At 38.6% G+C, this 220350-nt stretch overlaps 7 protein-coding genes across 14 annotated transcripts; 4 read left to right on the top strand and 3 right to left on the bottom strand.

Moving 5' to 3' along the window:
• The first annotated feature begins 51285 nt into the window (after positions 1-51285).
• On the top strand, positions 51286-54612 carry klf2a (Kruppel-like factor 2a). The gene is made up of 3 exons (XM_007240116.3): positions 51286-51556; positions 52220-53198; positions 53392-54612. Exons 1-3 carry the CDS (start codon positions 51485-51487, stop codon positions 53565-53567), a joined length of 1227 nt encoding a protein of 408 aa, XP_007240178.3. The 5' UTR covers positions 51286-51484; the 3' UTR covers positions 53568-54612.
• Positions 54613-69568: 14956 nt separating this feature from the next.
• On the bottom strand, positions 69569-124711 carry eps15l1a (epidermal growth factor receptor pathway substrate 15-like 1a). 5 transcript variants are annotated; one of them, XM_022669645.2, is made up of 27 exons: positions 124630-124711; positions 119953-119994; positions 118642-118731; positions 118502-118549; positions 117388-117483; positions 117009-117074; positions 116730-116855; positions 115956-116015; positions 115572-115814; positions 115004-115161; positions 113541-113691; positions 113247-113309; positions 111549-111634; positions 109800-109832; positions 109534-109606; positions 108012-108173; positions 107723-107920; positions 106241-106405; positions 104341-104446; positions 104021-104071; positions 100538-100674; positions 99417-99477; positions 97449-97531; positions 96287-96383; positions 84167-84325; positions 78015-78031; positions 69569-71466 (listed from the first exon to the last, which is right to left on the bottom strand). In XM_022669645.2, exons 1-27 carry the CDS (start codon positions 124654-124656, stop codon positions 71320-71322), a joined length of 2745 nt encoding a protein of 914 aa, XP_022525366.1. In that variant the 5' UTR covers positions 124657-124711; the 3' UTR covers positions 69569-71319. The 5 variants fall into 5 exon arrangements, with proteins under 5 accessions (XP_022525366.1, XP_022525365.1, XP_022525368.1 ...); XM_022669644.2 differs by lacking the exon at positions 78015-78031 and having other exon boundaries at positions 84120-84325; XM_022669649.2 differs by lacking the exon at positions 78015-78031 and having other exon boundaries at positions 71367-71466.
• Positions 124712-126012: 1301 nt separating this feature from the next.
• stil (STIL centriolar assembly protein) lies at positions 126013-144288 on the top strand. Its single transcript, XM_007240112.3, has 17 exons — positions 126013-126455; positions 127840-127936; positions 128461-128568; positions 128660-128775; positions 129537-129718; positions 131448-131701; positions 131804-131887; positions 133587-133673; positions 134644-134791; positions 135044-135153; positions 136141-136267; positions 136360-137442; positions 138232-138379; positions 139494-139698; positions 139790-139937; positions 140881-141164; positions 142906-144288. Exons 2-17 carry the CDS (start codon positions 127851-127853, stop codon positions 143645-143647), a joined length of 3912 nt encoding a protein of 1303 aa, XP_007240174.3. The 5' UTR covers positions 126013-126455; positions 127840-127850; the 3' UTR covers positions 143648-144288.
• A 1475-nt stretch (positions 144289-145763) lies between these two features.
• On the top strand, positions 145764-178708 carry rc3h1a (ring finger and CCCH-type domains 1a). Of its 3 annotated transcripts, none has more exons than XM_007240115.4 (20): positions 145764-145870; positions 152201-152646; positions 155381-155501; positions 157731-157970; positions 158236-158411; positions 158987-159187; positions 159898-160030; positions 161394-161512; positions 162123-162235; positions 162317-162607; positions 163754-163959; positions 164076-164449; positions 164622-164795; positions 165811-165960; positions 166335-166533; positions 167447-167537; positions 168483-168573; positions 168850-169011; positions 169444-169526; positions 170452-178708. In XM_007240115.4, the coding sequence occupies exons 2-20, from the start codon at positions 152416-152418 to the stop codon at positions 170612-170614; spliced, it is 3318 nt and encodes a 1105-aa protein (XP_007240177.3). In that variant the 5' UTR covers positions 145764-145870; positions 152201-152415; the 3' UTR covers positions 170615-178708. The 3 variants fall into 3 exon arrangements, with proteins under 3 accessions (XP_007240177.3, XP_007240175.3, XP_007240176.3); XM_007240113.4 differs by having other exon boundaries at positions 166332-166533; XM_007240114.3 differs by lacking the exon at positions 145764-145870 and adding an exon at positions 151217-151318 and having other exon boundaries at positions 166332-166533.
• Positions 178709-181301: 2593 nt separating this feature from the next.
• serpinc1 (serpin peptidase inhibitor, clade C (antithrombin), member 1) lies at positions 181302-189899 on the top strand. 2 transcript variants are annotated; one of them, XM_049465904.1, is made up of 8 exons: positions 181302-181423; positions 182566-182995; positions 184019-184234; positions 184849-184986; positions 186279-186497; positions 187158-187332; positions 188565-188629; positions 189586-189899. In XM_049465904.1, the coding sequence occupies exons 2-8, from the start codon at positions 182576-182578 to the stop codon at positions 189763-189765; spliced, it is 1413 nt and encodes a 470-aa protein (XP_049321861.1). In that variant the 5' UTR covers positions 181302-181423; positions 182566-182575; the 3' UTR covers positions 189766-189899. The 2 variants fall into 2 exon arrangements, with proteins under 2 accessions (XP_049321861.1, XP_049321862.1); XM_049465905.1 differs by having other exon boundaries at positions 181334-181423; positions 182571-182995.
• Positions 189900-197887: 7988 nt separating this feature from the next.
• On the bottom strand, positions 197888-205345 carry zbtb37 (zinc finger and BTB domain containing 37). The gene is made up of 4 exons (XM_007240110.4): positions 205259-205345; positions 201231-202227; positions 200755-200854; positions 197888-200061 (listed from the first exon to the last, which is right to left on the bottom strand). Exons 2-4 carry the CDS (start codon positions 202196-202198, stop codon positions 199531-199533), a joined length of 1599 nt encoding a protein of 532 aa, XP_007240172.2. The 5' UTR covers positions 202199-202227; positions 205259-205345; the 3' UTR covers positions 197888-199530.
• Positions 205346-213425: 8080 nt separating this feature from the next.
• Positions 213426-217283, bottom strand: s1pr1 (sphingosine-1-phosphate receptor 1). Its single transcript, XM_007240109.4, has 2 exons — positions 217158-217283; positions 213426-216487 (listed from the first exon to the last, which is right to left on the bottom strand). Exon 2 carries the CDS (start codon positions 216276-216278, stop codon positions 215172-215174), a length of 1107 nt encoding a protein of 368 aa, XP_007240171.3. The 5' UTR covers positions 216279-216487; positions 217158-217283; the 3' UTR covers positions 213426-215171.
• Positions 217284-220350: the final 3067 nt, after the last annotated feature.

The following is a 220350-nucleotide window of genomic DNA, read 5'->3' as shown; positions in this document are numbered from 1 at the left end:
ACAATATACACAGAAAAAAAAATAAATTATATATATATATTTTCTGTGTATTTTGCCAAAATGTGGAGGAATACAGTGTCTAGTGACATCCTGGAGACATTGTGAATATATATACAAATCATACTTGATATTAAATATATATATACCAAGTATAATATAGATATATAAATCAAGTATGATTTGTTTTAGAATTTCTATTATATATATATATATATATATATATATATATATATATATATATATATATATAAACGTTTTCTCTTAGTAAATTTATTTATTTATTAACTCTTTATCCATTAGTTTGATTAGTTCTTGAAATGGCCATATATATAATATTTATATCAGCTTATACTACTGTATATTAAATGAATGATCATTCATTTGATAAAATCAACATCCTAAACAATTAATCAAACCTCAATGATCTACTACAATAAGCTCTGCCCCTTGCACTGACATCTTCTGGCAAAATCACAACCTGAAAATAACATAATTACCCTATACCATCGTGTCCGGTATTAGTTGCCAAATAAAGAACGATTCCGTATTTTACAGTACGGGTGGAAACCCTACTGTAGTCTCCTGCTAACCCTGACTAGCACTGCTGGAGTAGCATTAGCATTATCCGCTAACCGCACTATGTGCTAGCTTTTTTGCCATTCAGAGACGAGTATTATTGGCCTGTAGCCTGCTGTTAACCCTGGCTAGCACTGCTGGAGCAGCGTTAGCATTAGCCGCTAACTGTGCTAAACGCTAGCTCTTTCCCTGTTCAGAGGTGAGTGGTATATCAGACTGTACTCTGTATGTTTTCTGTGTTAAAACAAGCTACGTGGGATGAACCGCTGGCTAATATCACCCTGACCTACCAGAACACTCAGGATTCCTCAGTGTATCGCTGACAGGCCACGTTTACATTTAAACTGATAATTTCAGTTTATATGTCATCTTTCCTGCGGTTAAACTCGTCACTTTTCAAGTTATGTAATTTTCCAGTAAATCCATTCCAGATCATTGTTCCAGGATCAGCTGCTCAAGGTTAAATCATGCTGACCAAAAAGCATCTTATCAAGCAAAAGCTGCACCGCAGCAGATTCCTCATCATTTCATCAGGAGAGTCATGGAAAAGCAGCAGATGAGTCAGGGATGATATATCATTATATCATTATACTGTATGTCCCAATGTTTGTGGACAGCCCTGCTAATGAGTGCATTCAGATCCTTCTTTCTCTTTAATACTCTACCTAAGGAATGTGGGACTGCAGTGCTATTTGAAAGAAAGAACAAATATGACCAGGAACAATAAATGATTAAGATTAATGATTAGACTGATATGGGTAACTCTTGGTCGTAATTATTAAACTACAAATACAGAAGTAGTGTGTTACACAGCATGTGGGTGAGCATTGTCTTGTTGGGATAGCACAGCAGAGTGTGTGTTCAGAAAAGACAGTTATATGGAAGTTACTCCCCCTACAAGAATTAGTTTAATTCTGGAATTTTGGCCTAAACAATACAATAAATCAATGTTTAAGCAGATGTTATCTCTGACTAACACATACACATTTCTTCCTGATCCTCTGCACAGATAACATGTTTTAACCAAAGTACACGCCAACATCCATGCATTTTTAAAAAACTTATTTAGCCATCTCTGAACTGTGTATTCATGCAGAGTTTATTAGTTGTTTCTGGAAATATTGTAATAACATTACATATGGTGACTTGAATAAGACTCAAAGTTTAAGACTTGAGACTTGACTTGGAAGACTTGGAACTTGAGTGTCGAGATTTAGGACTTGACTTGGAACTTGAATGTCAAGACTTGGAACTTCACTCTGGACTTGAGTGTCAGGATTTAGGACTTGATTTGAGACTTAAATGTCAAGATATGAGACTTAGGACTTGAGTGTTAAGACTTGGGACCTGACTCTGGACTTGAGTGTTAAGACTTGGGACCTGACTCTGGACTTGAGTGTTAAGACTTGGAACTTGAGTGTCAAGACTTGGGACCTGACACTGGACTTGAGTATCAAGACTTGGAACTTGAGTGTCAAGATTTAGGACTTGACTTGGAACTTGAGGTTCAAGACTTGGAACTTGACTCTGGACTTGAGTATCAAGACTTGGAATTTGAGTGTCAAAATGTAGGACTTGGAACTTGACTTGATACTTTACTGTATGTAAATAATTCACACATATTAATAAATATATCACTCATACTTAAAATTGCATACTTATAACTCCTAAATGCATCCTACATAACATGTACACAGACACAATGTGCTGATAAATAGAAATCAGCCACATAACTGTAGTAGTAGTAGTAGTAGTAGTAGTGGTAGTAGTAATGGGTCACAGGGTCTGGTAACCCAAATTGACCGCACCATAAGCCTTTTTACCCAAACATAAGGACGTAGCAGTGCTCATAGTGGAATGACCCTTTACCACCTTTACCATCAGTAAGGCTTGAGCTACTGGTGTTCAGCTACATTAAAGCATCTAGGAACATCATTGCTGACATTAATGCACTAATGTTATTGCCACCATGTGAATGCCATCAAGTCCACACACACACCAATGCTCCACAATCTAATAAAATGCATTTCCTTAATATTACAGACATTTTACTCCAACAAAATATTACCCATCATTTAATTAAAAGCAATGAATGAGCAGCTGTCCCAATACTATAGTTCTAACAATGTATAGAGTGTATATAGGATATTCGTTGCAGCAGTGCTGATATCGTATCGATTGTATTAATCTGCGGTCTGCGCGGCGCTGACATGTGCGCAGCTGAGACCCATCCATCGTGGCCGCTGTTTATTTTCAGACCTAAACACTGGCTCTAATGCAGCGGACACGGCCATGTGCAGCCGCGCACCGCTCGCCGCTATCACCCTCAGCGCTTCCGCGGGCCTCGCAGAGGTGACCAAAACACTGCCAGCTCCGAAACGTGCTGTCCCTCGCCAGCGCGCTATCAACAGGAAACATCTTTCGCAGAACGGGAAGTGCTACTCTCTAATTGGCCTGACATGATTCAGTGACAAGCTTTTCGAAGGGCCAATCGGCAGAGGCTTATTTTAGGAACGCGTATAAAGGCAGGGGGCCTTCGCTCGCTCGGGCACAGAGCTGCGGAGGCACTGCAGAGAGAACAGGGCTCTTGAGGTCGACCACAAACACTTACAGAGTGTGAAGTGAAGCATATAGAGGCTCTAAAATGCAACAGCTAAGTGGTTAAGCTAAGCTAACTGCGTACTTCTCTGTAGTACATTATGTGTCGAAACATTTGTGGACATCCTGTCTAAAGAAGGCTATTTATTCAGCTACAGAACTGTCAGTTGCGCTCATTGCTGATGATCAAATGTGCAAGTTTATAAATACGTGGCTTATCTAGTAACTGTAGGAAAGTACTAGCCAATAGAAGATTGACTATCAACCTATAGAAGAAGATGATTAACCTATTAATGAACCTGTTATAAAGGAGATAAAGGATTGGATTTTGGAACTGTGTTCAACTGTGTTCAACCAATACTTTTTTTAAGATGAGTTTGGGTGTCTTAGGTGAGAACTCCTCTATATGGGCAAAAGCATTGGGAAAACCCTTCTGAAATCTCCGGAATTAGGGTATTAAAAATTGGGGTACCACTTTAAAATAAGACTACCTTTATAAAGGGTTTATAAATGGTTTACAATTAGTTTATTAATGGTTAATAATTAGGTTGTAAATGCCTTAAAAATCATTAATAATCAGTTATAACACATACGTAAAAGGGCAACAATATAGATGGCTGGGGGTTCACTAATTGGCAAACAACAGGTTATTGTTGCCCTTTCTATGTATGTTGTTATAACTGATCATTAATGATTTTAAGGCATTTACAACCTAATTAGTAACAATTAATAAACTAATTGTAAACCATTCATAAACCCTTTATAAAGGTAGTCTTATTTTAAAGTGGTACCAAAATTGGTTTATCCAGCTTTTGTTAGAGTAACTGTCTCTACTGTCCAGGAAAGGCTTCATACTCGATGGTAAAGCATTGCTGTGAGGATTTTTCTGGAGGATCCACAGTTCAATACCTCAAGGATTATTTTCTTTCTAGGATACTTTGGAGGCTATAAAGGGGAATAAAGCCCCCTTGAATTATGTTATGAAGCAGTGGAACTACATGTTCTCTGGAATAGTGGTGATGGGATGAGTTAGTGAGTTATGATGATTATCCAACACCCTAAGCAAACAAAAGCTTGTGTCACTCAATGCATCAATCAAATTCTTACAGTAATCCTGTAGAAACATCGAGTAGAAAGCTGTGGCTAAATAATAAAGACAGTTATACAAAAATAGTCAGACAAAAATAAGATATTGTAATCCATTCTTTATTAATACCCTTGATTTTGAAAGAAACAGTGACGAAGCACGTTGTAAAACTGAAAAAAAAAAAGATTTTTTCAAGGCAACTTACTGCAATAAATTTTGGCCTGATTAAAGTTCTATCAAATGCGCATTGTATGGTAATTTAGAAACTAAGAATTTATCACAACAAAATATTTCTCAGTCATATATGCTTACAGTAAAGCAAATATGACCAGCTGGACCCAGCCAGTATGTATTCTTTGTACACTTAGCAACAAAAAACATGGCAACTTTCTCTTAAGACCTTCAACACTAAAACCAGGCAGTTAAATATCTACTATATAACACATTATATAACACAGAAAAGGCAGCATTCTCTGGAGAATGACTACACACTGATGGTGTGTGAGAGTTGATGTTGTCAGGAACCAATGGGAAAGGTGTACATTGTCTTTAGAATGGCTGTAGTGCACGCAAAACCAACTGCATGGCCAACATCAGGTGGAAACCCCTGCAGAATTGCTCAGTAGACCCCGTTCAACTGAAGAATCAATCTAGTCATGTGATAAGTAGTTCACTTACAAATTTTGTACATTTTGCCAACACAGATTATTTAATTAGACCAACTTTTATCAGCAAACTTTAAAATATTAGTTGAGTCAATTTGTCAACTCTACTGTCCAGGAAAGGCTTTATACCACAAACCTCATGCATTCTGCAACAAGTTTGCTACTAATTCCAAAAGTATTGGTGCAAAAGTATTCCAGAGAACACGGTTCTCCTGCGCTGAAGCTCAGTGCTTTCAGGATTTATCCTTTGGATGGTATAAAGGGGTATAAAGCCCCCTTGAATTAAGCTATGGAGCAGTGGAGCTACATGTTCTCTGGAATGGTGGTGGTGCTTCATTTAATACTTTTGCATAGGATGAGTTAGGGAGTTGGGGATGAGGAGGTTGGTCCAACCAACCAGTAAACCAGTAAAAAAAATTAGTAGAAATCTGTGGTTAGATTGTAAATACAGTTAGACAAAGTTATACCCATTACTCTTTTTTCCATAGGCCTATAGAGTAATTATAAAAATGAGCCTGAGCACAAAGTCCTTTTTTTCTCAATTTTAATCAAATAAAAATTTGAAAAGTGTAAAATTCCACCATCCTGGAAAAAAAAAAAAAAATTGGACGCTGCAAAAGACTCAAGACTAAGAAAGGAGACTGACCTTCCATCAAGACAATGACCCCTTAACATACAACTAGAGCTGCAGTCGAATGGTTTAGATTAAAGAATATTCACGTGTTAGAATGGCCCAGTCAAAGTCCTGGCCTAAATCCCATTGAGCTTCTGTGCTCTTCATCCAACCTGGCTGAGCTTGAGCTACTTTGTAAAGAATTCAGATTCAGATTCATGACCAAAAGACTTGCAGCTGTAATTGCAGCGAAAGGTGGCTCTACTAAGTGTTGTTATAAGGGGCTGAAAACATTTGATTAATATTAACATAACATAAATGTTTTTAGCATTTTCATTCTACTTCACAATCATGAGCTACTTTGTGTTGGTCTATCATTTAAAAGATCTCGGTGAAATACAATGAAGTTTGTAATCACATATATCTTGAATACATCTTGAGAACTTATTGAATTTATTGGTGTGATATGATAGCCCTTTGATTTTCATGTTTTACAGGCCTCTGAACTCTTGTCTTATTTTTTTTTACCTATTTTATTATTGGAAACATACATAATGAATACAATTAACAATGACTCAAAGGAATCCAAACTTTTATAAAATTTTACACTGTTCTACAGATTGGTAGGTATATTGCACTTGTGGAAAATTTGCATACTGTAAAAGCCTGCAGACCAATCATTTCACCACTGACCAATCGTCTAAACTTGTAATAATAACCTAATGAAGACTAATCTTCAGGTTGTATATACAACACAATGTGAAAACCACGCGCCTTCATTAGAGGCTTTTGATCCCGACCACAATTACCGAGATCCTGTAGTTTGGAGATAGCTGTGGACAGATTGTTTCGCTACCAGTGCAATATGAAGCCTGTTTCCGCCGGCTTTGTTGATCAAACCAAACGGTTCATCTTTTCATCTGGAGCCACGGCCGTTGGTACCATAAATATTTTCGCCCGGAAATCGAGCGAGTGGCGAAGACGGATTGGCAGAGCGAAAAAGGACTTTTTTTGGGAGCCATCAAAGGAGCTGTAAAAGCTCCGGGCATCACAGTGAGATATGTATACACAGGGGCTTTCAGCAAGTGGGCCATTCTGATTACAGCTCGGACTAAAGAGCTCCGAAATCACTTCATTAGAGTGCTACCGAAGCTGCCAGCCGCAGCAATAACACTCTATCAGCGTGGGGAAATCCACAGGCTGTTTCATCATTACTTTAGGGCAGCTACACTAACACAACCTCATCTGGAAAAGCACCCGAAACCGAGCCAAGATCCACCAAACTGAAGCAGACTGCAGAGGAGCCGAGGAGCCTAGAAGCTGAGAAGCTGAGAAGCTGAAAAGCCGATTGCTTGGTTAGCGTGTTAGTTTACTGTAGCACGCAAATGTGAGAGGTTTAGTGCCCAGGAAAGTTAAAACACTCTATAATGTTCAATTACCTCCTTAACCGGCCAGGATTTTTGGCATTTGTCTGCCTGACATAAAACCACTAAATCTTAAAGGATTTCAATTCAACCATTACATAAAAACCTTTCATGTTTGATGAGGAACACTACTGAATAATAAGCATTATTGTAATTGTAATAGAAAAAAAGAAAAAAAAAAGTAAATCTGCTAATGTTAAAATATAACAATAAAACCATAAAAATATCTCTTTCCTGAACTTCATTTTAAAATCAATAGTTCACGTCCTCCAAACCTTTAGTTTCCTTATGTGTGTCTAGTTTTTACGTCTATTTTTAAACATGCAGAATCTGGGGCTGATTCCTGTTACTGATCTGAAATTATTAAAGGCTTTTTTATCACCTACACCAGTAGCCTGTATACGGGACAAGGCATTTTAAGGGGTTAAACAAAGTATAGAAGCCATATAACTGAGCTTTCTGTGTATAAAGCATATAAATGCATCCCATAAAGAACAAAGTTCAAAAAGTACAAAACCGTGGTGATGATCAAAGCAATGTACTAAAAAAAAGAAGAAACTGCACCATATGGACACTTGCTCATTCAGTTTATTCTGATTTTGTTGGAGTAACTGTCTCTACTGTTCAGGGTAAAAGGTTTTCTACTACATTTGAAGCACTGCTGTGAGAATATTGCATTTGCATTCAGACAATGCTTAATCTGCATTTTTGTCTGTACTTGTTTTCTTGTGGACTCAGAAAACGTCATCAGTCGCAGCCCAAGTACTGTTCCATTTAGAAGTTCACAGTAAGCCACTACAAATCCCACATTTCAAGGGTGCATGGAACGTGACTTGTGTGGCCGTCTTACAGTCTGACATCCCAGAATGCACCTCGCAATGTGTGATAACATACAATTTTAAGTTATTTTTAGGCTAGAGTTTCGTACTTTGGGTTATAGATATGTCATTTATGAATAGTTTAAATTTCTTTTAAAAAATAGTAATGTAGTTACTTATAACAGTTATGAGAGCTATATGAGTTATGAGAAGTTATGAGGGCCCGAGTGCACAGTATACTGTTCTGATGACCTTGCTCCAGAGAGTCCTATTCTATTGGCAATACTTGATTCTCTACGGTTACCTCAGCTGTTTTTGAGCTCTGCTGTCTTGCGTAAGTTTGCGCGTTTATTTTCAGGTGCTCGTGTTGAAAAAAGCAGAGCAGGCCTGCTGTACTGGAGCACACCTGCTGCAGGCATTTTTACTGGACTGACTAAGCTTTGCCAAGGTGAGCTGCTGCAGCAGTGCTGCTGTGTGTGTGTTTGTGTGTGTGTGAATGTGTGTGTGAATGTGGAAAGCATGCAGTGTCCTGACCCCAGCTCAGCACAGCACAGCTCCACTGCACGGGGGGGGGGCCACGTGACCGTCCCGGCCTACGGGACCTGCTATCGTCTTCTCCAGCGTTTTTAATGCCTGCTAAAGTAAACAGAGGCATTCCACCCCTCGTTTGTTCTTGGAAAAGCGGCTGCAGATTGCAGATGTCTCGCAGTAAAACCGTCGGAAGAGATGAGCCGGCGTGTTTGCCGATCGTGTGTGTGATTTGATCGCCATCTGTGAGTTTAGGAGTTCAGTATGTGACTATGAAACGCCAATAAACACCGGCGCTCCTTTAACACGCCCACAAACAGCCTGCTTCTTATTGCCGCTTCTCTGCCCGGAGCTGGGAGGTATGCCTGACATTTACTTTTCATGAGGGAAAACAGGTGGATCACCCTGAGCCCGAGCTTCTATAAACAACATCTCACATCTGCGCTCGCGTGCGCTTTCCTACAGATGCTACTGCTGTCATCAAGATCTTTAGAGAGAGAAAGAAGAAATAGAACAGTATTTACACTGCATTTTTTTTTGCGTCATGTGGCCATGCATCAATGTCAGTTCATCAGAACAGACTGGGGAATGTGGGCAAAAAATGTACAGGATTCTGTTATTAAACTTGATTAAGCGTGTTTTCACTCCAGCGCTGTTTGTTTGGTTTGGGTAAAACAGACTTGTTTGGGTAAAACAAACTGGTTTGTTTGCATCCTTAATGTGGTTCATTTGGGAAGGTTTGAAAACAGTAATCACACTCAGAACAACCAGATCGAGGTCGTGGGTTCGAAACGCATTCATCTAGCTTGCAATCAGCTGCCGGAGCCCTGAGACAGCACAATTGGTCTTGCTCTCTCTGGGAAGTTGGTAGTTGGCTCTTTCCCATCATTACTCCTAGGGTGAGCTGATGTATCGGAACCGAGTCGCTGCACTTTTCTCCAAGCCTGTGTGATGCTACTAGCCACTAACCAAGCTTAGCACTAGCTGTTTTGCTGGCTAGCACTGCTAGAGCAGAGTTAGCATTGGCTGCTAACCGCACTAAGCACTAGCTCTTTCACTGTTCAGCCTGCGTGTTAACAGCGTTAAAACAAGCTACATGGGACAAACTCCAAGGTTCCTGAGTTTAGCGTTATTAGGTGGCATTAGCTGCTAACCATGGCTAGCGCTAGTGGTTAACTGCTAATGCTAATACTGCTGTGCCCAACATTTGAAAATCTGGAAATCTAAGCTTACTATAAGTAAATGAAATGCTTTACTCACCCAAATAAACAGTTTTCAAGAGAGAAATCTGTGTAGATTAACATCCAGCACTCGTTTGATTGTAGCTTAGCTTTACAGGTCTCACCACTGTTCCTTACTAGTGTTGCATAATGAATGAATAAAAGGACAAAAGATCAGAAAATAGACATTTATTGATAGTGCGCCTTATAATCCGGTGTGCAGACTAGAGTGAAAAATACGCATATCTTAAAATACGATACCTTATTATTGTTTACATGCTCAACCATGCTGAAAATTCAGGTTTCCACTTCAGAGTGTGTTTATGTGCTGCTTACAGTTGAGTGCAGCATTCATTTGCAGCCTTTTCCGTACGTTTCTAAACTTTATTATGATTAAATGATGCTACTATATGTTATTACACTCTTAATACAATGCTTCGCTAACTAACATTCAATCAGTTTGTTTAATATTTTCTAGTGTTTGTGGACCACTCACTGTCTTGTCCATGGCATGGCCATTTTTTGGCGATTACACGATACCATACTGTACCTTATTTACCTATTTATTAAATATTTCTTTTAAATATAATCTTACAAAGCATGACTACATAAGATACAATGAGCTGTACAAGTGGGTCATAAATTGAAATATGTATATGTGCAAGATATTCTTTCATCCTAGTTACTAGAACTCTAAACTTACTAGAGCAGTGGTTTTCATTTGATTGATTTGATAGATTAGTTGTGATAAAGCAGTAGTTCTTATTTCATTCCAGTGAACTGAATCAAGAGATCCGATATGATTTAATATGATACAATAGTACAGTACAGTCATGTCTGCAGTATAGTATCAGTGCCAGAAAGTCTTGGCCTCTTTAAGGACCCCTCATTACCCTCCGCTCTGCCTGTTATTCCAGTGAAACTGTGTGATGACACTCATGTAAAGAGGAAATTTCAACACTACTTTCCATAGCTAAAACTCGAGGTCAGAGAATACAGGATCCCATTTTGTATGTATTTGAATGTGTGTGTGTGTGTGTGTGTGTACGTTACTAGGATCTGTACGCTGCAGGGAGGCTATTGCTAAAGCTATTGGTATTTTTCATTCCTTTACACAGGCCTGAGCAATGTAGAGAGTTCACGAGAAAGGGAAGTGGGATTACTCATCTAGAGGGTGAACTGTAGGGCAAAGGGTTTTCCCTCACCGTCACACACTGTACATCTGATCTTTATATCTATTTATTTATCTTTTACTAAGTATTTTATTGTGTATGTTCCTTTCAGTGGTGTTTTAGGTGTCATTTTGGAAATATATTATGCAAAACTCACTTTTTGTGGTCTTTTTTATTTCCACTGTACAGTGTGTGTTTATCGAAAATGTGTTTTGATATATGTTTTTCACAAAAAAATGAGCCAATGCCAATGAGTTTGAGTTACAAAAAATATTTTTTTTTGTATCATTTGATGAAAAATAAAAACGGGTCCCACAGACCCGAACACCACACAAGGGTTAAGTGTTTTAATGAATTTTGTAAAGGCTTCTAAGTAATATTAATTCATAAAATTGCCTCTGAATTATTATTTAATATTGAAGTGAAAAGCCTTTCAGGCAGAAACTGGTAAAATTAGGCCTGGAGCTTATATACACCTAGTGAACAGCATGTTCTCTAAAGGCCCTGGCCATGAAGGGCCCTGGCTGTATTAAAAAGGTCTAAATGTGCTAAAGTCACACAACACAGCACATCTCTCCACATCATAAATCACAGGTTACCCTCAATGTTTCGCCTCGGTTACAGCCACGCCCTCGCGCAGCTCTCAGAAGAGGAGGATGAAGAGGAAAAAACGAGCTCCTTGGTTAAATTCAGACCACACTGATGCTCACACCTTCTCTCTTGTTTTTTGTTTTGAATCTCATGGCTCAGAGCGGCTCAGGTAGGAGGCAGTGAAACACAGCAGAGCCGAGTGTGCAACTGAGAGTGACCTGATTCTTCGTTGCGCTGTGGCAGGTGCGGCCTACCAGTGCGGTATGTGCAGCTGGTGGAAGATTTTACAAGCGGTATACATACACTTACACACACACACACACACACACTTTTACACACACAAACACCTACCCACACTCCCCACTCTGAGGTTCATCAGCATCTCTAAGAAACAAACCGTCAGCACTGCGGCTGGGACTTCGATACTAATGTTTATCTACGAGTTCAGTGATAGAACGCAGGACAAGCACTTCATAGTAAAAGAACATCAAGACTGAGAATCTGTTTGTTATTGTCATTTAATTGTCTTATATCTCCTTAAGAATGATGCTTGGAGCCGGATTTATCATTTACTGTCCAAATCCAACATAATCTTACTGAGAAACGTCCATATTGGTCAAATGTTAAAGTCCTACAAAAACTTTTATATGTTTACCACACATAAAAAAACACATACACAACCAATCTGCCATGTACTAGAAGAAGAATTGATAAAACAGTGCTAAAAGAAGATAATAGAACTGATGTATCCTTTGTGTTTCCCTCGGTTACCAGCTAGGGTTGTGCCAATGGACGATCCATCGTCATTTATGACCCAACATCACGATGGATGGTAATCCACCCCCCCCCCCTAACGATATCATCGTCCATCGCGATGTTTCACTGTAAACATCGTCATCTGCCAATGAAGGAGACATTGACCAACCCTATTACCAGCGCTTCATCGTGAAAGAACATCAAAACTGAGAATCTGTTTGTTATTGTCGTTTCATTGTCTTCTAACTCCTTAAGCATGATGCTTGTTGCCAGTCAGCCAAATGAAAAAAAAACAACAAAAAAAAAAAACAGCCGGACTCATCACTTAATGTCCAAATACAACATAATGATCTTACAGAGAAATGTCCATATAGGTCTATTATTACAGTCCTACAGAAATCTGACTTTCACTGGTTCCATTGTTGAATGACTTGCACATATAAAAAAACACATACACAACCAATCTGCCATGTACTAGTAGAAGAATTGATGAAACAGTGCTAAAAGAAGATAAAAGGCTGCATGCCAAGTGGACTGCAAACTAAAGTATCCATCATATACAGCCAAGAAATTAGACTGACATTCTGAACAATCTAAAGGACAGAACTGATGTATCCTTTGTGTTTCCCTCAGTTACCATCGATTCACTTCAGTGATAAAGTGCAGGACAAGCGCTTCATCGTAAAAGAACATCAAGACTCAGAATCCGTTTGTTATTGTCGTTTCTTTGTCTTCTAACTCCTCAAGCCAAATGACCAAAAAAAACAACCGGACTCATCACTTACTGTCCAAATCCAACATAATGATCTTACAGAGAAACGTCCATATAGGTCTATTATTACAGTCCTACAGAAATCTGACTTTCACTGGTTGCATTGTTGAATGACTTGCACATATAAAAAAAACACATACACAACCAATCTGCCATGTACTAGAAGAAGAATTGATAAAACAGTGCTAAAAGAAGATAATAGCTGAGTGGACTGCAGACTAATGCATTCATCATACATAGCTAACAAATGCAGCTGACATTCTGAACAATTTGAAGGGCAGAACTGATGTATCCTTTGTGTTTCCCTTGGTTACCATTGATTCACTACGCACATTTAACACAAAGAAGCAAATAAAACAACTCCGATACTCTGAAAACATTGATATTTCGGTGTGATATGAACTCTGTAGCCTCATTAGACCGTTCGAAATGTTGCCTACACTTGGGCAACTTTGGAGAGCTTTTGTTGGAGAACATCTTGAACTTATCTGAACTTATCCAGTCCAATTTATTAGGAAACAATGTAAGGCGTCTTCTTGTCACTAAAGTTTGAGAATAAAACGTTTTTAGATCCTCCTTAGATGTCTCTATTGTCGAGAGAAGACTTTCTACAATATTTTTGAGCATTGCTGTGTGTGCAATTTGATTGCATTCACCAGAGAGCAACAAGAAAGTAGAGTTGGTGAGGTCATGATTTGATGGGAAGATCAATAGCATTGATACAGAGATTCTTAATATATACCCCTATCTAAGCGAATAACATTAATTAACAGTAAATAGCCAATAAATAGCAACTGGTCTCTGCACACAGGCTAATGCATTGACCTCATTATCATGTTAATGTGATGATCTGAGCATCCCTCCAGATGCTGGGTTCTTCAGGACTTACGAGGCCTGGCTTATATACAGCTCTTGATATTTACCACAGTGAAAAATGAAAAACAAACAGTGCTGCGCCGCGCGTAGCCTTCTGGGCCCAGCGTTGCGGACAATAGGACATGGACTCCAACCAGAAGAAGATTTAAGTTGCCCAATAGGAATGCAGGGCTGAGCTCAGAGCGCTATGATGTAACACTGGTGAAAAAAAGCGCGAGTGGAAAAAGCTGGGAGTCGGAGGGGCCAGATGCTTTAGCGAGGTGCACGCTTTACTTGTTTGGAGGGAAACCATGGCAACAGAGGGGGAAACCCACACAGCTGTCGGAGAGCCGAGCACGCTGGCCCCGGAGCCGCCAGAGCGCCTGAGCTCCAATCAGAGGCCTTCACCCCGCCAGCCGCGATTGGATTTCATCATCCCCAGCACTCCAGGCTTTAATGCACAGCAGATGTGTGGCCAACAGGAGTTGGCAGTGCTCTGACAGCAGAGGATGGAGCAATCCCCCTACACCAACATCACCCTGCCCCCAAAAAACTGTGCAAAAAAGTGTGCTGAGCCAGAGCGTATGGGACCCATCTCACACTCGACATAGACTAAAATATACTGTATAATACAATACATAAACTGTACAATAAAAGGGCTTTATTAAAAAAGAGGTGATCCAAACTCATTGTCAACAACAGACAAGATCAGTAACAATACAAAGGCCAATACAAAAGGTGGTAAACATACCAAGAATGGTAAGACAGTCCAGGTCAATAACACTGCAGGGCACTATAGGATGGCAGAAGGCAGAATCATACTCAAAGAATACAAAAACATTAGGCAAGATAAACACTTTGTAATGACAGACGGAACCAACCTAATACTCGGATGTGAGTAATCAAAGTGAAGGGGTATATATAGTGGGAGCAACAAGTGAAACAAATACTCTGGTAATTACGGACTAGGAGTTGTCATGTGATCAGTCATGTGAGGGCAATTCTGGGCAATTCCAAGAGAGTCCAGAGCTGGGAGATCACTGTTAGACACAGATGCAGAAAGAATAGTGTCAGATGTGACAACTGTGCAGACAGTTTAGGCAGCAAAGCACATTATTTAATAACATTTATCTTGCAATTTGGAAGGAGGGTGAAAGTTTCCATGAACAAAATATTGTTAAAAAATTATTTAATGTGGCCAACCCTTCAAAACAGTTGTTATAGATATATTTATTTATTTATTTATTGAGCTACATGTATGGAAGTAGAGTTGTAGAGGCTCCTAATGCTGTATGGTGATAATCCAAGACTATTAAACCAGGCCTTCTGGGCGTGTGATGTGTTGCATTAAACAGTTGAACTTAGATCTGAACATGGTGCCTCCACACATTGATTTGTTGGTCGTCTCCACCAAGATAAAAGCGTGACTTTACTATAGATAGGACCACTGCCCACCAAGTTTAATTTCTGTCAGTTTTGATTCCTTACAAACAAGATAAACTGCCCATATATTGTTTTAAAAAGAGCACATGACTGTGCTTTTAGCCAATTAGAGGCGACATTGTTGCATGTATGAATATTCATGAGCAAGAGCTGAAATCCTTTCTTTCTTTAGAGACCAGTATTTCAGTGATCTAAAGCAGGGCTAAATAGAAACACCTGAACACTTTTTTTCAACAAAAAAAACCTCAAATGGCATTCATTCATAATAGAGACAACACAACTAGACTGTTTAAAATGAATTTAAACACAATGGAATCAAGAGTCCTTTAAGAGACCTTTAAAAGTTTCCAACTTCATTTTCCAGTGTTTAGTTCATCCAAAAGATTAGTGTTATTAATGGAAAACAATATTCCATTTACCAGTATTCCACAGAGAGGGTGAAAGTAGCTTGTGCACAATGGCAGCACTGAGTTTCAGATGCATGATGGTTGGTGGTGCCAAGCAAAACATCTCAATAAACCCCATAGTCTTGGATGTACATTGATGAGGACTTCCTCGCATTTAGAAAAGCGAAAGCGGTTCATTTAAAGCCCTGGAGTCAGGAACTTCATGTCCTGCCAACAGCGACTTATTGGTAAAAGGTCATAATTAGCCACTACAGCTGGGTTCCTCCAGCCTAGAAACCATAGTGACTGAAATATCCTGTATATTGCCTATGTTGAACTACAATTCTACTATCATGACTCTGGAAGCAAACGTTAGTAAAAATATTTAATACAATTTCAAAAAAGCAAAAATACATGTTTCTTTTCTAGATAAAGTCTTTGGCGTAGGCCCCGTCATTGGCCCAGGTCTTGAGAAGTCTGGATAGAGAGGAGCCAACCCATCTGAACATCTGAACTGGACCAACCTGGAGACGGTGGGGAAGAAATTGGAGGAGAAAGAGCCGTCAGAATCTAAAAGTATCTAGATGTACAAACCTAATAGAAACATACCCAAAGCAACATAGCCTCTACTCTTTTTTGGTTCTCGTTTTTGATTGTAGTGACTAAAGTGACAACATGTGAAACAATTATAGGGGTGGAAATACTTTTGCAAGCCACTGCAAGGTTTAAAATGCTTCAAAACTAATTATGAAATGTGGGCTCTGAGTGGTCCAGTGTCTTTAAAAAAGCGTTGCCACTATGATCAGGAGATTGCCGAATCGAATCCTGTTGATGTAGCTTGCCATCAGCTACCGGAGCCCTGAGAGAGCACAATTGGCCTTGCTCTCTCTGGGTGCGTTGATTGACCTTCCAGCAAGACAGTGACCCTAAATATACAGCCAGAGCCACAGTAGACTTAATTAGAATAAAGAATATTTACATTGAGCTTCTGTGGTCTCCATCCAACCTGGCTAAACTTGAGTCACTGAGATAAAAATCTGAAATAAATCTACTCTCTAGATGCACAAACCTCATGGAAACATACCCAAAAATCCCTTCAATTCTTTTTTGGTTCTTGTTTATGGTTTGTAAGAGGAACAAATGTGAAACATTTCAAGGGGTGGGAATACTTTTACAAGCCACTGCAAGGTTTAAAATGCTTCAAAGAAATAATGATGAAATGTGGGCTCTGAGTGGTCCAGTGGCCTTAAAAAAGCGCTACCACTATGATCAGGAGATTGCCGAATCGAATCCTGTCGATGTAGCTTGCCATCAGCTACCGGAGCCCTGAGAGAGCACAATAGTCTTTGTTTTCTCTGCGTGGGTAGATGTTGCTTTTTCCCCTCATTACTCCTAGGGTGATGTCGCTCATTATGAGGCGTCTGTGAGCTGAAGTATAGGAACTGAATCGCTGCACTTTCCTCCATGCTGTGATGCTACTTAGTAATGCTGCATCAGCAGCAGTTGGAAAAGACGGGGTGGCTGATTTTACGTGTATCGGAGGAGGCATGTGCTAGTCTTCACCCTCCTGGTGTTGGGGCATCACTAGTCCTAATGAGTGGGTTGGGTAATTGGCTGTGTAAATTGGGGAGACACCTCTTATAATGAATGGATTCAACTACGTTATGTTGTACCGATTCATTGCTGTGATCCCTGTAGTCCCTCATTTACGCTCTTGTAACTGAATGCAATCAAATCCTCACTGCAATGCTCTACACTCTATTTTTAATTCCCCTAATTTCTAAAGAAACAATGGATGTGCAAAGGTCCTATCACTTTTGTCCAAATACTTTAGTGTAGCTCTGCAAAACAAGTCCTTACGTCAAGCTCCAGACAAGCACCATAAATCGTCTTGATTTTGGCCTCGGCTGCTTTTGTGCAAGTGCACACACTCTTTCATACACACACACACACACATACACACACACACACTGAGGCTGAGTCACACTGTAATCACATTGTGTGAATTTTATCTGGAGCGCTGTGACCAAAGAAATGCAGCATGCATATTTGTATTCTTTCATCCTTGCCTTGCTGGCTAACGACACAATTCTCTCCGGAAAGCCAAAAAAAAAAAAAGAAAGAAAAAAAAGAAGCAGCAAAAGGCGGCGCAAACCCAATCAGAACTTATCTCCGTCATCACGCCGGGCCAGCCAGTGGAAAACAGACTTATCATGCCCATGTGGACTTTTTCAAGGAAAGTGCTGGAAGCTGGAAGGTGTGCACCCACTGAGGGAGAGGCAGTACCACTGTGTGTTAGCCTCGCATTGCACAACATCTACAGCTGCTACCCATAACAGACCTCAGCGCTCCTACAGCAACGCATCATCACTGCTGCTCTAAAATGCAGTGGGTTGCTTACATTTATCTGTATCACTGCAGCTGCAAGAGAGAGCCATTCCACCGAACGGGTGCCATTTGCTTGTTGTAACCCTTCCAAATTAAACCTTTTTTGTTTTTTAAATGCTTTTTCAACTCTGAAGTCTAATAATACATGTATTTAACTATTGAATATATGTACTGCTCAAACTCAGGCAGCTTTACGTAATTTTTTACATGGTTTCTAATCCGAAGATCAAATTCATGCAAATTTATAAAATGTCAAAATAGATTAGCTGACTGTGTATGAATGTACTTTTGTGTGAAACTTCACTTTGATGGCTTATGCAAACAATTTATTATATATGGGTACAGTACTCATGCATTTCTTCAAAGCATCTACCGTATTACCGTATAAGGCGCACCGTATTATAAGGCATGCTATCAATGAATGTCTATTTCGGGGCTATTTTCGGGGCGCACCGGAATATAAGGCACATTTTAAGAGACACTGTAAGGAACTTTTAAAAGCAGCAGGTTTCGCTGCTAGGTGGTGGTTTGGGGTAACTAACTAAGTTAAGTTAAGAAAAGCTAAGCTAAGTAAACAAAACTGTAACTTAACAAAACACAGATTTTGGTTAGATTTCAAATTTCTCTGGCTATCCGCTACCAGTTAATGCTGCTTGACAGCGCTACACTTAGGAACCATGAGTGCCCCAGGAAGCCAGGGCGATATAAGCAAGTGATTCGGCCCACGTAGCTTGTTTTAACACAGTAAACATGCAGGCTACAGTTCAATATACTCACCTCTGAATGGCGAAAGAGCTAGCGCGGTTAGCGGGTAATGCTAATGCTGCTCCAGCAGTGCTACTCGAGGTTAGAAGCAGGCTAAAGGCCGATAATACTCACCTCTGAACGCTGCCACATAACTACTTACTACAGCCGGGAACAATAGGAGCTTGAGGAGTTAATTTTTTGTTGCCTCTTCAAAATCTGTTTTTTTTTTTTCAGCTGAAAGATACGAACTGCACAGGGCTAGTATAGTAACATTAGCTGAGCTAACTTAGTATTCTCTAGTAGAAAGTCTTTCCTGGACAGTAGAGACAGGTAATCCAACAAAAGCAGGCTCTCTGTGATCTTTCTGTGAGTTTCTTGATATGGCTTTTTTATTTATAGTAGTATAGTAGTTCTCTCAAAATGCTGTGTGGTATCTTGTGGCGCGCTAAGGAATCCTAAGCAGTGCTACTGTTTCTTCGTAAAGTCGTTAGCTAATTTAATCCACCTTTCTCTCGTCTCTTTATCTTTCTGTTTTTATTCTGTACCCATCATTTCAAATTAAAAGCCCTCTGTTTTGTAACACTTGTACTGTATAATTTCATGAAGTTTTAAAACATTCAGAAGCAGCAGCGACATTTCTTTCTGTGTGTAAAACAGCATTACTGCCTGTTCGCTCGTTTTACCACCAACGGTCTCAAACAATACGAGTTCGGGGTCGATTTTCTGCGGCCACAGAGTACGACATAATTGTGGGGGAGGACAGCGTGAACTTCCACTTGACAGGAACAGCAACAAAAGCAGCAGGTGCTGCTGACTGACAGAAAACCACTAATCAGCACTTTGCAATAACTCCTTGTTCCACTTCTGCTAAAACAGCTTCTGACTGTGGGCCACTGCAGCGGAGGTGCTGAACCAACACATCAGATTAGAAGTCTTGCACAACAGACCCTATCATCACCAGATCTCCTTTAGATATGATCACGTTTGGAGGTCCCTGGGGTCTGAACTGAAACTAAAACTGAATTTACCCCTTCAGTCAGTTGTAGCTGATGCAGGTTTGAAGTCAGAATTGATGGTTTAGATAGAAGAAACTGCATGGCCCGTTGAAGACGGTTAGACAGTTTAGGTTTGGCTTTTGGCTTAGAAAAGCTACAGGGTTTGGACAAGGAAACTGAAACACCTGTCATTGTAGTGTGGGCAGTTTCATGGCTAAATTGGAGCAGCCTGGTGGCCAATCGTCATTAATTGCACATCAAGAGTCACGGTATCCAGGGTAGCCATGTCAGCATACCACCAAGAAGGACCAACCACATCCAACAGGATTAACTGTGGACGCTGTAAGAGGAAGCTGTCTGAAAGGGATGTTCGGGTGCTAACCCGGATTGCATCCAAAAAACATAAAACTATGGCTGCCCAAATCACGGCAGAATTCACAGAATGTGCACCTCCTGTTTCCACCAGAACTGTCCGTCAGGACAATAAATTATTGTGGTTTAAAACCAGGTGTGGATGAGTGTTAATGTGTAATGTGCTTGTGTGTAAAATGTGTAAATTGTAAAGCCTCCTTGGGTTTCTAGAAGTTGAACTTCATTAATTCACTTTAGCCACCAGCACCAATCAAAGAAGAAGCTGATTGATCAGATGATTAGATTTTTTTTACCAAACTTGTCCTTGTCCACATTTGCTGTATGATGTTGAAACACTGGTATGGTGTGTGTGTGTATCTGTGTGTGTGTTTAGGGAACTTAAGCAGGAAGATGAGCATGATATGAATTAGCAGCAGGGGCGTTCAGGGCCTCGGCTTGTTTTTCTGCATGGCTGTGGTGCGAGCTGCGACCGCAGAGAGCGTTTGGAGGTTGGCCCGGCTTCCAGAGTTCCAGAGAGACACCAACATCTCCCGGCTTCCACTTCCTTCCACAAAGATGCCGTTCCGCAGAGACCCGGAGCCAGCAAAACAAAACTGCACCGACGAACCCGAGGCCAGTCCTGCACACAGCGCTGCGAGGAGACCCGCAATCAAAACAGCCCAAGATTATGATTTCTCCCTTTTTTTTTTTACAGAGCAAACGATGAAGGGTAAACCTGCCCCTCATCCCCATCCCCCCGCAAACACGCAACCCGAAACCAGTGCTCATTCAGAGTCGCCGTTTCAGAAACGACGCTTTTACAACACGTCGAGCGCAATCAGTGGCGAACAGGACGGGGAGGTGTGAGTGCAGCATGTGTGTAGAAAGAGAGAGAGAGAGAGAGTGAGCACGACAAGACAACGGACTTGTCGCACGCGCGAGAGCGCACAGAGGAAAGGAAGTGGTTTTGATTCAAAAGGAAAATACACACACCTGTTTTTGCTCACATTTTAAAGGAAAACAAAGAGGTGCTACGGTTTATCACCGGTGGAAATCTGAAGTGAAAAAGCTCAGTCATGTGAGGAGAGAGCTGCACATCCATTTGCCTTTATTTAAAAAAAAAAACGCATTGTTGACAGATTGTTGACTGAGGATTGAAGGGGAATTCCACTAATTATTCAGACTTTCTAAGTAGAGACAACGTTGGCTAACGCTTTATTTGGATGGTCTGTCATACAGTAGATGCCTCATAGATGACTAACTCAACTAACTTTCAACTGAATGCCTATTAAGTGCAACTGAACTTTTCAATGTAAAGTTGAATGTAAATGATTCTCTACAGAAACCAACCCAATATCTGACCCTAAGCCTAAGCCTAACCTCAACCATGAAGCAACCCTACAATCTAACCCTACACCTACCCCTAAGCCTAAACTCAACCATAAAGCAACACTATAACCTGACCCTAACCCTATCCTAAACCTTAATCCAAACCTCAAATCTAACCCTAAGCCTAGGCCCAACCTCAACCATGAAGCAACCCTACAACCTGTCTCTAACCCAACCCTTAACCTTAATCCAAACCTTAAATCCAATCCTAAAACTAACCTTAAGCTTAAGTCTAACCTTAACCACAAAGCAACCCTACAACCTGACCCTAACCCAATCCTTAAATCTAACCCTACATCAAACCAACCCTAAGCCTAACTTCAACCATAAAGCAATCCTACAACCAGACCCTAAACCTATCCTAAACCTAATCCAAACCATAAATCTAACCCTAAGCCTAAGACCATACATAAAGCAATCCTATAACCTGACCCTAACCCAAACCCTATTCTAAACCATAAATCTAAGAAAAACACCTAACCCTAGGCCTAACATCAAACCATGAAGCAACCTTACAACCTGACCCTAACCCAAGCCTTAACCCAAATCTTAAATCTAAGCCTAAAACTAACCTCAACCATGAAGCAACCCTACAACCTGACCCAAACCGTAACCCTAAGCCTGACCTCATCCATTAAGCAACCCTATAACCTGACCCTACCCCAAACCTTAATTCTGACCCTTAATCCAGGTAAATGTAAATGTCTACACAACCTGAAATTTTTAAATTGTTAGATGTTGTATTTGTTGGTTAGAGTCAAGAAGTTTTAGGAAACCACAACTCAACATTGGTTAAATGTGAGAGCTTGACATCAACCCAGTGTCGGTTTTTGATTAATATATGACTTTATTTCCAAACTAAATTTAATGTCTGTACAACATTGGGTTTTGATATCAGCATGATCTGAATAAACCTTTTTTCTTTTACATATAACACTAATGTAACATCTTAGCATATGTTGCGCCCCCTGAAATGCCATTGGATGTTGAAGCCTGTTTTTTTTTCTTTTGGAGTTCCCCTTTAACTCACCACAGGCTGTACTTTATGAACATTGTGGCGTGTCGTCATATTTCCAGCTTGTTGAACACCAGGCCCATGTGAGTGTAAGCTACTGTCAGTTTGTCCACAGTCCGTTGGATTAGCTATCGTCTATCAGCAGCTTCGTCTGTTTCATTACCGTTTTTTCCGTTATTTATTATTATTTGACCGTGTCCGTGCTTATTACACACATTCGTCATGCTAAGGGAAATTGCCGTCGCTTGATGGAGTGCTGTTCTAGACCGTGTGCTCTAAATGAGCTTCAGGAGGAGCTTAGCGAGGATCGCTATCATGCAACACATCACTGGGAGAAAATAATGGCGTCTTATAGACCTAATAAATCTTATGGTTACACTGATGGACCTTCTAAAGGAGCTCCACCCAAAGGTCTAAAATGAGACGTATTGTGTGGAACGACATCAGAGGTTCCCAGGTGAAATTTGTCTTGTCTTACGTGCTTTATGTCCCACGGTCTGGCCAGAAGGTTTGTAATGATGGTTGCGCTACACGCATGCTGTAGAAAAGAAGACCCTCACGGTGGGGGGGCAAACTGCAAAGCATGTAGCCACTTTACTTAGGATTTACGTCTTCTTGGTGGATGCCATGGAAGCTGTTTATGCTCTATGCTTGGATTTAAGGCCTTCATTAGATATGTTCCTCAGTCAGATGAGTTATGATGATGAGTGTGTGATGAAATTAAAGGAATGTTCTAGCTCTGTTTTTGTTCTGCTTATTGTCTGTGTTTATTGTAGCTGCTGTAAGTGTGTTATATGATTCATTACCATGGATAATAAAACACATAAACACTGACAGTCACTGGTTTCCAATGACTTTTGCAATGTCCAATGGAAGTCAGTGGGTTTGAGACCTTCTGCTTTAAATGTGGGTTTGATTTCTTTGATTTCCTTAAGAGTTGCTTGTTTAGAAAAGTACAATGCAATCGTTACAACCAGTGGAGCTGAGCTGTCCATTGCGGGTGGTAATGCCTTCTATAACATCTGGAAAATATCTTCAGAACTTTAGAAATGGAATGTCCCATCCATCTGGTACATAATCACCTACTATCAGGCTTCGCTTGAACTTCAATAAATCATATCATCTTGCCATGAAGACACTGGCCAACCTCACTCACAAGATAACACCTCTAAACTCATACAAGCCATTCCATGAGGTAACACTTCATGACTTGTGCTAGTTAAACGGCTTGATCTTGCTTATGCTTGTCAACTAGCTTGGTCAACCTTGGTTGTACTGGTTTGCAAGCTTGGTCATAGTGGTTCAACTGGCTTTCTTGCTTGGTTAGGCTAGATCATCTTCCTCTTGCTGGTCATGCTGGTCTGCCATCCTGATCAAGCTTAGTCAAACTGCTTGATAAGCTTGGATAGAGTGGTCATGTTGGTAGATCATCTTCCTCTTGCTGGTCATGCTGGTCTACAACCTGGCTGACTTCAAGCTTGGTCATGCTGGTCAACCAAATTGGTCTTGCTGTTCAACCATATTTGTCAAGCTTGTTCAAACTGGTTTTCTTGCTTGGTTAGGATGGTCATGTTGGTCATGCTGGCTAAACAAATTGGTCATGCTGGTCATACTACTTGTTAGTCGACCACATTGGCCATGCTCTCATGTTGAGCAACCAGCTTGGTCATAATGGCCATGCTGCAAAACCATCATGGTCAAGCTTGGCCATGCAGGTTTACCAGTTTGCTTTTGGTGGTCATTCTGGATAATCAAATTGGCCTTGCTGGTTATGTTGGTAATCGGCTTGGTCAGATTGTCTAGGTTGTTTAGGTTGGTCATGCTTGTAGAGCAGTTGGTCATGCTGGTCAACCAGCTTCATCATAATGGTTATGTTGATCAGTCTTTCTAGTTGTCTGACTCAGTCAACCCAATTGGTCATCCTGATCTTGGTTATGCTGGTCAACCAGCTTGACCAGCTTGACCAGCTTGGTCATACTGGTCATCTACAGTAGCTTAAATAGAATGGTGGTCTGCTCCAACAAATAGGGTCATTGTGGTTGACGAATCAGCTTGGTCAGGCTTGGTTATACTGATTATGTAGGCCAGCTAAACCATCAAACTAATATCAAACAACAAAAAAAACATACCCTATGCAAGACAAGAGTTTGTTGGTCAACCTATTCAGCCAGCTTGATCAGCCTGATCTGACCATGCTGTTTTTTTTAGCTGAAAAATCTTTCTTAAAATATTAAAGAAATGTTTAATATTTAACGTTACACTTTTCGGAAACCAGGTCATCTGAAACCCGCTTAGCTTCACAATAACAGATATTTTGACTAAACGGTGCCAAACCTGAATAATGAATTAAAGTGTCCACATGAACATTGAGCATCTGCCCACTGGCATGTATTACGAGTGTGTGTTTCCAAGTAGAAAATAAAATAAAAGCATTTAAAAACCATCTTCCAGAGCGTGCAACTAAATCACAGATCAGAGCCTCCAGAAAGCCCCCTGACTAAAGCGCAGAGACTCCAAAACAGCCCGAGCCGTCATACGCCGAACCGCAAAATGAGTCTTTTACGCATGCTGTTGCTAGGGAGCCACTTTTTAAAGCTAAAAAACATTCGGTCACAGGGGCCACACATCGCTGCGTGGGCCAGGCATTTGGCCGCTGACATCATCACGGAGCGAATAAAAGCCATCGGCTCCGTTGGTGATGTCAGAGCTCCTCTGTGGATCCCTCATAAACACGGAGCTCCCCAGCCAAACATTTTAAACCCATTAGCTCAGGAACCAGCTGTAGAGAGCAGATCCAAGGACGCTCAGAGCAGCCAGAGCTGCGAGGCCAACAACCACCATCATGCAGCTTTGGCTCAGAGTGTGGGGGATTTTGCCTCGTCAGGCTCGCTGAGATCTTTAATGTTGATCTTCTCAGCCGTTCCCCGCGTGCTTCAGTGAGAGGAAATTAGAGTTTAGAAAGCACAGCATGCTTCATGTTGTAGAAGTTCTGGGGCAGTAAATATGTACAGTAAATACAGTAGAATGTAGCGTAATGTGCTGTGGTGTGATCCTAACTCTAGAGGTTGTTTGCATTGATTCGTACCAGAAGGCATCAATCAGAGATTGATTATCATTCAGCCAGTCTTGAATAATCCTGAAATACAGCTCTGGAGTTTCTTTGATTTTACCAAATTAAATTACCAAATATAATTAAGAGGAAGATGGACGATGAAAAGTCTTCAAACCAAACTGAACCACATGAATTCTTGCACCAGGAGTGAGATACAGTTATCCAAAAGCAGTGTGTAAGACTGGTGGAGGAGAACATGCCAAGATGCATGAAAACTGTGATTAAAAACCAGAGTTATTCCACCAAATATTGCTTTCTAATATTTCAAAACTTTATAATATGAACTTTCCTTTGCATTATTTAAGATCTGAAAGCTCTGCATCTTTTTTGTTATTTCAGCCATTTTTTATTTTCTGCAAATAAATGCTCTAAATGATTTTTTTTTTTTCAGAATTTTGGAGAAATGTTGTCCGTAGTTTATAGAATAAAACAACAGTGTTCATTTTACTCAAACATATACCTATAAATAGCAAAATCAGAGACACTGATTCAGAAATTGCAGTGGTCTGCATGCCTAAGATAACTAAGAAATTAAATTTCAAAACTGCACAAAATTAGATATTTCACTTCTCGGCATTTAGAATACATTAGTTAGGAACTCTCACTGTCTCCTTTTTCCCAATGTAAAAGACAAAAAAAAAACAGAATCAAAATTCAGAATTATTGTTACATTTTAAGTCCCGACCCACCAGTTGACAATCACTGACCTAATCCATATTATGGCAAGAACTACTCAACTCAAGTAACTCAAGTAAACAGAAAAAATTACCTAACAACTTTGAAAGTATCCTCAAGTGCAGTTGCAGCCCAGGAAAGAAAGAGCAAGAGTTACCACCATCCACAAGTTAGAAACCGCAAGTTAACAGAAGCCCAGATAAGAGTATTTCTGTTAGTTTACCACTTTTTAGTCTAAAACATGATTCCGTATGTGTTCCTTCATAGTCTGGATGACTTTAGTATTCATTTATGTAGGAATGTAGGAAACAAGAAAAAAAGAAAATCACTGAATGAAAAGGCCTGTCAAAACTAACTTGGTAAAATGGTGTTTTTTTTGCCACTGTAGTAATATATATATATATATATATATATATATATATATATATATATATATATATATATATATATACAAAATAAGAGTATTGTTTAGTTACTGTTGCAACTTAATAGTTTACTGATATCTTGTTGAATATTTATATTATCTATATTATTTTACGGTCATATTGCTCACACCTACTATGATCGCTAATTAGTATTTTTCAGGTTAGTGCTACATGTAAGGAAATGGAACTTGTAAATCTGTGACAGGATCATATATAACCATGTCTCATTGTCACTAATGGAGGCCCCACCTCTCAACTTTCTTAAAGGCATTCAAAGGATCTGCAGTTAATGTTAGAATTGGTACCAGATACAACAGAGCATCGTTTAGAAGTCTTTAGAAGATAGAAGGTGGTATGAAAGGGACCTATACAATAGTGCCTGGAGTGGTGGACTTATCTACTCTCTGAAAAGTATTTCAACTATATATTTCCCTCCACATATTATCATTTCAGTATAAGGAATTGTGATCCTCATTTTGGAAGTGAACTCCACCACCAATAACTCATGTAGACACTGACAGACTGTCGCTTTGCTCTTCTCCCCACATCCACAGCAGCCAGTCATTTAAAAAAGCTGTGAAAGAAACGACCGCCTTTGTCTTTTGACTCAGCGCCACTCAAAGAACAAGGCAGTTCTATCTGGAGTTCCGTCATCCAGATGCCAAATTACCCCCTAATCACAGAAATCACAGCTTCTGGGGGCAGATTCTGGGGGCTGAGCGCAGGACGCCGCTGCCAAAACCTCCAGCTAAAGAGAGCGCTCCTGAATCAAAGCAGCAGCACACAGCAGAGCCGGCGCTGGCGGTTTGAGGCTGTTAAAGCAGGCCGATGATCTGAGAGGTAATGGGCGACCGAAGAAGACTTGAGGTCCTTCAGTTGTCGACGTGTCTACCGACCCCCCATCTCGACGGTGTGTGTAATTACTCAGCTAATAAAATGGTCAGGGCCCTCAGCTGTGGGCTTAACGACACCCACAGACTGCAGATGGAACACCCAGAGAGATTCAGCGTGTGTTCGGCTGGGGGATTCTCTTCTTTACATTTATGCAGTCGTCTGTAATCTTCGCTTTTTCATATCTGTCAACCAAATTTGTTATTTCTATAAATGCACTAAATAAACTTTACAGACGAAGGAAAGAAAACTGTTTAACTTTCTTTAGCGTAAGTCAATGTAAAAAAAAAAAAGGGAATCAGGCTAAAGCCCCCACAGCCTCCACACATGGTGGTGATAGTTTCACACTATATTACAGCTAATGTATGAGGATGGAAGATGGAAAATGTCAGCACACTTTGCAAATGGAATGTGCCATCCATATTGACACCCAACATCAGGCCCATATTTGAACTTCAATAACCCACAGAAGTTTCACTTTTAACATTAGCATACTGGCCACTGTTCAACCTTACTAAGAAGGTAGCACCTAACCTAACTGCATACCCTACACTTTACTTTATGTGGACTTTGTCTGGTTTTGCTTTAGATACCATCATTTTAATCATCTCCTCTAAATGTCTTCTTACAGATTGCAAAAATAATTTGTGTTATTTCCTTGCTAAGTACCATATAAGTGGCAAAAAAAAATGGAAAAAAGGCCTGTGTCACTTTAGCCAACACCACGGTTGCCGAGTATAATGTGGAAAAAGGCCTGTGTCGCTTTTGCCAACAGAACGGTTATTGAGTTAAATATGGGAACCGGCCTGTGTCGCTTTTGCCAACACTGTGGTTGCCGAGTATAATATGGGCACCAGCCTGTGTTGCTTTTGTCACCATCCCAGTTAACGAGTATAATATGGAAATTTGCCTGTGCTGCTTTTGCCATAACCTTGGTTCTTGAGTTTATTATGGGAATCGGCCCTTATTGCTTTTGCCAACACCACAGTACCCAAGTTTAGTATGGAAATTGTTTTTTGCCACTTTTGCCAACAGCTTGGTTGTCGAGTTTACTAGGGAGAAATCGGACTGTGTCGCTTTTGCCAACACCACAGTTCCAGAGTTTAATATGGAAAAAGAGCTGTGTCACTTTTGCCAACAGCTTGGTTGGCAAGTATAATATGGGAATTGTCTCTTGTTGCTTTTACCAACACCACGGTTCTCAAGTTTATTATGGAAATCAGCCTTTGTCACTTTAGCCAACAGCTTGGTTGTCAAGTATAATATTGGAATCGACCTGTGTCACTTTTGCCAACACCATGGTTGCTGAGTATAATATGGAAAAAAGCCTGTGTCACTTTTGCCAACACCACTGTTGCTGAGTATAATATGGAAATCGGCCCATGTTTCTTTTGCCAACACCACGGTTGCCAGATATAATATGGAAAACGGCCTGTTTCGCTTTTGCCAACACCATGTTTGTCGAGTTTAATATGGAAAAAGGCCTGTAGCGCTTTTTTCAACACCACGGTTGCTGAGTTTATTAAGGGAATCGGGCTGTGTTGCTTTTGCCAACACCATGTTTGTTGAGTTTAATATGGAAAAAGGCCTGTGTTGCTTTTGCCAACACCACAGTTCCTTAGTTTAATATGGAAATTAGCCTATGTCACTTTTGCCAACACAATGTTTGTCGAATTTAGTATGGAAAAAGGCCTGTGCTGCTTTTGTCAACACCACGGTTGCCAAGTATAATATGGGTACCAGTCTGTGTTGCTTTTGTCTACATCCCAGTATAATATTAAAATTTACCTGTGCCGCTTTTGCCATAACCACAGTTGCTGAGTATATAAACCACAATGGATTAGAAGTCTTGCAGAGATGCAGAAGCTGTTGCATGCTGTAACCTGCTATTGTGTTCCATACCGGAGGCTGGGACACTATATTATACACTGATTCCATTCCATAAAGGATATTAAAAAAAGAAGATACTGCCTGAAATCTGCTGTCAAGAGATGCCAGGACTTAAACATAGCATAGTTTCCTGACACATCTGATGACACATGCTTATCATTTTATTAGTTAAAACAAAACATTAAAAAATATACAATAGAGATGCACAGGGGCCTCCGAGTGGTCCAGCATACTAAGGCGCTGTCACTAAGATCAAGAGATTGCCAGTTCGAATCCTGTTCATGTAGCTTGCCATCGGCTACCGGAGCCTTGAGAGAGCATGATTGGCCTTGCTCTCTCTGAGTGGCTAGATGGAGCTCTCTCCCCACATCCTTCCAAAGGGTGATGTCAATCAGCACAAGGCATCTGTGACCTGATGTATCTGAACCGATTTGCTGCGCTTTTCTCCGAGTGTAATGTGTTGCTATTCAGCAATGCAACTGTACATCAGCAGCAGTTTGAAAAGAGGTGGTGGCTGACTTGACATGTATCGGAGGAGGCATGCGCCAGTCTTTACCCACCTGGTGTTGGGGCATCACTAGTGAAAGAGGGTTGGGTAATTGGCCGTGTAAATTGAAAAACAGTAAGAAAATGGGATAAAGATCTTGAAATAAAATTATATAAAAAAGAAAATACAGACTGATCCTTTAAAGAAAAGCAACAAAGCACAATGTCTTATCAACAGACGCAAATTCATGACACAGAGAAGCACACAGCAGATGTACATGTACACAGTTGACATGCTGGTATCTTGGGAATTGGGAGAGCTTGGGAACATTTGACTGGCTCTAAACAACCTTGTTCTTAAGCAATAGTGTTGGCCAGTAAAAATACAAAAGCATCCTCTCCAAGTCCCAAACCACAGCACTATTGTTTGTGGTGCTTCTCTTTTTTTTTTTAGTTCACACCATCATCATCATCATCAGTCTTGTTCTGGGTTTATATGATCTACTACAGTACAGTGTTTATGTTCACTGTTTTAAATGTGTTTACTCCATTCCCAGACTATACAGAGTGTTGAAATCGCTCACTGACTCACCCCCAGAGCTCCTGCGCTACTGTGCTACCTGCCTCAATTCAAGCCAGACCGAGCACCACTATTCCCAAACTGCGGTTTCTGTTTCTCGGCACGTTGCGAAAGAATTTCACAGCACATAAAATCACACTCTAGTATGCTGTACGTAGTCAATCCTGATGTCTCAATTCAGATTCACTCTGCTGAAACATAACGACTCCTCACAGATGATGAGAAGAACTCATGAAGGTATGTTAAAGGCGTGGAATCTCTGCTAGCTGGAAAACATAGGGAACCATAGGGTTTCAAAATCACAGAATGATAGAGAGTGAATGAAGAGATCAGTTCCTTCTGCTGAGGAAGCGTTGGACACGTCCAGGTAGCTGTGCCCCTGAAATAGCAATGTGCAAATTGCATGCTTCAAGCTGTGCAAGGTGTACTTTTCCCGTCGTTATGATAGCAAAGACACACCCTAGAATTGGGCTTGCATTACATTTCATTGAATACATTTATTTGATTTAGGAGATTTTCTGCAACATAAGGCGCACTTAAGATCCTTTCATTTTCCCCCAAAAATCGTCAGTGCGCCTTATAACCCAATGCGCCTTATGTATGAATTTTACCAGTCAGGTTGTAAGATGCAGTAAAGCCACCCTGCTGAAGTACAGGCTTATGCAGGAGTTTCAGTTTAGTTTTCCAGCACAGAGGCTGGAGCAGTATTAGCATTAGCCGCTAACCATGCTAAATGCTAGCTCTTTCAGCGTCATTCAGAGGCGAGTAAATCGGACTTCATCCTGCATGTTTACTGTGTTAAAACAAGCTACGTGGGACAAACCGCTACCAGCTAATATCACCTTGGCTTACTGGAACACTCAGACCTCCTCAGCGTAGCACCAACGGCGGCTCGTGCTAGCGGCAAGCCAGTAATGCTAATGCTAATGCTGCTGCACCCAGCCTTAGTGGAAATCTGGAAATCTAAGCTTACTGTAAATAAACAAAAGTGCTTTAATCACCTGAATAAACAGTTTTTAGAAGAGAAATAAGTGAAGATTAATATCCAGCGCTCGTTTCACTTTAAAGGAAAATGTTTTTTTTTAAGAATTCCATAGCTTTATTTAACTTAGTTAACCTAAACCCCCACCAACACCCAGTTCTGAGACCCGCTGAATTAGAAGAAAAACATGGCGACACCTCTGTTCCTTACTAGTGTTGCTTAAAATGTACCTCATGTTTGAAAATAGACTGGAAAATAGACGTTTTTATGGTATTGAGCTTTGAAAGTGTGAAAAATATGGTAAGTAGAAGCATTTTAAGCTAAGATCTTTACACAGTACGTTTTATAAATGATGGTTTCACACAAAACCACAGCAAAATTTTTATCGACAAATCATTGCTGCCTCATTTGAGAGTTCCTGGGTTGAATCATAGCTGCTTTCCTCTCTATAACAGCATTTTCTAATTGTCACATTTTCATTGTAGTGTTGTGCTGATTGCTGATGAGTGTTGTGATGTGTGGAGTGTGTGTGCAGTGGTTTGGGTGTGGGGCTCGGCGAGCGAAGCTGCCCTGCACTGAAACCTGCGGTCTAACAGACCACACATCCTGCAGCTGGTAACAACCTGTATGCACACACACACACGCACACACACACACACACACACATGCATGAGGCATGCGCTCTGCATCCAGCACTGCAGGCTGAAGTGCAAGCTGATGGCTACGACAGTCGTCTCCACCTGATACAGCACCCAGCAGCACCAAAGCCACAAAACACACCTCACAGTCAGCACAGTCAAAATGAAAAACAGAGCTTTAGAAAGTGAGGGCCTCCTCTCTGCCCTGCATCTACAACCCCCCCAATTCTTCTCCTCACCTCCACACCCCACCCTCTACCTGTCACTCACTCAGGCTCTTCAACTGTCATACAAGTGAGGCCTGCTTCAGCCCGATCCACCCAAATCCAAACCCGCTGTTTCTGTTACAGTCAGAAAGAGATCTCAGACGAAAGCAAGCTGTGAAAACCATCAACTGTTGGAGGTGCAATAACTCATCATGTTTCCTTTAGTTCAGATTGATAGATATACTGATACTATACTGACCCAATTTTGTGGACTCTATTCCTCCAGTGAATGCATTCAGCTACTTAACTAACTTAACTAATAAGCAAGTGTCCCGGGACTTTTGTCCATACTGTGTACTTTATTTGGTGCAAACTTTCTGAATTTTCAGGTTTGGTTTAAACCAAAAGGATAGGTACGCTATAAGGGCGCCTGATAGCAAGGAACATTGAATAAACATTTTTTTAAGCTACATAACATATCTAATCAAGTCAGGAGGATTTTATTGTCATTAATCTGAGTACAGGTACACAGTGTAGTGAAATTACGTTCCTCCAGAACCATGGTGCAACATGGGACAACAATATAATAGACAACATAAAGTGCAAGAGTGTAAAGAACAAATCTATAACACTACAGTAAATACAGCAAACAAGACAGTTTAACAGTATGGTGAGTGGGGTGGGGTTGAGGAGTCTGACTGCCTGGTGGATGAAGCTGTTCCATAGTCTGGTAGTGGAGGCTCGGATGCGCCTGTATCTTTTACTGTTGATGATGGAAAACCAACCTTTAAACCTTTTTTTAACATTTTCTAATCAGTATCAGTTAGTGTTGAAATTCTGACACGGACTCAATGGTCATTTTATGGTTTCGAAGGGTAAGGGCTCTTAATCTACTCTCTGCTTTTAGGCAAACATGCACCTAATAAAACATACAGTGAGTTACCAGTAAAAGATTTGTACAGACCTTATTTATTTTAAATTAACACTGAAGTTATAAGTTGAAGGAGTCATGTAGTAACTTAAAAGTGTTAAACAATCCACATTTAGGGGTTTTCACACCTGTAGTTGTTTTTTCTGGTCCGGATCGGGGTTTTTAATGAGTTTGTTTACTTGGAGCGTTTTCTCCCTCTGTTTGGTTTGGTTTCACACAGACATAAACCTAATGGACCAATTAGCTGGCTCATATATTCTAGATTAAACTGCATCTAATCAGCAGTTTAGCTCAAATAAAAGGAGTATATTTAAAATCTGGGTCGGATCTAGACTGGATCACGTTCTCACCACAAGAGAACCACTCCAGAGTTCGTTTTGGTCTGCAACCGAGTGTGATTACTGTTTTCACACCTGCTTAATCGATCTGCATGAAGGGTAAAAATTAACCAGAGTCTGTTTTAACCGGACCAAATAGTGCTGGTGTGAAAAAACACCCTTAGATGGGCTCTTATCTTGGGTGCTTTGAACTTGTCCTGTGCAAGAGAGGTAACTCTTGAAGTTCCTTTACTGGGATGATCCTAATGAGAGCCAGTTTCATCATAATGTTTTTGATCCTCTTTGCAACTGCACTTGAGGATTTTCACTTTCAAACTTGAAATGTTTCACACTGATTGACCCCCTTACCATGAGCACACCGGCCAGTGTACGATCTCACTTACAGGATAACACCTCACAACTTATACAGTGCATGCAGGTATGGGTGCTCCCACTAAGTCATCCCCTAAGAAAAAAACTTGAGGAATTTTCACATAGCTGTCTTTTGGCAAATTATCATAACGGCACACTGATTTTAATGAGCCATCATTGGTTAAAAAAAGTTATACGTTTGCATTCGTAAATTAGACCCCCACCACCTCCCGCCCAGGTTCAGTACTGAGCCAATACACACTGAAACTATTCGCAGCACGTGGTCTCGGGGGACGCGTTGTTGTTCACTGTTGTTTTATGAGTTTATGAGTTTTTGCGTCGCCCTGAACTATAACTCACATAACTAATTATTGCCAAATCACTCCGAGACGAGCCAAAGACCACATCGCATTCCTCAATCACAAGGCATGTTATTTGAATGGAGGAGGTATGCTGGGGGGAGGGGGAGGGGCGAGGCAGTAAATCTCAATGCTGAAATTTCTACCAAACAAACAGATCACAATAATTCAATCATTCAGAGTAAATTTGTCTCGGTTTAAACAACACAACAGCCTGAAGATTTGATTTTCTGACCAATCCTGTTGTAATTGTTTGGTGTCCAGTATTGCTGGAGGACTCACGGGGGTCCATGTGGTGAATCTTCACACATCATCACCGAGGGCCCTATTTTGGTGATCTGTAGCAAACCTGTAAGGTTGTTTGTCCTACAATGAATGAATAAAATCATCCTCAGGCAAGCTTTTGTTTATATTCCCCCACTTTTCTGTCTGTTGTGCTTGGCATGACTTTAGTTTCCATCCGTTCCCGTTTTTCCACCACGTTCTTGGGCTACCTAGCTCCGTATAAGGGTGTTTTATCCAGGCTGTAACCCAATTCACTAGCTGGGGCAGCGGTAGTGTATTGGACCGCGACCCTGTCGACACAGGTTCGATTCGGCGTGAGGAGCAGTGTGTTTATTCATTTATTTATATGTTTTTTCCTTTTTTCTTTGGTTTACCTCCTTTGAGATCAACTGTTCTGCAACTGGGTTCAACAACCCTCTGAGCTGGAGAGCTACTAGTCTGCCGAACCCTGATTTAGGGTGTGTTGGTGTGTCTTTGGTATGGTGAGGGTGTAAAAAGTACACCTTGCGAAGCTCGAAACCCTCAAAAGTCATGTACTAATTTTCTTAATTAATCATGGGTGTGTTTTGGGCATTACATAAAATAAAACAGTCGCCATTCCCTTTAAGAGCCAGGTGAGCTCTGACTTTGGCGCATTCGTATTTTAACAGCGTGTTGCTTTTGCGCGTCCCAGCAGAGGAAAATTACCTGCGTCTTCACGCTGTGAGGGTGCGCCAGCAGGTAATTTACATAAAAACAGTAATGTTGTTTTATATTGTATTCTGTTTATTGTTGATGTAGATAAACTGGATTTTTGCATGCTGCAGTGCATCCGTGTGTGTAAGCGTGTGTGTGTAAGGAACGCACGGCACACCGGCGTAGGTATGCACAGGTGAAGATTAACTGTTGACTGTTGTCAGGGTTTAAAATCGGTCAGTGGCGCATAACCTGTTTTTTTCTGGCACCAAAGTAAAAACAGATTAGAAATGTACCTGAACACACCTCATTTACAGATCAACACGCCCATCAACTCTGACGCTATTTTAACAGTGTGGGTGCAAAGCGTGAAAATAGACGGGGTGTAAGATAGCAAGTACTAATGAATATTAAGGAAACGTTAAAACTAACATTCCCAAAAATAAAATGAAAGCAGGCAGAAAAAGGACCTGTGTGTGCGTGTGTGTGGTGTGTGTGTGTGTGTGTGTGTGTTTGTGCAGCTGGCACAGTTTAAGGCTGGACTCGTTTGTGGGCAGATTTTTATAAAAACTCCTGCAGCCTGATCAGACTTTAGAGACTCAACTCCTCACTGTAGGACACATCCTTCTCTCCCTCTCTCTCTCTCTCTCTCTCTCTCTTTCCTTCTCATTCCCACTTTCTTCCTGCCATTCTCCCCCCTCTCTTTCTTAAGTCTTTTTTTATTTCTCCCTCTTTCTCTCTCACACACAATCACCTCTTTCACCTCTCTTTTTTTTCTCTCCCTTCTTCTTTTCTAAGTTCTTGTCATCTTTCTCTCTCTCTCTTTCTGTTCTTTACTATTTCCAGCCTTTCTCTTTCCTACGCTCTATTTTCTTTATCCAAATCACCTCTTTCTCTCTCTCTCTTTTACTTTCGTCCTCTTTCACGCTCTCCCTCAATCTTTCTCTCTTGCGATCATCGCTTATACACCCATCTTTTATTTCTCCCTTCTTATTTTCTTATTTCTTTCCATCATTCACACATTTCTCTCTCTTTCTCTCTCACTCTTACTCTCTCATCCGCTTCTTTTCACTCATTTTCTTTCTCTCACTCGCTCACTTGCTGTATATCTCTCTTTCTCTCTCCCTCTACCTCTCTAATTCACTTCGTTTCACTCATTTTTATTCTCTCACCCACTCTCTCTTCCTTTCTCACCTCACAGTTTCCCCCCTGTCTCTCGTACACTCTACACTCTTCCTTTCTCTGTTTCACTTTTTCATCTTTCTCTCTCACTCTTCCTCTCCTGCCTCTCTCTCTCTCTTTCACACACAATCTATATCTATCTTTGCTCAAAAAAACCTCTGTCCTTTCTTCTCTTACTGCATTCTCTTTCATTTTTTTCAAACTCTCTTCTGTTTCTCTATCTTCTGCATGTTTATCTGCTTTCCACCTCTCTGCTTCTCTTTATTTTTTTTCTCTTCTTTCATGCTCTTTCCCTTTCTCTTCTCCCTTCACCTCTAACACTGCATTCTCTCATCATCTCTTCTTTCTTCCACTCTCTATCCATTTACGCTCTCTTACTGCACACCCTACCTTTTCTCTCAATCTCTAGCTTTCTGTCATTTACTCTATTCTCTCTGTTCTGTTTCATTTATTCTCCTTTCTTCATCCCTCCATTTATCTTCTTCTTTAATCCTTCTCTCGCTCGCAGTCACCTTTTACACTTCTACCTTCACTCTGTTTTCTTCTTTCATTTTTTTCTGTCGTTCTGTCTCTCTCTTTGTGTCTCCACACACTACCCTTTTACGTTACACTCTCTTGCTCTCTTTTCTTTATCACTATTCTCTCTCTCTCTTTTCACTCTTTTACTGTGTCTTTGTCCACTTCTTTCACACTTTCTCTTCTCTTTTAATATTTCTCTGTCTCAATCCTCTGTTCTCTCGCTATCTACTCTTTCTGTTTACTGCCTGCTCTGTCTTGTCTCTTACTATCTTTCTCTCTCTCTCTCTCTCTCTCTCTCTCTTCTTTAATCTTGTTTAGCCTCTCTTTCCCCTACTCTGTATTAATCTTTCTCTTTCTCCCAAATACCTCTTTCATCTCTCTCTCTTTCTTCTCATACCTGTATTCATTACTTCTTTCTTCCAGTCATCCACTCCTCTCTCTCTTTTTCACTCTTTATTTCTTTCTTCTTTACTCTTTTTCAGCCCCTCTCTCTCTCTCTCTCTCTCTCTCTGTCCTAAACACTCTGTATCTTTCTAAAAATCACCTCTTTCACCTCTCTCTTCTTTTTCTTCTTTTCTCCCTCTTTCTTCCTGTCACTCACTCCCCCTCTCTCTCTCTCTCTTTCTGCTGTATAAATACGGAGCTGGTTTTTGGCAGAGCTCCTCAGGTCATTCCTGTGGTTTGAAGACTTATAACAGAGAAAATGGAGAAATGTTGAAATTACTCGAGCGCTGCCAGTTTAAACTCCAAAACATTTCAAGCCAGGCTTATAATTTCCCAACCCGCCGCTCCGGAGTCATCGCTCCCTCTCCAGTAATGTTCTGGAGGCAGTGATTCCCGGCTAGTTTGGGGATTACTGTATAAATTACTCTCCGCCTCAATCCACTTTCTCATGTGGGCTCACGGCCGCGGCGTGGAGATCTCTCGGAATTGTGAAATCAGATATTATTCCTGTTATATTTCTGCTGGAGAGCCTGGAAGCCCGTCTCAGTGTTGTTCAGAGTCTTCAGCTCTGAGCTGAGGCAGAGTCGGGCCTTGTTTCGGGTCTTGGCTGACATTTACACTCTACAGTCGCTTTCAAACATTCTCGCTTTGAAGCTTCTCTCTTTTATTAACAATGCAGAGCAAACACACCTCTCAACAGCAGTGCAGTGTGTATGTGTGAACTGTGAATGTGTGTGTGTGAGTTGTGAGTGTGTGTGTGTGTGTTAGTTGTGAGTGTGTATGTGTGAGTGCATGTGTAGGTGTGCACGTGTGTGTGTGATCAAAGTATATGACCTGAATCTGCATCGCTGGCAAGACTTTAAGGTGGGTGCAGGGGGGGGGCATCCGCCCCTCCTGGTGCCTCCAGGGTTGAGAAAGCATTATTAAACTACCCTTCCTAAGGGCAAAAAGTGATCAAGTAGTAAAAACGGGATACAGTGTTGATACAGAGTTCTTCTACAGGTGAGAAAAAAAACATGAGGAAGTGCTCAGGTAGGTACTTCTCTTTCGGAGAACATGAGTGGACTTACCTGTGGATGTGGATGCCCACAAGATTCCCCCTAAAAGAAAATGCCCACAACGTGCTGCCCAAAATACACTGCCTACAGGACTTTGAGATGTGTAAAAACTCAAAGCAAAGCTGTGTCTGATCCAGTCAAAACACACACTAATACACCACAGAATATAAAAGGTTACGTTATGAAGTGTCTTCTATGCCGACCCTACTAATCAGTGTACTAGACAAGTAGAGCAAATACGTAAGAGTAGGGTTCTTCTACAGATAAGAAAATATGAAAAGTGCCCAGTGTCTAAACATACACTACCACTTAAAAGTTTGGGATCTCAGTGAAATGTTCTTGTTTTCAATGGAAACACACTTAAGGTTATGAATTAAAGCAAATAAACTGTACATGCAGACAAAATGCTTTTGTAGGATGAAATTGGCCCCAATCAGGCACTGTCCACAAGGTATGGCATGGCTTTGCAAAATCTTATGGTAGCCTCCTTTCTTTAAGAGCCTTTCAACTCTCTTTTCAAATCTCTTATTTTGCCACCTCCAAAGCATTCCCAGACCGTAATGCTGCCTCCACCATGTTTGACAGATGGCATTAAGCATTGGTCATACATATTTTCTTCTGTTTGATCCAAAGACCTCAAACTTGGACTCATCTGTCCACAACACCTTCTTCCAATCTTCCAGTGTCCAATGTCTTTTCTCTTTGGCCCATCGCAGTCTTTTCTTTTTAATGACTAGTGTAAGGTATGGTTTTTTTCTTGGCAATTCTGCCATGAAGTCCAGAATCTTAAAGTCGCCTCTGGACCGTTGATGCTGACACCGGTGTTTGACGGGCTCCATTTAGTGCAGCTATCAGTGGACAGCCTGTGAGGCATCTTTCTCTCAAACTGCACGCTCTAAGATATTTATCTTCTTGCACAGTTGTGCATCAGGGCCTCCCACTCCTTTCTCTGTCCTTGTTAGAGCCAGTCTGTGTCACATTTCGAAGGGAGTAGTAGTAACAGCATGGTAATAGTGAATATTTTCAGTTTCTTGGCAATATCTCGCATTGAGTTTCTTTCTGGCCATTTTGAGCCTGTAAGAAAGCCATCAACTGCTGATGCTTCAGACACTAAACTAACCTAGAATGTTGTGCTCCCTTTCATGCTCACTTGAGCACGGGTGTCCTAACAACCAATTAGCCCAACAACATCCTTAACTTGAATTGGCGGCCATACCAGGACTAAGAACGGCTGATAATAGGACTATATGCAAAATAAGCACCTATACAAAAATAGGCTCTAATACAAACATCTTATTCTTTAAAAATCACCTGATACATATATCAGACAATATTGTTTGTGAATTGCATTAAAATATGTTTTTCTGTCAAAAAAGGAAGTGATCCTAAACATTTTAGCAGTAGTGTAGGTGCCCTCACAGTGTGATAAACTGTTTTTGATGCTACAACACATTTTTAAACTTCATTTTCACATCAATTCCATCCATTAAAGAATGTACAGGCCTCTCCATGTTGTGCAGTAGGTGACCTGTTTCCTTCCTTCACTGATGTGCATCATCTCAAGTGTTAACAGCTAGTAAAATTGTCAGCGTCCCGTGAGTCTTATCACACTAATTAACTCCATATGTTCACTAAAAACTGTGAGGAAAAAGTGAGAAAATGTCTTTTCTTGGTGTCATCAATCCTACGCTGTCAAATCAGACTTCTCTCAGAGGGACGAGGGCTGTTTATGAAGTTGTTTTCATCATCAATCTTCTTCTTCTACTGGTGATCCTCAGAATACCTCTGAAGATCTGCTCTCTGCATGCTGTTAAAGTAGAACTTTTTGTCCTTGAGGAACTTTTGGATGAACCCCTCAACCCTTCTCTTAAAGGTTCCTCAAAGCACCTTCAGGGGTTCCTCCACAGTTTCAAATTAAAGAACCATAAAAATGTTCCTTAAAGATTATAATAATGTGGTTTGTAGCGTCTCTGAGGATTTGAGAAGTGTGTAGTGTATTCACACTGAGATGTTCACGCAGCAGGATGTATAGTGTGGAATGGTGGAGCCTCACACACTGTTTACACTACGTTTCCAGTACGTAGGAAGGAAACAGCCGCCAGAAGAAGATCAGATATCTTTGTTCTTCAACTGCAAGCTATTTGTGTTTGGCTGCTTGTGATACACAGTGCGAGATTTTAGAATGTCACAATAATTGTGACTGACCATGTTATATTACAGCTATATTTAGCTTGATGATAAGTGTATAGTGTAAAGAGTGCAGTGCAGTGGAGTAATACATTGTAGTGTACAAGTATAGTGCACAGCGCAGAAATACAGAAGTGCATAGTGTGTAAGAGTATAATGAATAGTGTAATGGAATAGTGTACTCTATTATATGCACTTTAATGCGTACAGTGTAAGAATATAATACAGAGTGTAAGACTCTATATAATATACAGTGTAAAAGTGTAGTGCACTCTGACAATATGTGTACTTTAAGAGTATAGTGTACAGTGTAAAATTATAGTGCACTCTGCCAATTTACAGTAATATGTAGTGTAACAGTAAAGTTCTCAATGTAAAAAAAACTGCACTCTGGAAATATAATGTGTTTATTTCACAATTCTAGTGTATATTGTAAGAGCATAGTGAACTCTGCCAATATGTGTAAGAGTATATTGGACACTGGTAATAAAATGTGTATTTTAAGAGTATAGTGCACAGTGAAAACATAAAGTGAACTCTGCCAATATAATATGTAGTGTAAGAGAATAGTGCACTTTGATATTATAATGTGTACTTTAAGAGTATAGTGAACACTGAATATAATATAATGTCTTAGAGTATAGTGCACCCTGCCAATATAATATTAAGGGTAAGAGTATAGTGCACTCTGCCAATATAATATGTAGTGTAAGTGTATAGTGTACAGTGTAAAGTATAGTGCACACTGCCAATATATTATGAAGTGTAACATTATATTTGACACTGATAATACAATGCGTACTTTGATTGTATAGTGTACAGTGTTAGAGTGTAGTGCACTCTGCCAATATAATATTAAGGGTAAGAGTATAGTGCACTCTGCCAATAAATTATGAAGTGTAAGAGTATATTCGACACTCATAATATAATGTGTACCTTGAGAGTATAGTGTACAGTGTTAGAGTTTAGTGCATTCTGCCAATGTAATATGTACTGTAAGAATATAGTGTACTGTGTAAAAGTATAGTGTACCCTGCCAATATATTATGAAGTGTAAGAGTATATTCGACACTGGTAATATAATGTGTACTTTGAGAGTATAGTGTACAGTATTAGAGTATAATGCACTCTGCCAATGTAATATGTGGTGTAAGAGTATAGTGTACTGTGTAAAAGTATAGTGTATAGTGAATATAGTGCACAGTTTGAGTAGTGTTAAAGTATAGTCTTATGTGAGAATGTATTATGTTATAAGCGCATATATTTTACATTAAAGGAAAACTGCACTGTACTGTATAGTGTATAGTGTCTGCAGAGTATAGCGCACTATGAAAATGTAATTTATTGTGTAGGAGTATAGTGTATAGTATGAGAGTATAGAGCACAGTGTAAACGAATGTAAGAACATGGTGTAGTGCAGAGTGTATAAGCACAGCGTTGTACGCAGATTAGAGTACAGTGTAGGAATGGATATATAGGCTAGTATAGTGTAGAGTACAGTAGTGTACAGTATGGACTGAAACACATGTAATGTGGAAAAAAACTGGAGCTACTTTATAGCTGTCATGCTTTCAGGCCCTCAGGACGTAAACTCACAGTCCCGCAGTCTCCTCTGTCCTGTACGTCACATTCCGCTTCATTAACCTTCATATAAAACTTAATAAGGGAAAAAAATGGCTGATGTCAGTCGAGAACATGTTCAGTTTTCCAGCAAGGAAATCCTTTCCTCTGCTGAAATTACAGCTCCACAAAAATGTGTGACAATTTTTTTAATTCTTTTTTTTTTTCCTCTCTCTCTTTTCTCTCGTTTGAGTCAGCGGCTGGTCATCGCTGGGCTCTCCTGTCCTGATTGGCTTTGAATGGGCCGGCGTGTGAGCAGGAAACGGAGCCAGGCCGGCTTCCTGAACGCTGCGGAGAGGAAAGCCTGTGATAGGCGAGGGGCAGTGCGTTAAAAATAGCCCACTATATAAACCCTAACGCAGGATCCCATTCCGGCTCTGACTCTCACTCGCTCTGCCGCTGGCTGGACGCTCAGTTTCCTTCTCCTTCGAAAGCAGAGAGCCGCTGCCCCGCCGCGAAGAAAGAGCAGGTGTTTCCCAGGGGCTTGACTTAAGCCACAAAGTATGCATGACTCTGGATAACCAGCAGGCAAGAAAGGCTTTTCCAAATAAACCTACAATGCTGAGCACAGTGCTGTAATATCCCCTCACTTTCAACATCATGTTCATTAAGAAGGCTTGAACTAGAACTTGCTGATTGCAATCAATCATTCCTTACAGCAATGCTTTAAAATCTAGTAGAAACCCGTCCCTGTACAGTAGAGACATTTACTCCAACAAAAGCAGAATAAAAAATTTAAAGTCTTTTTAATTCCCTTTAAAAGAGTTGCAGAAAATTCTGAATAAGCAGGCATCCCATCACTTTTGTCTACAATGTGTAATCCGATATAGCATAACATTGAGACCACCTCCTCGTTTCTCCAAGTGATCATACCTCTTAAACTTTTTGACGTATTTGGAGTGCACAATGATTTCTGCAGCTCCTCCAGAGTGACCATGGACATTCTCTTGGCTGCTCTCTTTCTCTGACCAGTCGGCTCTCCTTGTCAGTTTGGGTGGAACATGTAAAAGTGTTCATACACTTTTTGTCACCTTACGACACCAAACACAAAGTAGCACATGATTGTGAAGTGGAACGAAAATGATACATGGTTTTCAAAATTTGAATAAATAAAAGTTTCAAAAAGCGTGACGTGCAAAATAATATCCAATATCCAATATTTTATCAATTCCAATCCAATTCAGCTGCTAAACTGATGTGTGTGTGTGTTTTTAGCAATAGCACTGTTGCTAAAATTAGCGCTACAACAATGGTGAAATATCATACACTGTAAAACATAAAGCCTGGGTCACTGTTCACCTGACCTGCCTGGGACGATGGTTAGGTCATTATAAAGAAAGGAAAATGGGGCATGTAGTGTGAGAATCTGGCTTAGATTTCCAGGTACAGATAAAGGCTAATCCTGTGCATAAAAAAGGTACTTCAATAGCAAATCCCCATTGACTGGATCATTCCGTTCCAAGATGCCTATCTGGAAAGGGGTGCTGTAGGGGGGTTGAGAAATATTAGAAGGTGTACCTCTCCTTCATAAAATTTTTCCGTTATGTCCATTTTTCATTTTCATATTTGTCCATATCTTAAAAAGTAGTTCCTGATTAAATAAAATCACAGAAAAATGTTGCAAAATAATGGAAAGAGCAAATAATTTGCAAGCAAATAATATTTACAGTTCTTTTCTTTTTTCTTTCTATGTATATTGCTTATGTATATGAATATGTTGCACAGTGTAAGTATGGTGTACAGTATAAGAATATGGTTTTAAGTGTAAATGTATAGTGCGCTGGGTCTGTGCAAATAATGTAAAAGTAAATAATGTGTAGTGCAAGAATATAATTTATAGTGTAAAAGTACAATCCAAAATAAAAGTGTATAATAACAGTGTATAAATATATTGTAAGAATATAGTGCACAGTGTAAGAGTAAAGAAGAATTTGTAAAATACAGAATATAGTGTATAGTAAGTATATGGTATAAAAGTGTAGTGCACAGAATACAAATATATATATATGTATATATAGTGCATTGTGTAGGAATATAGTGCATATTGTAGTGTTAGGGCCTAGTATACAAGAGAAATGTATAGTAAACAGATAAAGTGCATAGTGTACGTATACAGTGCACAGTGTAAGAATATATTATTAAGTGTGAGAGTATAGTGCACAGATGATAGATGATACTAAATAACATGCATATACTGGATAGTGTGCTGTGTAAGAGTATAGTGTACAGTGTAAGAAAACAACGTGTAGTGAAAGAGCATAGTATAATATAATAGTGCACAGTGTATGAATATAGTGTAAGAACATAGTGCACAGTGTAAAGGTGTAGTGCACAGTATAAGAATTTAGTACAGAATGTAAGACTATAGTTTATAGTATATGCGAGTTTATAAAAGTGTGTATATAAAGTATAGGGCAAAGTGTAAGAATATAGTGTATTGTGTAAAACCAGAGTATACAAGGTGTGAAACTGAAAACCATTTTTACAGCACTTAATTTTCTTCTACGTTAATTGTGTTTGTTTGTACAGAACGATACTCAATTTTTCACACACATTAATAAAATCTACTTTGTACAAAACGTTAAATGTGGCTTCTGGAGAATACCGGTTCCCACCTAAACCTGCACAGTCCTACCACACTTATTAACAGCCTGATGTCTAATTGCCGTCTAATTTCCTGTGTCATCCGGGAGGTACATCATGTACAAAAGTCCACTCCCTACACTCTCACAATCGTTTGTTCGAAAAATGAAAGATTTTATGTTTCTATCAAGTGAAGTGATATTAATTATTATTATTATGAGATCAAAACATATTTTGGTCTTTACAACATGTACCGATCCAAGAACAATACTGAGCGAGCCCATTACTGTTTCCGTTACTGAGTCATTACCACAACATTAGCGGTCGTCTGGTCTGATCATGCCCTGATAATCGGGGATAAGTCTGAAGATCTCACTCTCAGAGAACTGCGGAACACAATTAGATGGTACACTATGTCCAAATGTTTGTGAACACTATTCTAATGAATGTAGCCTATTCAGCTACGTTAGGCTATGTTAAGCACCCATTGCTGACACAGACGAGAAAATACATGAATATTCACACAGCTCGTCTAGTTCATGTAGACAAGTACTGCCAGTAAATAAGGACCCTATAGGAACCTATTGGCACCAGATGGCATTGCATCCAATACTAATGCTCCAAAATCTAGTAGAATGCCATGCTTAGACAGTAGAAACAGTTACTACAACAGGATAAATACTTATGTAATTCCCTTGATTTCAGAAGAAGCTCTGAATGAGCAGGTGTCCAACTATTTTTGTCCACTACCTCATTACTCATAAAAAGTATTAAAAGTCCTAGTATGCCATTTGGGCTTAGTCTAAACGAAAATGCTAAAACATCAAAAGTCAGAGATGTAACTAATGCTGTCATTAGCACAACCTAAAAAAAGGAATTACTAAAGGGGAACTCCACTGTTATTGCAACACTTCAGTATTATTCAGTTGTTAAGTGCAAACAGGTCACTCAAAATGACCAAAGGTCATGCAATAGAAAAATAAGCGGACTATATAACTATAAAACATATATAGTTATTATATACAGCTCTGAAACAAAATAAGAGACCACTTAAAATGTAAGAGTTTCTTTGATTTTACAATTAAATCAAAAACCTCTGGAATATAATCAAGAGGAAGATGGATGATCACAAACCATCAAAACAAGCTGAACTGCTTAAATTTTGGCACCAGGAGTGGCATAAAGTTATCCAAAAGCAGTGTGTAAGACTGGTGGAGGAGAACATGCCAAGATGAATTGAAACCTGTGATTAAAAACTAGGGTTATTTCACCAAATATTGATTTTTGAACTCTTAAAACTTTTTGAATAAAGTTCATCTTTTTTTTATTATTTGAGGTCTAAAAGCTCTGCATCTTTTTTTGGTATTTCAGCCATTTCTCATTTTCTACTTGACTATTTTTTACGTGGAATTTGGGAGAAATGTTGTCTGTAATTTATAGAATAAAACAACAATGTTAATTTTACTCAAACATAAACCTATAAATAGCAAAATCAGAGAAACTTATTCAGAAACTGAAGTGGTCTCTTACTTTTATTCCAGAGCTGTATACATTTCTATTGTTCTATTCATCTGGAGATTTTAATAGAACTGTCAGATCATGTCAAAACGTATGAAACAGATTTTTTAGAAGCTGAAAAAAGTCTTCATTGATGACCTTTTTAATTTTCTGTTTTGGCATGGTGCCAGTTCTATGCACCTCATGTGGTTTAGCTCATCGTAAAACTCCTCTTAGGCATCCGGCAGCATGTTTATAATCATTTCCTTTGATTACCTTTTGTTAATCCCTTAAATCCAAGCATTACTTGTACGTTTTAACAGTTTAAGCTTAACTACATAATGATTAGACAGTATCTATTAATTTGTCACTTATTAATTACCTATTTTTTTAGCACAAGTATTTAAAAAGTACTAAACTCAGTACCTATTCAGTATAGTCAGTATCTACTAATCATTCAGCAGCTACTGACTATTCAATAAATACTATTTATTCAGCACCTAATAGCAATCAGTGTGTACTAATTACCCAGAAACTCAGAAGTATTCAGTAAATGCTAATTATTTAGCACCTACTAACAATTCTTATCTAAGTATTATCCAGAAACCGCTGAGTATTCAAGTCAAGTGAAGTTGTATTCAATAAATACAAAACTTTTCAGGACCTAATAAAATTCTGAATATTGTCATTATTCAATAAGTACTAATTATTCAGATTCTAGCATGAAACTAAAGAGTAACTTGACTTTTGAATTACAGTATGTGCTTCTCACTGGCCTTAAGGTGGGTGTGAAAGAGTTAAAGAACCCCCTGGATCCTAGAATAAGGTTTCTATAGTGTTTATATAAATGCAAATCCAAGCCATAAATCACTGAAGAACTTTTCTTTTTTTATCTAGCCCACTTTTTAAGCAGGTTAAACAGTGGAGGTTATTAATTTTCTTTAAAAACAAATAAATATACATGCCATAGAGGGTGTATGTAAAATGTAAAAAATAATAGGTAATAATATATTCTATTCTAATCACTCTTCACTGCTCACCTGGGATAATGAGCATAATAATAATAATAATAATAATAATAATAATAATAATAATAATAATCAGCTCAGGGGTTCAGAGGGTTAATTCACCTGGCTATAATGCTAATGACATTCCTCCAGTAGCCATCAGTTCAGTATTCCCCCAGAGAGCGGAGACAGGCTTCCCCAGCCTGATTGCCCTGATACCCGGTCCAAACAAAGCCCCCTGTGCGCCGCGTCGCCCCCCCCTCACCGGCCCGTGCCTTTTGCAACTGAATGGGTCTTTAAAGGGCTGATGGCACACTCGCTTTGTGCGCGGCTCGGCGTGTGAATAGCCGCTGATAAACGTGGCGCCTGCTGGCTGCGGGGCTGCCATGCTAATGAAACCAAACGGAGCCAAACCTCCGAGCTCTGCTGCTGCTCTCACCGCTCCTGCAGGTGTGTGGAGGAGTTCAGGACACCTTTACCCCGTTTACAGTGATACAGCCTCCATTACAGCCGCTTAACAGGGGGGAAAAAAACCTGGAGAAAAACAGAGGGAGAACAAACACAGCAGAACAGACTGCGGATTAGCATTAGTTAATATTATTATTTAGGCTACAGGAGCTATAGACTAAATTAGCTAAGCTAGATAGCTGGTAAACGATTGCCTGCTGCTACAGTCAGATAATAGGGGAGAATTTAATTTATTTACATTTTTAAATCGAATATAATCCATATTTGCTTATATTTGGATACAATTTACCTCATACCTTTAAAAAAGTCCAGAAGCAAACTAATGGACAGTAGAGAGCATTGATGCTCTACTGTAAACTGTAAACTACTGTAATCTGTGTGGATTAATGCATAATAACCTTAAATACCTTAAATGAGGAAAATAACTAAAAACCTTACAAGTCTTTATGTTTAGATTTATTTATGGTTTTAAATGAAAAATAATGAACATGTGTTACATTTTTAGGTTAGTTTTTAATACATTTTTGAGAGGTGTGGAAAATAGCTAGTGTAAATTAGCCAATGTTGATGCACTGCTGTAGCTAAACGCACTGTGTGGATTATTTTAGTCTACCTTAAATATTAGTTTAGTTTTTTTTATGTTTAAAACTGAATGGAATTAATGGAATGGTCATATGTTAAATTTAAATATATATATATATATATTAGTATAACTTTAAAAAGTATAAAGAATAGCTAGAGTAGCTAATATTGATGCGCTACTGTAGCTAAAGGCACTGTGTGGATTATTCCAGTCCACCTTAAATACCTTAAAATACATTATTATACCTTGAACAAGCTGTGAATTCTTACTCACGCATTTAGTAAACCATTCCCATTTACCTTTCCATAAAAAAAACTCTTTTGCTAGTTTAGCTTTTTTTCATTTACTTCTCTGTAAGAGAAGCATTTTTCTGTGTTCCACAAGATTTATGTTTTGATCTTTTTTTTATGTATTTAAAATGTTCAGGTGTTAAATTTGGATTCATTTTCACAAAGCAAATTAATAAAGAATAGCTAGTGAGAATAGCCAGCATCTGTGCTCTGTTGTAGCTAAATGCACTGTGTAAATTATTTTAATCCACCTTAAAAAATCTTAAATGGGAAAAAGAACAAGAAACTGAAGAACACAAAGTCTTCACCTTCTTCTTTTGCTTGTTTTGAATTCATGTTTTGATGTAATATGTGAATTAGATTTCTAGCTTTTGTGTGCATTAACAAACAAACAAAAAAGTGAGAAGCAGTACACCAATTGTGGTACAGCCTACACCATGTTTTGAACTTGTTTTGACCTGTTCAACATTGGTAAGTTGGTAACAAAAGTGATAACAGGACATCCGAGCCACAACAAATTGTGATACTTTTAACTTCTGACACTTTGAACTACATTTAAAGGCAAATAAGTTTATACTGTTATTCAACTTAGACAACACACACAGCTGTCCATACAGTCATCCCATTACTCATTCCATCCACTCAGTCTGTCACACACACTCACATCACCCATTATGCTTTGTTACTGACTCATTTACCCTTACTGATATGAATATTAATTACGTAGTATGTATACTGTCCAGGAAAGGCCTTCTATAGATTGTAGAGCATTGCTGTGAGAACTTTCTTTTGCATTCAGCAGATGTTGGACCATCACAACCCAAACTTATCTCCAGCTCCCTAACTCATCCCAGAAGTATTTGATAAACAGAGAACCATCACTCCAGAGAACATAGTTTGACTGCATCACAGCTCGATGCTGGGGGGCTTTACACCCCTCTTGCCCACACCTGACATTTACAGTTCACACATGCCTGGCTTTAATAAACTATTTTATAGTTTAAAACAGATGTGTACATGTTTTATTAATAACTGAACACTGGTAAAACGGCTATGTTTTATATGTATTCCATACATTTAAACAATGTGTAAATGTTCTATCAATTATTTTGAAACTTAGTCATTAACTTCACCCTTACTAGTGGTTAAGTGGTTCCTTGTCTGGTCTGAGTGTTAAAAGGGGTGTCCATTAAGTAGAAGCAGCGTTCTATATAAAACCATAAGCTATGGGTTGTAAGTGTTAAGTAGTTCTTATTTGCTCTCTCTCTCTCTCTCTCTCTCTCTCTCTCTCTCTCTCTCTATATATATATATATATATATATATATATATATATATATATATCAAATGGTTACTTTCCTGGTTATGCTTTTCAAAGTTCTTTCAAATTGTTCTGTAATGGTTCTTTTCCGATCAGACTCTTAAAAGGGGTGCTCTTTCAATGAAAGTTATATTAAACCTTGATTAAACTATGGTTTAATATATCATATTGAAAGAGCACTCCTTTTAAGAGTCAGATCGGGAAACCCCCCTCCGCTTTTAAGAATGGAAATATGCATATACTGTAACCACCAACACTTAACTGTAATCAAGTGTTGGTGATTACAGTATAAGTGTACTTTTATTTTTTTGTTCTCAAAGTAAAAGGCTGGATGGATGATCACAAGCCATCGAACCAAGCTGAACTACTTGAAGTTTTGCACCAGGAGTGACATAAAAGTTATCCAAAAGCAGTGTGTAAGACTGGTGGAGGAGATCATGCCAAGATGCATGAAAACTGTGATTAAAACCAGGATTATTCCACCAAATATTGATTTCTGAACACTTAAAACTTTATGAATATATTATTGAACTTGTTTTTTTTTTTCTTCTTTGCATTATTTATTATTAATTAGAAAGCTCTGCATCTTTTTTGTTATTTCAGCCATTTCTCATTTTCTGCAAATAAATGCTCTAAATGACTTTTTTTTTTTTTGGAATTTGGGAGAAACGTTGTCCGAAGTATATGGAATAAAACAACAATGTTCATTTTACTCAAACATGTACCGGTAAATAGCAAAATCAGAGAAACTAATTCAGAGAACTGAAGTGGTCTCTTAATTTTTTTCAGAGCTATATATGTTACAATAGGTTATTCTGGGTTAAACATTTGTATGAAGTGTTCAGTGGTTGTTATAGTATTAAGGCAGTGGCTGTAGGCAGTGTACAGAACTCTGGCAGTTTAATGAAGTCTTGGACCACTGAAGTTTGTTTGCCATGTGTTTATATTGTTCTCCTCTAGACTGGAGAGAAGCTACTCAAGCTTTGTGGAGCCTAGAAGCTTTTATAGGCTTTATTTTAAGTGGTTCTTCTCTTTATTACGGAGTAAAAGAAGTAATACTGTATCGCTATTGTTGTAAAACTTTTTCAGTACAGTATAGTGTATTACAGTACCCGTTTCTGCTAATAGAGACAGTTGAGAGAGCTGAGAAAGAGAGATGTGAGTGTTATGAGTGTGTTCTCCGTTCACTCACTCCCCCTTCAGTCTCTCAGTGTTTTATACCGTAGCTAAAATTAGGGACGCCCCGCACGTTTTTCCTCCTCGGCCGCTGATTGGCTGAGCGTCGCTGACGTACTGCTTATAAGCCACCAATCAAGTCAGCTCGTGGGTTTGAAACGTCAGGTTGGGAGCACGGAGCGGAGAGTCTGAGCTGCTGCGCTGAGAGCAGCGGAGCTTCTCTGTGAATACCTGTTCCTCGCGGACAGGACTGGAAACCCGCGTTAAGAGCTTTAAATCGATTTTATTCACTTTTATTCTTTTATCTTTGTTAATTGGAATCACTGGAACGACTGGAAATGGCCTTAAGCGGGACCATTTTGCCATCCATTTCCACTTTCGCCGCACAGAAGGAGAGATGCTGGGAAAACGTGAGTTTGTGTTTTTTTGTGTGTTTTTAGGTTTTCGCAGGTGTTGTTATTGTGCACTGTACAGTAGAATACAGTGAACTTGTAGAGACTGTTTGATTGCAAGAGCTTTAGATGTGGAGGAACCTTTAGAAAACCTTTTTCTTCTCAAAAAGGTGCTTAGAATTCCAAGTGTTTTTTTTTGCCGTCAAACCACCTTATCTTAACATCTTAACGTGTTATTAAACAGTTCCTCCAAGGAGCTCAACAAACTTTTGAAACTTTTTTTAATAGTTTTTTTCTTCTCCACGCTCATGCCTGCATGCTGTTTGTTTCCAGTGCATTAAGAACTCTTGCTTCTTGTTGTGTTTTTAGTGTTTTCAGGTGTTTTTGCAGGTGTTTTTGAACCTTTAGGGGCTGTTTAATTTGAGCTTCTTTAATTGTGGAGAAGACTTTTTCTTTTCTTCTCAAAACTTTCAAAACTGTTGAAATGATTAAAGTATAAGTTCCTTGATTTTTAACTTTTCAATTCGTTTTCTTCTTTAAACTCCTCAAAACATCTTAAAGTGTTCCTCCAATGAACTTTATTGATTATTATGTCATGTTTTCTTGCTCAAGTTATTTGTTTCCTGTGCATTATAATTATTTTTAACTTATTTTGTACGCTCTCGCTTGTTCTTCACGCAGAGGTGGAAGGAGGACCTGCACCTGAGCTGTTTAGCGGACCTGTCCTCCAGCCTGGACGGAGCCCTCGCTGGCAGACACCACGACGACGAGGATCTGGACAAGTACCTGGATCTGGAGTTTATCCTGGCGAACACAGCCGCGGGCTCAGACAACCACCTGCCCCCGGTGTCCAGCGCGGTCATGAACATGGGGCTGGACTACAGGATGCCCGAGGCTAGAAGCCCCTACGCCAGTAATAACAACAGCAGCAGCAGCAGCAGCCAAACAACGACCGGCGCGTACCACCACCACCACCACCCTTCAGCAGCCGAGCTGGGGGCGTCTCCTCCCGGCTACAGCGCCAGCCTCATGGCCGAGCTGCTGCGCTCCGATCTGGACACTTACTGCTCTCCTCCTCCACCTCAAACATCCAGCCACTCCAACCACATCCAGGGGCGCTTCTTGGTCAGGTCGCCCCCCCACTACCCCTCCACTCAGGACATTAATAACACAGACGGCGTGAAGTCCGAGCCGTGCATGGACAGCTACGGCGGACCCGTGATGGGAATGGTGCCCAAAATCAAGCAGGAGCCGTCTGGGACCGGAGCCTGCATGCGGGCGTACGAGCAGCCGCTGCTCGCCCACTCTCCGCAGGGCTCCGGCAGCATGACCCCTCCGCTCAGCCCCGGGGAGATGATGCACTCCGACTGCCAGGCGCCCATGTGCCGCTCGGTGCCCTTCCCCTCCGGCTTCCACACGAGCTTCCCCACGCCGGCGCAGCTGCAGCTGTCTTACCCCGGCATGGCGATGCCTGGAGCCGGCCAGAGAGCGCTGCTCACCCCGCCCTCCTCACCGCTGGAGCTGGATGCCAGCAAACCCAAACGTGGGCGTAGGACCTGGCCTAGGAAGCGTACAGCCACGCACACGTGCACGTACGCGGGCTGCGGGAAGACGTACACGAAGAGTTCACACCTGAAAGCCCACCAGAGGACGCATACAGGTAAACTGCCATTCCATTTCTTTCCATTCTACTCCATTCATTACTTCAGTATAGGCTATAACTGGTGTGTTACTATGGTGATACATTGATGTTACAACTTAAGCATAAGCTGAGATCTAGTTAAATTGAAGTTAACCTAAGGAAATCAAGTCTAATTAAGTCTAATTAAGTCTTCTGTATCTCCCTCCACCAGGCGAGAAGCCGTATCACTGCAGCTGGGAAGGCTGCGGCTGGAAGTTTGCCCGCTCCGACGAGCTGACCCGCCACTTCCGCAAGCACACCGGCCACCGGCCCTTCCAGTGCCACCTGTGCGAACGCGCCTTCTCCAGGTCCGACCACCTGGCCCTCCACATGAAGAGGCACATGTAGGAGCTGTAGGACTTTCCCTGGACCAAAGCACAACAAACTCAAAACTATTAATTATATAAACTATGAACTAAGAACCAATGAACAAAAACAGCATCTCAAGACACATGCTGGGGGACCAAATCATCAGCAGCAGCATCTTCTTCTTCTACTTTTTGTACCCCTTATCTATTCAGTATTCAGTATTTTGATAAAGAGACTGACTCTAATAAGGGACAAAGCACGAACAGACTGGACACGTGGTGCCCACGCCAAAAAGCACCAATGACCAATGTTTTCTCATATCGTGTAGCTGGTACTACTTTTATTTTCTTCACAGAGACAAAAAAAAACAAAAAGTGCCTGTTTGGTGTTTGCGTGTGTTTGTTTCTTCTTGTTTGTCAAGGAGCTTTAAAGCAAAAAGCAAAAAAAAGAAAAAACCTTAGGCTGGACAACGTTAGGCTGGACCTACTACTACCTACACCCCTCTGACGCAACTGGAATCAATCAGTAGAACAAAAGCTAAAGAGAAAAAAAATGGAAGAAAGAGAGACTTGCTTCAGAAAAAAACTCCAGAATGTCAAGTCGATGAACAAAGTGCCTTGTTTTATATATAAATATAAAAAATATATTATATACATTCCATGCAGGCTTTACATCTCAAGTTTCAAAAGTCTCAAGTGCCATAAATGTGTTGAAGTTGTTTAATGTATTCAACTGTTTTTTGATATTTTTTTCCATTTCCAAAAAGAGAGAAGAAATAAGCTTGTGTTTTGTTTTTCTTTTCTTTTCTAAGACGGCCATAAAAAAAGTCACGAGACTGAATGTTTTGGCTCAACTTACTTACTTGCATATATTAACTTGTAAAATCAGGGTCTCTATTTTTTCAGTGGTTTCTACGAGTTTTTTTTTTTTTTTAAGTGTATTCCAGACTGTCCCGCGTTCACACAGACTGGACGTGACAAGGGCTACAAACGTGTCTTCAGAACAAAGTCTTTTGACTTGTACATAATTTATGCAATGTAAATAGTGTATGTACTGTACATATTAAACTTAATTGAGATATCTACTTGGTGTTTTTCGTTCTGTCGTTTGTTCTTCAGAGTGGAAAGAGTGTTTATGTTGTTTTTGTTGAAACGGTGCACCCTCCCAGTTTAAGTGCTGATGTTTTAAGGCTGTAGATGCCGAGGGTTTGGGGTTTGAGGGAGAACACAGTGTCTCTCCAGGCCACGACTCTGAGGCATGACTATAAATACAAACATTACATTTTACGTAATTGCCTAAATGTAGTCATGTCTGGGCAGAGGGGCCTCAGCAAAGGGAAAAAAACTAAAATAAAGTAAAAATACCCAACAGTTTGGAATGAAGCTCCATGCCACGCTGAGGAATGCAAGAATTCATATCTAAACAAACGTTGACGCATTTTTATTTCACTCTGTGAAAAGGGCAAAGCATTAAAACGCAGCAGTAAAAAAGAACAAACAAAGAGTCCAGTCTTCCAGAAGCTGTAAACAGAACAACACAAAATCCATCTTACACCTATCTGCTCATAATAAGGGACATCCAGCCTGTGTATTTGGGTCACAGGACAGAGGATCCTGTCCAACAAAGACAAACGGCTCTCACAGTCCTGAACACTCGCTCATTTAGTTTAATACGTGTCTGATGTGGGCATGGGCAATATTATATTTAAAACAAATCGTTAACTCTTAATTTTATTAAATATTTAAGAGCAAGTTCCTACAACAAAACAACTGAAAATGCTGTAGAAACAAAAATATAGATAAAATAGTAATAAACAGCTTAATTTAGCGCTATCAAATTGCAAACAAATGTTTCTTTTACACTTACACATATTTCAGGCCGTCAAAACCATGCAATAAAATCAAAAAGCAAAAGTTTAATGAAGCTAATTTAGTTCAACCATTCGGCCATATACAAGCAGCTTTTTTATAGTGAACAAGGTGCAAAAATAACCTCCTTATATTTCATTAAAGTCACATCTCCCAGGTTTCTATTATCCTGTTTTACCCCATAAAACCACATTAAAACACCAATTAAACAAAGGAAACAAATCAAATTACTCCAATTCACCTCCCACACATGTCTGAAGGTTCTTCTTCAGGGTTTTCTGAGACCCTAGGTCATGCTATTGTGTTCATCAATTCTGCAGACAGTTTAGGACAGGTTGTACCCAGTAAAGCAGAAACACACAAACACCACCTTTCGCTATGCTATAATATACCAGCAGATATGGTATCAAGATCAGGGGTGCTATTTTGAGGGAAAAGAGGAAATGCAACCGTGTGAGTAGCTGGCATATTCACTGAGGCAAAAAAGAAACATTTTCATATCACTTTAAGCTCGTTTTCAGATCACTTTTCAGCTCCACGGCCAAATTCTTCCCCACAAAAGTCGCCGAAAAGATGATTTGAGTGCCAATCTTCTTCTGCCTTCCAAGCCATTCCACCAAATTAGCCTCGAGCGACTGATACCTACAGCACTGATTATTTATGGCCTATCTCGCTTCCTCCGCTGCCAAACTGGCCGATTTCTGGCCCACCTGATGCTCGAAGTGTGTGGGCTAAAGGAACACACTCACACGTTCGCACTGCATTTCCAGACTTCTCTCTAAACCAAAGCCTCGTTAATGAGCCAAAGTGATGTTTTAAAACTTTAGAAAACCTATTAGTGGTCTGATTACTGCAATAACATGAAAAAGGACATGAAATCAAAAGAAAAAGCTACTTTATAAGCAGAAACCAACTGCAATAATATGGAATGTTGGGTAAATTCTGTCAGCTATACAGTAGTTGCATAACATTTAATTTCAGTTGAGATCAATAGGATTTGTATCTATAATCTATATATAACATAGTTTCTTAACAGGTCAAAGAATCAGTCAGTTTTAAAGTATGCTATGGGACAGTTGGTTAATTAATAGGTCAATTATATGCGTTTTGATACTTTAGGCAGTGAAGTTTCACTCATTTAAAATTTCAATATAAACAAAAAGGGTTTGTGGAATTTTTTTGGTGCTAAATAGAACCCTATTTAAAGGCTCTACATCAGCCCTCTTCAGTCTTTAATAGAAGATTGAATCCACCCCACCGATTGGCTGATTAGAGTGTGTTAAATCTGGGTTGAATCTACCAACAAGAAGGCAGTTCTTCAGTTGAAGAAGTTGCAAATCTGACGTGCCAAAAGCACTGATATACCAGAAGTCATGGGATATAAGTATGTTACATGACCATTAGGTGTTACCTTAGGGGACAGCTTGGAAACGTCCACATCTGTATACGCTGTGAGGTGATATCTTCTGAGTGAGGTTGATCGCTGAACAGCATGCACATGGTAAGGCAACATCAATTTACAGTTAAGAGTTTGAGTGAGTTCTTTAGCTTCAATGGGACATAGCAAAAGTCATGGAACATGATACACAATAGTTCCTGTACCATTATTGTGTGTCACTCTCTTTCCTTCATTGCCCAGAATGCACCACACACATACATCACTCATTAATTTCTTCACATGACTAAGTATCGATTTCACCTGTTCACTTCACTATATATACCCCTAAACTTCACTTACCCCAGCCGAGCATTAGATTTGGTTCTGTCCGTCTACACAAAGCATTTATCTCACCTGTATATTGTTTACTCTGTGTATGAACTATTTTTGTATTTCGACTACGATTTAATCTTGCCTTTTATACTGTCTCGCCTTGTTATCGACTAGTGACCTGGACTGTCTCACTATTCTTGTTGTTTGTCTTCTGAGTTTGACCATTTCTATGATTTTGGAATACCCCTTATTTAATAAAGCCCTTTTTATTGTATCCATGCTTGTCTCATTCCTGCGTGACATGTCAGTGTATAAGTTCCAAAACCATTGGCTTTAAAAAGAACCCTTAAACAACCCCTTTTAAAGGAGAACTATGGAGTGAAATGGACTTGATGTGTAGTGAAACATGATAATGTGTTTAAAAAAATGTATACATTTTTGTCAAATTAGCCCAACTCCATTTCCCCCCAGCATTCTGAAATACATCGCTTTTAGCTGGTGCTCCCAATACTACTGATAGGGGCACAGAGTTGCCCGTGCTAAGAAATCACTATTTTTACAGCATTATCAAGCTCAAAGTAGCTCCAAACTGGTTCATTGGTAAAATCCAAGGGCTGTGATATTTAAAATGAGGCACTGAGATTTTGTGAAAGTGCACAGATAGTTTATTCAAAAAAACTTGTACCTTGAGATAGTTCTTAAATGACTTATTGTGACTTAATTCCAAGATGGCGGCAATGCCATGCTCATATCACTAGCATTGTAAGCCTGTTCAGAGCATTGGCTAAAAGTCCTATATATTGGAATGCTGAGGGGTGATCAAAAGTGGGCTATTTGACAAAAGTTCATACTCATTATCATATGTCACTCCATCCCATGTCCATCTTACACCAGATTACTTATTTGAGGATGTGTAGTCACAAGTCAAAAGCAGGAAATGCTTGAACTGTAGTTCAGTGAAAGTTAAAAGTCACTGATGACAGAAATAAAGTATGAAGATGCTTGAAAACTGCACTTTCATCTTGTTGTGAAATGATGAAATCTTTCATACGCAGCCGATGACGGTGTGTGCAACTTGGCACTGAGCCAGTGCAGATCTGTTATGCGGAAAGATAAAATCTAGAACAATCAGAGGGTCAAAACAGGATTTCTGAACACGCTGGATAAAAAAAAATAATAAAACTGAAAGTGAAAAAAAAAAGTTTTCCAGTTTTTCCTGTTGCACGATTCTAGTCTTGGGATCCAACTAAACCATACAGACCAGTTCTGTTCCTTTGCGGCCGCAGCGAAGATCCGACGGTAAATTAGCTTTTTGAGTGAAAGACTCACTTTCTTTGGACGTCCCTCACACAGACCGAAAGAGGCCAAACGAGTCCAAAAGAGCACCAGGCCAGGCTCCAGCAGCAGCGCTGTCTGCACAGGCACATTTTTCACTCACTCTGCATTGTTTAAAACACATCATATTTCTTGGGCTAAAAGGTGGGTTTTGCAACTGGATTGAGAAAGGTCAACCACTAAAGAGAAACACATTGTGTGGAAGAAGATGGAATGAAAGGCCTTAAGTAGGCCTTAGGGAGTACAAGACCCTGATCTGAACGCATTAAAAGCCTTTCAAATTTACGTCTTCTGGAGATAATGTGAAAGTACCACTGATGCTATCTGCAATAGGGTTCTCTGGGATGGTTGTTTAAGCAGGTGTATAGAAACTGTCGTTGGTGAATCACTAGGTTTGCCCGTAGATACTGATTACAGACAAGTAAAACAGAGTAAAATTTCAACATAGGAATTTTTTGTGGACTCATCTCTTCTCACATTCACACTGTAACAACATTAATCTTGAATCTTTACAGGAATCAGACAGATCATTCTCTTAAGCCTTAAAAAGAAGAAACATGGCTACCTAGCTTCCAAACGTGGTGGAGGTTGTTTCACTCACTGTTACTTCTTTTCTAAGACTTCAGACTTCAGGTTGGATGGAGAGCGACTGTGAACAGCATTTTTTTTATGTCTTGCTGTAACAAAAGCTCAAAGGGTTTTAAGCTCTTTTAGGACTTTGACTGGTTGATTCTAACACAAGAATATTCTTTGATCTAAATCATTCATTCCTCTGTAGCTCTGGCTGTATGTTTAGGGTCATTGTCTTGCTGGAAGGTGAATCTCCTTCCAAAATCTCAACTCTTCTGCAGCCTTCAACAGGTTTTCTTCCAGGATTGTCCTGAATTTACTGTAGCTGCATCCATCTTCCCATTAACTCTGACCAGCTTCATGTCCACAGCATGATGCCGCCACCACGTTTCACAGCAGGGATGGTGTGTTCAGGTTGATGAGCAGTATTACTTTTACGCCACACATAGTGCTTTGAATTTAGCTCAGAAAGTTCAAATTTGCTCTCATCTGACCACAGCACCTTCTTTTATAGCTTGCGGCAAACAGCAAACAGAACTTCCCATGTCTTTCTTTTAACAATCGTTTTCTTCTTGCCAGTCTTCTATAAAGGCCAGATTTGTGGAGTGCACAACCTATATTCTCCCACCTGAAATGTGGTTTTTCCAGGACTGTCCTTTTTAATATCTGGTCCCGAAAAAACAATCTCATTTAACGTCCCGGTTTTCACTAGGTTAGTTTAACTGACTATTCAGACCTGCATTAAATCTGTCTTTTTTCTTGCTGACGTGCACCATTGTGCCTCATTGGTGCTGTGGGATCATGTGACTTCACTATCCAGTCGGTACAGGCGGCTCCTACGGATAGTGAATCAAATATTAAGAAGGGAGAGCACATCAGATTCGACATCACCACATTTAAAACAACTTTATAGACATTTACTGCGTATAACCTTAAGAGATTGAAGTGAAGATAAGAAAACACACATAAGCCTAAAAAAAAAATTATAGGCATCTCCTTACCTAGTTTTTTATCTGGTGTGCTCACCATCCTTAACCTTTTTGCCAAGAGGGTGCAAAAGCAAGCACCAGCACGGCTTACACCAGTACTTAGATTAGCAGGTAAGCAGCAGTTTCTTCTCATAGTTAATGTAGATGAAATATTCATAGCTTTGAACAACCCTACTTCTCAAAGCCGTCTCTGATTCTGTTACATCCACCGTATATTTTTGGGCAGCTGTCAGTATGAAAGTGTCCTGTTTTTTTGTCGGACACAGCAGGTGGCAAACCTTGTTAGTGATGGCGTTACTAATTTTAACGTTAGTGTTCTAGGGTTAAAAACCCAGAACAAACACACTGCAAAAAACTTAATCTTAGCAAGTGAAATTTTCTAAATTTAAGACAAAAAAAATCTTATTTTCTTCTCTGATAAGACTTTTTGTCTTACTAAGCATTGTAAGTGTTAGATTATTTTGCTTATTTTAGGGATAATTATCTTAATCATTCTTACTTAGAATTTGTACCTTATTTTAAATAATTTGAACTCAAAATAAGCACAATCAAGCAGCAATCTTATTATCTAATCTAAAGTTATTCTGATTCTTGTGTCCAAAAACAGTGACTTTTTTGCTTGTTTTATGTGTTACTTCACTCATTTTGAAACTTTGCCATTGCTTTTTGTAAGAAATCTTACTAGGAAAATTTTGCTCACCCCATTGGCAGATTTTTTTGCTTAATATACATATATTTGTCTTAATTTGCATATATTTTGTCTAGTTTTTGCCAATGGATTTTTTGCAGTGCAAGTGATGGAAAAACTGGTTGCATAGTTGCGTCACTCAAAGAACCAGTTCGAAAAGCTTTATTTTTAAGTGTGTATCAAGCCTGGCAATGTTTGAAGTGTCTTAGTCTACACAGGCTCTGAGCTTACAATCCAAAGCCTCGTCTTCTGCTTCTTCCTCTGGGCAGAGCTGGAATGCCATGGGACAAGTATGGAACAAGTTTGCCACCTGCTGGAATTCTACTGGAATCTTCCCAACCTGTGTAATTAGTTTCAGGCCCGGCCCGACGCTGAGACAGAGGTGTCAGCACGCTCCTTCTGTACCGCTGGACTTAACGCTCCGTGTCAAATTCTTGAATCCATCATGCAGCGTGGGTCGGAGCCAGCGGCAATTAAACTCTCGGCGAATGAAAACATCTCTGGAGGAGGTGATGACACCGCGTGTCGTCCTTTTTCTGCACGTCACCGGCGTAACGTAGCAAAACAGAGCCAGCAAGGCGATAGTCCTGCCGCGGCCGATGGAAAACCACACGGGTGTGACAGCATAATGGAGGGCGTCCATCTGGCTCCCATTAGCCGGCATACCTCTCCTGACAGTCCGGTTGGAAAGCACCAGCATTTCTGTCTGTACCACAACATCCCCCGGGCGGCGTTACTCTGCGCTCCCAGGCCCAGCTGATTAAATACGCCAAACTCGGCCTGGTCTGGAACACCTCAAGAGCGGCCCGATCTCAGATTAGGCCCACGACATGGCACGCCGCGTTAAATCAATACTCCATCACAACCGTTAGCTGTGTTAAGGGCAGGTTTTAAAAACACAATTTCCTCCCCGAAGCCAGATGCCTTCATGCTTACGTCCATTAAGACCTCGCTCAAATCCGGAGCGGTCCGAGAGCGATCGGGTTACCTGTGCTACATACACCGACCGCGCTGATATCCACACCCCTCCACGGACATGTTTAAAACACACTGCATCCACATCACATTCCCCCCAAACACAGAACAGAACACCACTCACTGCACACCTGCGTCCCTTTATTATTGTACGTGGAGTTTCCAAGAATTTCCAAGAAGCTCGTACAGTCTGTGTGTGAGAACGGGCGAGTTCGTATCAGTTCCACACAATAAAAAAACACAGCGACACTGGACTGATTTAAGGGGGAACACAGTGGTAAGAATCGTCTTGCTGCACAACTCAAGCATCTAAGATGCAAAAAGGAAAAATGCTGAGTTGTCTAGAAAAAGTCTAGATAGATTGATTAGGACATTTTAGTACAGTAACAGTTTCCAGGACTGCCCTGTATTAACTGTATTTACCAGCTTCTCACTTCCCTGTCCCTGGTGAAGAAGAAAAAAACATCCCCACAGCATGATGCTGCCACCACCACGTTTCACAGCAGGGATGGTGTGTTTAGGGTGATAAGCAGTGTTACGTTTCCGCCACACATAGTGCTTTGCACAAAAAGCTTAACTTTGGTCTCATCTGTTCACAGATCTCCTTTTGATTGAGATTTTAACACAAAGCAGCACATAATTGTGAAGCGGAGTTGGATAAAAATGCTACATGATTTTCAACATTTTATTCTAACAAAAATAAAAAAGAGGTATTTTTTACAAATGGAAAAAAACATGGAACACTCACAGACCTTTTCTGGGCAAAATTACTCCAAAAGGGCATAAACAACTCATCCAGAAAAAGAACCCAGATCTACTGCAGGTTTCACTTGCCTCAGTTACGTTTAGTGTTAATGATTCAATAATAAGTAAGAGACTGTTTGAAAATGGTCTCCATGGGAGAGTTCCAAGGCAAAAAAAAATTAACTGCTGACCAAAAAGAACACAAACAGCCCATTTTACAATTACCAAAAAACATATCGATGAGCCCCAGGACTTTGGGTGAATATTCTTTGGACTGGTGAGAAAAAAATGAGACCATCAGTTTGTGACCTCAAGCTCTGGTGCACTTGGGTTCTGTAGCAGGACAATGATCCAGATCACACAAAAAAGTACTCTTCTGAATGGCTTAGAAAACAAAAAAAAAATGAAGGTTTAGGAGTGGCCTAGTCAAAGTCTGATTGAGAGGCTGTGGCATGATCTTAAACAGGCGGTTCATGCTGAAAACCCCTCAAATATGTCTGAATTAAAACAATTCTGTAGAGAAGAGTGAAACAAAATTCCTCCACAGAGATGTGAAAGACTTGTTGCCAGTTATCTGTAAAGCTTAATTGCAGTTGTTGATACCAACAATTATTCACAGAGGGCTGGATTGGTTTGGACAGTTTTTTCCGTTTAATAAATAAAACTTTTTCTTTGTCTGATATTAAAGTTTGTTTAACAGTGTGACAAAAAACAAACAAAAAATAAATCTGTAGTGTGGAAAATTGGCGGCTTTGCGAGAAAACATGTTCGAAGCTCTTAAAAAATAATTTCAGGAGCCCAAACGCTCAGGACATGCCATTTCCCTGATTACTATTACTATTATTATGATGATTTTTTTTTCACAAGCCTGATTTTTTGGTGCCCTATGTGCAGTGCGTCATCCACATGGGTGAAGCACACTCACTATTATAAAGTACTACTGAGACCAGACAGGCTGTGTGTTTATTAATGCATTTACACATTTGTGTCAGCAATGGATGTAACTTGAACCTGAAGTAGCTGAAAGCTGAATTACATTATATTACAAGGGGTGTCCACAAACCAATCCAAACCAAACATTTGCTATAGCTGATACAGTGTATCTAATGGAAATGGGAAAAATCACATTATATAATTTAACCTGGACTAGAATTCAGTCGTATTTTGAAAAGTCTTCTACACCAGAAGCCTTTCGTTTTCTCAAGCGTTCTAGACGGTACTCGACTGCGGCCTGTTTAAAAAAGGAGTTATTTATTCTTGGTTACGAGGTCGGCACTCGGGGTCTCGGCGCAGCAGGAAAAAGGTAAATAATTGGGGAAGAATGCAGAGCAAGTAAACACGGGCCTCAGAATTTGGATGGTAAGCACTTCTCTACCTCCCTGCCCGCTTTGCTCTCCTCCATTTTCATTTCCCCAACTGCACCCACCACGCATGTCAAGTCAATAAAAACTTAACGTGGAATTTCCTGTTAGTTCATACCGCTAAAGTCAGCTAACATCAGCGCAGGTTCTGCTCGGCTTTCGCTCCGCAGCTGCTCATACTTTTCATGATCTGTTGAAAGTCATAACTCTCTGAAGTTCTCCCGCAAGAAGCTTAAGTGCTATTCCCACCGGGGCTCCGCGATTGCAGGAAAAACGTGAAAAATAAATGACAGAACTTCGCTTATCCAAGGCAAACCTCCCTGCTGCGACTTAAGACGTTTAAATCAGAACAAAGCCTAAAAAATCTGGAACAGTCTGAAGCTTATACATCGATCAGCCATAACATTAAAACATTACTCTGAGCTCGGAGTGGTCCAACAGCTTATAGCTGGGCATACAATGTACAATTTTTTTTTTCAATAGTTTTTCTCAGTTTCAGCTCAAACTGTACAACTAAATCACAGGGTTTAAACGTTCGCAGCTTAAGATTCAACTATTCATGTTCTCACGCTAAACAGCATGATGCTCTGATGAGATCTGACTGCTCACACTCTACATCTGTACTGTACTGTACCTGTTAAACTACTGCATCTGGAAACAAACACAAAAAAGAAGAAGAATTCGGGTTGATTCTACGGACATTTCCAGGAGGAATGAGTGTGTAATATCAATAGAATGGTCCAGTGGAGTGGTCCAGATGGCTAAGCGCTGCCACTGATCGCCATCAGCTGCCAGAGCCCTGAGAGAGCACAATTGCCCTTGCTTTCTTTTGGGGGGTAGATGGCGCTCTCTCCCTCCATCACTCCAAATGGTGATGTCAATCAGCACAAGGCGTCTGTGAGCTGATGTATCAGAACTGAGTTGCTGCGCTTTCCTCTGAGCACACTGTGATGCTACTTAGCAATGGTGCATCAGCAGCAGTTCAAAAAGAGGTGGTGACTGACTTCACATGTATCGGAAGAGGCATGTGCTAGTCTTTACCCTCCTGGTGTTGGGGCATCACTAGTGATAGGGGGAGTCCTAATGAGAGGGTTGAGTAATTGGCCTTGTAAATTGAGGAGAAAATAGGGAAAAAATAGCTATAAAATTAAGAAAAAAAATACAATGCATAACATTTTATGTAATAAAAAAAAAACAGAATTTACAGTGAGTCAAACATTTGACTAATAATGTACATATATTCCTCTATAATCAGCCTCTTGAGTTCATACTGTCTTTACTCAAATAAAAGTCAAAGCAAAAGCAAATAAAAAGCATTTTTCTATTTTCCATACTTACCCAAACTTATCTTGATTTGGGGTTGTTTTTTGTATAGGACAAGCATATTACACTCATTTTACACATAACTTTTAAATGATAGAGGCTGTAAAAAAGGCTAAACAAAGCTTAATTTGCCTATTAGTATCAAGCGTCACACTCAGATCAGTTCAGTCACCAATAAACCACAACAAAACACTCAAAATAATGAGTAAGGGACACATTTTCATATCTGAAATGGTGTATTTTATTCTATGAAACAAGGAACCACATACTCAGCATTGGCATTTTTTTTCTAGTGACTACCAATGTTCAATGCAATCTTTAAAATGTTTTCAGTTACACATCTGGAGTTATTCATGTTTTATAGGACAAATAGAGCAGATGTAATATACATTTTACATGTACTTTGCTTTTTAAAAATGCATTTCAGTATGACGATTAATCATTAATGTTTTTCTTTTTTTTCTGTTGTAGTTCTTCTGTTCTTATCTACAGAGGCGAGGGACTAAGGCAGGCCGAAAGGAACGCGCTCCACTTCAGAACTCTGGGTTATTTATCTCGATGCATATGTCATGTTTAATACGAAGACAGGCAATTTAAAAATGCTTACATACAAAAACAAAGAATAAAACAATAACAGAACATCAAAAGTGGATGTAACGAGTCTAAATGGATTTACAGACAATTTTTTTTAACACACAAATAAAAATATACATAAACTATTATTATTATTGCACAATGGAGGTATCAGAGACGAGTACAGCATGTGTTGACACCTGTGAGACGTTTGAAAATGTTTTAAGCGTGAGCCGAAACTCGGAAACTGTTCTTCCGACATGAGAAAACAATTTAATATTTTATATTGACTTATTGATTAGAAGGATTTCTGCACACGATTTAAGCTTAGTCACGACCTTTGCAGTGCTTTTAGTAGAGGGAGACCTGTAACAGGGTGGTAGACCAGAAAACGAGCCCAGCGTGTTCCTGGGGGTTCAAAGTCAATAAAGTGAAGTAGTAAAGTAACACTGTTAAAATTATATTAAGCAAAAAAATTCCACATTGTCACCTTACAACCACAAACATAAAGTGTCAGTCTGTATTATTTTGTTTCTAAACTGAAAGCAGAAGCATTTCTGAGTGGAGAAGAGATAAAATATTGTGTTTAATGGTACCAGTGTACTGAAACGACCATCCCTGATAAGCCTAAAAATATAATAATTCCAAAAACTTGGGTGTGGGGTTGCTTTTCACGGGAGTTTTTCTGGCCACATCACAAGTCTTTGCGTACTTACATCACACGTACAGCCTCTAAAAGAGGATCCAGCTTAGTTTTACTGAATGCGAGTGGCTGGTGGAGCAATGGAGACTTCAGAAGGGGAAACTCAGAGTTCAGTAGCTCATTCAGTTTCTGACTGAGCGCTCTCTTTTTTCTCTCTCTCTGACTGAACATAACCTGGAATCTGAAAGGAGACCACATCACACCTGCCCAATTAAAAATAATTCTTCCGCATTCTCCGTGCAATTATCCATTCTCACCAGAGAGGGCCCTAAGTCCCCCAAATCCCAAATTTACGCACATCAGCTTTAAATCTATTTTATTAAGATTTTTAAAGAAGTGACAGACCAACACAAAGTGGCACATAATTGTGAAGTGGAACAAAAATGATACATGGTTTTCAAAATCTGAAAAGTGTGACATTTAAAAGTTTTCAGCCCCCTTAACTATGAAAGCCCTAAATACATTCCAGTGCCATCAATTGCCTTCAGAAGTGACTTAATTAGTTATCATATGCAAGCTGTGTGTAATTTAGTCTCCAAATCTCATAAATACAATACTGTTCTGTGAAGGCCTCAGTGGTTCATACACATGCAAAGTGTGGTGAAATAGTAACACAATACACACCCCTGTGAAACATGGTGGTGGTAGCATCATGCTGTAGAGATGCCTTTCTTCCGCAGGGACAGGGACGCTGGTCAGAGTTAATGGGAAGATGAATGGAGCTACAGTAAATACAGGGCAATCCTGGAAGGCTGCAAAAGACTTGAGACTGGGAAGATTTCCCTTCCAGCAAGACAATGACCCTAAACATACAGCCAGAGCTACAGTGGAATTAAAGGTTTAGATCAAAGAACATTATACATGTGTTTAGAATAGCCCAGTCAAAGTCCTGACCTACATTTCACTTAACATCTGTGGTGAGACATGATCATTTATTTTCAACCTGGCTGAGTTTGAGCTTTTTTGTAAAAAGAGAATGGGCAAAAAAATCTCTCTAGAGTCTTTAAAGGTGCAAAACTGGTAGAGACATAGCCCAAAACAATCAGCAGCTGCAATTGCAAAGACAGGCGGCTCTACTAAGCATTGAAAACCATGTATCTTTTTATCTTTTTGTTCCACTTCACAATTATGTGCTTCTTTTTGTGTTGGTCTATCACTTAAAATCTCAATAAAATGCATTGAAGTTTGTGGTTGTAAGGTGACAAAACATAAAAAACAAAAGAAGTTCAAAGGGTATGAATACTTTTGCAAGCTCAAAAACAAAAACCTAAGGAAATAGCATCTATCTGTCACAGCTTTTAGAATCAATTACTCTGAACAGCATAACCTTCAGCTTCAGGTTATGAATCCATAAGCGTGCTGATTCACAGTCACACAAAGCCCTTCATTAATTAAAGTAAAAACAAACCAAAAAAAGTAAATGATGAAGGTTGTAAGCTTGGGTGAGAGAGATGAGGTATAAGAACCTATGTACGACTAAGTGAGAACTAACTCAAATTTCAGGACATGAGTAAGTTACTACCTGAAATGACGCATGACAAGCGAGACCACAGGTTTGAATCAGGCAGGCAGTACCACCAGCAGAAGCTTCAAGTAAAATACAGTACAGATCGGTTTCAGCAACGTAACCCAGCACAGGGGTGTCCTGATTTTAATACTGATCAATCTCGGCTTAGGGTGGGGTGTTGGGAGGGGGGGCATAAAGCAGGGATGTCCAATATCATCTGTAAAGGGTGGGTGTGGCTGCAGTTCTGCATACTAATTCCATGTGTCAAACACAAAGCAAAAAACAGCCTGGACTTGTAAGCCTGGAAAGTACTGTATTTTAACCTACAGCTACTTTCCACAGAGGAGAATCACCCAAAATGCTCAGCAGCCCAGAAACTGATCACAATCACCCCCCCCCCCCCCCCCCCCCATAACATTTCTACTTTTTAAAAACTACCATAGGCCCAATTTAAGTGATATCTATAGGCAAGCTGTCAATTGTGCACCGTGCAGTTAGATTTAGGGCATCAGTGTGCCTTTGCTATTGTATATCTTAATGCATTGAAACATGTTGCAAAATAAGCGCTAGATTTTGACGCTAGATTTAGAGAGAGTTTTCAAACCAATCTATTGAGTTTTTACCAAGAAAAGCGATTTTTTTTTTACAATTCTACAGCTACTTTTCACAGAGGAGAATCACCCAAAATGCTCAGCAGCTCAGAAATGAATCCAAATTCCCCCTAATATTTTTAATTTCCAGAAAATACCATGGGTCCTATTTAAGTGATACATATATATATAGACGAGCCGTCAAACGTGGACCGTGTCTTTGCTATCATATTGACAGGAAAAGTACACCTAGCGGAACTAAAAATAAATAAAATCATCGCTTAATTCATTTTAATTGCCTAAATCTTAATCAATTTGTGCGTAACAAAAAATGAACCAATCAGTGTGCCACTTGCCATTTTCCTTTAAGGGCCATGTGCGCTGTGATTTGGCAGATTGCTAGTTTAACGACGCAGCATTTCTGCGCTTCTTAGCAGAGGAAACTAATCTACTATATCTATCTATTTCAAGTAGATAGATACATTTAAAAGCCCTCCCTCTTGAGAACATCGAACATTAATCTAATGTATCTAAAGTATTAATTGAAAAATTCAAATGTCTACTTTAAGTGCTATACTTTGTTGTTGCAGTTTTTGGCATATTTTGATTGGAATATGTTACTTAAAATGAAATAAAAACATAGCCTTTCTCTTTTTAATAATGGAGTTTGATGCCCCTGATACTCTTCAAACCACACCAACCCTTTGTGGATTAGAATGGACACCCTTGGCTGCTTATAAATATATACAGCACTGCGCAAAGGTATTGATACCTCATAAGTTGCTAAAAACCATCTGAGAGTTAACATTATCAGTAGTAGGTGTGGTGTAGTGAATAACAACACTTCTGAATTGCTTATTGTAGACTAGGGTTCTATTCCCTGGCTAGATAATCACTAAGAATCCTTGGAAAAGGCTCCTAACTCTACATCCTATTTTAGTTGCTCTGCATAACAGTTTCAGCCAAATAAAATGCTATTAATATAACAGTAGATGCTAATTGGTAGAGAGAGAGTTTAGTGTGATGCTTGCTCAACCAGGAATTAGCATCACGTCACTTTTATGACTATTAATATATTTTCTATTCCCCTTTCATTAACTACGTTTCAAATTAGTGGTTGTAAACGGTGCGTTTTGGTTCTGAAGACTTCTGCACAGTACTGTATAGCCGCGGTTTGGAGGATAGTGAACACAAGCTTTAATTTGACCTTTTTTCCCCTCTTTTCAGAGGGAGAGAGTTTGGGAAGTGGTTGTGCTTATAGGCTCATGGAGTGATTAGCACCGTGGTCTGTCCAACCTACACAGTTTTACAGACACCTAACAGTACTGACAAAAATAAAGAAATAAAACAGACATGTACAGATCGTTTGTTTTAGTCGTAATCAAACATTATCTCTACAATTTCTGTAACAGACTAAGCGTAAAGCTTATTACAGTTAGGGATGAGCTGATATAAGAATGGTGTACTGATGAAGATATTTTTTATGTCGATATCTGCTAAAGCAGATGCTGATAGATAGTTTAATTTTCATTTATAGAGAGGCTGTTTACACCTTACAACAGACAGCTACCCATTTCCACACCTGGGTGTGCAAACAGTGTGCTGCTACAGCCGTGGAAACAAAAAGTTTTCTTTTTTTCTGTTGAACAGGTAATCACTGAGCTTCAGTAAGGTTGCGAAGCATAGCTAGGCAATTTACCACCACCACTAGTGTAGTAGAGACGAGCGTTGTGATGACCAAGTGCGATTAATCACAATTAAATCACGATTATATTATATAATCATGATTAATGTATAATCACAAAATATTGTTTTGATTAATCTGTTTTTTTTTTTTATCGATTGACAAAACTGGCAGAAATAATGCCAGCTACGCTTTAGAAATAAAACACATGCTGACGCAAGGTGTAAACAGCCTCTAAATTTTCAAATATTAAAATAATTGATTAGCATTTTCCCTACTGACTTAAACGTTTTTTTAAACGTTTAAAAGCTTGTATCTCCAAAATAGCATTGTTACAGAAAAGGGGGGAAAATAAGCTTCCTACTGAATTTCAATGGAAATAGATTTAAATTCAATTTAGACAAATTACATATTCCAATTAATCAATTTGAGAGCATTTTTTTGGTCCAATCGTTAAGAAATGTGGAAACACTATAAAGAACAAACTGTAGATTCAGATTATCTTAATTATTTTAAATTGATCCCAATCCCAAGTCTAAAATATCATCTCGCATCCCTGATTCTTACGCAAATATCGCATTCCCTTTAACATTCTCCATGTAATACGAAGACCTGTGTGAGATATCATGTGATACAACACTTGGGACATGGAGGGAGCAACTGAAACAAACATAAAACAACATAAAAATACTTATGATATGAATTCCGTCATCCGTTTCTTCAGCGTTTGTTTCTTTTTCCAGTTAAAAAAAAGAAAAAAGATTAAAGAAGGGTTTTATTGACCGTTCTTAGTATCTATCTATGGCTCACTTAACAGTTTCACTGGATTGAGACACATACATGCACAAACACACACTCATACACACACACGCTCACACACGCGCTCACACACACTCGCAAACACACATTGACACCTTAAATAAACTATTTCTGTCTGTCAGAGTAGTGCAGGTTAATGCAGTGCATGTAGAATGAAGATGGGTCGCCCCGTATCGACACGTCACATTAAAACAAAGGGAAATGTTTAGACAATGAGAATTCCCTCATTTAGTTTTTTTCATTTTCTCTTTTATACACTCTCTCTCTCTCGCTCTCTCTCTCTCACACACACACGTACACACACTTTCCTCGGTCAGTGGCGTGAGGAAGGTGCGTGCGAGGGCAGGGCGGTCAGGTGTTGGACATTTCGGCCTTGCTGAGGGCGATGGCGAGCTCCAGGTCTTCCTGCTCTTGCTGCCGGAGCCTCTTCAGCCGCTCTCGCTCTGCTCTCTCGCTCTCGCGCTTCGCCCACTCCATCTGCTGGGCCTCATTACCAAACTGACGGAGAGACAACAAACCACAGGGGCGCGTGCTGTCAGTGGCGGGCTTACACAATCGCTTTAGCCAGAATGAAGTAGAAGTAGCCACTGATATCTAGCGCACATCATCCTTTTCTGACCTAGCTTGCACAAGCTAACAGCATCACACGTAGAGAAACACACACACACACACACACACACGGCTGTCAGTGTACATTAAAGAGACAAGAGAACTGATAAAATGATGCACAGAGGGTGTAGAAAATAACGGAAACTCTATAGGACACACGCTTTGGCTGCTTTAGCTGGTGTGACCGAAAATACTCTTTTTGTCTTTAAAAGTGAGCAGGCAAAGCCTTTTGTGCCCACTGTTCACAATTTGTCCACCTTACAACCACAAACTCAAATGTATTTTATTGAAATTGACATTTGTGTGCACTACTCAGAGAAGAGGCCCATGGTCACTCTGGAGGAGCTGCAGAAATCCACAGCTCAGGTGGGAGAGAATATGTCCACAGAACAACTACAGCTCTAGAAAAAAATAAGCGACCACTTAAAAATGATGACTTTCTTTGATTTTACCCAAATTGAAAACATCTGGAATATAATCAACAGGAAGATGGATGATCACAAGCCATCAAACCAAGCTGAACTGCTTGAATTTTTTGCACCAGGAGTGGCATATAAAGTTATCCAAAAACAGTGTGTAAGACTGGTGGAGAAGAACATGCAGAGATGCATGAAAACTGAAAAATTAAAAACCAGGGTTATTTCACCAAATATTGAATATGAATTTGTTTTATTTGAATTATTTGAGGTGGTTTGAAAGATCTGCATCTTCTTTGTTATTTCAGCCATTTCTCATTTTCGGCAAATATATGGTCTAAATGACAATATTTTTATTTGGAATTTGGGAGAAATGTTGTCTGCAGTTTATAGAATAAAACAACAATGTTTATTTTACTTAAACATATACCTGTAAATAACAAAATCCGAGAATCTGATTCAGAAACTGAACTCCACAAATCTGGCCTTTATGGATGAGTTAAAGAAAGAAAAATATTGTTTAAAGAAAGACATAAGAAGTGCCTTTACTATTTTGTCACAAGCCATGTTGGGAACACAGCAAAAATGTGGTAGAAGGTTCTGTGGTCAGATGAAACCAATGCTGAACTTTTTGGCCTAAATGCAAAGCGCTATGTGTGGCAGAAAAGTAACACTGCTCATCACCCTGAATACACCATCCCCACTGTGAAACATGGTGGTGACAGCATCAGGCTGTGGGGATGCTTTGTTTTCAGAAGGGATGGGGAAGCTGGTCAGAGTTGATAGGAAGATGGATAGAGCTTTAAAAAAAAAACAAAAAAAAAAAAACAGGGCAATCCTGGACGAAAACCTGTTGGATGCTGCAAAACACTTGAGAATGGGAAGGAGATTCACCTTCCAGCAAGACAATGACCCTAAACATACAGCCAGAGCTACAGTGCAATGAATGGTTTAGATCAAAGAATATTAAACGTGTGTTGGAATGAACCAGTCAAAGTCCTGTCCTAAATTCTATTAAACTTCTTGAACGATTTGTGGTTGTAAGGTGACAAAATTTGGTTTGAAAAGGTTTGAGGGGTTTGAATACTTTTCAAGCCAATGTATTTGTGCAGATTCTCTGAAAACCTGTGAATACAGACAGAACAGAGCAGTTCCACTGAAGAGCATTTTGAAATTCAATTAAGTCAGTCTTCAAACTATAACAGGTGGTGTTGTGCTGAAATCTGACCCCCTGTGGCATGAAGATTCGTCACACAGCAGTATGGACATATAACATTTTTCACACCAGAAGGCGCACTTAAGATCCTTATATATAAATTCTATCAGTCAGGTTATAAGGAGCAGTAAAGCCACGCCGCTAAAGTACAGCATTATACAGGAGTTTCAGTTTAGCTCTCCAGTAGTATTAGCATTAGCTGCTAATCGCTCTAAGCGCTAGCATATTTACAATTCATATGTGAGTATTATCAGCCTGCAGCCTGCTGCTAACCCTGGCTAGCACTGCTGGAGCCGTATTAGCATTAGCCGTTAACAACGCTAAGCGCTAGCTCTTTCACCATTTATAGGCGAGTATATCAGCTTGTAGTCTGCTGCTAACCCTGGCTAGCACTGCTGGAGCAGTATTAGTATTAGCATTAGCCGCTAACCGAGCTAGCTTCTTCGTCATTCAGAGGTGAGTATTATCGGACTGTAGCCTGCGTGTTTACAGTGTTAAAACAAGCTATTTGGGACAAACTGCTAGCTAATATCACCCTAATAGTATGCCTTATAATCTAGTGCGCCTTATAGTGCGAAAAATACAGTAAATGCTTAGGCTTGGAATTTATTTATTTATTTATAGATTATAGATTAACCCTTATTTAAAAACAAAAATAAAAGACATTTAAGGAGAATCTTTTACACTCATTCTGCTGCAGGGGAAAAGGCCGTGTATGTGACGAGAAGTTGGTTTCTGACAGAAGGTTAGAATTCATTACAGGACCTGGCAAAGTAACTGGCGAATTTATAACTAACATGAAGTATAGAGAGGCTCCACAAAAAAGCTTTTAAATCTGCTCACTAAACTGCAGTGTGAAACCGAAACTAACCAGATCAAATATACAGAATAGAATGTAACAAAAGACAAAAACCTCAGTGCAGACTCTGGTCTGGACTTTCAGGGGTAAAACACTTTTTTTATATATGTAATTTTACAATTACAGACTGTAGCCTAATTGTTGTTGCACCTGCTAATTACTAGCCTTGGGCCAAAAATACAGGCCTACCGATACTTACCTTAACAATACAACCATTGTCAGTTAAATTTTCCCAAAGCATCTTATTGTTGCATTGTTAAAGTTCTTACATTTTAAATCTTAGTAAATAACACATATTTCTTTATCTACAAACATTTTTGGCAGTGACACATTGGACTAGTAATGTGTCTCATGGAAGCTCTCAATCAATTAAAGAAATGTCTTTTTAAAATGTAATTAATAGTAGAAATCAAATTGTGGTATTTCTGTGGTCCAGTGGTCTAAAGTGCTGCCACTATGATCAGGAGATCAATTATTCGAATCCTGTTCATGTAGCTTGCCGTCAGCTGCCGGAGGCTCTCTCGGGGTGGGCAGATGATGCTCCCTCCCCCACATTACTCCAAAGGGTGATGTCGATCAGCACAAGGCGTCTGTGAGCTGATGTATCAGAACCGAGTTGCAACGCTTTCCTCCGAGCTCACTGTGATGCTACTCAGCAATGCTGCATAGCAGCAGTTCAAAAACAAGCGGATGGCTGACTTCACATGTGTCTGAGGAGGCATGTGCTAGTCTTCACCTTTGTATTGTGGTAAAAAAAAAAAAGTAAATATGCTATTAATGTACTTAAAGAAAAGAGACCTATCTGAAGGCATTAACAGCTATTTGTATCTAATGTAACCTACTAATAATTTAAATACTTACATACAGACAAAGTTCTACTTCAAATGCCTTTTTTGTTTTGCTGTTGCAGTTATTGACATATGTGGAATAAACAATGGGCAGTTTAGTTTGTATATATTTTTATTTCTTTATTTCTATTATTTTATATAAAATTTTTAGCCCATTTTTTCCCCAAGACCAATTACCCAACCCACTCATTCGGACTCCCCCCCTATCATTAGTGATGCCTCAACACTAGGTGGATGAAGACTAGCACATGCCTCCTTCGATACATGTGAAGTCAGCCACCACTTCTTTTCAAACTGCTGCTGATGAAGCATAGCTGAATAGCTTCACAGTGCGCTCGGAGGAAGGCGCAGCGACTCTGTTCTGATACATCAGCTCACAGACGCCTTGTGCTGATCGACATCACCCTTTGGAGTGATGTGATGTGGGGAGAGAGCAAGCGCAATTGTGCTCTCTCAGGGCTTCGGCAGCTGATGGCAAGCTACATGAACAGGATTCGAACCTGCGAACCCAGAAAACGTACTACTTGGTTCTTTTCTTTTCCGCTGCCTCACACTGGTTATCTGCACCACTTCAATGTGTATTATACAGAATGCTGAGAGTGAAGGAGCAGAAAACAAGGGTTTTACTCTTTAAAGTGTGAGTAAACACTGAGCAAACATTTTCACAAACATGCTCCTTGTTGGCTACGGCGTCCCCAAGAGGTTGGAGATTAAGCTGTACTGCGTCCACAGCTCTGACTTGAATTAATGAGGATTTTTCCCCTCCGTTATGTAGCGGTGGGCTGTGACCTTCTGACTTTTGGCACGTCTTTTCTTGGCAGGAGTAACAAACCAAAAAAAAAAAAAAAAAACCTCTTCAGTTGTTTTCTTGCTACAGGCTACATTTAGTAACTTTAAACAAAAAAAAAATCATATATATAATAGGTAAACCTTTCTAAAATAGCCAAGTCTGTTGTTTCCGTTATTTTGTACACCCTCTGTAAGTATGAGCACATAAACTAAGCACATCATTCATGGCTGTTGAAAACACTTAAAGCCGCACTTCGTGCCAAACGCATGATTTGTGATCTATAATTGTAATTCGTCATTTGGAAGAATTCTTAGGCATTCTGTGGTTGGACAAAACGAGCTAGCATTCAATTTGCAGTCACATGATATGGCGACTATGGGAGAGATGAGAGAATGCTGCTCTGCAGCCAAAACAACGGCAGACTGCAGGAAAACCCCATACTTTAATCAAACAAAACGACATTAAAATAAATAAAACGACGGATTTATCGGGCTTCGAAAACAAGCCACTATCAGTTTCTACACATTTAATGGTTGTTATTTGTGGTTACTCTCTGATTTCACTGTGCCTCAATGTTTTCACTTCTCTAAACTAATATTACCAAGTCATGGGACCACTTCTACCACCCTGCTGTGCCTGTGGAACATTTCATACAATTGTCTTTCTGCTGTCCACACTGGAATTCACTTAATAATGAAATAATAATAAACACAGAATAATTTAATTAACAGTGTGGTGACCTGTATAGCTTTACTGTATTTAGTCATGTGAAAAAAATTAAGACATACCATGAAAACCTTTGTGTAATTAGACATAATCCAAATTCTGGAGCCTCATTTATCAAGAATCTCGCAGTAAACGTGCTGATCTGAGATCACCTCTCATCATCTGTCTAAAGGAACCATGGAAAACTTATACTTTGAGAAGTTTGATAAATATGGGCCCTGGTCATTTGATGTTCATTTGAACAACACTTAAAAGATGAATAAATATATATAACCAAAAAATATATATTTAAAAAAAAAACAAATCCTTACATTAATCACGTGCAGCACATTAGCTGTAGATGACTACACACCATTGTTATGGTGCGTAATCATCTAGCCTATTGTTACAATGTATGTATTTTTCATATGGAAAAACAAAAATGGCTGCGTTTTTCAACCCTTTCTTTTATTTCTTTCTTTTTCTCTGCTTCCTGTCCGCTTTCTGCTCTTTTCTTTCCTCCATACACATTGCTCATTAGTGACGGATGCTAGAACGCAGTGTTATTCCCCAAACGTTTAGCTCTGCTCTGTCATATACTAGTGCATCTCATAAAAATTGAAAATCATTGAAAAGTTACGGTATTTCAGTAATTTATTTTATAATGTGAAACCTCTATATTATATAAATATATTACACACAGAGTGATCTATTTTAAGCATTTATTTATTTTATTGTTGATTATTATTGTTGCTTACAGCCAATAAAAACACAAAATCAGAGCCTCAGAAAATTTTAATATTATATACGACCAATTGGTACTTTTGGCAGTGTGGGCAGTGTGCCAAGTCCTGCTGGAAAATGAAATCCGCATCTTAATTAAAGTTGTCAGCAGAGGGAAGCATGAAGCGCTGTAAGATTTGTTTCGGAAAAACACTGCACTGACTTTAGACCTGATAATAAAACACAGTGGATCAACACCAGCAGATGACATGACTCTCCAAACCATCACTGATCATCAGTAAATTTTACATTTCATTTGGAGAGAAAAACAGTTCAAGCTGCTTGAGGTCTAGTGTAAAATTTCTACAAACAGTGATGGTTTGGTGAGACATTTATTGACTTTTTTTTAATTAAAAGAGTTGTATATGTAACATGTACTGAACTACAGTACAGCACAGTAAAGTGTTTTTACTATCCTTAATTTTACTATTTGACTATTTAATTAGACTATTTTAAGTAGTAGCAGCAGCAAATTTGACGTTGTCATGACGATTTTTAAAAGACATTTTCTGAGTTTTATATTTATTTACTTAAAAAATTCCTCTAAGCCTTTTCCTCCTTTCTTTCTCTCAATCCTGTTCAAATAAAGATCACATGTCCGCATGTTTAAATAAGTACATGCATAAATAAGTCAATTTTAAACATCAAAATAGGCTGTCCTAATTTTTTTTCACATGTCTATACCTTTCATAAAAAAGCCCCCTCATGCATGCAGGGACTTATCTAGTCATGTCTCATCGTTCTCTGCTATCTACGTACATCATACATAATTGTACATCAACAAACAATGTCTACTTCACCACATTTTCAGACAACTTACCTTAGCTCTCTCAGTCCCTGCAAGAGAAAATTGAGTTACAAAAACACACACACACACAAACGCAAAAAAGAGATATATGTATATATAGATAGAGAGAGAGATACAGCAAACTGCCACACACCATTCACTTCACTGCACACAGAAGACAAATGGCACAAATGGCTCAGTGGATACTGAACAGACCACCAACACCAATGACACGTCATGGATCTTTAATCAGGCTTTTTTTTTTTTACTTTTTCCTTTTTTTTGAGGAAAGGAATGAAATCATGGGCAGACACAAAAAGACATGCACTGATCTGAAGCTGGGACAGAGTGACAGTAGAGGACACACACACACACACAATGTTCTGTACACTTTTAGGACAGAAACGGCAGTGAACTGCAGTGAACACACGCGCACACACACATACACACACACACACACAACACATTTGAGATGAACATGCACATCAGACTGGGTGGAACTGACTGAACCGATATGAGAACTGTGGATTTGTTATATCTGATATTTTATATTTAATGCACACAAATGAGCCAAAACATTACAACCACCTCTGCAATAGGCTGTTGCAACGTCTGAGTAATGTCTAAAGATGGTTATCTGTCTGTGTTATCTGCACCAAGAGATTATCAGATCCTCAAAGTCCAGTGAATAGGAGGTAGGGCCATTTTTAACTGGATTTTTTTTTTAAACAGAACATATACCGTATTTTTTGCACTACAAGACACACTTAAAATCTTTCCAAAAATCGTCCTTGCACCTTTAATTCAATGCGCCTTTTGTATAAAATAGTATACAAATAAATAAATAGGTATTTATTGATGGTGCGCCTTTTAATCGGTGCGCCTTATAGTGTGAAAAATACGGTACCAGCAGTTCTTAAAATGTTGTTCTGGGTTCTTTTGTGACCTCATGGATGAGTTGTCCATGCCCTTTTAAAAAATTTTGGTCGGCCGGCCACTCCTGGGAGGGTTCACCAGTGTTCCATGTTTTCTCAATTTGTTAATAATAGCTCTCACTGTGGTTCGCTGGAGTCCCAAAACTTTTAGAAATTATTTTGTAACCTTTTCCAGACTGATAACATGCCAAATGACTTTGTTTTCTGATGTGTTTTTGAATTTCTTTAGATTGTGGCATAATGTGGGGCTTCTTGAGCTCTTTTAGCTGCTTCATGTTGTCAGACAGCTTCCATTTAAGTGATTTCTTGATTCTCGGCTTTCTAAAAAATGTGATTAATCACAAATCACAAGTTTTTTTCTTTTTCTTTAATAAATGAAATCATCATTTAGAATAAAAGAATAGTAGAATAATCTATGTTGTTCACATTATCTTTTATGTTTTGGCTCATCGATGTGCATCTTTTTTAATCTTTTTATACTAATGCCCATATATCAATAAATTACAGGAAAAATGCGGCATTTATTTATACAGCATTTGTATAAATGCTGTGAAATGAATACAATACAGATATTTTTTAGTGAAATAGCCATAAACATTGTGCTCTTATGGAGTTTAATAAATACAACATCAAATATGATTTAGAACGACAATGATCAATCAATGTAAACGTCTGTCTGATGCTGATGATATTTTAAGCAATTACCTTAGCTTATGATACTGATATGGCTAAGACTAATATCATCATGCATCTATCTATCTAATGCTCCTAAAGCTTTAGTATTCAAGGTTTTACCATAAGAAGATACAGTTTACATTGTTAAATTGCAATAACTGCAACTAACTAACTGCAATATACATACATGTAATATCTAGTGTTCCATTTCAGAAAGTTAATATATGCCTTTTTTTAAATGGTTACCATAATGGTTATCATAGCAACCATTTAAGCACAGTGGTAACGGTTATAAAACAATTTTTACTATAATTACTTCTGACAGTACAGTTATCAAACCACAAGAAGATCACAAATGATGGCATGCTTTTCTCAAATACTGTACATTTCGTACATTTAGCAGAACTTCTGATGAGACTGAGCTCATGAGAGAGGAGGAAACAACAGAGATGGTTTGAAGCAAGCCCTGCGTCCCCATCGCATGCACACCCGACACCAACGACAGGAGAATGATGGCTGAGGATGAAGACGACGATGGCACAAACAAAAATCAATGGGTCTTGGATTGAGTGGGTTTTTGCATTAGATTATACAGAAGCTGGGGTGCACACCAAATCCCATGCTGAGAAATCTCCAGCCTGAGAGCTGAGTAGTGATACTGCTCCTTCCTGTCAACCAGTCACCATGAAACCAACTCCAGTAAGCCAAGGCCAGCGGCGTTCCAATAACCTCCACCACCGTGCACTGGGAGCTGTGGCCCCGCAAACCCTACTGCCAGTAAGTCGAGAAGGCTAGAGAAAAACAAGCGTTTGGGGTGCTTTTAGAGGGGAACTCTGTCTACGTCTGTCTAGCCTCTCCATATCCTACATTTTCCATCACATCCCTGAGGTCCATATTTGATACTTATGACTGTTATACGTCAAAATTGGTGCTACTGCTCCCTTAAGAGTGAAAGAGAAGAGAATTGCATAGGATATATATTATATTTTTTAATATTAATATTAATATTAAGTTATGTCTGATCTGATTGTCTCACACAGTAAACCTAGGCTAAAACAACACTCCTTATAACATCACATGTTAACATGTTACTCAAGAGCCCTACTTATTCCCAATTTAGCTTAGCCAATGAACCTACCCATTTCCTTAGAACTCTCCCTATTACTTTTTTTAAATGATGCAGACCAGGACAAGTGAATGCCTCCTCCGATACATGTGGGCCCAATCCCATTGGAAGCTACATGGCACTTCATACTCAGAATTTTTTTAGAGGCACAATCAAAATAGAGAGCTATGAGAATCACTGGTTTACCAGTCAAGAGAGCGGCACAAATGGCCAAAAGAAACCCACAAATTTATAATTTAAATAGTAATTTCCTTATTAAAACTCATTATAACCACTATATTACCATATATTAATGTTTCATGGACATTTTCTTCATAACAATCATAAAATAAAAAAATAAAAAACGCTAACTTACTTTCCTGTTCCGCCTTAAAAGGTACAAAAGACGGCAAAGGCAGAAAAATAAAATAAAAGCTAATAAAAGCTCATTTTAGCTCCCCATCACAAAGTAATTAAGGGATACCATATTTTTTACACTATAAGGCACACTTAAAATACTTTAATGTCCCATAAACCATCAGCAAGCATTTTAATCCAGTGCTTCTTGTGTATACATTTTATCAGTCAGGTTGTAAGGAGCAGTTGAAGTGCAGCTGGAATAGCATTAGCATTAGCCGCTAACCGCTATTTCTCCTTTCAGAGGGGAGTATTATCAGCCTGTAGCCTGCTGCTAACCCTGGCTAGCACTGCTGGAATAGCATTAGTATTACCAGCTAACCGCACTCCCTATTTCTCTGTTCAAAGGAGAGTATTATCGGCCTGCAGTCTGCTCCTAACCACGGCTAGCACTGCTAAAGCGGTTAGCTGCAAATGCTAATTGTACAGCCTAGCGCTGGAGAAATTTGGGAATCTAAGCTTACTGTAAATAAACAAAAGCACAGTTTTCAGGAGAGAAATATGTGCAGATTAACATCCAGTACTCGTTTGACTTTAAAATAAAGTATTTTTTTATTTCAGTTTAGTTTACTTATCTTAGCTTCAGTTTACTTAACTTAGTTAGCTACCCCCAACCACCGCCACCCAGCAACGAGACGTGCTGAATTAATGGTTCCTTATAGTGTCTCTTAAAATGCTTTTAATTTAGTGTGCTTATGTATGAAAATAGACCAGAAAACAGACATTCCTAGATAGTGCGCCTTATAATACTGTGCGCCTTATAGTGCAAAAAATACTTGTTTAAAGTATTTTAAAATACATTCTATATCAATGTAGTACAACAGTGTGAATGAATGAATCTAAATCCTGCTCTGGAAAATGCACTCTTAAAAAAAAAATAGAGAGATATCTAAAGGGTTCTTTGATAAAGGTAATGATTTGATAAAGAACAATCACAACTTAAAATCTAATGAAAGACAGAATTCACTATAAACCCACTCATTACTAACAAATTATTAGGAATCCACAACAACACTGTCAAACTAATACTGTACTTACGTTTCTTACAGAAAACACAGACTGAATAGTGTTTTCAGTCTCTGAGTTCTCTGAGAGAATTTAGAGCACTTAGTACACTGAGCCTCAGTGCATAAACACTTACTACTAGCTGCAGGAACTCAATTAAGACTACACTAAAACAAGCACATCTAAAGATAAACACACATTTCCCCAAAGACTCCACAGTCAAATCATGAGACCTCTTAGAAGACCTCCATCAGATACAGAACGAGAGCCAGTTTGTGTCTAGAAAAACCTTAAAATACATGATCAAGTGAAGGGTGTGATAACGAGGCACACTCGATTGCACAAATAGCTATCAGCTGCTACAATTAGCAATCAGAGGAAATGCTGGCGTGGCTTCTCAGCTAAAGCTTGATTTCTGCTTTTCTACAGAAGGATGCCCAAAAAGTACAAAGAAGTGAAAGAGATTTTTTCAGCATGTTGGCTAAAGTTCGTGAGCAGGGAAAAATCTCAACTGAAGCAAACACTGACAGTTTCCAGCTATTGACCAAATGGAAAAAGGTGGAGTCTGAATATTTGCCAAGTGCTAAGAGACTTATCTACTGCTGTTTACCATTTAGATAAGCTTATCAAGCCTGAGTGATTTAGTATGCTTACACTATATGGACAACAGTATTACACCTACAGTAGCATTTATGACATCCCATTCTAAATCCACAGATATTACTATAGCATTACTATAGTTATTGAGTACTGAAGCCTTTTTATACTGAGCCCAACCTGTACCTTTTTGTAGTCAGTCAGATATTATTCTAATATTGTTTTATGGTGAGATTTTTTGCTAGAATTTTACCATATTTTTCTCCAGCACCCAGGTTGGAGCAGTAATAGAATTAGCCGCTTACCACGCTAGTGCTAGTAGCTCTTTTGTCATAACCGCGGCTAGCACTACAAGTTAGCTGCCGATGCAAATGCTGCTGATGCTGCTGCACCCAGCCTTAGTGGAAATCTGGAAATCTAAGCTTACTGTAAATAAATGTAAGCTTTTACTTTACTCACCCAAATAACTAGTTTTCAGGAAAGAAATCTGTGTAGATTAACATCCAGCTCTCGTTTCACTTTAAAAGCCCCCCACCACCAAGACCTGCTGAATTAGAAGGGAAACATGGCGGAAAGGGAAACACCCCTGTTCCTTACTAGTGTCGCTTAATTCACCTTATAACCTGGTGCACCTTATGTATAAAAATAAACCACAAAATAGACTTTTATTGATAGTTTAACGCAGGAGCTAATGTGCTCTGAATTTTGTTAACTCAACTGATGGAAAGAGAAAGTAAATTAATTGCGCAATATGCAGAACTTAGTGATAATAGGAGTTTGCATTTATAAGAAATACTTAAGTTCTTTATATGAATTTGTTCTATACTCCTAACAGTTTAACAATCTATACATCTAAGACACAAACTGGCTCACATTAAGTACCAGTATTTCAAACAGTGTGGAAAAAAGTGCATCTCAGAGAAACCTTTCCTGACTAAACCGAGGAGAATATTCCTGATAGTGGGACTTCAGCATAGCAGTGTGCAAAGCTAGCTGGACCTCAGAGAAACTGAGCTTTCACCCCTCAAGACTTGTGGCCCATATGATTCAGCAAAGCCTACATAAGGCAAGACAACAAAGGGGAGATAACAGCAAACACAACAAACGACAGAATCTGCCGCGTCCGGCTTCATGATCTTTCCTTTTCCTTTCCTGATCATTCCATGGAGTTGGTTAATTACAAATAGTAATGGCAGTAGAGATGGAGAGTAGCCAGCATGAGGCAACAGCATAGACGGAGAGGTACAGAAGCCAATGGTGCGGTCTGCTCCACAAAATCTCACTCATGATTACTAAAAAGCAGAGAGTACTTTTGGGGAGGAATAAAAAAGAAAAAAAAAGAAAAAGAAGATTAAAAAAAAGGTGGACTGGACAAGAGAAGTAGTATCACTAAGCTCAACTTACAGAGCTGAAGTCTGCAAAACCCAAGGAAGAGTCTTTAGAGGCTTTACTTGAAGCAGACGGTGCAAACGGATCTTTGCCACTAAATGGGTCCCCGACCCCTTTTTTACTCTGAAACGGGTCGTTGACGTCGGAGCCGAAGGGCTGGAAGGGATCGCTTGACTTGGACGAGTCCGCCGAGCCGGGCATGTGAGTCGGGGTGCTTTTACCTGAAACAGAACAGAAACATTTGCTTGTGATACATTTGTGTAAGTCACAGTGCTGCAAAAACTCAACAATATAAATCAGTTTTGGGCTTTGTTTTAAAACTGAAGCAGAGGGGGGCAGACCCAGGGCCCAGGCCTGGAAACTGCTATTTTCAAATTCCATGACTTTTCAGGTTTTTCATGACCATTTTCAACCCTGATTTAGGTAAACTTCTGGCATATTGCTATCTTGGCAACAGAAAACACAGGTGTGTCACTGAAGTATGGCGTCACACAAGTCTCACAAGCGCAAATGTAAAACTCGAAAGCAAAAAAAAAGGGAATCGTGCGTGCACTGAACAAAATATCGCTCTTGAGCTTCATTTTTCTCTTTCTTGAGTGTCTTATAGCTCGAATGAGGCTTTTGTGCTCGAGTGTAGAAAGGAGTTGTTTTGACAGTTTAGGGGTGGGGTCACGATCACCTCCCTCAGTGAATGCTACTGGCTGATATTTCCAGGGTTTGTGACGGACCACCTACTACCAACAGCTGGAGGAGGACGTATATTTACACACATATAATGTTAAAACATGCAGGTTAATTTTTTTTACCTGGTATTTTTGTGCCCCCGATTTTTGACGTTGATGTGAAACCTTACACAAGGACATGCAGCAGTGCACAAACCCAACTTTTACATCAACAACAAACAGAATACTAAATAAAACAACATCATTATATCTGCAAATGACCTGCTCACACACCTTCACAGTGTGCCATAAATCATATAATCGCAATAATTAGGGTTCACACACTTTTAATCCAATACATTTCCATGCCTTTAAGGCAAATTTTCATGATCATATGATAAAGCAGTGCAAACATGGACAATAAAAGCAAACATCAACTAAAACGATCATCAAAATTGATTATATTAGGCCTAAAATAAATCCAAAAAATTTTAATAATAAAATGTGTCGGATCCAGAGAGCTCCATTGTGTAGGCTTAAATTACTGAATTACCTCTGAGCTCACATATTTGTTATATATTAGATCAAAATAGATTTGAAGAAGATTTGTGGACCAACTTTCCAGGACTTTTTTATTTTTTATTTCTGGTTATTTTTATTTTTCCAAAACTTATCCAGGCCTGGAAATTGCCATTTTCAAATTTGATGACTTTTCCTGTTTTTTCATGACCATTTTAACCCTGAATAACACAATTTTAGTTTCAATTTAAAATTCTTTTTTTTTTTTTTAATTCACTGGTTTGTGGTATTGCCCAGAGTATTTTTATCACAGAAATAGAATGAAATATTGTGATAGTATTTTAGGGCCATATCACCCACCCTTAATAACTATCTTCAAATCCTGAGGTGTGAGAAATGATTCAAGTTTTGGCAACAGACAAAGCTTTTGACAGACTTGTGAATTTGACTTTTTAAAATGTGATTTTTTCTTTATGCAAATAAAAATAGAGAAAAAAAAAAGACTACAAATTGTGATGCACAATTGTGTTGTCCCGCTTCGCTCACATTTCCTTTCTCAGTGTGTGAGAACCCTACCACACCCTGCTGTAGCTGCAAGCTTGATTTTAGTCATTATCGCTGCGTTTTCTTATAAGGGGGACGTCCTTTTCCATCGGCCCTGACTGCAAGCCAAATTGTTCTGAAAGAGAAAAGATGCCAAAGGTTGCCAATTTAAAAATCGACCACTCACAGTGTACAGCTTTACTATGCATGCCAAAGGTATTGCGATCAACCACTGCCAACCTTTTGCCCTAGATCAACCGATAAAACCACAGCTTTTTCAGTTACACTCCTGTGGTGCACCAATGCCACCCAATCTGCTATGGTGAAACTACACACGAGCAGCCAGTACAGTCATCCCACGCTTTCTGGAATATGGTTATGTATAAAGGTTAAAGATGCAGAAAGAGGGGGGAGGGGGGAATGGGGTGTGCTGCAAAATACACACTAGCTATGTACAAAAAATGCATAAAAAATGCTTACGTGTAACACTTTTTTTTTCTCTGGTGTGCAACGATTGGCATCGTCTCGCTCGTGAGAACTTTAAACTGGTTGCTGGTTCCTCTAAAGGTGTTAACCGCAGTGTCAATTGGGCTGTTATTTATACCAGACCAGCAATCAGTTTCTCTCTTTCAGTAAACGGAATAGCAAACCACAATACAGAGCTCCACCCTGACAGGTCAAAGCCAGCAAAAACAAGCACAGCTCATCAATTCTCCATTCACAGCTGGAGGACAAACGCTTCAGAGAAGAGCTTTAATAATAATAATGATAATAATATTAATATAGAGAGCACAGCTACGCTGCTAAAACTGTGCACTCGGGTAAACAAACTAATGCAGAAAAAAAATGCAGAAGTAACAGCAGAGGATACAGAAATATAAGGCATCTGTTTTTTTGTTGTTTTCTCATCTTAACAACGGCTTTCACCTGTGAGACCTCTCTAAATCTTCTCTTCTCTGCTGAAAATGAGACTTAGCCCACGTTCACATTTACGTTTACCAGGCCAAAGTGATTCAAAATCAGATTTTTTGCTCAATGTGGTTTAGATCTGCTTTTTTCATGGCTGTGTAAACGTGCCAATTCCGTTTTTTTTTTCAACACAGATCTGAGCCACTTCTATATGCGAACCTGTGTCTTTTTGCCTTTACCCATGCACTACGGGCTTCTCTCTCGTATGCACACATCTCTTGGTGCAGCTATAACTGCAAAAACAGCAAAAGCAAACCGCCTGGCCTTTTTTCACCTCCTCGAACTGAGCATGTACTTCAAACCAGCTATTTGCTGTTTCTCCACTCCAGCAAAAGTGTGTAAGTGTGCAAATGCTGCAGTAGAGAGTACATTGCCTTGACATGTTCTAATACTGCTTTACTACAGATAAAGGCTTTGTAAAGTAATTTTTTTTTAATCGATTTTTTTCAAGCCTCAGGTTATTATGAGAAGTGTGTAAATGCTGCAGTAGAGAGTGCAGTAAAACAAGTTGTTCCAATACTGCTTTTACTACAGACAAAGTGACAATTTTTTTAATCCATTTCCAAAACTCAGATTATTTTTTGTATTGCTACTTACCAGCTGTAAGCTGTTAACCAATGAATTGTTTGCCAAACATCACCCCCTATTTTTTTTATTTATTTCTTAAAAATATATATTTTTAAATATTTATTTATCTGTTAAGATAAATTTGCTAAACTGCAACATTTAGTACATTGGATTTTGTAGCATTTCTGGTTATGGTTTAGACCTGAAGAGCATAAATGTCAAAAATAAAAGGGGAAAATGGGCGTGTTCTAAAACCTTTACAATTTTCAGTAGTGAATAAATTAAAAATAAAAGCCTTTTGGTATACAAGTTTATTTAGTGACATTTCAAAAATTAAAGATATTAAAAAGAGTGTATCCTTCCTTTCTTTTTTGGAGAAACTCTCTGGAGTCTCTACTGATCAGAGAAAGATTTCTACTAGAACTTGCTTAAAACTATTAATATAATATTTTCTTCAATTACATATTTCAAAATTTGAAATGAAAAATATATCTTTAATGTTAAAATTTTCTCTCATCTCATAAGAAGAGTGTATTATTACACGCCTAGTTTCAATGCTTCAGTTCTGTCTGATTCATTTCAGTCTGTGTTCTTTAGTTCGTGGAAATTTTAGAGCCCTAAACAAAAGAAGCTTAGTGGTTAGAACGCTGGGTTATGGGGGTTTATATCCAGGTCAGCTAAACTGCCACTTTTGGGCCTTTAACCCTCACTGCTTCAAGGCTGCAGCAGCAAAAACGGCCTTGGAATTCTAATCTAAGATGTCTGAAGAGCAGAATTTTATCATAGTTTACTTAACAGTTAGATGTAATTACTATAATCATTTTTAAAGTTATGAAAAAGTTATGAGAAAGCATCAGCAGAGTGTGACAGTAGTGTGTACTCTGTGTGGAAAAAAAAAAAAAAAAAGAGCTGTGTAAATTTGTGGTACACAAGTCACCCGGTTCACCAAAGTGTGTGAATAAAAACACACACACACACACACACACACACAACCCAACACACAGAGGAAGTGGGGAAGGGTGTGGAGATCAGCACACGATGCTGGCAGTGCAGGCTAACCGCAGATGATTGAAGCAACTGAGCTGTTGCTGTGCCCCTCAATATATACTGGCTAAATCTCCACTTTTAACCTTGTATTAAAAAACACTTCTACAACACCACAACAATTTTCTCGAGCTTCAGGGAGCTACAGTCTCAGCAGAGTGAGCTGCACTGATTCTACCGACGAAAACTAGAACAATTACGTTCCTTCACACCAAGATAGCATCTCTTCACTAGAAGAGTTTCAGCTTTTAAATATCACACAATCATCTATACGCGCAAACCAGCACACTGATCTCAACTAAATCTAATCTAAAAAACACACCATCTTAAAGCAAACCTGCTCTAACCCCTCACTTCCTGTTTTCCTCTTAAAAAAAAAAAAATAAGTGTGTGATATCAGTGTGGTCAATCATGAGTGTTTCTCAACCTCTCATGTGTGACCGTGGTGAGTGTATGTAAAGTGTGTAAAGGTGCGGGCAGATGGGGTGGAAAAAAGAAAAAGAAAAATGACTGCATCGTCTTTCTTCTTTCTCAGTGTTTGTTCAGACTAGAAAAGAGTTTTAGGGTTTTACTGAGAGAAGAGCACAACTTTACACATTTTACACATTTTTACATGATTTAAAATAATAATGAAAAGATAATAATTTAATCTTATTTTCAGATCTTAATTTTATTTGTGCAACACATTTTAAACACAAAATATCTACACATTATCATGTAATAAAACTGTATAATCTTTAAACTGTGTTTCTAGTAGGGGTGTGCCCATATCGTGAATAACATTATGCCCTGAAATATCGTGCCATATCCCATACCTGTCAAGTCTCCCGTTTTGGCCGGGAAACTACCGTATTTTACTCCTCTTTCCCGCCGTCCTCCCGTATTAGGATTTTCCCGTAAATTTCCCGTATTATATTAAATAAAAAAAATGTAGACCACAGGCGACAGGGCACTGACCGCTATGTAACCAATCGCGGTGCCGGTTCAAGGAGAAAGTCCCGCCTTTCAGAAGAAACAGACAATCGGTTTTGCGGAGCGCAGTTTAGTGTGGGGGAAGCCCCGCCCCCCTCCCTCCCTCGCTGTGGGTTCAGGCAGCTAGTCGGAGCAGCTGTCGTTAAAAATAATCTGGATATACGGAGATTTTTCTAAAAGAAAGGTAACTAACCATGTAAACTGTGATGAGATTGTTTCTGATAGCTGTTTAAAAAGACTCTTCTCTGAATCAAAACATAAATTAAACCCACTGTGTGTTTAATAAAATACAGCTAGTGACTCAGTTAGCTTAACTTTAGAATTAGCTAGATAGATATTCAGGGTTTGAGAAAAATCTACATACATATAATGCCCTGCCCTGATGTGCCTGATCAGCCAAAACCTATAATTTCCAAACTCTATTAGTTCAGGGCTAGTTTTAGGGTTTGTTAGAATTTGTTTAAATCTCAAGTATTGTGGTGTAATTTATTTTTTAGAAGGGGTAGAAGAGATGGTTGAGCTGGAGAGAGAGAGAGAAAATGTGAAGAGGGCTGAATTTAACTGAACTGATTAGGACTGGACTGATCAATAGAAAGAAGTATTAATGAAAGATTATTAATTGTGTAGGCCCCTTAGGACTATTATTTACTTATGGAATATATCCTTTTTGGTAATTTGTGCACCCTTCAATTTAACAACAATAATAAAATAAATAAATAAATAAAAATATATATATACACTGCTCAAAAAAATAAAGGGAACACTCAAATAACACAATATAACTCCAAGTAAATCAAACTTCTGTGAAATTAAACTGTCCACTTAGGAAGCAACACTGATTGACAATCAATTTCACCTGCTGTTGTGCAAATGGAATAGACAACAGGTGGAAATTATTGGCAATTAGCAAGACACACTCAATAAAGGAGTGGTTCTGCAGGTGGGGACCACAGACCACTTCTCAGAACCTATGCTGTCTGGCTGATGTTTTGGTCAGTTTTGAATGTTGGTGGTGCTTTCACACTCGTGGTAGCATGAGACGGACTCTACAACCCACACAAGTGGCTCAGGTAGTGCAGCTCATCCAGGATGGCACATCAATGCGAGCTGTGGCAAGAAGGTTTGCTGTGTCTGTCAGCGTAGTGTCCAGAGGCTGGAGGCGCTACCAGGGGACAGGCCAGTACACCAGGAGACGTGGAGGAGGCCGTAGGAGGGCAACAACCCAGCAGCAGGACCGCTACCTCCGCCTTTGTGCAAGAAGGAACAGGAGGAGCACTGCCAGAGCCCTGCAAAATGACCTCCAGCAGGCCACAAATGTGCATGTGTCTGCACAAACGGTTAGAAACCGACTCCATGAGGATGGTATGAGGGCCCGACGTCCACAGATGGGGGTTGTGCTCACAGCCCAACACCGTGCAGGACGCTTGGCATTTGCCAGAGAACACCAGGATTGGCAAATTCGCCACTGGCGCCTTGTGCTCTTCACAGATGAAAGCAGGTTCACACTGAGCACATGACAGACGTGACAGAGTCTGGAGACGCCGTGGAGAGCGGTCTGCTGCCTGCAACATCCTTCAGCATGACCGGTTTGGCAGTGGGTCAGTAATGGTGTGGGGTGGCATTTCTTTGGAGGGCCCCACAGCCCTCCATGTGCTCACCAGAGGTGGCCTGACTGCCATTAGGTACCGAGATGAGATCCTCAGACCCCTTGTGAGACCATATGCTGGTGCGGTTGGCCCTGGGGTCCTCCTAATGCAGGACAATGCTAGACCTCATGTGGCTGGAGTGTGTCAGCAGTTCCTGCAAGATGAAGGCATTGAAGCTATGGACTGGCCCGCCCGTTCCCCAGACCTGAATCCGATTGAGCACATCTGGGACATCATGTCTCGCTCCATCCACCAACGTCACGTTGCACCACAGACTGTCCAGGAGTTGGCGGATGCTTTAGTCCAGATCTGGGAGGAGATCCCTCAGGAGACCATCCGCCACCTCATCAGGAGCATGCCCAGGCGTTGTAGGGAGGTCATACAGGCACGTGTAGGCCACACACAATACTGAGCCTCATTTTGACTTGTTTTAAGGACATTACATTAAAGTTGGATCAGCCTGTAGTGTGTTTTTTCACTTTAATTTTGTGTGTGGCTCCAAATCCAGGCCTCCATTGGTTAATAAATTTGATTTCCATTGATGATTTTTGTGTGATTTTGTTGTCAGCACATTCAACTTTGTACAGAACAAAGTATTCAATGAGAATATTTCATTCATTCAGATCTAGGATGTGTTATTTGAGTGTTCCCTTTATTTTTTTGAGCAGTGTATATTTCATATAAGAGATTTTATGTAAATATCTAGAAAAGAGTTTTCAATTCGACTGTATAAAAAGAATTAGTTACATATGTAGGAATTTCCACAGCATTTCAGTGTCAACAAAGGTAGACTATCAGATTTCGATAGTCTAACTGTAGTCTGTAAGCAGTTCACCTCGGTTGGGCTGTTGGGGTGGCGGAAACATTCCCTTATTTTTAAGTCCAAAACTTGACAGGTATGATATCCCCACCCCTAATAATCACATCAGGGTACTACTTTTTTTTTTTTTTTTAAGTTTTTAGCAAAAGAACAAAAATTACACTGTTCTCATTTCCGATCATATACCTACTACAGACAGATTATATCTTTCAGTATAATTTATTTTACTTTAATTCTGCATATATGGATATTTTTGGAGTGCATTATTAGTATCATGACATTCTGGATCATTGACTTTATTGATCATGTTACAAATCTGATAATATTCTTGTATTTTTTTTAAGGTCTAATTCCATCATTTTTTTTATTAATTTTAAAATGTCTAGTTGTGGTCTCTATTTAGTACATTGGATTTTGTAGCATTTCTGGTTATGGATTAGACCTGAAGAGCATAAATGTCAAAAATAAAAGGGGAAAATGGGCGTGTTCTAAAACCTTACATTTTTTTAGTAGTGAATAAATAAAAAATAAAAGCCAAAAAGTGAGACATTTATTGTGAAAAAAAAGTGCTCAGGTGTTTCTATTCAGCCCTGCTTTAGATCACTAAATTAGAGGTCTCTGAACAAAGACAGGCTTTGGCTCTTGCTCATAAATATATATACATGCAAATATATCACCTCTGATTGGCTAAAAGCACTGGATCAGAGAACGCCTACCTGCCTTCCCCCACAGTTAATTTTACAGCTCTAAAACTCAAAGGACAAAATGTTTTCAGAGACACAGCCTTAGTTGTAAAGACATAGACGGAGTGCTAGGTAAATTTAACCCTTAAATTTCGCTTAACGTCAAATTCTCAGCGTCGCACGGCCCTGTGGCCGAGAAATGTTATCAATGCGGTGGGCAGAGTGTACGCCACTCTGTTCGAGAGAATGCTGGTTCGAATCCCAGTCATGCAGCTTGCCGTCAGCTGCCAGAGCCTTGCTCTCTCTGGGTGGCGCTCTTTCCCCTTATCATTCCAAAGGGTGATGTCAACAGGCACAAGGCGTCTGTGAGCTAATGTATCAGAACCGAGTTGCTGCGCTTTCCTTTATGCGTGCTGTGATGCTACTCGGTAATGCTACATCAGAGGTGGCGGCTGACTTTACATGTATCAGAGGAGGCAGGGCTAATCTTCACCCTCTTTGTGTTGTGGTCTCAACAGTGATGGGGGATTTACAGCTGAGTAGCACCTGAACGGGTGGGACAATTTGTGTACACCCACACGCGTTACACAAGGACATGCAGCAACAATAAACAGAATACTAAATATAACAATGCTGTTCCTGTAAATGACCTGCTCACGCATCTTCACAGTGTGTATGAGCAGGTCAGTTTCCTCTACTAACCCATTATGACTCACAGAACCTTGGTTCATCGCTAAAGATGATATGGTTGCAGGCTACTGCAGTCCAGGTTTCTTGTTTATGACATTACTGCATACAAAAGCAACGGTGGCTAGACAGTCTGTCATAGATAAGTCAATAATAATGTGTTCAAGTGCGTATTAGAAGTATGTCTAGCAGCCAATGATCTCTCGCCAAGAGGTACACTATCCAAAAGTAGCCCCTGAGAGCCTTTTTAAATGGCAGTAGGGGAGATGCTTATATGGCAAAATGGCATATGGCAAGATATCTGCCTGAGCTGCAATTATAGGATTTTACAGCAATCCAGGTTGTGTATAAAATACACTTAAAACCTCTGGTCTATCTGAGAATATTTTAGGAACTTATATTTTTGAGATGCACAGTTTGATAGAGTAAAACAATAAAGAACAATTACAGAAGGTGATCTAACTCTAATGAAATATTGTTTCTAGAATTGCCCGTCCAAGCAAATTAAAGCCCTATCCTGATTGGATTAGTTTCCTCAGGGGGACGTCTGTGAAAAAAATTATCACACTCTACTTTTTTGAGATGGAGGACATGGCAGAAATATTTGTTGACTAATTGAGAAAAAATATTCATCAGATTAGTCCTACAGGAAGAGTCAGGTTTGGCTAACCCACATGGCAACACCTTTAGCTCAGCTTATCATTGAACTATAGCTCGATCCGGACGGGATTCGTTTCTCAGGAGGACATCTGTGAAAATATTTCACACTTCTACTCAGTGATAAAACTCTTGCATCCTGACTGTAATTCAAAAAACAGGAGGACCAGTGAGTTTTTTTTTGGATGAATTGGGCTGGATGGTTGTGCTTTAAATAAGATCTCAGGTTAGTAGTATTGCCAGCTTTTGTTTCCACTGTTGTGAAACCTTGTAAACATACTGGCTGATTCGCGCTGATGGTTCTCCTCGCTCATCTGGCTGAAAGCCAAAATACTCCCGCACCGGAGCCGCGGAATACGGCTTTAAAACTTCCTCAAACCTTCTCTGAAACTGTTTAGTTTTGAGACTGTCAGGCCTAGTAGCTTCAGGCCTAGTAGCTCCTCCTTTTTTATTTCACTCGCTGTTGTGTTTACATGGATCTCCGTGGAAACGCTCGACCAAAGTGTAATTACAGTATGTAAATCAGCCTATAATTTTTTTTGTTCAGAAAACGTCTGAGAAAAACACATACATGGTTGTTTCGGACGGGAATAAAATCACAGGGGACCCCCTATAAAAGTGAAAATTTCTAATCCCGTCCAGATAGGGTTTAAGAAATATTTAAAATAAAGTGTAACATGTGGTCAGTTGTCATAGTGACCAATAAGCCTGATAAACTGCTTAGCTTAGCTGTTTAAACAGTGGATTAAAAGAAGATTTGCCTGTGGAGGAAACTCTTCAGCATGACCAAGTTTACACTATGGGTTGTTCACATGCTTTAAAACAGAGCCTTAAAAACAGCTACCAAGAGGCAAATTTAAATAATAAATGTGTGCGAGTTCTGGCACTTACACATACAACTGAGTAATCAAACACAGTTATTATCGCTGTGCTTTAAAACTGTTTTTCTTTCTTCACTTTTTCACTTTATGACATAATGTGAATCTGGCAGCTGTTTCAGGATTTATGCTTTATGTGGTTTTTGTTTTTATAAAAGATTAATGATACAAAAAAAAAGGTCTTTAGACTGACTGGGGAGAAATATCTGTCTGTTAATATTACCACGAGATTGCAAGATGATGCTTAAAAGCATGCTTTTGTACTTTTGTACTTTTTTACTACACTATATGGACTAATATATTGGGACACAGGCTCATTAACTGTCACCATCTTAAATATAGGCGTATTAAAAAATGAGTTTATCCTGCTTTTGTTTGAGCAAATGCCTTTATTGTCTATGTTAAGTGTTTTTCTTCTAGATTTTGGAGACTGATGTGAGGATTTGATTGCAGTCAGTGATTAATCCTTTGAACTCTTGGCTGTTTTGGTGAGTTTTTTCATCGTTTTTGTCAGTTTCACTTTCAGGTCTTATAACACAGTAATTATATCAGATAGACCATGTCATGAGCTATTTTACTCCAGAAGCCATACAGCTGCTCAAAAATATAATCATTTAAAATGTAAAAGGTAGAAGAATTGTTTGTTTTTTTTTTTACATATTTTTGAATGTATAGACTATAAATATATTCACACCTAAGATATATTTTCAAAAATGGTTAGAGTAGAGTTTATATAAGTTGAAAGCATAAGAATATTGATGATAGTTCATTACAGTGCTTATTATTACTTTGACAAAATACAGGGAGAGCATCAGGTGGATTTCTTTTTCTTGATAATCACACCTCTAGGATACATACTCAGAGCAGCCAATGCTGCAGCTTATGCAGCATTTTAATTAGGACACACAAAGAACACTACATACAAAAATGTTAACTTTTTTTTGTCTAAATAAATAAAAAATGTTTAGTGCAAAATAACTACGACTAGTAAAAATGTGAAAATAAAATAATTAATATAAATAAAAACTATATAAAGTAGTGCACAGCATATCTAGCTTTAGTTTGAGTGCAGGTAGTTTCACACTTTTTCTGAGGACATTTTTGAGTCATTTACTGATATTATTTGGTTTGAAACATCACATAAATATGTTTGAAGCACTAAAGGTAAATAATATTGGTTGGGGAAGGAGATCTATCACTCTTTAAGGAGTTTTTCTCTATGGGTTTCTTGTATATTTAGCTTTACCGCACTGGGATGTTATTTTTAGAAAGAGTAAGTTCCGCCCTTTCTAACCATATATGGATTATGTTGATGTGTGAAGGTATTCCTGAGTAATTAAGCTGAGAACACAAGGTGCGATTTTGAACGGAAAATCCGTCTGTAGGGTTCTAAGGGTTAAAGTGTTACTGAGGTCAACTCCCCGTGTCCTCAATCCCAAAATTCATAATTAATGGCTGTATTTCTCTCCTCCACTGGATATTCGTAAAGTATTACAGTGTTTCCTGGTGGTGTTGCCACCGATTCGTACACCTACCGCTGGGCGGTTTGGGTCGTGGTGGTATGGTCTTCTTGGGAGGGAGAGCTGGAGTGTCCTGCTTTCTGCTGAAGAGGTCGTCTACAAAGGCCGGCGGCTGTGTTCAACCACAGGGAATGGGGGGGGAGAGGTTAAAAAAATAAAATAAAATAAATAAATAAAAAAAATGCACAACCAGTCGCAGATGCAGGCCAACATATCATGCTATATATAAAAAGACCACCAAAGGCTACTATTGTAAGCCTGTGGAATATAATCAAGAGGATGATAGATAGCTGAAGAGCTTAAACTGTGGTGCCAGAAGTTATATAAATTTACCCAAAAGCAGTGTGTAAGACTGGTGGAGGAGAACATGCCAAGATGCATGAGAGCAGTGATATTTTACCAAATACTGATATCTGAACTATTAAAACATTAATATTGTTGTTTGTAAATAAACATGAACTTGATTTCTTTCCATTAATTTAGAGATTAAAGTTTTGCATCATTTTTCATTTTCTGCAAACAAATGGTCTAAACGACAATATTTCTATATGTAACTTGGGAAAAATAGCAGTATTTTTTAGAATAAAACAATGCTCACATATAATTAGTAAAATTAAAGAAAATTATCATTTTTAAGTGGTCTCTTATCTATAGCTCTGGAAAATTAAAAAAAAATAGAGACCACTTCAAAATGATGAGTTTCTTTGATTTTACGAAACTAAAAACCTCTGGAATATAACCAAGAGTAAGATGGATGATCACAAGCCATCAAACCAAACTGAACTGCTTGAGTTTTTGCACCAGGAGTGGCATAAAGTTATCCAAAAGCAGTGTGTAAGACTGGTGGAGGAGAGCATGCCAAGATGCATAAAAACTGTGATTAAAAACCAGGGTTATTCCACCAAATATTGATTTCTAAACTCTTTTTTGCATTATTTGAGGTCTGAAAGCTCTGCATCTTTTTTGTTATTTCAGCCATTTCTCATTTTCTGCAAATAAATGCTCTAAATGAAAATATTTTTATTTGGAATTTGGGAGAAATATTGTCTGTAGTTTATAGAATAAAACAACAATGTTCATTTTACCTAAACATATACCTATAAATAGCAAAATCAGAGAAACTGATTCAGAAACTGAAGTAAAGCTGTATATATTATATGATTATTTGGTATGATACCTTTGACATCTGGCTAAAGTCAGCAAAGCCACTGTTGCTGCCGAAAGAGCTGCTTCCAAAGGGGTCCAGTGTTCCGAATGGATCTTAAGACAAAAACAAAGTTAAACCATTATAAATCTCTAAATAACCAAATAATCACAATGACACATTAACATTATATTAAGATAATATTTCTGCACAAATTTAAAGGTTTATTCTTCATTTAATCTTTAAGACAATTTAAAACATTAATATGTGCCAATAAATACTAAGGATGTATTAAACTGTGTAGATCAGAAGAGTTATTATGATGGGAGATTTTCACTTGATTAGCATCAGACTTTTATTACAGAATATTAATAAGCTACAGCAGGGCATACAAGCTGATTTTACATTTATCAATTTAAGGCTCTGTATCTAATTCTGTATCTGCCAACAAATGCTTTGTATATAACCAGGTCTAGCTGTACAGATTACAAACAATTATATATTTAATATTATAAATATTGTAAAGATTAATAATTAATAAACAAATAATGATTGAAACAGGCAAGGTTATCAATATACAATCTGTCAGTGTTTTTATTTAAAGGTTTTGTAAAAGTTTAAGAAACTATAAAGCTTTAAATAACCTTTATTTTACTAGATTGCCAAATTATTTCTAAATATATATATTTGTACACATTTGTCAGGTGTCTGTTTTGTTCTTCATTCAGATGGTCACAGGCCATCAAACTAAGCTGACCTGCTTTAATTAAATGCCAGAAGTGAAATAAATTCACCCAAAAGCAGTGTAAAAACTGGTGGAGGAGATCAGTGATAAAAAAAATAGTCATGGATACTTTACCAAATACTAATATCTGAACTATTAAATCATTAATATTGTTGTTTGTGAATTAATATGAACTTGTTTTCTTTCCATTGTTTAAGATCTGAAAGCTCTGCATCTTGGTCATTATTTTGGCCATTTCTCATTTTCTGCAAATAAATGATCTAAATGACAATATTTCTATATGTAATTTGGGGAAAAATATCAGTAGTTTATAGAATAAAACAACAGTGTTCACCTATATAAAATTAGAGAAAATTTGCATTTTTAAGTGGTCTCTTATATATATATAAAAAAATTAAGACCACTTTTAAATAACCAAATGTGACAAAAAAAAATACTACAGATAAATTAAATTGTGTATATAATATAACAAAACGAGTTCATTACTTTTTTCAACATGTTATTTTGCTGCTGCTGCTGTTGCTGCTGCTTATGTTAAATCTGCATTAGAACTTGACCAAATTCATAAAAAAAAACAACGAGAGCCAGATTTAAACCCTCATTTAGGCGTATTTATCTGACAAAAACAAGTCATGGAAACTTGCTGGTGCATATTTGGTAAAAAACGAAAAAAAAAAAAAAAAACTGCTGCATCTACTTCTGTGAGATTCAAAAACATTGAAGTTATCTTCAAAGATATTTCTTCTTCTTTTTTCTCTACCCCACCACATGTAGGAAAAAAAAACACACACACACACACACACACTTCCTGACATCTAGAATAATAACCCAGCCTGCACCAGAGTGTGTTTGTTACTGCAGCATCAGATCAACGTCCCAGCTTTTCTAGTTTGGACGGTCGGGACTCTGAGCATGGGAACTGTCTTAACAGCTTCTTCTCACTTCTGCTCTTGAAACACGCTCGTCACCTTCTCCGAGGCCCCCGCCGGGCCAGAAATCACCCTGGGCATAAGGTGTGAAAACAGCCCCCGCCTGCGTTGTGCAAGTCTTACCACAGTGCTCTCCCACGGCACAGCTCAGTGAACAGTCAGACAATCAGCCACTGCCCTTTTTCACTGATCTGAGGCCTGAGTTGGGACGTGACTGATGTAAACGGTGTTTTGGAGAGTGAAGTAATGTGTTATTTAACTGATGAACCCGTCAAAGGACAGGACAGGTTCTAGACTCGCGATGACTCAACTGGAAAGCAACAATACCTGCGCCTTTCGGTTTGGGACTGGTGGAGGCGAACGGGTCGTTGCTTGGAAAGTGATGAGGCTGTAAAAAGGGAGTGGATAAGAAACAGTTAACTGAACATGCTCTAAATATCGTTGCTGTCCAATAAAAAAAAAAACAAAAAACACTTATCTCCAAAACAGTATCTTTACAGGAGAGAGAAAAAACCTGGTAAACTTTCAATGGAAGTTTCAATGTAAAAAAAAGGGTTTATTTCAGGTCATTTTGAAGAGTTTCTATTGGTCCGTTCATCAAGGCACAGTGTAAGGAACAGAGTTTGCCTGTTCAAATTATGTATTAAACTAAAAATTGACAAAATGGAGATAAGTGTTTTTCATTGGACAGCAACGATATGCTCTGCTTAAAGGAATTACTTTACATGAGTTACTGACTGATGCTTTACTAGGCCTGTCACGATAACAAAATGTTCAGGACGATATATTGTCCCAGAAATGATTGCGATGAACGGTAATATTGTCATTTTAAAAGGAACACTATAAAAAAAGTATTTTTCCTGCTTCTGTGTCCCCAAAGGAGCTATAAGACAATGTGCTACAGTAATAAAATACTAGCATAATAATATTACACCAGTTTACAGTGAAACTAACTTTTTATTACTAAGAGCAGACATAGGGCTTCCAATATACAAATATTTTAATATCCTAAATAACTAAAACAAATAAAGTGCAACCACCCTGAGACTGTGTGGGTTCTGAAAAAACTGCACTAAATATTAAACAGACCTTTATAAAAAAAAAAGATTAAAGTAACATTTACAGTAATTCAACTTTTTTTTTTTACTCTGGACACAAAGGCGCTTGCAGATTCTCTTTTCTGATCATATATGTATAATATGCTATAAAACACAAATTAGCCATACAATAGGCCATAGCTCTTGCTATAAATGTATTTTTTATGTATCTGTCAAACAAATTCTGAGCAAAAAAAAAAAAAAAAAAACCAACACATTCACCGTATGAGGTTTAAGGCAGGATCTCTCTGGGCTAACAATATTCATATTCAATATTCAGCTTGGGAAATAGGGCTGGATGTTTGTGCTTTAAATGAGATCTCATGCTTATGCCTCATGCCTATGCTTTACCTTAGCTGGGAGTGTAGCACTTTTGCTGAAAGGATCAGAGCTGGTGAAGGGGTCGGCCTTGGCCGGCCGTTTGAAGAAGTCTTCTGAAGTGGTCTTGAAGGGGTCGGTCTCTTTAAAAGGATCTCCCCCGAAAGGATCTGGAGGAGTGAGGAGACACAGAATCACCTGTTAGTCACAAGCTCTTCATTTCAGTCCCCTTAACAGTGCTTTAAAGGTCTCCATCTCCATCTTGTTCTTTGTAAAATACAATAGGTGTACAAAAGAGTTGTATATGGATGCTGCACATAAAACTATTCTTCAAACTCCATTGTCTGCAGTAGCTAAGAAAAGAAAATATTCAGAAAACAAAAAGTCAATCAGGAAAAGCACCCGTATCTATGTCAACCTGTGGATTAGTATTCATGGCATCACCCACCTTGGATCACAAGCGCCTACAGGCAGAGCTAAAGCCACCCAATAACACTGTCCCGTTAGACAGGAGTTAATGGAGGTTCGTTCCTGTGTTATTTGCGCAAATAAAACATTAGTGTTATATGTTTTGCCATGTAATTCAGAGCTAAGGAACAAATGGTTAGAATTTGTCTATGGAACACCACCAGAGAAGTACAATTAAGAATAGGTAGGTGTATTTTTAAAACAATTCTATTTACACTAGTTAAAAGTAAAAATTCACCACGGTTTTGTTTTAACTCCCTAAGCGGCTCTGCTGCAGCTCAGCCAACAAAACCCCGGGTGGATTTTTGCTTTCTGAACCTGAAATACCCACCTCTGTGTAAGTAACTAGGTTTACATGGGATCTCCGGTGAATTTTGCGTTTTACAGAGACTCTAAGGCTAGGTCAGTGGCTCAACTGCACTTAGCAGGGTGTGTTACACATATAGTAAAGTAAGATATGACATTGCAAAGACTGTTATTAGTGTAAAAATGTCTTTATTTTAAAACGTTTCTAACTGTTGTCCTCTCGCTGCCTTACAGTGCTGTAAGACAATTAGATGAGATATGTTTGAATGTATGAATGTTAATAAGCAAGAACCAAAATCCTATCATTTCGATCCATCCACTACTCAATGGGACTAAAGCAGTGTTATACCGTATCACTGGAGCACATTTATTTACTTAGCTTAACTTAACTCTCACCACCCATATGGTATAATTAAGCAATAATACATGAGAGGTAGTGCTATAGCGTGTATCGATCAGCACAGCAGTGCCAATATTACACCTTATAGCACGAACCTTGTGTGTATTATTGCGACTATACCACAGTTCCATTATCGCTGTTTACTGAAAGATTTTAAGTAAAGACAAGAAAATACAATCTGTTTGGGTATAAAAACTCTGCAAGTTAAAATAGTTTCATTGCTGCTATGTTTGTAGCTGCACTGTTTGGCTTGTAAGTGCTGCATCGTTGCTAGGTTACCTGTATGTGGCGGAGTAATACATGGAGATCTTCGGTTACAATGCATTACCAGCTGATGATGGCACTCACACAACGCCTCTCAGCCAATTACATTGCAGGGTCGGAACTGAGGCATAATATGGTATATTCTGATATCCCCAGCCCATGTAGTCACAATGTCATTTTCACACCCTACGCCCACCAGTTCACTCACCCACAGGTCACACATCACCACTCCGATGGTACACTTTCAAAATGACCCTAATTTAGTATGTAAGTTGGAGAACTGAAAGTTGTATATTAGAAAGAGAGAAGTGTGACACTTTAACTGAACATGATGCTGCAATCCATGTCAGCCATGAACCCCAATGTCAAGTCTATCTTTACATTCAGATCATATACTGCTCAATGATGCACATTATATCATTATTTTCTCATTAAACAGCTCAATTTCTGTTCAAATCTGCTCAGTATTACAACGTGAAGAAGGTCAATCATAATCATACTCTTACAGTCATGAGATGAGAAACAGGTGAGTAAAAACATTTGACCTTCCTATGAACAATAATACAAGATGGAGAGAATATAAATATATATACATAAAACTAGACAAAGTATATGAAAAATGTTACTATTAGTACAGTGTATTGGCAAGAACCTGTCGATGTGATATGTATATCACAATACAGGAGATACAGGCCGATACGATATATTGTGATATATTAAGATATGTTAAAATTTTATTGCGAAACTGTTAGCAAAGTTTCAATTTCAAAATTTTATGCCATCACACCATTATCACGTGCATTAAATCTGAGTAATTTTTTTTTTTTATCCAATTAGAACAATTTGATCTAAAGTACAACAACACTAAGTACAACGCTGCTCTCTAGTGGTTGGATTTTAATACAACACAAAACGAACCACTGTCTGACACCAATCTTTATATGTAAACTGGGGTGCTGGACCAATTTTGTAGGATGTTCCAGTAGCATGATATTTACAAGACATTTAAATAAGATTAATCTAAGAAAAATTTGATTCTTTAAAGAATCGTGATTCCTAGTACTGGCGACTCTAAATCGATTCAAAATGCCCCTAAATCGATTTAAAAATGTGTTTAGGTTTATGTGTCCACTTAGCCACCGTAGACAAGTAAAAGCCAGTGTTTGGGCACAATTTGAATTTTACAATGTTCATTTATCAGTGTTTTGTATGTTTAATATTTAAGGTTAAGTTAAAAAAAAAAAAAAACAGTGATGCCTGTGTTTTATTTTTAAGGTTACATTTTAAAGATGTAATACAGTAAGAAACCTAAATTTATTGTTAAATAAATACTCTATTTGATTAAATTGTCATTTAATTTTCTCAATCACATAATTGAAACAAAATTTATAGACCATTTGTCTCAGAAATACAGACAGAAGTTAATTTACAATGTAGATTTGAAAATGCTTATTTATACTGATTAGATTTAGAAGATTAAAATGTTTTGAGCTGCACAAGGAGTGCTTTTCCCGTCTTTACGACAGCAAAGACAGACCAACATACCCTAAATCCAGCTGCAGCGGTGCATAGCTGACAGCTTGCATTTAGATAGCTAAAATGCTCCAAGTGGAAGCTCTTGACCTGTTACACTGATAAACTCTCTGCTGTCTTTATTGCTCCAAAATGAAAAAAAAAAACATCAAAACAAGAGATTTAACTGCTCAGAGGATATTGAAACTTTCAATGTGGAGCGAGTCAACATGTAATCTGTTGCGTTTGGGTCCTTGTGAAGATCCAGAGACTGAGCTGACTGGACTGAGCTGAGTAAACATAGTGATGAAAGGGTAATAGCAAAATACTGGTTAGATAGGGTAAGATAGATTAGTAGAGTAGTACCAACCTGAAGAAGGTTTTTATGAGGACTGTAAAATATACTGCATTATATTTTTACCCAGTACATTCACATAAGATTGCTTTAAAACGTACAGAAATGTGTTCTAATTATAAAAAAGAAATCTGCAGTACTTTCGGGTGCATCATTTGACAGTACATATCAACAGCACAGTTCCCATCATGCATCAAGGCAGATTGAATACCTGTAGCTGTGGGAGGCTGCTTGGCAAAAGGATCATTCTGGAAAGGGTCACCTACAGGGAAGTGGACAGAGATAGATAGAGTTTAGCAGCCAGTGAAAGACAGATCTGAAAGCCATGCCACAGAACATCCCATAACCGGGTCAATTTACATAAACACTGCTGCTCTGCAGTGATTTCCACTCAGCACATTAGCCTGAGAGTGAGCGGAGGAGGGGGGGCTCGCATGATCAAACGTGCGAGGAGACAGAGAAGCAGTGGGGGGCAGCAGATGAGCGATGGATAAGGGAAGGAAGAGAAAAAGAGATAACATGCACAGTAACCTTTGAAGGGGTCGGATTTGAAAGGGTCTTCAGACTGGAAGGGGTCCGTGTGCATCTCCTGAGGGTTGCTGTTGAACACGTTGGTCTTCACTTTGAAGGGATCCTCCTGAGGGCAGAAGAATAGACAAATGAATTTGTTAAGCTCTGATTAAGGTTTGCCTTTTTCTACTGGTCCTAGACATGCTGTATTTTTCACAATTAAAATCCTTATATTCTCCAAAAATAGTCAGTTTTACCAGTCACGTTATAAGGAGCAGTGAAGTACAGCGTTATACAGGAGTTTCAGTTTAGTTCTCCAGCAGTATTAGCATTAGCAGCTAACCGTGCTAAGCGCTAACTCTTTTGCCACTCAGAGGTGAGTGTTATCTGCCTGTAGACTGCTGTGAACCCCAGCTAGCACTGCTGGAGCAGCATTAGCATTTGCTGCTAACTGCGCTAAGCTCTTTCAATGTTCAGAGGTGAGTATTTTTGGTCTATAGACTGCTGCTAACCCCGGCTAGCACTGCATTACCCACTAACCATACTAAGCTATCAGACTGTAGCGGAATTCATTAATTGTAACAAATATCTGAACGTATAGTGTAGTTTAGGGTTGAGGAAAATGTTTGATTCTTTGATGCATCTCGATTTGATGTTGATGATTTTAAATTGATTCACAAATGCCAAAAATCTATTCAGACCTTACAAAAAATGTACATATTTTGTGAGTCATCTGCCACTTCCCTACGCTGTTGAAACAGCATCTCTATGTTAAAAATTCTCAGGCGCGCTCTCTTTCTCTTATTCACACTCTTATTCACACTCTTACTCACTCACAGCCACAATAATAAAACCAGCTCTGTAAATACATTTCACTGGTCAGCCATAACATTATGATCACCTTCATGTTTCTGCTTTCCTTGTAGCTGGCTTTAATATAATGCTAACAACATGAGTTAACTAAGTTAAGTATAGCTAAAACTGCAATTCTTCACAAAACATTTTCTTTTAAAGCCAAACAAAAGCTGGATGTTAATCTACACAGATTCCTCTGCTGAAAACTGTTTATTTGGGGGATTAAAGTGCTTCTGTTTATTTACAGTAAACTTAGATTTCCAGATTTCCACTATGTATGGGTGCAGCAGCATTAACATTAGAGGCTACATTAGCAACCCTGAGAGTTCCAGTAAGCCAGGACGATATTAGCTAGCTGTTCATCCCACATAGCTCGTTTAAACATGGTAAACACACAGACTACAGTCCAAAATACTCACGCTTAGCGGCTAATGCTAATGCTGATCCAGCAGTGCTAGCCAGGGGTTAGCAGCAGGCTACAGGCCAAAAATACTCACCTCTGAACGGCAGAAGCGTTTAGTGCAGTTAGCAGCTAATGCTAATACTGCTCCAGCCTCAGTGCCTTGGGCTAAACCAAAACTTCTGTATAATGCTGTAATTTAGCGGAGCGGATATAAGGATTATGCACCAGATTATTAGGCTCACTGCCAATTTTGGAGAAAATTTAAGGATTTTATGTGCGCACTAGAGTCAGGCAGCATTAGCATAGCCGTTTTAACTTTAATGTTAGGAATACATTTAAAAAACGGTGAGTGTTTTGCACAATGGATTAATCACGGATTCTCACCGGAAGCAGTAGGATCTCTTTCTATCACTTTGAATTGATATATATATAATTTTTTGTTTTAATGCTGATGTTTTTTTTTATGTGTTTTTTGCATTTTATGCCTTTTTTTGTGAGAGATGCGGCCTATTGGTAAAGGACAGGTACTTAAAAAGTGGGGTATTGTACCATATTGAGATACTTTTCTAGTATCAGTTTACAGTGCAACACTAGTACTGATCACATGCCATACAAGCTTGTGTTAACCCACAGTATTATTATTGACTTAACCCAGGGTCTCACCATGGCCCCGAAGCCCCCGTTCTCCTTCTCAGGGAAGCCCTCGCTCATGTCGGCCAGGTTGGTCATGCTGCCCCCGTGGGTGCCGTTCAGCGCGCTGCTGTACTGCTCGATGCTTTTGCTCATTTCGTGCTGATTGTCCTGGATCTGGGACAGCTTGCTGCGAGCCTTCAAAACAAGTGATTATGTTATTGTTGCGTTTTTATCGCTTGACCTTTTGTATGATTAGTCCTCAAAATAATCAGATAATTATACGATTACTAAAATAATAGATCAAGGCAGCGTTACTTATAAGTCATACTCTTATCAGATCAGGTGGAAAGTCGTGAGCCACATACTTTGATAATGAATCACAATATTACTAAATTCTCCACCCATAAACACCACAAACGCTGTATACTGTAGAGCCTAAACCTGAACTGAGCCTGAACATGCAGCGTGACGGTATGAATGTAGCACCTTCTGGTGCACACTGGTTAAAATAAGAAGTACTGCACAGTTTTACACAGTCTCAGCTGATCATTTAGGAGTACTGCTGTAGTCATGCAAACATGTATTACCTCTATTTTATTTGTTCCTTTCATTTTAATATACAGTGACTTGAAAAACATTAATATTAATATTAATATTATTATTATTCAATTATTAATATCACTTGAACTTTTTCTTATTTTACCACCTTACAACCACAAACTTAAAATATCAATAAAATACATTTTATATTACAAGTTAGAAACAAACACAAAAAGTATACATTGCTTTCAAAATTTGAAATATGAAAAGTTTGACGTGCAAAAGTATTCAGCCTATATCAATACTTAGTAGAGCCACATTTCGCTGCAATTACAGCTGCAAGTCTTTTGGAGACAGAGATTTTTGCCCATTCTTCTATACAAAACAGCTCAAGCTCAGCCACGTTGGATTAAAAGCAAAGAAGATCAACGGGATTTAGGTCAGGACTTTGACTCGGGCATTTTAACACATGTATAATTTTTTTATCTAAACCATCTCACTGTAGCTCTGGATGTATATTAGGGTCATTATCTTGCTGGAAGGAGAATCTCCTTTCCAGTCTCCAGTCTTTTGCAGTCTCCAGCATGTTTTCTTCTAGGATTGTCCTGTATTTAGCTCCATCCATCTTCCCATCAACTCTGACCAGTTTCCCTGTTCCTGCTGAAGAAAAGCAACCCCACACCAAGATGCTACCACCACCATGTTTCACAGTGAGGATGCTATGTTCAGGGTTGGGCAGTGGTAATTTTCCACCCACACATAGTGCTTTGAATTAATTCTAAAAAGTTTAACTTTGGCTTTATCTGCAAATGGCACTTCTTTTGTCTTTCTTTTAACAATGCACTTTTTCTTGCTACTCTTCTTTAAAGGCCAGATTTGTAAAGTGCACAACTTATAGTTGTCCTGTGAAGAGATGACCCACCTTTTATGATTCTGCATGTTACCTATGTTAACCTGTAGTAAAACACTTACCTGGTTAATCTCGTCCTGTGTAGCCTTCAGGGACTTGATGATGGTCTCCAGCTGGATCTTGCCAGCGTGAAGACTCTGCTCCAGCTGGCTCTCCTCCTGCTGCAGTCGGCTCAGGTCTGCTTTGGCTCGACTCAGCTCCTCTTCCTGGTTTAACAGGTCAGACTCCTGAGAATGGATCTGGGTCTGCAGAGAGGTGATCTGGAAAAAAATTATACAGTCTATTAGTCTTCAGTAAAAGGAGGATCAGCACTTCTGAAACTTTCCTAAAAAACATTAAAGTTCAGTTTACCATTTGGGACTCCTCCTGGCATTTCTGACGCACTTCATTGAGCATGTCTTCCAGCTTGGCCTTCTGCTGGTCCATCTCATCCAGTCGGTCCTGAGCATCTTGTTTCTGGGCTTCCAGCTCCTGCAGACTGCACGTCTCCCGATCCAGATCATTCTGCATCTCCTAAACATCAAAACCAGCAAAGAGTTCGGGTTTAACAGAGTCTGCTTAGGAAATGATCTGATATTTAATGATGAGGCTGATTTTTACAGAGTTTTCACACAGATTTTAAATTAGTTAAGGTTGTACATCACCAGCATGTACACAAGGAGATTTTAATGACCATATGAATTTTAAAACAGTGCAAACATGGGCAATAAAACCAAAAATTAACTAGTCTATAATAGAAAATTGATTATTGTAGACCTAGAATGAATCAGGCCTACAATTTTAATAATAAAATGTGTGTAAGATCCTGAGAGCTCCATTGTGTAGGCTTAAAGTATTGAATTAACTCTGAGCTGACGTATTTGTTCGCTCAAAATAGATTTTCTCCATCAATAAATAGAAACACAAAGATTTGTAGAGCAAATTTCCATGACATTCTGGGTATTTTTATTTTTCCAAAACTTATCCAGGCCTGGAAATTGCTATTTTCAAATTCTATGACTTTTCCAGGTTTTTCATGACCATACGAACCCTGTGTTAACATTCAAGTTACAAGAACTCTCCTACAAACTCATGAATTTTCTAACTGTCTCCAGTCTGACCAGAAGAGGACAACATGTAAATTGGTTCCTTCCAAAGTTTCGTCCTCCTCCAGCTCTAAGGGAGTTTTTCTTTGCCTCTGTTGCTCATTCTGTCTGATTCTCTTCTTGCTAACACATTTCTTAATTTGATTTGATGAGGCCAAACTAATGAGACAAGACAGGTTCCTATCCCATGATTTTTGTAATGTCAGTGTATTACTGCACATTGTTCATTAAAATAATCATTCATTAATTGTAATCAAGGAAATCAGTCAAAAAGTTTCATTAATCACGATACTGATATAATGTTAAATTGTGCAGCACTGTAACTAATTAAAAGTATAATCTATAACAAAACACACACACACACACACACACACACACACACAAAAGAGTTTTTAATCTGCATATAACAGTTGTCAGTCTCTATTACAGACGCACTCTCACAAGTATTGAGAAATTCTCTTTTCTAGATCCCTGAGTGCCCTCTTCTGGCCAGGCTGTGTTCAACAATTTACCAAAAAGTTTTTTTTGTTTTTCTAGTTCTGATGCAGAAAATTATAAGAATTTTATTTTGCACAAAGATGAATAACGGTTTTGTGCAAATTAAAATAAAGTCCTAATAATTATTAAGTCCTAAGAAATTATTAGGATTTCATTTTAATTTGCACAAAGATAAAAAATGGTTTTGTGCAAAATAAAATAAAATTCTAATCATTTCTTGTGTGCTTGCCAAGCATCATATTTTACATGCATATCATGCATCCCTAATAGAACATTATATAACTTTTTACCTGGACTTCAGTAGTTTTGTGTCGGATGGCCTCCTCTGCTTCTCTAATGTCCTGTTCCAGAGTGTATTTCTCCCTGATGGCCGCAAACAGATACAACAGCACAGAAAGACAGACAGAAAGAAAGCAGGAGAAAAACACATCAAACCTTTTCAGCCAGTAAAGAAATCGCTCAGATTTAATCAGCCAAATGTGCCTCCTCCACACAAGCACCATCATCCCATCATCACTAAAACTAAAACCAAAAGAGCTGAGAGAGAGAGTTTTACCTGAGCATGTCCCAGTGAGTAAAAGCGAGTGTGCTGTGGCAGCATGAAGAGTAAGTGGCGAGAACAAAAGATTTCATAAAACACACACACATTAAAGGAGGTGGGTAGAGGGAGGTGAAGATGAGGCTACGTTTGGCAGTGAGGGGGAAAGACTTGTCCACCACCAGGAACAGGCGCTCTGCTTTACCTTTCCTTTTTACCTTCCTCGTGTGCATTTTAGCCGCAGCTTGCGTTAATGTACAAACATCTCTACAAAGCAACCAGTTCAAAGGGACACACTCACTGTGATGGCAGGAGGAGGCATGAACCTGTACTTCATGATGATGGACAGTCAAAATAAACAAAATCAACATAAACACACTTCATATTATGGACAGAATATTTGGCAGCCAAAATGACATGTCCAGAAACGGCAAAAAAAAGTTTAGTGTTTGGCTATATATATGGTATTTTTCGCACTATAAGGTGCACCGGAATACAAGTTGCATTATGCGACACTAGTAAGGAACAGTGGTGTCGCCATGTTTTCCTTCCAATTCAGCAGGTATCTCAGCTAGGAGGCAAAACCTGTGAACCTAAGCTAAGTAAACAAAACTGTAATTCTTTAAAGAAAAAAAAAAATTATAATTTTAAAAATGTTTTTTAGTCAAACGAGCGCTGGATATCAATCTCTCCTGTAAGCAACTTTTTTGGGTGAGTGAAGCACTTCTGTTTATTTACAGTAAACTTAGACTTCTAGATTTCCACTAAGGCAGGGTGCAGCAGGGAACATTTTATATATATATATGTTGGTAAGTAAAAGGAGAGAGCATTTATGCTCTACTCACATTAATTGAATGTTATAAATTGTTTAGCACCATTTTTCACACATAACTGTCTGTTCTCCAGCTAAAAGATACAATCTGTGATAGCAGTACGGTAAGATGAGGTAACTTAGCTTTAGTGTTTTTTTATAAACCAAAAAAACTGTCATTTTAAATGTAAGTTACATGTGACTAGAGATGCACGACTGGGGTAAATGTATGATTAGAATAGCTCTGCTGTTCATAAAAGTATAATTAACTCCAACAACCACGGATTATATTAATAAAAACATTAGACATTAAAATGAATGTGGATCATGTGTAATGAAAGAAGCAACGACTTCAGTTATAGTTATAGTAAACTAGCTAGCTACAGTCTGACCGTGGCAAACTGTCTGAAGAGCAAACTGAAACTTATGTGAGGTTGGTGTGGTGCAGTGGATAAGACCACCGCCTGCCAGTGAACTACCATGTGAGAGACTGGGGTTCAATTCCCGTTCTGGGTGACTATGCTGTATTAATTTATATACAATTATTTTCTAACAGCGAAATTATGACTACATTTTTGGGTCTTACATTATATATATTGCGGTCTAAAAAAAGTTAAATTTGACTTTTAAAATGGTGCAAGAACTGTGTAGAATTTAAAAAAAGGTACCAAAAAAGGTATAAATTGGTTATCGGTACCAAATTCAAAGTATCATACCGGTACCGGTATTAAAAAATACCGGTACCGGTAAAAAAAATTCGATACCCAGCCCCAGTATTAAAGACCCAATGGGATCTGACATCATACAAAATTGCACTCCTTACCATGTCACTAGGAGTTCTTGGGCAAGACTCTTAACACTACTCTGGGCCTCCGCTTTAATAGGAATAGCCTTGTAATTTGCCCTGAATAAGAACGTCAGCTAAATGCTGTAAATGTAATGTAATGTAAACATACCTCTGCAGCTGAGCGATCTCCTGGCTGATATCATCCAGCTCCTTGATTCCAGTAAACTCGCCAGATCCCACAGAGCTGGAGCTGTCCTAAAAGACCACAGAACACACACACACACACAAAAGTTTATACACTACCTTTCCCACAAACATAAACCACCACAGCTCCACACAAACAGAGGGGCAGAAGAACACACGGGAAGCCACCACGATGGGAGAAGAGTGCACAGGGTGCTCGGGCTCCACCTTCACGTTCCACACACTGGGAAGGTAAGGCACATCACCATTCACAGCAGCACCCACTGGGCTTTCACAAATGCTTTTCAGCACGCCACCTCTGCTAACAGGCCACCAAAAGCATTTGTTTATATTTCTATGTACGTTTTCTGTGTGTAAATGTTACATACCCACAACTTGAACATTATTGCCTGATGTAAGAAAAATACATCAGCAGCATTAAATACGGAAAAGAGAAATATTTCATGAGATTTCTCCCATTTCTACCAGTAAACCACCACACAGCTTAAGGAGAACATGTCAAAAACGTCAAAATTCTATTTATCGATTTTTTTTTCAATTTTCAAAGCAAATCAAGAAAATCAATACTATCAATACTATCAGTCTTAACCAAACTAATCATCAAATAAAAGATAATAACACCAAGAAAGAAATGTCAGATTGCAATTGCAATCTATTTGAAAGGAAAATAAAGGTTACCAGGACCAATAAATTATCAATACAAATTTAGACTGATACGGCCAATATATATTGAGCTACACATAAAGAAGTTTACAACAAATGTGTAATGCAAAATGCAAGACATATGGAGACACACAATTAATTCATGTGAGGAGATACCATAGTGCGAGACAAGATAAATGTTTTGTTGTCAAATGTCACACATGCAGAACTCCTAGTGTCATAGTTTGGAATTATTTTTTTTATAATGTCAGATCGCATTGGGTCTTCAATATTAGGGTTGGGTATCAAAATTTAATGCCCTATTTTTAAAACCGGTATGATACTTTGAATTTGGTACCGATACCCAAATTATACTTCCCCCCCCCCGGTACCTTTTTCTTAATTCTAACCCAAAAAAAAAAACAACAAGCGATAATTATTCTCAAACAATGTATTCATTTACCAGCTGATATGAGTAATCTCAACTCATACTGTCATAATTAGAGACTACCATACTTTTGGATCTTGTTGGAACAAAAACAACGAGCTTGTTTATTTGTGGCTCTTTATTAAGAATGCTGTGTTGGCCAAATTAAATTATATTAAATTGTTATATTAGTGGTGTCAATCACTTAAAAAATTCTGTATTATTGTAAGGGGACAGTATTAAAAGTGTAGTGTGGTTTATGTCTGGCAGACTAGATCATTTTTACTGTTTTATACTATCTCAGGGTAGAGTGAGAAGGGACAGGGAGAGAGAGAGAGAGAGAGAGAGAGAGAGAGAGAGAGAGAAACATTACAATGAAATTCTGTACAAACATTTTCTTTTATAGGTGACATTGTCGATTATGTTTACTAATCTTTGCAGCCCCAATTTGTAGCTCAATAAATATTGTTAGTATTAGTCTAAATTGTTAACAATGTATCGTCCTTGATAACCTTTATCTTACTTCCAAATAGCACTGCAATCAGACATTTCCTTCTGGGACTTGAATGAATGTGAATCAAAAGATTAACTCACTCTGCGCATCTCAGTCAGGGCTGCCATCTCTGAGCCCACCGGCGTCATATAACCAGACATATTCTGCAACATAAGAAGACAGAGTTCAAATTGATCACATATATTATGCACACATCCATTCAAACACCTTTAATGAGGAGAATGCAACACCAGTACTGTGGAGTGTAACAAATGTACAACTTTTTTTTATGTCCTTGATTTAGAGTTAAATAACACTGAAAGAAACGATAAGAGATAAGACAGAACAGTGTTTATTTGCTCATGTGCTCAACACCATTGCACACAATTACTCACAGGGGTGCCCCTCTCTGAGGGTGGGATCATTTCCGGGGTCAGGGCTTGTGGAGGGTCCAAGCCTTTACTCACTTTCTGCTGGATGAAATGCATGGCCAATGCAAACTGCTCTCGGGTCAGCTTGCCCATCTGCCTAGTGTCTGCCAAAGCCCTATATATGAGTAATAATAATAATAATCATCGTCAGACTGCAAGTTAAACATAATACAGGTCATTTAAACTGTGAAATTGATTATTAAAGAGTGGAGAATCAACTGCAAGTATTTATACACTTTAGACACTAATACTGGGGGGTATACAGCTTCATCTGGGATATAGGGGTATTGATTTCCTGCCCAGTATGTGGTATGATGGTTTTTTTTTTTTTTTTAGATAATATCATACTTTGGCACCACCAAAAGCATATTTGTAGATCTCAGGAGCTAACGTTTAGCCACTTATCATTACAAGCTAACACAGTCTGGATTTGAGAGAGAGAACTGTAGCTTAGCCCTGTTGATTCAAATGCTTGTCTCACGCTGTCCTCAATAGACAATTATCATCTGATATCAGAACAGCACTTTATTCAAAAGAGCTCCTTCTGCTTGTAAAATAGAACAGCAGCAGCAAACGGACAAAGCTTTCACAATTATACACTCAGAAATGAGACAAATGGTAAGTAAAAGATCAGGTAAAAGATCAGACTTTAGATCTGTCTGTGGGACCGCCAAGCTGCAGCAGAACCGACACGTTCGCTAAAGAGCTTACAGCTCTGTTTTCACCAGCTAGTTAAAGTTAGCTATCTTGTATAAGTAACTACAGGTTTAAATCGGATCTCCGGTTGATTCTGCGTTTTACTGAGACCTTAAATATACACTAGGGAAGCACTGGGGAGATTCAATTTGGGGGTTTGTTTGCGGAGGGAGCCGCTGAGAGTCTGACGTTAAGCAAAGTTTAAGGGCGAACTTTACCTAGCACTCAGTGCTACATTTTGTCCTTTGAGTTTTAGAGCTGTAAATTGACTGTGGGGGAAGGTAGGTCACATTCTCTGCTGCAGTGCTGTTTGCCAATCAGAGACAATTTATTTGCATGTATGAATATTTATGAGCAAGAGCCAAATCCTGTCTTTCTACAGGGACCATTAATTCAGTGAAATAAAACAGGCTTATACAGAAACGGCTCACATGGAATTCATTCATACTAGAGACCTAGAAACTAGATATTTTAAAATGAACGAAAAAACAATAGAATGAGACCGTTAAAAAGTAATTCTAGCACACACAGGAAGAAACACACAGCTAACGACGTGTGTGCTATTTTAGGGCTGGATTCGTGTGACACGATCAGATCAGATTTACTTATTTTCTCTCTGATATCCAGTACAGCGTTTCCTGCTGAGCACTATAGTGTAACCCACTGCTACCGATAGACCATCTCCAATAACAACAGCAATATTATTCAGGTTATCTTACTGTATAGCTCACCATATATGTGCCAGAATATTCTGGGGAAGACCAGAGTGCATGAAGATATCTTTGACTTCCTGGCCGCTGACAAAGCCGTCAAGGTCAGCGTCTGTCTTCAGGAAGATGTCATCGTAGCGCTGTCTGTCTGCTGCTGGCACTACCCAGTTCACAGAGTGCTGATATTATTTTAAAAAAAAATCACAGAGAAAACACACTTATTAAGTGTTCAAACTTTGCATTAGAGCTGCACCAAAACCTACTTAGATAAAAAAATGTAGGATTCAAATACGCATGTTTTATTAGAGAATTATTAGAGAAGTTTATGTTAATTAGATGTAGATGACAGATTTAATGTCATTTACTGTCATGACCTATTATTAGTATTTTTTATCTTTCTAAAAGCAATGCATTATTTATTTAAGATGCATTATAAACACTTTGCTATCCCACTGTTATGCAGATATATACAGATAGTATATAGCAGTAAGGAGTGCTAAATGGACATTACATACCCAGTGTACAGTGTTCTACCTGGTGCCTACATTTCTCAGGGTGTTTTAGAGAAAAAGGCACCAGGGCTCCATACCTGTGAGGATTTAATGGTGTGTTTAGGGGAGAGGCTCCCAGCACTGTTTAGAGAATTCATGCTGCCATGGGAGGGTGTGGAGCGTAGACTGTCTTTAGGTGGTGGTGGACTGCCTGGCAGTACAGGGGCCATGCCGGGCAATGAGCCTGCAGATTTCTTTCTTTTGGATGGAGGAATGAGGGAGGAGGGCAGGACAGAGGGAACCGGCTCTTTCTCCAGGGCACGATACACCAGGTGCATGGCCTGCAGAAAAAACAAGGGTAGTTAAACACTTTAAAAATGTATATAAAGAAAACTTGTTATTGATAATATGTGTGAAGCATTGCATTTAATTGAATTTATATAGCACCTTTTGCATATGTACAAAATCTAAAAAGTTCTCACCACTGCAAACTCGTCCTTGTCCAAATGTCCATCTTTATCGATATCACTCAGATCCCAAACCTACGGAAATCATGACATTATAATTTTCTCACTCTCTTCATGTAATCACAAAATATAACTATATTGTCACTGTTACATAAAATAAAGTCTAATCTAATAAAATCTAATACTCTATGTGTGTTGTTTCCTGCTTTTTGTTCACGTGAGAAACAACAAAGTGCAATACAAAACATTTAGCTGAAAGTGTTGTTCCAAACATTACTCCACAAAAAAAGAAAAACTGGAAAATGAGGAATATTTGTGCAGAATAGCCGCGTTACTAACAGCCAGGCTCTGCAGGGTTCCAGCTTTAATGCTACCAGACACAGTAGCTTGGATCTTAAGGTGAGTCACAATGCTAACAAACTATAGCCGGGCTCAGCAGAGGTGAAGCAAGTTAGCTGTGATGCTAACAGCCATCTTTGAAAGGGTTGACGCTGCAATAATTTATAAACGGTTGAAATGGATAGCCGCTGAAAACAAAGCTATTTTATTGATCCCAGATGCTAGTGTTCTAGTGTGACAAATAATGGCAGAAATGATTACATAATGTTCTTTTAACTATTGCCATATTTTTCGCACTATAAGGCACACTTACAATCCTTGGTTTGGAAAATCGTCAGTGCGCCTTATAATCCGTTGGGTCTGATGTATGAATTTACTCACCCAAATAAACATTTTTCAGGATAGAAATCTATGTAGATATAATAGCTAAAACAGAGTAAACCAATTTACCTTTCCTAAAACATCCACAGGCAGCTTTGAGTTCATAAGAACTGGTTTGACCTTTTCACCAGAGAGGAGCCCATTTACTGGTGCAAGACTTTCAAAAATACCGTCAAACTTGCTCTTTTCTTCAGGCTAAAAAAGAAAAACACAGAAACAACGATGTTTACATATGAAGAATGAAGGTCTTGTAGCTTAGGTTATTTAAAAGAGTCCACATATGTGAACATGTGTATAATTCTTACCAGTCAACTTCAAAAGCATTAATAGCATTTAGAAAAGGCTTACCCTAACTGCCCAGTGCCCACAGTCACTTGATGGTGCACCAGTTAAAGAGGGGCTGCTCTGGTCCTTCTGTGAAACAGAACCATTAACATGACGTTTCCTCTGGTTACAGTCACACAGCTATTAACACAGGTACTCACACAGGTACTCACACAGGTACTCACACAGGTACTCACACAGGTACTCACACAGGTACTCACACAGGTATTAACACAAGTATTCACACAAGTATTCACACAAGTATTCACACAAGTATTCACACAAGTATTCACACAAGTATTCAGAGTTGTAGAGTCACTTATTCTGTGACAGAGACGTGTATGAGGAAGAATTAAAAAAATATTATTAAATTATAACACAATAGTAGTTAAATTCCACTTACAAATTTAGGAGGGGGTGTAGTGATGGTTAAACTTGCTAGAGACACATCCTGACCACTCTGTGCACAGGCCACGAGCCGAAGAGCAACATAAAATCCCTGCCAGCATGAACACAGACAGACACAAATCAATAACAATGCCTGCTACACCAGTCATTCATTTATTTTCATCAATAAAGAGTTATTACAGTAATTTTACTGTTTCATTTAAAGTAATTACACAACTGCATAATTACTTACAATGTTTGCACCATAAACTGTTAGTGTTCATTTTCACAAATGGTGTTTCTACCTAGTGTATTATAATATTTTTTTAAATGCTTCAAATCAATACAATGAACAGGTTTTGCTTTAAATCCCTAATTGTTTATTGATGCAATAAATAACCTACTTTTTACAGTAAAAAATAACTAAGCAAAGGATCTGGGGTTGATTCTGCAGTTGGTCAGGTCTAGGTTCAGCAACAATATGTGCTGAAAAAATGAGGTCAGCTGACATTGAATATCGTCGCTGTCCAATGAAAAACACTTATCTCCATTTTTGTCGATTTTTAGGTTACTACATATTTTGAGCAGACAAACTGTCCCTTACACTGTGCCAAAATTTCTTGATGAACGGACCAATATAAACTCTTCAAAACTACCTGAAAGAAACTCTTTTTACATTGACTTCCATTGAAAGTTTGGAAGGTTTTTTCTCTCTCCTGTGAAGTTGCTGTTTTGGAGGTAAGTGTTTTTCACTGGACAGCGACTATATGCTGAACATACACCAGGTTATTCCATCCATGGATTTTTTCTTCCCTGATGGCACGGGCATATTCCGAGACGACAATGTCAGGATTCATAGTGCTTGAATAGTAAAAGAGTTCAGGGTTCAGGGAGCATGAGATCATCATTTTCACACATGGATTGAGAGAGTTCACCACAAAGTGCAGACCTTAACCTCATTGAGAATCTATGGGATGTGCTGGAGAAGACTTTGTGCAGTGGTCAGACTGTACCATCATTAATGCAACACTGGACACCAAAAAACAACATTGTTTTTTTTATACACTATGCATCTGTTATTGCTGACAGAAACATCAACTTTAATAAGTAACTATAATAATCTACTCTACCTGTTTGTCTAGAAATCCTTTTCCATCTGGATCAGCTAGGTCCCAAATCTGGAGAAGGAAACACAACAATCAAATTATGAGTCTGAATGCAATGAATGTTATTTTTCCACTTTTTTATTTAGACTTCCTCACATACTAACCTTTCCCAGAGTGATATCAGGCAGTCCTGACTTCTTTAGGAACAAGGCAGCCTCTGTGGGTCCGACTCTCCCTGTGTTTCCTGGATCCACCTGAGAAAGAAAACACAAATATTACTTATTACCACTTAGTATCATGTTAAATCAACTGGGGTGCAGCTCTAAAAGTTTTCAATTCCAAGTAACCTCATTCTCTACCAGAATTTCCCGAAATCATTCATAATTAAGATCATTCTGACCCACCTGTAGTCACTATTGACATCTTAAATTGAAGTCCACTTACAAAAAAACTGGTTTTGGAAACGGTGGGTCTGCTAGGTGTGCAAAGCTGTAGAGTATGCCCTTTAGTTTAAAGTGTGATCACTTGGTTCATTAATTACCAATGTTTTTAAACACAAAGCAATGTAAACATATATTATAATTATTATTATATATTACATACAGGGATTGGACAATGAAACACCTGTTTTCAGACCACAATAATTTATTAGGGCAACGGACAGTTCTGGTGGAAACAGGAGAGTTGAGGTGCACATTGAATTCTGCCGTGATTTGGGTTTTATGTTTTTTGGATACAATCCGGATTAGCACCCGAACATCCCTTTCAGACAGCTTCCTCTTACAGCATCCACAGTTAATCCTGTTGGATGTGGTTGGTCCTTCTTGGTGGTATGCTGACATTACCCTGGATACCGTGGCTCTTGATACATCACAAAGACTTGCTGTCTTGGTCACAGATGCGCCAGCAAGACGTGCACCAACAATTTGTCCTCTTTTGAACTCTGGTATGTCACCCATAATGTTGTGTGCATTGCAATATTTTGAGCAAAACTGTGCTCTTACCCTGCTAATTGAACCTTCACACTCTGCTCTTACTGGTGCAATGTGCAATTAATGAAGATTGGCCACCAGGCTGCTCCAATTTAGCCATGAAACCTCCCACACTTAAATGACAGGGGTTTCAGTTTCATTGTCCAACCCCTGTATATAAAAATTGCTAAATATAGCATGCATCAGGCTCTTATATAACCTAACAAGTAGGTAACAAAACAGAAACGTAACTAAAGGAATGTTTCTCCATTATGAAATTATGTTCATAGTTTTACTAACACACAACCAGTCCTGAGGTACAGGCTTGTCTCCTCTCTGCTTCAAAACTCCATTATATTTATCAGCTCATTATTAAGCCTTTTATGACTTTATCAGCTTTGTTAGGGCTGGCAAACAATAAGTGTTTGTGCTGGGGTTGTTTTCTAATACCTGGATCTACACCCACTGCATAAAATGATTTAAGACTATTTTTTTTTTTTTTACCTGTCTGTAAAAACTTTCAAACATTGGGTTCCCACTCGACAGCTGAAAATAAAAGAGCAAATGACAGTTAGATTTCTGCATTTCTGCAAAAGACATTGAAAAAGTACACCAATTAGCCACAACAATAAGAAACACTGAGTAGTTTATTGTCTTTGATTGATTGATTCCAATGGTAGCTGTAAAAGGGTGGATATATTAAGCAACGAATAAAGTAGTTTTTGAAACGAATAAAGCATAGGATTCTAAGGCTATGATCACATTACAAGCCACATTGTTCAAATCCGTCTTTTGCTCAGAATGGATTTGGCTGTCTTGACGGTTCACATTCACAAATGTAAGTGATCTGTTTCAGTGTGTAATGAGAAGGAGTCGCTTCTTCACCAACAACAAAAAAAATCATATTTGAGAGACGACTCATAGCTTTATAAAGGTGAAATGATGCGTAAACAGCTCATATGTGGAGCATCTTTTGCTGGAGTGGAGAGTAAACAGCTGGTCTGAAGTACATGCTCAGGTCGAGGAGGTGAAACAAGGCGAGGCGGTTTGCTTTTGCTGTTTTTGCAGCTATAGCCTCACAGCTATATGGGTACAGCTGTGTGAGTACGAGAGAGAAGCATGTAGCTCATGCGTAAAAGCAAAAAGACGCAAGAATTCAGATTTGACCGTTCACAATCATGTCACATGTCCATAGATCGGATACGTATCTGATTTAGGACCACATATGAAAGTGACTCAAATCTGATTTGAAAAATCAGATTTGGCACGTTCACACAGCCATGAAAAAAACAGATCTTAGCCACATTGAGCAAAAAATCAGATTTGAGTCACTTCAGCCTGATAATGTGGACGTAGTATATGACACTTTGTCAAAAACCAATCAGTAAACAAATGCTGCATATAACAATAACCTGATACATCAATACATCGCCATATACTGCTTAACTGTAAACAGTTAAGTAACAGTATTTTAAAGACAGACTACAATACTACTATCTAGCAACTGGGGGTTAAACACGGCACAAAATAAATCATTACACAAGAAATCATTCCACAAACCACTTTCAATGACTTTTTATACATCTCCTAAATCAACTAAATTATGCAGCAGGTTTAAAATGAATCCTTTCATATCTGTATTTAATAATTCTGTTCCTAGATCAGATCAATCAGAATTGCCAGCATTTCCTTTAACACTCCAGCAGAACATCCAGCAGTTTCCACACCCACATGATGGTAATATGAAGACTCATGTTATTGTCCACACTAAGCATCCCACATCAATAATACAAAGAATAAAAATATCCAACACTGCAAAGTATCGTCTTACCAGTGCAGAAATTCAGAAACCTTCTTCCTGTACGGGTTCAGACCCAAGACCAAGTCTCTAAACCCACAGACCAGTCAACACTGCTGATGCTTACAATAAAGCCTAAATAAGATTTTCTGCATTTTTTTTTGTTTGAAAAGAAGGTTAAAAGGGGAAAATAAGGTTAAAGTAAGCTACAATATATTTTATAAAGAATCAGGGTTAGGGATGTACTGATTTTTTTAGCAAGCAAAATTATGACTTATTTGTCTGTAAAAGGCAAAAAAAACACATGGGTTAAACCGTTTGAAATGTTAAAAATTACGGGTACTAAGTTTATATTTTATCTTTATAACTGTAGTTTTGTAATTGCTGTTTCTTTGAAAAGAATACACTTGAAAAATACACTTGAACATTTAATTCATACAGTACCTGTCAAAAGTTTGGACGCACCTTCTCATTCACTCATTCAGTGTTTATTTAATTTATTTATTTTCTACACTGCAGATTAATATTAAAGACATCAAACAATTAAGTTACACATATTGAATTACACACTAAACAAAAAAAAGTATTTGGCCCCCACAATTCCCTAACCTAAACCTAACTGAAATGGGTCATTTGGGATGAGCTGGAGAGGCCCAATGCAACAAGGCAAGCAAACCAATCAACTGGCTAGAGCCCCAAAACAAAGAATGGTTATGAACTGAATGAAATGGCATACTGTGTAAGTACTGTGAAACTTCAGCAATCATGAAGCAGAGTTATCTAACAGAAAGCCAGAAAAGATATAAGGAAAAAAAAGAGAAAGAAAAGAAAATATGATAATTTACATATAAATTCTGTTTTTGTTTCTCGTAAAAATGGTGTGATTTAGCAACAGGTATGCAAGCAACAAAATGTATGGGCAATGTTTAGCAACCTGCCCAGAAGTCAATGCTAGTAATGAACTAGAACATTACTAACAAAATAAAGAACATGAAAACCTGTTCCAGATTCACTGTTTATCGTATTTAATGACGCAACATTGCAACATTTTTAATTTCATAAGACTTGGGGCCCCCAAACATAAAGGTAAAAGCAGCCAAATATTGTTCGGCACCTACAGGAACTCCTTCAACACGCTGAGAAAAATATTCCAGATGACTCTACCTCATGAAGCCACTGAGAAAATACCAAGAGTCTTCAAAGCTAAATGTGGCTACTTAGAAGAACCTAAAGATTTTTGTTTTTTTGTTTTCAAAATAGTTGTTAGATTAAATAATAAATAAGTATTCCTGTATAGCTGTACTATCTTCAATATTATTTAAAATGTATAAAAAGTATTAAAGGGTCTCCTTTCGCTAAAATCCACTTTTTGAAATACCATAGGTCTCTCTGAGTTGTATATGCATTCTGCACAAGAAACTCTTGAAACCCTTAATCTCCATTGTTTGCAGAAGCTAGTAAAAAAAAAATTCGAAAAAATGAGTCGATCAGGAAAAGCAAGGTGTCTACGTCAACCAGTGAATTAGTATTCATGGTCTAGCCCACCTTGCCTCACAACCGCCCACAGGAAGTCCTGAAGGCAGGCAGCCAGGCACATCTCCTCAGACAGGAGCTAACAGTGCTAGGAACAACATGGCAGTTGGTTTATGTATTATTTGAGCAAATATTACAATAGTGATATATGCTTTGCCCAGTAATACAGTAATTTTGTCTATGGAACACCACCACCAGTATAATTAAGATTAGTTGGTGTACCTTTAAAACAGTTCTGTTTACACTAAATAAAAGTAAAAATCCACGCCGGGGTTTGTTCCATGTGCCTGGGCGTCTCAGCCAACGAAGTGTCGGGGTGGATTTTTACTTTCTGGACCTGGACTACCCACCTCTGTGTGTTTACATAGGTTCACATAGAATCTCCGGTGGATTTCATGTTTTACAGAGACTCTACAACTAGGTCAGTGCATTACACATGTTGTAAAGTAACATATGACATTGCAAAAACTGTTATTAGTGTAAACATGTCAGTGAGTGTCCTTCTCACTGCCTCCTGGTGTCCCAGTGCAGTTAGCCAAACAGAGGCGATATGTTTGCATGTAATATATTTATGAGCAAGAACCAAAATCCTATCGTTTCTCCCCCCCAATTCCTCCACCAGATTAAAGCAGTGTTATACCGGATCACCAGAGCACTTTTTTTCACAAAAAACAGCGCACATGACATGGCTTAGCATTTTAAAATGAATAAAAAAACAATGGAATGAGACATTTAATGAAAGTAAGAAAACACACTGAATAAGAAGAGGTGTGTGCAAACTTTTGACTGGTACTGTAAGCTAAAAATCCTTCAATTATTTTATATTTATTTAATCGGTGGAATTTAGATTGTTAGTTAGTTAAAATAAACAATTTATTAAATTAAGCAAACTGTCTTCAAAAAGTCTTCTTATTCTTTTATTTATATTTTTGTTATATTTTGTTTTATGGTTTTCTATAATGTTCAGGGGAACTTATAACGTAGTATTGTTATTTTTGTATATGTCATTTCCTATGCAAGAACTAGCAATTATTGTATTAATATTTAGGTCCATAAGACTCTTGCATAATAATAAAGCCTAGCTAAATACATTTTGAACACTCTACAAAGGAAAAAATAAGGTGGCTTAGTTTGTTAACTAACCAGTTAACCTAACGTTTATAGGTTCCGTTAGCTCCACAGAGAACTGCATGTTATCTTAAGTACCGTTATTCTACAAACTGGTGGGTTCCATAATAATACATATAGGTTAACATAACGCTATATAACCCTAGCTAAAGTGCATGATTTAGAGTCTCCTTTTATTTATTTAAATTCATAGCTACATACTTTAGTTAACTAGTTAGGGTAGCTGTATTAGCTAAAAAGCCCATTATCACACTTATCTTGCGTATCTCCCAGCTCTGCGCAGTTCGGCTGGGCGCTTAGTACGCTAGCTAGTTGTGCTAGCGGCTGAAATGCACATTATGCTGTAAATTTGGCTCATTTCTTAGGCGCACAATAAACAGCGAGTTTAGCTAACTGCCCTGGTATTTAACGCTTGAGATTTTAACATGTCATTTAGCGCTATATTTGCAGGAGCGGTTGTTCTAGTCCCTCCAGGTTGATGTAGCTAGCTGCTGATCTCGGTTAGCCGGTTAGCATCGCCGCTAAATAATCTCTATTCCATTAACGTTAACCGTTAGCTGGCTGGCTAGCTAACTCCCCGCCAGCGCTGAGAAATATGCCGCGTTCAGTAAGCGCCTGTTCGGCAGCTCGTTTACTGCAGCCCGCTGTCGTTGTTTTTTGCAGTAATGCACTCTGCTCAGTAAGTTAGAATAGAATTATAGCGGGTTTTTGGTGTTTATTACCTGAGTGAGGGCGGTGAGCGCTGCCATTTTCCCTGTTGCTCCGGGAACGGATCGGGGCGCCCTGCACTGCGCATGCGCAACACGGTTCTATTCACATATTATCCGCACAAGATCAAGGACACTACAGTAATACATACACACCACTGTATTCATATTATCCTCAATACTAACACCTGTAACTGATACATCGCTATCATTTAGATTTATACTTAATAATACCCTACATTATTATTAATATTACCAACTATAATATCTAACAATTTAATATGTTTTTGATGTTATACATAAATCAAGGACACTACAGTAAAACACACCACATTAGTATTACCATCAATAATGAAACTCTGTGATTAGCAATTATGTATATGTTACATTCTAAACATACAAGATCAAATACACGCTATTAATATTATCATCAATAATAACGACTGTAATTAGCTTATTTTTAAAAATATTTTATATAAACAGTGTTTAAAAGTTTGGGAACCCTTTGGCATGTTCTATATTTGTGCATAAATATGACCAGAAACATCATCAGATTTTTAAACTTGCCATTAAAGTACATTAAGAGATCCCAGTTAAACAAATGAGATAAAAAAAAAAAAACATTTGTACTTGATTATTTATTTGTTGAGAAAAATGATCCAATATTACACATGTTTGAGTGGCAAAAGTACTCTGCTTCACCAAAAAAAATATCTCTCACACACTCTAATATTTTGTTGGACTGCCTTCATATTTGATTTTTCACCAAGATCTTGCAGCATTGATGATGGTAGAGTCTGATCGCTGCACAAATGGGCTTATGGTCTGGACTCTGTGGTGAGCAGTTAAGCCTTCTCTTCCAGAAAAGAGCAGTTAGGCCTCCTCTTCCAGAAACAAATTGTACGTTATAGTTAATGTAAATAAGAATTCAAAGGTTTCTAGATCCTCCAAAATTAGTCCAGTGGTTAAGGTCATGAGTCAATTTCTTGTCAATCTGCGTTATTCACATGTCAACCGTGGGGACCTGGGAAGTTGACCAGCAAGAGGCGTTTTTTGCAAGAAATTAAAGAATATTCACCAAAGATTTGGTGTCCGTATAAAAAAAATTATTGAGTGTGACTGAGGAGAAAGAAGGAATACGAATTGTTTACCAGTGACCTCCTGGATTACAGAGTAAACCCCCATTAAGAATTAAATGCCCAAAACATGTGAATAAGTGTACCTTTCTGTAATTACATTTATAGCAAATGTTGGAGGTGTCAGGGTACAATAAAAAAAAGTTCTTTTCATGTATTGAAGTACATTTAGGAAAAAAGCAATATGCTGGTTTAATATCTGTACGATGTGCAGATCTGTGTCTGTAGTAGAACATATTATCTAACACTGAAATATGGACACACTATCTAAAGGCCCATCCAAACCAGTCATTGAGGGCGGGCTTTGCTGCCTTGCTCCAATTGGCTGAGACACGATGCTTCTCCTCTGCTATTGGTTAATCGAGCCGCCCCGCCACTGGAGCTTAGAAACAGCGCCACGGTTGATTTTCGAGTCGGTGCTCATTCACTAACATGGGCGCGTTTGTTTTGTTGACAACACGTTTCACAAAAACTCTGCCAGGATACGAAGATGCTTCCGAGTGTCGAGTGAAGTGAACCATTCACTAATTTCACCAGACCTGATTCCACTTTACCGCCTTCAGAACCGGGAGTTTAAACCGCGGCGTTCGAGCAGGAGTCGGCCGGTTAGCCTCTGTGGGTGGAGCAGATTGGTGAACGTTCCTGCGAAACAGCGGAGAAAATGCGATAAATTGGTCTGAATTTGACACAAACGGTGTAAAACAGGTAAGATAAGAGTTTATTAATGTATATTATAGTATGCATTTAATTGTATGTCCGAGCTGAGTGCTTTTTCTTCCACCTAAGACTGCTAATTTGCCACCTTTCCTGACAGTTAGCCAAGCAGCTAACCAAGCTAGTTAACCTACCGAGCTAGCGTTAGCTAACCTAACATAACCTAACCTCGCTTAGTTGCTATTTTGACTTTTTCTATCTTGGGTTAAATTAAGGGAAAATACTATGGAATAAGTCCTGCATTTTTAAACGTTAGTTATATTCAGGGTTTCTCTGTAATGTTAAGCAGCTCGTGTTTTCCACCACTGTCCCATTTTTGTATTTAATAAAAATGCCACATAACAAAATTCCAATACTATTTACATTGTTAGCTAGCTTAATTAGCTATTTGAATATGTAACTGTTATTTATTCTTTCATTTGTATCAGCATCTTGTACTTGATTTTAAATATATTTCACTTTTTTCTTTCTGTGTTTTGTTTACATAGATAGCGGTTATATATTATTATTTTTTGCTTTTCAATTATGGGTTGTGCCATACACGAGTAAACCTAGATATGGCCCTAAATTAATATCTCGATATTTCATGGTATTTTCGCGATAACGATACTCTTGTCCACATGACAATATTGAAATAAAAAAAATAATAATTTCAAGAATACACTACTGCAAAAATAAATAAATAAATAAATAGTATTTTTTTGTTATTGCATTTGATACGATATGGCACACCCCTAACTGATATATTAAACATTTCAAGAATTTTATCAGATTATAACAGTCAATAATTCAGAATGTCATGATGTTAATAATGCTCTCCAAATATCTCCATATATCCAGGCATTAAAGTAAAATAAATGATACTGGACTGTGAAAAAAAAATCCCTGATGTGTTAATTAGGGGTGGGTGATATGGCACGATATTTCAGGGTGTAGTATTGTTCATGATATTCAAAAATGTTGTATGGCACAACCCTAGTGCCATATCATATTGTGTGCAATAATATCACCAAGGAAAATGAAATACTTAGTTTGTTGCAGTAGTAGTCTTCAAATTAATTGTTTATAAATCCAGTGTTTTGTCTTGATAACAAGAATATTGTCATCACAAAAAACAAAAAACTAAAAGTAGGACTTGATTAAACGAATTATTGTTATGGTGCAATTTTCAAAAAGGGGTAATGGAGATTGTGCATATTACTATATAGAAGCTGTAAGAGGGAATCTCAGTAGACAGACATTTGTTTCTGTCAGAAACCTGTTAAAAAAAAAAACTTTTTTTTGACAGTAAGATTATGTTTGCACTGTTTAAAAAAAAAGCTGAAATGCAATGTTGAAGGGGCTGCTTAATATTTGTATTTTTAATGCATGACAGAATTGTGAAGAATGAATGGAGTTCAGGTGAATCTGAGAGGGTTGCCCTCCCATGTGTTGGAGGCTGTGTGCAGACCTGACACTGTACAAAACACCAGGTAAAGGAAAGCTTTGAGACCAGATCACACTTTCAATCATATTTGATACTTGTTATATTGTCTATTTGCTCACATATATAACAGTGAACAGTATATTAGTCTTGCCATAATAGACTAATGTTTAAATGTACTGTTGCACAGTGTGGACTGTAGAAGGTGAAGAAAAAAAGTGTATATTTTCCAAAGTACGATTAATCTTGATTCTGTTACCTTTTCAAAGGCTGTAATTGATTTGTTATGACAAGCCTCATTGGAGTAATCGGATAAGTGTTCAGATATTAGACAACTGTTGTAGATTTGTCTGATATTTTAAGCCTATATTTGTTTGTTTTTGTACACCAAAACTGCATTTTTATTATAAATACGTTTGATAGTTGATCAGCATTCAATTAATAATGCATCTGATATCTACATTATGTATCTGTGCATCCTTTATTGAACCTCACTCAACTGGATGCATAGACTTGCATTTTTTGCTGCTGTCAATTTTTGGCCTTTCAATTTGCTCTGCATTTATTATTAAGGTTGACAGAGAGTGGCATCGGTCCCTTGACATTCCCCAAATCTAAAATGCACCTTTGGGATCCTACTCCAAATGGTGATCTTGTCCATGTTCACCTTTCATTATACAGGTGAGTTAAATTTAATCATGTTTTTTTTCTTTCTGCCTGCCTGATTTTGATCTTCTCTCCTTCTAACGTTCTGCTGTTTGACATGTTTCAGAAATCCTAGACTGCTTCTTCTAGAGAAAGCTCTGCGTCTGGCTCATCGTCACGCTCGACAAAGTAAAATGCTGCAGTTTTCCTGTTTCTTCATTGGAACTTTGGCTGTGGACGGTGGTAAGTGCAGTTCAGTCATGTTATATTCTCTTTAAACCTAATATCTGTTATTTCATAACTACATGTATTAATAAGGATGTCCCTGAACCAATCATGTGATCAGAAATTGGGCCCAATTAAGTTTTTTTTTTAAAAGGATCGGGAGTAAAAGATCCGGATCTCTGATTTTCAAGTCTGGGTGTCTGTTGTGAGTGTAGTGGTTTTCAGCTTGCGCTCCTTAGGGCTCTCAGGTGCTCTCTCTCTCTCGCTCTCTCTCTCTCTCGCTCTCTCTCTCTCTCGCTCTCTCTCTCTCTCGCTCTCTCTCTCTCTCTTTCTCTCTCACTCAAAAAGTTGCTTTCTCTTGCTCACACACACACACATTCTCTTGCTCTAACACACGCATTCTCTCGCTCTCTCTTTCACGCGCACTCTCGCTCTCTCTCACACCCGAGTGCATGCGCTCTCACAAACGCACACTCTTGCTCTCTTTCTCTCTCTCACACACACTCTCACACGCACACACACACACACACACACACACTTTTACCATTTATATGGCTATTTAGTACGTATTTTGTAATAAAAATGGTATATTTTGATACTGTTGTTTCACAAATATGATAAAATTTGAAATAAAATGAAAAATTGTATATATCAGCAGATACTCAATCAATAGCAAAAAAAGTTATTGGCATATCCCTAATTATTTCAATTTGTTTATTGATCTATATGTATTTAATTTGCAGTCAATAACACGAGTATTTTTTTTCATTACTGTGTAGATGAGGAAGGTGTGACGTTAACCCTGGATCGATTTGATCCCGGCAGAGAGCAGCCTGGCTGCCCTGGGAAGGCTCCAACTGCCCTCCTCCCTGGGGACGTTCTTGTGCCGTGCTTATTTGAAGCTCAGCCTGTTGCTGACAGCACTGTGTACTCTGCAGATGACTTTGACGTCTCGTTTAAGGTGCGTGATCTGTACAGGGTGAAGCCTTGGATCTTTCTACAAGATATCCGTCTGAAATGTGGGGCAGGAACCATTTGAACACTGTTTTGTTTTTGCTCCATTGTGTTTTAATGTGAGCAAGAAGCACTTGTTTAAGATTGAACAGCTGTTTAAGCACCTCTCCCCTCCTGCTGCTAGGATGATGGGGAGCATGTTGTAGTGCTAATCAGCTCTTAACCTGGCAGTTACTACAACCTGTCAGGAAAAGCTGCCCTGATTGGCAAATGGTCTTGCCTCAGGGAGAAGCAATTACTCACTGAAAGGCAATAGGCAATAGGCAATAAGAGGGTCCTCTTAGTGGTCTTTTTCGTGGTCTGATAATGTATGATCAGTAAATGGTTTCACCACTGTATATTTTACATGCCATATTTGTGTCCACTATCTTTGAATGGATAATTTGTAAAAGTGTGACGATACACTGTCACGATTCGATTCACAATTCTGGATTAACCATTCGATTTTCTCACAATATTTGTAACTAATTTTAAATGATAAAAATATCAAGTCTTTTTTTATTTCTTAAATGTATAAACAATATAAAATGCATCTTGTATAAATGCTTCCTGTATTGTTCTAAGTAGTGCTGTGCGATATGAGAATAAATATCGTGGGGACAATAGAAAAGTGCCTATCGTGCTGCATTGTTTCTACAGTAATTTCATCAATTATTCATGCAAATATAATCTTGACTTTATTATGATAACTCAATTTAAATACCTGTATAATTTTGAAAAAATGAGCTACTGCATCTACCTTATCTTATTTGATACATACATATCGCTGCACTAAAAGATAGTAATTCTCATTTGTGAATGTTGGGTTTAATGTCACTTTGAAAAAAAAGTAAGCAATGATATTATTATTTTGTCATATTTTTTTGAAGAATAACTGAAAACATACTTAGATGTGGTATATCATGATATATATCGTTATCGTGCTAAAAAAAAATTCCATATCGTGATATATGATTTTTCCCATATCGCCCAGCACTAGTTCTAAGAAAAAAAAAAACAACTGCAGATTTCTCAATTGATCACTTGTTTATTTAGGAAATCTAGATGAAAGTATCACTATCTAAGTGATCGGTAACAAAGGATTTATAATTCATTACTTACGGTAATTTAAACAGGTTTTTGTGTATCTTAACTAAAGTTTTTTGATAGCTTTTTTTTTAATATACTTTAATTTGGCTGCATTTAAAATCCAAACATCTTACTCCCGAGCCAACACTATATAAAAGACCAATTGGTACTTTTGGCAGTGTGCCAAGTCCTGCTGGAAAATGAAATCTGCATCTTCATAAATGTTGTCAGCAGAGGGAAGCATGAAGTGCTGTAAGATTTTCTGGGAAAACTCTGCACTGACTTTAGACTTGATAAAACACAGTGCATCAACACCAGCAGATGACATGTCTCTCCAAACCATCACTGATCATCAGTAAATTTTACATTTCATTTGAAAATCAAGAGACCAGAGTCTGGAGGAAGAGTGGAGAGACACACAGTCCAAGGTGCTTGAGGTCTAGTGTGAAGTTTCCACAATCAGTGATGGTTTGGAGAGACATGTCATCTGCTGGTGTTGGTGCACATTTGTACATTAAACCTGGGATGAAGACACAGTTCTAAAAGAAGAGAAGAATTTGCATCTGCATCATGTTTAGTGCCTAAACTCTCTCCTCTATCTTTACCAGATGCTCCAGCATTGCTGCAGCAGCAGAGAAACTCTGGAGCTGTCCAAGCTTTTGGGCCTGCGGGCTCGTCTCAGCTGCTTGGAGAACATGGACCGGCTGAGCTTTGGGTTAAACTGGGCAGGTCTGACACTCGCCAACTCGCTGGAGGCTGTTCCTGTTCGGGCAGTGCCCATCATCCCTACTGCACTGGCCAGGAACCTGAGCAGCCCTGTCAGCATCGCTCAGCCTCTGCACTCTGCAGGGAGGAAGCGAGGGTAAGGAATTCTGAAATGGCTCTATGAGTTTAATGCTAATTAAATTAGTTATAGTGTTAGTGTTGCGGTTCCCTTGTTTTATTTGTTTTCCTTTTTGTGTAGATTCCTGACTATGGACCAAACCCGCAAACTGCTCCTCATACTGGAGTCAGACCCCAAAGTCTACACTCTGCCTCTTGTAGGAGTGTAAGTAGCTTCACACCACACACCTTGCTTTTATATAATCGTGAATCTTTCAGTGGATGTGGATGTGGTTTGCATTTTATTGGCACAGGGTCACAGATTGCACTTAGTGTGTTTTCACACCTGTAGTTTGTTTCTATGGTCCGCATCAGTTGATGAATTCCTTACTCTGATTGTTTTCTCCCTCTGTTTGATTTGATTTTACACAGGCATAAACCTAAACGCACAAAAATCTGAGTTTGTACGCTCATGAAAAGTCATGGAATTTGAAAAGAACAATTTCCAAGCCTGGATAAGTTTTGGAAAAATAAAAAATACCCAGAAAGTTTTGAAAAAAACATGGAAATTTGGTCTACAAACCTTTGTTTTCTTTATGGACAGAGAAAATCTACTGTATCTATTGTGAGTTAATTCAGTAATTTAGCCCTACATGATGGAGCTCTCAGGATTTGACACACATTTTAATATTAAATATTGTGTGTCAGATTAATTTTAGGCCTACTAAAATCAATTTTAATTATAGTTTTAGTTGTTTTTTGGTTTTATTGTCCAAATCTGCACTGTTTTAAAAATGTGCCTTGAAGGCATGGAAAAACATGCACCAATAAACCACGTGAGCACACTGTCTCCTCTGATTGGTCAGAGCTAAGTAAATATAGCAAGAAGATTCTGTGTTCCTGTTCTTATATCTGTGCAGTGTGAAGCTGCTTTAACACAGAGTTCTAAAAATCTGCCGTTGCGCTTTTAAACAGTGTTTTTATTAGGGCGTGCAGCGCAGATATTCACATAGTAAATGGAGGTGCATGGCCGTGAGTAGTGAAACTGGAGCAGCAGAGACAGCGTTTGTTCATAGCTGTGGTAATTAGCGTTATTTGGCTAATATATCAGATTAAACTGCATCTTATCAGCAGTTTAGCTTAAATAAAAGGAGTATATTTGATAGCTGGGTCGAGTCGAGACCAGATCACGTTCTCACCACTAGTGAATCGCTCCAGAGTTTGTTTGGGAACGGACCAGGACTGGATCGGACTTCCATTAGCAGGTCTCTGTCTGGTTCTTTTGATCCACACCCGGAGTGTGATTACTGTTTTTTTTTTTTTTTATACACCTGCTCAATCAAACTGCAATAAGGGTACAAACAAACCAGAGTCTGTTTTAACCAGACCAAAAAGTGCTGGTGTAAAAATGCCTTTAATAAAACTTTCACCAGAAGGAGCACATGGTGGCAGAATTATTCACAGCCTTGCACTTATAATGAAATACACAAGAGATGTTTTATTTTTTTCCTTATGAATTTTTTCTCTAGATGTAGATGACTAAAATTAAGTAGTTGAAGAATTTGAGTTCACGGTTTCATAAAAAATCCACTATTGTTTTCAATGTGGTTCCTTTTATAGCTCTATTGTTTTCTACCCAACGCTGTTAAAGCCAAATATAAGCCGGAACCATAGCAAACTGTGATAAGCTACTGTTCCATCACTCTGTAATACAAAGGGAGTTTTTGGAATGCTGGCACTCTATGAATACTCTTGATTTTTGTCGGTTTAAACGTTTTCTTTGTGGGATTTATTTGTGGTATTCTGTCTTACTGTAATTCAATCTCTGTTAGTCACACCGTTACCAAAACACTCCAGGCAGTTTTGCAGCAGGTGAGTGGGAGGAGACTGAAGGCTAATGGAGTTACTGTCCTCTTTTGTGACAGATGGCTGAGTGGAGTTACACACATTCATAATCCTTTGGTGTGGGCGTGGTGTCTGAGGTACCTGTACAGCTCCTCCCTCCAGGACAGGTTAGTGCTGCACCCATCTGTTTACCCTGTCTATAGGATTAACATGTCATTAAGGCACCAGTCTCACAGATTTGGATATTTAAAATGAGTTTTCAAAGTTTTTGTGTGAATTAAAATGTCTAAATGTCTAAAATGGCTAAATCTTAAATGGCATAAGTCAGAGTTGGCTCTGTTTTGATATTACTACAAACTCTTAATTACATAGCGCTTTTCCACCAAAATTCAGTTATGTTTGGGCTTATAGGAATTGTGGTGCTTTTTAACAAACCAGCCCACGTTTCCACCAGTTTTAGTGGAATCGTCAAAATGGCAAATCATACGGCTCCGTCAGAGGGCTTTGTACAGCAGCAGTGGTGAACAGAAGCGGTCACTGTTCTCCCTGAAGAATCTAGTATTCTTGGGTTCCCGCTGCAAACGAACATTTCTGGTTCCGAAACGCTGCAAATGGTTTAAAATTAGGTTTGCAAACCAGAATGGTGCTGCTTCTATATCGGTGGAAGTCAACTAAGCCTTTTATGGCACAGGTTTGTTTTATAGAAGAACAATAAGCATAGCATTATTCCCAACAAAAGTGGTCTATATGCATGCTGCCCTAAAACAACGATTAAAAGAAAATATATACGTTTTGGTGAGAATATGTAATTGCACCAAGCATGCTAAAAAGTACTTTTAAAACATGCATTGTAGTGCAGAATTCTTTCAGAGTGGATGAATCTAGTGATTTTCATGATAGTTTATTTGTGCTCTCTTCAGCTCATATCAGAACATATTTCTGCATGATCTCAGTAGCTATTGTATCAGCATCGTTAGCGGTTGCTCAGGTAACCTGCAGAAGCCATAATGTAAATCTGGATCTGGATGTGTGTGGACTTGCCTCAAAAGTAGTTAATATAGAGGCTAATGCCTTCAACAGCTTACCTTGTTTACTCAGTTTTGCAGTGTTTTTATGTGTTGTGCTGATGTTTTTCAGAGTGATGTCAGAGAATGACGCGTTCCTGGTGGTCCTCTACTCTCTCACTCACAGAGAGCCTGAATTCTACCAGTGCAAACTTCGTGGTGGGATGATGGATATGAGCTTTCATCTTCTTACCAGCACGGAAACGGTCACACTTTACAAGGTCTGTTGGTGGGCTTTGCTAGATTAGATTTGGCACCAAACATTTCTATTTTGAACTTGAAAGCAGTTGAATTAACATTTAGATATTAACAAAAAAGACAAAATGTAATGGATTTTGTGGCCCAACCTTTTATCTTTAGAGACAAAAAAAATGCTTATAGATATTGAAGCTCTCAGAGAGTTGAGTTAAGGTATTATATGTGATCACATGACATTTTTGAGGACTAAACAACATCTCTATCTGTGTTAATAGAATGTAGAACCATCAGAAGGACGTTCCCTGCTGTTTGAGCTCGGTACCGACCACCAGAGCAGGGAGGCTGAGCTCTTTAAAGAAGTGTTGTCTCGTTCAGCACAACCAAGGTACATTAAATATTATGTAAAACATTTGACCAATCTTATGTTAATAATAATTTTGCACAAACAGAGCAGCACCTCTTACTGCTTAACCACTGATGTGTATCTCCTGTTAATGGTCTTTCTTTCTTCTGTGTTTAATTCCAACAGTTAGACTCTTGTACCTCTACCCCTTGTTTTCAAGTGTAACCCTTCCCCTTAAAGCAGAATTACAAGGGGAAAGGGGTAAAATCCTCCCCCTAAGAATTGGAATTCTTTTAGCCAGCATTTTTTTTATTACATTACTTTTCATGTCTGGATTGAGTCCAAATACTGTTTTTCTGTCACAACTCCGTTAGGTCATGCTGCATTGAAAATTCTGATATGATCAGCTTCAGGTTCTGATTTAATGGCCATGTGGTGCTTACTGGTGGGGAAACTGATTTGTCTAATAAAACAAAAACCCTTGGATGCTCAGTCTGGGAAAAGGGGTTGGGCCTACCAACTATGCCTGGTCTCTAGTGTGAATGCCATGTTTCCTAGTTTGACAATATGGATTAAGTTTTTGTTTTCATATACAGTCGTGCGTTGAAATTAAATCAGATTGCAGACCTGCAACTGGTACACATTTTGACCTCCTAGTAGTGCTGAGCGATTTTTACGATTAACTCGATTAATTCGAATTTCAGTTTTCAGATTTTCCATTTTCCTCCAGACTGTTAACACACAATCACTATGCTGACGTTCCATCAAGTGCACTTGCTTGCGTGTGCCTAATGGAAATTTTCCAGCTTGTTAAAAGTAGAATATGCAGCTACACTGACATTTATTTTCTCCATTAAAGTTGTCAGTTACACACAATATCTCAGGTATTTGTACTCTTTTAATTTTGTAAATTCTTTTAATTTTGGCAGGTCTGAGATTGATACAGGTTATGCTATAGTGTGAAACACACACGATACACAGTAAAAACTATTTAATACAAATATGTCTGATTCTGCCTTTTTTTTTTAGGAATACTAGAGCTGCGTCCTCAGCGACAGCCCAAAACAAACTGTCCTCCAGTGATCATGACTCAGGAGTGGAAGACGAGGATCTTTCACCACGGCCTTCTCCTAACCCTCATCCTGTTAGCCAGCAGGTCTTTTATATTAATACCTTATTTTTTTTTTTTTTCATAATCAGCTAAACATAATCAGTAGCCAGCAATTATTCATGTGTTTGCATCCCTAGGCAAGACAAGTCCATCCCTCAGTTCCTGAGCTCTCTATGGTAGCAGACGGCAGCTTTCTTGATGGAAAGATAATGGAATCATATGATCACACACTTCCTCATTCTGCCCAATTGAATACTCATCAGAGGAGCTTTAGAAGTGCTAATCAACAAACTGGACCAGGACCACGACCACAACCACCACCAGCTCAGAGTGGAATGGCTGGACCACCCCCTATCAGAAGACCACTGACTCCAGTGCTTTCCCACCCAAAACCTAATAGAACACAGTCTACTTCGGCACATCAAACACCAAAGTCTTTAGCAGGCAAGAGAGATGTTCCCTCTACCGGTCGAAGATCCAGCCACGGGTCCTCAGCCTCATCTTCAGCCTCATCCACGACCTCTCTCAAATCTGGCTCTTCACCAAACAGCTCGTTCCATCAGCTCATGCAGAGATCTGGGCAGGATATTGTGAGTAAGCCCCACCCTCATCCATCCTCACCATCTGGGCCACCAGCACAAAGCCACAGTGGCTCCAGAAAGGCCTCCGTCATTCCAGAACAAACTCCCATGATGCACCCGGCTCAACATAGGCTCTTCCATAGCACCCCTGCTTCCAACCCTGCCATCAACACCTGCAACTGCTGCCCTACTCACCATGGCCACATGCCCGTGTATCAAAACAATACCTGGCAGGGGACTCCTTCTCTTCCTCCACCTCCTCTTCATCATGCTCATCCTGCACACACAGCCTCCAGCAACCCAGTTCTCTGTTCCACTGAAAGCAGCCCTCATAGGGACTGCTATCTATCTCCAACACGACAGTCCTTAGGCTGCCATGTGTCTCCCACTAAGAGCCCTGTCTGCCACGCCAGTGTTCCCCTGCACTGCTCACCATCACATGGGCCCAGCAGTGGCGCACTGGAGCACAGAATACCAGCCGCCTGCCAGGCCCAGTGTTGCCAGATGCAGACAAGCTTTCCTGGCCAGCCCAGTTCTGTTGCAGTTCCTCCACTAGAGGGAGGTATGGGCCTACTACCTGCTGATGCCTACAAGATGCTGATTGAGCAAGACCGGCAGCTAAAGCAACTGCAAGCTCAGGTATGCACTATGAATGGGGGATACTATAATTAATGTCTAGTTAATTAAACAAACTTTGTTGTTCGAAAGTGTGTGTGAACCCTTTAGAACAGGGGTTGCACAATGAAACTAAAACACCTGTCATTTTAGTGTGGGAGGTTTCATGGTTAAATTGGACCAGCCTGGTGTCCAATCTTCATTAATTGCACGTTGCAGCAGTAAGAACAGAGTGTGAAGGTTCAATTAGCAGGGTAAGAGCACAGTTTTGCTCAAAATATTGCAATACACACAACATTATGTGTGAGATACCAGAGTTCAAAAGAGGACAAATTGACAGTCTTGCTGGGGCATCTGTGATCGATGACCTCATCTCCTCAATAAACCAAAAGTTCACAGAAGTAGTACAAATTCATTTTAAGAATAATAGTAATTGCAATTTGCATTGTTAGCTTGGTAATCCACTGAAAGTAGAGTATATGTATATTTCAGTTTTTAGATAATGAATTATAGAGACTTAGTTGAGAAATAGCTAAGAGTCCATGAGATTTATTTTAGATATGATGACCTGGGAACAAATGGTTGAATGTGTGCATCCCTGTCATTACAGAAGTTTAATTAGCTGCAATCTGGTGGCTTTCCAGCTTGTTCCTAGGTGGAATTAGTACACCTTCCTCCATTATCTCAATAAAATAAGCTGTTCAAGAGCCTATATTAAATATAGGCAGTTCAGAAGGTCCTCTTTTACTACGGTTTTGTCACTATTAGTTGTGTTGTGAGATCGTTTAATATTTGTCTATTTTTCTCCTTCAGATCCAGAAGCTTCTTGAAGCCCAGAGTAAGGTTACTGAGCCCTCACAAACAGCACCTGTGGATCATCAGTTGGAACCAGTCACTCAAACATCAGCAGCAGTTTCTGAGCCCCAAAAGAAGACCAGTGTCAGCATTGCAGTAGGAACAGGTGCTGAGAGTCTCTAAGGCTGCGTTCACATTACCAGGCTTAAGTGATTCAAATCAGATTTTTTGCTCAATGTAGCTCAGATCTGATTTCATGGCTGTGTGAACGTGCCGAATCTGTCTTTTTCCAATCAGATTTGAGTCACTTTCATATGTGGTCCTTAATTGGATACGAATCTAATCCATGGACATGCGACATGAATGTGAACGGTCAAATCATAATTCATGCGTCTTCTTGCATTTATGCATGCTTTTGTTCGTTTGTCTCTTGCGCGCTCGGCATGACTATTTTTTCCACCCGTTGTCGTTTTTCCGCCCGCTTTTGGGCTCCCTATCTCTTTAAAGGTTCTTCTTCTCCTTCTTCTCTTCCTTCTTCTTCTCCTTCTCCTCTTCTTCATCTTTTTCATCTTCTTCATCTTTATCTTCTTCGGGGCAGCGGTACTGTATAGGACCGCAACCCACGTGAGAATAGGAGTGGTGTGTTTATTTTTTTTTTTTTTCTTGGGTTTAAATGCTTTGAGATCAACTGTTCTGCAATTGGGTTCAACAACACTCTGGGCTGGAGAGCAACTAGTCTATAGCACTCTATCCTATTACACTTAATTGCCATGTAATGGCTTGGAAAATACCTGACCCCGCATCCCAACTTAATTGCCGACCCCTGCACTACAAGCTTCTCTCTCGTACCCACACATCTCTTGGTGCAGCTGTGCAGTTATAGCTGCAAAAACAGCAAAAGCAAACCACCTGACCTTTTTTCACCTCCTCGACCTGAGCATGAACTTCAGACCAGCTGTTTGCTGTTTCTCCACTCCAGAAAATGATGCTCCACATATGAGCTGCTAATGCATCCATTTCCCTTTATGAAGCTACGAGTCGTCTCTCAAATATGGCGTTTGTTGTTGTTTGTGAAGAGGGCGACGTTTGTACACATATCAGAGTGCGCATGTGAGATGTTTCAGGGACAGATTCATTCACATCACACACTGAACTGTCAAAATAACCAAATCTGATCTGAGCAAAAAATCGGATTTGAGCAATGTGGCCTGTAATGTTCTTGATGATTAACTGGCGATCTGAATTTTTGATCAGCTAAACTTGTGTGATTATTCTCATAGGTGCCAGTTTGTTCTGGAGTGGTCCTGATCTGGACACTAAACATGGTGGCCTTTCTCTGGAGTGTCCTCCTGAGCCTCAGTGGCAGACTGGTGGTAATGACAGTAGCTCTGTTTCCTCAAGACTTAGCTGTGATGAAGTCAACCACAGTAGAGAAGAAGAGGGCCCTGGAACACCTCTCCACTCCTCAAGATCACCACAACATGAGTATGATATTTGTGTTTTTAATATTGTCATAATTTTGGTATTGTGTAAGTAGCTTTTTGATAATGTTTAAATTTATATTTTTTTCTTTCAGCACATCATCAAATGTAGGAATGCCCTCCTTTCAGAGTCCTGTTCTGGGGGAAAGTGCAAGCATGTACTACCAACCTCAGTCTCCAGAAAGAGAGGACGTCTCTGAAGACCAACATGTACATGATCAGCGATTCTATCAAGAGCTATTGGTCAGACTTTTATTTCTGAGATCTATTGTTTATAGCATGCACCATCATGCAGAAACCTTGTACCTCTATTATACCTCTTACGTCTTTACGATAGGGCTGCATGATATATCATTTAAGCATCGTCATCGCAATGTGCACATGTGCAATAGTCACATCACAGGACGAGTGATGTCACTTAAGGCAATTGAATCAAACATGTCATGTTGCAATGTTTTTGATTCTTGACACAAGAAGTAGATACACAGCGCTGTCTCTGTGTCTGTGTGAGTGACAGGCTGCTGCTGCCTAAGAAGCGTGAGGGGGGGCAGGTGTAAACACGAGGTAACCGCATAACCATGCGTTTACCTCGCTTCATGTGCTTGTAAACACAAGTGTCGAAAGCTGTGCACCTCAGTCCAGCACAGTTTTGCTCAGATATTTCCAGTTCACGCTTTTAAACCCAGAAAAACTCTTATTTTACTCTTATTTACCTTGTAAAAGCCATTTAAATGCCTAATTAAAGGGACGATCACTGTTATTTTGCTGTTTTCATTGTTTTTTTTTTGAGTGCTCAGCACTGACTCAGCTCTTGATCGGTCTGGACGCAACACAGTGCGTGGGTGGGGGCGGGGCTGGTGACGTCATGGGTCCTGCATTGTTTAATTTTGTGATATATATCGCCGAAAAAAGAATATTTTTCCAATATCGTGCAGCCCTACTTTACATTGACTTCCTTAAAAAGTTAGGGTTTCCGTTTCTCGTACAGAGAATTTATTCCAAGCAATGTAATGTTAATAACTGCCAAATTCAAATTTTTAAAATATATCAAATTTTTGCCAGTACCATCTGGAAGGGTTAACAGTAACAGTACTCTTATTGTGACTGTGTAGCTACTTTATATAAATAAACTCTAAACGTTTCTCAAAAAGATTATCAACGTGTTTTTGCCTTATTCACTTTGCAGGGTCAGGTGAACAGTCGTCTCCAGGATTCTGCAACTGAAGATACAGTGGTGGAACGAGATGTACCTAACCCTCAGCACAGACACAGTCTGTCACCTCTGCAGTCCGAGTGTTCACCTCCATATAAACGCACACCTAAAGCACAGTTCCTGGACCAGAGGTCTGCTGTTTCAGAGCAGAATCAGGTGATCGATGCCACCGTTAAACAGCTTCACCACCTCGGAGTGACAGTGGAGCTGAATACTCATTCGGGAAAGGCCACCCGTACCACTGTGGAGAGCGCCAGGTACATGAAGCTCCTGAGAAAAGCATTAAAGTAGTATTAGTAATCAAACAAAAGACAAATTTATTAAGAATGTGTCTAATGTAGCTGATGAGGAATCTAATCAAATTTTTTATGCAGTTATAAAATTCTGAGATATCTAAAATAAATAATTATTGAACAGATTTGATTTGACTGATATTTGATCATTTATATTAAAAGGGGTGTGACAAACAATTTTCACCCATAGTGGAAACCCTTTCTAATGAATGCATTTAATGTTGCTGATGTGATTGAGAACATAGTGGGGTAGTCTTATAAAATTCTGAATATGTACACTGACATGACAAATGTCATGGGACATGAGATTAGTATTGTGTGTCTAATTGTGTTGCTAAGTGCCATGAAAGCTAAATTCATAAGGTAATCTTTTATAATCAGTTTACCCACTGCTCTCCCATGACTTTTGCCCTGTCACTGTACTGCATTTGCAAAAGGACGTATAAGTACAGAATAGGGATTGACTAAAGAAGAAAACATTTTAGGCTAATAGTAATTTTGGCTTGTTTTTTTTTTTTTTATCTATTACAAAAGTTTATACTGAACATTTAAACACTTGGTGAACACTTACTGTGTGCTGGTGACAAACATATGTAGTATTTGTGAAACAGGCCACACCTAATACCGCGCACACTTACAGCAACCTACATCATATTAAGTAGTTTCAGATTGATTTGCTCAGTGGTTTTAGATGCTGTATGACTAACTTCTATTTAAAAAAAGAAAAAAAAACACTTTCTATTGTTATAGCGGTGCTTAAAATGTTTGTGAGCACTTTAGTATATTCTATCATTCTGCATAGTCCTAAAAGTATATAAAGAAAACCCATATAAATAAAAAGGTCATTTATTTGCTAAGAAAATATATCAATATTACTGTACATATTTGTGAGTGTTAAAAGTATGTAAATCTTTTGTTTTCAGTATCTGGTGTGATCCAACACTTGACTCTGATTTCACCTTCAAACTACCTGCTAATCCTAGAGGTTAACATACTTTTGCCACTGACTGATAAGTAATACTGGATCTTTTCTCTCAATAAATGATTAACCAAGTTAACCAAGTTATCTACTTTATGGAAAATCTGATGAGGTATCTGGTAGGGGTGGGCAATATTATATCGTATACAATATATCGTGACACAGAAATATCATGATATTAAAAATCCATATCGTGATAATAGGGCTGTTCTGTCTTAAAAGTAGTCTATTATTTACTGTGAAGCTTTAGGTTTATTTATTGTATAATTGTTTTAGTTTGCAGATTATATGCATGCCCTAAATATTCTGCAATATTTTTTGCTGCATTATATTATTTTATGCTATATTATTTATTTTGCCACATTATGATTATTCTGTTATACTATTATACTTGGCAATATAGGAAAACAGTAAAATAATTAATTCGTTTCAGCAATATAGTATATCATTATCGCAAAAATACCCATAAATATCGTGATATTATTTTAGAGCCATATCGCCCACCCCTAGTATCTGGTCAAATTTGTGCAGAAATAATGAAAATTCTAAAGAGTTTACAAACTTTCAAGCTCCACTGTAGTTCTGTAATGTTTTACTCTGAACGCATCTTGACTTACAACTAGTTTTGGTATATTGGGTTTTGTTCTCTTTGAATGTTTCCTCAAACATTTGTGAAGTCTGTTTGTTTGAAATACTGAATTTTAACACACAATTTGTCTTGTATAGCACTCTGGCTGCCATAAACCCGGAAGCGGTAATTCCGAGGCTGGCTCTCTCTGAGCCGGTCAGCACCAGCATCTGGGGGCTGAGCGGTGGAGCAGATCTGAGTCTGGAGGCCAACGCCATCGCCCTGAAGTACCTGAGTGACTCCCAGCTGTCCCGGCTCTCCCTCGGAGGCCAAACGCCCGCAGCTCGCTCCAACCCCGGCGCTGTGCTGTTTGGAAAGACTCCAGTGGATAAGAGTAATGTAGGCCTGAGCATTCTGTCCTCCAGCAACATGTCCTTAGCTAGCTGCCAGTACATGAAGAGGTACGGACTGATAGAAGGTGGAAGCAGCAGTGAGGAGGAAGAGGATGGTGACGAGGCTCAGATGCAGAGAATACAGACAGATTCTGCTCTTGGATGCTCGTTGCAACTTAACAACTCGGAAAATATTGGACATGTCCAGGAAAACAGACCTGGTTTTATTTTGAAAAACCTAACGAACAATCCACCGGAACCCCTTACCCATCTGCGCACATCTCCTCCAGATTCCCAAAGCCAGTTAATACGAGACTTGCGTCCCAAAATGCAGCTATTAACTCATGGAAAGACAAGCCCGGACAAGGAGAACGGACCAAAACTCCTTCCTCAGCGCCGTTCTTCTCTGTCTGACAACCAGAGGCTTTCACCACTCCCAGAAACTCCAGGGTCTGTCGGAAACTTTCTAGATCTAGGGCGATTACGGCAACTCCCTAAACTCTTCTAAGTTATGGTAGCAAGACGATAAGGTTTTATGTTTGCAAATGATGCCACCTTTAATAGGTTCCAGGGAGCAGGGATTTTTTATTTTTTAAATTTTATTACTTGATCTAAAATCTTCTCTTCCTCATTCTTTGTTGTAGTGTGCCGTAAATACTCTCGTTTCTGTGTTCTTTTAACTCGTACCAGATTTTATTAGAATAGCTTTTCACTTTCTTTATTCTTGTATATGTTGTAATGTTGTCATTATTTAAAGCTGGGATGATTTCTTTGAAAGCTTTTACATGTGTATCTGTGCCAAGTTTTAATCTATTAAATTGCATTAAATAAGGAAGGCCTTGTAAAGTTTTGGCTGATACATTTTTTTTTTCCCCAGATTTCTTTTTATTTTTTTTAAGTGTATTTTATTTTTATTTTTTTTGTCATACATTTAAGGCCATTCTGTGGTTTTGTCCATTTTACTTGAATATGAAGTTTGAAATACTTTTTTTTTTTAATTACTCTGCAAATCATTTGAGACTTTACAGATCTATAGAGTATTTTTCTACTCTTCTATGAAACTGCTTGTACATGCATACATGTGTGTCTGTCTAAGTGCTTGTTTTATTTCTTTAGATGTTTTAACACTATTAAAATCTTTTAAGCAGCTGTTTTGTGCAATGTTTATATTCCTTTTTGTCTAATAGTAATGCACTTGTTTGTGAAATTGTGTACATTTTCTGTATTGAACAATGTTTCACAATCCTAAAAGTTTGTGTACAGTAGGCCCACGCCTCATTCACTTCCTCACGGTCACAATTTGAATCAGTTTCATAGAGACTAAAATAGAACCCTGCGTGAGAATTCACAAAATATGCTGAACTATATGGTGACTAAATAATCCATAACTCAATAATTAACCTGAAATTAAAGAGTTTCTGGGTGAATTACATTACATTTACTACATAGTCTCACATGGTATTTAGGTTGATAACTAACTGTTTTTGTTGTTACCTTGATGTAAGGAAATGAATGGTCAGGAAGGAAATATTTTAACTGTTGTTGATTCATGCAAAATTTTCCCTCTCCAATCTTTGATTATTGAATTACGCAATTAATAATGTAAAAATACGCGCAGAGTTGAAGTGGTTAAATGCGGAATGTACTCTCATTGTTGCGTCAGTAAGATAACCTTTCTTTTTGTTTGATTCACACAAAATATTGTATAGTAGTCTTTTTAAAGCAGTATCTTCTATCTCTATTTTTGGTTGTTTTTATTATGTGCTACACAGTTAATAAGTGAATAGTAAACCCAGAGTTTAGGAGATTAAGGGGGGTGGGAATTTGGGTTACGTGGTCTCAGAGTTATTTTAAAGTAATATTTATCAGTAAGATTAGTTATTTTTTATGTATTTATTTGTTTTATTCATACAATGTGTTTTATAATGGGCCGTAAAACAGTAATGTACTCTCCATGAGTCACTTATGAATTACATGCTTAATAACTGAACAAGGAAGCTTGAAGTTTGAGTGGATGAAAGATTGTAGTTAAAAGGTGTCAGGAACTATTTGACAATATTGCTGTCATTTATAGCATTTATTTGCAGAAAATGAGAAATGGCTGAAATAAAAAAAGATGCAGAACTTTTAGACCTTAAATAATGCAAAGAAAACAAGTTCATTTTTAAAAAGTTGTAATAATCCAGATAGCATTTTTGGTGGAATAACCCTGGTTTTTAATCACAGTTTTCATGCATCTTGGTATGTTCTCCTGCACCAGTCTTACACACTGCTTCTGGATAACTTTTTCATTTCTGGTGCAAAAATTCAAGCAGTTCAGCTTGGTTTGATGGCTTGTGATCATCCATCTTCCTCTTGATTATATTCCAGAGGTTGGTAAAATCAAAGAGAGCTTCCAGAGCTGTAGAATAAAAAAAATGCTATTTTTCTCACAATAAACAGCAGAAAACTTTGTAGAAATAGCAGATAATCGTTTAGTAGTTGTTTGTTCACTTTAACTGAACGAAGAATGCATCGGTTTTCGGTTCGACTCAGTTCAAATCTCTATAAACTATAAAACTCGCCCAAAATAAAACATGCTTTTCTCTCCAGCTTCTGATCATTGTATTACGCAAGTGCGACTGCGCATGCGCGCCGGCTGTAGTTTGTAGCCGCTCAGAGCAAACACACCCCTGCCGAGATGGCGACCGAGATTATGCTGCTGTATTTGGCCATAAATCGCTAAAGAACTGTAAGTAAACCTGTAAATATTTTTTGTTTTGTGATAGTGTCGAAATCCTGCTTCAGAATTTAAGTATGTGCCGAATAACCGCGTGTTTATTAGCACTAGCCGGGGAGGCTAAAGCAGGGAGGCTGTTGGTCATGTAGCCTAGCTTAGCTAGCGAACTAAGCTAAGCTAAATTAGCTAATAGCTGTGGTGACCGACTTGTTCAATTTATTTAAATTAAACTAGGTATGTGAAACAGACGGTTAAGTAATGCGACACAGGACGAACACAAATGTTTATTACCGAGTCTGGATGTCTTTAATTCCCCTTTAATTAACAGTTTAATGCTTAAATACAGCTCGTTAACTGCTAGCTAGCTTAACGCGTTTAGTCTAATAGTCAAAGGGCTTCCAGTGTTGTTAGCTTTCTGGCTAACTGCCCGGTGTATTTGCTTATAGGCTGCTTTAGCTAATTGTAGCGTTGTTTTAAATATTAAATATTTTGCCTAGTGTGTTTCATTGTAACCTATAACATTTAAACTGTCTCTCTGTGGTTTTGTTTGTATTCGCATCCTGAACTAAATCAAGGTGGTTATTTTCGCTGTAGCTAGCTTAGCTAGGGTTAGCTAAGCTATCTTGGCTGTGAAATTGAGCTAACTAACCTAACGCTTGCTAGTTCCATGCTAGCTAGGTTAGCTAAGCTAGCTCTCTGGCACTTTGTTCGGACTGTTGTCGAGATAATTGTTAAATATTAATTAATGTGTAATTACTGAACATAAAAATAACATGGTAATAATTTGTGAACTATTCGTCCTCAAAAATCCTGTGTTAACGTTACTGTATTTGTTAAATTTGTACTCTTACCAGCCACACGTTTACCCATAGTGCAGGCTGGTTGTGAATATTAGGTTAAATTATTAAGGCTAAATAAATCTGAATATGACCAAAGATAATCCTTATTTTTAATGAAAAAAAATCTCACAATAGGAAAGTTTGCAATATTCAGGTGATATCTGATAGTTTATTTTTTTAACATTCTTACAGAGCGTCTGTGGATCTGTAAAATGTCTTAAAATCTTTAAACAAAGATGTTTTTAAGTTATTTTAAAATGTCCTAAATCATACTGCACATGTCAAACATATTACCAAAGACCTTAAATTCAAGCGTAAATACATACAGAATTACTTCAGTTGCATTGGATGTGTTCATTTATGTTTGTTGTATATATTGATTTGTCAAAAATATGCTGGATTTTTAAGCTTACTGTATGTAAACCAAAATATTGGTGATGTGTGCTTTTTGTAAAAGTGATCTTTGTTTTAAAATCTGATTGTAAATGTATACTTTTTATATTATATTCACTTAGTTATATGTGGGTATATTGAAAAAAACTGACGTAATATTTTGTTGTTTAGCGATATAGTATATTGCGATATTTAAACGACAAAAATTCTTACCAAAATTTCTTCAGACATCAGTGGTCCAACCTGTCAAAAATTGCTAATGCCCCCTTTAATAATAATATATTAAATAATTAAATAATTATTTAATATTTATTTATTATTTAACATAATAAATTATGTTGGTTCATTGTAATCTACCTGTCATTGAAAATAAGATTAGTGTAAATTTAAATTTTCTGTAAAGCACCTTTTAGCATGACTGAAAGGTTTAATTTGCACTGCATTTTGCACTTGCACACACACAATAAGTATGTTATGTAGCACTTTGTGGTAATTCATTACACTTTTCCTTTTCTTGCTTTCATGCTACTAATTTTAGTTATCAAGCACTAATTCTCCAGTTTACCCCAACTGTAGCATCAATGCCATCCGAACAGTAACTGTTACAGATATTTGAATATCAAAATTAGTCTCAATTTCAAACTGGAAAAATATCAGGAACACTAACTGTGTTGAAAATGTTCTTGTACATGCCAGAGGTAACTCAATTTTGGCAGCAATCATCACCCTCACAGAGGCATGCATCCAGTATGGCGCAACTGACTAGACCACCAGCGTTTAGCCTGACTTTAGTTTGTTTGGAAACAGCACCTGTTTGTTCCAGATAATCTGGATCATTCTGCTTTAGTCTGACTTTATTGATTTCCACTGAAAAAACTGCTTCTGTTTTCAGAAGCATAACTTCAAGATTGTTTTATTGGTCATGCAAAGGCAAAACAAAATAACCTTCTCACATACGCTGTTCAGCCATAACAAGCACATAAACCCACTGACCGGTGATGTGAATAACACTGATGATCTGGTTCCAGTGGCATCTGTCCAGTAGTGGATATCGTGTATTAAGCAGTAAGTGAACAGTTAGTTTTTGTATTTGATGCGTTAAGCAGAAAAATGGCAAAAATGGGCAAGAATAAACAAAGAGATTGCTTGACGATCCAATCATCAGGCAGGTCCTGTGTGGTGCTCATGGTATGCAGTAGGGCTACCAGTAATGATTATTTTGGTAGTCAACTAATCTGACGATTATTTATTAGATTAATCAATTAGTCAACGATTATTTCTGCCATTTCATTCATCTCTAAAAACAACAGAAACAGCTGAAAATAAGATTTAAAAGTGATTTAAATGTCTAAATGTTTTTTAAATGTGGAAAGTGCTGATATTTAATTACTAAATATGTAATCTGTTGGTTTGAGCACTTTTAGAGAGACAGACTAAGTTCAGGGTAAACTATGTGAATGAGCCATTTACCCATCTCTAATTGTGCTTCTGTTCCTAGCACTTTGTGTAAAGCGACACTGTTACAAATTATCGATTAGTTGACAATGAAATTTGTAGGCAACAAATGTATTAATCGACATTGTCGATTATAACGATTTATCGTTGCAGCCCTAGTAGGCAGTGGTCAGTATTTACCAAAAGTAGACCAATGAAGGCAAGACACGAGCTCTTGGCTTTGCCCATGTCCATGGCTCATACACAGTTCTAGATGTTGTGGATGAAAATGAACTCAAAATTAACTTAATCTATTAAATTAATCCAGACTTTAATATCCAACAGTGGGCTCTGTGACAACAGATTTTTTTAAGGACAAGGAAATAATCAGCGGTAATCGCCAGCTGTCAGTCATTTTATTGAGAAAGTAATGAAAGCAGAAGTAATGTTAATATGCTGTTCTTTAGAACTAGAAAATGCAGTGCTGCTCAGGTCTGTACTCGCATAGCCTTCTATGCAAATCAGTTATATCAGGAACACATCACACTTCAATAGAACCAGTGGAGTTTAAAAACCAAGCCTCTCCAAAACAGACACCAGCTTGTAAAGAGTATGAACAGTGTGTTTGTGCTTGTATTACAGCAGTAGTAGCCTCATCTGAAAAGCTTTTACCCTCAATGCTGAAACATTGCTGTTAGGATTTATTGCATTTTGCCGGAACAAAGGCTAGTAAGATCAAGTACTGATGCTGGAGGTTTAGTCTAGGACCACAAACACTACAATCACTGGCCAAATACACTATCTATCCACATGTTTGAGGAGTCCCCTTCTAGTGAATGCTTTCTGCTACTTTTGAGTTGCACCCATTGCTGACACAGATGTGCAAATGCACACCCAAACACACACACAGTGTGTCTAAATCTTGTTTTTTTTTTTTAGTTGGCTTGCAGAGGTAGTGATCATCTAAGATTTTGACATCACTTGCATTGCTCTTGTCATTAAAAGCAATCAAGTTTTCACAGCAATGCTCCAATTTCTTGTTGAAAACCTTCCCTGGATAGTAGAGACCAGTGACTGATCACTGATCACATCATTTATTTCTAAAGTAAGAAGAAAATATACAACACAAAATGTTATGAAATCGTAATTTCAAAATTCTGCATTCAAAATGACATACAGGAAGGCTCAATCCCATTTCACCTTATCCCTACCCCTCTGTTTTAAATGTGCATGCCAAGGGAAAGAGTGTCCTGGTTCCACACTCCAAACATAGGGCTGAGAATCACTGGCCCATATTTTCCTTATTTAAAATTATGCGAACCACTATGTTACACTGTAGTTTAATATGTAATTTCAGTGTTTTTTGGCCATTTTCTTCATAACAAGGAACAGACAGTTATTAATTGCTGCACCACCCGCTCCATTTGTGAAGACATACAAAGCCCTAAAGTTAACTAGTTAACCAGCAGCTAGCTTGCTGATGTTTAGCGCTCCATCGCTATTTATCTGTATTGAATGTTTAAAGGTTTTGTCCCAATTGCAACTCTGTTCCTAGGATTACACTTATAAACAAGGGGTAGGGGTACAATAGGAAATTGGGATGGGGCCAAAGTGTGACGAGAAAGAGAGAGTAATAAGAAAGGCAGGGGGAGAGAAGAGAGAAAGTTGGATTAAATTAGCTAAAGTTAGAAAAGTTGAAAAGAACATTTATAATTTAACGTGAAGCCCATTGGACAGCAGACTGTGCATTTTTTAGATTCATCAGAGTGCCACAGGGCAGTACTACATTACATTAAATCTATATGTAGACACAAAGCCACTGTAGATTGACTGTAATTTATATTTACAGAGTAAGGCAACCTACCTTCTGCTAAACAAACACATACTAAGGTTATGTTACCTCAGATATGTTTAATATTCCATTTATTTAATTCTTTAAAAATGAGATAACTGAAACAGGGTGACCAAAAGACTAGTGAATAAACTCTCCAGGAGTTCCAGTTCTGTTCCCTTCTGTTCTTTTCTGCTCTAAGAACTATTTAATCATTGTGGTGTCCTCCCCCATTCATGTCCTAATGCATTAGGCTGAGTACAGTTATCAAGTATAGTATCCATTAGCTCACATAGATCTGTGACCAGGTGTGATTCACATCATTCTCAGTGGGCTCTGCTGACACCCCGGTTTCTGTTCCTTCTCATTATTGCTTTCAGTCATATTTCCCCATCATCATTACACTGCGTTTTCTAAGCACACACTCCCATATTGTTGGAGAATGTTGTTATACATACTGCTGTTTACACATTAGCCCAGTTATCCCTACACATTACAAACCCGAACGTTTCCTGGTGTTATTTCTGCCTGTGGTCGACTTCCCAGAGGTCCAGCCCCCTAATAAAAAAACTGCAGAAAGATCTCCCACGTCTCCTAGAGGACCTAAGTTTAGTCATAGGGAAATCCTCCAGCATGAAAACCTATCTGAGGTCAGGTGGGTAGGAGGCGTCAGTCTGTTGCGGGCAGTGCGCAGGAGGAAGTGCCTCACTCCTCTCAGGTTAGCAGGTTGTCTCAGATTGTTACAGAAGCATGAAAAGATAACTGCAGTTTATTTGCATGTGCTGTGTGTGACCATTTAGACTAGATGAATGTGAGGCGTAGAGATGCGTTAAGCAAATCAGTTCATTTAGTTGTTTAGTTTGGGATGTGTGCAGTTATATAATGCCTGTTGGATTATGACCGTTTGGCACGCGACAGCAAGATGTTAGATTGTACTGAAGGAGTGTCAGTGTTTCTATGAAGGTAAAAGAAGAGCTGTAGGTGATTTTATTTTAAAATTTAATTAGCTTGCACTGTTACTGCTTTATATGCGGAAAATCTTTGTTTTCATTTTACCGTTTCAGAATATATGATTTTCTTTAAATAACCTGAACTATGTAGAAAATGTAAACATTTACTGTAACTTTGACTCTTGGTTTCAGTTCTGTTCCACTCCGAGTAGATCATTATTTCTTTTTTTTTTTCTTTTTTTTTTTTAGATGTATGGTGCCTAATGTGTCAGAGCTACTCCTGCTATTTTACAGATGTTTAAATTCGATGATTTAGATGATTCATTGTTTTAAGCCTGTAATGATTTCTTGCTTATTTGCCTTAAAAGTATTTCCTGGCATAACATGTCACACCATGCTCGCTTTGCACATTTTGATTAGTCACTCGAAATCCCCTACTTTTGAATGCCTTAAAGCAGCGTGTTTATGGCTCTTTTAGAGTATTTTGGAACTTGCAGCCTGAAGATATGAGGACATTCAGTGAGCTAATTTTGCATCCAAGTCTAAAAAAGGGTAGGCGGTAACTTTTCAGAGCTTTTCTGAGCTTTTACATGGGGTAAAACCATCAATATATATATATATATATATATATATATATATATATATATATATATATATATATATATATATATATATATATATATATATATATATATATAGTTTTTACAATATTACATTATTATTAATTAATTTTGGAAAACAAAATAAATATTTTGTGCTTTTTATTTTTATTATCTACATGGCATTTTAATGTTTTTCATTTTGTTAAACTCTGTAAACAAACCTTGATCTCGCTGCAGCACCCCATTTGTTTTTGATTAAATGTCCTAAAACTTGTTTCTTTTTCTCTATGCAGGTTATGTATTCAGCACCGTGTGCTAAACGTCCGCAATGCCTGAAGATCTTTGAAAAGCTGGACGTTCAGAAGAGTGTTTCCGATTCCCGTGGAATCTATAGGACGTTTGCCCTTTTTGTTTTTAACAAAACGTACCCAAGCCTGACCGTAAAGGAAGGCGCAGAGCTGAAAGGATACCTGGGCCGCCAGCGCATCCGAGACCCCCTCTCGTTACGATGCCCGTTCAAGCGCCACAATGGACGGAGTTTCTGTTGTGTCCCATCTGCACGCAAACGTTCGAGGAGAATGCCCGCAAGCCTATCAGCTTGGGCTGCGGACACACCGTGTGCAAGATGTGCCTGAACAAGCTGCACCGCAAGGCCTGCCCCTTCGACCAGACCACCATCAGCACCGACATCGAGCTGCTGCCTGTCAACACCGCCCTGCTGCAGCTGGTCTGTGGTCAGGTGAGTGAGAAGCTTCTGTTTAGATAGGCAGTGGGAGCAGACCCAGTTCATTCTTGACCCCTTGGGTAAAGTAATTATAAGTAATTATAAGTAAAGTAATCATCTCTCCCTATACTTGACACTCCATGGTTTGTATAAAGGCATACATCGAACATTTGCATGTCAGTTTAGCAAGTTCCCTTTCCAGGTGTTGAACCAACTTTTGCCCCCTGCTAGAATTTTAAACTACCCTCAGAGAATACTGTTGGATTACGTTTATTTCTGTTTTTAAATAAGGGACAATGTACATTTACACATGATGAAGAAATCACCAGCACAATCTGATGCACTCATGCTGCTGCGTGCATGTGGAGGGAGATTTTGGCACAACACAGATACTCAGTTTTAAGGTGCCGTCACTGCAATGATTAGTCAGTATAATCGTCAATGTAGATTAATTAAATTTGTCGACTAAAAATGTAATTGTCGACTAATCGTTAATTTGTAACAGTCCTACGTTGAGTGTTGGGGACAGAATGGGAGATAAAGGGTAAATAGATTATCCACACAGTTTACAATCCACTCAGTCTGTGTCTCCAAAGTGCCCAAACACAACACATTACATATTTAATCACAAAATTTTGGTACTTTCCACGTTTAAACAACATCTAGACATTTAAATGCCTTTTAAATCTCATATTCAGCTGTTTCTGTTGTTTTTAGAGATGAAGGGCATGGCAGAAATAATCGCTGACTAATAAAAAAAAAAAAGAAATCATCAGATTAGTTGAGTTCCAAAATAATCAATAGTTGTCACTGATATAAAATAATAAATAATAAAATAATAATGGCTTAATAATGCAATTGCACTCTTTTAAAAAAGCACTGAAATTTGGATATGAAGATTTGGAGATTTTTAAATATCCCAAGTAAATGAAATGTACATTATTAAAGCTAATTCATGTTATTGGTCGTACTTTGCTAATAAACACAATGGAGGATAGTGGGGTCAGTAAAAATAATTGAGGTCACCTTAGTGTACTGTGTGATTTAGTTAAGTATGTATTTATCTAAAGTAGGGCTGCATGATTTTGCAAAAAAATTCATCTTTATTTTTCAAATTTGTGAAAAAATATAAACAAAAAAAGCCATTGTTTCCTTTGCAGTTTCGATATGTAATGATACAGTCTCCATTGTACCATGTGGAAAAATCGCATTGGGGAATATGGCCCTAAATTAATATCGTGATATTTCATGGTATTTTTGTGATGATGATGCTCTTGGCAATATAACAAAACACTGAATTAAAAACATTATTTTAAAATACACCACTGCAACAAAATTACAGTATAGTTTCATTATTGCATACCCTTAACTGATATATAAATAAAAATATGAATATGATCAGATTTGTAACAGAAATCAATGATCCAGAATGTTATAATACTAATAATGCACTCAAATATCTCCAGATATCTCCATATATCCAGGATTAAGGTAAAACTAATGATTCTGGACAGATATAATCTGCCTCTAGTAGATATATAATGGGAAATAAGAACACTGTGAATTTTTCTTTTGCTAAAGTGTGATACGATGTAGCGCACCCCTTAATTAAAACAGTAATTTGGTTAATCAAATTCATTCTATTAACCTCACAGCCTTAATTCAAAGTATTTCTCATGAGTGACATACTAGGATTATTCATAACACTAAATCTGCTCTTTCTGATGCGGATCAATATTTTTATTCACAACTTGTAAGCTCACATTTTGAAGCTGTTTGAGTGTTTTTTTACTGGAATTAAAAACACATTGGAGGTTGTGTTTAAACAAAAAACAGACCTATTTTTGTCAGCTTCGTTTCCTGGAGTAAGTCTTTGTGTGTAAATGTTTGTGCTCCCCCTGGCCTTACATTTCCCTAAAAGGGCCGGCACAAGGAAACTGAAGTACGACAGGCACCAGGCACACGATTGTTTTGTTTTAATCATCTGAGAGATAAGGATCTGAACGTGAAGTTTCGGCAGATTTTTTGTTTTTTATAGCTCGCGGCCTGCTTGTCTTGTTTTGGCAGACGTTGTTTATAATATGAATGGATGGATGAATGCGCTGTTGCTGAAAAGGAGGGATGAGGTTGTGTGGCAGGGCAACAAAAGAGAAACATGGAGAAAGAGAGTGAGGGGGTGAGGGGAGCTTAAGGTAGAGTTGCATTTGTTATTCAGTAGCTTTTGGAGGCATCGGGTTTCCAAAAGAAGAGCTTGTTGTCGTTCCAGTCTGGTTGGATTGCAGGAGTGTGAGAGAGAGAGAACCTCTTTCTGTACGTAGCCTCCTTTTGCATTTGCTTAGTCACCAGGTCACGTTAGATATCTGTACAGTCCAAACTCTCACACTCGCGCACATACTTCCCTAAATGACTCATTCGCTGCCCTGGAAGTGGTAAAGGGAGGCGAGGTTTAGCCAACTTTGAGTCAACACGGTTTATTAATATCCTTTTGTCTTTATTATAGACAGAACAGGTTGTTACATTGCTGCTGAAAGCTGTACATACTTTGCATGACATGTAACCACAGACATTTACACTGATGTACACTCATCACGATGATAAGCACGGGCCACTGTCTGTCGTTTTGAGTGCGTCAGAGTGCTTAAATATAAACTATGTGAGCTATGCAAAGGAGATGCTTGGTACAGTGTGTGAACTCCCTGTGTGTGAAACGCCCTGTGGTAAATAATGCGGTATTTCTGTCTGTCTGCAGGTGCCCAAGTCTCAGCCCGTCACCTTGGTGAGAGGAGCAGAAGACACCAAGCATTATGACGAAGCTCGCACCTGTGTGGAGGAGCTGGCTCTCTACCTCAAACCCCTCAGCAACACCAGAGGTCCTGATTCATTCACAGATAACATTTAACAATGTTTACTTAACATTATAGAAGCATTTAAGTAACTTTTTAAAGCATTTAAATCGTGCATATTCATCCTGACTCTCTACCTTAAACACCTCAGCAACACCACAGGTGCTGATACCTTCCCAGATAACATTTAACAATGTTTAGATAACATTATAGAAGCATTTAAGTAACATTTAAAGCATTTTAATATTAGATATTTATCTTGGATCTCTACCTCAAACCTATATACAACACCAGAGCTCCTGATACCTACACAGATAACATTTTGCAATGTTTACATAACATTATAGAAGCATTAAATAACATTTTAAAGCGTTATGATCATGGATATTCATCCTGGCTCTCTACCTCAAACACATTAGCAACACCAGGGGTGCTGACACCTACACAGATAACATTTAACAATGTTTACTTAACATTATAGAAGCATTTAAATTACATTTTAAAGCATTTAAATTGTGCATATTCATCCTGGTTCTCCACCTCAAACCTATAAGCAACATCAGAGGTCCTGATACTTTCAAAGATAACACTTAATAATGTTTACATAACCGTTATAGAAGCATTTAAAGGAGCAATCAATAGGAAATGTGAGTGAGCATGTAAAATGGATACAGCAGTCCAGTTTTTAAACACCAGAGTAGGCCTGTCATGATAACAAAATTTTCAAGACGATATATAGTCCCAGAAATTATTGCGATAAACGATATTGTCATTTTAAAGCGCCACTATAGAAAACGCTTTTTCCTGCTTCTGGGCTCCCAAAGGAGCTTTAAGACAGTGTGACAAAGTAATAATATGCTAGCATAACACTATTACACCATTTTATAGTTAAACTAACTTTTTTGTAGTAAGAACAGACATTGGGCCTTTAAAAAATCATCGCGATTAAAAAAAATTGTCGTACGATAAGTTGATAACATAGTTATCGCGACAGGCTTACACCAGAGAGAGTTGTCTCCCATCCCTTCAGAGACACTAAGCTCACTCGGGTTACTAGTCTATCTCAAAAAATTAGAATCTCGTTAAAGTAAAGTTACTTTATTTCAGTAATTCAGTTCAAAATGATGTATTACATACAAAGTGATCTGTTTTAAGCACTAGTTTTTTTATTGTTGATGATTATGGCTTACAACCAATGAAAACCCAAAAATCTGTGTCTCAGAAAATTAGAATATTAAATAAAACCAATTGGTACTTTTGGCAGTGTCGGCAGTGTGCCATGTCCTGCTGGAAAATGAAATCCAACCCCAGCACCAACACCAGCAGATGACATGACTCTCCAAACCTTCACTGATTGTGGAAACTTCACACTAGACCTCAAGCAGTTTGGACTGTGTGTGTCTCCACTCTTCCTCCAGATTCTGCTCCCTTGATTTACAAATGAAATGCAAAATTTACTGATGATCTGTGATGGTTTGAAGAGACATGTCATCTGCTGGTGATGATCCACTGTGTTTTATCAAGTCTAAAGTCAGTGCATAGTTTTCTCAGAAAATCTTACTGCTCTTCATGCTTCCCTCTGCTTGTATGCAGAATTAAATCGATCATGTGATGTATTAAAATGCTTTTCTAGTGTTTATGAAAATCACGAGTAGAAAGAGACTGTAAATAGAAGAAAAAAACATAAAATAAGGAACCGAAAAAGCATTCATGCATTATATCCTCAATTTGTCTTCTATTCTGTGTATATGTGTATTGTCTTGATTATTTACAGATTATTATAATCTTCTGCTAGGTGTCTCTACAGGGAAATACCTTACTCTGAATTGATTGTGTTTTAATCATGAACTAAACTTTAATTACTGATTTAATTCCTGGGTAATTATTAGTTATTACACTTTGTGTTTTTGGGTTTAGTTTAATTGTGTATTCCTGTGTCAGCTGTTCTGTGATTGGCCACACTTCAGAGTTATTGTTTTACTACTAAGGAAAAAGAAAGTACTAAGAAGTTCAGCTGAATTTGATTTGTTCTTCAGTAGTTTTTTTCAAACTGTTTTTCCCCCTTTTTTTATAATTATGTTTATTGACTTTTTACAGTCAAGTGTAAATTCATGTGGCTAAAATTTTAACAAAATACAAAAGGAAGAAGTGAGTCTCAAATGAGATTGAGTAAAACTTAGTAAAAAAAATTAATAGTTAACTGATTGTCTGGTTAATTTCTGTGTCTCATTTTCTCTCTTTCCTCGCTCTGTGCAGGTGTGGGGTTGGGCAGTGCAACCCAGAGTCTTCTCAGCAGGCCCATGCAAAGGAAACTGGTGACTCTAGTACACTGCCAGCTGGTGGAGGAGGAGGGTCGTATCCGGGCCATGCGGGCTGCTCGCTCTCTAGGGGAACGCACAGTGACCGAGCTCATCCTGCAGCACCAAAACCCACAGCAGCTCTCCTCCAACCTGTGGGCTGCAGTCCGAGCTCGGGGCTGCCAGTTCCTCGGCCCTGGTAACATTTCACCTAAAACTTGTGAACATTAAAAGTAATGTTTGATGTTTTTATTCAGTCTTTTTTTTGTCCATCACACTCCTGGCGACCACTCATAATGTTCTTATGGGCTTAAGCCACACTTTTCAAAAATTGTTTAAAACTGTTTAAAAAAAAAAAAAAACAGTTTTTGCATAGTTTTAAGTGCAGGATCTGCTGAACCCAATAAAATGACCTACAAATATTGTCAAGTACATAAATGAATGTATTTTTCTTGTCATTGCAGCTATGCAGGAAGAGGCCCTGAAGCTCGTCTTGTTGGCGTTAGAGGATGGATCAGCCCTCTCCCGCAAGGTTCTGGTTTTGTTTGTGGTCCAGAGGCTGGAGCCCCGCTTTCCTCAGGCTTCTAAAACCAGTATAGGACATGTGGTGCAGCTTCTTTACAGAGCCTCCTGTTTTAAGGTATTTCTAACTTTCAAAATAAGTATATATGTTTTTTATTTGTGTTGACCTGCTTTTTAAATGAGAATATATTAATGTGCTGAGTTACTTAGTTTAACTGAGAGCTTTACTTAAGAAAATAAATGCTAGTGTAGCTGTCGTCATATTGGTGTAATTAATACAATTTCATCATTTTAAGCGATTGTCACCACTACTATAAATATAATGCTGATTATTTTATTTATATTCAAAAAACAATTATTAAAAGCTCAAAATACTTTTGTTTGTTTACATTAATATATTTAATAAGCAGTTATTGTGTTTATAAAGTTGATAAAGTTGGCAGGTCTGTATATGTAAAATGTCTTATGTTCGACACCCTTTTTTGACATCTTTTTTTAATATATTAAATTTTTAGCTAATGATTATTTCTATTATGGTCAACCTGATCTCAATTAAATGATCGTTTGCATATTTATTTTTTATTTATGGTTTGTTCTGTATAGTAACGGATTGGTGGATTTTTTTTATTAGTTGCTGGTACTAAATAACTTTTAATTCATCAGTTTTTTTATGTTTTTTTTTTTCTTCTCCAGGTGACTAAGCGAGACGAGGACTCCTCTTTAATGCAGCTGAAGGAGGAGTTCCGCACGTACGAGGCTCTGAGGAGAGAGCACGACTCTCAGATCGTCCAGATTGCCATGGAGGGAGGCTTACGTATAGCTCCTGACCAGTGGTCCTCCCTGCTCTATGGAGACCAGTCCCATAAGTCCCACATGCAGTCCATCATAGATAAGGTAGGATTTTTGTTAGCTCTGTTTAAACTAGAACATTGAGAGAATTTGATTTAGCTAAATATGAACAAAGCATCAAGCTCAGTTCATTCTCTCATGTTTTGTGTGATATTGTCTCATTTACCTCATTTGAGTCATGCGTTTAGCAGGTAATTTCCCTAAATTTAATGAATAAGGATGGCTCACAACCCACACAGTGGAAAAGCTTTCAATTATATCACTTGCTAAGAGAGAACTACAGATTTATGTTTGGTATGACTAGACTCTTAACTTCCTTATGAATCGTTGCATCTGTTACTGTCTATCTGGCTGATGTCCCTGCAATATATATCTCAGGTTCTAAATTATGATGGGGAACTGGTGTCATATGATTATCGTTAGTGCCAAGTTATTTAAATGCCTCTGACCTTTCACTAGATGGTGCCAGAGATTTTTTGAGGTGCCCAAAAGTCAGAGTTTCCTTCCATATTCTGTACCATTCATGACTGATCAAGCTGTTTTGCATCAGATAAAGTGATAGAGCAATGTTTATGACCTCAAGTTACCCTCTCTTCAGCAGCAAAGTTCTCCTTTGAGTAATATGATTATCACTACATTCTAAACACACAGGCCTTTAAAAATGTGTGTATTGTTAACTATGGTTTCAAAGCTTTTGAAAGATGGATACATTTATTTAATGTGTTTATTAATAAATCTGTTTATCTCCTCTGTAGCTGCAGACCCCAGCGTCCTTTGCCCAGAGTGTGCAGGAGCTCACCATTGCCCTGCAGAGAACAGGAGACCCAGCCAACCTCAACCGCCTCAGACCGCATTTAGAGCTGCTGGCTGACATCGACCCCAGCCCAGGTCTGTGTCTGCGTATTATATCACTGTCTGAACCCGGCTCAGTGTTTTGAATGTGTACTCCTGACACTGGATTAGACATAAACAGTTTGTCTCACATTTTGTCACCTTACAACCACAAACATAAATGTATTTTATTGAGATTGATATAAAGGAGGACTCTGGTGTCAAATTGATTTTTGGCGTAGTAAAACATGATAAAGAATATTAACCTTTGTTGAATAGCACACCTCTGTTCTCCCACAGCTTTCTGATATCCAGTCATTTTTTGCAGTTTCTGCAAACATGCTTTAAAATGGATGATATTGGGGTGTATTTTGCAGCTTCCAGCAGGTTTTTTTCCTGGATTGCGTTCCTCTCGTACCCCAGACAAGCCCAGAATCGGTCCTGATTGCAGAATCATCTGTTCAGCCCAAGATGAATAAAAAAAAAAAAAACTCCCTAAACCTCTGGATACGAGGCAGTAACTATAGCCCTTTTAAATATATTAATACTGTAGCTTAAAGGATCATTTTAATGCGCACTGAACTGAATTTATTTGTTAACTGGAGAAAAAAGGGAATTGTGGCTAATTTTAATACTGTAATGCCTCTAATGGCTTTAATAATGACATTGTAAATTGATATTACACTTGTCGTGACTTGTGCAATAGAGCTATTAAGAAATATATATTTTAAATTCTTCAACATTTTATGACTATTTATAGTGTTTATGGAACTATTTAAAATATAAAATTTTGTTCTGAAAGGAAGCTGTGTTAAAGTTGCTGGTGTATCTTTTTTTAAGGTCTATTAATTTCTTCATAGTGTCATTTTGTGGGACAAAGTAAATCCTATACTAATCAAAGTCTTAATTTAAAGCTTTAGTGTTTTTTATTATTATTATTATTATTATTATTATTATTTTATTTACTCCTAACTGTAGAGTAAGTCATGTGCCTTTATAAAAGCCCTGTAATGCAAAAATTAAATAAATAAATACAATAAAAATACTGTTATGTACTGTGAAACCATGATCTTTATACCATGATATACATTTTTGGTTATACCACCCAGCACTAGGATTGCCCTGTATTTAACTCTATCCATCTTCCCATCAACTCTGACCAGCTTCTCTGTCCCTGCTGAACAAAAGCATCACCACACCATGATGCTGCCACCACCCTGTTTCACAGTGGGGGTGGTGTGTTTAGGGTGATGAGCATGTTACTTTTCCACCACATTTTTGCGCTTTGCTTTTAGGTTCTTTTTCTCATCTGAAAACCATGTATCATTTTCATTCCACTTCACAATGATGTGCTACTTTTGTGTTGGTCTGTCACTTTGAATCTTAATAAAATACATTAAATTTTGTATGTCATTATCAGATGCCCCGGCACCAACATGGGAGCAACTTGACAAAGGACTCGTAGCTGTAAAGACGGTTGTGCACGGCTTAGTGGACTTCATCCAGAACCACAGCAAGAAAGGAGGAGATCCACAGCAGGTAAATTCCTACTTTCATGCTCTACTTTTAGCTATACAGCCAAAATGCATGTAAAGCTAAACTGTGGTGCATGGATTTACACTCAATGTACTACTACTCAACTACTACAGGCTTTTGTCCAACCTTAATCTAATACCCTACTATTCACTGGTGTTTAGTAAGAGTAGGACTGCAACTAATGATTATTTAGGTAGTCGACTAATCTGAGGATTATTTTTTCGATTAGTCAATTAGTCAACGATAATTTTTGACATGTGTTCCATCTCTAAATTCAACAGAAACACAGCTAAACATGATATTTAAAAGGCAGTTAAATGTCCACATGTTGTTTAAACATGTAGAGTACTGATATTTAGTGAATAAATATGCAGCCTGTTGTGTTTGGGCACAGACCAAGTTTCTTCTGTCCCCAGCACTTTGTATAATGCGGTACTGTTACAAATTAACGGTTAGTCGACAATGAAATTTGTAGTCGACAAATTTAAACAATCAACATTGTTGATTATATCGACTAATCGTTGCAGCCCTTAGTAAGAGTGGGGTTCATTTTATGGTTGTATGTGGAGAATATAGGATCTGTTTTTAAAACCCATGCCTATACTCTCTCCAGGCCCCTCAGCACAGTAAATACAAGACCTACATGTGTCGAGATATGAAGCAGAAAGGAGGTTGTCCCAGAGGAGCCAGCTGCACTTTTGCCCATTCCCAGGAGGAGCTGGAAAAGTGAGTTATGTTTTAAACTTTATTTAAAATCATTTCTAAACATCTTTAGCCACCTTCACTGATTTCCTCGTCTAATTCTAGGTATCGCAAGATGAACAAGCGGTTGCCCACCAGGAAGACCTTAAGCCAGTCCCTGACGCAGCTTAATGACATGGACATGGTTTGCCCCTCAAACCTTCTTCCTGATGAGGGTTTGGGTGTGGAGGGTCTGGTCCATAAACCTGGACTTGTCACTAATGGCATCATACATGTGGGTCCTGGATCCGGGCTGCTGATCTCACGAGGTGCAGATCCTTCATATGAACCAGTACGCAAGCTGGGGAAGCCGGAGAGCGGAGGCAGCCTCAGTGCTCCGGATTCACCTCCAGACTCGTGAGTCTATCAGTGTTTTTAGATGTGAATGATTTGGGCTAGTCTGGTTTAATATGAATTGTTTAGTCTTGTGAATGGTGTACTTGTGAACTGAAAATATCTCAAATAACATTACCATGCTGAAGTGACTCAAATCTGATTTTTCTCTTAATGTGGCTCAGATCTATTTTTTTTTTCTTTTATGGCTGTGTTAATGTTCTAAATGCGATTTTTTTCTAATTAGATTTAAGTCACTTTCATGTGTGGTCCTTAGTCATATATGTATCAGATCCCTTCTCTCTCGTATCCACACATTTCTTGGTGCAGCTGTGCAGCTATAGCTGTAAAAACAGCAAAAGCAAACCGCCTGGCTTTTTTTTTTTTTTACCTCCTCGACCTGAGGATGTACTTCAGACCAGCTGTTTACTCTTCACTCCAGCAAAAGATGCTTCACATTTGAGCTGCAAATGCATTTATTCACATTTGTAAAGCTACGAGTCGTCTTTTGAATACCATTTTTTGTTATTTGTGAAGAAGGCGACGTGTATACACGTATCTATGTGCACATGTGAGGCGTTTCAGGGACAGATTTGTTCACATTACACACAGAAACAGATACAGATCACTTACATTTGTGAATGTGAATCGTCAAGACCTGAGCAATGTGGCTTGTAATGTGAAATGTTGGTGAATGTCAGACTTTTAAAAAGTAAGAAATTTAAAGCAACATAGTCATGTTTTTACCACATTCAGCAATATTTCAGGAAGATGGCTCAGGCTATTGTCTCCTAATAAACAATAGGAGAAGAAAAGGGAAGTCTGACTTCCCTTTGCATGCATGTGCTTCTCACTGCACATATTCTTTAGAATATTTTAAAATATCTTCTTTTTTTTTTTGTCTTTTTGCTGATTTTCAAATTCATTCTGCTTAAACAATCAATAAATGTGTTTACCTAACTTCACCAGATCTTACATCAATTACAGTTATTAATTTGCCTTCTACAGGGTTGTTTATAATTTTGCAGTCACTCTTTTTACTGCTGTGAAATTAATAATACATTTTAGATTCTTAAAAGCAAAGTTTAAAACGACAGAAAATATTAAGTGGTTGTTTTAATTGTATAAATTTGTGTTTATATATTTTTGGCATTTGTTTGTCTTGTACAGATTGGATCCCATGCCTAAGGTGATGTTGCCTGCACCTCCTCATCCTAGAGGGTCCAGGGAGAGTCTAGCTAGCCATAAACACCTGTCTACTGCCTCCAGAATTGCCCAGATACCTCAGTACCCTCCACATCAGCTCGAGGGCTATTACTCAGACTCCAGACCACCACATTCTGCCTCCCAGTACGAACCTTCTCAGTATCCTGCAGGTAAAGCATTAAAATATCTTTATGATCATTGTACAGTCTATTATTAACTTCATTTATATTGTAGTATGTAGTCATATTGAGTTGGATAATTACATTTTCTTTTTCTTTTTCTGCAGGGAACTCCTACAATTATTCACACATGCATCGCTACGCCCGTAACCCTGGTCCCCCTGCTGACCCAGCCTACCCAGACTCCTATCCACTTTCCTATGCTTCAGAACGCCAGTATGCAACTCCACCCTCTGACCCTCGGTATAGCTACCCACCGCATCACGACGGCGGCCGCCGCCACCCAGCGTACGGAGGCCACCTCCCACCCCAGTCCTACACACGGGATGAGCTGGGGCACAGGAGTCCAGGGCCTATGGACGCACCCCCACCACCACAGCCCCAAACAGCAGGGGCCTCCGCCTACCTTCCAGAGTCATCACGAGACCGATACAACGCTCAGATCTACAACCACCACGGCCAGAGCAGATCTCACAGCAGGGTAAGACATTATCTTTTGGCAAAAGCTGTAAGCAGTAACTGACTAGTCTGAATAGTCTGTAGAGCTCATGGTCAGTGCATTAAAAAAAAAAAAAGACCAAAGAATTCTCTCTGATATCCCTTTATCTTTGTATCTAAATGTTTTTTTTTTTATTTATTTATTTTTTTTTTAGGCTGCCTACCCTAGACCACAGCCCTCCTTGGATGACCTGCACCGTCGAAGAAAGGAAATCATGGCTCAGCTAGAAGAGGTTAAAGTTGTCTCCCCTCCTCCTTTTGGCTCTTCTTCAAACCTGGCCCCACCTTATGAACCAAGCTACAGCCAAGAAGCCAGAGGACAAAGCCATGTAAGCACACCAGCACCGGTCACATTGATTAATGCAAAAATGCTCTGTGATTCAAACATGTCTGGCAGATGCATTCTGGGAAATGCAGTGGGAAGGCAGAGTTTGTCCTTTTGCTGTAGGCATAAAGGGCTCCAAGGGGTCCAGAGGTCTAATGCGCTATGAACGGGAGGTCGGAGGTTCGAATCCCGTTCATGTAGCTCTGCCATCAGCTGCCACCGCTCAGAGGGACGGTAGATGACAGGCGGATGAGGCGTCTGTGAGCTGATATATCTAAACCGGGTAGCTGTGCTTTTCTCCGAGCGCGGTAGCTGCTCAGTCAATGATTCATTAGCAGCAGCTCACACAAAAAGGGGTGACTGACTTTACATGTGTCGGAGGAGGCTTGTGCTCGTCCACACCCTCCTAGGGTCGCAGACGCCAATGGTGATGGGGATTCACAAAGGGGTGGGACAATTGGATAGCCAAATTAGGAGGAAAAAATGGGGAAAAAGTCATAAAAATAGGTCTGTGAGTGGCTGAGTCTGGACATAGACAATACATTCTGGGAATTGTGGTAGGGAATAGGGCTGCATGTTATATATCATTTAAGCATAGTCATCGCATCGTGTACGCATGGGCCATAGTCACATCGCTGGTGACGTCATGGATGCCTGTTTTTGTATTTTTGTTTTTTTTTGTTTGCTTTGTTTGTTTTTTTTTGTCTGTTTTCTGCAGAGAAATGGGGCAAAAAAAATTTGTGATTGGAAAGTCAAATTTGTCCGATATCACGCAGCCCTAGTAGAAAAGTAGAATTTGTCCGTTGGCCGAGAGTGTAAAGTGCATTTATTGGACTACAGCATCTGTACCAGGCGAGACAGCTTCAGGAGGAATGTGTGTCTGTAGTAGATTTGAATTGGAGCTGTGTGTGTTTTTTTTTTTTTTTTTCTCGTCCAGTTGATCAAAGATCATGAGAGTCTGTGTGATTTAAAACAATTCTACCTGTCCTAAAATGTGTGTTTGTGTTGTTGCTCAACAGTACATGGAAGAGAACTCCACTGCATTCGAGAGCTTCAGGGAGCCAGACTACGCTGCTCAGTACTCCCCGTGGTCATGTGGCACCTTTGTTCCATACATCGGCAAGGATATGAAATCCAAAGAGGGCATGGCTGCAGGCTACATGGAAATGGTGAGTTGAAACCCTGCATCAGTACCTGTGAATTTAAAGAGTTTCCTTATATGGATCTAGCGGTTGTGTTCTGCTGTAGTGACTTTGAGTGGGAGCGCGTGGCAAAAGGTTATCTGTGTTTGCTGTTTCTAGTTTGTTCTCTTTTACCATGTTGACAGAGCAAAGGCCACATAAAGTGAGGCGCAGGAATATAATCAAAAGTAGAAATCTGTGTAAAAGGAAACAATTATTTTTTTTTATTGTTTTAATTGCTTTTTATTTAAGCTCTCTTTTAAACAATAACATTAGTTTAACATTAACATTATGTTAACATTATGTAATGTGATGTTTTTAGATATGAATTTTAACAATTGAATCTCTCTCCTCAACAGCAGAATGTAGAAAAGAGCCTGAGAGATCCTGCATTGGAGCTGCAGCGCAGGGCACCTGAGGTCAAAGACGACGACCCCATCATTCCGTTCGGCTCACTGCCCACTGTTTCGCGCTTCGGAGCCATCTCCCGCACGTCCAAATCTGGCTACCAGCCTGCTGGCCTGATGCCAGGCCACCCAGCCAAACACACTGCCAGTGCGGGTAAATCTGCAGCCTCACGATCATACATTTTCACCTTTTTTTTTTTTTTTTTTTACAATTGTGAAAAGCAGCAGCTATGAATGGCTCAGCTGACTTAGATACTGACACTGTGACCCGAGACTCTTCCACCATCAGCAGCCGGAGTTTAAATGATCACAATTATCTATCTATCTAGATGGCACTCGCCCTCATTACTGCTATTGTAATGCTGACCAGCACAGGCATGTGTGAGTATTAGTGTATATTACGCAATGAAAATTAGCTTTTTAGTCATTAAAGCCAGTGGGTTGTGTAAACATTCACACACACACAATTAAAAGACCACTTCTGTTTCTGAATCATTTTCTCTGATTTTGCTCTTTATAGGTATATATTTGAGTAAAATGAACATTGTTGTTTTATTCTATGAACTAGACAACATTTCTCCCAAATTCCAAAAAAAAATATTATCATTTAGAGCATTTATTTGCAGAAAATGAGAAATGGCTGGAATAACAAAAAAGATGCAGATCTTTTAGATCTTTAATGATCATAAAGTTCTTAGAGTTCAGAAATCAATATTTGGTGGAATAACCCTGGTTTTTAATCACAGTTTTCATGCATCTTGGCATGTTCTCCTCCACTAGTCTTACACACTGCTTTTGGATAACTTTATCTCACTCCTGGTGCAAAAATTCAAGCGGTTCAGCTTGGTTTGATGGTTTCTGATCATCCATCTTCCTCTTAATTATATTCCAGAGGTTTTCAATTTGAAGTGTTCATTGTGTTCAGTGTATCATTTTTAAGTGTTCTCATATTCTTTTCAGAGCTGTATGTCTGTTAGTTCCTTGTAGTGTGCTTTTTCCTGTTTCATTGCGTTGTAATGATTACTTTTATTTGAGTGTTTTTGTTTGCTTGTTTTATTTTTGTGCAGTTGATTATAACTATGGAAATCATGGAGGTTGGAGTGAAGCTTCATACCCACAACATCAAACCATGCCATCTCAGGGATACTTCAGTGAACGGTGAGGTTTCTCTTGTATGATACAGACCTTTATGTCTGTATTTTACACACTTCGTAGTGTATATAGGTACTGTCCAATGAAAAACAAGAATCTACATTTATGTTGATCTGAAATAATAAATACATTTTTACATTGACTTTTATTGAAAGCTTTGAAGGGTTTGAAAGTCGCTGTTTTGGAGATGCTTGTTTTTCATTGGACAGCCATGATATAGTTTGTCTGTGTGTATATAGAATATATATATGAACATAGCACAAAAACTTAGGAAATCTGTGTTTGGTAGATTAATAGTTCGTATAAAAAAGGAAAGCCTGATCATTTATCTTTTAAATACCCAAGAAAAATTGGCCAAATTTTCTCTGCCAGTGCCAAACAGCTTATTCTGCTGTTGTTAGAGATTGGTTTATGCTAATCAAGTGCATGATTGGAACCTGATTGGCAGCACCTGTGAGAATAGGCTCTGCCTCAGTGATCAGTAGGTGTCTGCTCCGAGAATTAGCATGCCAAGATTGACTGATCTGGATAGAGCCAGTGGCTGCTAGGGCCACTGGTGTTCTGCAACACCAAGCTACAGCATTATTACTGGTATTTGAAGTGAGCCCTGGTACGAGTATCTCCAAATTAAAGATCAAGTTTCACATAATGGGGGATGTCAGAGAAATTAGGGAAATTAACAGGTTTTCGAATGGTATAAAATTTACTGCCAAGAAGCTCTGTTACAACAAATAAAAACTAATATCTACTTTTTTACTTTATTTATTTAGCTCTACTTCATAGTGTTAATCACATTTATATAAAACAGTGAATTAAAAGGAATTAATTCGTGTTCTGCTTATGTCCGTAACCATATGTTAGAATCTACATCTACATCATGCAGATTTCTGATTAAAATAGAAGCAGATTTCTATGATGTAACCTTGCCTCTTTTTTGCCTCTGATATACAGCCTGCCCCCTGCTGGCCCGGATCGGGAACAGCTGAGGATGGAACTACAGCAGGTCAACCAACAGATCACTCAGCAGACTCGGTCTATAGAGGTAAGCACCTCTTTACTCTTTGTTCATTTGGCTTTTCCTATGAATGAATTAAGTATTCATGTGTGTTGAGTGTTTTATTTAATGAGCTTTTATTCTGAGGTCATGAATAAGCTCATCACTTTAAGCTCATTGACTTGTAAACCATGTTTTCATGTAGGATTTACATGCATTTAAAATTGAGGAGACTTTTTCACAGTTTAAAACTCTACCTGTCTATGTGATTATTGATTATTACGTTCCCTTATCAGTACTAACGAAATCTGAAATCTGCCTCAGAGCTCCAGCAGTGTGGTGGCTATGCAGAGAGAGCCTGTCTCTATGGCCGGCCAGTCCGCTCCAGTGGAGTGGTCCACAGCTGGCGTGTCCAGTGAGCAGCTGAGCCTGGAGCTGCATCAGGTGGAGAGAGAGATCGGCATGAGGACGAGGGAGATGGCCTTGGTGAGCTAGCCCTAATGGACAGGACTCTGAATTAGGTTTACAAAGGAAATTTAACATGAGCTCTGCTGATTGCTTCCTGAAACCTGTGCTTTTCATGTTTAGACACATTTGTAGTTGTGATATCAAATAGATTTTTTCATTCTAGCACAGTCGTATTTTTTTTACCCACCGTTAAACAAAATCTTAACCATTTTAAATGTTATTATTTTATCGCCTTATATATTTTATTTTGATTAGGTGCCAGAACCTAATCCTTCATCTACCTTTCTGCCTGATTTACTCTAAAACAGAAGGCAGTATCAATCATAATTTTATAGTTGATGCCCATATTTCTGCTTTCTTTGTTTTTATTATACAGATACAGATTTCTTTGGTTAGTGTAGGAGGATATTAGATTTATTTATTTTTACTATTATTTTATGTGTTTTGCAGGAGGGCCATGGGATGAAGTATAGATGTGAAAATGGACAGAGTGATCATGGCATGCAGCGAGAGGAGCACCAGCTAGCCCTCAGGTAAGATACATACTGTAAACAGAGCTGCCATTTTCACATTTTCACCTTCTAGTACGCTTGAATGGTTCCATGTTCTAAAGTACACATATCGTTTGATCTTGCGTTTCACTAGTTTCAGTCAAGTTGTCACTAAGCCACAGAGATCTGCCCGCAAGCGGATCGGTTTCGGCCAATCAGAGTGCTTAATTTTTACTAGGACACCCCACCTTGTCTATCTTCGAGCTTCAGTCAGAGACCTTATTAATGATGGGAATGAGTTAGTCTGTCACTCCTTTAATTGCATGTCTAGTTAGCAATGACACTAATCCAGCAAGCTAACTATGGAGCCATCTGCTACTTTCCTCCACTTAATTTTCCTCCAAATTGTCAACACACACACAGCTGATTGCACGTTTCCAGGTTGTTGAAGGTGGAATATGCAGCCACACTTAAGCAATAATACACAAAATGGAGTGCTGTAATGAGGAATATTGGCACTGCTATGCTGCGGTTCCATTATCCATTATCATTCCATTATTATTTATACCACAGTTCCATTATTGCTGATTATTGCAAGAGTTTAAAAAAAAATAGTAAAATATATTTTATTCCTGGAATTTAGATCCTGATGAGGCAGAAATGAAAAAAAAAAAATGAAGCCAGTTTCTTTCTGATGATGCCAAATGGACAAAAATAAATAATGAAATTATACGTCCAATTTTCCATTTAGCTTCAAACGGTCAGAAATCAACTGATAAATGTTCATGTGGCATCTTGAGGACTACATTCTGAAGTATTGAAACTGGATCAGGGTTGAAATAGTCGATACCTGACCTTATTAATCTGTTCTCTTGATTGTTTAATACTGGTGCCGTTTTTGCTTGTGTTTCCGATTGTAATAGATTTTCACTTCTCTTACGCTAGCGCATTCTTTCTCTGTTTTCAGCGAGGGCTCAAATGGCTCGAGTTCTGTGGTGCAGGACTGCGGTTTGGGCAGCAGCAGCATGTCCTCTCTGACCAGCAAGACGTCCTCCCTGAGCCTGTCATCCGATCTGGTGGCAAGCAGCCCGGACCTGTCGAAGAATGGGGTGGTTCACACATGTTCCTAGCCCATTCTCTTTGTCTTATGCTACCTGCTGCCCAAGACTAGTGTGGCCCTTCTCTCTTTCTCTCTCTCTCTCTCTCTCTCTCTCTCTCTCTCTCTGTCTTTTTCTCTCTTTCTTCAAAAAGACTTTGGTCTTTAGCTGGTCTTACCTATTCATATTCACTTCAAACATCCCCTACAAGGCCACATTACAGCATCCCTCTGTCCAGCATGCTCCTGCTTTTATTGGATGACTTCTATCGTTCTTGCCGCCGCAGTATTGGGATGTTGAATATCCCAGATTTCACATTTTGTTGAGGATAAGGGCTACGTTGGTACAATCTGGATTTAAAACAACCACTAATGGACAACCAGGCAGATGTGGGTGGGATTCATTTAAATTTAATGACAAACAAACTGGCACAGTCAGACTTACGGGATTTTTTTTTTTTTCATAAGCAGTATCTGCCATTTATTCAGTTATTTTTAATTTTTTGTTCTATGAATGAATTTGCTTTCCTTTTTTTTCTATGACAAAGCGTATCTCTCATTGCCTTGTAAGTCTCAGGGCATCTGAGAAACATTTTAGCAATGGAAGTGTTTACTTCTCCTCACTGATGTCTGCAGAGTTCATAATAATAATAATAATAATAGTAATAATAATAATTTAAATGATAAGAAATCCACTTTCTTGGCTTTCAAACTTAAAAAAAAAAAAAAAAAAACTACATTCTTAGTAGTTACCGTGTTCATTATTACGCTTGCGTAGATCTAATTCCAGTTGAGCAGTTTACATTGTCCAGATTTTTACTGGTTGCAGGTAATCATTTCTTAACCACAATGCATAGAGCAGAAAAAGAGAAGAATAAACGTCTCATTCTTTAAAGTAACCTCAAATCCGAATCCCCTCCAAATTCAGTGCTTTTTAATGTCTTAGCATTTTTGCATCTCCTCAACACCCAGGATCTGTTTTTCCTGTCTTTGCTTTGCTATATCTGCCAGGTTGACCTTCCTGGAGAAATCATCTAGATCCATTAAGTTTGTGTGTTTTTATTGTGCTTTATTATGTATTTTTTATATGAACCCTTTTTGTTCAGAGGTGATCAGAAACGTTCAGTATACTCAGCTTCTGGTGGATGCCAGAAAGCCACTCGTACAGTACACAGTAGCCTACGTTCTCTCTTCTTTTCAAACCATACACCAACGTACCTCTCAGCTTGGAAATCTTTTCTGAACAGTGATATTTAGGGCTGCATGATATCAGGGGTGGGAAACTGACATTGCAGTATTTTTTTCTGAGATATATAATAAAGTTAAAGTGTGTATACAGCTCTGGAAAAAAATTAAGAGACCACTTCAGTTTCTAAATTGGTTTGATATTTATAGGTATATGTTTGAGTAAAATTACATTTCATTGTTGTTTTATTCTATAAACTACAAACAACATTTCTCCCAAATTCCAAAAATGACAAATGGCTGAAATAAAGAAAAAGATGCTTTCTGCTTTCAGACTTCAAATTATGCAAAAAAAAAAAGAAAATCATATTCATAAAGTTTTAAAAGTTCAGACATCAATATTTGGTGGAATAACCCTGGTTTTAAATCACATTTTTAAAGCATCTTGGCATGTTCTCCTCCTCCAGTCTTCCAGGCTTTTCGATAACTTTATGCCACTCCTGGTGCAACAATTCAAGCAGTTCAGCTTGGTTTATGGTTTTTAATTTGGTAAAAATTTTCAGAGCTGTATTATATAAATCTCAGAAAACATGTTTTTTTATGATTTGGTTAAAAATGTTAATAAATGTTGAAACACATTTTTACCAACAACATATGATGATACTAATCTAACAAGGATATTATTAATACACTTTGTGTATTCAGTATTAAAATATACAATACAGGGCAGATTTCTGCCTGGGAATGATCGTCATTGCAGATTAAAATATATGGATATATTGTGCAGCCCTAGTTATATATTTACATGCTTCATCCTGAGGATGGAATCAAAACAGTCTAAGAGACACAATGTTTGAACACATTCTGTTTTATGAATGTTTTATACAGTCTACTTTCACTTCATCAGTGAAATCTTGATCTACATGCAGATCTCCTGGACGAGCGACAACGCTGGTCCTGCTTTTATGGTTACGGTGCTCTGCTCTACTCTGGTGTGGCCTTCTCCTCCCCTACGTGAACGGTTAACCTGTTTTAAACACTGGCTCTTTTAGGACACGTATTGTTCTACTATCTCTAATAGCTTGAGTAGTTTGAGACGGCTGTTCTGATCACCTCTAATCAAACTGATGGGACTCTTTGTTTTTTTTTCTTTTTAACTTCTGTGAAGTTGCTGGAACATTTTGGCAGATTGGCAGGTTCATGATTTTCTCCAGGAAGCCACTTTGGGGATATTGGTCTATTGTTTTTGGGGGTCATGTACCACTTTTTTGTTTAGTTAGCTTTTAACAAATATGGCTGCTTCAAAAGAGCTTAATATATTGGCCACAAACCACAGGAATGTGATAAGCATGGGTTCTGATGGACTGGGATTGAGATTTTCTTTTTTTTTTCCAAACTACCTATATGCAGTCTTTTCATAGACTGTACAATACATTATTCATTGCTGTACAGATGTACTGGCAAAGGCAGATATTGTACATTCAATAGCAAATGAAATTAAAAATAGGACAGAATATTGCATTGTTTGTAGTTCTGTAGGTGATGAAATTTCAGTATCAGCTATGACTTATGTGCGCTATTTATTTTTTACAGGGATCAGAAGTAAACTGCTTCTCTCATTTTCTCATTTTACACAGTTCACTCATACCCAAACCGGAATTAAGGCCCAATCCCATTTCACCCCTTGGCCCTACCCCTTACCCCTACCTCTTCTTTTCGTGGGTAAAACTTCCCCCTGAAACAGAGTTAGAAGAGGAAGGGGTGAAATCTTCCCCCTTAGAACTGGGACAGCCCTTCAAGCACCCGATACGTCATCAGCAGCGCTAAAGTTCAGCAACCTAGCTGCTGCTGGTTAACTAGTTAAGTTTTGGGCATATTTTATTGTATGTCTTTAGAAAGGGGGTAGATGTTGCAGAAATTAAGGATTATTGTGCATTGCTTAATGGGAGCTAAAATGAGCTTTGATTAGCTTTTATTTTGTCTTATTTTTCCGTTCTGCCTTAAATGCTTAAGCCACTGCTGTCTGTTGCACCATTTAAAGTGGAATTGAAAAATGAGTTAGCTAGCTAGCTAGTTATCTTTTTTATGCTTGTTATGAAGAATTTGGCCATACAACATTGAAACTACACATTAATCTTTGGTCATATCATGCTAATCATCACTTTTAACAAGGGAAATATTTACATTTGTGAGTTTCTTATCTGTAATTCTCATATTCCCTTCGTTTGAAGTGTGCATCTGAAAAATATCTGCCCTACAGCCTAATAAGAATCGGTACACCCCTATCCCTCGGCGTGCACATGCAAAACAGAAGGGTAGGTGTAGGGGGTAGAGCCAAGGGGTGAAATGGGATTGGGCCCAAGTCTAGCCTTGTCTTTTAATAGGAAATTCCATTTAAAATGCTGTGTCCTTAGTCCTTAGGCTTAATCCCTGTTAGTGAAATTGCCGTTAGTGTTGATTTAACACTGGCGTATTTTAAGGAAGTGATGGTTTGTTTGGCTTTAATTAATTTACACTAAAGCAGTGATTCCCAGACTGGTTAATAGATGCCCACAAATGGTCTAGATTTTAGCTCTCTAACCCAACGCTATACAATAACTGAGCTAAACGTTGTACTGTTTGTACAGGGGTTCCTGAACTGTGGTTTGAGGACCTGGGTTGTTCAGTTCCAGTCCTTGACGTCTGCTGTTCAGCACGCTTAACACCAGATTAATCAGGAAAATCAGTGGAGAAAAAAATAAACCCTGCTGATCTGCTGATCTATGCTCTGGTACATTGTAGGCCCTGGACTGTTGACCTTAGATGCCAAAGCGATAACCTAGTCTGAGCTGTTTGTGAAGATGGTAAAGAAAGAGTTCCTGAAAGTTCAGTATTATTTCCAATGCAGCTCCTGCTGTTCCACAAGCAATAATTAATTAATAAATTGTCAACGACTTCTCAATAGACTTATTAAACTCGAGAATTCAAGATCACTGAGATCCAGATGTTAATTTCTGAGATCTCCCTACCGTATAAAAAAAGTTTGACTGTTTGTTTGGTTGTTTGTTTTGCACGGAGGTCACTTCCAACCACTGTTTTTTTGCGATCTGTTCATAATTTTTTCACATATATTAAGCATTTATACACGATGTCACCTTGACCTTACTATTGTTTTGTTTCTACAGTTGTAACGGCCACTGATTAAATAAATAGTCTCTCGAGACATTCTACTGCATCCTTTAACGCACCGATTTGGTGTAAATAATTTTTTTATTTAACTGTTACTATCGCTTGCGTAAGAGCTTTTGACGTTTGAGCAGTCGTAAAGATTGCAGTCCGATCGCCTCCGATTATGCGGTGGCAGGGATGACAGTTATAGGCAGATCTGTACAGATTTTGGTGATGTGCTTTGTGATCAGAGGTATGGCTTCTTCGTTGTGGCAGGATAGCTTCTTAGTACCTGCTTGTGGAGTTTTGCATGCGTGTTATTATACGTGTTTTGTTGTTTTATGTAGTGAAAACCCACCAGTTTGTTGAGTACTTGAGGGGGAAACCACCCTGTGCCTTGCGCCTTTATTTGCATCATCTGCAGGAGTGATTGAGGATTATTGAGGATTTTTTTTAGTGTGTGTGAGCTTGATTTGGCCTTTTTTAAGGATGCTTGTATCTGCGCACTGCTGCACTCCTAGTAGTGTGTTTTCACTATTCATGGCTATTCATAATAAGCCGGTACAGTTTTAATGTATCTGTAAGAGTAGAGATATACTTGTTGATATGCTGTTGGGCCCTGGCTTCACATAGACAACCTGCATAGGCTGCATTCTGAAGATGTTCTGCAGATTGCATACGTATTTCATTTATTTCTAAGGATGTGTGCAAAAAACTGACACAGGATACGTGATGCAGCCATCGTGCGAACACAAGCAATTACGTCTGCTTGGTTGGTTTAACTGTGTGTTTCTATTTTGTAAGACGATTTGACATGCATTAAGGAAAGCACGTCCATATGTGTTCTTTGTGTGACTGGTTTGTGTTTTGTGTTTTTTTGAGACTGGTTTAAATTTGTTTCTTTACTTGGAACGCAGTGATGAACTGGTCTCTCTCTCTATTTCTCACACTCAGAAGGGCTTCAGCTACTAGCTTACTAAACGAACGAATGATTTATTGTATGAATGAATAAATGAGTGAGTGAATGAATAAATGAGTATTTCTGTTTTTGCTCACTGAAATATTAGCTATATTAGGTTTTACCTATTGTTGCAAGGCAACATCCACATACATCCTCCCATCAGCCAATGGGAGAACAAATATAAGTAAAAAGGGAACCAAATCGTTTACCCGTTCTTTTACTCAAAGTGTCAATGTCTTATTTATAATCGGTGGAAAGCCTCAAGTGTCTCTGTCTCTTTCTGTCTCTCTCTTTTGGAGCTCGTGTTCTATACAATGATCATGGCTGTGGACTCCTAAAGGGGGTATAAATGTTGTCTAGTTGCTTTTTTGAATGTTTTATGTGGATTTTTAATACTGATTTGTTTCAAACTACTAATGTGTAGTGGAGTCAGAAAACAGAAGAGGAGGAACTAGTCGAAACTGAATGGGGGGAATGGGCGTGGGGTGGGATGGGGCGTGTCTTGTGAGGGGCTAGAGTTGGACTAAAAGCTGGCTCATTTATACTCACTTTATATATGAAAATGAATACGTCTTCTTCATAACCATCATTGTCTGCATTGCCCACACACTGCTTTGTGACCTTTACATTTACACTGCCATTGATATATTAAGCATTACATCCAGTAGAGGGCAGTCCAGATTCAAAGATTCATGGCTACGTCCCAATCGCACACTAATTAAATTAAACAATAATACTACAAGGCATATATAAAGACTGTATTTTTCGCACTATAAGGCACACTATGCAACACTAGTAAGGAAAAAAGGGGTGTCGCCATGCTGGGGATGAGAACTGTAAAGCTAAGCTAATCTAAGTAAACAAAACTGTAATTCTTCAAACATGTTCTTTTAAAGTTAAATGAGCGCTGGATGTTAATCTATACAGATTTATCTCCTGAATACTGTTTATATAGGTGGGTAAAGTAAAAGCTGCCGTATCTATATAGTAAGTGTATATTTCCAGATAGTGCCGCCCCACAGAGCTACACTGAGGAACCCTGAGTGTTCTAGTTAGCCAGGGTGATATTAGCTAGCGGTTCATTCTATGTAGCTTGTTTTAACATGGTAAGCACACAGACTACAGTGCGATATGCTCACCTCTGAATGGCGAAAGAGGTTAGTGCTGCATTTAGCGGCTAATGCTACCCTGGCCCAGGGTTAGCAGCAGGCTACAGGCTTATAATACTAACCTCTGAATGGTGAGGGGTTAATGCTGTGGTTAGCGACTAATTCTAATACTGCTTCAACAGTGCTAGCCGGGGTTAGCAGCAGGCTACAGGCCGATAAAACTCACCTCTGAACGAGGAAAGAGCTAGCACTCAGTGCGGTTAGCGGCTAATGCTACTACTGCTCCAGTCTCTGTGCTGGAAAAACTAAACTAAAACTCCTGTATAACGGTGTACTCCAGCGGAGTTGCTTTACTGCTACTTATAACCTGACTGGTAAAATTCATAGAAAAGGTGCACTGATGATTTTGGGAAAATTAAATAATTAAGTGTGCCTTATAGTGCAAAAACTATGATACTTATCATAGTAGTCCATGTAAATGCACTTGCGTTGCTGTCTGCAATTTATTTCTAATATTCTTCCAGATGTGAGTAGCTCCTCCCTTTCCATTTTCCAGTGCATTGTGGGATAATAGTGTCCCATCATAACTGCGTTCAGTTCTGAGTACATATTATAAAAAGTTTATAGTCAAAAACTAGTTAGTAATTAGTACATAATGGGGAAACACCCTCTGAAAACAAGAAACATGGCAATGATGAAAGAAGTCATGAGAATGTACTACCAAAAAAACAGAAGTGGCAGTGGTGTAAACAGCAGTGTAAATGGTGTAAAATATATTTCTGTCGTACATAAATATGATTAAAATGAACGCAGAATACAGGTAGTATGTCTCTATTCGTATCCATATTTGTATTTAATGCTGAGCATAAATGAGCCTGAAGTATTGGAGTATTGAGTGTGTGTGCGTGCGTGTGTGTGTTTGTGTGCGTACGCATGTGTGTGTGTGTTGCACAGCTGGGTGAGGAATGACTCATTAAATACGTCAAATCACACTCGTTTTTCTTTTTCACGTTTGTTGTGAAACGGACAGTATGAAGTAGTAGTAGCTGCAGCGCTCGTGTTTTAGCTCATAGCTGTAGGACATTGTGTTGAAATGGATGATTGTGTACGAGTCCCGATGGGAATGTGTTGTTTTTTACTTTTTTTTTTTTTGCTTTCTCTTTGTTCTTTTTGTTAAAGTTGTTCACGCTGAACATTCTCATTACTTCCTCTCACATGTTATTTTTTTTGTTTGTTTTTTGTAACGTGGGTCTATTCTTGCATTTATTATTATTATTACTGCTGATATTATTTTATTTGTGAATTCTCTGCTTGGGAAATGTAATTGCTTTTGATGATTACTCCCAAGTTAGCTCATTAAAGATTGCTTAAATTAAGGTACATAACTAACTGCAACATGAATAACAATGTTTTTATATGAATATATAAATATTATACTCCATTAAGGAATATTTAGGACTATATTTCTCCAAATGTGGATCTAGCTGTTAAACTTTTTTTTTCTTTGTTAAAGAATTCACTGTGTGAAATTTTGGATTGCGTTTTTGTATAATACAATTGCTTTGTTTTCTTTTGAAAGGGGAGGGAGGGAGGGAAGGAGGGTAACAAACTGGAAGTTAGAATTTGATGAGGAAAAAAAGTGAAATTATTTAAAAAGATGTGTAATTTAATGTGCAACGATGATTCTGTACTGGCAGGGATTGTGATTAAATGATATTGTAAACCACTGTGCCTTGTTTCTGCTTTTCTCTCTCTCTTTTTTGTACAAATTCAAAAAGTTCAGATGTGCAATTAAAGATTTGATTCTATTAATCTTCAAGGTAGGTTTGGGCGCACTCCATACCCGTCAAGTTTTAGATTTAAAAATAAGGGATATTTTCCTCTGTACGCTTAAAGCAGTCCCACCAGCCCAACGAAGGTTCAGTATCCCTTACATTTTAAGACAGGTTTACAAAAAATCTAAAATAACCACAAGTGAACCACTTACACACTACAATTAGATTATCAGAATCTGAACATGTTGTGGACATTCCTACATATGTCATTCTTTTAATACAGCCAAATTAAAAACCCTTTTCTATATATTTTTTAAAAAATTATTTTATTTTTTATTTATTTAATGGATTTAAAATTGAACAAAGGCTGCGCAAATTCTGCAAAATTACTGTTAGTGACCTAAAAATAGTATCATGAACTTTTACTAAAAGGACATGGACCAGATATGTTTCATCAGTAAAAATTAGTCTAAGGGGCCTACACAATAATTTTTAATTAATACTTTTTCTTTTTGATCACTCCACCCCTGATTAGTTCAGTTAATTTCGGCCCTCTCCACATTTCTGCTTAAACTGAGTCACAAGCTGTATTTTTTTTTTATTTTAAAAGGTTTAATCTGTGTGTTTTATTTCAGAGACGAGTATTTTTAAGCAGCTATCAGAAAAATATCATCACAGTTTACATGATTAGCCTACCGTTACCTTTCTTTTAGAAAAATCGCTGAATATCCAGATCTGTTTTAACATCAGCAGCTCCGACTAGCTGCCTGAACTCACAGCGACGGTGGGGGGCTTCCCCACACTGACCCTCCTTTGCAAGCTGATTGGCTGTTTCTCCTGAAAGGCGGGACTTTCTCCTTGAATCGGCTCCACGATTGGTTAAGAGACACAGAGCGGTCAGTGCCCTGTCTCCTCAATAATATATATATTTTTATTTTAATAGAATACGGGAAATTTACGGGAAATTACTAATACGGGAGGACGGCGGGAAAGAGGAGTAAATACGGTAGTTTCCCGGCCAAAACGGGAGACTTGACAGGTATGGCGGCGCACTCCACTTTTTTTGTACCATGTCAAAACATATTTGTGGTACACGGTATGTAGGGTTACATGGTCTTGTGTTTATGTGGCTATAGTACCATTAAATTCTGGGATACATTTTAAACTTAAAAATGATCAAATAGAGAGTTCAGTTTGTACAGACTGAGTTACCACTGCATAACAGTCACACAGTAAATGTTCTACCATCAGTCTGGCGATTAAAACATGTTTAGCACAGCTAATCTGATTAATCTCACTTCACTCTACGTGTTAGCATTATAGCTAACATTCTGTTCACCACAAAACTCCGCTTATAAATGTTAAGATGAGACTGATAGTGACTAGACCAGGGGTCACCAACGTGGTGCCCGCGGGCACCAGGTAGCCCGCAAGGACCTTATGAGTAGCCCGCAGGCCTGGTCTAAAAATAGCATTTTTGTTGCTATTCTTTTTTTTTTTAAATCACAGTTGCATTGGTGTAATTTTAGATTATATTAGATTAATATTAGCTTAGAGATAGCCTATAGTTTATATATTATTATACAATATAATGTAATATAATATGTAATATTGTCATTAATTATTAATAATAACATATAATTAAAGGTAAATTGAGAACATTTGCAATTTCATGAGTGTGTATCAAACTGGTAGCCCTTCGCATTAATTGGTACCCAAGAAGTAGCTCTCAGGTTCAATAAGGTTGGTGACCCCTGGACTAGACATTAGTTCTGTAGCTCACTTGCTAAGCTAGCCTCTAGTACAGATACACAAAGTATCAGACAGCTCAGTACAACTATTTTTGTCTAACCTGAATACTGATGACAAAAACTTGTGTGTGAGAGAGTAAAGTCTTAGTCTTAGTTAGCAAGATAATGTAGCTAAGAGCTAACACCACAGTACAGACCGATTACTTTAGCTAAGACCTGATAATTAGCTGATAAGACCAATTGGTACTTTTGGTATTGTGGGCTTTGAGTCCTGCTAGTCCTCTTGACAACTTTTAAGGAGATGCAGATTTCATTTTCCAGCAGGACTTGGCACACTGCCCATAGTACCAACAGTACCAATTGGTCTTATTTTATATTCTAATTTTCTGAGACAGATTTTTGGGTTTTCATTGGCTGTAAGCCATAATCATCAATAATAAAAGAAATAAACGCTTAAAATAGATTGTATTTTTTTTTTACATAATATTAAAATATTCTGAGATCCACCTTTAGTGTGTCTCAATCATGTTCTCATAATGTTGATAACAGATTAAAAAAAAAACAACAAAATGAATGTGTCTGATTTGAATCCAAATGATTCAAATTCTTCTGACAAGATGTTTACTGATCTCACTGGACCTACCCATAAAGCTCTGATCCTGGAATTGCCGCTGGTTTATACATGTTTTATACATTTTAATTATATTGCGCTTTTTTAATCTCGGTATGCTGCTGGTGAGGAAAACTGAACGGATCAATAGCTCAAAGGTTGATCTGAGTAAATTGTTGTGTTGATGTGCTCTGCAGGACACTGACCTGCTGCAGACGACGCAGTGTCCCCTGTGTCCACTCGCTGCTTTACAACGATACAGAAACGCTGCCCTCTGTTTTATAAAGGATTTAAAGCCTCAGCAGGTAAGAAGATTCATTTCAGTTTAATGTTTGCAGCTGATTTTTTATAATAGAAATCTAGCAGAGATTCTTACTAAACCTTGAGAGAAGATCCATTAATGAAACATTAAATCTGAATGGTTCTTTTTCACCTTTTTTTAAACGTTACTTCTCCTCTGTTTCTCAGATATAAGGGACTGACTGTTATCTGTAACTGTGTACGACATTTTTTCTTCACAAAAGGGTCCAGTAGAAACTTTTAGACCAGGGTCTAACCTGGTATAGGACCTTTCCACTATGTGAAGGTTCTTCACACTCACATCTTGGTTTTAAATATTCTCCTACCATTAGGGACTCTGAGAACTTTGTTTTTAAGAGTTCATTTTCAACATTCAACCCTGGTTAAGGTGTGAAGAACCTTTGGAAATCTAAAGAACCTTCATGCGCACCATAAAAAATTCTCATGGATGTCAATTTATCTTAGCTAATGTTAGTATATCTAATAGTATTGATGTTAATGAAGGAGTGAAGCTCTCTGCAGTAATGTAACTCTCCGCGGGTAACATAGAAATCAGTGTTTAAACTGTACAGAAGTAGTAAAGACAGATATAACACTGTGGATCAACACCAGCAGATGACATGTCTCTCCAAACCATCACTGATCATCAGTAAATTTTACAGTTCATGTGTAAATCAAGGAACCAGAGTCTGGAGGAAGAGTGAAGAGTCACACAGTCCAAGCTGATTGAGGTCTAGTGTGAAGATTCCACAATCAGTGATGCTTTAGAGCCATACCATCTGCTGGGGTTGGGTTTCATTTTCCAGCAGGACTATATGGTCTTATATAACATAAACATTTTCTTAGACACTATTTTTTGGGGTTTTCATTGGCTGTAAGCCATAATCATTAATAACAGAAATAAACGCTTAAAACAGATCACTGTGTGTAATACATTTAGAATTACTGAAATTAGTAACTCTAATTGAAAATGTGTGAGATTATGTGTTTTCTCTAAGCCTCTTACAGTGTAATATCCGAAGACTACACTGGAGAAATGTAGGATACAGACACTGTAATGCTTCAATAAACCCATGGTTTCATTTTAGCTGGAACACATTTAGCTCATTTAGAGGTTCTGAGTCACTTTTTTCCCTCCTTTTTCTAGATCAGGCATCATGAAGTTGTGGACATGTCTAGGAGCTCTCTGGATCCTCTCTATCTGCTCAGTTCAGGCTGCCGTAGACATCTGCAGCGCTAAGCCCAAAGACCTGCCTCTGCAGCCGGTCTGCATCTACCGCAACCCAAACGTGCACGATCATGAAGCAGCACCAACCGAGAAACCCGCTGTGAAGGTCCTGGAGAAAGCCTCAGAAAAAGCCCACGGGAAGATGCTAGAGAAGATCCCAGAGTCCACCAACCCTCGAGTGTATGAGCTGTCCAAAGCCAACGGCCGCTTCGCCCTGTCCCTCTTTAAGCAGCTCTCTAAGGGAAAACCTCATGAAGAAAACATCTTCATGTCCCCCCTCAGCATCTCCACGGCCTTCGCCATGACCAAGCTGGGGGCCTGCAATAGCACACTGGAGCAGATCATGAAGGTAAGCAGAGATTCAACTAATAATTACAAAAAAAAAATACAAATAAATAAATCACCTGGATTTAACTGAGAAAATAGGTATGATCCTCCTATTGCATAATTACTGCATGGGTGATTATCTTTCACCTGGCAACCCTAACTGGTGCAGTGATTTGTTTCTCATTTCTTAACCCTTTCAGCCCCTGCGTCCATTACAATGGACATCGTGTATTTCCTTATTTTTTAATCGGGATAGACTATGAATGAGTTTAAGGCAATGAAGCAATAGCTTAAATTAAAAGATCTATTTTTTTATGTAATTTAGAACTCTTTTTTTCATGTTTATTTTAGTGTTTAAGGATGGCTTGTGAAGCAGGAGCAGAATTAGCATTAGTCGCTAACCGCCGCACTAAGCGCTAGTTAATTCTTTTGCAGTTTAGAGGTGAGTATATCTACCTATAGCCTGTGTTTTTGCCACGTTAAACCAAGCTCCGTGAGATGAACCGCTAGCTAATTTCACCCTGACTTACCGGAACACTCAGGGTTCCTCAGTGTAGTGCTGTTGAAAATCTGGAAATCTAAGCTTACTGTAAATAAACGAAAGCATTTTACTCACCCAAATAATCAGTTTTCAGGAGAGAAATCTGTGTAGATTATAATCCAGCACTCGTTTAACTTTAAAAGAATATTTTTTTTTTACAGTTTTGTTTACTTAACTTAGCTTAACTAGGCTTTACAGGTCTCACCAATGGGTGCTGAATTAGAAGGAAAGCATGAAGGCACCCCTGTTCCTTACTAGTGTTGCATAATGCGCCTTATAATCCGGTGTGCCTTATAAGAATTTTTGTATAAATGGGCCAAAGGAAATCCCCCCAAAATTACTGGGAATGAAACTTTTAACATTTCATTTAAAGATAAAAAAAATGTAATCTTCTCGTGTGAAGTTACAGATTTGACAGTGATGATTTATAGGTTTTTTATTTTGCTGTTCTTCCAAGGTTTTGATGATACTCAAAAAAAAAAAAGCCTTGTTTCTCGCTTCCAGGTCTTCGAGTTCGACACTATAAAGGAGAAAACGTCAGATCAGGTTCACTTTTTCTTCGCTAAGCTGAACTGTCGCCTCTACCGCAAAAAACACAACACTGTGGAGCTGGTCTCGGCCAACCGCCTGTTCGGAGAGCAGTCCCTGAACATCAACGAGAACTTCCAGAACATCAGCGAGGTCGTCTACGGGGCCAAGCTGATGCCACTCAACTTTAAGGTCATTTTGGTTTGATCTTGTACTCATTTTTTAGCAGTGTGTTCTGATAATGTTCTTCAGGTTCCTGCTGATAAAACATATCCAGGCCAGTTTAGATTTTAAGTACAGTTGGGTAGGTTTTACATAGTTTGGATTTGATGGTTTAACTGGCCTGCAAACATGATCAACCATCAAGACGCCTTTATCCAGAGCGACTTACAAAAGGGCTTCGTTGTTCACTTTAAAATATCCATAGCTAGTTTGTAGAGACTACGATTAAGTGATACCCCAAGATTTGATAATGTTTAGAACCCTAGAAAGAACTTATTATTATTTTTTAAATATTAGTTTAGGAAGTCCTAGACTAATCTAATCTGGGTAGTTAAACAAATAGAGTTATAGTTTGAGTATTATTAACAGATATGTTAATGCTGACGGATGGAAAAGACATAGTAGCAGAAGCATCCAAAAATATCAGAGGTTTAACAGTATAAATTAAGGTGGAATCACTAATTAATAACATTAATAAACTTTACAAACTATGAATAAACCCTTTATAATTTAAAGTGGTACTGAAATGTGAAATATCAGATATGGAGGTTTAGGGAGTAATAAATGTTGGTCTGTTCCTGCAGGAGAAACCTGAAATATCGAGACTGAAAATCAACCAGTGGATCTCTGAGAAGACTAAAGGTAAAATAAACGACACTCTGCCGCAGGGATCAATAGACGCCACTGCTGTAATGGTCCTGGTGAACACCATCTACTTTAAGGTAGGTCAATCTGTAGAACAATCCCATTCTCCCTCTGTATCTGTATATAGCATTTAGTTTATATCTGAAAAATACTTTTCATTAAAACTTTTCTACATTTCAGAAAATAAATCTCAACTGTCTTTATTTCATTTAATAACAGTGCTTCTCAAAACATTTGAAAATCATTCAAAAGTTACTTTTCAATTTCTTTGATTCAGTTAAAAATGTGAAAGTCATATTGTATTATATAGAAGTATTACACACAGAGTGATCTACTTTAAACATTTCTTTCTTTTACTGTTGATGATTATGGCTTACAGCCAAAAAAAATCAGTGTCTTAGAATATTAGAATTAGAATATTATATAATTGGTACTTTAGGCAGTGTGGTCAGTGTGCCAAGTCCTGCTGGAAAATGAAATCCGCATCTCCATAAAAATTGTCAGCAGACGGAAGCATGAAGTGCTGTAAGATTATCTGGGAAAACAAAGACACTGCACTAACTTTAGACTTGATAAAACACAGTGGATCAACACCAGCAGATGATGCGGATTTCACTTTCCAGCAGGACTTGGAATTAGAATATTATATAACACTGATTTTGGGGTTTTTAATTGGCTGTAATCCATAATCATCATCAATAAAAGAAACAAATGCTTAAAATAGATCAGTCAGTCAGTCAGTTTATCCCGAAGGAAAATAAAATGAACATTTAAAGTAATTCAAAATAAAAGGATCAGTGAACAGGCTAAAATGTCAGGTAGGCAAATTAAGAGATAAATAATTACAATAATAACACTAAATAAATAAACAATAAAAAAAATACATCACTCTGTGTGTAATACATCTATATAATATATAAGTTTAACATTTTGAGCTGAATTACTGAAATAAAGTAACTTTTCAATGATATTCAATTTTTTAAGATGCACTAGTATATATTAACATAAATAAATGACTGTCTCCATATGAGGACATTGACAAATTCCTCTACAATGACAAAGTTTAGTTATATTATATTATATACACCCAGGAAAATTCTGGGTTTCAAGAGGATAATGATTCCCAATTAAAATAGAATTTTATGTCCATAGTTTCAATATTTTGCTTCAAAATTTAAAGCACATCTTTTTTTTGGTAAACCACTCTGTCCTGTTTTAGTTGTCTCTAACTGAATCTGTATAAATGTCTTTATTTTCAGTGTACCGTAAATTTGACCTACTGAAACAAAAAAATGACAAAAGTTTCAAGCAGCTCTATACAAAATAAATACTATTATTAATATTGTAATATTATTCGCTTACATTTCAGGGCCAGTGGAAGAATAAGTTTGACAAAAAGGATGTCATGTCGTTACAATTCCATGTGAGCTCTACAAAGAAGTGTCAGGTTCACATGATGTACAAGGAGGCAAAGTTCCAGTATAAGAAGTTTCCAGAGGATAAGGTGAAGGTGCTGGAGCTGCCCTACAATGGAGGCGGGATTTCCATGGTGCTGGTGCTACCAATGAAAGATTCCAACCTTACTGAGGTACGATTTCCTTTACGATTAATCTGATTAATCTGTGCAAACTCCACACAGGCCCTCTTGCTGTGAGGCGGAAGTGCTACCCACTGCGCCCGTGCCTAATCAGATTTTTTAAAATCAGATTTGAGTCATTTTCATACTGTGTGTGGTCTTAAATCGGATGTGTATCCGATCCACAGACATACGACATGAATGTGAACGGTCAAATCGGGATTCATGTCAAGTCTTTTTGCTTTTACAAGTCGTCTCTCAAATCTGAAGTTTTTTGTTTATACGTTTATACACGTATCAATGTGAGCATGTAGGCGTTTCAGCAACAGATTCGTTCACATTGCACACAGATACAAGTCACTTATATTTGTGAATGTGAACCTTCAAATCTGTTCTCAGCAAAAAAATCTGATTTAAGCAAAGTCTGCTTAATTGCTGCTGGTTATGGTTCTGTTCACATCTACAGGTGACTGACTGAAAACACCTGATTGAAACGTCTGGTCTTGAGAGTGGTAATCCTGAATAAGGGGTTGAATATATATTGTATTATAAAAAATATTGTAGTAGTTTAAGTTGCATATGTCTATTACACAAGTCCTTATTCAATCAGATTTTTTGAACACAACTGTACTGTATATTGAGTAAGACCTTTTTGTTCTAATATGTTGGAAGGTGGAAAAGATCATAACCCATAGCAAACTGACCAACTGGACGAACACCATGTCTGAGACCACCGTGGCGGTTCAGATCCCCCGTTTCCGCATCGAGGACAGCTTCAGCCTAAAGGAGAAGCTGCGGGACATGGGCCTCAACCATCTCTTCAGCGCAGAGCACGCCAGCCTCCCAGGTAAACCTCAGAGTGTATCAGACGCAGCAGTGCTGCTGGAGGTTTTAAACACTTCAGTGTCACAGCTGGACTGAGAATAGTCCACCAACCAGAAAGATCCAGCCACCGGTGTCCTGTGGGCGCTGATGAAGGTCTTCTACATCTGTAAGGTGATCAATTATAACGTTGGAAAAGTTTGGAGTGTCTATTAATAGAGTGAAGGACAGTGAGTGAACACAGTGTTTAAGAACTCCAGCAGCACTGCTGCTTCTGATCCACTCTTATACCAGCACAACACACACTGTTAACACATCACCACTATCATAATATCAGAGTCAGGCTCCTGATCGTTGAAGAACAGGGTAAAAGGATGATGATGATAAAGCAAAAGTATTTATACCCCTCAAACAAAATCTGAATTAAATAAAAATCTGAAAAGTGTGAAGTGCAAAATAATTCAACTCCCCTACATTAACACTTAGTAAAGCTACTTTTCACTGCAGTTTTTATTTTATTTATTTTTTTAGGGGGGGGGGGGGGGGGGGGGTCTCTACCAGCTTTACCAATTTTAATATCTTGCCACCTTTAAACCCGGGCTAGCACTGATGGAGCAGCATAAGCATTAGCCACTTACTGCGCTAAGTGCTAGCTCTTTTGCCATTCAGAGGCGAGTATATAGGACTGTAGCCTGCAAGTTGAACAAACCGCTAGCTAATATCACTCTAGCTTATATCAGCTATAACACTCAGGTTTCATCAGTGTAGCCTTGTGGTGCTAGCGCTAGCAGTTAGCCACTAATGCTAATGCTGCTGCACCAAGCCTTACTGGAAATCTGAAAATCTAAGCTTACTGTAAATAAACAGAAGCGCTTTACTCACCCAAATAAACCGTTTTGTTAAATCTGTATAGATTTAACATTCAGAGCTTATTTATTTAAGAATTATAGTTTTGTTTACTTATCTTAGCTTTAGGGTGGTGAGACCTGCTGAATTAGAAGGAAAACATGGGGACACTCCTGTTCCATACTAGTGTCACATAATGCACCTTATAATACGATGTGCCATATTTATGAAAATAGACCAGAAAATAGAGGTTTATTGATAATTTTGTCTTAAAATCCAGTGGGAAAAATATGTTAAGTTTGGGGTTGTGAGCTCATAATATGAACAGTAAATAACAAGGAAGTGTTCATAATATCCCGACTGAACTGTGTACTTCTCTCAGTGTATCTCGGTGTCACTCTCTGCTTTCAGGCATCGCTGAGGGCGTCGACAACGGCATTTACATCTCTGACGCTTATCACAAGGCTTTCCTCGAAGTAAGACTTCTCATTCATTCTGCATTTGATGCTCATGGCCCTCTGTAGATACTCTTTACAAGCGGTTTCTTCATTTTTACCATACACAGATTAATTATAACAATAAACTAACATACAGAGACAGATAGTGAATGAATAACAGATGATTCCATGATGGCATCTGTAAAGGGGTGGACAGATATTGATGTGTCAAAAGACTGTGGACTATGGAATAGCAGTATGTCATGGTGCTCTCCACCAGTCTTTCACACTGCTTTTGGGACAAAGGTTCAAGCAGTTCAGCTTTGTTTCGTGGCTTGTGGCCATCCATCTTCCTTTGATTACATTCCAGGGGGATTTTTTTGGGTTTCATTGGTTTCAAAATCAGGATTATTTCACCAAATATTGATTTCTCTTGAACTCTTAAAACATAAGTATTGTATTTCTAAATGAACATTAACTTTTTCTCAATTTGATTATTTGAGGTCTGACAGCTCTGTATCCTGTTCGTTATTTTGACCATTTCTGATTTTCTGCAAATAATGTTGTCTGTAGTTTATAGAATAAAACAACACTGTTCATTTTACTTCCAACATATACCAATAAATAGCAAAATAAGAGAAACTGATCAATTAAATAGATGTGGCGAAAGTCATGGGACACTTTGACAAGAACCAAATTGAGAGTGATGATGGCTCAATAACTGGGCCAGAACATCTCCAAAACGTCCAGGTATCTACTGAAAGTGGTCCAAGAAAGGACAACCAGTGAACCTGGAACAAGATTCTGAGCACCAAAGGGTCCCTTTCTAATCATGAAGGTCCTACACCATATTAGAAAGGAAGGAAAATGTTAAAGTTATGGCTGATTATGTAGCTATAGAGCTTATGAACATTGTAATAGACATATGCAACTTAAACTACTACAATATTTTTTATAATACAATATATATTCAATGATTCTGGCTGATGTTGCAGGTGAACGAGGAGGGCAGTGAGGCAGCAGCTGCCACGGCTGTTGTGGCACTCGGCCGCTCCCTCAACGTGAACCGCGAGAGTTTTGTCGCCAACAAGCCCTTCCTGCTCTTCATCCGGGAAGTCACCATCAACACCATCATCTTCGCTGGCCGCATATCCAACCCCTGCAAAAGCGGCTAAAGCACTTTGTTCCTTTTATTTGAAATGTTACCAGCACTGGAGGAGAAGGAGGGAGAGGAAAGCCAGTTGTTATCCTCATCCATCAGACAACGAGATGGTTTTTCATCACAAATAAAGATCTTTTCGCCATGTCATATATCGCAAATCTGTCATTTTTGTGTCAGTGTGAACAGCAAAAAAATTGCAAAGAATTTGGGCCACTTTTATAAGCAGTATTACAATCAGTTTTCAATCTAATTCTAAACTTAGATGTGGAAGAAGAGGGTGAGGAAATCCACTAAATAAGGAGGATGATGGGTTGTCATCCATCAGACAATAAGATGATCAGTCAGATAAGATGGTTTTTCACCACACATATATAGATCCCCAATCAGAATAGTTAAAGGTCTACTTCCGCTACAATCCTTCTTGGTTTTTGTGAAATACTATAGGTATCTGAGTTGTATATGCATGCTGCATATGACACTGTTAGCTAAAGAGCTTACTGCTCTGTTTACAGCAGCAAGTTAACCTAAGCTATCTTGTATAAGTAACTCTAGGTTTAAATCGGATCTCCGGTTGATTCTGTTTTTTACAGAGACCTTAAATATACACTAGGGATGCATGTTTTGACAAGGTAGCACAACTCGACAGAACATTGGTCAAAGCGGCCGCCGTTCACGTCAGATTTTAGGATATAGAGCGGACTCTGGGGCTTTGTGAAACTGTGAAACTGCCCATGCACCGAATCACCAAGTCTAAAGTAAGAGTTTGGTAGTCAGTTTAGCTAGAAGAAACAATATCAATGTTGCTGGAAGAGCTGCCCTGCTCTTTCTTCAGAGACATCAAATTCAGTAATCTGAAGCAGCACTACATAAAAAAAAATACTAAGGACCACAACATTTGCAGCACGGTGGAATTTTACAAAGCTTATTTAACAAGGAAATGTGAATTAGGTTGCCTTTAACGCTGTTAAAGAAACATAGCTAGTGATTCAGTCTGTTGCTCCTTTCTCACACTGGCTGGCATCACTTGAAGCTCGTTGTCAAGGTCATGGCATCATGTTAGATCAGATTATTTGTAAAATCCACATCAAAGGAGTAGACTATTGGGAAAAGTTTACATATAAACACTTAAGTCAGATTCTAGAATCGCAATGAATTCATTTGGATTGGAGGAAAGCTTTGCATGTAAACAAAGCCAGTGTAAACAGAAAAATACAAAGAATTAGATCATTTACATTCAGATTTGGGCAACATTCATATGTGGCTTTGAAATTCAATTTGTATCTGATGTCAAAGGTGCAGAGGTACGAACACTTTGTTACCTTAGTTAAGTAGAAATTTTTGTTATCTACACTTTACTTAAGTAATTATTTTCAGACTACTTCTTACATTTTCACACAATTATCTGAACTTTCTACTCGTTACATTTTTAAAAACAGCCTTGTTACTTTCATTTATTTGAGCACAGATCTGTCATTTGTATATCAGTGTGAACAACAAAAAGCACAACGAATTACATTTTTGAATCTGATTTAGACCAACAAAAACAAGATCTTGCACTACAAACCAAATAGAAAAATCACAGATATTTTTGGAGTTTTGTTCAAAAAAGCTCATCTAAAGACAGAACAACAAAAATCAGATTCCAGAACATAGATGCAGTAATGTGAACGCAACATTAGGATTAAAACAGGTTTATTTTCCATATTAGAAATTTGGGTTTAGCAGTATCACACAATATGGGCTTTTTATAATTAGACATTTATAGAACATTGTAACAAATCCTTCACAGTTGACACTTAAAGTGCTTTATTTCCTTTTAGGAGAATGGACTTGAAACCTGTTGCTGCTAGTGAGGAGAAAAAGAAAAACAGTGGTTGTGAGAATAAAAAAGTTCACATTATAAATCGCTAATAAATCACACCTATCTCTGTACCATTTCAAACGAATCTTTTAAAATTCTTTTACTTTTCAGAAGAAAAGAATTTGAGATGATGCTTTATGTCTTTCAGAGATTCAGCATTTCATAAATGTCTAACAATTTAAATACGTGGGTAATCGATTATCAATATATTACAGATTGGGATTTGAACTTAATCCAGAATAAAATACCTTTATTTCTCAAAATAAAACAATTTAAAAAGTAAAGTGATCTCATAAGACACACATGGAAACTTTAAAACACACTATATTGCTTCTGGGACATAAACAATATAGCGGGACAAACGATGGTAAAGGTCATTATTTTGGCATTTCGGTGCAAATTTAGATGAATAAACAGATTTGTTTATGTTTGGCCATCACAAATGACAAAGACATGCAAATTAACAAGTAACATATTTTCTGAGTACTTTTCTTTTCCTCATTTTCAAATTCAAAGACTTTCTGAAGCAAAATATCATGAAGAAAGGATTTGCTAGTTGTTAGTTCATACCAACAATACAAGTTTTATGCATGTATCCATGTTCCCTGTACAAAATACTCTGCTCCAGAGGGACTTTGACGAGACGAGACTGAACGAATCTGAAGATATGGCTCAGTACTGTCATTCAGTGTTCCCAAAACAATAGAATAAGAACTACTTAGTAGAGACATGCAACTGAAAACTCTTCACGAGCTTACTGTGACGAGAGAGACTGAGGAGAAACTGAGGTAACTGTGGTAAGTTGTGTGTGTGAGCGAGGAGTAACAAGAAACATTTCACCACATGTTCCAAAAGCTTCATAATTCATAATGATTTATAACCTATCACTATTAAAGCCAATCTGAAACCAAGAAAACTGGTTTTCCTTTTTTTTTTTTTTAAACTGGTCTGACGTTTAGGCCTCCAGGTCATTTGAAAAGTATTCTGTGCTGTAAAATGATGCTGCCCTCAAGTCGTGTTCGATGTTTTAAAATAAAATATTAGTTTACATCAAAACATCCACACAAACTTGTGCAAATTTACTAGTAAATACATTTTCAGATTTGGATAAAATTCTTAATAAAATTAACACTGAGCATTTTTTTATTTGTGTATTTTAGTTATTCAGCAGCAAAAACAGGAACACTTTTTTTCATGACCTCAACTTTCGGTAAATATACTGATGTCACATAAAAACGATGCATCTCCCAGAATTTACAGGAGAATAAAAAATATATATTTAAATATTAAACTTAATTTTCATTGGAAATTGTGAAATTTTTACTATAAAAAAACTTAAAATTGTCAAAAAGTGAAAAAAAAAAATTAGCATTACAATCAAGACACTCACTATTCTGAAGAGGAAATTTGTTCACTTTGACAAAAACAAATGAACTACAAAAAAATCCTCAGGATTTTCCTCAAAAGTTTTCTGTAAAAAAAAAAAAAATAAAATAAATTAAAAAATAATAATAATAATAATAAATCCTCTCAAAAGATGACTTTGAAGGCATCAAAGTAAAGAAATAGACAAACAGCTAGTGTAGCCATAAATGTAGTGGCTAATTTATCAGTCTAACACATCATACCGAAACATTTCTGCACTTAAAGCATGGAATATCTTGGAATATCTTATTCTGGGGACTAAAAGCTTATGATTTTACTGTGATGATGTCACTGTGCAGACAGTGGGGTGAATTATAATATTCAATCACAGATTTTATTATTATAATCATCCCCTCCCTTCAGCTCCACCTACCACAGAATGAAATGTATAACTAGCTTAAACGATTCCCTGTTTTACTGTGACACCACTAAGAAATGCATGAAATGCATAAAAGAAAAGGAAAACATGGTTTAGTATATATTTATATATTTCACATTGACTTTAAAAGACGTTTTGTTTATCGTGCCTTTAAGAAACAGCTTTAAGCTATGATCAAAAACACTAGCTGGCAATTTTTTTTATTATTATTTCTCGTCTTGTACTTCTAAACAAATCACTAAAGTTTCACTTTAGCTCTGCAGCATTAGCACTAGCACAAAGTGAGCCCAGTTGGAACATGTGGTGAAATAACACTTGGAAGGACATTTCGAACAGCTGGCTTTGTAAAGGAACTGTAGGAACGACTTCGGTTGTGAAACACTGTGGTGCGTTCATTCAGAACGCTTGTTCAGTCAATGCCATTGAGCCGCAGTAGCTGTACTGGTTATTAGAAACTTTAAATAGTACTATTATTTACATCATAAACACGATTATTCTAAATGTTATTTTAAAGCTTTGAAAGCAAAAAAAAAAAAAAAGAAAAGGCAAAGGGCACAGTTTCCGCAAAAGTGCTGGAGGATCATCAGGTGGTCGAGCGAAGGGGTGGGTAATATGATCATTTAATTTCCTATGGTAACAAAGGCATAAACTAATTCTCTTTATTAATCATGGGTGTGTTTTAGGGGTAACGTGAAACAAACCCATAAACTTTTCATTTGCCATTCCCTTTAAGTGCCAACTGCGCTCTGACTTTGGAGGATTGGTAGTTCAGAGCTTCTGCGCTTCTCAGCAGAGCAAAATGACATGCGTGTTCATACTACAAAAGGTAGGGTGAATTGAAGGGTTTTAAATTTGAATTGGTACATAAGGTTAGATAAAACAGTTTAGCATCTGTACATGCTTTATTCTCCTTTTTGAAAATAAACCACAGCTGTGAAGCTACAAAATGAATGTAGCATTAGCTTTTAGCATTCAGCTTCCGTTATGGGTTGTAAACAGTGTTTTTTAATAAACTTCTTCTGCACTTTGAAAGTTATTAATGCTTTGTTTTAAATGTCAGGGCTCCTCGGATTCCACCAATGAGGTGTGGAATTACTTTGAGCCTGGATAACAGTGTAAAAAGTGATTTATCTGCTGGGGCAAAATATGCCCCATTAAAACCCATTCTAGCCTATTTGGACAAAATGCACAAAATTGCTGGATCTCAGAAAGCTGTGGGAGAGCAGGGGTGGGCTATTCAACATAGGTTAGCACTGTTTACCATGTTTTATTACACCCAAAGATAATTTTACACTGGCGTTCTCCTTTAAGAAGGCCTTTTCACTCTCTTGTAAAGTTGCTGTTTTGCACATGACTGTTTTTTTTTTGTTTTTTTTTTTTTACTGGGCAGCGACAATATAAATCTTGGATATTTAAAAAAGATGTATATCGATGAACTTTGAACTAAACTGACACTTTCATTTATACTTCATACTCAAAATTATAGTTATAATATAATTATAAATGAGTATGCAATTGGGACCATCACTGGTCACTTCATATGACTAGTATCTGGATTGTATTCTGATTAGATGGCAACCACATGATTTTACACCAAAATGTTATTGCTGTGTGGGACGGAAAAGAACATGCATATTTGCTTGTTGCACAGCATTTATTACTTGTGTACTAAACCAGGTCAGGCCTCTGAGGTGGTCTCTGGTGAAAAAGAGTCTTGCAGAGGTTCCAGCAGCTCTTTATAATTAGGGCCGCTGCCTTTACAAAAAAAAAATCCCTCCTCTTATCCAGATACTGATACATTAAGTGACCAGGTGGAAACAAATCTTTGTCTAAGATCAGGTAGATTCTGATAAATATTGTGTTTTACAATATATCATATCATATATCCCCTCCCCTACTTCGAATCCCAGCACTTTTGAGGAACTGAGACGAGATTTCTGCGTCAGATTAGCGAAGGCTTAATGCGCTGGACGAGATCATGAGCTCTAAACTCCAAATTTAGTTTGTAGTTCTGTAAAAACACTTGGAATGCTTGGTTACTGACATACTGAGATCCCTTGCTTTTGCATTGTACTAAAAATTTAAATAAAAACAGAGCAAACAATACACACATATTTGATACAGAGATATGTCCATCACCATCACCTCACCGTCGGCCAGTTTAACAAAAAAACAAACAAAAAAAACAGGCCGAAACCCTTCACCTAGACTTACCGATTAAACGAAACATACCTTGTTTTCCTCCCGTTTCCGAAGTTCAGAAGGGAGATAAAGTCTGAATAATCTATCTTGGCTGTGTTCTCATGAGGTTGCACTGGAGTACAAAAATCAAACCCGCAACATCGGCATGCGCTGCTTCCGCTGACCTGGCTTCAGTAACACTGACGCTGCGATGACACAGTTGACGTTTTGATGCTACTGCTTCTTCTGAGGCATAGGTATTTACACTGAGTAGAGGAGATGTTCGCGTTTCTCTTTTTTTGGGTGTGTTTTTTGTCGTCTTTTTCTTCTTTTTTCTTTTTTTTGCTGCACTTGTGAAGTGAAGGTACCCAAAGGTCCAACAGCTTAGTATGGAATAATGGTAAACATCCAGAGTGAACATAGAGTTCCTGATATTTGTTAAAAAGGGTGTTGATCTGCGTCAGCGCAAACCAAAAACAAAAAGAAACACAAAAAACAAACTTAAAAACAAGGTAAAAATCGGAAAAGTCCTGACCTGTATTCGTAAGGAGGTGCATTCCAATAAAATACAAAAAAAAAAAGAAAAAAGAAATATCAGTAGCTGTTTTCTCTTCTCGTTCCTTTAGGAAACAAATGGTCACAACCAGGTTGTGATTCACAGCCTAAAAACAAGAAAAACTAGCCTCCATAACAGCCCCTCACTTTAAGAAAGCTTTTTTTTTTTTTATCCTTTTCCAAAATCGTAGACACTGCATCTTTGTCTTTTTGTACAGATACAAACTTGTCTTTATATGCATAAGTGATATAAAGTAGATCTTTTAAAACTAAAAAGAAAATATAACCCCCCAAAAAAGCAAAATTAAAATAAAATTGAAAAAAATAACCCACCCACTTTGTAGAAGTGCCCAATGTAATCTCTTATTTTCAATTCCTCATCTTCCACCTAGTGTCAGAGGTATGGCATCTATGATACATTTTCCTTTGGTTCCCGAGAGCTCCTGTCATCAAATCCATTAAAATCCGTTAAAATCATAGCACCGGCTGGAAACATCTGTCCGTGACGGGTCAAGTGGGGGGAAAAGACCCCACTGGACCCCGTGTTTAAAGTGCTCTCCTCTCTGAAAATGGGAAATCCTAAAACTCACAGTCATTCCGTGGCATTTCCTCCAAATCCCGTCCATTGGACACCTTCACACACTCATACACATGCATACACGGATCATGGACGAGTGTGATGCATGTATGTGTGTGTGTGTGTGTGTGTGTGTGTGTGTGTGTCCTGCTTTTGGTTCATCATCTCCATTCTCCACTGTTTCTTCTTTCACAAAAAAAAAAGAAAAAGACTAAAACCCCCAATCCCCCTCCCTCCCTCACCCCCTCCCCCTACAAAAACAAGAACCAATCTATTCCCACATCTTTTCAGACACGTTCCAGAGTCAGAACAGATCAGAGAGACTCGCGAATCTCTTAACAGTTCACTTATTGAACAAAAAAACTGAAATAAAATGTATGAAAAACAACCAAAAAAATAATAATAAACGAAGTGAAATTCAGCTGAGTGCATCCACCAATCTGCTTGTAACAGATCTGTATTGCGTAGTGATGAGTGAGAGGTAACTGAGTGGTACTGTAGCTTATCTGAGGTTGAAGACTTTCCTGTTTTCTATATTACTGTATATTCAGAAACATTCAGCAGCTGGTTTTTGGAGTATGGACATGTTAAAAGGAAGAAAATAATAAAAAAAGGCCATAACGGGGAAGATTAAACACAAGATAAATAAACTAACAAACAAACGTCATTGCTATGTATTCTGTTTTTTTTTTTCTTCTGTTGTTCCACGTGCCAATGTCAGTCTAATCCAGTGTTTCTCAATCCTGGTCCTGCACAATGACTGTAGAAAAGCACGGACAGTGAAATTTATACTGAAAGTGAAGCCACCACAGGCTGGTTGCAGTATGATGTGTAGCTCTGCCCTTCACCATTTGCTTCTATTTTAAGATTTTCATCTCATTTTTCTCCTCTAAACTCTGTCCACATCCAGTGTCTAATTTTACCAGTTAGTTTTCCCTGTGTTAATACTGGGGGAAAAAACTCTGCCATAAATCTATTTTTTTAAATGGGTGGGGTTACACAAGTGATCAGCTCGGATTAAGTGCTTTTTTGATAAGTCGTACGTTAGCATGAAATGGTCAATGTGATGCAATCAGTTCTTAGCCAGGCAGCTTATCTTACGCCTGATTCTATTTTTAATGTGTTCCCCTACCCCTTGTTTTTAAGTAAAAGGGTAAGGGGGGAATCCTCCAACTAAGAAATCGAAGAACTCTACAAGCATATAGATAGATAAACAGTTTGTGGGAGAACGGAGGTGTGCTATTCAACAAAGGTAATTATCATCATGTTTTACTACACCCAAAGTCTAATTTACACCAGAGTTCTCCTTTAAATGTCTTCAGAAAGGGGGGCTGGTGGTGCAGCAATTCATGATTGCTGTCTGTTCCTTAATTGCTCAGTGATGGGGAGCTAAAATTAGCTTTTATCAGCTTTTATTTTCTTGTATTCTTCTATTGCACCTTAAATGCTGCAGCTTCTGCTGTCTGTTCCTTAATTGCTCAGTGATGGGGAGCTAAAATTAGCTTTTATCAGCTTTTATTTTCAAGTCTCATGGCTCCACCTCTGACCTACAGTACATACAGTAATTGCTTCTGTAGGCAACCCTGCCCTGCACATTTCAGTGGTTTCCCTGCTTTAACACACTCCCTGCAACTCTGAGAGGACTTGTTGATGAGCTGATTAGTTCAATCAGGTGTGTCTGAAGAACAGAAAGTTATCAATATGCAGGATCATGACCGAGAAACACTGGTCTAATCACAGAGTCAAAAGTCAAAACACTGCTAAAGAGCCGCCCTGACCTGAGCAGTTTCATAGCTATTTTTTTAGGCCTACTTATAGCAAACGTAAGAATTTAATGACAAGCCAAGTTGGCACTTGTTCTGAAATAAACAAATTAGGAATCTGACGCTACATCAGACCTGAGGGGGCCCTAACACAAACAGAACCCGTTTTTATATTTTCTAGCCTACCTAAAGCCAGGGAGCAGCAGCGTCGAACCCCAGGCTGATTTATTAAGATTGTCTCAAGGCAAAGTGACAGAGGACCAGAATGCCCTCTTATTTTTCCATAATCACCATCTGGCACAGAGAAGTTTGGCAATTATTTTTTTCTTTTCAAAAACAACAATTTTGACCAAATCATAACCACAACATCTCTCCTTCTCTCTTTTTTTTTGTCCTGAATTCTGAAGCTTCACTGATAAAGTTGAAGTACAAAAATATAAAAAACTGTAACATATATAAAAGACAGGAAAGGCAAATAAACAAAGAAGAAGAAAAACAAAAGAAAATTCACTGCATCCAGTGGTGTGTGAGGTTGTTGGAGTGTGGCATGTCTTCATTTACTTGACGTTAACGGTTCAGTTGTACGGTGAAGGTAGATGCGGTTTAAAGCGCAGAGATCGTTTTCATAAATACCTAAAGAACACTAGAAGCATTCTCTTTGCATTAGTTGTGTTGTCTTGTTTTTTCTAGAGTTGAAAGGACGTCTAAAAATAAAAATAAAGAAGATAAAATAAAAGGCCCACCGTCATGTAAGTAATCAGTCTAATCCGGCTGATTCCCCGCCCCCTTTTTTGTTTAGTTTAGTTACGTTTCATTTCTTGTGTTTACATCCATTTCTTTTTTCACTGACAGACAGCAGCTTTCCAAGCAGCCAGAGAGCCCTTGGCTCTTTCGACACTTCTTTCCGCACGTGCTCAGTGTGAACGCTGGGATGCAGGGACCTCCCGAAATAGCTCAACATCCCATTTTCTCTTCTTAACCCCCCCTCCCACCTCCCTCCGACTCCACACCCTATCCTGAATCTCACTGAGCCACCTTCAGTCAGGCCCAGTGGTGGAAACAGACGGCTGGACCCCTTCTCCAAAGGAAGAAGCTCCGCCTCCTCTGCCTAGCGCTCCGTTACCCTCGGCGGTGTCCTCCTGGCCGGGCGACTCATCCTCGTTCTGTCCGCCGCGGGACGTGACTGTGGTGGTCTCGGGCGAGGCGCTGTGGGACACCTCCTGCGGCGTGCAGCCCGGGTGGTTCTTGCGGAAGTGCTGGTTGAGGATGGCCTGGAAGGGGAAGCTCTTCCCGCAGACGTGGCAGTGGAAGGGCTTGTTGCCCGTGTGCTTGCGGATGTGGTACTCCAGCTGGTCCTTGCGCGTGTACTTCTTTCCGCACATGCGGCACACGAAGGGAGTGATGCCCATGTGCAGGCGCATGTGCCGGTCCAGGCTGCCCTTCTGGTTGAAGGACTTGCAGCAGTAGATGCAGGTGAGGCGTGGATTGTAACGGAACCAGCGGTCGCCCACCTGCTCCCGCAGGTACTCTTCATAGCCGCCCATGTCGAACACTGCAGGCTCCTCTCCCTGCAGGGGGAACGAATGGAAATAAACCAATTACAAACATTTAGACACACTGACAGACACAGGGAGTCAGACATTTCTTTAGTGGTGTAGTGGTAGCCCAGCAGTTAGAGCACTGAGTTATGGGGTCGATACACAAAAAGAGTGAATAATATACAGAAAGTTGGGGCTTAAATTGAATACTATTATACATTTATTTAGAACTTGCATTAAAACGCTGGTTCTCTGGACACTTAGTCAGCAGCTATTAGTTTGTATCAGCTTTAGTGAGAGATTATCAACATAATCCCACTGACGATGTTTCTGACTGAACAAAGTCAGTTTAAAATTATGGACATCATGTTGGAGAACATACCCTGAATTTAAGTCACAGGAATACATTTCTATCACATCAGACACTTATTTCACAATACTTTTGGACACGGACATACCAGAAGTCATGGGATAACAACATTTAAATTGATCATGAAGTGTTACCACATGTTGGGTATAGATTGTTGAGAACACCTATACCTTGTATAAATTCAACATAAAATCTTTTTATTAATTTTCACTAAAATTCTACACTTTCTCCTGGACCTTGAATTTCATTTTCAACCCCATCTCACCCACTTATTTAGCCCCCCCTCCCCATCCTCCATATGTTTTGCCTCTTTCGGTTATATACTATTTCTGTGTTTTTTTTTTTAGACATACCTGAGAAGTGGGGTGCCTCTGGTCATCCACTCGTCCTGGAGACTCGCTTTTGGCCCTGGGTCTCTCGGCCATCACCACCACGCTGCCTGTAGGGCTAAATCTGCAACACAGAAACAAATGTTCTTAATTAATCATTGGTAGAGCTTTAATACTAAACCTTAATTACAGTAACACTGTTATTACAGAGATGCACAGATTTCCGGTATTAATAGCAATACTATTATCCATTGATTATCTGTTACACCTCTAACCGTGTGTAAGTGCAAAAGATCAAAAACATCATAAATAAGGTTTGTAGTGTAAATTCAGCTTAAAACAGTGTTTCAGACTGATAATTCTAGACTCCCCTGTTTACTTTGCTTATTCATACCCCTTTAAATTTAGGAAGGGCTGTTAATTAGCAGCTGTAGTTTTGGAAAAGCACCAGGATTAGGAACCACTGTTCCAAAACTTTCCCCAAACACACTCATACTCACCTCTCTGTTTCACTGAAGCTGCTGGAGGGTTGAGAGTTCTTGGCTCTGGAAGCCCCGGTAACAAAGCCCTCCTGTACCAATGTGCGACCTGAGGTGTCAATCATCATGGTAGGCCCCTCCTCCGCCCCGCTGCCCTCCTCTGCCGATGCCTGAGTTTCTGCCCCAATCCACTCCTCCATCCGCTCCGTCTTGATGCGCAGACCTTCCACCACACGCACGGCGTCCTCGCCGCCCCTTTCCATCTCAGACCCCGTCTCTACGTACCACTGCCCTGCCCTGTTGATGCGGAGTATGGGCTCCTTTCCTGACATGGAGCCCTCAGCCCCCAGGCCGCTGTGCTCCACTACCTGTGGACTCATTGACTCTCCGGACGGACTCACCTCGCGGACCTCCCTGACGTCTCGGATATCCAGAACCCCTCCAGCACCGCTGTGGGTGGTGATCACTCTGGAGCCGCCGTGCCTGGGGCTGATCGAACGGGATCCTGGCAACGTGGCCCCGCCCCTTTCTGCCTCGATGGACCGACTGCTGCTTCTGAGGACCTGCCCACCTGCCAGCTCCTCTTCCACGTCTGCCAAGCTGATCTTGAAGTGGATACCCTCCAAAATCTGTGTGCAGCGGTCGATGATGTGCTGCATCTGCAGAAAGCTGGCTGCCGTCAGGTAGCTGATGATGTCGGCCAGCTGCAGGCACAGGCGGCCGGTGTAACAGAAGGATAGGAGCTGCTCGAACACGGAGGGGTTCCGGATCACAGACAGCGACACTGTGCTCATCTCGCTGAGAGACATGTGGTCCCTGAAGTAGGGGGAGCTTGCGGCCAGGACCACTTTGTGAGCGCGGAAGCTCTGGCCCTGCACGTTGACCACGATGTCGCACAGGCGCCCTTGCATGCGCAACTGGTTCAGGTGGGACAGAACGGAGTTGCTGAAGTCTGGAATGTCCAGCTGGATGCTGCCGGCTCGCTCCATGCGGGCTGTCTTCACACTGCTGCTAAAAGCTGACACAGGAGAAAAGGTGGTGAGGGTACAATCAAATTGAAATGGTCTGTATAACAACCTATAATAACCTACATGTTTACCCTTCAACAACAGTGGATCTCTAGTGTTGGAGGAGTGTTACATATTTAAGGATATTTAAGGATCCTGCGCCAAAATGAATGGAATTATACTCTAGAATGGAACACTGGCAAGATAGTCATGCTCTAAAAGGACAGTCGTGGCCAATTCCAATACTGGAGAATTTTAGGCTTGTCCTGCTCAAACACACTCAAACTTATTCAACTCGCTTATTTCATTGCCAAGTTTAGTAGGATTGTAAACTGATCTTCAAACTGCCAACCAACATCTTTTTTTTTTTTTTTAATATTTAGATTGAATCCTGATTGATTGGACAGATCCAAATCACATTTAGAAGTGGTTTGAAATGCAATATCAAATCAGATTTGGCCTCCAACATCTGTGTCTCTCACAGTATGACTTTCGTGTCAAACCCAGAGTGACAAAAGTGCAGGGGTCCAAGAAAAGCCCCAAAAGTTAGTTAACATTCTGACGCTAATTTTGTTCCCACAACAAGCCATTCAAGCTCTTGGGGTGTTTGGACTAAATAACAGTGCAGACAGTCATCTCAACAGATCCGTTTTCAATTTGAAATCACTGCCAAGATGGCGGCACAAGCGACAAAAGAAAGCCACAACTTTGAGTATTGTTTTTTGTTAGAAATTACAATAACTACTATATTACCATAATTTAATGTTTAGTTTTAATGTTTCATGGCATTTTTCTTCAAAATCACTGGTAGTTCGTCTCAGTAGCAAGTTTGCTAGCTTTCCTGTTCTACTTTAAATGGTGCAACAGATGTCTGTTGCATTGGAGGCGGAACAGAAACTGAAATAAAAGCTAATAAAAATTTATTTCATCACAGTGGAATTAAGGAATGGATAATATTAATTAATTGCTGCACCACCTGCCCCCCTTTCTGAAGACATACGAAGCACTAAATTTAACAAGCTAACCAGCAGCTAGGTTTCTGAACATTAGTGCTCCACTGCTATCATAACATTAGCCCAGCAGAGTTCCCATGATGACATATCAGGTACTTGAAGGATTGTCCCAATTCTTAGGGAGAGGATTTCACCCCTTCATTTTGGAACTCTGTTCCAGGGGGAAGGGTTACACCCAAAAACAAGTGGTAGTGGTACAAAAGAGAATTGGAACTGGGCCAACTTGTTCCCAAGTCACATTACTTTTTTAAAAGTTTGTTGGCACTGCATGGCATCCCAAGCTGATCCCCAACATACTAAATAATACTGAAACTGTGCCCAAGGATGGGTCTTCTAAAATTAACTGGATTTATTCGGTACACAGAGCTGCACAATACTCTATATTGTTTTATCACCACCACCGCAATGCGGGCATGCACACCACACACACAGTCACACTGGGATGTGTACAATGTCACGTAGGGCAAATTTATTTAACAAGTAACAACTTTTCTTGCTGCTTGATACAAATAGAAAACTGGTTCTGTTCTTGTTTTCAATGACCAGAGGCAGATCATCACTTTGATACGTACAGCGCAGCAGTAATACCTTGACATTGTGGATCACTTACTTCATGATTAATCCTGTATTTTTTAATCACAATATAACAAAATCAATGTTGGTTCTGTTTCTTCTTATATTGTTGCATATATAATTGTATGCACTGAACTACAGAAGAGTATAAAAATCTATAAATCTTATTAAGTGTTAATATATTCATGTCCAATATACACTACCAGTCTAAAGTTTTATAAACACCCCCATTTTTTCTCTTTAGTTTTGCCATTGAAGCTCTTCAGGTTTAGTCAATAACCAGAAATGCAAATGTTTTCTTTAAGGAAAAAATGAAAAAAGAAAATAAGAAAAGAGAAAATGAACTAATAAAAACTGAATGTAAATCATATTTTGTTCAATAAAGCGTGTGCAGTTCATTATTTGTAGTAAACAGTTTTACACTTACACACAGTACATTCACACTTTTATCATTATAATGAGAAAAAGTCACAAATACGTACTTGTTTTTGCATTATACACAATTAAAATCCTTTAATCTTATTATCTGGTGCACCTTATGTTTGAATTCTACCAGTCAGGTTATAAGGAGCAGTAAAGCCATTCCGCTGAAATACAGCTTTAAACAGGAGTTTCAATGTGGGGAAACTGTAGAAAACTGATACAGGAAGAGTCAGGTTTGGCTGACCCACATGGCAACAACACCAGCCTTTAGTTCAGCTTAACATGCTTGGACTAAGTTTCAGTTTCAGCAGTGAAGAGAAGACTTTAGAGAGGTCTGACAGGTAAAGTGCAGTAGTAAAGACATTGGTTAGATGAAATGTATGAATAAGCAACAAACTGAACTAGTTTATAATGAGTTTAATCCGGTATAACGTGGCAGAACTCTGTAAACAAAAAAACAGCTCTAAAACAGGTGGACTAGTTACAGCACTGAGAATTACATTAAACTCTATTCATTAGCTATAATATCTGTAGAGAAATTTCAGATTACAGAAGCCAGAGAGCAGTGAGTACGGTTTCCTTCACCCTCAAAAGACTCTGGTATGTGGAGAAACTAGAGAAAACTGATACAGGAAGACGTCAGGTTTGGCTGACCCACATGGCAACAACACCAGCTTTTAGCAGTTTCAGCAGTGAAGAGAATGTTTTAGAGAGGTCTGACAGGTGAAGTGCAGTAATTAAGTCATTGTTTAGATAAGAAATATGAATAAGCAACAAATGTAACTAGCTAATGATGAGTTTAATACACTTAGCTAACGTAAAACGAACTGACAAATGGAGACAACAGCATTAGCTAGCTAAGCTATGAGTTAGTTATAATTATTAGCTATAAAATTCATAACAATTGTTTTGGTAGCTAACAGCTAAGCTTACTATTTTTATATTCCATTTCCTTTGTTTTTACTTGTTTCATACAACTTCTAGCTCAGTAAATACAGTTAATATAAAAAACTATTCTTTATTTATGACTTACCTTCAATATTAATCACAATTTTTATGGCACTTCACGTTTATGGCTACCCGAATAGGTTCTGGTTACGAGATTAATTCGCGGCTGAAGTTGCTATTCTCCCTTTGCATAGATTGAACGCGAGTAATATGTGTTGTCAGGCCACTGAGAACCAGCAGAAACGGGGCCATGCTAGTGACCGAGGGCTCCGAGCAGCTGTGGCCGAAGCGTGTGGCCCCCGGCTCGGTCAGGACAGCGTGCTGCAGCGCGGCGAGCAGTCGGAGCTCCGAGCGAGCAGCCCGGCTACAGGGAGGCGCCTCGTCCGTCTCGCGCCAAGTTGCAGAAAAGCGAACGCGCCCGAGTCCGCCCGCCCGCGCCCCGCTGTTTAATCCCGCGCAGCAGCACTTCAGCCTCTGTTCTCCGCTTTTTAACCGCCTAAAATTTCTCCTCATCGCCCCGCTGTCTGTTTCTTCCCCATTTCTCCATTTCTCTCTCCCTCCTCTCCTTTCCCCCATATGTGAAATGAGCCGACGGTGACAGAAAAGACACTTTCTGGGAAATGTAGTTCCAGAGCTCTGATTTACACTATACAAGTCCGGAAAGGCTGAGACACAAGGACTACATTTACCGTGATGCTCAGCGTCAAGGCCACAGCAAGTGAAGGGTGGGGGGTGCAGCAGAGCCGGTGTATGAAGAAAATGCTCACTTCGTAGTTCCACCGTTAAAGCAGAAAAACTACTGCCTGTCGCTAGAGGGAGACCGCGAGTGAAACCTCAATGAATGGGAGTCAATACATCTAAACGGCTAAAATCTAAAATTAAAATTAGTAACTAACTGCAAGTCGTATTTTTTTATTTATTTGTGTAAGTATGCTAAAATATTTTACTTAAATAGCAAGAAAATCTTACCTATATCTTTTAATTTTTCTACAGCAAACGATTTCTGGTCAATATATGCGCTAGCGTTACTGCTACTGACTTGTGCTGATGGTGGAGTTACAGTCAGAGCATGTACAAAGGCTTGTAACTAAAATTCAAAAGCTTTAAAATATTTATACAGCACTGAAACATTTTAAATTGTTCTGTGTTGATGAAGTGAAAACATGTTTCGCTATAAAAAAATTATCAAACCTTTAAAAAATTATCAAATGTTTCTCATTTTTTCCATATGAACCCATTTGTTTTAGTCTCATTCTGGAGCGCCCCCTGGTGATCAAAAAAACTCAGGAAATATTCTAAAGTCGCTATTCTCCTCTATACAGATTCTCTGGGTGTAGTTTGGTTGCATTTTTAGTCATAAAGCTTTACCGCATTTTTTGTGTTTTTGTCACTTTTATGATATTTAAAAAAACTGAAACAGTTAAACACTGATTAAGCCCTTCGTATTTAGTCTCTTGTGTATAAAAGTACTGAACTCTGGGCTTCTTTAAACTGTTCCTCAATCAAAGCAAAAACTGAAACACACTCTGAATGCAGTAAAAAAAAACAAAAACACCCAAGTCAGCGTTTGGTTGAAGCTTGCCTACCCAACTGCTGAGTCAGTTCACTGGTTAAAAGTTCAGGCATGTTTTTTATTAGGAAAATGAATCAAATGTTCTCAGTATTTGGAGACCCTTGACTTTGATTTTTTTTTTTTTTTTTTTTTCAGAAAGCAAAACAAGACAAAACAATTTTAAGCAAAGTTTTGGGCACCCAAAAATTACATCCTGGCTGATTTTAGTGTAAATAAGTTATCAAAACTTTACAGGAAACTCAAATATGCTTTTTTCTGCATTGTAGACACAATTTCTCTTAATTTTCTAAATGAAATATAAATAAATTTTGTAATTTTGAGGTTGAAGCAGTATTAGCATTAGCCGCTAACCGCAGCGCTAGCTCTTTCGCCATTCAGAGTTAAGAATTATTGGCCTGTAGCCTGCTGCTAACCCAGGCTAGCACTGCTGGGGCAGTATTAGCGTTACCCGCTAACCCCGCTAAACGCTAGCTCTTTCTACATTCAGAGGTGAGTATTATCGGTCTGCTGTTGTAGCATTACCATTAGCCGCTAACTGCGCTAAGCGCTAGCTCTTTTGCTATTCAGAGGACTGTAACCTGTGCATTTGCCATGTTAAAACAAGCTACATGGGATGAAACACTAGCTAATATCGGCCTGCCTTTAGTGTCTAGCTGCTAATGTTCCAGCCTTAGTGGAAATTTAGACATCTAAGCTCACTGTAAATAAATGGAAACGCTTTACTCACCTAAATAAACAGTATTCATGAGAGAAATCTTTGTAGATTAACATCCAGTGCTTGTTCGACTTTTCAGACTTATCTTATTACAGCTTACTTAACTTAGCTTAGCTAAGCCACCCAGCGGTGAGACCTGCTGAATTAAAAGAAAACCTTTCTAATGTCACATAATGTGCTTTATGTATGAAAATAGAAAAGAGAATAGACGTTTATTGATTGTGTGCCTTATAATTCAGTGCGCTTTATTGTGCGAAAAATGTGGTACTGCTGTCATTTCCCTCACTTTAAAAAAAAATAAAAAATCAGTTTCAGCAGCTTCAACTTTGAGCCATTTACAGCAGCGAGATAATTCAGGTGATTCAACAGTAAAGAGTGGGTGAGCTATTAGCAGTTAGCTCTCTGGCTAACGTCAGAACCCTTGAGGTAGAGCTCTGCTTACTGTTAGTTGTGGTTTACTGTTTACTCAGCTAACTGATAAGGTATGCAAGATGTTTTGCCAATATTTTGAAAAGAAAAAAAAAATAAATATTCAAGGAACGTTCTAAAAACCTGTGACATAATGATAGTTTAAATCAAAGTGTTATCAGAACATTTCCCAGCAGCAGTAAGAGCAAAAACTGTCCCTGTCCTGTTGCTACTGTCCCGCGACACTCTCCTACTGTCCCGCGACACTCACCTACTGTCCCGCGACACTCTCCTACTGTCCTGCGACACTCACCTACTGTCCCGAGACACTCTCCTACTGTCCCGCGACACTCACCTACTGTCCCGCGACACTCACCTACTGTCCCGCGACACTCTCCTACTGTCCCGCGACACTCTCCTACTGTCTCGCGACACTCACCTACTGTCCCGAGACACTCTCCTACTGTCTTGCGACACTCTCCTACTGTCCTGCAGAGCTCTTTAACTGTACCGCGGAGGTTTTTAACTGTACCGTGGAGGTTTTTAACTGTACCGTGGAGGTTTTTAACTGTACCGTGGAGGTTTTTAACTGTACCGTGGAGGTTTTTTAACTGTACCGCGGAGGTTTTTAACTGTACCGCGGAGGTTTTTTTAACTGTACCGCGGAGGTTTTTAACTGTTTTAACTGTCCTGCAGAGCTTTTTAACTGTCCTGTGGAGCTTTTAACTGTGCCGCAATGTGATACATTGTGTCTTATCTTAGTTTTTTTGAGACGACTTAAGACTTATGAGATAATTCCCCTAGATTTGACCATCAAATCTATTATATAATATTTCCAGTGTCATAATACAAAATATCAAATATCAAAAATAGTATGACTTTAAATTAATAACTAATATGGACACAGGTAACGACCTTGTTCATGTCTGCACACACATTACATGTGTATTTAGCCTAATCTCACAGTTATCACACTCATATATCTCTTTTATATTCTATATCACATTCTGGTATAATTATATTTTTTATTATTCATTTTTTTCTGATGTGTGTGTACTTATGTGTGTCTGTATATAAGTTCCTGGAACAGTCTAATTAATAAATTATTTTTTTTTGCTATATTCTCGTTTATTATTGTTTATCTACATTCTATTAAAGTCTAAATTAGTCTAAATTAAGTCTAAAAGTCTAAATTTTAGTTAAAGCATTTGCACAGCATTTTGCTTATTTTTTTCTTGGTAAATTTTCTTTAAAAATAATCAATAAAATCTAGGTGTTTGCGTTACACTTAAATTCATAAATCAGTCATCATAAATCACCATCATGAAAAAAAACGTATGTGCTTGTTTTGGGCTCTGAATTACTTAAATAATGTAAAATATCATTTCAATTGCTGATATTTAGATTTTTGCAGTGTAGGTATGAAACGATTTCAGTGACACCGTTTAATTTGTGGTCTTTTGATAGAGCCTATTCTATTGCTTATTACACTGTTTTTCAATCCTGGTCTTTAAGGGCCACTGCCCTGCACATTTTATTAATTGTCATACTTTGACAGCCCCACATTAACACAATAATTGACAGCTGATTGTCTGGTGTATTGGAAGCAGGGACAACTCCAAAAACTGCAGGACAGTGGGCCTCCTTGGCCAGGGTTGAGAAACACTGGCCTATTCCATCAAAATCCCATCACTGTGTACTTGTATTAGTTACAATTAGGGTTGTGCCGATGGACAATATCATATTATTTATTATTATTATATTATTATTATATTATTATTAAGATATAATTATTTATATCTAGGTTACAGCTTGTCTTCGTTTTTTTTCTACATGTCTGTATTCATTTTAAACATTTCATGTTATTCACACAAATATAATACGCCTGCTAGATTTCTATTATTATTACAAAAATAATTCACATATTTATTGATATTTAATCAAGAGATATCAGGCAAAATGCGCTGCGCCGTGCCTCTCTCTCTCTCTCTCTCTCTCTCTCTCTCTCTCTCTCTCTCTCTCTCTCTCTCTCTCTCTCTCTCTCTCAGCGCGGAGCTGAATTCAGAGCGAGGCTAAAAATCAAAACTCAGTTTAGTTAAATAAATTAAGATGAGTGAGGACCTATAAATTGAATCAAATATAAAGGATAGGTTGAGGTTTTGGTGAGCTGTTTCAATTATTTGAAACTGAAACAGATATCATTCTGCGTACTATTAGATAGCCTTTGATTGTGTTTTAAATGAGTTTTTATTTTATATTAATTATTTTTTTATTCATTTTAAATATTTTTAGTATTTTATTGATCAAACCTTTTTTGGCTATAGCGGCGTTGGCTGGTCACCTGAGCAACTACTGTGCTTTTAATCCTCTCCTGCTGTAATAAACAGTGGGGAAACCACTTTTCTTAGGTTCTGGTTAAAACTTTTCCCGCTGTGTTCTCAGAATTAAAGAGGTATAGAGAGAGATCAAATGTTACTGGGTGAAATAGTAATAGACACACAGTTTATCAGCATGATTACTGTATTTTAAATCCTCTGAATTCACAGCAACACCTGCACTCATCTCTGCATTTCATCCACCGAGGTAAACATGTTCCCCTGAACTCCTAAAGTAAACGTCAAGCAAAATTACATGATACATCTACAACAATATTGTAATAACTTAACTTTGTTTAATAAGTGTTGGATAACTGCTTGCCACGTCTGCATTGTATAATTTGATTTAATCTGCTTTATTAGGTCTACAAAAAAACTGCAGGACAGTTTAAAAGTTCCACAGGACAGTTAAAAAACTCCACGGTACAGTTAAAAAGTTCCACAGGACAGTTAAAAAGCTCCACAGGACAGTTAAAAGCTCCACAGGACAGTTAAAAAGCTCCACAGGACAGTTAAAGGGCTTCGCAGGACAGTTAAAAAGCTCCACGGTACAGTTAAAAGGCTTCGCAGGACAGTCGTTGAGCTTCTCAGGCCAGTTAAAGAGCTCCGCAGGACAGCAGGCGAGTGTCGCGGGACAGTACGTGAGTGTCGCGAGACAGTACGTGAGTGTCGCGAGACAGTACCTGAGTGTCGCGGGACAGTAGGTGGGTGTCGCGAGACAGTACGTGAGTGTCACGGGACAGTAGGTGGGTGTCGCGAGACAGCAGCAACAGGACAGGGACAGTTTTTGCTCTTACTGCCTCTCACATTTCCTTCGCAACGGTCCCAGCTAGCCGAATGCTAACATTATGGAAACATTACAGCGACATACCGAATGTTTAAAAATGTTAAATAAAAACGTTCTGATAACATCCAGAAAACAGATAATATTATATAATTAAAGTATACCTTTTCCTCCCTAAACTTAACTAAATTTTTACTCACTTAATCTGTGTTTCAGTATACTTTGTAAAATTACATTTTATTTGGCTGTGCTAATTTTGTTAGCAGTTTGTATATGTCCCTAATAAAATATGCTTTGTATTATTTACAGAAAACTCTTTTTTTATGTGAAAACTTTACTTTTACTAAATTTGTTCTAGGATCCTATATTTCTGCAGTAAAACTGTACTTCCAACTCAATATGAATGTGATTAGATGTGTTAAAGCTATATTTTAATCACACTTTTAATATGTTTTCAGTGTTTAGTTAGACAGCTTACTATATTTAACTTACCATTGTAGTTTTACTTAAATTGTATTAAATAATGGTGAAAATAGCATATGACTATATACTCTGTATACATTTAGTGCAAATTTAAATTATTTTAATTACAAACAAGTAGTAATTAAGTAAAATTTAGTGGTTCCAAAATAACACAACTTAAGTACAAACAGGAGAGGAAGATCCAGAGTTACCAGCAACCCCAGATCCCACCTAAATACTTATTCACACATTTAGGTATTTTCATTTGTTTAACACTTTTTTAGTTTACTAGAAGATTTTTAATGTGTTCCTTCATAGACTGGAAGAAATAATAATAACATTAAATGAGAATGTGTTTCCAAACATTTGCTTGGTAATGTATCTGCAAATAAAAGCAAAATTGTGAAGCCTAACAAGAATGTACTTATATTATAAATATTTTGTAAGAAATCTTTAGGTACAGCTCTTTGCCTATTTTATCAGCTCTGCTTATCAAAAAGGGTCACTTTGTAGTTCTATTACTATAGAATTATTATATTAAATACTTTATTATCCTCCTTTACTCTGGACTGCTGTTATTACTGATACTTCATTCACTACTGGTTTTCATTCTGTAAACTAAACTCAAACAGAGTAGAACAGTAAGTAGTAGGGGGTTAACATTAGTTAACTTTACCAATGTTATTTAAAGTAGATCTTAGTTTAATTTTAGAAATTAAATTTAGTCATATTGCAAAAGTCATGTGGCATGTCAGTGTATATATATATATATATATATATATATATATATATATATATATATATATATATATATATATATATATATATATATGCCTTTTATCATATTATTTGTATAAAATATAACAATATAATATATGAATCACAAATTAAATCCCTGTTTCAGCAGGTGGCGCTGTCTGAACACAAATAATTTCAGTGCAAAGTGACTATTAATGTTTGTGATGTGCTTAAAGCTGGGTAAAAAAAAAGAAATATACACTTATTGTGTAAAATAACCTACAAATGTACAGAAAAAAATATATTATTACATATACAAAGTGTATTAATGATCTGAACAAACGTTTCTCATAGAACCCTTAAATGTATATTTAATTTACGTGTGTTTAGGTTTATATGTGATATATATTGGTCAGTTTAACATGTATTAGTTCCTTTTTCTGACCATTTCAGGCTAAATTTGAACATAGAAAATTGGGTATAAAACTGAATTATTTGGGGTTTTTTTTTCATTTACTTTGATGAAGAAGAAAGTGATATGTTTTTTTTATAGATTTTTTCCATATCTGATGGTATAATGCAACTTACTTTTGTTACAAGATGAAAAATCAGAAAACTAAAACAAAATTATTATTTTTTTATATTTCCTGAAATTCTAATTGTGAGATGCAGAAAATAAAAAAAATAGAAAATTCGAAGAAATATGGGATGAGGGTTTTACCCTCAAATTTCAGTTTTTCGAATTTAGCCTTAAATTGTCAAACAATTTAATTGATAAACATTACACTGACCTATAGTGATAGGGATGTATTAAAATATCCAATATACATTTAATATATAAGATATTTATGGTAATTGCATATATTGCACATATACATATAATGCATTGTCTGAACTACACTTCTAAACATTTTAAGCCCTAAAGCGTCTATTTTTTCTACTTAATTGCGTATAAAATATTGTATTTTTAGCTATGTTTTTAGATTCAGTTATTAAACACTGTAGAATTTGTCTCTAGAATGTTTCCATGCTTAAGGTAGATTAATTCACTTTTTACATTTAGTACAAGGCTTAAACATCTGAGTAAAACTATATATAGATAGACATCTAGGTAGATGCTTTAGGCAGATTATTGCTTATTATGGCATTCAGCATCCAGCAAATTTAGCGAGGTTTCATAAAATCTCAAAACTCATGTTTTTACATCAAATATTTATTGACAAACTAACAAAAAACAAAAAAACACAGATGTTACAGAGTGCAAAACACAAACAACAGGGACTGAAGGGCTCAGGGCTGGCCTAGTGGTGTGGACCTCTATTCCTGAAGAGGCTTACAGTGCTTCCATACACATGGTGTGCTCACATGCAGGGGGGAGAAGGACGATGATTATGTTGATGATGGTGATGATGGAGACACCATTCCCCACTGAAGCTTTTATATATTATGCTTGACCTTCCATTACTTATTTTTTCTATAGAACTGAACCATGCAGAAGTCGAAGGGTCAAATCTGGAAGAGTAAAAGAAATACCAGGACGCACTGCACTAAGACCTGCTAGAGGAACGGTGAGGAATACAATACAGAACCAGTCCTCTATCCCCCTGTCCACATCACCACACATGCATTCAGCTTCCGTTTCAGAGATAAATTAATGCTACTGTACACGTACACAGAATGTCCATGAAGGATTGACCCTCACTAAGACCACGGTGTTAAAAGTCAAAGAAACACAAGTACCTTTTTTTACTGTAATTCTTTAATTTAATTTCCATGGAATGGTACAAATGAGCAAAACAAACTAATGTCACGTTTAATCACTTTAATCAATCCATAAGAAGAGTCAGTAAGGCCTATTGATGGCTCTCAAAGAGCACTTTTACAACAAGTGCTAATCTAAATGTTCCTCACAACGGAACATGCTCACGTTTCCGCGGACATGAAGAACAGGACGACGGGTAATACTGATTAATCAAGTTTACACAGCTCAGTTTATTAAGTGCTTCCCTACGTTCCGCTCTGGCATCGGAGGAAGACGGACTTTTAGTGCTGGACGTCCTTCAAAAGTGGGCGAAAAAAAAGAAAGAAAAAAAGAGTCTTGTAAATATGCAGCACTTTCCAGTTCACAAGTAAAGGGCTTCTGTATTTCTTCATTCAGTCTCTGTTTCTCCCAGTTCAGCCCTTTTTCAGATGGCATTTTCATGCCGTTCAACAAAATTAAAAAAGTCATAGAAATAGTTCAAGCACTTGTAACACTAAAAAACAAACCACACATTTACACACACATACTGTACACACTGTACACACTAACAGACAGATTTACACACACACACACACCTTCCACACACATACACATTCATAGACTACATAGGGGAGGGGGAGTACTGTACAGAGTCCCTTTAAGACGGTGTCCAGCTTTGGTTCTGGAGGGTCATGATTTAGCTTTAGTGGGAACTGAAGTAATTTAAAAAACTGTTCTGGATTACGTTCACATTATAAGCTTGAAAATGGATTGATTAAATTTTTTTTTTCACCTAAATGTGAACACAAAATCTTACTCAGGTCTTAGATTCTGATTGTTGCTGTCAGAAATTCCATTTTTGTAAATTTCATAAATTATTATGAAATCATTTCATAATTTTATAAAAAAAACATTGGCTTCTATAAAAGGGCTTTTACAAGTTCTACAACTTTATTAGAGATATTTTGCTTGATCCGACATCACTGAGGTTCAGTTCTTAGCCATTTGTTGGATGTCAGAAAAAACGTCAGTGGCAGCAGTGGCTTTAACTTGAATACAAAACCTGATCCATAGGCGAACTCATGACAAATTGGTATTTTATCCAACAATCCAGATAAATCAGATCAGACCACAAATATTGAGCCTCTAATGTGAACCCAACCTCCAAGGCCCTCCAAAACCAGAGCTGGATGACCCCCATTTTAAGAAGAAGAGGTGATGTTCCCCGAAGACACAATGGTTTCCCTGGGCGAGTATTCTGGTTCGTCCTTGTTGGGATGGGAGGAGTTGTCTGACTTGCTCCGGCTGAACTCGGCCCCCATGATGGGCCTGGAGAACTTGCCTGAAGGCTGGCTGCACACTTTGCTGCACAGCAGCATTTTGATGAAGGCGCGGCGCATCTCGTTGCTGGTCAGCGTGTAGATGAGCGGGTTCATGGCCGAGTTGAGTACGGCCAGGGCCAGGAACCACTCGGCCTTGTAGAGGATCCGGCAGGCGCCGATCTCGCAAGCCACGTCCAGCAGCAGGAGAATGAAGAGTGGCGCCCAACAGGCGATAAAGCAGCTCAGCACGATGATGACGGTCTTGAGCAGGGCCATGGACTTCTCAGAGCTCTTATTGCCACCACGGCCATTGGAGACCTTGCGGAAGACCAGCTTGCGGCTGCGAGTGCGCACCAGGGTGTAGATGCGGGCATAGAGCACCACGATGGCCATGAGGATGACGCTGAAGACGGTAGTGCAGAACAGGATGTAGGTCTTGTGGTAGAGTGGCAGCACCGTTGAGCAGTTCTTCATGCTCTGGATGCAGTTCCAGCCCATGACGGGCAGGCCGCCCAGTATAGCAGCGATGAACCACACGGTGCTGATCAGCATGAAGACCCGGCAGGTGTTGCCATTGTTGTGGAGCTTCATCTTTAGCATGGTGAGGTGCCGCTCGATTGCGATAGCCAGGAGGCTAAAAACTGAAGCAGCCAAGGCCACAAACATGCTGCCCTCCCTGAAGAACCACTGTGTGGGGCTCAGTCTGTAAGTGTTGGGTCCTGAGAGCAAGATGTTGGCAGTGTATACCACGCCTGCCAGCAAGTCTGACAGGGCCAAATTCCCAATAAAGTAGTACATAGGCTTGTGAAACTTCTTGGTTCTCCAGATGGTGAGGAGAACCAGCACGTTCTCCATGATGATGAAGCAGCACACGATTATGAACACCACAGAGTCGGCTTTAAGACCGGGATCCCTGTCTGTTTTACGTAACTTCCCCGTGAAGTTGTAGTGCCTGGCTATCAAGTCTGAGTACATTGAGTCAGCCATGGTCCCAATCCAGCTGAGGGCTTTATCCACAAATAATCCACAGCCTGTGCAGTCCACCTTACAATCCACTGGGTGGTGCTGGTGGACCAGGGCAGATTAGTATCCAATTCACTGTTGGTGTGATGTCATGTACAGTCTCCTAAGTAAGGTAAAAATCCTCAGTTTGGATGAATATTGTAAGCAAGTCCAGGGACGGCATTGTGGAAAAGCTGGAAGGAATGAACAAGTAGGTCAGTCAGGATGATTAAAAAGAGCATATGGTGCAACATCAGGTTAAAAATAGAGAAAATATGAGATAATCTGTTTTGTTTTTCTATTCTCTGATTTTAAAAACAATTTGAGTGGGTTTCCCAGACAAGGATTTAGTCTAGTCTTGGACTACACAACATTTTAAATGGAGATTTTCCATTGAAATAAAACATACAGTCTCTGACCCTTTTGGGGATTCTTGGATTAGGCTTAATTTATGCTGGAAATGACCAATTAACTGCAGGTAAAGTGTTTCTTTTTTAATCCATAAAATCCTTTAATTGCTTCATATTAAAGCATGTGAAAGCGAACCCATCTGGTCTCAGTATGCAGTCCATAATGACTGTATCAGAAAGATAAATTGTAAACTCTTCAAGGTTAACTCTTTAATTTCAAACACATCACTTCTGCTGTACCACAGACCCAGTCTCTGAGCAACCCTCCTCATACACCAACTACTGGACCAACTGTCAGGTGGGTAAACCCCAAGCTCCAGCTCAAAAAGCAGTGCTGAAACAGCACAGAGGAACCGTTTTCTAACAAAAAAGTCTGCCTTAACAGTGTAAAACTATGTAAAAATGGAATAAATCAGTTTTAAATCCTGTAAAATTCCCAGATCAAATCTCTTACCTTCACTTATCGAGGAAAAAAAAGCCCTTCAACTCAGTTCTCCACAGAGGCAGCAGCTCCTCCACACACTCCACTCAGCTTCTAACTGAAGAACTGACCCAGAGCTCCGACCACCGGCACAGAGCAACTCCGCCCACCAGGCATGCCCCCCTTTGCCATCATCACAACCTCATTATTCCAGCTTGCCTTGGAGGAGATGACTGCACGGAAAGCACTTTAGATTCCTAAAGAAATGCCAAGTCTTGAGTGAAGATCAAACAATGGCTGCGTTTATATATTCTCAAAACTTTTTAGTTATATAATATATATTTTCTTCCTCTTTTTAAAATGTTATTAGCATACTTATAATCAACAATAACCACTACATAACAAGAGCTAATACCACTAATAATAGTTACCATCATTATTATCAGAGATGTTAGGTAACCAAGTAAAAATACTTTGTGTAGCTAAGTAGAAATGTTGCTTCTATACTTTAGTGTAATAATTAATTACATTTACATTACATTACATTTTACTTCTTTTTAACATAGCCTTATTACTTCTATTTCATTTCAGCTTGTTTTCCTTTTGGCTTATTATTGTTAAAAAAAAGCCCTATCCACATAAATCTCTTCATCCAGATAGAGTGAATCTGATTGGGGTTGGATGAAAACAACATAGCATACATATGTACTGTATTTTTCACACTTTAAGGTGCACTTTTTTCCCCCCAAAAAATGTAAATGTGCCTTATAATCAGGTGCACCTTATGTATACATTTTACCAGTCAGATTGTAAGAAGCAGTAAAGCCACTCCACTGAAATACAGCATTATAAGGAGTTTCAGTGAAGTTTCTCCAGCAGTGAGACTGAAGTAGCATTAGCAGCACCCGATAGCTGCTATTTCCCTTGTCAGAGTTGAGTATTACCCGCTAACCACAGCGCTATATCTTCTGCTGTTCAGAAGCGTGTAACGTATATCTGTATAACTGTAGCCTGCGTGTTTACCGTGTGAAATAAGCTTCGTGGGACGAACCGCTAGCTAATATCTCCCTGACTTACCAGAACACTCAGGGTTTCTCAGTGTAGCGCTGTCGGGCAGTTAGCGGCTAATGCTAATGCTGCAGCCTTAGTGTTAGAGAAATTCGAGAATCTAAAAAGCTTACTGTTAATAAACAGAAGCTCTTTACTCATCCAAATAAACAGTTTTCAGAAGAGAAATCTGTGTAGATTAACATTCAGCGCTCATTTGACTTTAAAAGAAAGTATGTTTTATTACATTTTTGTTTACTTAGCTTAGCTTTACTTAACTTAGTTAGCTACCTAGCTATATAGTGTATAGGTTTACGTTTGACATGTTTGCATATGCATATGCAAATTGAAGTAAGCATTGATTTGTTTTGACCATTTTTATTTGTAAAGTATTATATAGTTTTTGTGGGAGGAGGTTTCAAAGACCTAAATTAAATTTTGAGACAGTAGTAGGTACAGATTTCCATTGCAGGTATTCTTAGCAGTTTTTCGGAGGCCTTCAAAGTATTTATATCGTTATCGAACGGAATTAAGAAATATACTGCAATATACATTTTGGCCATATCGTCCACCACTGCAATTTATAAACAAGTTATAAAAAATAGTATTATTCCTTAATATCACTAATGAGATCCCACCACAGCAGGTGCATTCCCAAAAGGAAAAATAATAATAAAGATTAACATTACTTTCAGCCTTTCAATACTCTGACACTGTAACGATTAATATAATAATAATGTTATATTAATAACAGATGAATTTAATGCTTTTAATTCCTTGAGAATGCACCAGCTGTGGACGGACCCCAAGCCCTTAGACCCAAAAGGTAATGTAGGTTGGCTCACCCATCCACCCCCAACAGGGTTCCACTGTTTTCTACACATTAATCACATCTGATGGCCGGCCGCTCCAGTCCCCACTGCCCCTCCACCCCAAGGGCAGCCCTGGCGCAAAGATATGGCATTGGGACTCCCAAAGAGAGTAGGATAGGGGGTGGGGGTTGGGGTGTTCATTGCTGCGTTAGGGATGAGCACTGTCAGGCTCATCTTCATGGTTGACTTGGGGGAATTTGAGCATTGGGTTTGTTTATAATTAAGGATTATCCATCCTGCTGTATAATCGAGTATAATATATGCAGTTCATTATAAGTCGGTTAATTGGCAGTTGGACAGCATGGGTGTGCAGGAGAAGGGACCAAAATGCTTTATAAAGTCAATTCATTTATTTACCTTATTTTTGTGTGTGTGTGTGTGAAACAAATAGGAATGTACAATTACATTGAAATTACATCAGTATCAGAAAATAACTGATTTATAAAGTTTCCACATAATTTGATATTTACCAGGAACCATTTAAAAATGGACAATATTTATGGAGCTACAGAAATAGATGTGTAGTGCACACATGGATTATGCCTTTACATCTGGCATAATACTTACAGATGATTAAAAAAAGAACATCATACTAAATGTAAAACATGATGGTGGTAGCAGGGGCGTAGCAGCAAATTCTGGGCCCTGTACACTCTCAATGTCAGTGGGCCCCTGTCCATGCCAGTACACAATGAACGTGGATTTTCATGGGCCCCTCTTTTTACTCGGGCCCTGTGTAGTCAGGTCCACTTTTCCCCCCACTACCACGCCCATGGGTGGTAGTGTGATGGTCTGGGTCTGCTTTGCTTGCTGTAGGTCTCTCTACTAGAAAATCCTGAGGGGAAAATATCTGTCCAATATTTTATGTTTTTAAGATCAACCATACTTAGGTTCTGCAGCAGGACAATGACCTGAAGCACCCAAATGCAAATTTGTTATTATTGTTTTTTTTTTTTCTTAGTGTGTAGAGTTTTGCAGTAGATTTGTTCCAATAGCATCCCAGACATTTTCAGTCACAGTTCTGGCAAGGCAGCTCTCCCTGGCATATCATCTATGTCTTTATAGCTAGCTCTTAAGACGGCAGCAGCATGCGGACAAGCTTTATCCTGCTGGAATAGGGAACCAGAATGTATATTTAGAAAAGGTGGGGCCTCTGGTTGCAGTCTCTTATTAATGTAAAATTGGGCTGTCAAAGTGTCTGTAATGATAAGACCAAAGGTGATGTGGCTTTGTACAATATTAAACCCTATAAAAAGGAAACAAATCTCTGCCTCATATTTGCAACACACATCTCAATGATCCCCAGG

Source organism: Astyanax mexicanus, chromosome 16 (genome assembly GCF_023375975.1).
Source record: "Astyanax mexicanus isolate ESR-SI-001 chromosome 16, AstMex3_surface, whole genome shotgun sequence".
In the NCBI taxonomy this organism is placed as follows: Eukaryota; Metazoa; Chordata; class Actinopteri; order Characiformes; family Acestrorhamphidae; genus Astyanax; species Astyanax mexicanus.
Note: the sequence above shows the minus strand (reverse complement) of the source record. Positions and strands in the feature narration are given on the sequence as shown.

Bases quoted from the DNA above. Each gene is read 5' to 3' on its own strand.
- klf2a (XM_007240116.3), top strand. From the start codon at position 51,485: ATGGCCTTAAGCGGGACCATTTTGCCATCCATTTCCACTTTCGCCGCA. The intron at 51,557-52,219 runs GTGAGTTTGTGT...TTCTTCACGCAG, and splicing joins AGGAGAGATGCTGGGAAAAC to AGGTGGAAGGAGGACCTGCA. The intron at 53,199-53,391 runs GTAAACTGCCAT...TCCCTCCACCAG, and splicing joins CCACCAGAGGACGCATACAG to GCGAGAAGCCGTATCACTGC.
- zbtb37 (XM_007240110.4), bottom strand. From the start codon at position 202,198: ATGGAGCGAGCCGGCAGCATCCAGCTGGACATTCCAGACTTCAGCAAC. The intron at 200,855-201,230 runs GTGAGTATGAGT...TCTGTGTTGCAG, and splicing joins AGCTTCAGTGAAACAGAGAG to ATTTAGCCCTACAGGCAGCG. The intron at 200,062-200,754 runs GTATGTCTAAAA...TTCCCCCTGCAG, and splicing joins AGAGGCACCCCACTTCTCAG to GGAGAGGAGCCTGCAGTGTT.
- eps15l1a (XM_022669644.2), bottom strand. From the start codon at position 124,656: ATGGCAGCGCTCACCGCCCTCACTCAG. The intron at 111,635-113,246 runs GTGAGTTAATCT...GTGGTCTTTTAG, and splicing joins CCCTGACTGAGATGCGCAGA to GACAGCTCCAGCTCTGTGGG. The intron at 109,833-111,548 runs GTATGTTTACAT...ATGCTGCCACAG, and splicing joins GAGATCGCTCAGCTGCAGAG to CACACTCGCTTTTACTCACT.
- rc3h1a (XM_007240113.4), top strand. From the start codon at position 152,416: ATGCCCGTTCAAGCGCCACAATGGACGGAGTTTCTGTTGTGTCCCATC. The intron at 152,647-155,380 runs GTGAGTGAGAAG...GTCTGTCTGCAG, and splicing joins TGCAGCTGGTCTGTGGTCAG to GTGCCCAAGTCTCAGCCCGT. The intron at 157,971-158,235 runs GTAACATTTCAC...TTGTCATTGCAG, and splicing joins CTGCCAGTTCCTCGGCCCTG to CTATGCAGGAAGAGGCCCTG.
- serpinc1 (XM_049465904.1), top strand. From the start codon at position 182,576: ATGAAGTTGTGGACATGTCTAGGAGCTCTCTGGATCCTCTCTATCTGC. The intron at 184,235-184,848 runs GTCATTTTGGTT...CTGTTCCTGCAG, and splicing joins TGATGCCACTCAACTTTAAG to GAGAAACCTGAAATATCGAG. The intron at 188,630-189,585 runs GTAAGACTTCTC...CTGATGTTGCAG, and splicing joins ATCACAAGGCTTTCCTCGAA to GTGAACGAGGAGGGCAGTGA.
- stil (XM_007240112.3), top strand. From the start codon at position 127,851: ATGAATGGAGTTCAGGTGAATCTGAGAGGGTTGCCCTCCCATGTGTTG. The intron at 134,792-135,043 runs GTCTGTTGGTGG...CTGTGTTAATAG, and splicing joins AAACGGTCACACTTTACAAG to AATGTAGAACCATCAGAAGG. The intron at 138,380-139,493 runs GTGCTGAGAGTC...TTATTCTCATAG, and splicing joins CAGCATTGCAGTAGGAACAG to GTGCCAGTTTGTTCTGGAGT.
- s1pr1 (XM_007240109.4), bottom strand. From the start codon at position 216,278: ATGGCTGACTCAATGTACTCAGACTTGATAGCCAGGCACTACAACTTC.